The sequence below is a fragment of the Aulonocara sp. 'chitande type north' Nkhata Bay genome, linkage group LG11 (genome assembly GCF_057382095.1).
Source record: "Aulonocara sp. 'chitande type north' Nkhata Bay isolate Kocher_YH1m ecotype deep benthic linkage group LG11, A_spYH_male_GT1.1, whole genome shotgun sequence".
Lineage (NCBI taxonomy): Eukaryota > Metazoa > Chordata > Actinopteri > Cichliformes > Cichlidae > Aulonocara > Aulonocara sp. 'chitande type north' Nkhata Bay.
The window spans coordinates 17,877,505-18,165,862 of record NC_141354.1 but is presented as its reverse complement, the minus strand read 5'-3'; the positions used below and the strand labels follow the sequence as shown (position 1 = coordinate 18,165,862).

The 288,358-nt window shown below is 39.8% G+C and overlaps 10 protein-coding genes across 14 annotated transcripts in view; 3 read left to right on the top strand and 7 right to left on the bottom strand.

Annotated features, from left to right (window-relative positions):
• Window positions 1–3,243, top strand: part of mtbp (MDM2 binding protein) — a 39,955-nt gene extending 36,712 nt beyond the window's left edge. Inside the window, exons 21-24 of the mRNA XM_086310843.1 lie at window positions 980–1,093; window positions 2,415–2,480; window positions 2,558–2,613; window positions 2,798–3,243. Of these exons, the coding sequence (XP_086166969.1) occupies window positions 980–1,093; window positions 2,415–2,480; window positions 2,558–2,596 (219 nt within the window). The 3' untranslated portion in view covers window positions 2,597–2,613; window positions 2,798–3,243. The remainder of the gene's footprint in view (window positions 1–979; window positions 1,094–2,414; window positions 2,481–2,557; window positions 2,614–2,797) is intronic.
• A 20,267-nt stretch (window positions 3,244–23,510) lies between these two features.
• Window positions 23,511–59,994, bottom strand: sntb1 (syntrophin, basic 1). Its single transcript, XM_086310842.1, has 8 exons — window positions 59,202–59,994; window positions 44,575–44,812; window positions 38,193–38,310; window positions 37,959–38,048; window positions 36,333–36,469; window positions 35,930–36,126; window positions 28,643–28,872; window positions 23,511–26,458 (listed from the first exon to the last, which is right to left on the bottom strand). Exons 1-8 carry the CDS (start codon window positions 59,743–59,745, stop codon window positions 26,366–26,368), a joined length of 1,647 nt encoding a protein of 548 aa, XP_086166968.1. The 5' UTR covers window positions 59,746–59,994; the 3' UTR covers window positions 23,511–26,365.
• Window positions 59,995–64,365: 4,371 nt separating this feature from the next.
• On the top strand, window positions 64,366–69,007 carry LOC147318759 (nuclear factor 7, ovary-like). 3 transcript variants are annotated; one of them, XM_086309922.1, is made up of 2 exons: window positions 64,366–64,384; window positions 67,577–69,007. In XM_086309922.1, the coding sequence occupies exon 2, from the start codon at window positions 67,599–67,601 to the stop codon at window positions 68,862–68,864; it is 1,266 nt and encodes a 421-aa protein (XP_086166048.1). In that variant the 5' UTR covers window positions 64,366–64,384; window positions 67,577–67,598; the 3' UTR covers window positions 68,865–69,007. The 3 variants fall into 3 exon arrangements, with proteins under 3 accessions (XP_086166048.1, XP_086166047.1, XP_086166046.1); XM_086309921.1 differs by lacking the exon at window positions 64,366–64,384 and adding an exon at window positions 67,084–67,348 and having other exon boundaries at window positions 67,597–69,007; XM_086309920.1 differs by lacking the exon at window positions 64,366–64,384 and adding an exon at window positions 67,085–67,348.
• Window positions 69,008–71,393: 2,386 nt separating this feature from the next.
• On the bottom strand, window positions 71,394–74,452 carry LOC147318758 (CCN family member 3-like). Its single transcript, XM_086309919.1, has 5 exons — window positions 74,271–74,452; window positions 73,835–74,063; window positions 73,479–73,733; window positions 72,877–73,100; window positions 71,394–72,723 (listed from the first exon to the last, which is right to left on the bottom strand). The coding sequence occupies exons 1-5, from the start codon at window positions 74,319–74,321 to the stop codon at window positions 72,430–72,432; spliced, it is 1,053 nt and encodes a 350-aa protein (XP_086166045.1). The 5' UTR covers window positions 74,322–74,452; the 3' UTR covers window positions 71,394–72,429.
• Window positions 74,453–86,428: 11,976 nt separating this feature from the next.
• Window positions 86,429–100,093, bottom strand: LOC147318757 (secretagogin-like). The gene is made up of 11 exons (XM_086310841.1): window positions 99,869–100,093; window positions 99,387–99,457; window positions 95,983–96,075; window positions 92,879–92,968; window positions 91,093–91,149; window positions 90,683–90,760; window positions 90,055–90,110; window positions 89,809–89,854; window positions 89,618–89,677; window positions 87,877–87,945; window positions 86,429–86,995 (listed from the first exon to the last, which is right to left on the bottom strand). The coding sequence occupies exons 1-11, from the start codon at window positions 99,936–99,938 to the stop codon at window positions 86,867–86,869; spliced, it is 819 nt and encodes a 272-aa protein (XP_086166967.1). The 5' UTR covers window positions 99,939–100,093; the 3' UTR covers window positions 86,429–86,866.
• A 1,133-nt stretch (window positions 100,094–101,226) lies between these two features.
• Window positions 101,227–173,986, bottom strand: LOC147318756 (F-actin-uncapping protein LRRC16A-like). Its single transcript, XM_086310840.1, has 38 exons — window positions 173,485–173,986; window positions 169,683–169,780; window positions 148,452–148,502; window positions 143,548–143,607; window positions 142,335–142,456; window positions 141,148–141,245; window positions 140,014–140,084; window positions 139,675–139,748; window positions 139,437–139,512; window positions 135,730–135,818; window positions 134,701–134,795; window positions 133,796–133,882; window positions 132,309–132,412; window positions 131,119–131,196; window positions 130,576–130,652; window positions 128,816–128,920; window positions 128,451–128,520; window positions 127,041–127,122; window positions 126,848–126,947; window positions 125,790–125,844; window positions 123,791–123,963; window positions 122,750–122,818; window positions 120,205–120,298; window positions 119,931–120,029; window positions 119,594–119,722; window positions 115,368–115,499; window positions 115,053–115,228; window positions 114,884–114,971; window positions 114,514–114,654; window positions 109,676–109,742; window positions 108,872–109,098; window positions 108,611–108,720; window positions 108,229–108,468; window positions 107,904–108,114; window positions 105,921–105,957; window positions 105,527–105,790; window positions 105,299–105,427; window positions 101,227–103,434 (listed from the first exon to the last, which is right to left on the bottom strand). Exons 1-38 carry the CDS (start codon window positions 173,522–173,524, stop codon window positions 103,262–103,264), a joined length of 4,191 nt encoding a protein of 1,396 aa, XP_086166966.1. The 5' UTR covers window positions 173,525–173,986; the 3' UTR covers window positions 101,227–103,261.
• Window positions 173,987–174,475: 489 nt separating this feature from the next.
• LOC147318755 (tumor necrosis factor receptor superfamily member 11B-like) lies at window positions 174,476–176,629 on the bottom strand. 2 transcript variants are annotated; one of them, XM_086309918.1, is made up of 5 exons: window positions 176,562–176,629; window positions 175,976–176,366; window positions 175,656–175,835; window positions 175,493–175,574; window positions 174,476–175,396 (listed from the first exon to the last, which is right to left on the bottom strand). In XM_086309918.1, exons 2-5 carry the CDS (start codon window positions 176,226–176,228, stop codon window positions 175,156–175,158), a joined length of 756 nt encoding a protein of 251 aa, XP_086166044.1. In that variant the 5' UTR covers window positions 176,229–176,366; window positions 176,562–176,629; the 3' UTR covers window positions 174,476–175,155. The 2 variants fall into 2 exon arrangements, with proteins under 2 accessions (XP_086166044.1, XP_086166043.1); XM_086309917.1 differs by having other exon boundaries at window positions 176,459–176,607.
• Window positions 176,630–188,752: 12,123 nt separating this feature from the next.
• On the bottom strand, window positions 188,753–191,170 carry LOC147318754 (tumor necrosis factor receptor superfamily member 11B-like). The gene is made up of 5 exons (XM_086309916.1): window positions 191,112–191,170; window positions 190,083–190,473; window positions 189,763–189,942; window positions 189,600–189,681; window positions 188,753–189,503 (listed from the first exon to the last, which is right to left on the bottom strand). Exons 1-5 carry the CDS (start codon window positions 191,118–191,120, stop codon window positions 189,263–189,265), a joined length of 903 nt encoding a protein of 300 aa, XP_086166042.1. The 5' UTR covers window positions 191,121–191,170; the 3' UTR covers window positions 188,753–189,262.
• A 4,089-nt stretch (window positions 191,171–195,259) lies between these two features.
• On the bottom strand, window positions 195,260–214,874 carry LOC147318753 (tumor necrosis factor receptor superfamily member 11B-like). Of its 2 annotated transcripts, none has more exons than XM_086310838.1 (6): window positions 214,629–214,874; window positions 205,622–205,849; window positions 204,730–204,874; window positions 199,047–199,262; window positions 196,888–197,112; window positions 195,260–196,584 (listed from the first exon to the last, which is right to left on the bottom strand). In XM_086310838.1, exons 1-6 carry the CDS (start codon window positions 214,872–214,874, stop codon window positions 196,190–196,192), a joined length of 1,455 nt encoding a protein of 484 aa, XP_086166964.1. In that variant the 3' UTR covers window positions 195,260–196,189. The 2 variants fall into 2 exon arrangements, with proteins under 2 accessions (XP_086166964.1, XP_086166963.1); XM_086310837.1 differs by lacking the exon at window positions 214,629–214,874 and adding an exon at window positions 213,600–214,285.
• Window positions 214,875–277,458: 62,584 nt separating this feature from the next.
• Window positions 277,459–288,358, top strand: part of colec10 (collectin sub-family member 10 (C-type lectin)) — an 11,707-nt gene continuing 807 nt past the window's right edge. The window contains exons 1-7 of the mRNA XM_086309914.1: window positions 277,459–277,683; window positions 279,732–279,803; window positions 283,333–283,404; window positions 285,349–285,402; window positions 287,234–287,329; window positions 287,632–287,843; window positions 288,065–288,358. The exon at window positions 288,065–288,358 is cut by the window's right edge and continues 807 nt beyond it. Of these exons, the coding sequence (XP_086166040.1) occupies window positions 277,584–277,683; window positions 279,732–279,803; window positions 283,333–283,404; window positions 285,349–285,402; window positions 287,234–287,329; window positions 287,632–287,843; window positions 288,065–288,292 (834 nt within the window). The 5' untranslated portion in view covers window positions 277,459–277,583 and the 3' untranslated portion in view covers window positions 288,293–288,358. The remainder of the gene's footprint in view (window positions 277,684–279,731; window positions 279,804–283,332; window positions 283,405–285,348; window positions 285,403–287,233; window positions 287,330–287,631; window positions 287,844–288,064) is intronic.

The window sequence follows — 288,358 nt, the reverse complement described above, 5'->3', positions numbered from 1 at the left end:
AATTTTCCTGTAATATCGACTCATTTAGCAATAAATCCATTTTTTTTTACTTGTACAAAAATCTTAAGTAAATATGCAATTCGCCTAATTGCCACCTGGCCTACACAGATGGTGATAGATAAACACACGACAAACTGGGAGAGTTTTTCTACTACAGAGGAGAACTGTGCAGCAGCTCTAGCCGAGATAAATGTGTAATATTTTCCATGCAATCATTGTGAATGTGTGGGCTGCATCACAATGTTGCGGCAGAACCACTTTAACAACAATACTGTTATCGTATCACCTGCTGCCTACATTTTCACACACACACACAGACACATTTTTCTCTCTCATCTTTTACTTCTATGTGCAGCATGCAGACACCATAACACATTAATGGACACATGCACATATACAATTGAACACGCACACCTACCTCTTCCCAGTTTAGTTTGTTCCACCTACAGCAAGCAATCTGACCTTGACTTGTTCTAATTCTGATTACTATGCAAACACACTTATCATCCAAACCCAAGCATAGGAAAGAACAGTTGGTCCTATTGAAAAATAATGATAGCAGTTTATTCAGGACAGAGATTAAAAGCTGTCTTTCTACTCCTCTCGTGAGACGGAATGGTACCAATGATTTCTCACAATAATTTATGGTGTTTACTCAGAACAGTTGTTGTGACAAGATTAAAGGCAGGATCTGTTTGTTTCATTTTTTTTTTCTTCATCCTGTCGCAATTAGCGGTGAAATATTTGTATGTTTGCTCCTCCATGCTGCGAATGTAAAATCGTGCGTTTTCATGTAAGGACGTCCCCCAAAGTCGAGACATTTTGACATCCCTCGGTTTTCTAAAAAGGGAGCTGTGCTAAATTTAGTTTCTCTGAACCAGGCTTGCGTTAGGTGGTTAGGGAATAAACAGAACTAGATTTAATGTTTTTGCTTGTACTAATACAAAAGTGTGTCTATCTTGTCTGTCTGTGTCCTCAGATGTTGCAGGAGGTAGTAGCTAAAACACTCAAACACCATGGGATCACTGCTGAGCATGATTGCTTTGAGGCTTGCAGCAAAAGACTGTTTGATATCTCGAAATTTTATCTCAAGGTTTGTCTTTTTACTGCCCTCTCAGAGTCAGTGTTGTGCTTTTGTTTGACACTTTCATTATTTGTATTACTCTATGATTCCAGGACTTGTGTTTTGTTTTGTATCCTTCTGTATCCTTCTTACTATGCCAGCAACTGGAACCTTTAAAAAAAGCCTTTTTTCCCACTACTCACTTTTTAATTTCTTTGTGCTTCCTTGTGTTTCTTAATCATCTGGTTTTGTTTCACAGTGTACTCAGATCCTTTACTTAAATAGCTATAAATCGATGTTAATTTCAAGATTTTCTGCCTTTTTCTAAGACACTACAGGGAACCTAAGTTTACAGTGCTGTGTAAAAGTCTCGAGCTGCCAGTTTTTCTTAAAGCAATAATTCTCCAGGCTTTCAAAGGTTTTCTTTCGCCATTTGGCTGCTTTTTCACTCACTTTCAGTCCAGTGCTTTCTGATGATTTTCAGAGGAATGTTTTTTTTTTTGTTAAGCCACTTCACACTGACCTATGAATCATTCAAGCGTCAAAGAAAATCCCCTGACTTGATGGATGAACAAGTGTTGTCTACATATAACAGAAAACTTGACAAAGAATCAATTTTAAATTGTATTTTTAAATACTTTGTTACTAGCAGCCTGTCACAAACACGTAATGTGTTCCCATTTCTTTACTTGAATCTAAAAAAAGAGCAAAATGCCAAAGAGAGCACAGTTTGACAGGCATAAAATATTATTTTTGCACTAACAAGCTGATTCCTAAAGAGCAATTGGCTGAAAATATGGCATATCTCAACATGTCTTACTGTCCTTTAAAAAACCTGAGGAAACTTAGCAAGTGGAGTACAAAAGAAGAGACCTAAAACAGGTTCTCCAAGACATCTCATTAAGAAACAAGAAACGAATCCAGAAAAGACCTAACAGATGCATCTGGCCCTTCAGTTGATCCATCTACTGTTCACTGAAGCCTCATCAGAAATGGTCTCAGTGGAAGGCTGCCTGTCGAGAAAGCCATTCATAACAAAGGGAGAAAAGGCTGAGGTATTCCAAATCACACAAGAACAGGACTGAAAATCAGTGGCAACGGAGTGAAGAATCCAAACTAGACATTTTGGGTCAATTCATCTACAAATATGTACAGAGGAGGTCAGGAGAGAGATCCAAAAGTGAGTGTTTACAGCACAGAGAAAGCTCTGTCATGGTTTGAGGCTACATTTCAGCCAGTGGTGTTGGAGATCCTATCAAAATTAATGGTATTATGAACTCAGAAAAATACAGCTTTTAATCCACCAGCTGGAAATGATCTGATACTGAGCTTTGTTGATGCTTGTTCCCAGGATCTGAAGACATCTCGGGGTCTGCATGATGAGATGAGGAAGGCAGCAAGCAGCAATGTTAAGCAGGTAATGCTACAAACATTAGCGTCTCTCTGGTTTCGTTTTTCAAGTCACACATTTGTAATCACATTTTTCTGTTGCAGGTCATTGATTGGGTATTGGAGAAGACCTCAAAACAATAAAGATGATAACAAATCAGGTTGGTTAGAGGAATTTGGCTCAAAACGTCAATTTTCTGTGGTGTCTTTGTTTTTGTTTTTTTAAACATTCATGACAACATTTGGACTTTCTAAGCCTTTCCAAATTGGTTCTCTAATTGTTACATTAAGTCTGTTTTAATCAACTTAATCCTTTATTTAATTTGGTTTTCCTTCATTTTTCAGGATCCCCTATAGCAGCCTGTCGTTTTAAGCTTTTGTTTGTGCCTGGTTTTGTGCTCATCCACCCTCATATACTCCTGCTGCTCCAGAGCCAAGAACAGAAAAACACTCATATCTACATACACTCTGCTCCTCCTGCCGAGAAGCCCCAAGGGCTTTGGATGCTGGCTTCAGGATGAAGATGTCTTTTCTCTGTAGCAGTTTTCTAACCCCCACTACTTATTTTATTCTAAATTACTGTCGTTGTTAGGTTGTTAATTTGCCTTTATGAATGTACAGATGTTTTTGTTTTGTATTTTCCTGTTTATCACAATAAATGCATGTGGGAGCACTTTAACCCCCAGGAAAGACACTGTGTCTGTGTGAAAACTATACAATAAGCTTTGCAGTTGGTGTTGTCTTCCAAAAACAGATGATGATGATGATGATGATGATGTCCCATTCTGGATGGTAGCTGTTGTGCAGACGATGAAAACAAAGCCAACAGCAGTGCAGCAAAATATGCTTTGCTAATTATAACTGACGGTCCAGCTTGTCGTAGTTTGGTTTGATTTCAAACACATCAGGAACATACTGCTATAATTTCACCATCCTTATAAAGAAAACTACTCACAGCCAGCTTTTCACAACTGGTACCACAATTACTTTTTTTCCCCCCAAAGAGAAGCTGACCGCAGGTTTCTGATTCCCAAATTAACATGCAAAACAGCTTTTTCTGTGATGATTTTTGTCTGGGTATTACTTTATCTGGTGGAACAAGATGACTATACACTGTTTTATTACTGTGCACGAGAAGCAGACTCTAGCTAGGCCAAATATGGTGTGGAAGGCTCATGTACTGTTACAGAAATAATTTGATCAAGTTGTTTGGACTCAGAGGCACTCTGGTGAAAAGCAAATAGCATATCAGTACCAAATCCTCATGATTTGGGCTAGTTTTGGAGCCAAAGGACCTGAGCACTTTGCAGTTATTGAGTCAACCACGATATCAGGTGGGGTCATGCAACAGGACAATGTTATAACAGAATGGCTGAAAGAAAAATCAAGGTGTCGCAATGATCCAAACCTCAATGAACTACATTATCGATATAAAGAAGATAATTTTGTTCAAAATTCTTCCACAGTTATCTGAAAAATCACTTTCTGTACAATAAAGTCATACAGAAAATGATTACTTCAAGCTATTGCTGCTGGAGGTGGTTCTATGAGTTATTTGCAGTCCTTTAAAGATTTCTTTTTCATTTTTCCCGTTTTAACTGACCCACAGTCCACTGCCTGGAAGACTGGTTGAAAATTATTAAACAGGCAGTACTGTGAGAAACAGTGGCGAGCCTGAGACAATGCAATCATTGCCATAATTCAGCAGAAAAATGTAGTCAAGTAGCACTTATTTCAGCACCACCTGGTACCCTATCAACACCAGTGCATCAGTGAGGTATGCTGTGCATAGATATGTGTTTGTGGGAACAGAATGAGTGTGGGACCATCAGTATGTATGAGTACTACGAGTATCAACTAGATTTGTATTATCTACATGTACTAGTTGTGCATGAATCAAGAAAAAAAAGATAACAGTTTACGCCATCCCTCCTACATTTGCGTCACACAAGCTGTGTGGAGGAAAAATGACCAGAAAAGGAAAATACTTTGTAGCTGAGCAGAGAACGAGGCACTAAATACTGACTCTTATCGTTAGTCCTTGGGATTAAGTGATAAGGGAAGCTTAGCTCAAACTCCCAGTATGAAGACCAAAACTTGTTCTCTTGTACATATTTATGCCACAAGATGATGTCAGATATTTTTCAAAGAGGACAGAAACAAAACTGAATTTCTCTGAAGCAAAAACTCCACTGCCAGATATTATATCTACAAAATCTAATGTAATGCTGTGGTCTTGGTTTTGATTTTGGGACTATAAATGATTTACAGGCTTGTTCTGTGGGAACATTAAATGAGTGCAGCAAAGATTAAATGAGTTGGCCATCTGTTGTTGCAACATATAAAATAAATGTTTTTAATGGCCATGGGATGTTCTTGTTCCAGGAACTTCAAAATGAAAGTAAAGAAGAAAGATGTGAAAAAATAGGCTGAAGCAGATTTATTAAAAAAAAAAGAGGGATGAGAGGTCTGCTTGCTTCTAAATGGTGTAATATTAAAATAACCTGCAGTATAAATTATTTCGGCCCTCCACTGTTAATGTGCGAGTGAAATGTTGCAGATTATGAGATAAATCTGACCCAACATCCTACACCAATTTCCTAATAGGCAAGTCTATGATAATCCATCTTTTCAACAACATAATCATTATTAATCATAATCTTTACCTTCCCTTGCTTTTTTAAATGAAAAAATATCCCGTGATGAATGTGTAAGTGACCATAGCTTGCTGTGAAAAATGTTTTTTCCAGTGACTCAGTAGCTTGTAGACCCACCTTTATCAGATTCATTCTTGCTTTTGTCTTTCGCATCATTGAATGAATCATTGAATGAATCATTGAATGAATCATTGAATGGTCTGGCATGAACTCTTCAATATTATAATGACTGCAAGGTGCCCAGGTCCTGTGGCTGCAAAGCAAGCCCAAGCCATCACCCCTCCACCACCATGCTGACAGTTGGTATGATATGTTATTTATTTTTTACCATATGTGCTGTGCATTATGGCTGGACATCTCCCTTTTGGTCGTGTCTGTTGCGAGGACATTTTTCCAAAAGTCTTGTGGTTAGATGCAACTCTGCAAACACAAGCTGTGCTCCATTGTTCTGTTTAGAGAGCAAACACTTTCTTCTGGCAACCCTTCCAAACAAATCGTACTTGTTCAGCCTTTCACTAATTGTGGCATCATGAACTTTAACATTTACCATGCTAACAGAGGCCTCTAGAGCAGCGGTACCCAACCCCCGGGCCTCGGACCGGTACCGGTCCGTGAGTCGTTTGGTACCGGGCCGCGAGAGTTGAGGCTCAGGTGTGAAATGTATAGTTTTCAGGGTTTTTAATCAGTTTTTAGCGTTATTTTGTTATCGTTTTTATCGTTTACTCGGTTTCCCTGGGTCTTTTCACGTGTGTTATGAATAAATCTTCTTTTTTTCGGTACCGGTACTAGTTTTATTTTGTCGTATTTATCCGCGACACCTTAAAGGCCGGTCCGTGAAAATATTGTCGGGCATAAACCGGTCCGTGGCGCAAAAAAGGTTGGAGACCGCTGACCTATAGAGTTTGAGTGGCTCTTGAGCTTTTTGCTGTTTCTCTGAGCATTAAATTGTTTGATCTTGGAGTGAATTTGCTTGGATGGCCACTCCTGGGAAGACTGTGGCATTGTGTTAACACAAACATGCTCCAGAACAGCAAATGGCCAAAACGTCTGCCTTTACAAAAGTGTTCCCACCTGCTGATGACCAATGAAGTGCACTTGGTTACTACTTACCGTCTTCGGTTCTAAAGGACAAGCTGGTGAACTCTGGAGTGGACCATCACCTCACTACCTGGATCCTGGACTACCTCACCGACCGACCACAGTATGTGAGGACTCAGGGCTGTGTGTCGGACAGGGTCGTCTGCAGTACGGGGGCCCCACAGGGAACGGTTCTGGCTCCGTTCCTCTTCACCATCTACACTGCAGACTTCTCCCACAATTCCACCCAGTGCTTCCTGCAGAAGTTCTCTGATGACTCTGCAATAGTCGGCCTCATCACTGATGGGGACGACAAGGAGTACAGAGGTCTGACCCAAGACTTTGTGGACTGGTGCCAGCTGAACTACCTCCAGATCAACGCCAGTAAAACCAAGGAACTGGTGGTAGACTTCCGCAGGCACAAGCATTCTCCACTGCAACCACTGAACATCCAAGGTATGGACATTGAGGCTGTGGACAGCTACAGGTACCTTGGTGTTCATCTGAACAATAGACTGGACTGGACTCATAACTCAGACGCCCTCTACAGGAAAGGGCAGAGCAGGCTGTACCTGCTGCGGAGACTCAGGTCGTTTGGAGTGGAGGGCCCACTCCTGAAGAAATTCTATGACTCTGTTGTGGCTTCTGCTATCTTTTATGGCGTGGTCTGCTGGGGCGGCAGCATCTCTGCTGGGGACAGGAAGAGACTGAACAGGGTGATCCGAAGGGCCAGCTCTGTTCTAGGATGCCCTCTGGACCCAGTGGAGGTGGTGAGTGACAGGAGAACGGCGGCTAAGCTGTCATCCCTGATGGACAACATCTCCCACCCCATGCAGCAGACTGTGACAGCACTGAGCAGCTCCTTCAGTGGGAGACTGCGGCACCCACGGTGTGGGACGGAGAGATTTCGCAGGTCTTTCCTCCCCACTGCTGTCAGACTCCATAATAAAGACTTTAACTGATCAAGCACACACATCCATACATATGCAATAATACTAAGTGCAATAATCCTTTCTGTCATCGTTGTATTTTTACTCAGTTGTATATAGTATTTGTATTTGTATTCTATTTTTATCTTATTGTATATTTATTTTATTTTATTCTACTGTATATAGTATTTTATTTTATTCTATTCTGTACAGTTGTGTACTGTATTTATTCTTATTGTTTTCTAATTTTTGCCTCATAACTTTTGCACTGTCCACTTCCTGCTGTGACAAAACAAATTTCCCACGTGTGGGACTAATAAAGGTTATCTTATCTTATCTTATCTTAAATCATGTGAAACCAGTAAATGTTGAAATACTATGAAGTACTTTGCACTTAAATGTGACTGTAAATGACACACAGTGCACTGGATCTGTGGTCTTGTTTCTGGGTAGGATTACGTTGGCATGGACGTTTGGTTTATAGGAGATGATTTAAAGTTTTGGTCTGCATATTGTGGAGCAGGGAAATTATTTTACTGCTATTGTTAAATTATCATCATTATTACCATTGCATTAATAATATAATCTGGAGTTTATATTGCGTTTAGAGGTTTAAACAGTGTGTCTTTCAGAAAGGCTAAAAGTAACAGGACAGGAAACAGGCTTGGAGAGTTTTGCAGAAGTGAAAGTTATTTTGAGCAGCAGGCTAAGACGAGGCTTTAACAATGTAACAGATAGCTTTAAGAAGGCCTTAAGATGTTATGCATACAGTTATTATGTTGACCTTGTATTTCAGATGCAGTTATAACTATTTTATACACAATGCATATCTGTGCTTATTAAAGAGTTGGAGCTCGGTCAATTAATTGGGGGTTGGAAGCTTTGTTCGGCGCGATGTCCGGACAATCTATTGTGCAAGTGACTTGGAGCCATAGAAGGAATTGCATGCTTACAAAACACTTATATCAGGTCATTTCATATTAAGGTTTTAGTAGAGGTTCTTGGTTAAAACATTTATTTAGTAGAAGACATACATATAGTCTCAGTGAGCCTCTGGTCTGGTGAAAGGTCAGAAGTGCAACAGGTGAATTGAGAAAGAGCATGTGAGGTCGTGACACACACACATGAGTTAGATTTATTTAGAGGAGAGATTAGTCATGTCTCGGTAAAAGAGGAACCGTCCTTGTTGTCTCGGCAAGAAAGAGGAACAATTCACTTTAAGACAAGAACGGAAAGTACCAGCCATGAAAATAGAAGATGATCTTCTGGGTTAAAAGTCATTGTGGTGTTGATCTGATCTATGTATAAAATGTATCTGTGACGCATGAAGGGGCGTCAGTAAATCAAACCCTGATGCTATAAAATATCTGTTCATGCTTTGATTAAGTCGAGGACTACTGGCTGTCTGCGTACAGAGTGTCTTCCCACACGTGTGTTCATTAAAATCATTGTTTGACCAAGAGCTCCTGGACCATGGGTGGTTTGTACTCTCCCTCCTCAATTTTGAACCTTAACATTTGGGGGCTTCGTCCGGTGGTTGAGGAGGGAGAATTGGAGGTGTAGATGGAGAAATTTGGTCTTAGGTGGTCTGACGGGCAGACATGAATTCCAGTGGTCAAAGTGAGTGGACATAAGCCGGCTTATCCAAAAGGTAAGGCACTACCTGTTGAATTATTTCCAAAGTGTGCCAAATTGGACATGATAAAATTTAAGTCTACTCACTGAAGTTACTGGTGGATGTCTGTTTTGATTTTGATGAAAAATCTCATGAGTTGAAGCAGTTAGAGTTCTGCTAAGAAGAAATGAAAGCAGTTAAGAGTCTGATAAGAAAAGTTTAAATACTGGGTTGAAGTCCCAAAGAAATTGAGTTCGAGTCTCAAGTAGTTTGGTAGGGAATTGGTTATTTTGTTGGTTAGAATCCAAATTTGGTCATAAGAGTGGACCTGAGCGGTCATTTTGTGAGTTGGAGTCTCCATTGACCACTAGGTTGCACCTGCCTCAGTTATACACTTGTTTCGGGTGTTGATTGTTGTTTCAAAGTATTATAAATTATTTTAGAACGGAACCGTGGGGGTTCTAGGAAGCGCAGTTCTCGGAGGTAATGCTCCCTCCCGGCCAAGGACGCTTGGCCCTGACCTATCGGCGAATAGGGTTAGTACGATTGGCAACCAGGGAGAACTTGGGAACCTCCAAAATAGCTAGGAGTTAGAGTCTCCTTACCGTTTGGAACGGTAGTCTGCGCTTTTTTGGTCAGAAGAAGTTGGACTTCGGGCGTGTAACTTTAACTTAAAATTTCGGGGTAAGCCTTGGCTGTGTAATGCCAAAAATAGAGCTTCAGGCAAAGTTTGGGTTGGTTGACGCTTTTAAATTGAGTTAGGGATTTTAGAGATGAGGCCAGAAACAGTAGAGTCTGATACTGGTTAATTGGTCGCAAAAAACTCAGGGAGTTTATCCGCTGGGCGGTTATTTTAAATTTGTCTAAATTGTGTAGGCGCTAAAGCTGACAGATCTGACAGTGGTTGTAAATATAAGATGTCTTTGTAATATAAAATAAGAGATCTCTGTGTGAAAGGAGTCTGAGGCAATGCTGGAGCTATTTTTAGACGGTGTGTGTGTGTGAGTGAAAATGCAAATGAGTAAGTAGTGAACTGTTTAAACCACAGTTGGTTTTACATATACTGCTGCAAACATTGTTGAGTGTGTGTTTCAAATGCCATTCATGTTCATTAGAGGGTTATAAATAAAGTTTTGAGTTGCCGTAGTGGATGTATAGTAATTGACTGAGTTTGAATGTAGATATATAAATATATTGAGTGCACTGTACATACTTAAGACTAACACATTACTTGCAGTAGTAACTTTTCTCCAGCATTAGTTGCTGGTGTGGTTTATTTTTTCAATTTCTTGTGTGTGCGGTGAGAATTAATAGGGGTTTCAATTGTTTTTTGTTTTTGACTTGCTCTTTTTGATTATGACAAGCATGTCTAAAATACTCTTAGGAAAGTGTGTTTTGAGTTATATTCCTCAACTCTAGTCACAGTTTAAGTGTGTGAATGCAGTGACTAGAAGGTTTGGAATGATGAATAAAGGTGAGAGGTATTTCTTTGGTGATGTCAAGTAGGATGTTTTAAAGTTTGAAAGTGTTTTTAATTTGAGAGAGGCATGAGTGATGTTATAAGAGTTTGAGTTTCTTTTTCTTTCAGTTTAAAAACACATAAGTACATACACTTGGTACACCTGTTTACTCTTTGACTTTATTAAAACAGACGGTGTATTTGAGTTTGAATTTCAGCAATTGTATGTTGATATGGTAATTTAGTTTATGTTAGGTATAGGAGATGTCCATCTCCGCGTCTGGTACTGAGTGAAAGTGAGCACGGTGAAGATTGTGATGTGAATGCTGACAGGTGTGTGTGTGTGAGAGGATTATGAAATCATTGTGTGAATGATGCTACATTTTAGATCAAAAGTTAGCAGAATTACAGAGGGTTTGTAGATTGTGAATACAAAATGAGTTTGATTAGCCTGCAGAAACAGAAAAGCAGCTTGAGCTGCTCTGATAAGCTGCGTGCTGTGTGTGTGACAGGAAGTTACATGCCCATAAAAGGAAGTCTGAGAGAGAAGTGTGTGCGTAGGCAAAATGCAGAGTGTGTGCGTGAAATAAGGGAGTATTGTTTTTACATCAAGGTTTAGTAGAACTAAAATAGAACGTCACAAACAAACAAAAGAAGGTAAAATGAAGAGAGAGAATAACTGACAATTACATTAATGAATAGAAAACACACATACACAAAGTGCCATATGTGAAATTATTCTAGGAAGGAATCAGAAGTGAGATAGTTTAATATAAGATGCAATGAAGGAAGCAGCTTACACTCCTTTAATTTCCAGAGCCAGTGTGTTCCCTTTCCTGCCCACTTGGGCATCAGGCGAGTATGGAAGGCTGGATAGCCCATGACGGGTAAGATCCCACCTCGAAACCCTGGGACAACCTAAGGCAGGCACAGCCACGATTACTCGGCCTCACTCAGTCCCGGTGAGCTCAGACTCACGGGTGAGATGAAGGGAAGAAGACGGGACCTTAAGGGTAAAGCCGCTGGGCTAAGGTGAAGGGGGTAAGTGGCAAGTGGAGCCCTACCTTCTGGCTGAGGACAAGGAATGCTGCTATTTAAGGTAGGAAATCAGAATTTGGGTTAGTAAATTTGGGAAGGAGTAAATTGACTGTTTAAAGGCAAAATTATGAAGGAGTATGACACACTGCAAAAGCAACATATGCAAATTCACACACACAAACAGAAAATGCATTAACCTTATAAAGACAAGACAAGCTCATGATGAGTATTTGTATAGATACTGATTAAACCTGGCTTAGAACATAAAGATACGCAATGAAGATCAGTTTGCTACTTGTATGAATGATACAATGGTGTGAATGTTTAATAAAATACATTTGAGTTTGTAATTGAGGAATAGAAGAAGCCATATGACAAAGGGAGTTATGAAAACAAAAAAGTGATTAAAGTAGTTTTAAAAAGAGTGACTTAGGAGTGCTCTCTCGTACTAAGTGATCAAAACCAGTGATCACTGTAGAAAGAAATAAAATTATTTAATAAGGAGATAATGTTTATACATATGTTTCCGTTGTTACAGCAACTTCTTGAGAGATGACTCAGTATGCAAATTAGCTGAAGTGAGTGGTGACGTCGGAGCTTCCTGTATGTGTGTGACTGAGGAAGTGACTTTCAGAAGAGGAAGCATGGCAGACAAGAGAAGTGCAGATTTGGGTAGGAAATTTATAGTTTAGTGATATGTTGTTGTAAGGGGGTCTTATGCTGAATGTAAGTATGTTACAGAGCATAAGGGGGTGATTTTTGTGTGCAAATTGTGTGGTTTTAATGAGACTTTCGGTGTATTGAGGAGGTGAAATTATGTGGTGGCAAAACTTTTGTGTGTTTAAGGTTGTTGAGGTTGTTGTGGTGATGGGTTGATTCTGTCAGTTAGGTTCGGGTTGTTGTTGTTTTTGTTTTTAATAGAGGGAGTTTTAGGAAACATGGACATGTCTAAAAATTGGGCCCATTATTTTGTAACAGTGCACTTAAAGAAAACCTGTCAGGTGATTTTGTTTTGTGTTTTGTGAGCTAACAATCAGCTCTATTTTTTCATTTCTGTTCTAAGCAGGCCTGAAACAGCGCTGAAAATTCTCGGGAAGAGCAAATATAAGGGGGCTTTCCAGATTACAATTGGCTGAGGAGAAAGCTACCTGTAAAAAGGATTTTATGCGAGTCAATCCAGTCCAAAAGCATAAAGAAATATTTTCCTATGGAAAATAAAAAATGACTGAGCTCATTTTGCTGAGGGTGGAGAATCTGACGCGGGAAGCTCCACTATTAGCAAAAATATGGAGTGAATGTGTGAGTGAATGTGTGGATGAATACATGTGGACAAACAATTTGTTTTTACCAGAGAAAATTTCTGTTTTGTTTTGTTGACTGGGGTTAGATTATGGGATTATAGTATATTGTTGGGAGAAGGCCAAATGTTACGGGGGAGGCATTTTCTGATATAACTCAGTTACCATTAATTGTAGAAACACATGACTGATAACTGTTCTGTTTTAAGTTTATTTTTATGACATAGATTGGATCATGAGTGGGGAAACTGAGCATTTTTAAGTTTTGTATAGTATCTTGACTCAAGATAAAGGGGGGTTTAGGGTTTAATAATTTAATTGTTTAATAATTTAGGATCATTTTAGGACCTTTTGGGTTTTTGATCATTTGGATATGGTAAAACTGAAACTGTTATTTTTAAGTTAAGGTTAAAGGATTAAAGTGAACTTGTCACGGTTTGCGGGGCAAGCCGTGTGGAGTTGTAGAAAAGGACCCAAAAGGCGGCAGCTCTGGTGCAGGTGAATATTTATTTACAACGGTGGGCACAAAACAGCACTGGTGGAAAAACAAGAAACCGGAAACCTAAACTGGGTAAGCTAATAACACAAACCAGAAACGAGGATGCAGGGAGGTCCGGGGAAATACACAAGAGACGCAGGGAGACCGAGGGGAAACAACACAGACGAACCAGCAACTACCATAACAGAAGACACAACTTAAATACACCCAGAGAACACAGGGAGATTACACACAGGTGGGGAACACAGGTGACACTGATAAACATAACGAGACAGGGCAGGAGTGAACACAACATTACGCATACTGACGAGAGACTGTCAAAGTAAAACAGGAAGTACACAGAGGTTCAGACAGGAGGAGAGAGAGCACGGGGAGAACACAGACATAACAGGCTGGGGGAAACATGGAATAAACACAAAGAGAGACGAGAGCTCATAAATACACAGAGGGGCACAAGGGGGTAAGAGTCACAAAGGGAAAAACACTTAGGGAACACCACAACAGGACACCTCAGAAAACCTGGCCTAAATAAGGAGCGAAAATACAAGGAACCAAGAATACTGGGCCAACATGGCCCAGGACCATGACAGAACTGAATCCTGTTTAGAAGATACAATGCCGGTTTTTCAAAGCTGTGAATAATTCTTAGAGGGAAAATTAGTGAGGGTTGAAGGAGTAGAACAGCTTTGATTTCTTTTTGATTTCTAGAAGTAGTGGTTATAATGTAGGCTTACACATACAGATATTACATAGGAGGTATTTTTAGGATAAAGGGGAGAGCTTATAAATAGAAATGATTTTTATACATATTGCATTTTTTGATATGAGTTATTGAAGTTATTGAAGGATTGCACACGCTTACAGACACAGAGTTAAGAAACACACATGACAGTATTGATTCCAGGCAAAAGGCCTCAAATTCATTTAGCTTTTTGACTGAACTTAAAGAAGGACCAAAGAGGAAGGAAAGCATATTTTGGTTAAGTCTGATAAATTAGAATTAGAAGGTATTGTTACATTAAAGGGAGCAAATGAAATAAAAAGGCTATACCAAAAACAGGTGATAACATAGGAAATGTGAGGTTTTAAAATGAAGTTAGTGTTAACACACAGGAGTTGTTTCAAGGCAGCATTTAGCTATGATGAAATGTATACAGGAGTAATTGCTTATATGCTTAAACTTAATTGATTAAAGTGGTTGTTTTTCTTTTGGAGCTTTTAGTAAAATAGGCTGGTTCTAATGATTTTTTGTTAAAAAGGTGGACAGTTTGTGTACAGGAGGTCGATGATCAGATAGGAAAATAGAGCGAGCAACCGGACGTGAAAGCAGGGCTTAAAGAGTTTTAAAGGGATGAGTAACGTTGAAGAATATATAAATATAAGTCAATAAGTTAAGAACATAATTAGGATCAGGCGTTTGATTACAGAGTCCCAAAAAGGATAAGTTAGGGAGATGCAGGAAAAGGTGTTTTGTTTCCTTTGCAGAAGATCGATCTCGGCGACCACAGGAGGGGCGAGGATCCTGGAGATCTCAAGGCCTGCTGAACCACCAGAGAGGGACTGAGAAAACCAAAGCTTACACATGGAGTGTTCTCGAATGGGAGCTGGTGTTTATTACTGGACCAAGTAGATGACAGGAGGTTGTCTGATTTGCTGAGCGAGGACGCAATGTATTGCGACCTCTGGTGTTCCAGAGGTCGAGAGAGGGAGTGTGGAGCAGGGAAATTATTTTACTGCTATTGTTAAATTATCATCATTATTACCATTGCATTAATAATATAATCTGGAGTTTATATTGCGTTTAGAGGTTTAAACAGTGTGTCTTTCAGGAAGGCTAAAAGTAACAGGACAGGAAACAGGCTTGGAGAGTTTTGCAGAAGTGAAAGTTATTTTGAGCAGCAGGCTAAGACGAGGCTTTAACAATGTAACAGATAGCTTTAAGAAGGCCTTAAGATGTTATGCATACAGTTATTATGTTGACCTTGTATTTCAGATGCAGTTATAACTATTTTATACACAATGCATATCTGTGCTTATTAAAGAGTTGGAGCTCGGTCAATTAATTGGGGGTTGGAAGCTTTGTTCGGCGCGATGTCCGGACAATCTATTGTGCAAGTGACTTGGAGCCATAGAAGGAATTGCAATACATGCTTACAAAACACTTATATCAGGTCATTTCATATTAAGGTTTTAGTAGAAGTTCTTGGTTAAAACATTTATTTAGTAGAAGACATACATATAGTCTCAGTGAGCCTCTGGTCTGGTGAAAGGTCAGAAGTGCAACAGGTGAATTGAGAAAGAGCATGTGAGGTCGTGACACACACACATGAGTTAGATTTATTTAGAGGAGAGATTAGTCATGTCTCGGTAAAAGAGGAACCGTCCTTGTTGTCTCGGCAAGAAAGAGGAACAATTCACTTTAAGACAAGAACGGAAAGTACCAGCCATGAAAATAGAAGATGATCTTCTGGGTTAAAAGTCATTGTGGTGTTGATCTGATCTATGTATAAAATGTATCTGTGACGCATGAAGGGGCGTCAGTAAATCAAACCCTGATGCTATAAAATATCTGTTCATGCTTTGATTAAGTCGAGGACTACTGGCTGTCTGCGTACAGAGTGTCTTCCCACACGTGTGTTCATTAAAATCATTGTTTGACCAAGAGCTCCTGGACCATGGGTGGTTTGTACTCTCCCTCCTCAATTTTGAACCTTAACAATATCCAAACCACATAGCCAGAAAAACTGAGCTGTTGCTTCATGGTTGTTGAATGCTAGGAGGGTGAAAGAGTGAGTTCCTTTACAATGTTTTTGACACGTCATTTTCCATCAAATACCCTCTTGGCTCAGCTAAAAAACCTGAGATATTAAAAGAAAGAGAGATGACATTAAGAAAATCAGAAAACTGAAATTTATGGGCGAGTTCTATTTTTTCTTTTAATCAGGTTTGGCTGGTAACTCTGTAGTTATTTTAGATGATGCTTCAAAAATAATGGCACAAATAAATGACTGGATGCACATCAATATGGCTGCCAATTTTGGAGTCCTGCTTCGAGTGTGCTGTTGCACAGGAGCTGGTAGACTTTATAAACTTCTACACTGCCACATAAGGATTTGTTTGACCTGCATGAAAATCACTCAAATGAGGAATGATTCTCTGTACCTGTAACTGAACTGTTATGTGAAAGAAAACGGGTCGCAAGAGAAACCACCTGACTTGACTTGTACATTTTATAGAGCAGTAATTAATGAAGAAGAGACCATAAAAGGCCACAGTGACAGTCACAGTGTTTGTGTGTCAGTAGAAGTAGGTGGCTGATTTTAAATGGGTGCATCAGTGTGTGACAGTGCTCATTTCCCTGGCAAAAACAGCAGTTTAAAAATGCATTTCACCAGATGTTTTATGAGACTTGATGAAAGTGAGGTGCCATTAGCTGAAATTACAATCTTGATTGTGTCCACTCTGCACAGCCAGACATAATCTGTACCAAAACAGTACTGGAGTAGACCGACCATGACCTGACATCTTAATGCTATAAATGACAGACGGCTGAAAGACGTCTATTTTTAAAGGATGCGCTTGGCAGAGAAAAAATGGGATAGTCTGAGAGTTGAAAATAGTCAGCAGGAATAAAGTGAGGCACTAAAGGCAACAGAAAAGGCTTGTTGTGAGTTGTATGTGAGGCTGGACACTAAGGAAGGAGAGAAGAACTTGTATGGATTGACTATGCAAAGAGATCGAGCTAGAGATGATGTGCAGTAGGTTAGTATGGTTAAGGATAGAGCAGTACGGTTTCATACTAAGAGAAATCTACAGGTGTGATGTTTGCTTTCACAGTGTTGATGGAGAATACAGAGAAGGTCAGAAAGAGCTGCAATCCACTCTTTGTGGATCTAGACAAAGCGTATGATAACGTGCCAAGAGAGGAACTGTGGTACTGTATATGCATGGAGACAGTGGTAGGAGTAACAGGTGGGTCAAGATGGTGGTGGGAATACATCTGGGATTGGCTCTGAGCTCCTTCTAATTTGTAGTGGTGATGGACAGGTTGACTGGTGGGGTCAGCCAAGATTCTCTGTGGACTCTGATGTGTGTAGATGACATTATGACCTGTAGGGAGAAGGTGAAAGAAAGCCTGGAGAGGTGGAGGTATGCTCTGGAGAGATGAGGAATGAAAGCCAGTAGAAGTAAGACACAATACATGCATGTGACAGTGAGGATGCAAAGAGTAGAGTTAGTGAGGGTACATAAGTTTAAGTTACTGGCATCATTCTTCCTACAGACAGTCCACTAGACAGGTGAAGGAGAGAGTGCAGGCAGGGTGGAGCGGGTGAAGATGAGTGTCAGTTGATTTGTGACAGAAGGATAATAGCAAGAGTGCAAGGGAAGGTTTATAAGGTGTTAGTGGGACCTGCTATGATGGTTTGTGGACATAATGCTATTTCAATTTTCATTGGAAGTGACCAGAATGGATAAGATAAAAAAAATTAGTTCATCAGAGCGACAGCTCAGGTTGAGAAAAGTAAGAGATGTTGAAATGGTTTGGACATGTGCAGTACTGATAGGAAAGAGCAAGATTCATGGATGCAGTGAAGGAGGATATGCAGAGGATCAGCTTAGATGGAACAGATGATCTCCTGCGGTGAAGCTCAAGGGAGCAAGCTGGAAGAAAAAGCTGAAAGAAATCTCTTTTGCTTAGTCGTCTTCTTTAGAATAGGAATTATTTGACATTCGATAAACATCACTAAAACCTACTCTGTATTCAAGATGAGAAGTAGGTGTCTGACTGATGGGTCTAATGAAAGAGGCCTTCAGAAGAGTCCGATTGATGTTCGCTGAGACTAAAACCAATCAGGCACCTTTTATCAGGCAAAGCTTAAAAAAAAAAAACATGAAACAAGTTTTATGTCTCAGTTTTTCAGTTTCTATCTCAGCAGGATTATCGTCATCATTAATAAAGGCCACAGACTATGTTAAAAGGAAAACAAGGCTGAAATTGTGAGAAAAGGGAGGAGGGTCAAGGAGGTTTAATTTAATAATGAACGTCTTTGACTTTATGAATTGCTGAGGGCTCCATTATTCTACAGCTAGAAGTGTATTTATAAATATTTAATGTAGTTTTTATACTGTGAATTTTCTGGTTAAATTTCAATAGGATTGTTGCTGCTGTTGGTCTGTCACTGTGATCAGTTTACATCAATAAGCGGTAACATCAAAGTCGCCTCCCTAATGATGTGTTGTTTTAACAAAAAAGTCCTGACCCACTGGGGCATGGACTCCACAAGACCTCTGAAAGTGTCCTCTTGTTTTGAGTCAGTGCTTTGGTTCTGTAACCCCCCCCTTTTTTTTTTTTTGTAAGTGTATTGTCCTGCTGGAGTACGATGCTGGGTTTTTTTAAATGAAAAAAGTCTTTATGAATGTTTTTTTTTTAAAGCTTTATTTGCTTATGCCTGGAAAAAATGATATTGCAAAACCATTAACAAATAGTTCACGCATTCGGCTGACGTGCACCAGCTGAATGCGTGAACTATTTAAATTCATCTCCTGAAGAAAATATCTAGCTCCAAAGTCTCTGTATCTGTAACACAAAACACTTACATTACACATCATGATTTAATTACATTATTGCTGCACTCGGTCTTGTCTTTATGACAAAAAGAGTTAAATGATTTGCTTTTTAATGTTCCGCCTGCATGTGTACATGTGTGTTATCGCTGTGCCTCAGCTCAAATGGTTTCTCCCCCCTCCCCATCTTTTATAGAGCCTGCACCCCTTCCTCTTGTTAACATACACATTTTGACTATAATACTGAAAAATGAGCAAAATAGAGCTGGGCATGCCTCCTCTGGGTCGTTGGCATGGATTTTGCATGCAACCCGTGCATCATCGCGTTCCCTGATTGTCCACAGGATATCTTGTTACAAGCACAGGTTCAGCTGAAGTAGCCCTCTGGGAATAAAATGATATTATGACACAACACAATGTTTACGTGTAGTTTGAAGTGTACGGGATTATCACTGCACCAAACCCCCGTTGGTTCTATTTTTGTGACAGTGTGCTGTACCTTTGGGATCCATTGGAGTGCTCAAGAAAGCAAAGTACACACTTATCTTGTGCTTCTGTGCAGGTTTATGGTACAGAGGAGACCACAGAGCGTCCAATGTGTGTGTGTGTTTGCATGCATTCAGGGGCACTTGGCTGTGGCATCCTGAAACACTACTTTGTCTCACTCACATGCATCCCTTTATCACCCCACATCTTTTTTTGTTTGTCATCACGTTCCCAGAGACTGGCACTTTGCACTGCGTATCATATTTGAACTTGGAGAGAAAGGGGGCGGGTAGATGGATTGTCTCTCCTTTGCTGCCAAAAACAGTGAAAGGTTGTGTACAGTCGGTGGGAGTACATAGTTTCATGAGTTGAGGGCGTGCATGTGTATAGGTTACATGGAGGCGGATGTTTTTGCAGCAGCAGACCTTGAAGAAGAGCCCTCCTTAAGAGAGAGGGTCACAGCAACATGCTCTCTATCGGTCTGATGCTGACAGACGGTGTGCTTTCCTGTGTTTGTGGACAGGATGTGCATGTTGCTGAGAAGGTTACTCATCCTCCTCTTGTCTATTTACAGATAATAATAGGGAGAGGGTGAGGAGATGACCCAGTTTTTCTTCTCTTGCAATGCCTACAAAGTGTTCTTTTGTCTCACAGCCATTCTTGCACTGCCTCATTTAAAACACATCAGTAACCAGATTCCAGAGTCCTTGAGTTATCAGTTCTGATATAACTTTAGTAGGAAACTAGCCCGAAAAAAGATATTTTAAAGCCACGAAAAGCCAGCAGGGAAAGTAAGAAGAAATAAAACTTATATTGTCAAGATTTTGATTAGAGAAGGGTTGCTGTTCACTTTATGGTCATTAAAATACAACATTCCTATGACTGATCTGTGACCAGGTTCCTGCCTTTTCTGGCATCAAGCACCCAGTACCAATGTCTGTCCCTGTGGATCGTGGATCTAAGGAGCAGCAAAACCATATTGTTGCTGGTGTAAACTGTGCAGGCTGAGCCCAGATCTGGCTCTAGGACATGGATGCAGTTTCACTTTTCTGGATATGGCATTGCAACTCCTACTTTTTGTAAACCTGGAGACAACAAACCTATGATCCACCAGTGCTGTGCTTAAAGGAAATATAGAAACTAATTTGGGGCATTTTAACAGCATATGGTTTAAAAAAAACAAACATCCAGATGTGATTTTGACCCTATTACTGTTGTCCAATGCAGTCTGACAAATGTACAAAGCAGTAATGTCCTTAGGCACTCAATAACTCATCACACACACACTCATCAGGATGTGAGATAGGAGCTCCTGTTGAGGTACTTCTTGGTAATGAAAGCATTTAGAATTCCACTGAGCACAATCCCATCCTTCACGTCGCACTTGAGGATCACCTTCAACAGTTCAATACATCCCCTTTGCAGGCCTTTGTGACATTATTGCATATAGCTCACAAAGAATGTGTAAAATACTACCATAGTCAATTCTTCAGCCTTCATGAAAACACACTGAGTGGCACTTTTAAAGCCACTTTACACCTGCTTAATCCTGGAATCATTACGTACTTATTGCTGCAGAGAGAACATGACTAAAATATGGAGAAATAAGACATTTTTTACTCAGGATTTCTGCCCAGTGCATATGAGATAGTCGGGACAGAGACTTAGGAGGTGCATTACAAGTGCTTTTTATGGTGGCATCATGTCTTAATCTACGTTGTAATTTTTATCTTTACTTTTAGAAAAAGTTTGAAGTTTTGATAGCAAATGAAATCCAGTACTGAGTCCTGAAGGGAAGCATCACACAAACACTAAACCAATCACCAATTAGAAACTTTCCATAAAATTTAAAGTTGTTAAACTTTTAGAAATTTTGAATCATGATGACTCTTATTATGGGAGCTTCTAGAGACAAAGCAGCAACGACAGTCAGCCCTGCCAGCTGTTTTATAGGACACCTGGAAAAAATTACTTGTAATTTGGAACAAAGTGTTTTCAAAGTAGACAACAAGGCTACTCTTGATCTGTTTTGGAGTCTATTAATAATAATAATAATAATAATAATAATAATAATAATAATAATAATAATGTCATCACCATTTGTTTCTATAAAATTAATATAGACGAGAGAACTACTTGAATGTCTTATCAACTATCAGGCTGGTTCCTTTCTGTCGTATTTTTCAGCAACAGAATTTTTTTGTGTGTCCCTTATTTCAGAAATAAAAATTTGCCATGGCATGTAAAAGCGTACCGCGTATGGCCACATCCATAAAATATGATTAGGTGGACCAGCGATCTCCATCTCGACCACTCTATTCAAGACAATGGGACGACTTGGTGGCTTCCACAAACCCGCTCACTTTGCATTTATTTGTTTATGAGAACACATTAATCTGTTGAAAGACATAATTACCCACTAATGACTGTATATTTCTAAGTAAAACATTATAATTTTCTATGAACTAAACTAAAAAGATGTCTGACTGTACCTTTAAAAAAGAGAAAATATTACTATGACATTTGAATGACTTTAAATGAATGCTAATTTTGCATTGTGCATGCTGTTAATGTAAACAAGGATTACTTTGCAAACACATTTGTCATATCAACTTAACGTTGTGATAATGCAATGTGGTTACCTTCAAGCGTTATCTGCAACTTAAATGCATAGTGTTTCAAGGGCACTGAATGTCTGGAGCCCCGTGCTGTAGTAAAGGCAACAAAGTGTAAACTGCACTGTGACATTCATGAAGCCACATGACAGATTTAGTGTACCTTCACTTGCAAACTTGGGTTATTCGTCTTTTTTTTTTTATTTTTTTTATTATAGTAGTTAAATAATAATCAAATATTTTAGGTGAGTTTGTTCAGTTAGAGAATGTGCAAGTGGGTGTGTGTATGATAGAAAGGGCCCTGTCCAACACACACACACACACACACACACACACACACACACACACACACACACACACACTTGCAGGTTATCCCATGAATCGAAGTGAAACATACTGGCTATTCAAGTATTCTGCTGTCTGGATCACACCATTCGTAGTCTGTACCTCTGGACCATGACTTTTCAGCATTTCATGCCATTCAGCCAGACTCTACTTCTTTTATGTTACTAAAGTAAGGACCCGTATAAAAGTTTAAGTTTCCATCTAGACATTTCACCTCATAAATGTATGAGTCTATTATTGACTTTAGCCTTCTGCGTGCCTTCTTTTCTTCATCCTACATGCTCTGTTCTGTTCCTCCAGCAATTCTGATTCCAACTCACACAAAACATACAGCAGATTTACACTCTTGCATGCAGCCAAATGCAAATACATGCAAACACCCACACGTAAGCGACCCAGGACCTGTGAGGACCTGCCACAGTTGAGGAATGCAACAAGAGGCTCAGCCAAGAGAAAAGCTATTCATTCAGAGCCCCTTCACGCCCCCTCCACCCACACATGCATTAAAAACACACAAAAAAACAACTTTAGTGGAATGCAGTTGCATGCTGCTGAGAGAGGTATCCACTGTGTGCACAAAAACACAACTTTGGGCCGCTCTCACACACAAACAGACACACAGTTTATGACTGATTGCTAATTGATTTGGCACTTTGCCAAGCCCTTAAAATGAAAAGCTGAAAGCCTCACTCAATACGGTCCATTCTCTCACTCTCCCTCCGTGAGAAGGCTGGGCACACGCGAGCGTTCACGTTTCTGTGGTTCGGTGCGTGCGCAAAATTTCAGCACAAACGCCGTCGGTCCGTTTGTGTGCGTTTTCAGGTATTAAGCTTACCACAAACACAGCCTTGTGCGTGTCTCAGTGGGAAAGCTGACCTGTGGAGAAGTGATTTTCTTTCATATGATGCAACCGTTACTATCTGCAGACGTTTGGTGTCCTGCTGAGAGTCTGACTTCTGAGCTCAATATCAGCTCGAACAGAAGGGGAACGCAAGGAGCTTTGGAGAGGTGGGAAAATTTACTGGCAAAGGATGTCGGCTAGTAAACAATGTTGAGAGTTATTACTTTGTTTCAGGTCACAACACGTCAACCTCGACGGAAACACGACGTGCCAGTCCAGTGTGTGGAGGAGGAAGAGAGAAAGGATGCTACCTCATCACCTAGGATTCAAGTAAACAGTGTCAAGAGTTATGGCCGCATTAAGTGCAACACACAACTCAACTGCTCCATGAATCCTATCTGCTGAAATAGCCAATAAAACACTTTCTAAGTAAAGCTGATCTGCCACCAATACACTGTAATTTAGCACGCTGCTATTCATCCCAACTCTCTGTTAAAGTAAAACTTGGTTTTTGCTGCACTGCAGAGAAAATATTTACAGGTAGCGTTGTGCTCAGCTTGAGCCCGAAGCTGAAGGAAGAGACAATTCGAGTGCTCCATCATAACATCATAAATAAAAATGAGCTGAAAGCCAATATTATCAACAGATTTTATTTACATTTTAACATGGCAGTAGTGTTGATTGGTCCTCAGTGTTAATGAGCAACGAGTAAATCACAAAGGAAGACAATGAAAACAAACTCATCATGTCACTGTTGTTAAATACATGATTTATGTGCAGAGTTTGAATTAAAAACTAAGCTTTTCATTGTGAGTGACAGTACAGTAGCTGCCGAAGGCATCGGAGTATTCTACGTATCAAAGCATCCTTTAGTCAAAGAGCATCTCGCTGTTTGGCATTATCAGTAAGTGCTGGATTATCGAGGTGTTACAGTGTCTCTTTTACTATCAGTACAACAAAAATTTCTTCTACAGTGTAGTAAGATTACAATCACAGTGTGTGTGTGTGTGTGTGTGTGTGTGTGTGTGTGTGTGTGTGTGTGTGTGTGTGTGTGTAAATGACCACTGGAAATATTTCAGTGTGTTTACAATATAAAGAACGCAAACACAAAAATACCACTTTTAACAGCCATCATAGAAGTCACACTATTTCATGCTCACCCTGTGATCTCTGATTCACTTCTTTTATAATTCAAATATTTACTTTCTTCAGATGTTTAAAGGCACGAGAAAAGAGCCGGCAGCCAGCCTGTCAGAGACAGAGCGGCATACAGAGTTGATCTGCTGCATGACATCTAAAAGAATAATGAGCTGCGTGGCGGCTACAGGACTAAAGCAGGATTGAAGACCACGATAGCCAACTTGTTTAGGTTTTTCTCACAAATAATACAGGAAGTTTGGGGCAATATTTCATCGAACTTTAAGTTTCAGTACAAATACTGAGAATCACTTGAATTATACATGGCAGGTATTTTCGTGATCGGGTTGCAGTTTGTAAGCAGTTTGTGATGTAGAGAGAGGTGTGCTGGGAAATTGTCAGCCCTGGAATTAAGACAAGAGGAGCAAAACAGCATCATCACGTCTGATCGGACTGGATACTCTTAGTGAGATTGTTTGAAATGATGAGAGGTATGCTGACTCAGTTTGTTAAAAAGATCTAAACGAGAAGGCTCACTCAGTCATCTAAACATAAGGCCACAGACCACAGCTTAGAGTGGAAAGAGGAAACAGCTACACTGGGTCTGTCCAAAGGTTCTAGAGCTGACTTATTAACACGTCATGTGTTTATTGTGTGAAAACATCAAGTTATTGTTTTACAGAGTTTGCTGTTATTAGTCAAGTTCTTAGCTGCAGTCTTTTTTAGACTAAATCCCCTTTACCACAAGGTCAATTTAGCAACTGGTAACATTTTCTCCAATGGCATTTTGTGGAAAAATATTTTTCCCTCAGAATAGGTAAATAAACTTTATTATGTAAGTTTAAGATTAACTGTTTTCAGGCAAAGTCTTTATTTTTCGACCAAGTTAGCCTCACTCTGTCCAAAGATAACAAAATCAACTTACTAGTAGAGTAAAGATTAAATGGGGAAGACAGAGCCAGACTAGCTGTTCATGCTGTGCTGGAATACTACTCGGAAAATTCACGCAAAAACGTCTCACATAAATCCAAGAAAACTGCTCAAATAATGGTATCCTACTTTCTGAGTTACTAACATGAAGAAAAGGATGGCAGAAGAAAGTAAGCATTTAGCTAATGGTAAGAAACCTGTGGTTAGTGGTGCAAATTCATGCATTAAACATTATCTTTGGGGTTTAATATGTCATGCTGTTTCCACATCCTGACTTTTAGTTTGTATTTCTGAGCGAGGTCATCGGTGTGCGTTGGACAGCACTGTACTGAAAGGTACCAACCCACGGGCACACGTGAAGGGCTCAAAAAGGTAGAGAAACTGAAAATGCGACTTCATAAGAGGTCACAGTTCTGGCAGAGCTTTTAAATGCGTTAGTAGTTCCTAATAAAGTGGTCGCAAGTGCTTATAGCAGTCATCTCTCAGCAGGAGCATCAACGAGCATATTTACCTAAAAGATTAAACTGCTTCTTTAAATTATCTGCTCAAAATAGATTTTCCAAAATACTCTACATGTCTTATTTAGCTGTAGTTCTGTCAGGGATAATTTAATCAAACGCATCCCTACGCCCTGAACGTAAAACTCCATGCATGTAACGCTAATTTAACTGTCAGATCGCTGTCAGCTCAAATACTGGGCCACCAGCTTATTGTGTGCGGTGTGTTAAAAGAATACAGTGACATTTTGAATCTGAATGAGCTGTCACACTGTGGGAATCCGAGCCGCGGACTGTGGCGACGAGCTCCGATGATGAATGCCGACACTGCTAGCGAGACATCTCAGGGGACGCTAATAAAGACAAATGCGCAAAGTTTTTCCACAGTGTGTCAAGTGTTTGTGGAAGAAAAATGACAAGTGAAATTCAGAATGTCCTTTCAGAGCTAATGGTAAATAAATTATTTAATTGGTAAATGGAAGGCAGTTTGCCTGGTATTTTGATTGAATGGAAAGTGAATTCATCCCAGGCCTGCTACACGTGGACAATCCTTCCAAATCCGAACGTGACAGCAATGCCCGATATTCTCCTTTCATATGTCCTTATGTCATCCTTCTGTATCTAGGCCAGTCTGAACTTTCCTCCGTGTTTCTTCAATCAACATTTCAGTCCATGCAGCCATTACAGAGAGTCTGTTAAGAGCACATTTTCACTTTGATCTCTTTCTTAATTTTTTTTTCTTAAAGATAGAGTTGGAGAATCCATACAGAGTTTGATTTCCAGATAGAGGCTACATTCGCTCAGCTCGGGTTTCCGACTGAAGGAGTTTGAGGTGGTTTAACTGCATGCAGGCTGCAGATAGGCGGACAGACAAGGTGGAGTTCTGCTTTCAAAGAAGTTTACATGTCCCTTTGTGGAGACGCCATCAAGCTACCAGACCCAGGCGGGAGATCTTAGCAGAGAGGAAAGAGTGGAGGATGAAGACGATTGGCTTTGGACATGAGTGGAGGTCCAATTGCTATAAAAGGAAAAGAAAAACAACAGGATTAAAAATTCAAAAACACAGCTGGGATACAAATGAGAAACAATGATCTATGTATATTTTTAAAAAAAAAACAGAAAATGAATCTGCAAAGCACTTAAAACCAAAAGAAATATACTCAAAACTAACTGCACACAAATGGTTCTCCATGTGGCAAGTATTAGACGGCCCTAGCTGGTGCCAAGCACACACAAGTATGCACGCAAACACCACATCACTATGAACAAAGCTCTCTCATAGCCTGAATCAACAGTGGGTGATTTCACCGGTACTGTGACTCATATCCTGTTCCTGAGGTCAGTGGGGAGATTTAACCTAGAAATTCACACTAAAACTACTGTTTAGATGGTTAACTGTAACACTGCAGAAACAAGTGAAGCCAGAGCAGATCTACATGTAGCTACACTGTGATTGAACCATAAAGCTTGGCTTGATATTACACGCTTTCTGTATGTGCATCTGTGACAAAATTAGACAAGTTTAGATCCTGCTAAATTTACAGTACAGTACATACTGTGTGGGGGAAAAAAAGACTCCTAGTTATCTCCTTTTTCAAACGATGAGCTAATGAGCCATCAGCCACATCCGCAAATGTCTTGGGATTCCTCTTATAAAGCCTATAGCTGTGCTGGGATTTCAGAAACACTATAGACACTAAAGCTGTTTCTGCTAAGGTAGTCAGCAGTGGGTTTTGATTCAAAGCGCCAAAGTCTTTGCTTATTTGCCATCAGCTTAAACGGAGCAGTCAAACGCTAGTGTATCCGACAGAAGTTCTACACAGAGCTGTATGTGGACTGTCACAGCAGATCGAGGCGTTGACATAAACATCCGTTTCCAATTTCTAAATCCCATAAGCCTGGGGAGTCTATATTGTTTCACCATCACTCTCTCTTCCAGCATACAGTAAATGACACGGCTTTATGAGTGATGCAAAGGCAATATTGTTGCTCTGGGTAAACACTTTGTTTAAAGGCTGGGGAAAGGTACTCTACAGGCACATTAATAGTCACATAAAATCCAACCTAAACCACACTGATGCACACACTGGCTTGGGTTTGCACTCGGCTGTTTTCTGGTCCTGAATTACTCGAGGTTGGCCTCTGAAACATGAGCCACCTGGACATCTAATCAGTGAACTGCTAGGTGGTGTAAAACAGATTAAAACTCTTACAGTAAGTGACGGGCTATTTTTAAGGAAAACTCGTGTGCTCTTACCTTCAAAGACTTAAGTGTTCGTGCGAAGTTTATTTCATTTCAGATTTTTTGATTAAGTGCTGTAATTTACTTTCTGCTGTACCACATTCCTTCTTCCTGTTGCGCTTGCTTCTAGCGCAGCTCGTGTTCCTTAATTCCCAGAAGGCCTTGCGAAAGCCCCTGAGAGTGGGAATGAACCTATTCTGTTTACTGTGAGGTGTGTGTAACCACACCCATTTAAGCCTGATGCTTTTTACTCACCAGTATTTCTAAACGCTGACATAATTATACCACTTAAACACTTTTTAGGACATAGTGTCTTTTAAAATGTGAATTACTGGAAAATCAAGCTGTAACTGAACCCTTTGGATTCAAGGAATCCACGGCAACTTCCTCGGGAAGATCCGAGTCAGCATTTTGGCCCGTGCCTTACCCACCTGTCAATAAAACAAGGTTTTTACAAACCTCTTCACTAAAATAAACACCACCTCTGAATCATGGTTAGAAATGTAACAGGTATGGTTTATAGTCAGGAAAATGTAAGAAATTATGTGTCATAATGTGTGTTTGTTTAAAGTTGATTTTGAACAGGCCTGGGAAACATCTGCAGAAACATCTGGGCTACTAAAGTAACTCCTCCTTTCAGTGACACTTTGTGGCTGCTGCACGTTTGACTTTCACAGCCTTAGAAACTCAAACTCATTCTTTTTATTAGATTGTGCCGACTCCAAGAACAAGACTTTATAGAAGTGCCGTTATGATATCTTTCAATTAAACTATGGTGTAGCTGAAAAACAAACAAAAAACCCTCACAAAAATACAATCACTACTATCAGTGTTCACCTCTTAGAAGAAACCGATTCTTATACATGAACATATTTTGTGAGGGTTTGTGTGTCTAAATGTGAAGTTAAAAATACAAAAAATGAACCAAAGAAAAAAAAAAAAAAAAAAAAAAACACTCACAATTTCCCCTTCCTTCCCCCCAAAGTCGAGGAACAGCATGCGTACTCCGTCATCTGAAGACATCTTTAGTTTTTCAAAGGGGTAAGAGAGGAGAACTTGGGGCTTGCTAGTAGTGCGAGCTACTCTCTCCTCAAAGTCCTCCCCATCTTCTGCTTTCGGGTCAGCCAGCACAGAGAAGCCCCTCTCATAGTGGATCGCCAGCCGACACTCCTGACCCCGGTACAGACAACCTGGAAGACAAAGATTTTTGACTGTTAACAAGGTGCTCACGATGCTTGGCTTGGAGGTGGAAGAGTGAGGTCTAAAGGATACCTGCAGAGAGCAAGAGTAGAATAGCTAGTCTTAACATACAAGGGAAAAATTTTGTTTTTTTATGTGTAAAAACCATAAAATCCTTACAAAGTGTTGCTCACTGACAAAAGCTGTGTTTTGTTCACAGTCTATAACAACTGTGCCTGTGGAACCCAAAGTCCAACAAGAGACTGGAACATTAGCTATACTACATCCAAGAGAGGTACACTTCCTCTGAGTGAACTGGGATGGCTGATCTAAAAGAGCTTTTGCATATTCATGCCAGTAATATGGTTTATTAGTGCCGTTCGAGGGCTGGTTGTCAGTCCTGGCACGTTATAAACAACCCAAACCCTCGTATCTCTTGTATCTCATATCTGTTTACTTACTAAATGAAGTAGCAGCATTTCAGTGACACACTCTCCTTCTCATTCGGCTGAAAGCAGGGAGTGTAATTTCTCTATTTTACAACATGGGGTGGCTGTAGCTCAGGTGGCAGAGCAGGTCAGCCACTAATCAGAAGGTCGGTGGTTCGATCCCAGGCTGCATCCTGGCTGCATGCCAAATATCCTTGGGCAAGATACTAACCCCACGTTTGCCTACTGGTGGTGGTCAGAGGGCCCGGTGGCGCCTGTGTCCGGCAGCCTCGCCTCTGTCAGTGCGCCCCAGGGCAGCTGTGGCTACAATGTAGCTTGCTATCGCCAGTGTGTGAATGTGTGTGTGAATGGGTGGATGACTGAATGTAGTGTAAAGCGCTTTGGGGTCCTATGGACTAGAAAAGCGCTATACAAATGCAGGCCATTTACCATTTCTCATCACTTTTCTCCCGCTCTTCCTCCTCTCGTCACAGCAGGTGTCTTAGCTGAAAGCTGAGTGTACTATCTTTATCAGCTCCTCCTGCTTTGCCTTGTCCCCGCACTGTGTGATCTAGGTGCATTTAGCCTTATTTTTCACTCCTTGACAGCAGAATACCTCCACTCCCTGCAGCAGACGTGAAGGCCGCAAGACGAAAACTTCATTTGCAGCACAAACTGTGCTCTCCTGACGATATCTGATCTACCAAGCAGCGTGTTTGTTTGACAAAGAGACGGTAAGAGAGAAGAGAGATGTTATCTTTCTATTGTTTGACCAAGATGTGTGTACAAGGATGGATGTTTGTATGTAGATACACACACACACACACACGAGGCACTGTTTAAAAGCACTTTTAACATCGCAGGTGATTTTCAGCATTTCTAAACACACTAGTTTTCTTTACAAAGTATTAATTCTATTCTACTTGCACACAATAACAGAATAATTTCAGAAAATAACAAAAATGATCAGTGTCAATGTAAACCATAGCACAAACCACTGCTGTGCAATGATAAGCTTTAACTTTGTAGAGGTAGGCGATGGATATACAGAGATATCACAACATTTCCATGTGTCAAGAACTGGAGTGAGAAGTATCATCAACAAAGAGAGCCACACAGTGCAGAACAAGCCTGGTAGAGGCAAGAATCAAAGATCTCAAAAACTGAAAAGAAAACTAGTGAGAGATGTGTCTGAAGACCCCAGAACAACTGCCAAGACATGAGTGAATGACTTGGCTGAGTCTGGAATTGCCTCAAAGAAGAAAAATCCTGCAGAGGAATGAACTGCAAGCCTGCAGAGCAAGAAAAACTCCACTTCTGCAGAACAGACAACTTTAGGCAATATTATAGTATGCAAAGGATAACCTGGAGAAAATTATGGATACTGGAAGCGCAGGCTTTGGTTAGATGACACCAAACTAGAGTCTAGTTTGGCCAAAGAGATACTGCTTATGTTTGGAGAAAGAAGAGGTGCACGAGCTACAGAACACCGTCTCCACAGTGAAACACGGTCGTCTGAGTATTTTGTTGTGGGAATGCTTCTGTTCGTCTGGATCTCGGGGATCTTGTCAAGGTGGAAAAAATCTTTAAGAAAGACAGCTTTGTGAAGATTTTCAAAGAAAACCTCAAGTAGTCAGCAGCTAAACTAAGTCTGTGTCTTCTGTTTGTCTTTTAACATGAAAATAACCCAAAAACACACGTCACTTCACGTCCTGGTGAATAACGACCTCCAGTAAACCACATTGTTGCTCTTTAGGGTTTAGTAGTTGTTAGCTTGTCGTTAAACTGAAAGAGACACATAATGTCTAATTAACTATGTTGGCAGTTAAACCTTCCTAATCAGACTACCATGTTTCAGTTTATCTAAAAAAACAAAAAAACAACAACAACAACTAAGAGAGGACGGTTAGCAAATGTGACTTGACTTCCTGTGAGTTTTATTTCCCCCGTACAGGGTAATTTGCAGTGCACAAGAATGCAATTAAACACAGAAATGCATTCTACATTCATTTTGATTTTGCTCTTTTCAAGCATATTTCAGTGTGGGTCAGCAGAAAGGCAAAAAAGAAACTTTAATTTCACTCTGGAATGTCTTATTCTAGATTACAAACAGCGGGAGCTGTCAGCTGTAAAACAAGCGTGGAACAAAATGCTACACGAATGTGCTCAATTAGCACTTCATCATACTCGTTACAAAGCAAAAGTAGGAGCACAAACTGCAGGTGCACAGAGATTAAAAGCTGCAGGTTTGGGTCAAGTTATAGGGAGCGCATAAAAGTGATAAACGTGGCACAGCTTTAGTTAAGACACAAAACTAAAGCCAGATTTACATTAGCTGAGTGCTGTTACAGCCAATGACATTCATGCAGGTGTACAGCATTATCAGTGTTGCTGGCTTAATATTAATGCTCAAGTATCTGCTTTTTTTTTTTTAGTTAAACAGGCGGAAACTTGTTGACACCTGTAATCTTTGAAAATCCTTCAAACACTCCAAGCTTACTGTACACCTCACGCTATGTCAAATAGAGGATAATATCCTGTTTTAACCCCCGATGAAAAATGAGTCTCATAACGTGTAATATTTTTCTAACGATGTATAAACAATGTGACGGGAACAGCGTGTTCCTAATGGTATAAATGGCGCTGCAAATGAAACAAAGAGTGGCAGTCTTTGTTGTGTTCAGGAGAGAATATTAGACCTGAAAGTCTTCTACCTGAGAACATTGTTCTGTGGAGAAAGTTCCCACAAGAATACACACACAGAGGGAGAAAGAGGCTTTTCAGGCAGCAACAAAAGCCCTTCTTTCTGCCTGATGGTGAGTGGAAGAGACAGAAGGAGGGGCAGAAAGTGATAACACTGGGAGCCAGAGAGGAGCCAAATGAATCAGGGAAAGAGAGGGGTCAGAGAAAAAAAAAAGGAGGGAGACACTAAGTGTGTTACAAACACCAACAAGTGGAAATTCTAAAAGATTATTAGGAGACAAAAAGTTGCATTCAGTATTATTTGTCTTGTAACTTGTAACTCATTAGGAGGAGGCAGAGTACCTCATATTTTGAAACTGCAACCCACAGCTCCGGTCTTCAAGTGTCGCAGCAGGTTAATAGGTTAATTTCCCACAGCCCCTGAGATAAAATTGCTTTTTAAAGTCCTCTAAGTCATTAAGAGGTTTACCTGTTCATTAAGGAGACTGTATCGACCTCCAAGACAATTCGGCAGGTTCTGCAGCTGTCACTTCAACGACAACATTAAAGAGAAGCTTGAAAAGGAGGACGTGGGGATTGCTGACTTTAAACAGCTAATGGTTTGAAGCTGAGAGTAAAGTTTGCTTGACTTTGGAAAACACAGTTGAGAAAGCGGTCTCGCTACAAGACCCATGTAAAACGGCATTAGGCAAATCACACATGCTAATTAGCGTGCATTACAGGAGGGAAGGCGGAGAGCTTTCAGTTATTGATTTTGATTAACACTGGTGAAAAGCATGCAGATGTCGGAAGGCAGGGAGAGAGGATTTACGGTAGACATGAGTAAGGTTTAAACTATTCATATATTATGCCATGATATGCACCACAGAACATCGTGGCAGTGACTTCTTCCGCTAATTGCTTAAAATACCAGAATAACCTCGAGAAGGTTTAAGTCACCTTGGATAATAATAATAAAGGGAATGACAGCAGGCCGAGAGCTCACAAAATTTGATTTCAAATACGCCTTTAAAGCCCCTCAAGAACGGCCTTCTGCCCGATGAGTGAGTGAAAGTTAATCCATCTTCAGAGCAAATCTTTATTATAGGATCTGACAGTGAATAAACTATAAGGATGATTTAGAATATAACACAGACGAAAAGCAGACAAGGTCAGTATAATGAATCCTCAAGTGGCAACCGCTGACACATGAGCAAATGCACTGAGGAATGTGCATCAGTCCATTCTAGAAAAAAGGTTAGGTATAGGGAGCAATGGAGATTCAAAACCCCGTGTCACCAACTTATTACCCAAAAGAATATTAAAGTATAGTCAAAAAATTAATCAAAGAAATCTATTACAATAAACATTTGTAGCAGTGGTAATAGCATGGTTCAGTAGACCTGTTAGTTGGACGAAAGTGATAAATACCCCATCTACACACAAATGTTAAATGGTCTGCAAAGGAATAAATTTGTATATTTATTGCCGTTCCCAAAAGATGGCGCCTCCCGACCTGACCTCTACAGTCAACATGAGTTTTAAAAACATGAGCTGTGAGTAAAATCTCAACAACTCTTGGCTGGATCGTTGTTATATTCATCAGATTTTAGAACTTTAGTGAATCACTTGCATTTAATCTGTTGTTTTCCATCAGGTTGCTTTATTAATTTAAAAGACCTGTAAAACTAACACCCTAAGCGGTTCCTCTCTGCTTAGTGCTAAGGAGGAAACGTTAACATTTTAATATGCTAAATGATCATGGAAGGGTTCAGACCAGTATTAAAAGGGTTGGCACCCCTTTGCTTTACACATACACACATCACTGCCACACATCCCTGAAGTCTGCTCAGCAGATTACTGGTCCTGGTTGGCCCGAGGTCCAAGTTAAAGCATAGCAGAGACTGGGACTGGGATTTAAAATGCTCACAAATTGTGAATCTCCTTCCTCTACTAATCAGGAAACATCAGAAAAACATTTTCAAAACCACTTTTTGTTGCTTGGTTTTTAACCCCACCAGTCAGCTGCATGTCTTTGGACTGTGTGGGTAACCGAGAGAGAACCCACACAGACACAGGAAGAACATGCAAAATGGTGAGTGGTGAGTGGTTATCAGTCTCTTTGCTTTAGCCCTGACACAAGACTGGCTACCTGTCCTAGGTTGACCCCGCCTCTCAAGCTGGAATGTAACACTCTCAACCCCAAATTAGATAAGGAGAAGAAAATGTATCGATGGGTTTTTAAAACCCAACTGAGTTTTTCTTACTGCTAGCACTACTAGCATATAAACAGTCTTTACAGATGTTGTGCATGCAGATGTTTTAGCAAATAAAGCAGCTGTCAAAAAAAAAGTCAAGCAGCAAACAGCAGGGAGACTTAGCTAGAGTCAAAGCAGCTCTCTGGTTTCCTGAGGATTATTAAGAGACAGATGCCTGAAAAGAGAATGAAAAGAAGCACGACTCCAGATGAATTTGAACGTTTCTCAGTCTGCTGGGTGTTTAAGTTGGTCATATCAATTTGAATGATGATAATATGTCGTTGCTGTTTTCATATAATTTTTTTCAGCTACCCCTGAGTGGCCAAAAATAGTTACAGCAGACTCTAAAGGCCCTGCATGACCGCACATGTGTTTTCACTCATCTTGGTAGAATCAACCTCTGCTCAGATTGGAGGTGGGCAAAGCTATGCCGAGCAATATAGGACTATGCACCCACACACCCCTATGAAGTCTTTTGGTCATCCAGTAGACAAGTAAAAGAAATTACCTGTGTGGCTGTATCGTGGCTGTGGCCTTTGATTTCTTTCTGTCATTGCTGCGTTTAGAGCAACAGATCATTTATGTTGAGCAACGCGCGTCAGTCTAGACAACGTTTAGTCATGGGATTAAAGAAAATGTGCTGATTGCGTTCACATTTCACAGCTAACTGCCATGACAAACAAAATCATACTTTTACAATGCAGCTTAGAGGTTTTAAATTAAGTTTCACAGACGTGAATAAAGTCGTGCTACGCTAATCACAGCGTGACATGTGTGGAGACGCATTTTTAGGAACGTTTTAACAAGAGCTTGGCGATAAATGCTCCAGAAACTACACTGACAACGAGGACACACTGACGGTGATGGTCACCGCTCGAGTCGGAATAAAGTCTGTTTCGTGATTGGCTAGAATCTGAAGAGAAAGTTAGTTTGGCAACGTGAGAAGGGGCACCCAAGGGAGAAGTGGAGTTCCCAGGGCATTCTGTGCTTTGGGAGAGGGAGGGGTGGTATTCTGCTGAAATTCCCGGGATGACCAGTGCTCACTGCTAAATAACACACACACACACACACACACACACAAACAAGCCCGTTCAGCTATCTTAGTGAGGACCTTCATCGACATAATGGTTTCCCTAGCCCCTTACCCTAACCATTAAAAATGAATGTGGTTCTCACAAGTATAGTAGAATGCACATGTTGGTCCTCACAAAGATAGCTAGACAGGAACACACACACACACACACACACACACACACACACACACACACACACACACACACACACACACACACACAGTAGAAAAGCGTTCATTTCTATAAAAAGCAAGTACTTTGTCCACATCCTCCATATGGCTGTCAAATTATATCACAAACCCAAAGGTATCCTATTGTTTTAGTGGATGTAGGAGTCTGTATATATTATGCTCTTTGTACCAGATTTACGCTTGCCAGACCTCAGGCTGTACTTACTGGTGCAGCCTCTTAAATCTCTCTGGATATGATTTGCTGCAGCATGCCTGAACACACGTGAGAAAGCATCACAGAATCCAGCACAGTGACCCGCACAACTCAACCTGCTCCAGCCATAGCTCCTACATGCATTCCTGTCTCTATGCAGGTGTATCAATATGCATGTTCCTATGTTTTTTATGCATTATATCACTTAATCTTAATGTTTGTGTGCTGTGTAGCGGGACTCACTCGTAGAGACTTCTTTGATCATCTCAGCTGATCCGTGACATCCATTCACAATGTGTCTGGTCCACAGGGACAGGTCCTTGGTGGTCTCAGTCCGGAACAGGTGAGTCTCAATGCCAAGTCGTGTGCCAGTCCGAGTGGCAAAGAACAGCTCTGTGCCAGAGTGCGGCGACCCCCGGTCAGGGCCTGAGTGGACCAGACTAAATAAACACATACAAAGCCTTTTAGCAAAGAGAAGAAATTCAATATACACTCTTAAGCTTGGAAGTATTTTTAGAAAAATCATTTTTAAATGAAAAAAGCAACACCATAGTGTTAGTCATCATAAAACAAATTGAATGTGTTAAGGCCCAATATTAATGCATGTGCAAGTTTCTGCAAGTCAGTATCTTTATGAGGGTCCTACCGCGTTGCTAAAAGTGGGTAAGTGTGTGTAGGGCTCTGCCAGGCCTCCTGGCCTCGTGGTAAGCAGTCATATAGCAGCAGGTCCTTTTCTGTCACCACCACCAGCACCGGCTTCCAGCACTGCTTCTCACTTTCTGTCTGCAGCACAAACAACGAGACTATGACAGCTTTCCTTTAATGGTCTGACATATAGATATATAAAAATTAGTCTTTTAAAGAGCTGCACTAATCAGGAGGATTATCCGCACGACAAACGCTCCAGCTATTGGCCCATATAGTCAATATCTTTGTATGCAAGGCATTGTGACATAAATTTAGCAGTATTATTTGATGACAAAAAAAACCTGATAGATGAATTCAAAATTAAATGATCAATTAGTAAAATTCTAATATAATAGATTAACTAGGCAGTTAATCCTGTAAACCTGTGCAATATAAATTTGATCACATCAATTCTGCACGATTAGAAATACCTATTCCCTCTTGTGGTTTTTGCAAATACTAAGATTGTCTTCATGTTTTTAAATGAGAGTGCTGATGAGGCTGATCACTGGCAGTAACAGAGAAGACTGGTGTGTGTGTGAGCATGTGTGTAGTTGCAATCTGTAATAGCTGTTCACAAGGCTGTTCTGTTCTGTCACAGGAAATGTCTAGATTCACTATTGTGCACCCAAAATAAATGTGGCTGGTGTGCAGTTGTAGGTTTTTTTAAGCATATGCTTAGCGGTGCCCCCTCAGCCACTCATCTCTACAAACCCCTCACTCAGAGCACGCACACACCAAGTGTGGTATTTCATTTTACAATGCTCCATAACTATTCTCATTATGAGAGCTTATCTGCAGCACAGCCACGGAATCCTAAGCTGCTCTTTGAAGTTCTGCCTCATCCAATCGTATCGTGGGATTTAGAGGGTCAAGGGTCATATTTTTAACATAATCAGAATATGTTGCTAAGTAACAGTATTGTGCTGCATTTAAAGATTAAAATACTGTCGAATTCACGAGGACTAAATTAGGTAGATACAGATATCTCTGCACAGATGTCTGCATGTATGTATACACAGTACAAACACACACCACATTAATACTTTGTCATATATTCATACACCATCTGGGCCCCTTTCCCAGGCCCACCGCCTCACTAATTTACACCTTTCTGACATGCAGATTGACCTATTGCTTTATCTTTCTCCAACAGTTAATCTGACAACTCCAAGTAGTATGCAACAAGTAAATACTGCCACTGCTTTATCAAGCAAACTATTTTTGTCGTTTTCTGTGTACAAATGTGTGCAGCTGCATGGCGATTTTCTTGACATTTACACCTGACTATCATATTTCCCCCTTCTCTGTGACAGATGGCTTTTTATGCTGCTTTTACGTGACTATTTTGAAGGATTTCTACCATCTGACTCAATTAAAAAAATACCCTTTACAACTTTACACACAAACAACAAATGCTTTATCTCATAAGGGCATTAACTCAGATTCCAGATATATTAACCCTCATAAAATACATTGGAATAATGTATCAGGAGCTGATTAAGAACTGATATAGAAATTTGCTGTCCCACCCCCAGAGGGTAGACAAATTTATATCCCCACACTGTGAGTAATGCACTCCTACCTTGCCTGCAAGCCATCCCAGGTGTCGTATCTCTTTGCTGCCAGCAACTCCTGCCCTGGCTGTGTTTTGGATAACCTCTTGCAGCACCCGCTGTAGCAAGATGGATCATTTTTAAGGTAAATAGTTCAATATGCATAACTTAACATTCAAAGACATTTCCAGAGGCTTACTTATATCTACTGAAATATCGAGTGCTGAGAGACACTGGTATAATATTTCACGTAGAAGACAGACCTGTGCCAGTGCTGATGTGACAGAGTGCATGGCGGAGAACCACGACAGGGCAGATGGTTGGTCTGGGCAACGCAGCACCACAGTGTGCCTGACATCAGGAGAGTGTAGCTCTAGTTGTCTACAGGGGAAGATAAGAAAAGTTAAATAGGTTGAACTTCTCTGTTATCATCCTGAAGCGAGTGCTAAAAACCTTGAGAGTGAAGAATCTTGAAAATATATTTGTTAGCCTTACCACAAAACTCCAATTTATTCTGGACTTATAGTTTTAGGACTCAAATATTACCTTTTCAGGTTTGCGCTTTAACATATGCCCCCTTTCTTATTTGCTTAATCACAGCAACTCGGTCAGAACAATGAAATAAATGGCATGGAAATTTTTGTTTATTCAACATGCATTGCATTCTCTGTGGGAGACCAGCGCCGTCTCTCTCCAAATTTCCATATCTAATCTGCTTACATGAAATGTGAGTCTTTCTGGCCTTGGTTAAAAAAAACAAACAAACACATGCCTTTCAATCTCTCTGAATGGCTCTTTGATTGTGTGCTCAGTGAATATGAATTTTAAAAAGGCACATGTGTCTGCCTACAGTGCATAAAGTGGTGCACTGTTGTTTTATAGGGCAGCAAAGCAAGTATACAGCTCCACGACGTAAACCAGTATGCTATAGATAAATAACCTGACCACTTTAAAGGAAGGAAATAATAAGAGTAACAGTGGACACAGAAAACTATTAAATATTCTTGACTCAAAGATTTAAAAGAAGCGATATGGTAGCAACTGTACAATGTGTACTTCACATTGTGTTTGGGCCGTGTTTGAAGTATGCACAGTCTACAATGTTTATCACGTGATTTTCAAGGATTGAAAATGCACAAATAAGGTAAATGAAGCTCAAGTAGGAACAGTGTCTGCTTGTGTACGCTTTGGTAATATCCATTTAATAACAACCTTTAAAATACGATTGAAAATACAGAGAAAAAATTAGCTGTGGCACAGTGGACTAAAACTCCACACTAAGGGTGGTTTCAACATGACAAAAATGCTTTCTTTGCAGCTTTCTTTTATCACACAGACGGAGAACCTGAAAAAATCCCCAGTGGATATGATTAATTTGCTCTTCTATCAAAACGTAGGCGAGACCATCTACAGTAGATAAGCTCCAGGTGTTAATCTGAACTAAAAATAGAATCGGTGCTTGTAAAAAGGCAGTTTGATAAAGGGCATCCTGGAGGAGAGGAGCTATAAGGGCTGAATTCCGGGGCTAAAAGTGCTTTTTGTAGAGAAAGTTTTTTGGTGTGCTATTTGCTTTGGCAAAAACTTTGACAACCTAAGTTATCTGTCCCTTGATTGCATGACGCAGGAATGGGGAACATAGGGAGGACTAGCAACGAAACCCATCCCACACACAAACAGCACAAGTGGATCTTTGGGTTCTCGCTACAATTTTGTAGGGTCTTTAACTTTTAACTCAGCATCTTAAGATGTTTTCATGTAAATTGGCTCTATAGAAATAAAACTGAGCTCAGCTGAAAAGGCTACTGCTCTGAATGCATGGCGTTACATAAGTGTGCTCCTGCATGAAAGAAGTTAAATCTCTCATTTGATCAAAGGGTAGTTGTCCTCGTGGGATTATCAATAGATTTAGCAAATATGTATTCAAGGTCTCTTCCATCATGCAGATGTGATCCAAGGATAGACTGTATGGATGTAGACACGGAGATGTCGTTCAGTGATTTTTTAAGCCTTGTTGTGAAACCCTGACTTGAGAATTTTAGCTATCTGCCTTATTATCTGTATTATAATTAACCTGTCTTCACCCAAAAGTAAACATCATTACTTTCTCTCCTTCTCCTGTCATGTAGTCCCCTTCTTTATTAACTCACTCCTTCTGAATTATCACTCCTGCTCATCACTGTCCCATCTTTCCTCAAATGCCAATCTTCTGAATCTTAGGCTTAAACACAGTTTAAACAGCATCTGCTGAAATGAAGAGAAAAACCTCAGATAGATAAACATTGCACTGAGTAAAGTAAAAGAAGATAAAACAGGCTTATCTATCACTTAATATAAAGCCATTTTATCACCCCCGAATCCTTAAAATGAAAAAAAGAGTTTAATCTCACTCTGCAATCTTTAACTTCTGTTTATTATATCAGAACAGCCAAACTCTGTGAAACATCTAACTTTCGGGACAAATATGAACACCTCGTCAAACTTTTGCGGCTTAAAAACGACAACCTGCATTTCAACTTGGGCGTCCTTCTGTTTAAACATTTACCAAACATCTACTGGCAAGGTAAGGCTGGAAGTGAAGAAAGGAAAGAACTTTCTTGACTTTCTTGAGAGAAAACAGGTTAGTCAAGATAAATTTTGCTAAGGACTTTATCTGTGTCTGTGAATCTGCCCTCAAGCTTTATCAAACCACATAACAGTGTTATCTGTGTAAAGCTTAAGCTGCCTATGTCACTAGATGAGATATTGATCCCAGCTACTCACAAATAAAGTCAGCAAAGTTCAAGTCTGTCATGTTTTTTTTGTGTAATAATAAACTTCAAATTAATGAACTTTAACCACAAGTTGTGTTGTTGTTGTTGTTGTGTAAAACACTCATATATGAGAAGACTAGATGATTGTCCCATGTGGATATAGCAGAATACCACTGAGCACATACCCCAAGGCCAGGTCCATGCTAATTAACTGCAACTTTTTTGTACTATTAGAGTCCTTCAGTCAGGCCTACTTTAGTCAAAAGAAGATAATTATTTCCAGTGGCAGTTTATGTCTGTGAGTATGGAGCCTCCCTGGACCTCCTTCCTGTCCTTTTACAAGGATATGTGGGAAGCAAAAAAGGACTCCTTACTCCTAGCACAGAAGAGAGAAGGAATCCACATTGACACAACACTGATTAGATCGCACAGAGCATGAGAAGGAGGAGCTGGGGTCAATGTTGGTTCCAAAGTGGCTTGCAGATGCAGTAGCAGTAGCCAAGCTAAATCAAATTTACAGCCCTTCATATTTGAGATTTGCCAATTAGATGTACGGAGACGCAAATAACTGGGACTCTAGACTCGGAGAGGGAAGGGTCGTGCCATGTGACAGGACAGCACTTTCTCCACAAATGTCACCTGTCTTTCCAGGGTTGAATCCCGGACCAAGTGACAAAATGCACAGTCTTCGGGCTTAGCCAATGCTCTACTAGCGTGGACAATCTGCAGGTACATGTGGAATGTTTTGTGCTGATCCTTGTCTTGCAAAGAGAAACCGCACCCTTTAAGACAGTGACAAACAGAAGATTTCTGCTTTGCTTGCTTCGGTTTAGTAATCATAACCAAATAAAGCAAAAACGCTACACAAGAAGATGTGAAATTAGTACCCTGCGGGCAGTGTACATACCAGGTAAGCATTGCAGACTAACACCAACAGGAGCTAAGTTAAGCTAACTTCAAGCCGGCTAACAACCGTGCTAATTAGCAGTAGCAAGCTAGTACGACTGCAGAATAATTACACGACTCTGAATGTAATTCTTTCTTTAGCTTAAATACTGGAATAACAAGTTGAGTATTACTTTGCAGACTGTCCCAACTAACATTATGCTCATTAACAGCCACTGATATAAATAAGAATCTTAAGTGACCCTGCTTTATTTTAGTACCTTGGGAAATACACACTAAGGCTGTGTCATATCATACCATCCCTGCTTATATCAGTATAAATGTTTATGTCATATAAAATTGTAATATTGCGAAATCAATGACATGTTGATGTCTTGCCTTTACATTTCCTAGCACAACAACACAAGCCCAAGCATGCTTGAGAGCAAGAACAGCATTATAGACTCCAATAACAATTTAAGAGCTAGCTTAATATATTAAGTGGTTTGCCTAAAAGATGTCAGACTTTAGCGCACAGTACTTTGCAAAATATGCAAGAAAACTGTTCCTTCTAAAGGTGGAAACAACCAATTTGTTCCACCACTTCAGGCAAAAACATGCTGTCGAGTGCAACTAGGGTACAAAGGCATGTGAGGAGGAGATGCTAACAGATGGTAATGTGTAACACAACCCTAAACAAATGATTCTACCAAGCATGTCTATAACTAGCACTCGCTAGTTACAGCCCATATTACAGGAAGAGCAAACAGTAGATGGAAATTACTGCTGTGTTTACATAATGGTAAAGAGAACTTAAGCAACTGGTTAAAAAGCAGAAGACTTCTAAGAAGACTTGAAAGGTTAAGTATTTGATTTTCCTACAGGATGTAAACTTTACAACATCCTGTAGGAATTTAGAGGTACAAACTTCTTTGTAGTTTACAGGAAGCAGACAAAAGAATATTTTTGAAATGAACTTATTTTCTTTGATACTTATAAAAACAATGCTAATCATAATGAAGGTAAGTATCAAGCAGCCTTGCGTGTTGCCTTTATGCTTAATGTGGTACGAAATGTCTCAACAACTCAAACAACTGCAGCTGCAAGTGCAATGAAAAACTAACACTTCAAACTGAGAAAAAGTCAAACGAAACCAAATCTAAGCCGAACAATCTAAACACAGCTTCCACGATAAGCTGATACTGCAAAAGTTTAAAAAGTACATCGTGTTTCCAGCTGACAGAGAACCACATATTCTATCCACAGATGGCGTTTTTACTTTTCATTCTATTTTTATTAGATTTGTTTATTTTTACTGACTGATTATTTAGTAGATTTATAATGTTAAAGTGTTGTTGTAGCGTTTCCATAAAGACAGTTGCGACTTGGCTTTGATGTTTCCTTCATCATCTCAAGCTTTCAAGTGTGAGCTTCCACTTTCTCCCAGAATCATACATATGGAGAGGGAGGCAGGACTAGACGAGGCACAGAATGATAGGAAAACACTGACAATTGTTTAGAGGGCAAAAAGTAAAATATCAAGAGAGTGACAAGGATGGGAGGACAATAGAGACAGAAAATTGATTCAGATGGCAGAATACAAAGAGAGATGATGATAGAAAAGAAAGGTAGAGGAAACCAAGCAGACAAAAACACAAACAAGTATGAAAAACAGACATGAGAGAGAGCAAAGTATAAACAAGTAGGGAAGCAACACAGAAAGTGAGGCAGAGAGAAAGACAGCTAGGGCATAAAGCACACAAACTCTGATATCAAACGTGTTTAGAAAAGGAGAGTAAATCACTCTTATCTTCCCCCATGCTGTTTGAGTGGGCCATTGTCAAATTACCAACCAATTAGCTTGATGACAGCCCCTAACAGACCACCCCCCACTGACTGAGAATTAGCTAGGCAATACTTCAAAGGTTTGTCTTTAAGGAAAACTGAAAATGGATTTTAAAAACCCGTTACTGAGTAATCCCCACAGGACAGCTGGAGAAGGCTGCTTCTGTTCACTCACTGTGACATGCAGGAGCAGAAAACTAGTTAACCTTTAATTAACTAAAGTAACCAACGATCTTTTCTTTGTTTCTGTTAAATTCAATTTTATTTATACAGAGCCAAATCACAACAACAGTTGCCTCAAGGCGCTCTATATTGTAAGGTGAAATCCCTACCATAATACAAAGTAAACAGAAAACCCAACAATCATATGACCCCCTTTGAGCAAGCACTTCGGCAACAGTGGGAAGGAAAAACTCCCTTTTAACAGGAAGAAACCTCCAGCAGAACCAGGCTCGTGGAGGGGCAGCCACCTGCCACGACCGGTTGTGGTGGACAGGACAAAAGACATTGATAATAACTAATGATTAAATGCAGAGAGGTGTATAAATACATAGTGAGTGGAAAAGATGACTAAAGAAGAAACACTCAGTACATCACGGGAATCCCCCAGCAGCCCAGACCTCTTGCTGTGTAACTTTGGGAGGAGAAAGTTCTGAGGTGAACTTTCAAACATTTTCTAGTAACAAAGCCTGAAAGCTATGTCTGACTACAGTCACATGACAGACTTATACCCAACATATCTGTGTTGCAAAAAAGACGACAACAAACAGAAAAAACTGCACACAAAAAATAGTTCCAGTGACCCACAAACATAATATGAGCATCTTTTCAAGACAAACCTGGTGAACTATGAGCGCAAGAAAAAAAAGATACATTGTATCCACAATGGAGTTTCGTTTCACTCACCACTAAATACAGAATTAAGAATTTGAAAAAGCGCTGCAGGCCTGGCAAAACAAAATGTACAGAACATGTTAAATTAATAACAGTTTTGATTCAAGATCATATTACTCAGCCCAAGGTGGAACTATGTGTGTGGTTAATGTATGAACCTGAAGTCATTAAACAAGCATTTAAAAAAGCCCAGAGAATCTGCTCGTATGTGTGTGTGTGTGTGTGTGTGTGTGTGTGTGTGTGTGTGTGTGTGTGTGTGTGTCTTCGCTACCTGTTCTCAGGGTCTGGTGTGGTCATGGCTCGGGTTACATAACACATCTTCAGTGGTATGCACCTCCTGTCACCGTTCAGAGACAAGGAGTGCTGAATCGTAGGACTTGGAGTTTCAGGTGAGGAGGTGACGGGAGGGCTGCTGAGACGGGGGGACTCGGGAGGAGGCGTCTCCCAGCCGATCTCTGACACGGGAGAGCCCTTTTTGACATATGGTGTGGCCTCACGCATATACTTGACTGGAGAGGAATAGAAGAAATACATTTTTAGTACACACAAAGCAATGATAACAATAAAAATTGAGCCACATGTTGAGATTGCAAATTATTTGTCGTCACGTTTGGCCATCTTCATAATTTTCTGTAGATAAAATGGTTCATATTTATATGCTATAGTGACGCCTATTTGTCTTTGCACACTCTAAACAGTATAAATGATTTAATTCGTATAAATATATATACTTTTACAAAAATACATATTAAAATGAAAAAAGGCTACATGTATAACAATGAGGCTGTTCTTTTGCTGGCAGGGTTGTAACCTCATTTAATACAAAGGCCAATTAAAATCCCAACACGTTTGACCTTACAGGCTTGCAGATACTCATAATGTAAAATCCATATGTGCTTCAGCAGCAATTAACAAACCTTGTTGTTTTGAAGGTAGTCTGTATCTGTCATAACGCAGAGGAAGGAAGTGAGGATACCACAAATGTTCACATGCACAGCCAACATTGAAACTGTTTTACTTATAATACCACTGAAGTGTTTGTTAAGCACAGACTTTCACGGGGCGGAAAAGTAATTTTCAGCAACATATCTGTGCGTTAATGATGCTTGTCAGAGACCCAGGAGGGTGTACAGATTACAGAAACTTGCCTCTGATAGTAATAAAACTTAGGACCACAAGTCTGTTTCGTGTCCGCATCATGCAGTGGCGGTTAATTAGATCGATTACAGCCTCAGACCTGCTGCGTCACGCCCTCACCATATATTTCCTGTGTGTAGTTTTACAATCATCTGTCCAATACGTTCTCGTTCACCCGTTAAAATCAGAAGGAAGAGAATCAAATCAGTTACTTTGCACATGTGCTCTGGAGTGCACGATGGAAGCCCACTTCAGATGCTCTCTCACTAAAATATTCAGTGTCCTCTGAATAATGTCATCTCTAAAGATGACTATTGTCCACAGAGTTTTCTGATAAAGCAATACACGTTTTGCTCCACAGACAGCAGGAAGCTCAGTGGAAAAACAGTGATACATGTTCCTGTAATAATTAAGTGGCCCTCTGTGCTGCCACTTGATAACAGTAAATGTCAATATGCCATTTAACTGCGGTGGTTTTTGTCAACAAAATCAAGTGCCTCTTCAGCTCTCAATAATTTGTTGAAACGTATTGATTTGCCTCATCGTCTCTGTTGCTGCTGGCAGCTCTGGCACCACTGAGTCACTTCAAGATCCACGGCCGACGCCGCTGGGCTATCTGAGAAACGCCGAATCCAGGAAAACACACAGCTTTACTTGTACGAGTCATACTGATGCTCATTTTAAATTCCACATGTCCTCCTCTTTGAGAGGAGGAGAAAAGAAGGCTGGAACCATGTTACAGTGAAAGACAGAAATAGGGAGTCGGAGATAAAGTGGGTGCACAGATTGCTTTCTATGTCCTGAATACGCTAAATCCTTATTATGGCCTGGATGTCTAATTGGCATATCTCGCAGTACAGCTGCATATAATTGGCATATGGCTGGTGGCATTTGTAATCCAGCATGTGAACTATTCTTGGTAGAAGCACTATTGAGCACTACGGGATGGTATAACAAGCCTAACCTCCAACCTGTAAATTAGGGATGATAGGCTCATAACACAGAGGCTCATAACACAGAGGAGAAGACAGGGATGATGTAAGAGTGTCCTCAATGGACGTACAGATACGATGTGATCTAATTGCACAGTAGAATAACCCACACAGTCAGATCAGATTAAAACAGCTTGAAAAAAAAAAAAAAAAAAAAGGTTGATACTTTTGTTGAAATCAAAGGACTGAATAGATCAAATCCAGCGCAGTCAAATAAGGACAACCACTTCTGCTTTATGTTAAGTGTGTTAACTCGAAGGATATTAATAAAAAAGGGAAGAAGCAAAAGTCTGAAAGACTGAGACTGACTTTTGTGATTAGACAGCAGCACAGAGACCGTCTGCCTCATACTTTGTGTTGCAAACATCACAAATCTGCAGCAGAACATCAAATTCGTGACTTGTGGCGTTTTGCTGAAATTTTTCTGAGCATCTTAGTTCAGCCATTCCTGCACTGTGAGGATGCGTTTTGCTCCCTCTGCATTCCTTTAAATGTCAGTTTGAAAGTTTAGACTTGGTATTTGGACTCAGGCTAAAAAAACAAAAACAAAACACATATATAATCACACCTTTCTAATGGGCCTACCCACAGCACTGTGCCTAAATCATACATCCTTAAAAAATAACTGTGAAAGCATGTACACCACACAGAAACCACAAGACCTGCGGTTGATCAGCTAGGCGTCTTTTGCTCTGTGTCAGTTTCCGACGCTGGTAGAGAACGTGACTGTAAAGACAGCACGAAGCAAGATGAATCCATCTGCTGATTTTCAGACACAAACATGTGGCACAATCCTAACAACTTACCCGTTAATTTCACACCATACACAAAACCTTTATTATTATCTACCCAAACAGCTGATACCCTGGTTACAAATTTACAGTCCACTCTCTGAGCAGAAAAAAAAGACATGCCACCCATCTACTATAAAAACATAATGTTTAGTTGATGATTTGCTTGCAGTTAACATCTACAAAGAATCCCCATTCCTAGAAATAGAGCTTTAAGTGTTTCCAGTGGAGGGGAAAATAAAAAGGGGTACAGTCCGTGCAGTCATTACACTGTAAGTGTGTACATCTGTGTGCATTCCCTTGGGTCGTGTTTCTATCCCATTACAGCGCCAGCTCTGCGCAATAACCTCAATAGCTGGAGAAGAGCTTGAAAAGGATAGGGCTCATACTACTGGAGCCATGAGAGGAGTCTATGAGCCGGTTTGCTGTTACATAAGTCAAACTAAAGAGATTCAAACGAGAGGCTACACTTCCCTATCTATTTGATTTTATTTTCCACTTTCCAGCTCATCCTTGCTCACCCATGTGCAGATAAATCTTTTTTTATTATTATTATTATTATTAGTAGTAGTGGTGTGATTTCCATTCTCCGAGGTATTTTGCAGTTACAGCAGTCATTGATGCAGATGCCTCAATCCATCAAAACAGCTGTTCGACTCACCAGTGAAGTCATTGACTTCTTTTGATGATTCAAACGGTCTTCGCTTAATAGAAACTGTACACGATCCATTACTTACACATTTTTACAGCTGATGCACTCAATTTGTTCTTGACTGTTAGACCTTCACAATGAATACACAACGACAAACACACACTCTTCAGTCCGTCCCTCTTGACAAACACACACTCTGGTCTATAACATTAAGTGTAATTACTGTAGCTGTCTCATTGTCTCTTTTTTTATTTAATGGTCTTTAACGGTATTTAATGGGGTTTGAAGTCATTGCATTTACTACTATATGCTTCAAATGTACTTTCTGTTTTGTGAGAAAGTGCATCAAAGGAGAGAAAAAAAAACACTCATTAAAGCTGCGGAAGTGAAAGTAGACTGGTAAAAGCTGGAAAGAGGCCAAACCAGACTAAAGAGGTAGAAAAAAAAAAGAGACGCTCCTCTGACTGTAGAATTGGGCCTTTTCCTCTTGTACCTGGATACTACAGCAACACAAAAGGCCCTTACAAATCCACCCTCGAGGCACCTTTTTGTAAGATGTTGGCCAATATTTCAAAGATTCCAATACTACCTTAACCGAACAATGTGTAGCAACTAACAGCAGGTTAAAGAAACGTGAAATGTGCATAGGTATGCTTACTCACTGACCATGAACTGACACCAAGTTCAACACTTTTCTAATCAACTTTCTGAAGAGCATATTTATATAAAAGACACCTGAAAGGCATTTGCTAAAATGTCACATTTTAAAATACCGCCGATGATGTTACAACACAAGAGATGTAGTACTAACAGATTAAAGAGTACTTCTATATGTAATACTGAACTTAATGATTTAGTTATCGTGCTATAAATATGAGTTAACCTGTGGGGATAGGTTAATTGATTAATCTAAATTGCCCATAGGTGTGAATGCGGCAGTGAACGTGAGTGCGAATGGTTGTTTGTCTCTGTGTGTTAGCCCTGCGACAGACTGGCGACCTGTCCAGGGTGTACCCCGCCTCTCGCCCTATGACAGCTGGGATAGGCTCCAGCGCCCCCCGTGACCCTGAAAAGGATAAGCGAAAGCGAATGGATGGATGTAAATATGATATTTACTGCAGGAGTGAGGGAATTTGGCATAGTGTAGTCTGAGTGATGCACAGTAGAGAGTATGAAAGAAATAAGAAAGAGAAAGGAGCACAAAAGGAGCGCTCAAAGACTTATTTGCCCAAAAAAAAAGCAAATGTGCAGATGCAAATGCAGAGGATGTGGACACCACAGTGTGTGTTCAGGACACAAGAAACTTGCATTGAAATTACATTAAACATTAACCTGAATGTTAAAGATAACAAACCTACACCATTCGCACTCACAGGCAGGGATAGCTCAGTAGGTAGAGTGGTGGCCCCATGATCGGAAGGTCGGGGGTTCGACTCCACTGAACGGCTACCCTGAGGTACCCCTGAGCAAGGTACCGTCCCTACACACTGCTCCCCGGGCGCTGCACTGGTGGCTGCCCACTGCTTCACTGGGTGAATGGGTTAAATGCAGAGGAACTATTTCCCTATGGGGACTAACACGCACACTTTACTTTACTTTTAACTTTACTTACTTTTTACTTTCTTTACTTACTTTTTTTACTTACTTTACTTTTTACTTTACTTTACTTTACATTTAGCAGATATCATTATCAAAAATTTGAATTTACCTATAAAGCACTTCCCCTGAATTATGACAGCTAGCAACTTTAAAAAAAAACCAAAGCTTCAGAGGATGAAAGTGTGAGCAGGAGGATACAGTCACTTTGTGGGGTTACAAGTTTTGCATCATAAAGTTTGATCTTTCCAAACTCTTTTAGCTCAGATTCATGCATGCAGCTATCAAGTAAGGAGTGCAGTGAGTATTCAGCTTATTATTGTATAAAGGAAAACTGGTTAGCAATTCTAGGCTGATGTCTATAACATTGAGATGATGGAAGCTGTAGAAAACAAGAGAAATATGGTCACAGTTTAACTTCCATGCTTGAAGCGTAAAAACTAATAGAAATAACAGCTTCAAAATAGTGCCAGGTCACCTGCCGTAATCTCATGCATGCTTTCACTTTTCAAATACGACATTACTGCTGTGTTTAGACAAAAGACTTTGGCTATTTAAGAGGATTAAACGTATTACTGGGAGTTCTGTAGAGAGTACTGAAAGGACTACATTGACAAAAAGCCTATAAAAGATAATTAATACACAACTACCTCCCTTCAACAGCGCAAACAATAAAGCACAAAATAACTTGTGAAACCCTGACAACTTGTGCGGTAATGTTAACCACCCATTCAGCATGACCAAGGACTGGGCTTTCAGTTTGGTCTTGGCTCAGGAATCACCTCCACACACAGAGACAGTGAATCAGCTGAGGCTGAAAGATGTTCTTCCAGATGACACATTTTGTGCCATGACGTTTGGAAGAAGAAGACGACGACTCGGTGTGATTAAGGCCTCACTTTCCAGCTCTGAAGTGGAAACAGTGCAAATGACTTATATGCAGACTATGTCTTAAAACAGCAACACACGATTCCTCCAACATGTATTTCCTCAGATCCTGTTTTTACAGTGGTAGAAAATGATTTTGAAGACACTAAGACAATGGTAAAAATAAATAAATAAATGCATTTAAACTGGATTTGCAGGGGGGGGGGGGGGGGGGGGTCTATCAGAGACAGGATAAAAAACTTTCATCACAGGGCAAAGGTAACTGCGCATCTTTTTACTAATTTACAGATACTTGTTCATCTAAGGCAGGAGTTGACAGCCTTTACTATCAGAAAAACAATTTTTGAGACACTTTAACCAAATAAATCTATAAAACATGTTAACATGTCTCCCTTTAAAGCACTGTAGATACGAAGCAACGCAGGTAAGTATGAGTCCCATCTGTTTTGGTGTAATTTAGTCAAATTTAAAGTGCTGAGTTTAGATTGACAATGAATAAAATACAATCCCAATAAGATCCCAGTAGCTTAAAAATTCAATTAAATTTTGAACAAACTCCAGCAAGAGCACACCAATACACCGACAGTGTTGGGAGTGAAAGCAAAGTTAAAACAAGTTTGTTCACAGGCTGTTAAATTGAAGGCTTTTCTCTGCAGCATTTAGTTTTGGGGGGATTTGGAATCCATAGGTAGGGGGACTCAAAAATAGTCACACAGGCTAGACATATGTATAGGATACACATCCTGCTCTGTCACTTCAACCCTTTTGCTGTCCTTCACTGCATTCATGAATCTTCTCTGTTGTCTTCCTCTTTTCTTCCATTGTACGATATATGCACTCTCTCTATTTCAGGTAGTTTCACTACTACCAATTAAGAATAGCTTGAAGCAATATTTGATAGAAAATTTAAATAATACAATAAACAACCGTTAATTAGTATCGTATTACTGTTCATACAATTTTTTTGGATCCACTAGAGAGCTGCATGAGGCTCAGGAGCCAAATGTTTGAGACGCCCACTGCCACCGCATAGCAGTGGTCAAAGTGCAGGATTTCCCCTTAAACTGTTCTAATACTCACATAAACAGTACAACAACTCTAAAGAGAGCCTTTATCTAAAAATCGACAAATATTGTTTGCCGGTAAATTAACTTTCCATTACTCACTAAAGCGACACATATGACAAATATTTCATTAACAGGAATCTCTAAATTAGAGCTGTATTCTACATTTTCCCCCGTTTCCACAAATGGCAACACAAACAAGTAGACCTACTAAAAACCAAAACCACAGACTGAGCAGATGGTGGGTTTGACAAAAGCCTACTGCCTCATACGTTCAACAGAAGTCTGCGATGCTGCATGACTAAGAGACTCTAACATGTGTCATTTTTGTTCACTCCTTTAAAAATCCTAATGTAAGGACTAAATTGATGTGCTTCTTCTCCACTATAATAAAAAAAAAAACTATTTTGTCCTCACAATCACAAGGAAACTAGGCTAAAATAAACATAATGCACATAAACACAATGATTAAACCTGAAGAAAAAAAGTTTTTGTGTTTTTTTCCAAACAAAAACAGCCGGAAAAACAGATGAGTGTCAGCGCCGGGTCGCTGCTTTTGTTTTGTCTCTATAAAACACTCGCACAGGAGAGGAATGAATGATTCAATCTATTATCTCCACCGCCACAACCACGAGTACAACGCCACAGTTGCTGTTATTATCATCACAGTCATCCGCTCTGAGTCAGCCTCCACAAGCTGTATTGAAGGAGATGATATTTTCTCTAATGACATAAACAGTCAGCTGGTAGACACGCTGACTCGCGCTCTTCTCTTTCCACACACACTCAGCCATATATCGACTCTCACTCGTCTAGACAACAACGCTGATGATTTAAATTGATGGCACGCACGAATGCACACAAACAGGCAGATGCTCATTCAGACACGCACGCTGCATCACACTGCTGACAGCAGCACGCACACATGCACGCACACACACTTCCAGATGTCAGGTGATGACAGCTTTGGCTTGTTAAAGGCTCAACAGGAGAGCTTACAGGACACCGACTCATTTCCCGTGGCTGAAGTGAAGTGTGGCAGGTGTTCTATTGTTTTCTGACTTTTTATTCTTAACATGCTCTGCTTCCAATGGGAAGGTTGCCAATATTTGTTTGCATGCACTCAGCTGCGTGCAATGGTTCCGTCAGTAAATATACTATTAATTAAAATACAAAAAAATACTACCAATTAAACTTGTTAAATAGGAGTTGTGTGTCTTTATGGTGCCCTTATGTAACCCATTATCTGCATTTATTTAGATAATAATGTTTTTGTAGGGTGAACAGTTGGTCCTCAACTTAAGAAAACAAACACTTTTTACTTGTGCTGCATTCATTTAACACAAGTACCGTGTGTATAAAATCTCTTTTGAGGTTCTCCTTTTCAAACAATCAGCCAAAAAAAATGAAGTTTTCTCCACAGACTGTATTTTAAAAGATGAACAAAAGGAAGGAACAGATCAAGGGGAGTACCAGAGGACACTGCGTACCTCTGTGGTAGTGGCGTATTAATCATAAAGTAGCCATAGCCTCAACCATACCCTGCTTTACTGTTTGTTTTACTCACAAAGAGATAGTTTGTTCACAGAGTACAAACAGCTTCAACTAACAAAATATTCATGAATCCTGGGTTTGTGCACATGCACTGCGGACTTCTATGCAAGCTGACTTATTTTGCAACCAGTGTGCCACTGGTTGCAAAATAAGTCAGCACATTCAGGGGGAAAACAGAAGTGAAATGTGTGAATCAAACACCGGGGCAGCCACTTTCTAAATTAAGATCTGCACCTATTTGCATAGGACTTGTTTTGATCTGACGAAAATTCACTGATCCGTTTTAATCAGGAACTGCATTTTTGGCTACAAACAAAGCACTTTGAAAAAATACTAAGCATTATTTGCTCAAGTGCAGAATATAAATATTGTGCTTGCCAGACTAGAATTTATGCTTCTCCAAACAAGGTGACAGGCAAGAGTGAATTAAAAAAAAACATTAATCGATGTTGATGACCAGTTGTAATAAACGACTGATCTACAGGGAAGATTTTCCCCAAACTGTCCCAATTTAGTAGAAACTGACCTGTCTCTCTACATGCACTCGTGTTTCTTAGACTGAGGTTCTGCCCACTGCACTGCAGTGGGTAATAAGACTTGTTAGAGAAGATGTAAATGTTCCTTATAAGCTACTTGAAATGCTCAGCCTGGTGGATAAACTGAAGCCAGACACTGGATGATGCTACAAAGATGAATTGAGGGATCACTGTAGCTGCAGGGACACTACTGATATGTTAGGCAAGCTTTATGATGAAATACACAGTTTAATGTTACCTGCTAGTTCAAGTCAAAATGACTGCTCTATTAGCCATGTAGTCAGGTGTTGATTAATATCAGGTTAAAGCTGTTAAAGGGTGAACAGGAAATGCATCAGGATAAAGGAGTTTATATTTATTACATCAAGATCTCCCATTAAAAAAAGACAAAACCTAAAAAAAAGAAATACCACATAGACAAACCAGAGGATAAAAATTAAGGAGCGAACAGAACAATTATTCTAAGACTCTTTATACCTCTAGTAATTACAGTTGTGGTCAGAAGTTTACATACACTCATCACAAACATGTCATTTTTGGCTTTTAATGACTTCTTTGAACTATTTTTTCAGGTTGGAATGATTATATAACATGTATCTTTAATGACTTTAAAAACATGAATTGGGTGCACAACGTTGAATTTATGACATGTAAATCGACTGGTTTCCTTGCATGGACCAAGCTTTAAAGCCAGTTCTGAAATGTTCAATAGGGTTGGGGTCGATGCTATGCGAAGGCCATTCCAGAAGCTTAATGTTGGCCTGCTTTATCCTTTCCAAAAACCAGTTTTGATGTGTGTTTGGAATCTTTGTCCTACCCAGTTGTGTCCATGTTTCAACCATCTAGCTGCTAATTTAAGGTGAAGCTTAAGAATTTCACCTTAAATTATTTATTATTTCACTATATCAAATGTGCAGTAACAGCAGCAAAAACAGTGCATGATGCTACCAACACCATGCACGACAGCTTGTACAGTATTCTTAGATTACTGTACAAGCTAAATGTACAAGCATAGCTCTTGTCATTGAGGCCAAACAGCTCAATATTAGTTTCCTCTGATCATAAAAATATTGATTTTGATTTTTCCATGATGATATGAACTGTGATAGTGATAGTGTAAAATTTGTTTCGCTTGTGGACAGTGCAACTGGTGTCCCAGCAGCTCACAGTTCATGGCAGGCTGGTTGGTTCCTGGGTTTTCTCCTCTCACCTGAGGCTGACAGTTTGGGTCTTCTTCCAGACCTCTACAATTCTCCTTAGATCTTCACTCTGTTTCTTGGTCTTTTGCACTGTTCTGAGTATTGGTCAGTCCAATGAGCGCTGTCAAAAAGAGACTACTGGTTGTAGTCAACCATGATCACAAACAAGAAATTAATAAGCCTTGTCAAGTTAGACGACCTTCGGCACCACTAATTAAAAGATTTAAGTATATGTAAATATACATTCATGCCCATGATGAGTGGATGGAAGCTTCTGAGAATTGTTTAACTGTTATTAAGTCATTTTTAAACATCTCAAAGTGTTGGCAGCTTCTAAAAGAGTCAAGTTAATAGAACATCCTATTGCTCTGAGGTCAGTGAAAAGTCAATTTAGATTGTTATTTATAATGGCACTTTTATAGTCTTGCTGATCCCTTAAGACACTTTTACACTACAAGCCACACTAAGCCCTTCCCACAGATGTTCACACAGCTCTTTATCACACACACATGCACACAATAACACCAGTGGATGCATTGTGGAGCAATTTGGGGTTAAGTATCCTGCCATAGGACACTTTGATATATAGATCAGAGGAACCAGGCATCGCACCAGCAACCTAGTTACATAATTACTCCAATTTACATCTTAGCTGTAATCTGACATCAGGAGTAATATATTTATCCTTAATTTCACTTGATGACTCATCACATGAATACTTAAATTAATACATATATGTCTTAAAATAAATAATCTGTTTTGCCACCTACCATCTATTATAGGGTTAAACTATTCCGTTATATTTACAGAGACGAGTGAATTGAGGTGTTTTTCTCCAAAAGAATTCTTCTCATGTCTTTTCATCTTAAGCATCTTAAGCTGAGGCATGAATCAACTTTAACACCCACATGATTGGACTGAAGTGTCAATCATCACTGCATAAAAACATTTAACAAAAAGAAAACATAAGAAAGAAAACAAAGAACACAGTACAGGGACCATAAAATTCTTATTGTAGTTAACGTTGAGAGGTAAAAGGGTTCACATCCGTGATGTTGCCACGCAGGGTATTTCAGAGGTTTTCTATAGAGCCCTGATGATGCGAGAGGAGGCAGATTAAGACCTATGTTTGCTGACGGAGGGCACGGGAGAATCCCTAAGTGTCATGTAAGGGCTCAGTGCACTTCAAGCAAACTGTCTGATAAAATGTGACATCCGATCACGTCTAAAAGCAAAAGTGTTGGAGAAGAGTCAAGTGAAGGGAGGTTTATTTAGAAAGCACATTTACAGCGGTAGACAAATAAATAACGCAAGACCGAAAAAACAAACACTTGCCATCCAGCACCCCACTGGTTCAAATCTGTGGAAGGACTCTGTGTCTGTTTGCGGTCTTTATCTGTACAACATGAATCATTCAAACGGGTAAACAGTGTTCCCTCAAAGGCATTCATGGTATTCCACTCAGTGTTGTTAAAGTGAACAAAAAAGAAGCTTGTGAACATGAACCCTGCCTTCTTTCTCACCTCTGCACACCTGTCCATTAGCTCTTTTGCAGAAGACATTTTGATGTGTTGCACTGGCACAAGTAAAAGGTGTAAACAATAAAAATAATGAATGGTAAATTCCATGTAGCCGCCTGTTTCAGGGCCCTGGTATTTCTCATGCAGCTATAATTACATATAGGATTATTTTTCTTATGCTCTGCTTTTCTTGCTGTGACATGTCAAAATGTCTTCTGTGAACACAGCGCGCTACAAACCAAAACTCTGGCCTTTATCATGGTGACCTGCCGCAAGCGGTTATTTAAAGGTGACCAATTAAACTGCGTTCTAAGCTGATCTCGTTTGCAAACAATCTTGAGTGCAAACATCCAGCTGCACTGCACAGCAAAGGCAGACACTCCAAGTTTAAAGTGTAAAATTAGTGTAAAATTTGTTTCACTTGTGGACAGTGCAACTGCTGTTTCAGCAGCTTACAGTTCATGGCAGGTTTGGTGGTTCCTGGGTTTTCTCCTCTCATCTGAGGCTGACAGTTTGGGTCTTCTTCCAGACCTTGGCAAAGTGGTGACAGATCTGAAACTTGTATTTACATACAACTGCTTGAAGTTTTTAAATGTCTCCAAGAAACCTTCCAAATTTGTGTAAATCTACAATTCTCCTTCTTAGATCTTCACTCAGTTTCTTGGATGTTACCACTGTTCTGAGTACTGGTCAGTTCAATGAGCGCTGTCAAAGAGAGACTACTGGTTGTAATCATGATCACAAACAAGAAATAATAGGCCTTGGCCTTGTCAAATTACCGATAACGGTGACAGATTAGTGTTCTAAGTGGACCTCGTCTGCAAACAATCTTGAGTGCAAACATCCAGCTGCACAGCACAAGGCAGACACTCCAAAAATAAAATTCTGTGGCACAAACTTCGACGATTGTCTCTAAAGGTGCCATTTGTTGATCGGTCCTTCAACAGACCACCATAACATTACCGGTTGCGGTTGCTAGGAGTTTTGTGGTGCAGAGCCTTTACTGATCTCCTTATAGAGATTCCCATTTGGTTTGTCTGACTGCATACTGAGCAAAGAACAGAGCCTACCGAGAGTCTCTGAGGACTCTTTAACTAAAGCAGGAGGCTTTCTGACATCAGGGCTTGTTCTCAGTGGGTCAAACTGCTGCCCTCTCACAGCTGTGTGAAGCGGAGGGAAGTAGCTGCTGCCTATTTTCAGACATATCTGTCCTTCGTAATGAGTTTCCAAGATGCCTTGTCTGTGCTTTAGTAAAGGATACACAGATTACAAACATCCACGTACAAATCCTTTGCACATTTGCAGACAAATTGCACCAGCACACTCTATTCCCACGGGACAGGTACGATCTCCTAAAAGACACATCAGATGTTTTGTCTTGATCTCTTTCCTCATATGATACAGTCTGCCTCTCTCAAATCTTTTCAAGGTGGCTCCCACTCAAGAATAAAATAAAATGGTGCTGATATTTAGGTTTGACATATCACTATTCATTCGATTTTACTTTACATTTGACTAATTGATGCCATTTTGTTGTGCAACACCTTCATGTGTTACCCAATTTCTCACGTGCAAATTATCTCTCTTAAATAGCAGTTACTGTGAAAATACTAACCCTCACAGTAATCTTTATTTCAGCCTCTTTAAACCTCTTGTTAACTGTCCTTCTGTTTCAGTCTCTCATCCACTCAGTCTCCCATTAAATGCTCTTATACCCCCTCATTTTTCTCTCTCTTCACCTTCCTCTGCTCCGATCTCCTCTGCCCTTCTTTCAGATCGTGATACAGTTTTCAGCTGGGACCAGCATGTCCCCATGAGGAGTGTGATCACCGTGTTTGTGTATCTGAGATGAGAGAGAGTCGTGTGCACATGTGTATGGGAGAGAGAGAGAGAGACACTTTGTTCTCATTGTCTTGGGTCCAAGAGTCCTCTTAGGGACAGGAATGAAAGAACTGAGAAGTAGGCACTTATGTGCAACAGTTTCCTGTATGAAGGAATGCGTGTGCGTGTGTGTGTGTGTAGTAAAATGGTCTTCACCTTTCTCAGTGTGGCTACCCACAGCCTAATCTTGATCTACATCTTGATATTTTAGCTGAAAGCAACTGTAAAAAAAAATGAACAGGCTGCACATTTGAGGAAGCAAAAAAGGCCAGAGGAAGGGAAAAGATATGAGTTTGATGTTGCATGATTGTCCCATGGCACATCTAGTTGCATAATACCTATTTCCTTAATCTCAATTATTCTTTTCTGCAAAAGGCAATCAGTCTGTAACCTGTTTCCAAATTATGTAATAAAACAGCACCAAATGCCAGTGTTGTTCAAGACTAAGGTGACTGCAATCTAATTTGATATAAACAGGGTGAATTAATATCGGCTGCTGGAATAATATTTACTTTCCCAGGTATGACAACCAGCACCTCTCTTCTTTAATGTAAAATAAATTACATCCTACAGCAGAGGTCAAAGTGGAAGCAGTGTTTTTCCCGGTTCTTTTCTTTTTTCCTGCACATTCTATTAATGTAACAAGTGAGTGACAAGTGACTGTAATTAACTGGAAAGTAGAAAATAAAAAATGTGTCTAATGGACATGATCGAGAAACCTGAGTCTAAAAAGGCAACCATGTGGAGCCAGAGGTTCTTCCGACATTACCGGTGTCATTCAGTGAAGGAGCACTGCTCTCCTCACGTCTTTGAGTGAGTCTATGGGCATCCCAAAAATATTACGCAACATTTGAGAAACTGACACACAAACTGATGTGGAATATGTTACACTTAGCTCTTACCGTCGGGGTACGCTTTTCACTCATTCACTAAATAAAATCTGTACTTGCACAAACACTCACAGGGGCTTCCAAAAAACAACCCGTAATCTAGTCAATCAATAAAAGGTTCCCCGACCTCTACCTCTCTTTCAGGTGTTCCTCTAATTCTTTTATCCTCTCACATGCCTCCTCTCCAGTATGCCTTACCTTCCAGAGTCACCTCTTTCCCGGCTCGTTTCAACGCCTGCACAGCCTCGTCGTGGGTCGCGTCCCGCAGGTTCATACCGTTCACGGACAGGATCGCGTCCCCCACATACAGAGACTGGGTCTGGTCCGCAGCGAGCCCCTTGAATATTTTACTGATGAGGATGGGCATCTTATTCTCCTTCCCCCCTTTGATGCTAATCCCGAGTCCCCCGACTTCCTGCTTGGTCACCTTGACGCACCGCTTTTTGTTGGCGATCGCTTCGGGTACCCGCTCCGGGAGGTCCGTGAACGCGGTGCGCACAGTTTGGGGGCCATTGTTGGAGTTGGTATTACTGTTGTCATGGTAAGATCCGTTGGTAACGCCGTTAGAGTTGACATTGTCATCGACACTCTCGTTAACGTTGCTCTCACAGCTTAACGTGAGCGCTTCCTCGTTCAAGTTGACCAAAACTTTGTGCCACTGCTCTCGCACCAAAACCTCCACAAATCCACTTTTTTGCACTCCAGAGCCAATCGGAACTCCAGTCGCTACTACCACCGCCATCTTTGGAGCATTTCTGTAAAAAATCACATGTGATTTAGTTCCCAGTGCGCTCGCAAGTTCCACCCTATCTCCCTCTCGCCCGGGCTGGACTTTGCCCCCTCTGAAGTTTTCTGCAGGACTTATATCGAGCGTCCCGTCCGACCAGCCCGAGCTCTTTCAGCGCAAACTCCCCCTCCGCTCTGCCTGCCCAAGATCCTATCTGCTGGGTGGAGTTTTCCTCCCCCCGCCGTCAGCCGATCCCATCTCCAGATCCCGCTTGTACAAAATGTGTACATCATTTGCCAACTTCTTGTAAAACACGCTAACCACAGAGGTAAACAAACACCGGGTAGATTAGGCAAAAATTCACTTCTCATCTATTCCAGCTAATTCAGAACCGACAAGACTACCATGATATGTGCCTACACTACTGTCATGTTAGAGTGGGCTTTACGAATCTTTTACACTGGCAGGAAAAGAAAATGTAATTTGTGGAGTAGAATATTTTTGTTTTGTGCGCTCTTGGGTAAGATGGAACTGAAGTCACGGAAAATTTGCATTTTTTTCCACGGCGCTAGATTTTTAAAGACATATTTAAATAATATTAATAATAAGATGAATCATATATATGACTAGAACTAATTTCCAGTCTTTCAAGTGTCTAGTGGGTTCCAGTCTTCTACGATAGCCCGTTTTTCCGTGGGTGAAGTGAGAAGGTTTTACGCGCGTACAGGAATGCGCCTGTGCGGGTTTTGTTGTTTCGAAGAACGAAAGAAGAGAGGGAGCACGTTTTTCTCTGAAACTCTGTCAAGGAAGGCCTCCCTCTAAGGCTTTGCTTTGTCTACTATTATCAAAGGACGTCCTTACGCCCTGTCAATCACACACGATCCAGAAAGCTGAAAAAAAAAGTCAGTCAGCTCAGACCTTGAGAGCGCAGCTGGAGATGTCAGCATAGTGACCGGAGCTTCTCGGAGCATCGCTGGTCAGGCGGACCTTTCTTCACAGGCTTAACCCCTGTGTTCAAGTCTAGTGAGTGACTGACATTGAGGCTGAGACAAAATCAGTTTCATCTCATCACCAACTCCTGACTGCGTGTCAGTAAAAGCTGGAATACTGAGAACAAGAACAATGTTTAATGTAAACGTCTTTAGCTCCGCAGCTGTCTGGCTGTGGATATTACTCACAGCTGCTCAAGTGCTGAAACGTGCTGAAGTAGACCACAGTGTCACACTAAACTATTAGAAATGTTGCTACGACACCTACCGGTGACGCCTTTAAATACTAAATACTAGAGCCTCTTTGGCGATTTAGTGAATGTATGACTTGGCCGCAGACTGCTAATGTAGAGTATTTAACCTCAGTTTTGTGCCATATGTGCACAACTAGATTGTGTTTGGGATTAAGTTAAAACGTGTCATTAAAAGTTGTTCAGTTATGGAAATATGTAGGAATGCTGTGCAGTGTGGGAAACAAGCTTCCCTACAAGCCTGCCCTAAAAACTATGTCAGATCATTACTACTGAGCTGCACTAAAGACATGATTAACTGTGAGCAAGAGACTGCAACAGAAATACAAAGAATATTTTTAGTTTAATGAGGTGTAGGCAATACAAGCGATTTTTACTTTTATATGGAAATGAGCTGTCACGTGAAATGTACAATCTTTGTTGTGATAATGACCTTCAAAACAAACAAAGAAACAGAGAGGGAGAGAGTGCTATCTTTTTAAAGGTGATGGTACTTAAAGGTGTTAATAAATCTTTTTTATATCCCTCCTCACCCGGCGACTTGATTGCACATTTTGTTTTCAGTGCATCAGAGAGCAGCTGCACAGAGGTGTGGTTACACACAAACGCACATGTTCTGTGTTGTGGGTCTGTGAACTGGCTTTCTGGCGATAATTAAGAGGGGGAAGCAGTCAGATGAAGACTTACTGGACGCACATGTGTCCCGATCTTGTTTTGAGCTTTGTTTTTTATTATTATTACTATTATTTCACTTTTTATTGAATCATTTATTCATTCAGGGCCACCAATGGCCCCAAGGGGGAAAAAAACCACACTCATTCGTAAAGCTCACTTTGGTATATCTTTTTCCCCATCTCTCTTCAGCTTTTCTTCATCATCCATCTCTAGGCTTACTAGGCTAATCCTCCCTACTAGGCCTATTTGACCCTAAAAGCATGGATGCTGTGTTTAAAAAAACTTGTCAGCTGCAACATGTTTCAGCTGACAAGTTGAAAAATAGGAAGCTAAAGACCAGGAAAGATGCATAATGCTATAATTAAATAAAGCATTTTTCAACAAAACAAGTGAAAAGAATTTGGAGATTAAAAATTATCTAAATTCTACTGAATGGCTGTTGTGTCTGGCCTATTAATACATGTAATTCTGTAGAGGAAACCATTTCAAGGGCACAGAGACATTTCTGAAAGCCACAGCTACGCAAGGGAGATAACTGGGTTTTTTTTTTTTTTTGGTAAAACATCCCCAGTTATCGACTGGGAATGAAGAAATTATTTATATATTCGAGAATGCATATAGAGATGCACCCTATCAAAAACTTATTTCCAAATTATATTGTTCACTGACCAATCTAAGGGGTCATGATACGAGATATGTTAAAGCAAGATGGGAAACAGAGGGTAATCTATCCCTAACAGGAGAGGAATGGGATGGGATCTGTAGGCAGCAGTGGTCGGTAACAAGCTCCGCCTCGTGGAGGGAATTCAGTTGGAAGAATGTAATTCGTTATTTTAATACCCCGGCTCAAAAATCCAATTATTCTCATAACACAACATGCTGGAGGCAGTGTGGACATGCAGCAGCAAATCATTTCCACATTTTATGGGAATGTCCTCGTGTGGTTCCATTTTTGAAGGAAATACATAAAGTCCTGGAAACAATCTTTCAAAAGAAAATACAATTTCATTTTGCAGTATTGTACCCGGGTAACTTAGAGAGTCTTAATCTATGCAAACCGGATAAATATTTGTTCAGTGTGCTGTTGGTAGCTTCCAAAAAGGCCATAACCCGCCGTTGGCTTAAGGAGGATACTCCTACTATAAATGAGTGGATTGATGTGATATATACTATTTTGTTATGGAAAGAATAACTTTTAGACTAAAGTTGCAGGCGGACACATTTGAGGATTACTGGTTGAAATGGTTGAAATATGTACAAAATGGGAGGCCCGATTTTGTATAATCTCATTGTATGTTCTGGTTTGTTAGTTTGGTTTTGTTTTGTTTCCCCCCACTGTGATTAATAAAACATAAATTAAAAAAAAAAGGGGGGAGATAACTGTTTGGTGATATGATGAATAAAATGTGAAAATATCTTTTAGGAAATCACAAGAGACGACCATCCAGCTTGCTATCAGTCCATAAGTTTAAAAAGCAGCCCACAGTCTAAAAAGCAGCATCTATGGGCATTAATGCACATGGCATGAATAACATGAATAACCATTAATGCCGAATGATATATACAAGTTTTGGAGGGACAAATGCTTTTTTCCAGGGGAAGACCTTGCTTAATTCAGTAAGACAATGCCAAACCGCATTCTGCATGTATAATCAGATCCCTGCAGTCTGGGTGCCAAGCAGGAAAAACTAATATATTTGGTGCATTATGAAATGAAACATACAACAAATGAGGCACTTAACTGTTGAGAAAAACCTTTCACTGTCAATTTTCAAAAAGCTTATAGAGCTGATGCGACTCAGTGAGAGACATGGCCTTACCTCAGCTTTACAGAAACATGTATAGTCATCATATTGCTTCACCAATACATTTTTTATCTATTAGTTTTAGCTGGAATGAGAATCGAGTACACTGAGAAAACCTTTTTAAGTTTGCTGCTTTAAGACTGACATGTCAGTTTTCCTATATAAAGCTTATACAGGGAAAAACATGGTGGGAATGACCATTGCCTTTGTCCATGCTTGGTGGCACATACATCTTTATGCTTGTCCAAAACAAAATGAGGACACGCTCCTCATAGACAAAGAAAAAAAGATCAGGATTTTGTAAAATACACTTCTCAAATCAATTAAATGAACGCTTGAGATCTGAATGGGAAAGAAAATCATGCTGGATAAATGTACTGATATGGACTGAGTAATGTGTTAGGGATGAAATGATGCCACATTGTTTGACGGAAATGAAAATTATCAACCAAATCAAAGGGGGAAAATGATGCAGCAGGCTAGTCCATTACCAGTAGTCCAGTAACTCAAAATGTTAGTTTGTATGGCCCCCACATGCATGTGTGCATACCTGATGGTGCTCCTAATGATACACAGTTGGTGTCTTGGGGGATCTTCTCGCAGATCTTGGGCAGGGGCGGATCTAGAATGGTGGCAAAATGATTTCTTGCCATCCCTATTTCCACCCAAGTGTTACATATGACAGAGTTGTTTATCAAAATAAGATAGCATTAACACTTTGAGCCTAGCTATTATTAACACTGAATATAAATTATAAAACTGAATATATTACATAGTGTTAACCCCTCTCCACAATTAACAAATGGTTCAGCCCGTAGTGCCGACCGGATTTATTTCTTGTTTTCTGACTGTGATTGTGCCAGATCACATTTTGAATCAACACCGTGGGCATTTCAGATTTCACACAGGTGGTTGTTTGTCACATGGAATGAAGGTGAGTTTTATAAACCCTCTGAGGTCCACGGACACACCTGACTGATTTTAGCTGATATAGCAACAAGCTGCAGCCACGCTGAGTCTCCATTTGAGCTTGTGTTGAAAGTTCGGACTTCAAAGTATACACCAATTGTTTAAGAAGAGAGCAAGGAGAGAGCGAGAGAGCGATGTCAACAGCGAGTTTTGAGATGTGGGAGATTTGTGACGTTAAGCGTGGAGTGTATGGTTAGTGTGTTTTGTATTCGTTGTTTTGTTTTGTGTGTCAGTGAGGGCACTAATGAATGTTACAAATGCAGATTGTCATGTAAACACTGTCTCCAGGTGGAGTGATACACCTGTTGTCAGGCCCGCAGGGTTTATCCCTGTGGTGTCTCCACTGTCTTGAGGCGGACGCACTATTTATTTATTTTATTTTATTTTTACTGTCACAAATAATTTGTGGGTCATCTTATTGTGACACCTGATTGTTCTCTCATTTTAGTTATAGCAGTATTTCTTTTTTTTTATATGGTTGTATAAAAAAACAAACAACAAACCGCCAGATGCATTAGCTGCATTTTTAGATAAATAGTTGCATATAACTTTATTGTTTACAAAATTTGTGCATAAGTTTTCAAAATTTACAATTTATATTTGCATTTCAAGTTATGAAAATAATTTATTAAACATGTCTGTGGTTTTTACAGTAAAAAATATAACTACTACTAGGATTTTATGTTTTTTGTGTGATTCCATATCAGTTATGTTAATATAGTATGTCAATGAAAAAATAACTAAATTCAGATTTCTAACACTTTGTGTAAATTTAAACATGTAACAATTTGATTATTTCTAACAAAAAATAGTGTAAAACTTAAGTTAGACTTGTTTGTAAATAAACCACCCCATGTTGTGTAGCTTTCTGGATTATATACTTATTGGGCTACATACTTATTTATTATACAGGCTATACAGTACATAAAATCAAAATTCACATGTTTTATGTAACTGAAATGTTTAATTATGTGGGGTACAGAAAATAATTACGTTATAGACCATATTTATATGAAATGTGTATAATTACTGCATTTGAATCGTTTTAACCATATGTAACACCTGCATATGTGTGTTTTTGTTTTTGTTTGGTTTGTTTTTGGTTTTTTTAAAGGCTTTGATTTTGCCACCCCATTTGTTTTCCATGTCACCCTAAAAAAAATTCCTCTAGATCCGCCCCTGATCTGGGGGCCATTCAGTAGTATCAGTTCAGTGGTGTTTATGTGTTGATACACAATAACTTGATGTAAAGCCTTATTAGTCCGACAGAAACAAAAAATAAGCAGCAATTTAGCAGCATTAAAAAAAAAAAAAAAAGGTTTAAGCAAAATAAATGATTTGTTATTTAGGGTTAATTTTAATTTTACCTGCACATGGTTTGGCAAACAAAACAAGCACTCCTGATAGTTTAGGACACTCTTGGTAAATATATCTTGTTCTCAGCAGTTATATTAGAAACCACAGGTACATAGTTTCAATAAAAGTTTCATTGCCACTCCATGCCCTCATGGCTTACATGACTGAGCCCGTCTATCCTTTCACCTGTTCTTTCGTGTTTCCTGCCTTCTCATCCTCTCATATTTCTACTAACTTACAAAAAATTTTCCCGTCAAAAATATTTTTTCTTTTACTTTGATTACAGGAAAAGCACAGCTGAAACAAATTAGATATGTGTTCCAGTAAGCCATATAAGTGAGTCAGCGTGCACACCACAAGGATGCTGGATCTACTCCACCCAAATGGAAAGTAGTTCTTGTCTACATGTAGCAGATGCTGGATGGACATTAGAAAGACCAGACATATTTACTGGTTAGCTTGCAATTGAGATTTGTGCATATGGATAAAGGGGTGGCATGATGCTGAATGGTGAAAAGGGGGCTGGGAGATTAAGTTAATGGCAGCTGGACAACTGACTGGCACAAAGCTATACAAATATATGAGAAGCCAGCTGTCAGTGTGACATGCTGGTGCCAAATGGAATCTGATACTGAAATGAAAAAAATAAAACAAAACGGATTATAGTCATGCTGGTAGCACTTAAAGTGTGTAAAGTGCTTACCTTTGGTTTTATAGAAGAAAATAAAACATTATCATATAACTTGTTGACCAAGTACAACTTTGCACTATCTGTTTCTGGGTGGTTTTAAAACTCAGGCAACCACAATTAGAAACAAGAACTTCAGTCAAATGTGCAGGCAAAGGAAGGAATATTGCACAATAGTTCATTCCTGTGAGCGAAACACACAAACATAGCTGTGGAAGTTAACCCTTTAAGAACAGAGGCTGTACAAGTAACCACTTGCTTGCTACAAGAAGAGAGTTTTTCAAGATTAAGACACTCAAAGTCGCTTCTCGTGGCTTTTGTAAATAAGTTAATTTAGTGATTGCAGTAAGAGATAATTAAAGACAGTAGTGCTTATATAACTCATGCTCTCAGTCATTTAATGTCATTATTTGCTTTTCAGGGCTGTTAAGAGGTGAGGGTCATAAATAAACAAGTCAAAGGGAGTGTTACTCAGCAGAGCATGGAGCTACTTTCGCATCATTTACAAGGAAATGAAAGCAAACAGAGCAGTTTGTGTACAAAGACAGGAAACAGGTCTGCATACAAGGCGGGGCTCAGCTCCCCTGGTTTATGTAGAAAACTAGGATGAGTATTTTAATACTTTGAATTCTGCTTATAGTTTGTTGTTTTTATAGTACATTTTTACATGCATACTTTTCATGCCATGTGGATGCCAACAATACTTCACCAGTTAAACCTGGACTTGTTCCCTGTGAGTGTGAGTCAGGGGAGGAGGAGCACATTTCAATCGTTTATAAGGAAATGAAAGTGAGCATTGCAGCGCAGTCGAAAGTCAAACTTTTAAAGGCAGCATAGTTTGTTTTAAAGAGGCAGCAGAACAAATAAGAATTTGTGTCCAGGAAGGTAAGGATCAAGTCCTTTAATAACATCCATTTAATTATGTTTATTCAAAGTAAAGTGAATGATTAAAACTTGTTGATTAGACTTTTACGTGGAAGTTTAGTTGACAGCAGCATCGGGGTCACTCTATGATCATGTTTTTAGCCTTGTTTTGTTATTTTTCTGGTGTGTAATGGCTCATATTAGTAATTCTATGAATTAATAATAGGTATTATTATTGATACTCAATAGATTTCAAACTCATGCTCCAGGAATGGCCGCAGCCAGCAGTTTTCTGACAGAAGATCAGCTCCAGTGCTCAATCTGCCTGGATGTCTTCACTGAGCCTGTTTCTATTCCATGTGGACACAACTTCTGCAAAGCCTGTCTCACCAAACACTGGAAAGACAAAGAGCAACGTCAGTGTCCACTGTGCAACGAGAAGTTCAACAAAGGGCTCAAACTTCGTGTCAACACCGGATTCAGGGAGGTTGTGGAGAATTTTAAGACGCTCCCTGTAACAGCTGAGAATAATTCTCCACTCCCACCTGGACAGGTGCCATGTGATTATTGCTCTGGCAATAAGTTCAGAGCCTCTAAAACCTGTTTAATCTGTTTGGCTTCTTTCTGCGAGACACATTTAGAGCCTCATAAGAGAGTCGCTGCCTTAAAAAGACACAGACTGACTAATCCTGTGCATGACCTGGAGGACAAAATATGCACAAAACACAACAAAATTTTAGAGCTCTTCTGTAGGACAGAGCAGACTCGTGTTTGTACCCTGTGTACGGAACACAGCGCTCACGATACTGTCCCTTTGGAGGAAGAATATGTAGATAAAAGAGCTCAGATGGGGAAGAAAAAATTAGAAGAGCCAGAAATTAAGCAAGAACAAGCACAGAATTATCAGAGGATAAAACTGAAAACACAGAGGAAGAAGAAAAGCAAAGGTAAAGCAAAAGAAAAAGTGCCTAATCAGATAGTAGGTCCTCCTCCTTTTTCTTTTCTCACTGAGGAGCCACGGCATATCGGTGGCTATTCCTACATCTCTGAAAATAAGGGCTTGTCTGAAGGGAGATTTTACTACGAGGTTCATGTTGGAGTGCAGACCGGCTGGGTTTTAGGAGTTGTCCCGGAGTCGATGCAAAGACAAAAGAAATTCAGACCAAACCCCAGGAATGGAAATTGGATTGTAAGGTCAGGAAGTAACTACTGCAGATGTCAACAATGCCTGCAAATGCCTGTTTTAAGAAGAAGGCCTGAAAGAGTCATGGTGTTTGTAGATTATGAGCAGGGATGCTTGTTCTTCTATGATCCAGACAATGCAATGATAGTGTACTCTGTTACTGGCTGCAACTTCAGCGAGAGGATTTTCCTGTTCTTTCGTCCTTTTGAGGAACTCAGCTGTGTACAGAGGCTGCAACGGAAGTTCCGAGAAATTTTTCAAGATCTAGAATCAAATCGCTTATACTGGATGTTTGTTTTGATATTCGTGTTTCTGATTTCATATTGGACGTCATTGAATGAACGAGAGGACTAATCTAATCCTACCACTGATGTGATTTCCTTTCAGTGCTGGATGCTTGGCAACAATGATGTTGACCTTTGCTTTTTAATTTACTACTTTTTAAACTTCCTACTAAAAATGTTTTTCAAGAGTATTTCTTAAAGAGATATATATATATATATATATATATATATATATATATATATATATATATATATATATATATATATATATATATATATATATATATATATATATATATATATATATATATATATATATATATATATATATATCTATATCTCAAAAAAAAAATAATTATTATTATTATTTTTTTTTTCTCATCGTTACTCTTCACAGAGAGACAGAGATGGATATCTTTTCCTGTATGAGCTGGAAGACTAACAAGCTGTGGTCAGTGTGCTTCCAGCTGCGTAGTGATGAAGGAATCTGCCACTTAACCATGTGCAACAATATGATGGAACTTTATATAGAAAATGTCAGAAAATCACAATAAATGCTTTTACAGCTGTAATATTATCATTTTTGAGTACATTATTATTGCACGACATGAAAAATGATTCACATTAGGTTTTCAAGAGCATGGTAACACCACTTGGGGGAGCAATATGCTCACGCTTTCTAATACCCCCTCATACGTTCACAAATCACTAAAGTCAGATGAAATACTGTATACAGTATAACTAAACAGTACTTAATGTAGCTAAACCACCACATTGGGTTTTATTTTCAATTTTTAAGAAAAATTAAAGCTCCTTGGAGACTTAAGGTAAAAGCAATTTGTTCGCTGCTCAGAAATTAATGTTCAAGATTTTATATTTAGCAGCTCTGCCATATAATTAACTGGAGAGAAATTTCTAAGATAACTATAATGAAAGATAACTTTTCATTTTGCATTATCAGCTCAAAATTTCTATTTGCAAGGCAGCCTCATGGTCAGTCCTGCTGACATTCCCAATAGCCCCAGTTATAGTGTTAATGTCAGTATCATGCCAGCATGCTGAACTAAGAACATTATACAAGCTGAAATAATAATAAATGATACAGTGTTGATACATAAAAGGTTTCTTTATGTCAGTGATACTGTATTGACCTAAGATTTTAAATTGTATTCTGCATGTTTTTCAAGTTGTTACTGTATTGTTCTTTACATGTTACTGGTTTTCTGGTCTATTTCGCATAAGATGGAATCCATTCACTTTTTCTATGCAAATCCCTCAAAAAATTCGTATTCATATCAATAAAAATTTTTTTTAGAGTAAATACAACTGACTACAACATAACAAGCTTAAAATCCTATAGCCACATGTTAAAACCACACATCTCCACACACCTCTGGACAGCAAAAATAATGCAATCAGAAGCACCGACCACACTGTCAGCCCCCGCTGATTTGAGCTATGAACTAAAGTTTCCACTGAGGAGGTATTTTAGGAAACTGTGGGAGTCCCACAGGGAATATTAGGCTTTTCCATTATGACCGCCCAGGTTGGGTTCATGGAGAGAGGTCAAAGAGCCACCTCCCACTGTCAGCAGAGTTCACAGGGTTTGGTAATTCCCAGGTCCCAACACAGACATCTTAACGTTTCAAAAGGGAATCCTTTGGAAGAGGTATTTCCCAAAACACGTGCCTGAAAAATAAAATGTCAATTTATTTCTGGGAAAAAGCCTATTTTTGTCATTTGAATTTGTGGGTTCTCAAACTATATTACCAAATTCTAAATTCTTCTTCTTAATGTAGAGCAGCCATTGTCAGTCAAGTAATAGTTTGCAAATCCAGAGTCTGACATAGTCACGTAACAATTTCCCGTAGACATCAAGTACAGCAGATGTGGATCTACCACGCATTCAGCAGCATCAGAGAGCAGCCAGTGAACACAGCCCACAGATCACTGGCTGCTCTCTGCCCAGCCTGGAGGTCACTGCAAACTCTCGGTACCTCAGCAGAGCTGGCAATATCATCAAGGACCACTCTCACCCCAGCAATCAACTGTTTGAACTATTACCGTCAGGCTGACGGTACAGGTCACATAAAACCAGGACAAACAGATTCAGGGATAGCTTCTTTCCCAGAGCTATCACCGTAGTAAATAAGCACAAAAACAATTGAACCTGCTTAGCTATACCGTACCGTCACTGCCATTATATTATGCTGCTATTCATACTGTCATTATATTAATGCTGCTATCCTGTATATATCGTTTGAGTACTTGCGATTATTTTATTGTACTTTTTATATTTTACATTTATATTTATTATTTATCTTGCACCAAGGGAGTGGCTCTCCAATTTCGTTGTACTCTGTACAATGACAATAAAGGCTATTCTATTCTATCAGTGGCACGCTGTGTCCTGCAAGCTTTATTCGCAAGCTGCAAGTTTTATATTAAAAACTTGCATGTGTTTCACATTTTGCTCAAACCAATTGAAAATGATATTTTATCCTACCTTCATCCCAAGAGTAAGAATGATTCCAAATGCAGATTTTATCATTGCATGGCAATAAAAAGAACAAAGCTTTCATACAAAAAAATACACCTTTATTTCAAATGCTGGGATTTGCAATTTTTGTTCAGAAACGTACAAAAAGAAGCTGAAAAGGATCAAGCAGAAAAAATATATACAATTTGTGTTTAATATTACCAGTTAACTGTGTATTCAATACACACTCGGTCAAACAGGCTACACAGCAAGTATTTACAAAACTTTTGTCATGATCAAAATAGCTGTTACGTGCACTACTTTAAATAAAACTACAGAAACAAGTCCACTAGAAATAAAAAGCGTACATTTAAAACAGAGGCAAGATTTCAAGACAATGTTAGAAATGGCACTTAGACACCACAGTGAACTCTCTTTCACCGGTTGAGCTTTTGTTTGCAACCATGTCCAAAGTAAACAGTTCAGCTATTTCAAAAACGTGTCTCACGGTGGGAGAAAAGGTTACTGATCGCCTCTGGTTGTAACCTTTGCTCTCACTCTCCTCTTTTCTGTCTGTTTATCAATATGAATTTTAATCCAAGTGTCAAGCTGTACAGTAACATTTATTCTGATACAGGGTATTCTTGCGTTTATTAGCAATAAACACTATGTTGGAGAAAGGCTTCGTACAGTCATGACACAACCCTGTGCTTGTATATCATCATACTACTCTACCTCTTTAATAGAGGGTGTTTAAAAGACTCTTTACAGCCTACACTCATCTGTCCAAATCTATTATGGAAGGATTGCAGTATGCTGTATCTGATCTCCAAAAGTGAAGAGGCATCAGATGGAATCCATTCCAGTCATAAGGTTTAAGTGCTTTCATCGTACTTAATAAAAGTAAAGATTTTTTTATCTTCCACAGGATGTGAAACAATTCCTCACCAGGGGAATCAAAAAATGAATACATGAATACATGTACCACAATGGACAGATGTCAGATGTGTACATGTCCCAAATTATGGCTCTATTGAATATAGTGTGTATAGTTCTTCATTTATACTAAAGATATAGATGGTTTTAAAACAGAGTCATTAGCCACACTCTGGTGATAATTGTGATCTCACTAATAAACTTTTGGGTACTCCCTGATCTATATTCGCATGCCAGTGTAACCCAGCTCTGAGGGCGGCCACGCAGCATTGTCTCGAGGGCAGTGGCGGTGGCAGGCGCACGTCGTGATCACCATGACGGGCTTCCGTGTAGTTTTCCCATTAGCACACTGGAACTCCACCAGCGCGGTTTTGGTTCTGTGAGGGGTGCAGCAGCGTCCGTCTGTGCAGGAGCCACAGAACCGAGGTTTGTAGGCTTGGACGCTGGTGCAGTTCTTATAGGAGAGGTGAATGGCTTTGCTGCGCCTCACCATCTTCTGGCACCTACTGCCTCTCTGCAGGGAGCGGTAGAAACGACAACTCAGTTAATGTGCGCTACATCGCTCTGGAAAATAACTCCATTCTTGTGCTTTGTCGTTGTGAAATTAGCTTATGCAGTCAAGTTACGCAAGCTAAAGAAAAGGAAGAAACCTCTACTCAGATTGTACCTGTTGTGCAAGCTGTGTCAGCTGGACCTGCTGCTCATCGCAGGGTCTAATCATACACAGCCGACTCTGCTTCACCATCTCACACCGGCTGTTCTTATTTGTGACCCTGGTGGACACCCCCATGCCGCACGTTTGAGAGCACGCTCCCCACTCTGTAGTCTGCTCAATGCAGTTCAGGCTCCGGTCCCAAGCGTCAAAACTCACAGTTTCTTCCTGACGGTAGGCTGAATGAAACACAGAAAGGCAGTTTAGACAGAAATCTAAAAGTAAAAGCTTCAAAGCATATTCTGGAAAAGCCAGTGATCACCATGTGCCTTGGCATGTTTAAGAGACCATGCTCAGGTTGCACATTCCAGACTCATGTTGCAACACTGTCTCTTTGTTCTGTGCTTCCTCGTCCTCAAATCTTACTCTAATTTCTTCTTTTACTCCTTCTCCTGGTTCTTACTACCTTAACTCTAAAAATGTCAAAGAAATATGCAAAACCTTTTAGCACTGTGTCTCACAGAGGAGTGACTCCAATTTCAAAAAACAATGTGCAGCTTATGTACACCTCAGTATAAACAGCCCATCTCATTTCATCCTACTTGCAATCTTCTCACCTGCCATGGCAAAGCCGCCCAGTGCAATGGCCCCAGCCTGGGGCTCACACACCCACTTCTCGCAGCACTCTCCAGGCACCTGGATCCTGCGTGGCATGGGGCAGTCTGGTCCAGGCAGCATAACATCCACGTTGCAGCGTGACACACATGCTACCTGCCCGTCGCGGCATATGCACTGGTACTTACAGCTGGGGAAAAAGGTCTGACCGTTCTGGTAGACAGAGCCGTCTATAACACACACAGCTACCTTGGGAGCTGGAGGAAGAAGGCAAAACAACAAGAGAGGACAAAACTATGAAGGGTTAAGCTATGATTTTGAAAAATCTATGTAGTAGCCCTAAGATCATCCCATTCACCTGCACAAATACCAGTCCTCTTGTGGATGTCAGCTGAGTAGTCACATTGGAGCCCTTTACGTGTGTCACAGGGGTTCATGTCAGAGCACGCCTGCCCTTTTTGACGGGCGCACACCAGGCAGCAGATGCAATCATCCAGAACCAGAGGCACCCCAGGGGGACACATGGGAGGCTCTTTAGGGCACTGGCATCGACGTGGACACACCTGGCACCAGACTAGTGTAAAAACCTATGGAAAAAACAAAAAATGTATTTCACAAGTTAGTAAATCTCCATTTTTAAACTGATTGCGAGTAAAACAAAAATATAAAAATATACATCAAATATATATAAAACTATTTAAAATGATTTAACTACCTGGTATTAAATAATAAAACACTTCCATGTTAAAACCTAAAGTCCTACAGGGATATTTCATTACCACTGTGATTCCTACCTGTGCTGTGACGAAGAAAACAAATACCACTCTATCCACCACACTGACCATCTTCCTGCATGGAATCAAAACTATTTGCAGCCTAAAAAACGTGCAGTTGTCTTCAGGGTCCGATTTGAGTCCTTTGGTTCAGGGTTTATTCTTCCCTCCTCTCTGGCTGTGTGATGTAGCAGAAGGTGTCTTTGTCGTTCTGGTCAGAGTTCAGAAGAGGAGGACCTTAAATACAGCCCAGCTGTCCTGCTGGCACCATGACGACAAACAGGAAGGAATGCTGGAAAGATCTCCCAGACTGCTGGACGAAGGCGAGGGCTGCATTTTATGGAGCGACCGGATCAAAGACGTGCCACGAACCCAACAGAGGGTCCAGCTGACACAAGATTGGATTCTCCGAGGAAACGTTTTTATTTTATTCAGCTGAATTAATCATCATAAATTATATTTGTGCATTCAGTTGATTGCACAAGAAACAGCTGTTTTTGTTATATACACTTTTATCATAACTATTTATATTATAGGTTCCTTTTGTTGCAGTCCAAGATGTTAATATCATATACAGCAGGCTGGCTCTTACTTTTAACCCTTTGACCTCTTTCCTTGAACCGTGCCTTGGAGGTCACAGTGAAAAACCATGCTATTCCCTGTAGACTCATTTCTATTTCTTTAAATAGCTGCACAGTGGAAACATTTGGTTCATCAGCAGCTTGGAAAAGCAGGGAGATGACAAAAACACATCTATCCTGAGGTGTATTATGGTGTCTTCTCACCAGACATACAGTGGCTTGCAAAAGTATTCGGCCCCCTTGAACTTTTCCACATTTTGTCACATTACAGCCACAAACATGAATCAATTTTATTGGAATTTCACGTGAAAGACCAACACAAAGTGGTGTACACGTGAGAAGTGGAACGGAAATCATACATGACTCCAAACATTTTATACAAATAAATAACTGCAAAGTGGGGTGTGCATAATTATTCAGCCCCCTGAGTCTTTGTAGAACCACCTTTTGCTGCAATTACAGCTGCCAGTCTCTACCAGCTTTGCACATCTACAGACTGAAATCTTTGCCCATTCTTCTTTGCAAAACAGCTCCAGCTCAGTCAGATTAGATGGACAGCGTTAATGAACAGCAGTTTTCTTGCCACAGATTCTGGATTGGATTTAGATCTGGACTTTGACTGGGCCGTTCTAACACATGGATATGTTTTGTTTTAAACCGTTCCATTGTTGCCCTGGCTTTATGTTTAGGGTCGTTGTCCTGCTGGAAGGTGAACCTCCGCCTCAGTCTCAAGTCTTTTGCAGACTCAAAGAGGTTTTCTTACAAGACTACCCTGTATTTGGCTCCATCCATCTTCCCATCAACTCTGACCAGCTTCCCTGTCCCTGCTGAAGAGGAGCACCCACAGAGCATGATGCTGCCACCACCATATCTGACAGTGGGGATGGTGTGTTCAGAGTGATGTGCAGTGTTAGTTTTCCGCCACACATAGTGTTTTGCATTTTGGCCAAAAAGTTCCATTTTGGTCTCATCTGACCAGAGCACCTTCTTCCACATGTTTGCTGTGTCCCCCACATGGCTTGTGGCAAACTGCAAACGGGACTTCTTATGGTTTTCTGTTAACGATGGCTTTCTTCTTGCCACTCTTCCATAAAGGCCAACTTTGTGCAGCGCACGACTAATAGTTGTCCTATGGACAGATTCCCCCACCTGAGCTGTAGATCTCTGCAGCTTGTCCAGAGTCACCATGGGCCTCTTGGCTGCATTTCTGATCAGCGCTCTCCTTGTTCGGCCTGTGAGTTTAGGTGGACGGCCTTGTCTTGGTAGGTTTACAGTTGTGCTATACTCCTTCCATTTCTGAATGATCGCTTGAACAGTGCTCCGTGGGATGTTCAAGGCTTGGGAAATCTTTTTGTAGTCTAAGCCTGCTTTAAGTTTCTCAATAACTTTATCCCTGACCTGTCTGGTGTGTTCTTTGGACTTCATGGTGTTGTTGGTCCCAAGATTCTCTTAGACAACCTCTGAGGCCGTCACAGAGCAGCTGTATCTGTACTGACATTAGATTACACACAGGTGCACTCTATTTAGTCATTAGCACTCATCAGGCAATGTCTATGGGCAGCTGACTGCACTCAGGGGCTGAATAATTACGCACACCCCACTTTTCAGTTAATTATTTGTAAAAAATGTTTGGGATCATGTATGATTTTCGTTCCACTTCTCACGTGTGCACCACTTTGTGTTGGTCTTTCATGTGGAATTCCAGTAAAATGGATTCATGTTTGTGGCTGTAATATGACAAAATGTGGGAAAGTTCAAGGGGGCCGAATACTTTTGCAATAGAGATGAAGCTAACTGGAATCCAAAATGAAAATCATTTAATGGGGGCGTCTGATTCCAGTCCAATACAGTTTTCATGATCATCATAAAAAAACATGAAATAGGTTCAATCTTTGTAGTTGTTCTTGTAATCCCACATGCATGTTAGGAGACATTTAAACAGATTAAAGCAGATGACATTGAAACTGGGTTCACACAAAGGTATAAGTGGATCCAGTGCCACTCACGTACAAAGTGGGGTTTAATAAAGTGTGTGGCAGATGTTCGTGAAGGATGCTTTTCTTGGCACAACCCCAAAGGGAGTGTGTCTAAAAATCCAGAGCAGTAACAATATAGTGCAGGAGGTTGTTTCTGTTTTGGAAAGTTGGCATACAACACCTGATTTCACTCAGTAATACCAAATTTATCCATGCTGATATCTGTTTTGTTGCCACAACAATATATATTTTTTCACATTTCTAAAATAAGTGAAATAGTTCAAAACTATGATTACATCAGGAAGTGTGTCCAGGTTCCAGCTGTTTTTAAAAGCTTCTCGGTCCTTCGCAGTATACTGCCCCTTTGATAGTGAGTAACATAAAGCAAGCCAAACCCACCCCCACCCCCAACCAAAACTCAAACTCTCTAAATAACTTGGCCCTGCCAAAAGCTTCAAATTCAGTGCTGTTCAAACAGTTTTACCAGAGGAAGCCAAAGAATGTCAAACTTCACAACTTTGTTTGCTCAGTCTGCGCAGAGATCTACTTTTTAACTTCGTCCATTATCTCCTCTTCAGCTTCTTTGGACTAATAGGAGGAGAGGCTGTGCCAGACATCTCATCATGAGCAGTAGAGCTGTAGGATGTGATACAATGTCACTAAAAAAGAAAAGTTTTTTTTAACATCCATCATCTGCTTTTGTTCTTGTTTCTTTATACTATCAACCATCCAAGATGCCTTTCTTTTGATATTCACTGGCAGAAAAATACATTATTTGAATGCTCTCCTAATATTTTTCTTTTTACCTGATTACAAACTTTACAACTTTTAGATCACTGTAGAGTTTTCACTGGCCGTGACCGTTGGGGAAAATATTTAAATTCTTGGAAATCTTTGAGCAATGTGGTTACAAATCTGTAGATTTAAAGGAATGGGTCAAAAAATGTAGATGGCACCGTAATAGAAGGAATAATGTAGAGGCTGAGATGACATTTATCCACATGTGCCAGTCTTTCTGTGTCTATATTTATTTCTCCAGAGGGGGTCTGTGGCTACAATAGTAGATGAGGTCTCATCCCCCTTTTTGTTATTGTCACTCGTCTTTTGTTTACCTGTTAAATGCATTTTATAATCCAGCGGTAGGACACGTTTTAGTGCCACTTTAAAATGAGATTTGACACACTGAGAGGTTATTACCATAATTTGGCCTGTCATCCTGTTGGTGTTGGTGTTGGACTCTGCTGTAGGGCTGTAAGCTTTTTGCCAAGTGGTCAGGCCACACAGTCACAGCCTCCTCTGAGAGCTTCACGCCCTGATTCTCTGAGCGTTTACAGTCAACAATAGTTTGCAACAAATAATAAGGAAACCTTTGTGGTGAACACACCGTGTGGTGCAGTGGGTGGAGTATTCAGCATCTTTGACCTGTTATTTATATTGTATACAAATTTGTATGATGGCAATAGCCACTGTGACAACGTACCATCTAATGGTTTGTGGATTACTGTTTTAAAATTCGAAGTTTGGCACTCTGTTTCCCTTTGAAACCGGGGGTGGGGGGCATATTTGGACAAAGTTATTGGCTTATGCTATCTGGCAGGCTGGCCTGGTTAGCAAGATGGAAGCATGGATCCCTGGACAGTTATACTGGATGCTGACTTAAAAACATTCAAAAAAACAAAGGTAACTATTTTTTACATTGTAATAAAATGTAAAACAGGTGAGTTTTGCCAATCCATATATTTTTCCATCCATCCAGTCAGTCAGCCAGCCTGTGTGGAAGCTGTGTGCATAGATTTGGCTTTGCAACCAACCTTCATTAGGACATTTGAACTGTAGTTTTGACTCTTTCACAGCTGTCTTTTGTTTTCCAGTCCTTCTGCTCAGTTTAATTATATGCTCCTGACATGTTATGACACCTTATGAGCCAATATTAAAATGTTCTATTAGGTTTAGCTTTTGGTGAGTGTCACACTTTCTTACTTTGTAGTTTGGAATCCCAAATCAAATGTACATTAAACCTTTTTTCAGCTTTATATTGCATTTAATTACACCGTTATTACAGGGTATTCATATTTCTTTATATGCTTGTCATAACATCCTTTTTCAAAAGTGACTTCATTGTTTGCAGAAAGTTTTCTCCACCTGAAAACCACCTGGGATAAGTCATATGGATCCAAACATTCACAATGCAAATTTGGCTGGTTTCTCTGTTGAAGACAAATATAATTATTTGCACAGACTTCTGTTTGTAATAACTGTAACACACTTAGAACAGAGCTTTTTCCAGTTTTGTGAAAATGATAAAAGTGAACACAAAGTCCAGTCTGGGTTATTGGTCTCTCCTGATATGTTTTTTATGAAGCCCATAAAATATTTAATGTTCTTAGTGTGCATTCTGATGGTGGTATGAAGTAAATGAAAGAGTGTAAACTCAGTAACTGCAGTGTTTGATCAATTCTTTTCCAAAGGAATTACAAAATAAGACCTTGAATAATTCAACATGGTTAAAACTGCCATGCCTTAAGTCCAAATATGGTTCTTTTCAGTAAACAGGCTTTAAATCCTCAAACATATAACTCTCCAGCACATTGTTATTTTCTTACAAACTGAAAGGAATACTAATCATAGTAGTATATGCTAGATACAAAACGCTGAAAAAAGTGGCAGCCTAATAAGCTGTTCAACCAATGAGTCAAAGCATAGTAGACATGGCTTCAGGCTCTCTCACCCCGACTAGGGCTTCATCTCTTGCTCTGGCCGGGTTCAGGAAGAGTTGAAACATCCTGATCAAAGCGACTCGTCGCCGTCGCCTAAATTTTAATCATCTGCTCAGGGCAACATATTGAAAGTCTTTTATCATGTCCATATGAATCATACACAAAGTTTAATGCTCATCGCAATTTAAATTCGCTTGCCTAGTGGCAGTCAGTCAGTGGGTTTAGCAGCTTGGGAGGCCACCACAAATCTCTCAGTCAGGGTTTATTTGCAGTATGCCACTGCATATGAGCTGAATCACTGGGACAGAGGCATGTGTCTCTAATGGTGGGTGGTAGTGGATGGACACAATGTGGAGCTTCAACTAATAAAACATGTTGTATGGAAAAACCACAGGCTGCACTTCAACAGGATGTCAAATGGCTTTATACTCTGCTGAAGGAAACAGAGGGACCCGATGGCTTCCTGTGTGCAAGGAGAGGGAAGCTTTAGACTCAACTTTTCAGCTGTTTCGGGTGCAGTAATTGAATCTGGTCATAAAGTACGAGGGACTTTCTTTTGCTCAGTAGCAGATCATAGTTTTCAAGCAGTCAGCCCTTGGAGTCACTTATTGTCTTAAAAGTACTTAAACTGGGAGGTGCCTGCCTGCACACATCAGCGTCATGTATCTAACTTGAAGATGTGCAGTGTTCTCTGAGGGAAAAACCAAAATGTTCATTCTGACAGTCATTTTGAAGCAGCAGAGACCGATAGCAGCAGTGCAACAAAAGCGTGTTTAATGCTATTCACAGTCAGTCTTTGCATTTCCAACAGGACACCCTGTTGAGCTTTCTGTTTGTCACAGTTTGCAGCCGAGGGCAGAGTTCATCTGTTCCATGGTGATGTTTGTTTTAACGTCTTTGTGGCTGAAGAACTGAACACATGGCTGCCACTTGGGGGAGAGCTTATAAAAAATCAGACCACAATAAAAAATTGAATTCACAGCCAAGTTTAACGGCGCACAAAAAACGAACTAACTGAGGGAGGTCTGACTGGAAAAGCTGACAGAAGGGCTTGGACTTAGACTTTGAAGCCTAAAGTATATTTGGTTTATATTAAGATCAACGATCACTGGATTTTTGGGGATTATTTTACAAATTTCCTAGATTTATGAGGGCATTTACAGGAGAAGTATCCCTAAAAACATAATGTTTAAGTACGAGTGCCTGTAATTGCATGTTTTAAATAAGTTCTGTATCTTATAATAAAATATTCGCAGCTGAAAATTTCAAAATGTCAGCATATAAACACGTTTTGGGTGGTTTGAGTCATTGGCTTTATCACTGCTGCCACACACACTTAGTATTATTCTTCCAATACCCTTTAAAAGCATAAAGTGTATACGCAGTCTCAGTGCTGTGTAATGCACTGGAACTTTATGATTGTTACAGAAATAGTCATGTTTACTGCCTGATTACTAAGGACTTTATTTCTTAGTCCTCACTTCATTTCATTCCTTAATTTGTGTTGCAGAATAAACAGTTTGAAATGACTGGCAAGATTTGTTTTATTAAAACATTTTGACTTATGAACATTAACATGGTTAAACGTGAATGTCTGTTTTGTGCTGAGATGTCCTAATAAATAAGTGATCAGCTACAATAAATGAATTCAGTAATAAACAATAGGGAGTGTGAATTCAGATTACAGATTACAGATTTTACTTGCTGTCAAATTCTGTGGTTTTATTTTAATTTGTTGTTTGTGGTTGTATTTTGCTGGTTTCTGTATTTTAATTTATTAGAATCTATTTTAATCTACTGTTTTATTGATGTCATTATTATTATTATTATTATTATTAATTCAAACCAGTAGCAAAATAATAAATTTAAAAACGATACATTTAAACAGCTCTGAAATAACAAGTAAACATAAGAGTTGGGTTGTTAGAAGAAATGTTGTGATGGCCCACTTTATTAACGAGCAAGTTGTGTCGATTTCTTTGCGTTTTTGCATCTGAACCTCAAAGAAGTTTGTGACATAATGATAACATTTAATCTGTTTGATTCACTGTTCTGAGTTTGGCTAAACTGCAGCAAAAATTTACGAGATAAATTCAAAGGCCCTTGTTTCACAACATATCTTGTCTTTGAATGACCTTCTATTGCAAAGGTCATGGAGCTGCTCAGTTAAATCCTTGGCAACCAGTGACCTGGCAGATTGTGAAGTATGTTGAGAGTTCAGCTTATAGGTCCTCTGGCTATTTAGCACTGGCAACGTGGGAATGTTATGCTTCACCTAGGAGAGGGATTGAAACGCAACTGCTCAGAGGCAGGCTTTTAAGGGTTACAATTTACAGCACCTTTCTTATTTGGTGTTTACTTACTTAGAATATTCTGGAGAAGTGACATGGAAGAAGGACTGGGGTCAGCCGTCTGCCCAGCACCACTGCCTTCATAAATTTAACTACCTATTGTTCCCAGTTTAGCATCGTCAGACACGCAGCTTCATGCAGCAGGGCATTCCTGCAGATATTTACCCAAGAGCTAGGCTTAGCCATCAAATTGCATGTAGTCTCTGTTTTTAGGGAGTAAAAATGTATCTAAAGAAAGAAAAAAATTTTTTGAGATGTGCAACATGTTCTTGGCTCTTTATTAGCTGGCCTTACCTCCAGTCAGGACACGTGGTCAGCTAAAAGTTTTTTTGTTTTGTCTCTTTAAACTGCCATGAGCTCATCTGCATCTGTGAGTACATTGGGCTTTTGAGAACAATAAAAAAAAACAGTCATACTGTTAAAAAAGTGGAGTGTTCATGCGTAGCTCTATAGTGGCCTCTTCTGGATATAAAGAGAACATTCGTGCACAAAAGTGATCAACCAGGAAATCAAACATATATGTAACATATACATAACATATATGAGTGTGACACTTTAACACTCTAATGACCTCAGTTTTAATTTGATAGTCCCACTTTGGGTTTCTTTTGTTTTTATATGTCAATGTTTATAGGAGAACAGGAAGCTTTAGGAGTGCGACAAGTGAGAATAAACCTTAAACTGTTTTGCAGACTCAATTTATTATCACTGAAAATCACAAAAATTGTTGGTGGGTTTTTTGTTTGTTTTGTTTTTTTCACTCCCTTGCCTGTCTGCTAGAGGGCAGCATTATCCAATATTAAAATGATGTTCTGTGCAGAAGGGAGTGTCTCCTCTTTCCAGCTCTCCCTCTCACATGCAGGCACACACACATACACACACACAATCCAATATGCGTGCACTTATTGGTTCAGCAGCTGTGTCTTAATTACTCAAAGGGCTTCCAGCTAGCACACCAATATTGTAACAACAGGTGTAGCTTCACATGTCGAGAAAAAATCTCCCAGCGGTTGAAATGTTCCTTTAGTATGCTACATTCAAGACTATTTTGTATTCATCATCAACATGAGATATAACTTCACATACAACTTATTTGCTTTTTTCAGGAAAATTGTCCCACTGATGGAAAACAATGCTCCTATTAGCCATCTTAGTTCTTGGAACTGAACACAAAGACAGAATAATGACTTCAAAGTGAAAACACATTAGACGCCACGTGCCATGTGCCACTCAAAGGAAAAACGCAGTCGTGATTAAATTAGGAATGATTCTTGGCTGTAAAATCTACCTCGTTAAAGCAGTAACCCAGCAGGTGCCCTTCTCGCGTTTAATAAGACAATAGTGCAAATACATTCAAAACAAATCATAAAACAAGTTAGATTTTTTTTGGTGGCCTTCAGAAACAAGCCAAATCTAAACAGTCTCTAAGGCTGTTATAACACCTTCCCTGTTTGGTTTGGTTAAAACAAACTGCCTGTTTGCACTTTAAGTGCAATATGGGCTGGTGTGAATTTTGACAGGTGCAGCCTGGTGCAGACCAGAGGAAGGTTCCTGGTGCAGGATGTTGATTGTGAAAGTGTGACATGAACGCAAGCAGACAAGCCAGAGTATTTTTGGATGATAAATTTGCATTGAATTGGCAAAAAACCAAAATCTGCTTTTATAAATGAAATGTATCAGCACTGTTAAGGTCAAAAACAGAGCAACACCTTCACTTAAGTGACTTGTAATGCATTTTCAGCCTGCAATAATGTACCGACACTATAGATTAAAATCTATTATTAATAATTTGATTTTCCTATTGAGGATGAACTAGAACATTTAAAGAATTGAATGTCATGCAGACTTGTTTTTGAGTTTTAATGTATTCAACTTAATCCAAGCACACAGAAACATCCTGTGCACCTCTACATTGTCTCAGGAGCTTGAAAATAAAGCGCCTGAAGTTTCGTGAAGATGTTTCCCCTCCACAAGTCCCAGGTATTTAAAACCCTGAGGGGATTGTCCCTTAAAAGGGTTGTTGACCAACTGTTAATCATGTGTTTCACCACATGAGCCAAGGTGTGGAAAAAGGTCTGCCTTGTTACCACCAGAGGTTTTGGGGTGAAACCACTGTAAGATCTTGCTTCGCCCTATTGGGGATGACCCATCGGGGTCACCTGACACATGTGAGTGGATGGCAGACAGTTGGTATCACAACGCTCCCTTTATTCAGTGACAGTTGTTCACCGCGGACATAGACGGCCTCCTTTAGGCGCAGTGTACAAAAGGATAAAAGTCACTCGCTTTTCTTCCAAGATTCTTAGAGTGCCACGGCCTGGATGACTGAGAAACTACACAGATAAACCTCTACACCACCATATTTGACAAGTGATGTGGTATGCTTTCCTGTTTGCTCAGATTAGTTTAACAGATGTTTGCAGAAACAGTTGCATAGATGTGAACATGATCTGCATATCTTAGACTTAACTATAGCTACCCTTTAACCATATATTGTGTCTGGCTTCAATAGACATACTCCAAGAGCTTTAAAGTATCAGGCACAGCTCTTGCAGTGGAACACTACAAAATAAATGCATCCATGGGTCATTACTTAAGAATTAAGCTCTACCTAATAGATTTATAACCTGTTTAGGGGCTTGGAGCAATGGTGGTTCAGGGATATTTTGCTCCGAGGCCACATATCAAGAGGCATCACGTCTCCACTAAATAAATACAACCAATATTATAAAGTGGAAATTATTTACACAAAAATATGGATCTTTCTCCGTGCAGTCATTTTTATTCATAAATGAAGGAGGTAGCCATCTATATCTAAGCTTATTCCTGGGGAAAGAAAATATTACATTTTCCCGGTAAAGCGGATCTAAAAATCCAAGAGCCTTCTGTTTTGACTCAAGATATATTTGTGATATCGTCAGCCTTTGGCAGGCTGATAGTGGTTCAGATATAGTCCAGGTCAATCTGAAAGCACTGTCATCTAAAATTAAGTTTTATTCAGCTGATAATACAAGAATGATTAAACTAAAAAATGGCCTGAATAATTCTGAATACACCGTGCTCCAGCCTTGATGATAGAAATTGTATTTTATTGAAATTCCCTCCTACTCGCCTACAATAGCTGTTAAACATCCACTGCAAATGATTCATGTGATACGGTGGTTGGCCATAATGGGAAAGTGTTTTGCAGCAATTGGGTAGCAGCTGCTCTGCCCACACAAAAACACACAATCAGCCCTTAACTGTACCAGACATGCACGAAAACACTCGCAACTGAACCTATTACCTGTATAAAGCAAACAGTGTAAAGGTAGCAAGGCTTCTTTGGTGAGTGATCTCTCACACACACACATGCGCGCACAGGAGCTTTGTGGAGACTCAAAGGTTAATGAGGCTCCATAATCCAGAGTAAAGCTTTTAGGTCTTCACCATTAGTCCCTTTCAGTGGCTTGAGGGCTGTTTTTATTTTAACAGCTTTAGTTTACATTGTCCATCTCTGTGAGCTGTTAGCAGAGAAGGATCAGAATGACATGTGTTACAGTGTATGTGGTGGAGTATTTAGACCTGACCTTCTCTAAGCAGATCATTGAGCTCAGCCTGATCAGAAACAGTGTTTTTAGAATACAAATGATCAGCCAACAAACGGCTATTGGATTAATCTTTATCCCAGGGATGTGAAACTCATTTTACATGTTGGTCACATACAGCAAACTTTACCCAGAAGTGGGCTGGATGAGTGAAACTCTCTTTTCTGTCAGTGTAATAACTAATCTCTGAGATGTCTCAATATAAGGTTAAAAAGAAGAAGAAGAAGAAGAAACTGAATTTCCACAGCATGTCTTGGTCTTCCTTTTTGACAGATGTGTAATATTACAGAAAAGGTGCTGGTAGTTCATTGCCCAGACCGCTCCGTATTTATAAAACAAGGTTTTTGTTCATTTAAAAAAAAAAAATCTATAGACAGCAAAAACAGGAACATTTAATTGTTTTTTGCTTGTTTACTTTGAGATCTTCATCAGCAGGAAAAGTAGTTAAACGTATGAAAACACATTTAAAAGTCACAAAATTGACGCCCTCCTTCACTTTTACCGAAGCATTTCAGCTGGTCAGGTTTGAGTCTTTGCCAGGCCAATTCTGGCCCTGGGCCTTATGTTTGACACACCTTCTGTAGCCCCTTATTTGCTTCTGCACACTCCAAACATTATAATTCTTTCCTTGTGTTTTTGCAGCCATCATCATCAATGTGATAAAACTGATAAAAGAAACTGAAAAGGCGTCTCATCTACAAAGACTGTGCAGCTTTCATGTTATTATTTTCTACAGGAAACACCAGCACCGGCTTTAACATTTTAACCCTCTCAAGGCAGGCGTTGCAGATTTGCGACATTTAAAAGCTAACAACCTGATTACCCCACATACATATTTTATGAGGTTTTTTTTACTCAGAAGTACCACTGCAGGTATTCTTTTGTGCATTAGCAACAAAAACTTAATTTGAGCCTGAGAGGGTTAAAGATTTTACATGACACGAGAAATCAATATGCCATTGTTTATTTCCTCTGCAGACCATTACAGTAAAAATATTCTCAACATCCTGTGAGTAAGCCTTCTCTGTAAGCAGAGAAACATGCAAGTGCATAAGGTACTCCAAGAAAACATCAGAATGAAAAAAGGATTTATTTTCACATGAAACAGCACACTGATATACCATAAATCATATGGCACTGAAGTTCATTTCAACGTAACATTCAAACCTCATTGTTTTCATGCACAAATAACCTGTAATTTCAGATCAGAGGTCATTTTATTTCGCCACAGAGCATCTTATTATGCCTAGCATATCAGGATCCAATACACCATGAATGCTGACCTTTAATAACTTAGCAACTTGACTTAGAGCATAACACAGCATTCCACTAGCTATCATTTATTATCGATTAAGCAGCACACGTAGCGTCATTGTTTCATAATCCACTAGTACAGTACAGATCTCTAATTTTTCAGCTTGACTCCCAGACACAGAGCTAACTCGTTCCTTTGGATCTTTCCATCCTTGTTGACATCGCAGTGACGCAGCAGAACGGCTCGCAGCTTGTCCAGCTCAGGACCCGTGATATTAGGCTGGAGAGGAGAAAAGTACAAATTCATCTCTAACTAATGTGGTGACTTTCCCTTCTTTGTATTCAGTATTTATTTATATTATAGATTAATATCTGTGTAACTAAAGAAAACGGGTAGAAAACAGGAGTTTTGTTTTTGTTTACAGCAACGTGTCATTAGTGTGTGTGCATGAGCATGATCAGTTTTTGTATTCAGGAAGTAGGGAGTCTGATAAATCTGTTTCATATAGATAACACAACATAACATCGCCATAACACGTAATGTAGGTCACACACAAAACAGTGAAGCTGTATAGGAACAACTCTCATTTCTGCTGTTGAAGGGAGAGAGATGGTACAACAGGGAGAGCAATGACTGATGATTAATCTTGTTTACATATGATGATGAATGATTTCGCCACCAGCAATTACTGAGCAGATACATTCTCTGGCCACTTTGTTAGGCACACCTGTTTCATTTGCTTTAATGTGCACAAACTGGCCAAAATGAAACAGGTTGTAAAACACTGCCCTGTCTGGTGACTTGAAAACATGAAGCCATCAGGCAGATGGTTCACACTGTTGGTGGTGGTGTAATAGTGTAATTTTCTTGGCACATTTTGGGCCCCTTAGTACCAATTGAGCATCACTGCTGACCATGCCCATCCTTTTATATCATCTCAAACTGCTTTCTTGAACGTGAAAATGAGTCCACTGCACTCAAATGCCTTCCACAGTCACCAGATCTTGATCCAATAGACCACTGCTGAGATGTGGAAGAACAGAGGGGGGTATAGTCTTCAGTAGGACGATGTTTTGTAAGCTAATGTCAGCATTTTCAGCTAAGTACTACTCTGACTGGCACAACCATTACATTAAGTGGACCAAAGAACAGACTCTTACCCTGACAAGGCCCATCATATCCTTGACAAAGCCATCGACCTCAGGACCCTCAAGTGCTCCTGTCTCACTCTGAACAAGAAAAAGAAAAGAAGTTGTAGGAAAGTAGAGAGGCAAAAACAAAGGCGCTTATTATCCTTTGTAACTTACTTCCCACTCACATTAGTCAGGCAGTCAGCTTTTTCCTTTTTTCTTTCTTTCTTTTGTTTGCTAGTTAGGGGTGAGGGTTGTCCCACAATTGTTATGTACAAAGGAAAAGGAAACTCATCGGAGGATGAATGAAATTAATTGCAGGCGTCGGTGAAACGACTCATAGAAAAAAGTTTAAAAATCAGATCTTAGGGAATCACGTCACTGTCTTTTATTCTGTGCTAAAAACTACTCATATAAATACTTAAATGTTTATAGAATAGAACTGGGTTTTACCAAGAGACCAGCTCTTAGCTCTTTAACCTTCTGCCTATGTTAAAATATTAGCTAACTAACTTGTTCCCATCTTTCTACTCTATTATATGTTAAGTACTTAAACTACTTTATTCTTTAATATCCTGAAAACTGCAGAACAATTGTCAGTAAGCTGATTTGATCATGTATCCAAGTACAGAAAAAAAAGGGTTCATTCAGATCATTTCCTCAGGTATAACTTGACAACTGCATGCAGATTACTTTCGGGAATATGTGGGCTTATTGGAGGGTTCTCAGGCTGCAGTAGGTGTTTGATTAATCAGAATGACAGCGTTAACTCATCATCCCAGAGTGTGATTTGACTACATAATGGATTATTTACATCATCATCTAGATTACAGATGTACCGAGCCCACCGCAGCACAGTATGCAAATCTGTGAGTGCTATTAATTGGCACAGGAAGACAATAGTGCTGATGATATCTGTCCTAGGGTCAGTCCTACTGATAAGAGATTCAATAACAAGTTGAAAAGAGACTGCTGAACCCATGTTTTATGTTACAATCTGATCGACACACTACATGGAAATTGGCAACTGCAGGCGCAGAAAATAATATATTATACAGCCGTCCACTGCCGGCAGCTTTATCACCACAGGGTGCTTTGCTCATGATTTCTGCTGAAATTATTATTATTTTTTGTATTTGCTACAGCAAAAAATATCTGCTTTGTTTTAACAAAGAAAACCTGAATCCAAACATCCAATATTATTTGACCCCTAGGTTTGCATTTGGCAAGCCAAATAGTGTTTGTCTACATAGATGCAGATTTTATTTTAATATTCAGTCAGTTTAACACTGAGCCAGACAGCAGCCTTTCTCCCTTTAGTCTCTAGCTTGTTGAACAAGCAACCAAAGAAATATTTGTTAGAGATGGACAGTTAATAAACCTGCACATAGCTGCACATTGTGTGGCATGTAAAAATACCTGCAGAGTAATACCTAATTTGGTTTACTCCTACTAAATATCCCCTGTATTTTGTGCCTCCTTGCTTATGTCTTCAGTTACGTGTTGTCTTCCACTGAGATCGATCATGTGATTCATCACAACTATCTGCTACGACTTGCCGTAACAATTAACAGTACACTGAGAAGTTGGAATACAGTGCAGATGCAACATTTTAGAGGCGCAACAAATGTAGTGATGATGTGTCACTTGTTCCACACGATGTCTTACCACAATATTCCCATATTTTCTTTCAGAATGTGCTGATGAATAACGTGGAAAACATGTCTGGAAATGATTGTCTTTCATCCACTCACTGTATTATTGTACTTACAACATCATAGTGGTTAAAAATCTTCTCAAAGTCTCTCTTTCTCTCGTCTTTACTGCAGGCCTTGGATGAACAAGGGACGAGACGGGAGGAGGGAAAAAAGTTAAACAAGAATTTGATTTAATCATAGATTTTAATCTGTTGTTGATCCAGTTACAAAACTTATGAAAGAGCAACATAAAGAAGAAACTTACATCCATTCGGAACTGGAGAAGGAAATTTTCTTCTAAAGCTAAGATCCTTACGGGAAAAACATGGAAAAAACAGGGAAATAGTTTGTATCACCAGCTTTGAAATAATCTTATGAATAGTTTCATTCATTCTTACAGAATAACTAAACAAACGGACATTCTGTGTATCCGGTAAGAGACAGTGGAATTCATTCTGAGACATGTAGCGTCTTGAGCTGTTATCACTGAGCAAGAATCTTTGAGCCGTACCTCGCCAGATCGTTCAGATCCAAACGTCCGTCCTTGTTTTTGTCAAAGATTTTCATCTGCAAGATAACAGGATGTGTTAAGAAGCATGAAAAACATAACCCTCAGTGAACATCTGTCTTATTTCTTTGTTTTTCTGCCTTTTTTCTTAAAACCACCTGCGACTCTAGAGCCACTCATCAATCTGTATGCCTCTATGGGAGAATCAATCTCTTGTAAAATGAAAACTATAAAGGAGAAGGAATAGGCTGTCTGACACTTGAGGCTGGTAGAAAAGTAACTGGGGAAAAAGAATTTGTATTTGATATTGCTCGATTTTGATCCTTTTGTCATTTGATAGCCGCAAAAGCAAAGAAAATACCAACAAAATGACATCACAAGAATCGCAAAAATCTCTAATAAAAACTAAATAAAAACAAGTAATGTTTTGGGGACAACCAATACAAGTCAACATTACAGGAAACTCACAACTCCTTTACCAGCTTTACACAGCCACACAGGAAATGCAACAGGCGATCCGGCTAACAGTTAAGTCAATGAAGGGGCCGATGAGTCCAGCTTCACACTGAATCAACAGCATAAACTGTCAGCAAGGACTAATCGCACTTAATTCAAGAGTTGGATTTACTACCATTGCATCAGTGTAGTCCTCCAGCTTGTCCGGTGTCACTTCCTTGTGCTGCAGCTCGAACAAGTCTTTCAGGAAAGCCTGTCGGTTTATCAAATAATCAAACAGCAAAACAGTCAGTTCTAGGAGTTCTAGTTTACAAATTCTGCAAAAAAACAAAACAAAACCAAAACAAAAATAGCGCTTTATTTATGCACGGTATGAAAAAAAAGTAAAGACATTCACAGCATTGATATGCATTTAAAGCACCGTATATCTCTAAATCAAACAGCCATTACTAGATCACACCAAAAACAACGAATCTCTATTCTGAAGAAAAAGATTGCATCTTGGTATGTGGAAGAACAGGAAACAGTCAGTGAGGAAAAGACACATTAAATGCTTCTGCTTCACAAGGAGTTTATTTTTGTTACCTTCAGCTCCTGAGCCGATATGTAGCCACTGCAGTCAACATCATACTTCCTCCATATCTAAACAGGCAAATCAGCAAAGTATTACATGTGATGTCCCGCGGTTATTGAGACTATCTGAATACTGTAAAATCACGGTAACTCATATCATCATGTTTTTACAGGATATTAACTAAAGAGAATTGCAGTTTGCTGGTGAAATTCCCTGGAAGTGCAGTGCAGATTTACTTTAGATCGATTATTATGGATTTATTGCCAACAGTACTCACTTGTCTGCCTTCACATGCAAACACATTTGTGTGACATCTCATTCTTTATCCATAGGATTTAATATGATGTCAGACCACCCTTTTCAGCTATAACGGCTTCAAATCTTCTAGGACGGCTTTCCCACAAGGTTTAGGAGTGTGTTTATGGGAATTAGTGAAGATTCTTCCAGAAACACACATGTGAGTTCAGACGCTGATGTTGGACCAGACCGCTCTAAGTAATCCCAAATCGGTTGAGGTCAGGACTCTGTGCAGGCCAGTGAAGTTCTCCCACACCAAACGTGCTCATTCCGTGTCTTTCTGGACCTTACTTTGTGTGCTGGTGCGCAGTCATGTTGGAACAGGAAGGGGCCATCCCCAAACTGTTCCCACAAAGTTGGGAGCATGACATTTTCCAAAATGTCTTGGTATGCTGAAGCACAGAGCGTTCTGGAACTAAGAGACCGAGTCCAACTCCCCAAAAAACAACCCCACACCATAATCCCTCCTCCACTAAACTTTATACTTGGCACAGTCCAGCAGACAAGTACTGTTCTCTGGGCAACCATCAAACCTAGCTATCGGATTGCCAGAGGGAGAAGAGGATGAGAGAACACGTCTCCACTGCAGCTGACACTTTACATGCACTTGGTGATGTAAGGTGTGGATGCAGGTGCTCGGCTATGGAAACCCATGCCATGAAGCTCTTTCTGCTCTTTGTTCTTGTACTAATCTGAAGGTCATATGAAGTCTGGAGGTCAGTAGCAACTGACTCTGCAGAAAGTTGGCAACCTCTGCAGAACATGCACCTCATGCTTTAATTTTACATGGCCTACTACTCCGTGGATGAAATGCTGACACTCCCAATTGCTTCCACCTTTTTTTTTAATACCACTAACAGCTGACAGTGGAAAATTTAAGTGTGAGGAAATTTTACTTGTAGCACAGGTGGCATCCTATCACGGTACCACCCTGGAATTCCCTTTGTGGAAGAGCGACCCATTCTTTGTTTGTTAATTTTACCCCTGTGAGCACAGAAGTGAAGTGGAACACCTGAACTCAGTGATTTCGATGGGTGAGTAATTTGGGTAATATATTCAGGAAAACCTGTTGAAGGTTTGAAGAACCACAATGGGCTATCACCACACTGTAAAGCATTTCAAACAACAATCAGTAGCTGCAAGCGTTCATGCAGAAATCTCACATGCGACTTGTTGAATCTGACCTGCCATGAAGATTTTTTAGTCAACTTAATCAAATAAAAGAACACCTGAGCCCATTCATACTCTTCCAACGTGCAAAAAAAGGACGATGATGTCCAGTGAAATAATGTATCATTTGAGGATATAAAAAACAGTCCACTAATCAGATCTTTAACGGTGTGTTCTCCATATGCAAGCCTCAAAGCCTGGGTCATCAAGATACCACTGGGGTTTGAGAGGTTTTAATACTACTGGCATTACTTTTAATTGTTAAAATTGTTGATGGGCGATGCTTAGGTCATGCCATGCTCTGCTCTCGTGTGTTATTTTTGACCTTACCGTCATGAATTCAACAGTGTTGTCCAGAGGATTTTCTCTGCGGAAAACTAAAAGGAAGTTTTCATCCTCAGGCAGGATCATGTGGGCCAGCTGGAAAATAAAAACAGACACAAAAATCTGAGTAAAGACAATGATGATGCTCCGTGAAGCTTTTCATCTTAATTCTCGACTAAAGTTTCCATATTGGGAGACAACACATGGGGATGATTTAATTTAGGTGTGGTCCTGCACTAGCCCATCCTGGCTCCTCTCCAGTTCATGATGCTTTACTCTTGTCTGTCCTTCTAACCAACATCAGGCCTCCATTAGCAGATTAAACCATCTTCGATCATCATTCCTACTAAAACACGAGATAATACTGGCGCATTCAGGTCACAAATCCTGATGAGACCTATAGTAAAACAAAATTGTTTACTGCACAAAATATGTGGCTTTTAAAGAGCTGATTGCCTAAACAAGTGTTGCTTAATGGTTTTTTCTTAGCTCGCTTTAATGCCGTGAAACAAAAGTCACAGATGCAAAACAGACCTCTGTAAGTTTTCTTTTTGCCAGTGAGGCATGTGGTCGCAACATAACAGTTGCACACACCAAAGAATTCATGCCATGATGTATATCTGGCACACAACAGTTTGTTTGCTAAGTGCACTTAAACAGATCACTCATGTATAGAAACAGCAACTGCAGCAGAGACAGGATATTGTGGCTTTCTGGGTTTTTGACTTCCTACTAATAATGTATGTGAGGATGTCTCAAGCGTGCAGGGTGGGGAGATGGCATCATGACCCAAAAAGTGGTTGATTCAGACACATTTATCTTCAAGTGTGTAGCAATTCCTGGTACAAACCCAGATGAGATGCTACATCTATAAATGATATGACTTAAATAAGTATTTCAACTTATACCACTATGATGCAAATAAAATGCTCAATATATGTCCTAGCACACATTTACATGTAGTGAATTTTTATGTGTTGAGACTGAACATTAGCTACACTTTGTTAAAAATGATAACTGCAGTCTTTATGAATGTGTGTGTGGAGCATCGCAGCTAAAGCTCTGTCACCTTGAATCTTGCACACACATCTGGAGGACTCTCTATGACAAGTATGACAAGAGAAGTGTTTGAACAGAGGTGTTAGTTTACTACATACTCTGTTTAGAGACTGAACTTGTCTCAGAGACTGAACTTGTCTCTGAACTAGTTCAGTTTCTGAGCTAGTACCACAGAGCATTGTACACATTATCCTACTGGAAGCAGCCATTAGAAGGTGGGCACACACTGGTGGAAGTAAAGTCTTCAGGTAGCCTGTAGTGTTCAGTTAGTGCGAACTTGTGCCAACAATGGTGTAATACCGTATATGAATCAGAATAGTTCCATGCTTTCTTTCCATTCACCTCAAATCCTGGCCTACCATGTATATATTGCAGCAGAAATTGAGACTCATCATATCAGGCAGCATCCAGTCTTCTGCTGCTGTAGCCTATCTACTTAAAGATTCACCATCTGTTTGTAATGAGTGGATATTTAATTTACTGTTGCCTTCTTATCAGCTCCAAGAGTTCTGGCCATTCTCTGACCTCTCACATCAGCAAAGCACCATAGTACTGGCACTCTCTGAATATTTTCTCTTATTCAGAACATTCTTTGAAAACTCTAGAGATGGCTGTGTGTGAAAATCCCAGTAGATCAGCCATTTCTGAAATACTCGGAGCTGCCATTCTGGCACCAAAAAACACACCATGTTCATTTAAATCACCGTTCTTCTCCAGCTCTGAAGGTCAGTTTGACCTTCAGCAGGTCATCTTGACCTTGTTGAATTTGATTGCTACCACAGGTTTGGCTTATTAGATATTTGCTTGATTTAACAGGTGTACTTGTAAGCAGCCAGGGACTGCATGTGACAACTGAAACTACGATTGCCTTTCCATTTGTTTGGACAAGAGCTTGAATCACCTGCTAAATTAGCACAACAATTATAATAGCTTACATAAAAATGATTATAGTGACATCCACACAAACAGAGTTGGCACAAAAGGATGATTGTTACCAGACTGGAAATTTTTATAAGCAATTACTGACATAAAACCTGAGTTATGGTTTTAAAACTGAGTCGGGAAATTCAGATGGGCAGAACATGAAGCTACAAAGAATACTCTGTCCCTGCCTCGGTCACAGTAAATCTTCAACGGGGCACTTAGGGAAGATATGTATTGATTTTTATTTTCAGCTTTCTGAGTAAATGCCTAAGCTTTTGTGTCTGTGGTTGCTGCACACATGGAAATGGTCTAATGAATGGCTGAAAGTTTCTGTGTTAGAAGGAAACATAATTCATTTCATTGCTCTGATGAAGCACTGTGGCTACTGCTTAGCTGGGAGGTGCATCAATTACCCAGAGTGGAGCTCGGGAGAGCAGCGACATATAAATATGTCTGTAAAATTCAGGGGAACAGCTGCTGCATGTTAACTCGTCAGTCACATTTGATTTAAGGAAATAAATGGAATAAATCAGAAAGTCCTGTAAGAATTAACCCTGGTTAAACCCAAAAAAAAATGATGTCGATGTTTGAAGAATTAAAATAAATCAGTGGGCCTTTCACAATGCCAGTATATTGTTTACACTGCATAATGTAAGCATCAAAAGAACAAAAGAGTACAGTTTATACATTGTATATAGAGCAAACTGATATTTATTATATGGACTGTTACTCTTTAAATTAGGATTTTCGTGCTATTCTCCTCTGGCTGTCTTTTCGCTGCAAGGATAACTTTGGATAAGCCCCATTAGTCCGAATAATTTCAGTTCTTCTTAGATAACATACAGACTGAGCTACTGTCATACATAGATGAGGTAAATAAAAGAAGAAAAGGACATGCAGCTAAAGAAGTGATAGGAGGACTTGAATAGACAAAGTGTATAGAAAACAGGAAGTTAGCCCAAGAAACTAAACAAGTTATCAGAGAGTGACTTTGTAGTGTCATGCTGGATGTTTGTGCACACCAAAGTCTAGAATTGTACAGCTTAAATTTTCACATTTTGCTGAAAGCTTTGGTATTAAAGAAAAAAGGAGAATTCATGTGTGTTATGAGACACAACTGGCTGTACCTCCTGAATCTGTAGTTTCCCGTCGGCAGTGACATCATAGGCAGACATAAACCTTTTCTTCAAATTCTGGACATCTTCTTCAGTGACTTTGTCCTGTACAAATTAAAACAAAACATTGATTCTCTATCCAAACTCAACCATTACAAAACCAGTACACGGTTTAACTGAAAGGCAGCTACAGTGTGGAATAAACAACGGTTCTAAATGTACACAGTAATAAAATATAATATATAAGATAAATCCAGTTATGCTATTACATACAGGTTGCTTACTATATATTTGAGAATCTTAAGAATCAAAGATATTGAACATAATACTTCAATGGGTGAGTCACACTTATTTTAAGCAGTGTCACCATGGATACTTATTTAATCTAAGACTTTTTTTTCTCTCAAGGTCTGCTTTCTCTACCCCAGGCTAACTGATCCACAGCTTAACCCACAGTTCACTTACTTGGCCTTCCTTTTCACATTCCCATTCTCACTACTCACTACATTATCACTGCAGGAGATCACCTGCCTACATCTACCCTCTACCATTCTCCAGTCACTCTGCATGTCCCCCTTCACAACATCTATGAACCTCCTCTGTGGTCTTCCTCTTCCCCACCTGCCTAGCAGCTCCACCTCAAACCCCCTCTGTCCAATATATCAGCTATCCCTCCTCTGCACATGTTAAATACAGCTCAAACTTGCTTCTCTAACTTTGTCTCCAAAATGTAGAACCCGAGCTGTCTATCTGATGTTTTCATTTCTAATCCCGTCCTGGTCTTTCCTAGTGAAAATCTCAGCTTCCTCAGCTCTGCCACCTCCAGCTCAGCCTCCTCTCTCTTTGTTAGTGCTAGCATCTCCCAACCATACATCACAGCAGGTTTCACTACTATCTTGTAAACATTCCCTTGATCTCTTGCTGCTCCTTCTGTTGCAAATCATCCCCCACACTCCTCTCCGCTCACTCCACCCTACCTGCACTCGTTTCTTTACTTCTCTCAAGTGTATTTAAACTACTCTACCTTGAATACCTCAACTCCTTGCAGCTTCACTTTTCCACACTTCTCTCTCATTCACATATTCTGTCTTACTTCAAATTTCATTCCTCTATTATCCAGGGCATACCCCCACCTCTGCAGGGCCTTTCTACATGCTCCGTATTCGAACTACAGGTCACAATGTTGTCTGGGAACATCATCGCTTTCTAAGACTACTGCTTTGATCTCCACTGCCAGCCTGTCTATCACCATGCCAACAAAAAGGGGCTCGGAGCCGACTGATCCATCCACTGGAAACCATCCTTGGGACCTGTGCGAGCTCGTTGTAATTACTGCCAGACCAACCTGTTGACTCAAGTCAAAGAGCAGTCCTGAGAGAGCTGACAACTTTTCGGACAAAATGAGATCTTTTTCAGTTCATTTATCAGTCATTCGGTTTATATAGTACCCTAACAACAATCCAGAGGCTTGTGACTGGAGTGACTGGAGCTCATTAGGTGAGTAGGTCTTCTACTCAGTGGAAGGTTGGTGGTTCGATCCCTGGCTGGTCGCCAAAGTATCCTTGGCCAAGATACTCAACCCACAAATTACTCTTCGATGTATTCATTGGAATATCTAATTGTTAGATAGAAAGCACTTAGATAGAAAAAAGTACTAGTATGAATGGATGTGAATGAGGCATATTGTGTAAAGTGCTTTGAGTCTTCACCTAGAATAGAACAACACTGATCCATTGAGATTCCCAGTGGACAGACTGTGCTGGGTCTTTTTATTTTCCATTACCATCTCAATTATGTGCTTTTATCTGATGGATTCTTAACTTGCTATTTGATGCACAACACTGTACTAGAGTTGCATTCAAGAATAAAGAAAACACTTTCTAATAGACTGTAAACAAAATTAAATAGACCATAAAAAGAAAGAAAAAGCAGTGCAGAGTTAGTTTGTTGCATGCTTATCTCAGCTTCTTTCATTTCCTCTGCAGACCAGTTTCTTTCTCTGCCAGATGTCAGATAAGTGTGAATCAACTGAAGGCGATAATTTTGAGCCACTGAAGTTCTTTTAAAGTATATTTAGCAGCTCATCTTTCAGTTCTTTTTTAACCATGAACCACTCTGTAACAGTAACTATAGAAACCTGTGGATCTAAGGGGCTGAAGTCTGACTCTCTGCTTCATCCAATGCAGTGTACACAGTCTGCAGACTACAAGGTGACAGCCCTTCTCATTGCAGAAAGAGTATTGCTCTTGAGCATTAGCCTTGTATCACTCACTCTGTTGCTAAGTAAAGATTTTAAAGCAAACAACTTAATTTGAAAAACATGTTTTTCTAGACTAGCACAATACTAACTTGAGCATTGTTTAGATTTTACTGCCACATTAGACTTGCAATGTATCACATAAAACCTGAGTATGCAACTTGTGAGCAATTCTTGTACAATATTTTGCACCACATGCATAATTATGTGGCATGATGCACTCCAGGAAACAAAAGAACAAACCAAAGAGCACTGTGTGGCTGATGCTGCCAAATAGTTCAAAAGCAATGAATAGAAAAAAACAGAATGACTGTCAAGTGCTTTTGTAGCACAAAAACAAACACACCAAACACTATATCACCTTGGGGGGGGGGGGGGGGGGGGGGGGGGGGGGCATTATGGATGGAAAGCAAACATCAGAAAGACAAAAAGGACATGTGGTTGGTGGTCTGTTTGTACTAGTACTACATAATTAGTATCCAAGGGAGTTCCACTGATAAACACACATGCAAACATGAACGTGTGCTAATAGATGTGTGCTCGTCTCAGTGTCCATTAGGAAAGAGCTGGCTCTGTCTTTTTTTCAAGACAATGGTACTATAACGTTCCTCAGTAAACACGATGTGTCATTAGTGCACAAAACACACAGAAATGGCCAGTTTCTAATCACGTCAAGTGCTTTTCCTGACAGTGCCCAGAGCTCTTTAATTGAGTTGTGCCTAACATCCTTAAGTCACCCCACCCATTTTAGATAGCTCCATAATGTTCAGCTGCCCACACGGCAGAAAATGCTGTGAATTCTGTGTCTGAATTAAAATTGGGATTACCCAATTCACGCTTTTCTTTTCATAAACTGCCTCCAGTGAATTCATGAGACCAAAAAGAAGAAAATACCTCCTACTGTGCAGCAATTTGTAAATTTTGTGGCAACAGAAATAGAAAAGCATTAGACTAAACAATCTATAAAATGCAGGCCTTCATGCAAATTTCTACACCACTACTTCTACTGATACTATATAGAGATAAAATCATACTACATGCACACAGAGTGTCAGGATCAGATGTTACGATGCTATAATTTTCAGCATTGTGCTTGATCAGCTGCCCTTGACTGTATTTAACAGCTGTCATCGCAATAATTCATCCAGAGGCGACTTACCTGTGGACGCAGTCTTTTCATCATGTGACGGAAAAAGTCATCAAGCTCTTTGCCCTCAATGTAGCCATTATCTGTCCAATTATAAAAAAGAAAATCCCGATGTCATTAACAATTAAACAAAGTTGGATTTTCTTTCAAATAAATAAATAAATACCTAGTGGAGAAGTAGCTCTACCATAAACAAGCCGAGTTCATATTTTTAGGTGTCTTGTGCAACTTTGCACTACTGCTTAGTATTCAACATCCTCTTTGTTTTATCTAATCTTTTCAGATGTGATTAATACAAAGTTCCTACAGGAAATGAACAACTCACTCATTCTCTTCTTTTTTTATTTTTTTTAATGTGATTATAATATTTCAACTTCATGAGAGGTCACCTTTCTTAAATGTCTAACAATGACAAAAAAATAATTCTAGGTACTCCACTGTTTTATGTATCTTTATTATAAGAACAATAAGAAGACATGAGTGAATGTCCTTACCATCTGCATCAAAGTGCTGCCATATCTCCAGGAAACCAGCTGCGTCCAGGTCCTCAAAGGCAGAGTCCATGTTTATTAAGGAAAAGCAGGCTGTGAACTTTACACATACAGAAAGAACGACGTCTGAGGTGACAAACTGTTTTTACACTGTAGCCTGCTTGGTTGACATATGCTTTTTGTGACTAAGTGAAAAACCACTCCTCCTTCCTCTGTGTATGTGTGTGTAGGGAGAGAGAGAAACACACAGTTCACATCCAGAAGGAACAGCACTACTGTATTTGCCATCTGGTGGTTGTTTAGCTACACTGCAAAGCAGATCTTCAACTGGAACAGCAGATACACACAACGTGACAAATGTTATAGCCTGTAAAATTATTTTAATCAGTATTAATTGCATGAAGAAATGCCCATCATCAGACTTAGTGGAACATATTTAACCGTGTCCAAACAGAACAAGTGATGTATTAATGACAGAAGGAAACAACCAAACAACAAAAACACATTGAAGTGCATTAACAATCTAAGTAAACCTAAAGTGATTACGTTTAATAAATAATTACGTACAAAGAATTCATTTCTACATTTATAAACAAGTGAGAGGAAAACCAACAAATGATCAAGACATCACCGGCCACTGTTTGCTTTTTTTGAATTTTTTTTTTTATTATTCCAAATAAGTTACAAACAAATCCCTAGTATAGAAGTGTACTTAGTACCAAAACAATATAGGATTCGCTGCGGTCACATAGGTGTGTGGCTATATCATATGTAAGTATATTACACGTGCATATGTTACACATACATATATACACACACCTACATGTATGACAGCACATATATACATACAGTACAACTCACAGTCACATCATGCAGTCACACACGTAGACACCGAGGTCTAAACTTAATGCTACGAGTTATTTTCATGTTTCTCCCACCAACAGAAACGATGTGGACACTCAAGTTTGGAAGGAAACTGGAAACTATCTTTCACGCGACACCACAGATGTCCGGATCCTTTCCTTGCAGCATATTGCAAAGTAGTGCTTTTTTTGTTTTTGTTTGTTTTAGATAGGCGTGAACACCTTTGAGACAAAAAGTGAAGTCTGAGTGTTGAAAATCAAAGCAGCTCTTAGGGACAAGACTATATACAGCAGAGACGTTATTTCAAGTCCATGATTAGTGACAAAGAAGCAAAACCTAACCCTAGAAAAAAGACATCAGAAGACACCATAATATATGGAAAAGGTGCACCAGTAAGACCTTTGGCCCTGACTTGAATTAGGCTCTTGCACAGTAACATAAATACAAGCCATGGCCCTTTCACACTGTTCATGAAGACCCAATCTTGAGCGCACATATCAAAATGACAATAGAGCACAGCTCGACCTGCAGAATAAGTAGTTAATGCGATATAAAAGGTTGGAGTTTACATACCGGTGTTTATAGAGTGTGATGCTGACATTATGTCAGACCGAGTGACTGCAGAGCTCGAAATAAAAACAGAGGCATCTGTTTAAGACTGAACTGGCAACACAGTGCAGCATCACACTCAGGAAGAGTGGGCTGACTGAAGCATATCGGCCACTAAAAACCGACGTGGCATGAGTGGGATATCAAACCATTTATGCAACGTCTGTGAAACTGCACGGTCCAGTATCAAAAAAAACAGCATCACGTGCAGATGGAGAGATGAGCTGTTCACAAATCCTTTGCCATTTTCACTGTTTTCTTTACTTTTTTTCAATTCTGAAGATTATTGAGTCCAAAAGCACCATGTATTTGTGAAAGTTTGCAAACTGTATCAGTGTGAAAAGGTCACTGCTTGTTCTTAGAAGAGAGAAATCAGAAGAATTTGGCCTGAGACCCGAGCTAATGTGACTCAGTCAGATCCTGAAAATGGTATGTACAAAATAGCCCGAAGGTCCACGTGGTCAAAATACTGCTACCTTCAGTTCACTTTCACTTTAGGCACTGCTTGCTTTTTGAATTTAAGCATTATGATTGCCACCTAATGGCTTGAGATTTTTCCCCCGTCCTGTGTGGAAAGTAAAAGTGAACTAAATTTGGAAGATGCTGAGGAAGAAGAGTGTCTGAAGGCTGGATTTCCTTCCTGTATCCTGCTTTTACACAGAGGACAAACTGATGAGGTTATTTTCAAAGCCTGGGCTTTTCTTTTGGAGGAATGTCAATATTACTCAATGAATAACATTAGTCTGTTTTTGGAAGGAAGGAGCCCTCTTTATCTTTAAGAGCAATACAGAGTCTCAACATTTCGACTAAAGGCTGCAATTTGTTTTCAGGAACACTTAGTAAGAATTTAATTTTGTTATAAACACAGAAATTTGGCCAAAATGTATACAATCAAACTCTGTATTGCACTTTAGTGGTATCCTCTCCCCTTAAAACAGCAAATAAGATATTTTTCCACAGTGTTTACGTACAGAGAACAGTATTATTTAACAGTGCTGAAGCCATACTGATTATCAATAAAGTTCAGGTTAAACACATCGCACTGTCACTCCAGCTCTTGCAGTGAGTCTAACTTGAGTCCAGGTGGTGTGTTTGCTTTACACTGATTTAGAGTTATCCCTCAGTCCTGCAGTGTAGTCTGGCTAGTCCCCTGTGAGTAAGTCAAAGTACATCAAATATATCTGAGTTCTGTCTTTGCTTAGAGTCTCAGCTGAAACCTGTATATTCCTGTAAAAAAAACACGAATTGCATAATGGATTCAGGCACCGTTGAAGTCCCCAAAAAGTCCTTTGCACATGCTGAAGATTGTATATACCAAAATCTGTAAAAATATATTGAAAAAAACAAACGCCATTGATTCCTGGTCTGGTTGTATGGGTAAAGTACAGTAATCGTGACGTGAGCGGTATTGCGTGTTTGGTCCTTCGGAGACGAGCTATGGCAACAGACAACAGAAAGACTCAAGTTAAAGATTTTACACGTACACACACTTTCACAGTCTCTCTGCTTTTTTGTATAAATGTCATGCATCATTTTTAGTGGTTTGAAAACTTAAGATTTCTATTTAAGTTCCAGACATGAGATTTTTACCTGAAAGCAGAGATCAATAGTGTGATCTAGAGAGGAGAGAGAAGGCTGTCTGTGAGAAGGAAGCTCTTTTGCGACATAGTAAAGTATTTGGGTTAGGTTAGATAACCAAGGAGTTAAAACCCATCATTAAACATGATTAAATTAAGAGGTTTTCTTTTTATAAACTACTACAAACCAAATATGATTGTTGTACTTTGCAGTCAGACAGGACCTACAGGTACAAGCTCTAACACAAAAGAAACAACAGTTAGGTTTGCTGCCCTGTGGGGGCCTTCCTTCGTTCAATGTAAATTTGAAGCTTGTCAACAGGCGTTTTACGTCAATTTGTTTTACTTATATCAAAATAAAGTCTTTGTCTGCCTCCTCCCCAGAGTCTGAGGACTTCTTGCCTGCTGCTTTGTCCTTGTCTGAGTTTGCACTTTGGTCCTTGTTCTTGGAGGAGCTGTGATCTTCAGAGTTGGTGCTGAGAGGGCTGGATCGCTGAACAGAGTCCAACATAGATCTCACTGGTGGAGATAAAAGGAGAAGAAATAATGAAGCAAGAAAGAGAAGAAAACTTTAACAGTTTTAGCTGTTTATTGTTTAGTGACTAACCCACAAGGACTGATGGCTGCTTATTTTCACCTCGGTTCTCTTTCTATATTATGGTTATTTTTGAACAGTAGGATAATGGAAAAAATAACCATGTTTGCTGCTGTAATAATGATATTATTAAGTTATAAGACTATGAAAGGAAAGCGAAAATAAAATTAAATCAAGAGAACTTGTAACATTTTAGCTATCTATGTTTGGACCTTTTAGCTCAGAGCCTCGAGCAGAAGCATAGTTAGCTTTTTTAACCATATTTCTAAACTGGCAACAGACCATTGTGACTGTGCAATTTGAAGAGTAAGATTCAGTACCATGGCATATGATTGGTTGAGTTGACATGAATGAATTTAAGCTCTGTGGTCCCACGGGAATGAAAGAAGTGGCGTTCCATATGTTCCATTAAGAAATGGAGAGAAAATTGCAATATTTTAAATATTCTCAACGGCAGCCCTACACTCAGTTAATAATACATAAACTCACTTTAGGGATTAAGATTTATGCTGTCCACAGTTTGAATATTGGCTTTGATCCCGTCTTTGTAGTTTCAGCATATTTCAGGAGCTGTACTTTGTATCTACTTTCAAAAAGAATCTCACTCCAAACTCACAACACTTTTTCTGAGTGGTAGCCTGCATGAAGTTGATTTTTCTTGCTTATTGTGATCATTATGTTGAGTCAAAATGGCAACTTTTTGCTTTTGAAATCTTGCAAAATTACATTTTTTTTAAAGTTTACTAGTGGTTTTACTTTGCACTACATTGACCAGCAGATCACGCTGACAACTGCAGTGCCTGGAGCGAGGCCTGGGATCCCAGATGAGATCTGGAGGAAAGTGCAAAGTGCAGAGTTTCAGAGGCGGAGCTGTTGAGTGATCATCATGGGGAACATGAGGTGTTTGGACAGTAATATGGGCAAGTTCAGTGAGATGACTGAGACCAGGGGGAAGACGGTCTGTAGTCTTCGCTTACTGGACCACAGTGGCTTCAGGCTTCTGGTGAACTGGGACTTTAATCTGAACAGAAGTTAACATTGCTGTTTAAATGTAGTTTGAATAAACACACTGTGTGGATTCCTCCATCAGGAACAGATAACAACCAGATAACAACCAGATAACAACAGGGACTACATTTCAGCTCCTTCTTGTGTCATATTTAGATTCAAATCAATGACTTCTTTATGTGGCTACTAAACTGAGCTCCTCCTTTAGGCAACTCTGGAACCTTTCCGAGTTATTTCTTTCTGTGATGTTGCATTTCATTTACTTTTTTCATATAAAGTTGAATTTACAATCATCATAAGGAATATAAAGGCAGTGCTTTACGTTTTAAATGTTGGGATCTACCCAGTATTCATGTTTGAAACGAAAACTTTTGTCAAAGGTCACTTGAAGATTGGCCACTGGACCAGGGTTTCAAATACAAACTCTCACATTAATAATTATGTGTAAGTGTTACATAATAGATAGTAGATCAAAGGCAGTGAGAGCCTTGTGAGAGCTGTGACCCGAATCTGTCAGTGTCACATCTGTCATTTTGTAGAAAATACAGCAGCGGCCTCCACGGCACGATAGCAAATACGAGACCGCAGGGGAAGCAAACACTGTGTCAGATCCTGACAGCGAGATCAAACATCCACCAGTCTGTCCAACTTCACGAGGAGACAAAAAAGTAACAGCTGATGTATTTATACGGGGATGACTGACAGTTCACTGCATTTTCAGTGAGGCTCTAAATCTATTTTCTTTAATGTGTTAACATGAACAAAATAGGAGAAACGTACCTTCCTGAGTGGTTTTGTTGGTGGAGACTCCGTCCTTGCCTTTTTCCGATAGCACCCTCTTCAGTGTTGGAGGAAGACCTGTGGCTTTATGAGACACACTGCCACTGCTGGTGGAATCTGAGCTCTCATCTATGTGAAGAAAAAACAAAGCAAGAGAAAACAATCTTTAAGCATTAAGTATGGATACATACCTAACAAAATAAAACATCGCACAGAGTTTGACAGTACCTATGCTCCTGCTGCTATTCGTGGTCCTCGGCTTCTGCGGGATTGTAGGTCGAGCAGCCAGAGCAGGCTTTGCTCCCTGTGGCACCGGTGGTTTGGGACTTACTGGTCCTCCTGGGGAACTCGAGGAAGATGTAGCTCTGAGACGAGGAGCTGGCTCTGGCTTAGTCTCACCGCGTGGTGAGGTCTTCTCTGGAGAAGCAGGGTCGGGCTTACTAACAGAACCACCTGGAGACCTGCTTTCTGGAGTGGTGGGTTGAGGCTTGGCTGTTTTACACGTGTAACAATGAAAAAGAAAAATCTGTTTTTTTATTGTTTTATTGTACTGGAAACATCAAAAAGATTCTTAAACTTTCTCCTCTAAAATTTCAGGTATATGAAGAAGAAAAAAGCTCACCTGTTGTATTGCTGTCAGGTCTGTCAGGGCTGGAAGACTAGAGCAGACGAAAAAAACAAATAAACACTGGATCACTACACAAAACAGCTGAATAGTTTTAGATCAGGCTCAAGTGCACAGATGCAATTGCAGTTTTTCAGTTTCAACCATACACACACCAGGAAGCCAACCAGAAGCGGCGTACAGCAGGAGAAGCTTTAGTGCTACTGATACAAGGTACAAGACCCAGAAACCCCCGAATGATGCAAATACCACAAACCTCTCGGTGCGCAAACTTTTAGTTTAATCCCTGGTGCTGCCACACTAATTCTTCCCCCTTTGAATCAAAATACATTTTTTTCCGTTTTCTCTTTTTTCCTTTTCTATTTTTAATACACACCAGGGGAAATAAATATGTCAGAGTGGAGAAAGCAGACGGACGTGCGGGACGAGTAGTTGTATGGCTGGGAAATCTATGTAGGTAGAATATTCACAGCACTTATGTCATGCTGTGAGTCATGACAGAAAAAAATAAAATCGGCCTTCTTTTTCGTCTTAATTTTGTCATTTTGCTTGATTTCATGTTTCCATCAATTCAACTTTGCACTTGTTTCCATTCCTGCTACTCTCACCTTGCCCTCTGGCAGAGAGGCTTGTTTGTGTTTTTATGTCAACATGTTGTCAGGTGCTGTGAGCAGCCTGAGGTCATCAGGGTCCTTGCATGCCTTTGATTTTCGATGCTTCTTATTTTACACATCCTCCCAGCGGGGACGTCACACTTAGTGACTGTTGAATAAAGGAGCTTTGACAAGTGGAAGCTCATAACCTAGAGTGCTTTGAATCCAAATATGCTCTTTTTAAAAAAGCACCACCAACAAGGGTGTACTGGGATATCGTTGATTGACTGATCAGGATCCTCTGAACTTATTAAAACTACAGTTTACAGTTTATTTTTCCATTTATCTGCTAAATAAGACTTGTTTTAAATAAACTTAAATAAAACAATATTGATTAAAAATTAACTGCAGTATTATTTTCACAAGCTAAGAACAACCCTAATACCAAAACTGATGCCATGTAAGGGCCCCACCCAACTACAGAGCAATAATTAGCCACAAGGACGAATTGCTTTACATTCAAAAACAAAAACAAGTAAAAAGATTATCACTGCTCGAATATGAAAGAAGAAAAAAAAATAGGCTGTGTTTTGACAAGAAATGAGGGTATACCAAGAGGAAGGAGGAAAAAAAAGCTGTGAAAATGGCCCAGGCGAGACAAATAGGAAATCCACTAAATGAAGTGTGACAGGACAGGAAAGTCCCATTTAAAAAAAATATTCATCTTCTTTTATTGCGTCGCTTATTAAGGCAATATCTTTAGCTCAACTTCAGAGACTGGGCTTGAACCCAGGGTGGAGTGAGGCGTGACGAGTGTCAGGGGTGAGGGTGAGAAGGAGGTGAAGGGGGAGGAGGAGGAGGAAGGGCATCTGAACCAAAGGCCTTTTAAATCCAAATACAGACAAAATAAAAAAAAAAAATGTGTGTGCATGTGTGTATACATTTATAGACAAACAATTAGCATAGACAATGACTTTAATTCCTGGAATGTGTAAATATATTTTAACGCATTTTAATCCCTGTGTGCTTCTCTACCCATTTAAAAGCCCAAACATATGAATCAACTTTAAACCGCTTCATTATATCACCAATCAAAGAAATAAGTAGAGCAGTAGCTATTTGGTTCCACTGGCAGGATGTTTGCAGGATTAGTTCGGCATGTTTATGTGTGTGACTGCTCTGTAATACATTCTTAACTCAAAGACTTTTTACTCACTAAATTAAGCTTGTATATGTGCGACAGAACTGCAGAGTTGAAGTCTTTTTGGATTTGCCTCAAGTCTTTGTCTTCATCTTTGAAACAGAGCCATCATACATATTGCTGTGCCCCATTTTCATGTACTTTGTGTAGTTTCTTTATTTTTTGGTTTAATTGGCATCACTTTACCTTGTACGCTCTTCTTTCGTGCTTGGCTTTCATCTCTGCTAGGAGCCCACTGCCCATCATCTGCACACCAGGATACCGCTTGCCTCCCTGAGGACTCCCCCTGCCATCTGAACCCTCCCAGGGTTCGTCCATGGAGTCTGGTGTCCTCAGCTCCTCTGAGCGGTCTGAGCTGCTGCTGTAGTCTGTGGGCTGTGAGCGACTGGAGGCGTCTCTGTGGTGGAGACGGAAATGTTGTCAAAAAAGCTGGGAGTGGTTACAGAGGAATATAAAAAAAAAAATATATATATATATATATATATAATTCTGCTTTAGTCTTCATCTTCACCTCGACTTCGGCTCAGGTGCTGGGCTCTTAATTGCAACCTTCGGTGAGGAAGGCTCCTCTGGGATGACGGATGGCTGTGCAGAGGGTGATGGACCAGAGGATGTTAAAGTGGCCTGGATTTTCTCAGACTTATCCAGTTTGTCTGATTTATCCGATTTAGAGGATCGTTTGATGAGATTTAGAAATCCTCCTTTCTTTTTCTTCTCGCCATCTTGAGATTCTGAACTCTTCAGGGAACGCCTGAGAAAAGACACGACGGACAAAGGGACACATGAGAGAAAGACTTAATAAGAGAGGAGTATTAGAAATGTCAAGATGAAGCCCATTTCAACTTATGTATTCAGTGGATAAAAACATAAAGAGACAAGAGTACAGTCCTTACTTGGAATCCATCTTGGTGACTTTTTTAGAGAAGAACTCATCTACACCCTCATCCACCCTTCCCATGAGGCCGTTCTGTTCCCCATCTTGAGATGGAGTGCTGCTGATTTGCTGAAAGAAAAAAGATTTTCTGGACCATCTGACAGAAAGCAGATCAACTGCACTGGACTATATCTAAAGAGGTCTTATATGTTATTTTGAGACAAATGTAAGCTCACTAATGCCTTGAAGTAAACTTGAGAAACCCATCTTGACCACTCACTGGTACTTTGCTGGAATGTGTCTTTTTGTTCCTCCGAGGTCGGAGTTTGGTGAAGTGCTGGAGCTTTTTTTCTTCCTCAGATGGAAGCTCCACCATCACACCTGTGGGACATGGCTCCAGTTTGGGCAGCACCATAGATGGAGTGGATGGAGTGTGAGATGAAGTTGAAGTATCCTCCACATGGATGGGGACATCTTCTAGGGCTTTGTCCAGGTCAAACTCCATCTCTGTAGATTTGTAATTTTATAGGATCAAATACAGAGAAATAAAAAATAAAACCCCATCAAGTCAACTTCTTATTAACGTTATTACAGTTAAAACTACAAACTGAAAAACTCAAACTAGATATGAAAAAAAGATTTTAACTATAATAAAAAAAATAAAAACTAGATTTTTATGACACGTTAACAACATGAAATGATTTTGGGAACTTGGAAAATTGTCTTTTAAAAAAGGAAAAAACAAAGAAAGTTAACATGACTTAGCTGATGACGGTTTATTGGACATATTTGAAACTTTGCGTCTATTTTTCTAAATATTTTCCTAAATCTTGCCTCTGGCATGTGTCCTCTATAACTAAACTAAACACTAAAACTAACACAAATTTAAGTAAAACTAAAGATTTCCAACCAATAAAAACTAAACAAGAAATAAAAATCACAAAAGGTAAAAAAAAAATTAATCCAACTACAAAACTAGAATTATTCTGCTTTGTATAGCCTAAAGCAGCAAGACAGCATGATAATCTCAATTTAAGAGAACGTGGTGTTATAACATGTAAACTCAGAAATATGAAGTACTAACCAAAGGCACGAGACACTGGTCGCAGCATCCTGCTGTGGATGCTCTTCCTTTTGGATTTTGGAGTCATCTGCAGGAGGAAAAGTTACACTTGTAGCAACTGTGAACTAAAATGAAAACTTTATTTTCTATAAGTGACGAGTGGATGAGTGCTGAAGATTTTAAAACCACGTAAGCAACAACTGTGTGCAAGTACAAAAAGAGTGAACAAAAGAACAAACAGCACATCTGTCATAACGCGACACAAGCGAGCCGTTAACATGTTTTCCACATCTTATATTTCTAATTCCTTAACGTTGAAACTCAATAACAGATATTATAGCTTCCTGTGTTTAACCGTCAAGCTTATGAAGAGATAAAAATTAATATTGGGCAGAACTGAGTTCAGCTTATTGCTGCAGCCCTCCACAACAATCCCGGAGTCTTATGTGGCCCTTTAATAAATTTTTTTGTCCACCCCTTCTCCGAAGTCTTGACTGCTGCTTTTATTTACTCGTATCTCAGTGCCACAAGATGATATCGGATCTCCAGAAGCCAAATGTATATTTAACTTAGAACATATTTTAAAGAAAATAACAATATTGTAGGCCAGTTTTCTTCAGACTTGGAGCTCATACTGTTAGTTAACAAACCAAAGTATCAACTGGTTAATCTGACAAATCTCTAAAATTTTAAAGGGGTTTGAAATGTTATCTTTATTATTTATCCTTAAACACAGTGGCAGGATGAGGGAAGCTCTACTGCTTCTTTTTAAGGAAACACTCTTCATACACCAAATTGTAAAAGAACCCAGTGAGGACTGTATAGCAGGCATGCACAGGGGAGAGTGAGGGACAAGGAAAAGAACAGTGAGAGCAAAGAAAAGTGGACAGGAACGAGAATCGAGCGAGGCAGTCCACTATTACTTACACTGGTGCAGCACAGAATCTCCATGGAGCAAAGGAGGAAAAGAGAAGAAGGAAAAGAGGAAAAGATTGAAGAGAAAGGGAGACAACACAGAGTAAGGCCTAACGAAGAACAAGCGAGGAAAATGAAAGGAAGCAGAGGAGGAAGGAGAGGGAGGCAGGGGAAAGATTTAAGAAGAAGAAGAAAAAAACGTGGAGATAACTATGGAACCAGAGGAAGACAGAGGACAGGAGGAATTGCTGCTTTTCCCCACAGCAGACTGCACCAACACTTTTCTGCCAGATGATTACAGTTATCATCTTTGTTTTGCCAACAGAAAAAAAACGGACACTGCTAAATATTTCACCTCTTAACTCGAGGCCTATAAAAGACTGTTTTCACTTGCTTCTGTTCCAGTTTGGCTGGGAGAAATAATATATATTGCACTGCTGGTAGTGAACTTAAACATTGTCCTTTAATGAAAATCACTAGAAAGCATCACGGATCAAATAAGCCATGGATCACAAAGGGGATAGAAGATGCATGTAAAAAGAAAAATAATCTATATAAGAGATTCATAAAACAGAGGACAAAAGATGCTGAAATAAAGTACAAGTTATATAAAAATAGATTAGTAAATATTATAAGAACAAGTAAGAAAGAATATTACCACAAATTATTGGAGCAAAGTAGAAGTAACACACAAGAAACATGGAGGATATTAAACAGTCTAATCAAAAAGGGCTCAAAAAATAAGAATTATCCAGAATTTTTTAAAAAAGATAAAGATATTGTGCTTGATAAAACTAAAGACATTGCAAATGAATTTAATGATTTCTTTTAAATGTTGGCTTTAATTTAGCAAAAGAAATTCCAGAGTCAAGAAATAATAACGACCTAAATAAACATATTACTCAGAATGTGTCCTCCATGTTTATTGGTGCTGCAACTTATAGAGAAATAATTAACATTGTGAAGACATTTAAAAATAAAAAGTCCACTGACTGTTTTGGTATTGACATGATATTAGTTAAAAGTATTATAGAATATATAGTGCAACCTTTCGCATACATTTGTAATCTGTCCTTTCAAACTGGTGTGTTTCCCTCACAAATGAAAATAGCAAAAGTTATTCCAATCCATAAAAACGGAGAGAGATGTCAGTTTACCAATTACAGGCCAATATCACTACTCCCACAGTTCTCAAAAATTTTAGAAAAGTTTTTTGTTAATAGACTTGATAAATATATGGAGAAGCATAATCTCCTAAGCGATAACCAATATGGCTTTAGAGTGAAAAGGTCCACTTCAATGGCAGTGATGGAACTTGTTGAAGGGATATCTAATGCAATAGATAATAAGGAATATACTGTTGGTGTATTTATAGACTTTAAAAAGGCGTTTGATACATGTTAAAAGTCCGCTTGTTCATTGTAACTGTTTATACTACGTTACCCATGATGCACCTCGGTATCTGTACTTCCGGTTGGGAACGTGTTCAGCGCAGTTCTGCACAGATGAGAGGTGTGTCGGAGGATAACGTATTTACTTGCATTCCTGTGTGAGTTAATACTGTGTGCGTGCTTACCATGTGAGTATTGTAAGATGAGAGTGATGCTTGTTTGACTTTATCTGTGTAATTTGCTATGTAAGAAGCTAGTCCCGTTGCTATCGCTAAGATGCGTTTTTTTGGCCTACTACAGGCAGCCTTGTGTTCAGCCCATGTTTCATTTCATATACGACTTACTGTCAAGCATTGTGGTTGTAGGCGGATGTAACTATTTACTATGTTTATTCTCTGAATCGTTGTAATCGGCAGAGGTCTGGGTTGCCAATGTATATACGAGCCAGAAATTCATTTATGGTCTTAGGGTGCCATCTAGTGGCCATGAGGTTATGGCAGATTGTATAACATTACGCTGGAAACCCACAGTACTGTAGAAGGGGTACACTGCTATCCATAGTGGTTTATACAAATGTTTGTTTTTCTGTTTACAGATGACCACACACATCCATAGACACACTCACACCCCCTTTACCTGCATGTGAATCCTATAATGCCTCCCTACCAACGCTGTACATCCTGTTGATGTCATCTGCCACCTCCTTAGTAAAGTTATTTGAACTACATCACTGTGGAGTACCATTCCTTCTGACCGAGGACGACTCAGTTGAAGCGTGATCGGCAATCAGTGCAAACATACATTACAATACAATTGATCATTCTATATTAATGAATAAACTAGAGAGATATGGCATAAGAGGGATAGCATACAAGTGGATGAAAAGTTACCTGGATGAACGATATCAATATGTCGAATTCAATAATGTAAAATCTAAGCAGTTGAAGGTAACTTGTGGTGTTCCTCAGGGCTCTGTGCTGGGCCCTAAATTATTTATATTATATATAAATGACATATGTAGTGTTTCCAAACTGTTAAAATGTGTATTGTTTGCTGATGATACCACTCTGTACTGCTCAGGTAAAAACTTAGAACAGCTTCTGACTACAGCGGAAAAGGAGTTAAATATATTTAAAAACTGGTTTGATGTAAATAAGTTATCATTAAATATAAAGAAAACAAAATTGATTATTTTTGGCATTAGACAAGTGAAAAATGTGTCTAAAATAAGGGTTAATGGAATTGAAATTGAAAGAGTGTACGAAAATAAATTTCTTGGAGTGATAATTGATGATAAGCTGAGATGGAAGTCTCATATAAACCACGTGAAAACAAAAATGTCAAAAACCATTGCTATTCTCTATAAAACAAAGCATGTCCTGAACAAAAAATCATTATACACACTTTATTGTACTCTGTTGCTTCTATATATGACTTATTGTCTGGAGATATGGGGTAATGCATATAAAACGAACACTCTTCATATTTTCAAGTTACAAAAAAGAGCTATAAGAATTATAAACCAATCAAACTATATAGAACCAACTAACATTTTGTTTATTAATCTGAATACCCTGATATTTTATGATTTAGTTGAATATAAAATGGCACAGATAATGTATAAAGCACAAAATAACTTGCTTTGCCCCAGTACTCAGAAACTGTTCAAAGTCAGGGAGAGTCAATATGACTTAAGGGGAACAGATTTCTTTAAAAAAAACAAGATAAGGACAAATATAAAGCAGAGATGTGTTTCTGTTAGAGGAGTTAAACTGTGGAATAGTTATGACAGTGATTTAAAAAGGTGTGGTTCATTTTCCTTGTTTAAAAACATGTTTAAAAATAGAGTATTAGAAAAATATATAAATCAAGAATGAAAAGTGCAAAAAGGAGAAAAAAAAACCAACCTCTTGATTCTTTTGCTTTGATGTAGTTACTTATCTAAGGTGGAAAGTTTTTTTTTTCTTTGTTTTTTTTGTTTGTTTGTTTGTTTGTTTGGTTTGGTTTTTGCTTTGTTTTATTATTTTCTTCAAGCCCTGTGTACAGGAGCTGCATACAAAAAGATATTTTGTGAAAAGGGTTGGCGTAATAAGCAAATGCTTCAGCCAATACCTTTTGATTAGCCTTGTCTCATGCTTTCTTTCTTTATGGTAGATTTTTGTTCTGTTTTCACTGTTTTTTTTTCTCACTGTTTTCACTGAGATTTGAATTTGAATGCTAATCAATAAAATCAAATCAAAATCAAATCAAACTCCAGCCTAGTTTTGTAGCCTTTCTACACTATTTACTCACCTGCATTAAAAATGAGCCAATAACAGCCAAGAGTGCTGTTAGCATTTTGGCAAAAGTTTTTCAGTCTGTGCTAGAATTAATGATGGTCAATGTAAAGATGACGAGAACTAATTTTTTAGGTAGAGGTTAAATTTAAGGCAGGTGTATTTGTGAGCTACAGCTAACTGTGAGCAAGAACCACTGCCTCCCTTTGCTTAGGTAGGTCAGCCGTTAATTCTAATTAAACACTCACACCCTCACCTGTTGCCCACCATAACCTACCATACATGTTTCCAAATCCTCAAGCCTCTCAGCCTCCAGTATCTCGGCCGATGCCCTTTTTGGAATCTTTTCCTCCGGCACATCCAGGTCCACCGACTCCTGCTGCACCAAGGGGCGACCTCGGCGTACCAGATGATCCGCCTGAGACGACCGGTGACAAGAAAAACAATGAGATAGCGCGCAAGAGAGACAAAAGATGTAAAGAGAAGAAGGAAAGTTGTTGAAAGGCAAGCAAACAGAAGGGGTGAAGAGTCAGGATGAGACAAGATCAATAGGGGAGAAAATACTAAATAATTTTAAATCAACATTTACTTTTCCCCCTCTAGCCATTGTTAATTAATGAATACAAAACAGTCGCTTCTAATCTTACCAGCACGTGCTGTGACGTGGAAAGAGCCTCCAAAATCTCATCGACGATGCGATCGGACAGAAAGGACGCTAGACTCAGCTTCACCTCACTGCCACAGAGAGAGAAGGTGAGGGGAGCTGTAAGGTCACAACAGACTTAAATGCTTAAACTATGAAGCCTCCAAACACACCTGATCTTGTTGATGATATCTACCCCAGACTGCTCCAGGAGGGTTTTGCTAACAAAGCTTTTAGGTACAACCATCCTAGCTGAGCTGGCCTTCATCAGCTCTACTCGAAGATTACTCTTCTTCATCACATGAGGACACAGAGACTCTGCTGCATCCATCATGGTCTCCAATAGCGTCTAAAGAGACAGCAGGGAGGAAAATGTAATGATGGATCTGATTAAATTACTAGATGACAGCTGTCATACTGATCTCATGAGCCTACATTTAATATGCAATTTCACAGACTTTACTAATCTATGACCGTTAAGGCCCAACCTGCAGCTGTTGGTCCATGACAGCAGTCACCTCCCCGGCCATAGACTCCAGTTTCTCCTGAATTGGACCTACTGAAGTACTATTCACCTCCTCTCTGGAAGCTGATCCGAGGTGGTAGAGGTTGGGAAGCAGCTAAAAACATGACAGGAAGGCACACAAGGACAGGATAAACATGGGCTTTCAATATGGCTGATTGAATTTTTGCTCTAAATTTTGAAAAAGAAACATCTCAATATCACTGGAACAATATAAACTATCCACACTGTATTACTAAATTCATTATAAAAGTCTAAATTCAAATGGAATAGGGCTGAACGATTATGGAAAATAATCTAATTGCGATTTTTTGCCCCAATATTGCGATTGCGATGCGATATGCGATTATTTTTTAAGGTCTTTGTCTTCTGTATTATTAAACAAAGACAAGCAATACATCATATAGTATGGCCAATACTATATTACATTAATTTTAAACTGTTCTTTCCTGGAAGACAGACCTCTGTTATGATGACATGAGGTGATGCATGAATTGATGACTGACATTTTTATTTAACTTCTTCAATCACAACAGTATATTTGAACATACACAATAGTTTATTTTTAGCTTACAAACATCTGAGCATAAAGTGCTGACAAGGAACCCTGGTGTAAACATTAAAATGAAAGTCAGTACAATGTGCAGATTGCAGAAATATACATAAACAAAATCAGTGGCTTTACCACACTCAGTTTTTCGACATCTGTGAACTACTAGACAGTCATTCAATTAAAAAATAATATTAAATAAATAAAACTAATAAATAAAAAATACACACATCTTACTGATCTCTGCAGTCAGTAACATTACACATAAAGTGCAAACATAATAGCAATTGTATAAACACACACACAAACACGCCTTTAAAGTTTAAAGGCGTGAAATTGGACGGTCTAGCCTTCTGATTAGCGTCACCGCTGTCTCGGTGGAGTTTAATAAACTCGGCCGTCTGCTTCTTGCTATCTAAAATATAACCAGACACTGGTGTAAATTCTCGACTGTCTCATACTTCTGTTTAATAAGTTTTCTGTTTGACGTTTAGTCAGCTGTGTGAAAACCAAGGAGGAACCCACCCGGGGGATTAATAAAGTTTTATTTTATCTAATCTAATAACTTTAATCTCAGCCAAACCGATTTACTCACGAACAAACAAAACACTGAAAAAAGCCCAACAATAACATTTTTAGGTTGTCTAAGTGACTTATATATTACGTTTAACCCGAGCAGCGAAAGTCCGCGGTGATCTGAAAATGATGTGCCGGGAGTTGTGCCGTTCTCGGCCGCATCAGTAACCCTCGAGCTCCCGGCTAGCTGTCGAGCTGGTGGGTAGCAGACGCCTCTGAAAACGTCGAAGCACTTTTGCAAATATGGGATATCTTGATAAACCGAGCAGATATTTGATGTTTACACAACTACTTTCTCGCCTGAAAATATGTTAAAAGTTTATTTTGTGACCCAGAAAGATTAGTATGAGTAATTTTAAAACTTAGTAGCGGCCGCCATTGCTGGAAACTGGAGTTTGGCTGGGCCGCGCTATGAATTCTGGGATATGGTAGTAATTTGGACAGCCTTCGGTGCGTCGCTGTGACGTAATCGGTCTACAAATGCGGCCTCAGGAGGATGCAGCCCATGAATTTGGACATGTCCAGAGTATAATCGCAGCCTTTGCGGTTAGAAAATTGCACTTGATCATGTCGCGATATTATCGCAAATGCGATATATCGTTCAGCCCTAAAATGGAACATATAGAATATAATAAAACACTGACAGTAAAGTAAGATAGAGTTTGCGTACGTGTGTCAATATATTAGTACAGGGCAGCCATGTTTCCTAATGCATGTGCACCGATCGGGCATAACCGCTGATGACGTGAAGTGGATAACACTCATTATCACTTTATCATGGCACCTGTTGATGGGTGGGCTATATTAGTGTGAAGGTGGACGTTTTGTCCCTTTACCCATATGGAAAAGAAATAGTAAAAACTTATATGTGATTACTCATGAAAGTGGCCACTTTCTCATTACTTTCATACATTGTTTTAGTAAGTATCCAAAACATACAAGTTTCATTATATAATTTTTCAAGGGATCTTATATCTGTTTTCACTCTTATATGCTTTTCATACAAGTTTCACACAAGACAGATACAAACTTTATAAGATTTATATATATCTTTTCCATATGGGTAAAGTTGATGTATTAGGAACAGGAAAAAATGGGCAAGCTTAAAGATTTGAGCAAGTTGGATGAGGGCCAAACTGTGATGGCTAGACGACTGCGTCAGAGCTCCTGTGGGCTATTCTCAGGCTGCAGTGGTCACTTATTATCAAAAGTGGTCCAAGGAGGGAACAGCAGTGGGCATCCAAGGCTCACTCATGCACAAACGTGCTCTTCACAGAAAAGGACGGATTGCGTGGTTTAAACCAACAGACTGTAGCTCAGATTGGGGCCCCATTGAATGCAAAAAGGGGGACCAGCACAATACTTAGCAGGTGGTCATAATGTTATGCCTGGTATGTGTCTATAGCTGACAAATACACCTTAAAATCTTTTATGACGCAGGATACTTGGTGAATTTGAAAATGTTGGTTTGTTTTGAATACTTCTTTTGTACATTATTTAAGACAAACATACCCTACATAATTTTTTGTTTTCCAGTAAGAAAAAAAACTAACAAAAAAGTAGAATTAATACAATGATTTAGAACAAATGTAGGAAGAAAATTTAAATCTATTGCATAAAATAATATATATGATTCTGACAGGCTGTGGTCTGGACTTCTGCACACTGAAAGTAAGCATGGGCATTGCACATTTACTGGTACAAACCATGACTCGTATATCCATTGATAATCCAGTGTTTACAGTACAAATAATGCTTCTCCTCTTGATGCTTTTGTGCTTTTTGAAACAGAAACACTTTTGGAAGCATCTTTGGCAGCCCACCTTTTGTCCGCCTTTTCATTTTTTTTAACTGAATGGTCACAGCATGTAAAGATTAACTGAATGTTTTATTAATATTTTATCTCAAGCTTTTTGGTTTTAATGTCGAAAACACTTTTATTAGAATATTGTTTTTATCAAATCTGTTCTTAGAGACTTCAGTGTACAGTTACAGTGTGCAGCAAAAGTGCAGGTGTGACTAGGTGTCTGTGAAGGTTCTCAGTCATCCAGGTCATCGTAGTCAAAGGAGCTTGGACAAAACACAAACTTAACAATGTGGTGTATGCTGCACAGTGCAGCGAGGAATGCCCAGACCTCTACATTGGAGAGACCAAACAGCCACTTCACAAGCGCATGGCACAACACAGAAGAGCCACCTCCACAGGACAAGACTCAGCCGTCCATCTGCATCTTAAGGATAAAGGACACTCTTTCGAGGATGCCAATGTTCACATTTTGGACAGAGAGGACAGATGGTTTGAAAGAGGAGTGAAAGAAGCCATCTATGTCCACTGTGAGCGACCATCTTTGAACAGAGGCGGTGGTTTACGACACCAACTCTCTGCCATCTATAATCCAGTTTTGAGATCCCTTCACAGACGCCTTAACGCCCACTCACATCCTGGGCCATCTGACCTCAGGAATTTGCATGATAAGGTGGGGCCAGGTTTCACAATGAACACACCCGAAACTCTGGCTGATTGGGACCCACGCCCAGTTTCCCACCTTGGCTCAGGCGATTAGAGGATCATCAGGGGGTCCTTTTGTCCCTCTGTGGGGGGATACTCCCACTAGGTTTATATCTGGGACTCTCCACCATTTGACCTTAGAACTGAAGAAGCTTCTCGGATGAGAGGTGAAACGTCTTCAAGCAACTTAAAGAAGTCCAGACGCTTTTCTTTGCAAGCTCCTTTGACCAGGTGTGACTAGGCACAAGTTTAGGATATTGAAGAAGGCCCAGTCTATCCTGGCTGATCTTAGCCTTCTCTTATCAAAGGACGTCCAGTTGCTTCCGTCTGGTTTCAGAAACTGTATGTGAAGGACAAATAGACTCAAGAACTCCTTTGTCCCAGCTGCCGTTGAGCTTTTGAATATCTTCTTAATTGTAATTTTACATAATGTAGCGATTTTGTGTATCTACTGACTATTTACTGATTGATGTTAGTGTGTTTTCTGCTGACTGTACAACAAATTGCCCCTTTGGTGATAATAAAGAATCCTTGACCCCTTCAGCTGTCTCCTCACCGTTTTTGAATTTCTGGCATCTTTGATGAGGCTCTCCGCTGACCTGACATCCTCCAAGATGGCGTCCGTCTCCGAGTTCCTCAGAGAGTTCAGGTGGTCCTGGACTTTAACACAAATCCTGTCAATCATCTGGAAAACAAAAACAACAAGCGATGACTGTTTTTGTGTGCCATACAACATGTAAAATGCTCAAAAGAGGAGTTTCCAGATGCAATTTAGTATAACTTGGGGCAAAGACACTCAGTGCTATATCACTACACCAACATATTTAATATTAACTCAAGTTCAGAGCAGAAGAGTTTAAGTTTCTTGGGGTCGCAATAATCGCCTCACTCACCTGCTGTGTGGTTGTGGTTACGATGCCCTGCTGAAGCCGATAAGCCTGTTCCTGAAGATATTTTCTTGTTTCGTGGTTCCTGTACAAATACGTTTCAATCTATGGAGCGAAAACAAAGCTGATGTCATGACAGCAAACTTAAAATAAAAGATTAAAATTAAAATCAGTGTCAGTTTATTCAGAATGTTTTTCTTCACTGATGCCATTGCATTCAGCATGTTTTAAAGACTAAAAGTCTCTAAAAGACAGGAACCAGAGGGAGTTCTTCATGTACCTTTAGTAAGGCATCCTCAGTTTTCTCAGGGCTCGCCTTTAGAGCCTGGGAGGCATCGATGATGGGGAGGGGCATGAAACGAATGGTGAAGTTCCTAATGGATATTTTTTTTTAAAACAGACGAAAAACAAAATGAAGAAGAAGCAAAGTGATGTATTTAGAGACGCATTGTGCATTGTATCAGTGAAACATTATTGGATTAAACTGGTACTCCTGCGGAGGTCACTGATCTCTAAGTGAGAATCACACACATTATTTACATCCACATTAAGATTGGAGAGATGAAGGGACAGACATGTAAGGCAGAAAAACAAAGACAAAAAAGCATATATACAGTACTACAATTCTACATTGTAGATACAAACTGAACACAAGAAATATATAAAGCAAGATATATGGAATTATGTAGCAAAGAAAAAATTAATAAATAACTCTAAATATGTCTTATATTTTAGATTCCTCAAAGTAGCCACCCTTTGCTTTGTTGACAGTGCTGCAAACCCTCGGCCTTCTCTAAGTGGTGTCAGGGTTCATGGCCTGGCCTCCACAGTCACCTGATTTAATCCCAATCGAGATGGTTTGGGGTGAGATGGACTGCAGTAAAGGCAAAAGGTTCAACAAGTGCTCAACATCTCTGGGAACTGCTTCTGGACCATTTCAGATGACGACCTCATGAAGCTCATTGAGAAAATGCCAAGTAGGGCTGTTCCATATATAACGATATATATCGGATGACGATATAAAAACATCTTTCGTTTCATTTTACGCTATGTTTGTTTCGTGGTGTCCCAAAATAAACTGTTTACGGCAATATTTTTTCATCGTTTTGATGGTCATTGTAGTGGCTATATTCATTTCTTAAAGTTCTCTCTTTCTCTTATATTTAATATAACCACACTACAGACTACTGTTTTTATGGGTTGTTGTTAGCAACAACGACGGTAAAACCATCGCATGTCCGCTTGTTTATTTTCCACATAAACTTTTCACAATAAAGCTCAAGATCCTGTTGAGACTTTTCAAAATAAACAGAATCACGTGAAAAAGTATTATTGATGGATGAGAAGCAAAAAAAAGAGCCATCAGGTGCTAAAAAATAAACCTTAGACTCAAACATTAGAACAGGCTTTTCCCCGCCGTCTAATAAATACTCAAAGAAAACGGCGGCCGTTACAACCTATGTCTAAAAAAGTATAGTTTCATGCATCGGTTAAAACACTCGACTCCAGATACATGACGCCCAGCTGGAAACACTTCACCTATCCGAGATTCACAGAATTTACAGAGAATATAAAATTTTTTGTGATTTATATCGTTATCGGACGATAGATGTTTTATATCAGCATATGAGATTTTGGTCATATCGCACAGCCCTAATGCCAAGCGTGTACAAAGCAGTAAACAAAGCAAAGGGTGGATATTTTGAAGAATCTAAAATATAACACGTTTTGAGTTATTTCTCACTTTTTTGTTTACTACATAATTCTATATGTGTTAATTCATTGTTTTCATGCCTTCAGTGAGAATCTACAATGTAAACAGTCATGAAAATAAAGGAAAACCATTAAATGAGAAGGTGTGGCCAAACTTTTGACTGGTAGTGTATAAACCTGTTGCGATATGAAGGTAAAGCAAAGGGATTAGAATAATTTTTTAACCTCAAAGGCTGAATAAATGATTGTTATTCATTCAGATTGTTATGTGTGCTCTCCTTCCTCACGCCTTGACCAGACAGATCTACTCTGAACAATTTCTATAAATCACTGAGACCCGTGGATAGCTTTTATATGCTGGGGATTGTGGGAGACTTTGAATACTCCAACTGTCTGTTATATTGCAGTATTGAATATCTGGAGAGAAAAAAACTTTAAAGAATGCAAGGTACACAGGAGGAAAATGGCGAATTGAGCAAAGGAAACAAAGACACGCGATGCTGCACTGCTGAACCGAACGGAGATCAGAAACAAGAAATTGTTTTTTCAATAATACAGCACAGAGACTCGGAGGGGAAATGAAGATATGTGCTGCTGGGAGAATATGACAAAGAGAGAGGAGATGAAAAAGAGGAAAGAGGTGGCTGAACCTACACATCCCAGAAGCAAATTTATTCACACGCACAAACATCCAGATACACAATCTGAAGGCACGGTAAACAAAATCTGATTTGTCTGGCTTTGACTTCTACTTTTTTATGTCTTAATGTATCACGCTTTCTTTCCCTCAGCACACTTTCATGTCATTGTGTCTCTGTAGTATTCCCTGCATGTGTCACTCTCTCCTCTCTGCGCCTTCCTTCCTCTTATCTTTTCCTCCTGTCTAAACAAACCTCAGACTTTCCTTCTGCTCTGCACAAAGAAAAACCCCCATCTGGGCTGCAAAAGCTACAGTAACTACACATCCGTTCCTTCAGCAGTTTTAATGTTATACACAAAAGCATGCACGGTGTAAAAAAAGAAAGAAAAAAAGGCATTATAGAAGCACTATACATTTAAAGATTTAATTTTGAATAGACAACAGATTTACAAGCATGGACGGCATTACTTACTTTTCCAGAGCGGCTGCTACATCCTGCAGACCCTGAGGGCTGGTGTTGTTCTTATCCCAGATCACAGTCCTGCTCAAAACAAGCACACAGTATGACCCGAACAGAGGAAGCCATTAATTCTCAAAGATGATTTACAAGATTTTACTTGCTATCTTCTGATTACCCATAGGCATTAAAGAACATTTATAGGGATTTTATACAGAAAAAAGGGGGTAAAAAAAGAAAAGGGCTATAAAATAGTGGTTTGAATATTTAACTGCACAGTGGCAAAAGGCAAAATCTGTGTCAAAACAATATACGTAAGTATAAGATATGGACTGTTGAATACAAATAACTGTGCAATAATTCGTATATAGGGCATTGTAAATATTGTAGCCTATTTTAGTCACTGCATTATTAATACAGCAGTAATTACACAGGTTTATTAATCCTAGAACACCAATGTCAGGTGATTTTCACCCACATGATGAATAAATACCACTTTGTGGTTATTTCCAGGGGAATTCATGTAGTCAAATAAATAAATAAATAAATAAATAAATGAATAAATAAATAATAGTCATTTGGTCATTTTTTCTCCATCAAAAAATGTCATTGATGCAGGGAGATCGTGCCTCCAAGTTTTACATGTGCCAGGAATGGGTGGCCCTAGAAGTGAGGACATTCCCAGTTCCATTGTCCTTTTCAGTTTTTTAAGGAATTTTGTTGTTAATAATTCCCTAATTTTCCACTAAATTTAGAGCCTTTTTATAGGGTACCCCCATGATACCTTTATTTATTTTATGAGATGCTGAATAAGGAGGAATAGGAGAAAAGTACATATGTTTCATCGGGTATATCGTGTTACTGATGGTGTTACAAACCTGCACATTAGTCTTCTAGGGTTAATGTGGATCTATGTCCAGCTTCATATCTTTATTATTAGATGCTACTAGACAAGTTGCTTTTAAACTGGAACTCTTAGAAGCCCCTCAGCTTATGAAACAAGCAGTTTTAAAAAGTTACAACCATGTGGCGCAGCTTTGACCCCTGCACAGCTACCTGAGTTTGGAGTTGATCTGTAACGCCTTAGCCAGCATTTTGGCCCCCATGTCACCCATTGCATTCCCACTGATGTCAAGCCTTGTGAGCGTGGAGTTGCTGCCCAAAGCATTGAGAATGATGGTGAGATCACTCTTGAGCCTGGAGTCTGCTAGAGACAGAGAGTTGAGGGGCTGGGAAGGGCAAGATTTAACAGGGACAAAAGGTGTGTGTGGGGACAAGAGAGGGTAAAGGTGATTAGAGTGGGTACATATTATGAATATAAAGGGAGAAATGCATTCAAAATTACTAATACAGGACAGTAAACATGTCAACATGCGTGGCCGTCAAGTAGTATTTGATATGTTTTGGCATTGCTGGAAAGCATTCAATAGGAACTCCTTTGATTTTGGCGATTTTGACCTGTTTTCCAGTCAAAGCATTCAAGAGCTTAGTCACTGTTACAATAAATAATTCGCATCACTTTATTACAGTTTAATAATGTTTCCATCGGCCCACCCTATGATCTTTACCACAAAGAAAATGTGATAATGAAGCTGGACATGACAGAAACTTTATAAAACTCTCAGGTTTTTTCATAAACAAAAAAAACTAAAAAAGAAAACAGATTTGAATACTGCAAACTTCATTTAATCCCTACAGTTTCAGCTTATCTCAACTTTCAAAATAATAAATGTAGAGCGCATAACCTGTAAAAATAGTAACTAAGAAGTGTACTGGATACCCTTTCTTTGAATTCAATTATATTGAGTTTATAAATAAATATCCAGCTGTAGTCACGTCAAGGCCTGCACGCATGCTCATTCCATGAGCTGCAACAGAAATACAAGAGACCTATTGTTGGATGAGAAAGGTTTCATTATTTCTTTTAATAACTGATCTTGGCAATGAAATTAACATCTCATGGTTTCCTGTGTTGGGAACGAGCTCTAAATATAGAGAGCTTTAAACAGAGCAAACTAACAGTTAATGCGCTCACAAAGCGAATGGGGCGACAGAGCAAAGGCTGTTTGTTCTGACATGAAGGATTTCCTTTTAATGAAACTCAGAAGGCATATTCATGGGATAAATTTAGAGATAATGACTATAAATTGCAGTGTGTGTGGTGATGACCGTGTGAAAGGCCAGTGTCAACATGGTTATTCAAGCAGAGGATTACTTGATTAGAGCTTCTCTGGGGAAGCACAGAATTAATTACAGCCTTCATCCGCTCGTGTTTCACTAAAAACATTTAACACAAACAAAAAATATAAATAGAGAAGTTTACACTGGAATAGCCACGGAAGAAAATTCTTGCTTAACTTCTGTAAATACGAAACAAGATTGAAATCTCTGCGTTTCCGCAAATAAAAACTGGCTTAAACATGTTCTCTGATCACAAAAGAAAGCAGGGCACAATTAAGATGCAAGTACACCAATAAGTGCAGGCAAAGGAAGGTATATAATGATAGTATCAGTATGCTGTGCTTACAAAAGTAATTACTAGTGGCATCCCTTTCTACGCTTGAAAAACAAAAAGGGAAAAAAGGACTGGGAGACTGAAGCCTGAGAGATGCAAATAGTGGCTTCATAGCAATAGTTCATCAATAAATTGGTGAACTAAGTTGATTAAAACAACAGGGATTTCCCCAATTTTGTACCCATAATGCCAAGTTAAGCTAGGCAGATGTTGGATATTTACCATATAAATTCTTTTAATGACATATTTATACTGGGCTTGCACTACCAGTTGAAAATCTGCAATGTGCAATGACAAGGGTTAAAATTTTGAGACCAACTTGCATAATTTCCATGCTGAACTGTGTCTTGATTGATCAGTGTAGCAAAACATGCAACATAACCGTCCACTGGTGAGGTCAGTGGTCAGCTGGAGCGCAGCTGGTGGAGATTCAGGGACTTGCTCTAGCCCCTGGCTGCCTTTCTGTGATATCTGTATTTAAGATGTTCTCTGTTGTCACATGGTTGCTGACCACACAGAGAGAGAAATGGAAAAACTCACCGACTCCTCCTCCTGAATCAGGTGAACCAAGCTGTCCAACACTGGAGCGAGATTTCTAAGCAGACAGAAGAAAAAGTATATAAACACTATAAAATGATTTTTTTCAGCCTAGTGACATTTTGTAAATCCTCTTAGGCTACGTTCACACTGCAGGCGAAAGCGCATCAAATCCGATTTTTTTGACCCTATGCGACCCATATCCGCTCATGCTATGACAGTATGAACGGCACAAATCCGATATTTTCAAATCCGATCTGGGTCACTTTCGTATGTGGTACTGAATCCGATACATATCCGATGTTTTAGAAAGCGACTGCTGTTTGAACGGTCATGTCGCATTAAATCCGTCTTTTACGTCACTGACACAAGACAGACGCCAATTATCAGCTCCGGAGAAGACATCACGAACACTTCCTGGCCTTCCAGTGTAGATGTCAGTGAAACTGTTGGGAAGACAACGTGAACATTTTATTTGTACTGGCGACCTGTCCAGGGTGTACCCCGCCTTTCGCCCTATGACAGCTGGGATAGGCTCCAGCGCCCCCCGCGACCCTGAAAAGGATAAGCGGAAGCGAATGGATGGATGGATGGATGTATAATCGGCAGATTCTGACAGAAATCTGCAACTATCCTTTGAAGCACCGCTCCTCTCTAAAACAGCAATAAGGATAATTATTAGGTTATTTACATTATTATGTAAATAATAATATTTTGTTATTTACATTATTATGTAAATAACAAAATAACTTAAAATCGGAATTGAGCATTAAGACCTGCAGTGTGAACGTAGCCTTACATATCTGGTTGTTCACCTTCACAGAATACTAATAAATAGTAAACAAGCAGTTGCTAAGAGGAAAAGCCAGACTTCAATGATTTGTACTGGAGCTTTTAAACTCAACCCTTGCCTAATTTCTTGATTGTTTGTAATGTTTTATTCCCAGAATCAAGTCAGGATATAGAGCAAAACTCAATCCCGGCCTTCCCTTTGACTTCAGCGGAAGCTCCAAGCTGTGCACAACAGCTCAACACCACCTCCTCCTTTGCTGCATCCTTACTTGGATTTGATGTTGTTGAAGTTCTTGCCCAGAGAGAGGTGTCTGATAGACCGGTTCTTGGCCAACCAAACAAGCAGAGTGGACAACTCTGAGTCTAATCCTGAAAATGAAAGGTATATGTTGTACTGTAATACACCTCTGCTTTGAGATTAGTAAATACAGATTACAATAAGCATGATCACCAGCATCTCACCGTTGTCAGAGATATCCAGGCTGGAGATGTTTGGGATCTCAGCAATACAACCTTCAAGGATCTGAGATCCTCCAGACCGCAGCTGAAAGCACAGGAAAACAAACTGTGGTAATATGTTCATTTTACCGCCAAGCATCTGAAACAAACAAATCCTGCACTGTGACTGGAAAATATGAACACAAAAGGTCACAGTACTTCCACAAAGGATTGAATGCTTCATAAAAAATTCAACTATATATTCAAGTACACAACAAAAATGTAAGCTTCTGTGCACCTCCTAAAATTTCCTTTATTACAAAATGCAAAACATCTGCATAGGATTATTTCAAGTAACACACATCCAATTTACTATGACTTAATGCACATTCTTTAAAATAGCTGCACAGATCATTCAGAGCAACTGTAGCTTTTAATTAATGCAAAATGTTGAGGGGAAAAAAGCTCCACTAAGCATAAGATCAGCAGGGGAAAAAAAAAGCCAAACGTGCACATGAAAAAAGGAAGAATGACGTGTTAATTATTAAGAGTGAGCACATTAGTACTTACACAATGGCCAAGCTTACAGAAGCATTAGAGGGAGAGAACAGCATGTCAAAAGCAAGCCAGCAATTACCAACAACAAAACACACAGATGCTTAATGAGCATTCTTCTGGCCACACACTCACTTATCAAAGACACGCATTTGCACATGCAACACACTCAGCGGGGAGTCCTTATTTTGCATGCTGCGATCGCACTCAGACAACAGATTCTGTCCACCCCCACCAAACGGTTCATTAAGGCATTGAAAAGGGACGCTTGCGTCATTTCCCCCCAAAAAAGCTTTGGTTTGGGAAGGTTTCTGTGGGGATCTGGATTCGGATTTCCTGGGTAATCTGTTATGAGCTATCTTTAGCGATCAAGATAAATCTGCAGAGAGCTGTCTTTTCTCTTTTTGGAGCAGGGGAAGGTGAAGGCTGATGTGTGTGTTTGAGAGTTACGGCAGAACAACTACAGCTGGAAACTGACCCCACATCCCAAATCCCCAACTCAAACTTCACCCTTCCCTCTCACTGTTCCTCTCTCCACCTTTTATCCCTCCCTGTTGTCTGCCGAGTACTCCATTATGCAGCCTCTTTGCAGCATCATTAGCCTGTCAAATGGTTTTTGAGTGGATCCTAAAAAGCCGATTGCATTGGACGAGTATCATCTTTTTGCGCTTTTTTTTTTTAGTAGTATTAAAAAAAGCGCTCTTAAATGATAGCTTGGAAGCACACTTACAGAAACAAAACTACAGCTAAATATCACTTGTCTCATTGGTTAGTAAATAAATGGTTATTTAAATATTAAATATATTATTTTTGCAAATGTGCAATGAAAGTTCCCAGTTCCCTACTTGCCCTGCACGCACTGCACTCTCTGCGTCTTACCTCACAGCAGCTGAGGTCTAGAGAGACATCCTTCACACTTGGGTTACTGGCCAGACCAAGTAGGAGCGCTCTACAGTAATGACATTATTTCCAGTTAAAAATACATATTTATAATTCAAAACATGAAAAATGAGATAATTTTAAAAGTAAGGAGAAAGTAAGACCAGATGGCCTTCATTCAAATTCTATATTTTTTATATAATTCATGTAATACTACTTTCAGTGAAAACAATAAACTCAGAGTTAGTCATTGTAGGGCTGACGAGACAAGCGGCATTTAAATGGTATCTATGCTTCAAAATGGGCTCTGAGAATTTGGAAGGAGGCCCTCAGACACATTAAAAGTGAATGAATCGCTGTCTCACTTCACAGCCTCTGGTGGCAGCTTGGTTCCTGACACGTTGATGGAGGTGAGAGATGCGGCACTACTGAAGAAATGCTTGAAGGACGGGGGCACGTCTTTGCCTTTCCTACAGAAACAAAAAGAGAATAAGGATGAAATAATGACACTACATAGAGTCAACATCGGATAGAATTTCACTAAGTCTACAAGCTTGCTTCCTCGCTTTTTTGTGGTACCAGCAAAAGGATCAGTAATGCAGAAGACATTCATGACAACATTAAGATTGTACTACTCTAAAATCTCATGACCAACTTTATCTGATGTTTCAGATAAGGAGCGACCAATCAAGCAGCACAGATGGGTCCCACATATACTGCAACTCTTAGTTGGAAGTGCTTAGTTGCTCAGCTCTTCCTTACACTTCACTAGCCTCCATCTTCTTCCACATGCTATAGTCAGGTCCTCTTTACCTTACTCTGCTTACCCAATCCTCACTCCCCTCCATCCTCCACCTCTTCTTTTGATAAAGTCCTCGACTCCTTTGAGACACACTGGGGGAAAAAGCTCCACCACTCACCCATCTGCCAGTCACAAAATCTCAACAATCAAGTGCAAATTCACAGAATTTGAACTCACATAGATGTGATGACACTTGACTACCAGCAGGTGTCACACATCAACATACAGACCCTTATAAATAAAAGACTGATTCAGCCAGTACTCCTATACATAAAGACAGAAAGGAGAATCAAACATTAGCCTCAGTGGGTGCTGTATTAACAGCAATGAGAGACTCTTCCAGGTCAAAGCCCATCTTCCACTATCACATCATGGAAAACAAAAATTACTACCCTACTGTATATTTTCTATCCAAGCAAGTTAATCATGATTACCTCATTATTATTTCACAAAAAGATGCAGCTGTTAAAAAACTACACACATGCCACCAGTTTCAACTGGAACAAAACATAATTTAGTCCACCCATCCACTGCACATCCACGCACAGACAGTCATAGGGGGTTTATATTGAATAAGAAGCAGTTCCAGGGCTAACAAACACTGAAAGCAGGAAGAGGCAGAAACGTGGATCCAGAGGAAGAACAACAACTCCACACAGAAGCAGCTACATCCAACCAGAAAGCTTCTTGTATGAGGAAACAGAGCTAACCATCACACACAAAGTTAACCCCAAATTCAATACAATCAGTAATACTGATTGTTAGTAATAACAAAAAACAAACAAACAACTGAGTGTTATCCTCAGCCTCCTGGTAGTTGCACCAATTTCATCAATCTGAAAACCCTAGTTTACCTCCTTCTGGAGTTATCACATTCACAAGCTCTTCAGAGGAAACTTGACCTAAACTTTTCCAAGAGTTTTAATAGATACACCTCTAAGTTATGAATTTCAAAATCCTACGTTGCCTTGTTCTCGAGTTCTTCCATTCACAAACTTGGCTGTCCATGTTGCCTGCCCACCCGGCAGGGTTACAGCAATGTCCCATCAGCCTTTTACAGGTTAGGGATAACAATGGTGCTGATGCTGTAAAGCTGTGATTGAAAACCATCATTAAAGATGAAACTAAAGAACATTGAAGTTTTGGTCTATTGGGCATTTGTTTATACACCTTCAGTTGTAGCATGTGCAGTACTTTCATAAAATCATACACATTTGCTCTTCAATGACAGAGCATCTAATACAGAATACAGTACATTAGAAATGACTTCCTCCTCATCAGGTCTGAGTTAGTAAAACCCAGATTTGTATTTTTATTTTTTACCTGTGAGGGAAGACGCTCTTTGACACGTTGAGAACAGAGAGGTGTTCAACTGAGCCCCGCAGCAGTGCTGAGCAAACCTGGAACACACATAATAAAAAGATCAATCAGTTGCAATAGTTTTCATTGCAGCTGTTTTTGAGATGCATGAATGTATTTAGATTTATTGGTACACAGGAGAGAAAAAAATATGACTTGCAAGAGAATCAATAATTTCTTTGGATGACAGCTGGCTACACCTCAAACTAATCAATAAACTGTGTTTGGCTCTTAGACCCACATCAATACTTCACATACAGTATTACACCACTTTACATATACTCAACAGCAACACAGATTGAGTGGGTTACACTGCCTGAAACACAGACATTAATAGCGAGTATTTCACTCTAATTAAACGTTGCTCGTTTGCAGAAAGTAACTCTGCAGGTTTGTGTGGTCTGTTTACCAAAAATGCGAATCACTACGGTATAATAATGAAGCAGACATCTCTTTAACTATTTATCTATTTAGCTCCTTTGTCCAGTTTCATTTTGACTCACTCACCTGGTCCAATAAGCAATCAGTGTTGGAGAGGTCAAGGGTTGCCAGGCTGTTTGGCTGGCCGAGGAAGTGGTAGAAGTGCTAAAAAAATAAAGCATAAGAACAACCTAGTGTGGGAACAGAGTGTCACCATATTTATGTGTCTGCTGGTGGATGCAGAGCATTCATAAATCTGATTTCAACCCATTTTTGTTGGATTTGAAGGAATGTGGCAGAGTTTCACTTGTCCTCTCGATCACTAAGTGATGAGCTGCAGTGCACTGCAGCCAACAGGGTGGGATGGAAAATTCGCATCACTGGCCCGCTCAGCTTGCTTTAGTGCCAGGTTTTCCAGATGCCAGAAGTTCTGCTCTATAGCTCTTTCGAGAATCTGGATCTCGCTCTATCCAATTTTCAGGCTAAGCATCAATCCCACTTCTGACCCTATTATTGCAAACCCATGTGGAAGAAAGAGTTGCGAGACAGAAAACTAATTTTCTATTCGCAATGCCTTTGCTCTGTATACCGCTCGACCCCAGCTTTAGCACTGACACTGACACAACATTGACCAGAGGCAATAACTGTTACAACACTGCAACTTAACACATTAACACTGACATGAACAGCCAGGAATTGTGAATTTTATTAGCACCAGGTATTAAATCACTGATTTTTAAACTACGTTTGTAATCAAATCCAAGCAAGAATGCAAGAAATACCAAACTATTCCTTTCTCATCTGTCAGTGGTGCAACACATTTAAATAATGTGTATGTGTTTGTCTTTACTTTTTACTAAGAACTCAGTCAGTGACCCCTTGAAAACCACTGTTGTTATGGAAAAGTGTTCCTGATCGGTTAGCATGTGTTTGCTTAAGGTGGCTGGCAGTCGCAAACTGAACTCAGTCGAGAACCTCACTGTGATTGCATTTCACACATTTCAAAAGTGCACTGCTTTTACTTTGAAGGTAAATGGTTTCCTTTCTGGTTGTAGAGGAGTTTGCAGGTGTTTGCAGACAAGTTGGGTTAGCGATACAAATTGATGAAGACTGCTCTACTCTGGCTAATTAAGCAAATGAATGCCCCTTCAGACACTAATGAAATTTTCTTTAAATTTCTAATATACTATTAATATTCAAAGATAATCAAAGATAAATGATTTACACAAAACTGACATTTTTTTTCCCCCCATACGGCCACAGTTTATGTTCAGTACCTGCATGTCGTCTCCTCGGAGCATGTTCCCTGAGAGGTCCAGATGGACTAGGCTGCTGGGGATGGACGGGTTGGCACTCAGTGACTGGCAAAGGCTATTCACCCCTATAACACAAACACACACAAAACAAGCACTGTCAGCGTTATCATAGCCCTCAAATCTCCACTTGATGTTTTGACAGTATATTGAAGGAAATGGCAGGAAATGAGCAGTGGGAGAAGACCGGAAAAAACGGGCTCAGAACGTCGAGTGAGCGCATGGAAAATGAAACGAGTAGGCCTCCACACAGTTCTGTAAATGCAATCCACAATTCCAATAAAAACCTATCAAAATAAACACAGTAAAGGCGATATTACCAACTTAATAAATATATTGAAAAAGATATCATGCAATAAATATACTGAAAAAGCCCCACAAAAACTAATCTTTATACAACCAGTGTGTGTTTGCCAGAGTTAAAATGCATGTGGAATGCATGTCTATGCACGCCTGCATTTCCACAGCTTATTATTGACACACTGTGCACGCAACCACTGACCTGTGTCACATCACATCGCATGGCTGACATGGTACTCTGACACTTTAATACTATGAAGTCCTAACTGACTGTGTCAGCCTGTAAATCAAGGCGTGACTGTCAAATAAATGCTTTGATGAAGAGATGAAAAAGAATGAGATTAAAGACAAATGAGAGTAAGAAAAAGGACATTCAAAACATCAAATGAGCAAATTGCTGAATTATGTGCTGCAGCAAAGCTGTTTTAAAAAACCCAAAAAAAAAAAAGAAAAAAAAAAAGAGTAAATGTCCCCAATCTGCAGCTTTTGCTCTTGGCATGGAGTCACAAATTATGGATTGAACCTTCAGCAAGGCAGAGCTCAGTTTAAGCAGCCTTACTAACTCAGCATGTGGAATATGATAGCTTTTTATTGATTGCCTGAAAAAAAGCAGGTTTACAATGAATTCCTATAGACCAGCACGGTGCTGAATAGTTTATTTTGGATGATAACCAAGAAAAAAATAGGCTGCAAGTAACTGCTGACAGAGAAATTTCAATCTAGAATAGCCTTAAATACAATCAGCCTCTTGGCACTATTTATTAAAGGAAGGACTTTGGGCTACAGACTGAAGGAAAGTGATTTAGAGAATAGCATTTATGCAAATGAAAACATGAACACTGTTTACAATTTCTTCCCTTTCCATGCATCTCTCTATAAGAGTGTTAATAGTGTGATAATTAAGTCTCATTAGCATCCCAACAGTGGGTGTGATCACATTAGTGGAGGAAATTAAGTGCATCTTTCTGTAGGGGTGCATGTAAATGCATACAAAAACGGAAAAAAAACCAAGTGATTACAGCACGATATTTGTATCATATGTCCTTTTAACCAATCTGTTACTTTTGCTACAATCTTGCAAGTGGATCCACGGATCGCTTTAACATTTAACAACTCTACAGACGCAAACACCAAGGGAAAACAGCACATACCTTTGGGTGAGAGTGAGGTTTTGGAAAAGTTTAAATGCTTGAGCCCCAAACGGAGTTTGGCAAACTGAGCACCCAGGGAGGAAACACCTGCAACGAGAGAAGAATTTATTCAACACAGGTCTATCTTAACTGTCCATGAATGCTTGGGTATTTGTTACCTGAAAAAGAAAGCATTACACCACATGGCAATAAAAAGAAAAAAAAACTGCTTAGTTTATATGACAATATAGTTACAGTTATCAGAATGAGCCACCTTTTATTTTTAATATTATTATTTATTTTAAGGTATAGTATGGCAAAAATGAAATGATAGATTTATATACATATATATGCCTATGAAGGGCATATTCACCAAATATTTGTAATAAATTTTACATGATGACAAATAAACTAGAGACTGGTGAGCCCCAGACATCTGTTGCATGTTTACAAGCATCTGTATGAATATTTGGTGGAATGCATCTTTAATTCATGTGTCCTGGATAGACTGAGAGGCCTTAGGACAGAGCTGATGAAATATTAAAATGCTGCACTAACTGCACAATCACAATGGAACATAAACCGTCTGTATCATCACTAACTCTGGCTGTGTCAGGCTGTGGTGTTTGTACTATAGAGCTGTCCTTTCACTCTACCTGCATGTCGCTTTATTTGTTTTCTATCTGTTTGGATTTGTTTGCCATTTCTAGTCATTCTAACTGTACAGCTTCCCCGCCTCCTGATTCCAGTGCCAGAGCCAATGCAATTACGTGATATATTACTATATTTAAAAGAATGCTGTAACCATTTGTAACCTGTGAAAATTGTATTTTAATATTACAGAGCAGAGGTGAAACACAGCTTTTAGAGAGGAGAAAGAAGAAGATTACAGAGAAATACATTAAACTAGATCTGAGCATTTTTACCTCTGTCCTCCAGTGGGTTGTTGGCAAGATTAATAGTGGTGAGTCCTGAGCTGGGGTTGTGGGCCAGAGCAGCAGCTAGCTTCTGGGCAAAATCGCTGTAGATTGTGAAAGGATGTATTCATTACAGGTCTATAAACAATGTAAGCACCAAACAAAGACCTTCAGAATGCTTCAGCACCTTTGATGTTGCTTTTACAGTAGCAGGAAAGAAAAGCTTACAGAAAGTGAACTGAAATATTAGATTGGGACTGCTAAAAAAGCTATCCAATATTTTTAAAGAAGGGAATACACTGGAACAGCCTGGCAAAGCTTCCATTTCAACACTAAATAGATTAACAAAACTGGATCCAGTAATGTGATGCACAGCCATTTCCTTCACAGATCTGACGGAAGCTAAATCAAATTAACATCCCGGTACCCTCTGCAATGTTGCTGCAGTTTTCCGTATGTAGGTCTCGGTCTTCCCATAGCTTGAACCTGAGTCTGTGTATGACAATGCTTCAAACACATTAACAGTTTTCTCTTGCTGTGACACTCATTAAAAATGGGCTTTATTACTATTATATCAAGCAGGTATAAAACTAAATTACACGAAATCATAAATCTGACCCAAGTAATGTCCGACCTGTCAATATAAAAGGTCACTCCACAGATTTAATATTGCACTTCCATATAGCACAGACACTTTTGACTAAGAGATTAAAAGGGTAGATTGAAAAGGGTAAATCACCTCCCATAATGTGAGGTAGCATTTTTAGCTGTATTCATTCTGGATGCAAACCTTGGATTTTCAAAATAAATAGTTTTCGTCAAAATTTTTTCATTCAATAGCAAAAAAAAGAAAAAGCTTTCAAAATCAGAGAGTCACATCATAATTCTCCCTATATTTTCAATTCATTAAACTCATTTTAATCTGTTATTAAGCAACCTTGGAGTTCTGAGATTTGAAAGTGTGCTAATGATTACATATGTGTACTGTCCTAGCTACCTTTTAATTGTCTTTGACATTAACATTTCGTATTTTCTTACGTTTTGAGTCCTGCATTGTCCAGGACCAACTCCTCCAGTCGACTGGATCGAGACACCACCCGAAGGATCTGCTCACACACATCTGCAGACTGAAGACGAACATATGTCAAAGCATTTTGGTAACAGCTGTGCAAAAGTCATTATATTTTTATGTGTTAGTACAATTTTGGTTCAAATCATCATCTCTACAGACTGTATGGAGGATCATCTTGGCAGAGAAAAGAACAAAAGGCAGCAAACATCCAAGAAGAAGAAGAGCTTTGAATGTCCCTCAAGGAGCCTAAAGAACCATTTCTGAAGATGACTTAAAGAAATTACAGGACAGCTTCTCTATAAGAGTTCAGGCTGTGTTGAAGATTAAAGGTGATCTGGAAACATTGATTTTCAAGCTCAAAGCACTGCCCGTTTCTGATTTTTCTAGCAAAATACTAAGAATAATATATTCTTTCCTAAAGATTCGTGAATGATGCACACGAAAAGTGTGAACGGACAGAAAATGATGGGTCACACTCAAAGCTGTTCACAGCATAAAAATATGCAAATGAACTGAACAAGCTCCAAGGCTTAGAACATGATTTATCTGGAACAGCAAAACTTCGATACTGAAGGTCACAGGAACAATAAAGAAATGTACTTTTGCAAGTGTTCGTTCTCAACTGCTCTCTCCAGAAAGCAGTCTATTTATGCTAATTAAAACCCAACAGTATACAAGTGAATTCTTCTACTTAAAGACCATTTAGGCATGACAAGGGAGAGACTGGGGAGTTCAGACTCTGGACACCTTAAGAGGGAGAAAAATAGTTCTCGCTTCTGTGGTCTGAACACCACAGGAGACACAACAGAGGGACGAAAAGCACTCGTATTTAGACAAAATTAAAGATTCAACAGCTGAATGTCCATGCCCTACCTAGATGCTCACTGACCCACTTCACTGTGTGCTGCGTCATACATACACAGAAATCATGCACCAGACATATTCAGTTAGCATTGCTACAGATATATCTTCCAATAATCTGTACCGAAAAACTCAAAAACTTTCGTTATGATAGAAGGGCCAGTATGTTGTTATTAATCACAGTAGCTGACATTTCTTCAGTGAGGGGCTGTTTCTGTTAGCCAGCAACCTCAGTGTGGCCAAAACAGTGCCTGTATTGTCCAACGCGGGCCTCTAGAGTGTGGAGGAGAGAAAGGAGAGAGTGATGATGGAAAGAGAAGGAGACAGTATCAGGAAAACTCGGAAGAAAGGGACTGTTGTTCACATGTTTACTCATCGAAACTATGAGTGTTAAAGAAAAGAATAAGAAGGATGGAGGCCACCGTGGATGACACATGCTATATTTTTTTAAAAAGAGCGATACCAGGGTAGTGATGGATGAAATGGAGAAAAACAGGGGAGCGAGCAGAGAGGCAGAGGGCACACAAAGAAGTCTTGTCTTTTCCACAGCAGCCACAATAACACTGTTGGGGACAGCAGGGCGACACTGTCAGCATGTGTATTGTACCATTAACCACTCATTAAATAACAACCTTGTCACGCTGTGGTGTTCTGACCCTGCACTCTGCTAAATTGTCCCACGCTTTCACACATGTGCGTGCACGCATGCACACCGCGCTATCATGGCTTCATTAAAGGGTTATCCCTCTGCCATCCTCTCCTCTACTCCTCTCTCATTGCTGGGCTCAGCATCTTGATTAGACCACTAGACAAACAGCCTGAATGAACTGAGGATGAGCAGCGAAATCCCTCACTGTGATAGCCTGCTGCCTGTGAGTGTTTGTGTCTGTATTTGTTTTATTACTCAGTCTGCTGCACTGATATTGCTTATCCTTATCTATACGATAGAGATGCAAGACTGAAGTTTAAGGCTTGAGGCGCGTGGATTTAATGTTTTACATCTCCTTATCAACTGTTTTTGTTCTCGGTGATCCACAGGGTATTTCTTAAAGTAACGCTACGGCTGAACGTTAAACACAAAGCAGACCAGCTTGAGTGTCAACCTCTCGTTGAACTTTTTGTGCATCAACTGGCCTCATTCTGTCTACTTTCACAAGCTAAAATGTTTAGTTCCCCTCTTCTGGTGTAATTGTTAAACACGATTACTCCTTGTGATGCTTTCTGCCTCGTTTCCTTACTCATCTGGCATTTCTCACTTTCATTTTGTCCACTGACCTTTCCCCCCGACCTTCATGTTTCTGTCCCACTGCTCTGCTGGCTGTCATCGCCTTCTCTCACACTCTCTTCCTCTCTTATTGTTCTGTCAGACTTCCTATTATTTCCATTGGAACGGGAATCAAAAATAATCACGCTCCAGATCACATCCTCGCAGCTCTTGTTTCTCCAGCTTCCCCAGTATCTCTATACAAATATGCACACATTGGGAAAAGAGGATTTTTTCCCCCTTAAAGCACTCAAAGAGGACTGGGTTGTAAAGCCACAGAATACAATTCAAACACTGCCAAAAAAACAACAACACTCAAGCAGCACACACAATTGAATAGCACTAAGACAAAAGCCTTACGTATCATCATAACCACACACTAATCTCAAATAGAAGGGCAAACATTAGCACATGTACCTGCGTGAACATTTGTGCCCAAGTTTAAACACGGCATCACAAGGGACAGGATTTTAAAATTCAGCACGAAAGAAATTGTCCATGACGGAAGCGTGAGATAATTGCTCGGACTGAGGAAGCTGCGTGTGGTAATTGGTGAGACTGAGCGAAGCCTCGAGACGCAGAGTTGGTAATGGAGTGCTGCAGGGGGGCAACAGCCCAAGACATTGAGCCCCTTTGTCTAGTACGGATTAGGAGTCTTATCACACGAAAACATTGGACTGATCGTCAGTCAACAGAGTGGTGGGGGAGATGGAGGAAACAAAGGGGAAAGTATTCTGTGCATACACCCCTATATACCATAAGCAAAAGGTAGAGGAAAAGCTGCTTACATTAGAGGGAATTTACAAAGAGAAGGAAAAATCGAAATATGCAATATAGAAAGAAACAGACATTACACAACTGAAATCTATGTGATGCAACAACAGTGTTAGGTGCCCCTTTTTTAACTTTCACAAAATAGTAAGGAAAATCAGCTCTGCTCTTTAGCATAATTTAAAATATGCCAAACGTGACATGATAACACTCTCAACACAGTTTTAGACCCACAATAAAACAGAATAAATCTCCATCTTTTGCTCTAATTAACCGCTTTCTGTTATCACTTGAGACATAAATCACAAATGGAGGCAAACTCTAAGCCCTTACCGACAAATACCGACTCATACAAAGCAGAAACTAACGTACCGCAGTTGTAGCAATGAGGCGAGGCGGTGAGCAGCAGGTTTACCCAACCAAAGAAATACAGCAGGGCGGCTTTCTTACCTACTTACACCTGGGATAGGATTAAATCTGGTTCTGTGGGAAAACACTAACAGCGCATACCTTTTATCCAGCACAATGAAGATATAAGCTACATTCATATACAAACTAAAGGAATGAGAATGGAAGAGACTAGCGCTGCTATAAGATCTACCTTTGTTAATATGCTTGGTGATGAGCAGCACTCTCTCAGCAAACTACATCCTCTGACATGACCACAGAGCTCTTAACACAGTGTTAACAAAGAACTGAATATTAAATCTTCTTTGGAGTGCTCAGACTTTAGCTTGCATAGTGTTAGCCAGATTTTCAAATATGAGAAGTACTAACCAGCTTGTAATCCTTAGTAGAGACCTTGGTGAACCACTGGTTAAACTCCAGGACTGCTATTATAGCTACCAGATCCCTGAGGAGGAGGAGGACAAATGCAGAAGAGAAAAAGTCAGAGTAGCCATGAAATCTTTTTTTTATCTCTCTCATCAATACCATCTCAGACTCAGTGATGACTTTGATGGTAGTTTTTAAATTGCACTGGTGGTAATATTTAAAGATCTTTGCCGGCACTCACCTGTTCTCCAGATGACTGAAGTCCTGCAAATTAAGTTCTCTGGTGTCTTGCGTTAAATATATAGTGTCTACATCCTGGAAAGGAAACGATTAATTAATCTTGACTCTAGAAACAAAGCAATTGCACTGGGAGAGTAAAAGATTTGTTTCATGTAGGAGAAAAAGAGCAAGAGCACGAAGGCGTCAAGAAATAAGGCTCTATATATGTGTCAGTGCTGTTGGGCCTTATCAAAAGTTGTTGCATGTTTATGGATCCAGCCTACAGCGGTGAGGCTTAGATGAAGAAGAATCTGTCAATGTGATCTGTGCAACTGCACAAAAGAATATAAACAATGCTTACCCACTGCACCTCTTCTCTGTAAGGCATCCCCAACCAGTCACAAACACATCGGTACATCTGAGAAAACCCACCTACACAGAGACGGAGACCATCAAATACGAAAAGAGAAAACAGAACAAAGTAGACATGTGAAAGGAGGATTTTGGAAACGTGATTATTTGCAACACTGCACAGACCATGTAAACTTACTACAGCAGCAACACATCATTTAGAATATATAGAGAGAGCTGTTTGGAAAAGTCTTGAGCCATTCTTCATGTCCTGCTTTTGTTAAGAAAATGTAATATAGATATATTGATATTGATTTATTGAAATCTGTGAAAACATTCATGGAAATACAGTATATAAGGCATTTAGATGCTTACCAGATAGCATTACATGATGGATAGAAATCGGATGACACATTTCTGTGTTCATGATTCCAACAATTTTTGACCAGATTTCCAACACCATTGGTTGAAATGCATCCCCAAAACATTCAAACATAACGTGTTTTACAGATTCCTGTAGACACACTCTGTTGTACCTCTCTCCTGACCTACTCTGTACACACTGAGGATGATTTAACCCTAAATCACTCAAACAGACCTGTTGCCACTGATTTTTAGTCCAGTTCTTGTGCAATTTGGCATATCTCAGCTTTTTCTCACAGTTTTCCTTCCTTAAGAATGGCTTCTTGATATCCAACCTTCCACTAAGAGATGATGAGGCTTCAGTGAACAGTAGATAGATCATCTAAAGAGCCAGATAAATCTGTCAAATCCTGTGTTAAGTTTTTTTGGGGGATATCTTCCTTTTTTCTTAAGGAAATTACATTGCTACTTCTTTTGTCCTCCACTTTTCAAGTTTACTCAGTTTTTAAGGACACACTGCACACTGTTAGATCTCACATTACTGACATACACCAAGTTAGCTCTTTAAGAATCACCTTGTTGGTCAAGAAATGCTGTTTTATGACTGTAAAACTTTTATCTTTGGCATTTTTCATAGATTTAATAACTGGAGAGACATGTGGGTTTCTGTGACAGGCTGCAAGTCTGGCTCCGTGGAAGTAAAATATAAAGAAATAACGGGTGGCTGAAGAGTTTTGCACAGTACTGTGTGCAGATGCACGCAGTAGTCACAGGTTCATACCACAGGGTCCAGGTTCAGCAGGTTTATTGTTCTCCCACAGAGTCTGCAGAGAAGAGAGCCTGTCTGGAGGCTCCATGCAAAGCTTCTTCATCACTTTACTGAGAAAAGAAGTCAAATGAAAATATATTATGAAAACTGCAGCTGGTGAGAGTTTCAAACTAACAGTTTCATTCTTTTTGAAACAAGCAATACTGAACTGCTTTTGCAAAGCCTTACTTTTCTACAGACATTTTGTAAGCAAGCGATGAGGCAGCTGTTATGCACTAGATGGTACTGCAGGAATTTAAAAATAAACTATGTGATCTTAAATTAAAAAAAACAACAACTAACATCTAACTGCTTAAAATATAACAAAAGGCAGTATTAACCCTTTAATGCCTGTTGTATCTTATTTGATACACACACACACCCAGTTGTAGCAGAATTGATACAAATTAAAACTCATATGCAAATTTACATTTTTTTCTATTTGTCACAAAGTTTAATAAATACTCAATTTTCTATAAAATAGAATTTTCTGCCAGTAGCTCGGGCTTTAAAGGGTTAAATAAAATACAATCACATTTAATGATGGTCAGCCTCACGATGAGCTCAAACACTGTACTGTTCAAAGGTTATAGAAGTTTATGGTTTACATCCATATTCATTTCTGCATTTCTATTCTTGCTTCCTGTTCAACAAATCTATGAAAGACACTCACATCTGCACTGCAATACACAGCCATACTGAAATAACACCCGAAATCTATTACTTCAGTACCTATTAGGAAGGAGTCTGTGACGAGACAGGTGAATACTGTACACACACACACACACACACACACACACACACACACACACACACACACACACACACACACACACCGGACATTGCTATCTTAGTGGGGCCATCTCATTGACATAATGCTTTCCCTAGCCCCTTACCCTAACCTTCAAAAATGAATGCCTAACCCTAACCCTTACCCTAAACCTAACCATAACCCAATTGTAACACTGACACTAAAACCACATTTTCAGTCTGAAAAATGCCTTCAAACTTATGGGGACCAGGATTTTGGTCCCCATAAGGGCTGTTGGTCCCCACAAGTATAGTAAAGGTCACATTTTGGTCACCACAAAGATAGGAAGAACCAGAACACACACACACACAAACACACGCGCACACACACGCGCACACACTGAACTCACCTAGGGGGCAGACCTGGACATATCCTCTGCATACAGTTTCCTATGTGAGCCACCACCTCATTCACCTCGTCTGTGGAGGGCAACTTCAACGAAAATGAGCCGCGCTCATATTCTATGGACAGCTTAACGGACATAATCTTAATTAGTTATCACAACAATTAATGATTCCACCTTCACTGCAAGTCAATCACAAGTGCACCCATTTAGTTAAGGGACTAACACATTTTTATTTTGTCCTTCGGTCTGGTTTAATCAGATATAACTGACTGATAATCAGTTAATGTTAGGATTCAAGATTGATGTATTGTGTGTTTTTGCATGCATGTGTCTTATTCTGTTCATTTTAATCCATATTTGACTTTTTTTTTTTTTTTAAACACCTCCCTGGAATCTACTGAAAATAATTAAAGTGAAAAAAATGTAAAAACCCATCTATCTACGTAACAACAGTTCTATCCCACATCTCTGCATGTAATGATTTAATAGTATTAACCAAGACTGGCTGACCATTTCAGCATTCACTACAATTATGCAAATGCAGATCAGAGCCTCTTCTACCGGCCAAAATTTACATAATCTTTGCTGATACATGGGAGACCATCGGTCAAGATATTAAGAGGACTGACATCTCTCAGACGAGTGGGACAGAGGTTCAGCTCCAGGAACAGGGTGGTTAGTGCTGGATTATCATATTTTATGGATAAATCCTGCTGACTGGCAGCTTGGCACAGATGTTCCGTTCTGGTTAGCCGTGAATTAATGAGTTTCTACAGATCATACCAGCATTTAAGACGTTTTCCTGCCATAGTTTTAGATTTGTCTATTTTATTTTTTCATCCTGCTGAAGTGTCCCTAAATAGGATAAAAAGTCTTTTCACCAGATTTAGTGTATTAGTACAATATATGCTGATGATTAAAACATCATGAGCACACACAGAAACAAAACAATATTAAAACCTGACATATAAAAGTTTAGGCATGTGTGTTTATGTGCCTATTGTCTCACTGACTATTCAATGCTTCATTTTTTTAATCGTAATGCTTTAAACAGCATCTGGACAGGTTACAGATATAACACAGATGATGCACTTTAACAACAACACAAAATGGAAACACAATTTAAAGGAATAGCTGGACAGCTTCAACTTTGTTCTTACTCTTAACATGAGAATGACTGTAGTGTGAAGCTTTTTTCTTTCATATTTTTCTGTACCTGCGTTGGCTTGTTGCAAGCAATTCCCTGGATCTCCAGATAATTAAAGGAGTGTTCCACCTAAAAGAAGAGAACAGATGTCCCATTAAAATTTTAATATCATCCAATGGCATGACCTTGTACTAATGAGAAGTGACAGCGACACAGATACCGCAGATACAAGATTTTTAAATATCTGTATCGTCATCGTTCGTAAACAATACAGATTTTTTTTTTTTTTTTTTAAATAGAGAATAATCCTATATATCAGCCAATATATTTTTTCTTCCAGACACACAAGCATAAACATTTTTATCTAAACTTCACTAAGATAGTTGTTTTTTTAAACCCACACCCTGTCTGACGCTGCTCGGATCAGCTGGGTGTTGGGCTTGTGGATTTCCAAATATGTGTGCTGCCAAAAAGGGATTTGCAAGACACCCTTCTCTGGATAAACTATGCAACTTTAACACTCAAACATCGTCAAGCTTGTTTTGCCATTCCCTATTTCACTTTATACATTTTTAATTATCATCGTTATAAATACAAACACCAATGGATTACCATATACCTGATATCGGGCAATATCGGGCTCTGAAATCCATTGGTTTAGCTTTAGTGCAGATCGTGCTGAACTACAAGTTATTACAGTCTAGTGTTACCATACTGTTGAAGAATATGCTGGTTGGTATTAAGAAGAACAATTATAACAACCGAAAAAGAAAAGAGAGAAGAAGAATATTAGGAATAAATTGGTGTAATGCGCTAACTCTAATCTAATGAGTCCTGCTTAAAAGTGTCTGTGTCACAGTTAATAAGTCAGGTTGCAGTAATTTAATCTTCCAACACCGACTCACACAGACGAACTTGTTTTAAAGTCATATTTGGTGTTACATGTTTTTCATCACAAATACTTGCATCTCAGTTTTCAGTCAAGTCCACTGGAAGTAAAATAAAACAACTACATATGACACATACTGTTCAACTTCTTGTGGCTTTTCCCTGCTTTGCACAATTTCAAATGTACTTTTTAAACTGTTTGAAATGAGTATGGCTCTCTTGCAGCTTAAACAGAACACAAAATATACTGAATCATCATTCAAAAGACAGTCTATCAAAACATTAGGGCTAGAGAAACCTAGAGCAGTCTTGCATCTGAATGTTTTATTTCTGCTTCAAGAGAGCAACTCAGAGCGACTTGCCTTCACAGGCCTTAAAAGGACAGAAACAGATTCTTTTAAATGAGATTGAAAACCTGTGCATACAAATGCCTTCTGCTTCATACCGAGTGCAGTTTTCCTCTGCTGCTTGCTTTCACACAAACACATACAGTGCCTGAGGGTAGGCCAGAGAGCAGGGCCAGACTATTCCAGGTGGGCGCTGTGTTCCTGAGGCTTGGCTCAGAGATGAGAGGAGGGAGAGGATAAGCAGACTGTCTGTCTACTGTCTGACTACAGTATGCAGTGTGTGTGTGTGCGCGCGCATTTGGTTTCGTAGTGCTTGTGGTTACTAAATCCACAATAAACACACAATAGCAACTCTCTCACTCAAGGTGCTGTGTAAAAACACCCCGCCCCCCAATTTATATTCAGCGCTTACTTTGATGTGAACTGACTTTTAAAGAAGAAATTAGCATAACTGACATAAATACAGCAGAAGAAATCAGCTCAGCTAATGACATGTTTCTCAAATAAAACAAAGCAACAGACTCCAGTAGCTGTTATTGTTATATAGGGAGGTTTGGTAAGTTTTAACAGGGTAGAAGGCTACCAACTGTAAGACACTAAATTAATCTTACACTAATTTTGATGCTCATTTGTTACTGCAAAGTGTTGTTTGCTACAATATGTATCCATAATGTAAAATAGGTCAATCAGTTTATTTATTTCAGCCTGTAAAAAGGTGTGGCTGTAATCTGAAAGGACTTAAATCAGTGTGGTGATGAAATCTGGGCTTCAGCCATTGGCGACGGCCAGCTCCATGCTGGGAGGTGTATGGAACCAAATGCCTGAGTAATTGCATCATTCACTCATTCGTTCACTGCCCGTCTGTCAGTCTAACGGGTCACACTGCACCTAAGTTTATCTGAAAGGTATTTATTATAACTGTTAATATTGAGGATGCTGCTGACCATTTGTATTTCAGGTTTTAATGAGATAATGGACACTGACTATGTTTTGTATATCAAAGGTATGCTCAGTGTGACCTTTTATTACATAAACTCCATTAGTTCTGACATCAAACAAAAGACAACCGAGCTGAAGAGCATACAGGTGAGGCTACAAAAATAAACAGAGACAAAAGGCAAGAAGGAAGATCTGAATGAATGTGTGTGTGAGCATGTGTGCATGCTTTTAGGAAGACACTGGCAGACAGCGAGGCCCTGGAGATTCTCAAGAGGAGCCAAAGCATCAATCGAAGCAGCGTGCACACACACAGAAAACCACTGACAAGCACATGAGAGAGCTAGAGGGGGATTTCAGCTATAACTAAGAGGAGAAATATACAGTCTAATGTTTAACTGAGGTTTTACTTTTATACACTAAAAACACTTCAACATTAAGGCCTCGGGCTGCTTTCAGGAAAACAATACGCATGAAATCCCCATCGTACAGTTTGTGCTCCTATAGGGTTTTAAAGCATTACCACTTTTTATGCATAACTATACAAGAATCCATGCATTTACCTTTTACCATAAAATAATACAAAATCATCTGTTGTATTATTTAAAAAAAAAAAAACAGCTTTCAACAGAAGGTGAGTACTGAGGATCCAGAGTGAGGAGAAGCTAAACTTTATTTAGGATTGATTGATCTTGGCTGTGAAACAGACTTTACATTAGAAAAGTACATTTAGGAGAAATATGGTAACAATCTTTTACTTTTTCTCTTTTTCTAGTTTTAATAACAGGCGCCAAGAAACCACCCATAACATTAGTGCATTAGTTGGCACTAGTGAATGAATAATACTAATACTACTACTATTAACAATAATAATAATAGAAATAAAGAATTTTTGATGCAAAAATTAGTCAATCACAAAATTAATCACAAAACTGTAATTTTTCCTTAAAAAAATAAATTAAAAAAAAATCTTCTGCCTGTCAGCTTAATGTAATATAAATTCATTTAAAATAAAGTCAATCCACTGAAGACAAGATACTAGTTATCCCATTGACCTTTGGCATTGTAGTGAGTGGGGGACGGAAACAGAGGTGTCAGCGTAAGAGAAACGGATGAACTAATGGATTATTGAAAAAGATTGGCAGGATAAGAGTGAGAAAAGAAATAGGGGAGGAAAGGTGATCTGTGGCTGTGATCTGGCTAACCAAAGAAAGATTGGTTTCACTACAAGAGAGAGAACTGTCTCTCAACAGAAGAAGTGTTTAAGCCAAGACAAGAAAAAAAAGGTGGAAAAAGATCCGAATGCAGGATGAGATATGGGGGCGGCTCTTTATAAAGCAGGTGTCTAATCCCTCTGGTCAAAAGACAGCAGACAGATAAAAAACAGATGCAGAACCAGCTAAATAAACAGACTTTAAACTTGTGGCTAGAAACTTTTCCAAAGTGGAAAATGATGTTATGTGAAAGAGTGAACTATGATGTTTTCTGTGTTCTGTCAATCAACCAACTGCACTGTCTCCAGGGCACCTTATTCACTGGAGAGCAGGAAGCTTTTTCTTTTAAAATAAGATGGTATGCAATATTGCGACTTGAGAGAAATACTGTTAAAGCTTTCCTGTCCTGTCAGGCGAGTCCAGATTTTGTAGGTGTTTTCTATATACAGTCACATCCCTGTTTGGGTTTATGACTCCAAGCTTTGGTTATGCATGTGGTCAGGCTAGAGGCTATTTTTGACAATGAGTCACTACTACTGCTGAAAACTGCTGACACTGAAAACGTGCTTAATCACTTTTTTTGTTTCATTAGCATTAGCAGCCGCAACAGCATGGATGGTACTGTATCCACCTTGTGGGTCTGTGTGTGTCATGTGTACTTGATGGCCAGAAAAGCCAGTAAACCCTTGGCCACTGGCTCACCCACTTCACACTCCTGTAATACATTCTGCTTATTTTTTTTCTTTATCAGAATATTACAGATGCAGGATTGGACAAAACTATTTTAAACAACTTTTATTGTGCAAAAACAGCAGCACAAGTCTGCTGTTAACCTTGATAATACATGTAGTGATGGTAACAGCAGTTTTGCATGAACATCTGTGTTGTGTTATTGCACTGCTGGTTTTTATGTGGTAGTGGTGACTGTGCTTGTAAAGATGATGAGGGATATTTCAGTGCTGGTGACAGTTACCATCTGCACTGCATTATCGCACCACTGTATAAAAGGATTTGCCAGCAAGCTTTAGAACTGCTTCAGGTACACAAACTTAAAAGTATCTATTTAAATCCAAAACTGCTCCCTGTATCACCAGTGAGAGCAAATGATGGCTGAAACAGAATTGCTAACTCTGCTGTAAGGAAATATCACACACTGCTGCCTGCAACAAGCATTACAACATTAATAATGAAGAGAAAACAGTGCTACTGTGTGTAATAAAAGAGTTGCAACACACTGATCATTATTCAGACAATAAGCAGCTTGTTGTTTTGGTTTTATGGTCATGAACCTTTTGGTTCAGTCTTCATATTCTGAAATTAACCAGAAAAATGTTAATATACATTTTTTTAAGTTTGTGTTTTTCTCTCGCAACAAACACGTAGTGAAAGAGGAGAATGAAGCCAGTTAGCAAGGAAAATCCCAGAAACCGTTTCCAGAAAACTTTCCAAGAAGTTCCAAAACTTCTGAAGTGATTTCAACAGTTTAATATGATTTATTTAAATGGAAAAAATGAACCCTAAAAGTACTTTTCTAACACAATCCTACACTCTTCATTTAGTAAAGAATACTATTCTCAACTGCTCTTACCTTGGCAGGAATGCGTGCCGTCAAGAGGTAGGCTCGGTAAGATGCGAGAGCCTAGGGGAGAACAGAGACAATAATGAGTATGTTGCTGTAAATATACACTGTGAACAACAAGAACCAGGAAATGGCAAAGATCACAAAGAGCTGCTCTGGTGACTCATCAGGATGAAAAGACTTGTGACTGTGAAGCATCTCTGTGAAAAGAGTGTAACAGAAAGATTCACTGACACTTGAAACGTAGAACTAATAACATTGAAACATTTGTTAAAGTCTCTTTATCAGCTCAGCTCACTAAAGATACACATGCACTGCTGCACTAACATTCTTTAGACATTACCCGGCAGAGCTTACGCACACATTAAATGGTCTTTAATCTGCCAGCTCTCTAATACAAAGTCCTTTTGAGGCCTGAATGCACCCATGTAAGAACAGTGGTGGTAATGGTCCAGTTAATCTGCAAGGAGCAAGTGGTATTCATGTATACAGTCTCCTGCAAGCTCTACTGAGGTAGCTCCCTTATTTAAACCAAAGCAGTAAGAAGATGTCTGTATATAAGAAAAGGCAACTTTCGCGTGATGTCCCACCTCGAGTCGCCCAACAATGCCCAGAATTCATGTTTAAAAGATGGTTTAGGCAGGCAAACTTTGTGTTTGTGTTGCTTCTCCCTGCTGAATAAACTGTCTTGATCATGTGTGTTTATGATGGAACACAGCGAGGGCAGAGCTTACTTATGTTGCTGGTCTGTGAAAGGCTCAACCAGGCACATCTCTAATGCCTGGTTGAGCAACACTTTCAAGCAGACAAGCAGCTTTGAAGGGTCATTTGGCTGAATTGTTTTGATGCCTCACAAGGAGTATAATGTGGTTTTGGAGATCTTCCTCGTAATATTAACAGTGGAAAGGATGCAATTTCAGTCAGGATTACTACAGTCAAAAAAAGCTATTTATCTGCAGTCATTTTGTGGGACCACCCCCACCTTAATTTGTATATACGTACAGATGTCAAAAGTATAACACCCAAAGAACAGACAAGCCCTAAAACAGGGTTGATGTGGGTTGCAAAGCGGCTTGCAGACATATTGCACCTGAAGGCAGGCTATCCGTCCATATCCATCTTCCACTAAACCAATTCAGGGAGGAAGTTGGATGTGTAAAGTGAACAAATTTTATCATACGGGCACCACAAACAGGAGAACAAAGGTTTCAACCTTTAAGAAGTAAAAAAAGATTAACATCAAAAAGACATAATGTAACATTTTAAAGACAAAGGCATGGATCATAACACTGCTTTTTCTCCTGCCAAAAAGTATCACAGCACAGCAAAGGTTGACCTTTAAAACTTCAGAGGGACACTGCCAGCCTTTTCAAAGAAAACACCCTGCTTGGTCAGCAAAGATACACACCAGGAAGAGATATTTGTTTTACACTAATCATTTATCGGCATATTACGTTCTTGATGAACTGTTAAATTGGCTAGCCTCTAAATTTTCATGATTTCTGCAGTTAGGCTCACACCGCATGGACTAAAATGCCTTAATAGCCAAAACCCCAAATCAACCTCTGGCCCCAGACCTTTGCTGAATGTCATTCCTGTGCTCTATTTACCCAAAATATGAAATCTAACATGCAGAGGGCCAAAAAAAAATACACAACAACAAAAAACATGTTCTCCATTAAATGTGTCTGACCAAGAGTCTGAAGTCCTAATATGCTCAGTTTACTTGAAAGAAAAAAGAAAAGAAAAAAAAAAGTATATTTGTTGTTGGTTACTCAACTTCCTTCTGTCAGAGCTGAAATAGCCCAAACTGTTTATCTGTGTCATACTTACAGTTTAAATAATTTTGGTAAAGCCAATCAGATTTTTAGGGAAAAACTGCCACAAATGCCACAAGTATTGAATTAACTCAAAAACATTCACAATCTTAACATGCAGGCTACAGAGAAAGACAGCTTAGATCAGCTAAGCTTGACACACTACAAACAAAAAGAAAATGGAGGTAGCAGAAAAAAAGAGAACAGAAGTTAGAGAAAACTGATCAGAAGGTTTAGAAGCAGAAAAGCAAAGTGAAAGAATACAAACAAAACAGGAGGAGAGATAACAGGTTTCGTGAAACAATGACTGATTTGAAGGTCAGGACAGGAAGAGAGAAAACACTGAAGCAAGTCTAGAGACTGTCAAAATCTTTTTTTATAGACGTGAAAAGAGAAACAGAGGGATGAAAGGCACGGTTTAAAGGAATGACAGTGGTTCCCAGGCCTCTGTGGCTCAGCTTCACTGGCAAGGCTTTCATGGTTTGAGGTGATGGAGACAGACAGGCCAGCCTGTATGGCCAAAGATAACCTCTTCTAAAGAGCACCAGTCACTGCTGCTACTCTCAAATCTCCTGTCATTGTCTCAGTATCATTTCTGCACTGTAGCACTCATTTAGATACAATGTGTCTGCAGGTGTACTAGTGATGGAATACATTTCATTTCTCCTTAAGGGGTAAATAAAGATACAAATTTTATTTAAAGATCACTTTAGTTTAATATCAACTGAGGAAAGTGTAGAGACTGTAACTGATGCAACTGAGATGGATATACATAATCCATAATTTGGGCAATAACTTTACAGTTTATATTGCAACGAGTTTGTCTAACCTTGGGAACTGTTAAAGGGGCTCTCCAGCTGCTTTACACAGTTGAGATTAGTCATCACCAGGGGCAGTATTCAACTAGTGGAAACTGCTCTAAAATGTCTTCTGTGGCTCTGGAGGGAGTTTCCAAAGTTAACAAAAATATATTCTTGTTGATGTCATTATAATTATTTTTTAGACCCAAATTAATGTCTAAAGCAGTTTCTCTCTGGGAGATTAGTATCCTGATTCTGATTAAAGGTCAACATATCTATATTTGATCATTATTTACTTTATCAATTTCTTGATTGAGTTACTGGAATAAAAGCTGTATTTTTTTTATCTCAATTCCTTATACAGTTATATTATTATGAGCAGCGTCTTTTTGCAAATGGTCATTACAAAGAACTCACTGACTGTGAGTAGAGTAGAGTAACCATGTGACTGAGGTTTCGTCTTACATGTCCGGTCTTTGTAAATTGTAAATTTAAAGAACTGTAAATAATCCAGTACTTAAATTAAATCAATTAAAGTAATGCAGGTCAGTCACATACTTTGAAAAGGATAAATTCAGCACCCCTTATAACAAATTCAAAGTGTTTCACAAACTTTAAGCTGCCACGGCCTCTTCAATTTTTCCTTTAGCTTTCCTTCCTGCCATCCTCCTCCTGTCAACGCATGATTGCCCCTCGGCACTCTCTCAGCGCACCACTCTCTCCATCTGCACTTTAAAGTGGACAAAGGCACAACGACCCATGACCCCCCCCCCTCTGCAATGTCCCCTCTACCTCTCTCTGTCTTTGCTATCTGTCTTAAGTGGATTTAAGCCTTGAGCCTTCCCATCAGCCAGTGATTTCACAGCGACCACCATCGTGCGTTCAGCTCTACTCAGCCAACCAGATGGCAGCAGCATTGAAGCATGTCTGCAAGACCAGAGAGAGCATCTGCTATTGCACACACCCTCTCTCTCTCTCACTGTAATACACATAGAGACACACTAGCATTCACACACATCCTGGTGGCTCACATGCAAGATAACTGCCACAAGCTCTAAAGCACCATTTGTCTTCTTGGCCTGAAATACATATCACCGGCAGACAGACACACATACGCACACATATACACAAACATCTGACACAGAGCTATAGATACAAATCATTTTTGCTTCGTGCACATGTAAAAAAAAAAACAAAAAACAAAAAAAAAAAATTTGCAGTTAAAGCACAAAGAAGTACAGGCCAAGAAGACCTCGAACCACTTTTAAAAGATTAGCAATAAATCAAGATCGGAAAAGTGTAAAACTGTGCGTGTGTGTGTGTGCGTGTGTGTGTGTGCGTGTGCGCGTGTGTGTTGTGTAGTCCATTCATACTTTTATCATTTGTAGATTATTTTTTGGCTGTCAAATTGTCAACACCCCCCTCCCGTCTCCCGCCCGCCAACCCATTTATCCACTCAAACACACTTTGCGTTGCTACGGCAACTGCTGCCCCATACTGCAAACACACATTTGTGAATACACTAATAGACGCACGCACATGAAAGCCGTACACTGCGGTGCCAAGTCTTGCCTGAGAATGTCAATGAGTTTTCTCACCCTTAAAACAACTCTCAGTCTGGCCTACAGTTAGCCTGAATCTCTGTAGGAACCGGAGCCACACAGAGCAGCGTTTCATCTGCGGCCATTCAGCTGTGGCAGCACTCAACCACAGGAAATCTTCCCCCCACCAAAAAATGCTTTATTCATCCATCATGTCTTGGGGTGCATTCACACTCAGTTGTAGCCATCAATCACACAGTGTCAAATGTATTCCTTTGGTTTGTTCTGGGTGAGAGAAATGTCCAGAATTAAAACTAAAAACAAAATAAAAAAAGCAACAACATTTGTGGCACTGTCAAAGATACTTATGTGTCCCAGAGCAGAGAAATCAACCCAGAGTGGCAGTGCCAAGAACTGAAGTGGTGACTTGCTCCAAGAGAGAGTCAATACACCTAAGAATAAGACCCCTAAGCTAAAAACAGAATGAGTCACTTCAGCTAATTCACCTCTTAAAATGTATTCACCCTTTTACACTTCAAAAGGGCCTAAAGATAAGAGCATGGCCACTTTGACTCACAGGTTGATCCACTGGTGGCGTATCTGATGTCCTGGTGTTGGTGTTGTTCCTGCATCATCATAATAATCTATCTATAGATATATAAAATGCTTTTGTTTATATAAACCTCTCTTCCGGAACAAATAGTAGGCATTTTAAAATGTTTTCCTTATCCAACAAATATACCACCAAGCTAGGTTTGTCCGTTAGCCACATTTTGGTTACTTGTGTTTAGCTTACTTCTTAGCTAATGCTAACTGAATACTCAGACAGTAGTCAACTGCAATGCTGATCCTGGATGAACATCATTATTATGAGGTTGTAGGAACAACACCAGTGTGGGGATAAGAGGTCATGTGAGTTCCTGTAGCCAGCAGTTGTCTGTTAGGGTTCACTTGTGCTAAATGGAGTCATGAAGTTAGACATTGTGTGCTGCCTCCTCTAGCATTTTCAGTGCAGCTATCTGCCAGATAATATGGCTTGCTGTATGGCTGGTTGTACTAACAGACCATCCAAGAAGTCTGCTCTCAGGCCTTAGTACTAATTAGCAGGTATTTATGTCCACGTAATAGACCCATAGAGCCTGTGGGTACAGCTTCTGATCAAGCATGCTGGTATTAGCTTGAAACTCTACCCTCCAAAGCCAAAATTAAGCCTATCATTTTTTCTCTTGGACAAATTATGACTCACCAGAAATTTTGGCAGCAGGGAGGTAAAGTGTTTAACTAATTGTTTCATTCATTTCATGCTGAAGCCAAAATATGTTCAGTCAGTGGATAGCGCACAGCCAGCACAACATCCCCTCAGTCCACTGCTGACACAGACTCTTTATTGCATAACTAATGCCAGACATGTCCTTCACTATGTCTAACATTAACGAGTCATGATGTTGGCTGCAAACTGTCAACACAGCACAATAAAAGAGTATTTTTTTAAGTCTATGCACCACAAAAAGTAAAGAGGGGAGAGAGACAGAGAGAAAGAGCAGCATTGAGACAGAGAGGGAGACTGTGGGTGAAGGCGAGCGAGGGCGGTGGTAGACCAAACCCAGTGAAATAACTTAATAGAGCTTAAGTGCTATTTTGCTGATAAGAAGCCATGATGTAAATACAATCACAGGAGAAGACATTTAATGAAGGGAAGTGTTGCAAAGCTGTTTTATCTCTGTCAAAACAAATGCTGCTGTGATGACCCTCTCAGCTGTTAGTACACTGAAATCCATCAGCTCTCCGTGGAGCCAATGCAGTGAATTTCTCTCATTCCCTCTCTTTTATTCCATAATCTCTTAATGTGCCCATACTTCTGTGGCCTCATTGTGCCTCACTGTATTTTAAATACTATGCACAAATGTGAGACTTGTATGCTCGTCTTTATGCCGTGGAATGTATGAATATTAAAAAAGAAAAAAATAATCGTGGCACAGAAAAACCCAAGAAGGAGAATGCTCAGGTTATTTTTCCTTCTTGTTCAGCCTTTATCTCAAACTGAATGCCATCATAAAGCAATATACAGAGGAAAAACTGTTGCAACCTGAAATTCATTGTTTTGGTACCTCCTCTCTTGTATGTACAGCACATATAATTGCTCATGCTACTGTCTGTGTGCACATATATATGTGGCGAGTATGTAAAGAGAAGGCATACCAATAGACTCAAACCACTGTCTGCTCATATCTTGGAGCGATCAGGGATGGTGTAATTCAGTGTAAGAGATGGGCTGATGATCACTGGCCCGGAGCAGCTATTATAAAAAGGAAAATACTACAATATAATCAGTAAGGCAGATACCTTCATGTGTGCCACGTCTACTTCATACATAATCCGAGCGGGTCGGGTCGCCAGGGTTTTTGGATTCATTGCGTCAATAGTATAGAAGTGGATTTAAATAGATCAGTGAATACTCAATAGCATGGTGCGCCACCCTTTTTATTTTTAATGAAAAAGACAATTATAATAATAATATAGTCATTTATTATTATAGTCGCTTATCCAACGCTCCTTGAATTGAATTTGTTTTTATTTACTGCCTTAAAAAAATTAACGCAATACTGTGGCTCATGGATCCAATATTATTACACTTGTGAGCCATAACAGAAGAGCCACCTGCCTAATATTATGTAGGTAAACATGGGCAAAGGACATCTGCCCTTTGGAATCTGGGACAGTGATGGTGGCAGAGGACCAAGTTTGGTCCTGTAATTTGAGGAATCGGGACTTGATGTATCAGACTTGTTCCTGTGCATCATTTGGATGTTCAATTAGATAAAAAATCTGGAAAGTTTGAAGCCTAAGCCTTTCGCTCTATAGTGCTTCCTTCAACCATGACAATTTCTTGATTGATTCTTTCTCTATTATGGTTTGTTCAGTCTGTCTGCATTTTTGTAACGTGACTTTAATGTAAGGTCATTACAGCACTAAAATACTAAAACTGTGCTGCGATAGCAGCTGGTTGGTTGTCAGCTGGCTTATAAAATTAAAATTAAATTTAACAAAGAAAAAAAATTCTCATTTTACACTTATTTGCAAAGTTTTTGTTTCAGAGACTGTCCTGAAATGTAATCCCACATGGATCAAATTTTTTAGGTCTGAAAGACAAAACTGGGATAACACTAATTACAGATCACTGTCAAGGAGCCATTCTTAAGGAAGGGAAACAAGGAGAAGAGGTGCAGGTATACCAAATTACAAAAAAAACTGGACTGAAAGATAAGTGGCAACAAGACTGATGGAGTGATGAACCCAAAATTTAAATTTTTGGTTAAAATTAGCTGTTAGTATGTACAAGAGGAGGTCAGGAGAGAGGTATAACAACTAGTGTCTACAGCCATTGTGGAAATTCTGTCATGGCTTGGGGCTGCACTTCAGCCTGCAGTGTTGGGGAACTTGTCAAAAATTTGATGGCATTAGGAACTCATTAGAGTACCTTTAGACTTTGATCAAGAATGCAATACCATTTGGAAAGTGTCTGATTGGCATGGTTTCATTCGTCAGCATGACAATGATCTCAAACACACTGCCACTCAGTGGAACACCATAAGCATTAACATAACCATTGACCTCCCTAAAGCTTGGAACTTAACATTATGGAAGCAGAATGGAAGAAAAGGCAGCCAATACTCAATGAAGAACTTTGAATGTCCCTATAAAAGCCTGGAGAACTATTCCTGAAGACGAGTTACAGAAAGGTTGTCTAAGAGAGCTCATGTCGTGTTAAAGTATAAAAGTTGCTAAACTAAATGTTGACTTTCAACCTGCTTTTGCCTTAAACACTGTATTTATATGTTTGTTTGCACATTTTGATAAATCCCTTCACTTATATATTTTAAAGCATCCACAAAGCAAACAGATAATTTTCGTCAGCAGAGGAAACGCGCTCTTCTGTGTTCCTGCCATATGCCTGCAGTGGGAAAAGCCTCTGGTGCCAAAGATAACCCCTTATCTCCACTGATAGAGTAGGAAGACTCAGTCGGACTAACACAGAAGTAATCACCGGTGGGATTTGCGTAGAGGTCGAGTTGAACCTAAATTGGCTCCAGAAAAGGCTCCCCTAACCATTCTATATTCAGGCAGAGAAATCATTTATTTTACATTGATTCTCCACAGCTAAGATAAGCTGCTGACGGTGCAGCTGAGGTCTGCTCCTCTAACGTCTGCAGACTCACGCTATGCCAAAACCACAGCACAACGCCAGTATGTAGTACCTTTTCCTAGTACAGCATTGGTTATAAAATAGGTGACATGATTATGTACAGTTTGGTCTTCTGTCTGCAACCCCAGTTGAGAAAAATAACACTGCCTGTGTACATCTAAATAAACCTTAGAACTGCTGTAATTTTGCAAAAGGTAGCAGCAGCCAGATAAGCAAAGACATCAGTATCTTTATGCTCACTTATATAATTTAGGGAAGCATGCCAAACACTGCACAATAATAATGGAGACAGCTCAAATGGCTAATAATGCACCGTGTTCCGATTATGAATGAAACCATCCTGCAGTGCATATCCCTCCCACACTACACCAGCAGCCATGAAGAGAACTGAACGAGAGACATCAATTTTCTTTTATCACTGCCTGTTCATCATTCTGCGTTTTACTGCTGGAGAGATGAGCGCAGTGAGGAACAAAGGTGGCTGACAGTGCTACTTCCCTGAACAGATTTGATTGGCTGGTCTCGTCAGACCACAGCTGCAATGAGCCGAGGCATCAATAACTGTGGAGTCTGATTATGTTACATTTCAAGCTTTATTCTATTTTCAGTGTTACTGCTGATTTTTTTTTCTTTTAGTCAGACAAGAAGCTGTCAGCATATATGCACAAGGTCTTAAATAATGAATAGAAGACCATGTAAGCTTGAGCAATGGAAATGTATCACAGCACACATCACAGCAAAAAAGAAAATCCATGCAGCAGTTGACATATTAGTCTCCAGACTAAACCCAAAAAAGCATTTTTGCATATTGAATCAGGCACCATAGATCACTTCTGTGTGCAGCTTCTGTCCCTAACAAGTTTAAAATGCTGCTAACCTGCTAACACAACATATCTGAGACTGATCAAGCACTCAAAGGGCCAGGCACAGGGATTAAATGACTATGCTTTCAGATTAGGATTATACTCTAATTTCCAGGTCCAGGATATGTATCATGGTTTTATAGCTTAACACATGGGAATAACACGGGTCACCCCTTAGAGCAGTGCCACAGCCTGCACACCATCCTCTATGAGCTGTGTCCGTGTTTAGGTTACAGAGATAAGGAGGAACCACAGGGGCTCATTCATTCATCAGCATGCCAGCCAGACACAATGAGGAGGTTGGGTGTGTGTGTGTGTGTGTGTGTGTAGCTATTTGATTGTGAGCAAATCGGATATCACTGTAGACCACTGAGATTAAAGAGTGAGACAGTGAATCACATGAAAAAAAAGAGAGAGCAGAGGAGGTGAGAGTGCCATTTTTACAACCAAGGTAACAAAAAAAAATCAGAGTGGAAACCCTCTAACAGGAATACAGTAAGGACCGACACAGACAAAGGCAGAGCAATCAAAGGGAGGAGGGAGGGGGGTTGGCATTACCCGTGGTTTCCCTCTGGGGCGACAAGATAACATCAGCTGGTAGTAATAACACACGCAAACTCAGCGCTGGGCACTAGGCTTAAGCTGTATCACAGTATTAGGGGATACCAGGTTAGAAATCCAGACAGCATCAGTAAATATATTACACAAAAAAAAGGAAGAAAGAAAAACAGATGTGGCTCTTTCTATGAAACCATTAAACAGGTGATGTATTGAGGTCACATATTGCTGTGCACTGCACGAAAACATCAGAAGGAAGTGTATACCAGCGAAATATGGCAACTGCAAGCATTAAACAAAGTCTTAATAGTGTTACTGTCATTCACAAAGGTCAGCCAACCAACTGAGTGTTTGTTATTGATTGAGCCAGTGCATAAAATATGTGGTTCAATCGGTCTGTGGGTTACTCTTGCTTGTACTTCTGCTGGTCCATCAGCCAGCGGCACAGGAGAGCGAACTTCTAACATCCACAGAGCTGAAGTGAAACTGAGTGTTAAACAATGAAGTGTCCACTGCAGTCACAGCCTGTAATTTTCATATTGTACATTTATTGATTTTTTTCATGCTTCTTCCATTTCTTGTGAACTCTGCTGTTGTTCACTTCCCTTTTCCAGCCCACTTGCCAACCAATCAGCATCCGACCGGCATCATCTGCATTCAGCGAAATGTAGTTGGGATTCTGGAGGAATGTACTGGACCAACATTTGCGGTGGTCCAGTACATCTGTTCACTGACCAAATATAAACACATAGGCAGGCAGACACATTTGAGGGACCATAAAATGCGATTAAGAAGGCACCACTAATGTGTGAGGGTCGAGTACTCCAAAGGTCAAAGACTGGAGGATCATTCCTAGCCAATAATTTCCTAACTGAAAAAGTATCTAGTGGCTTTAATCATGCCTTACAAATTATACTAATCAGCTAATCTAAAATTAACAAAAACACTCATTATGCCCAACATTAGCAATGCTAGCTGTTACCAGCAGCCTTCTATGCAAGTCCTTATAGTGGTAGGTGACTACCAGTGAGGGCAGCAAAGATTTATTGTTTCATATACAAATCCCTCACATCCATAGCTACCATTACCATGACAGCAACAGTACCTTAATGGGACCGTCCCTTTAAAGAAAAATGGAAATTGGTCATAGCTAAGACGGGACAGTACTATAACGGCCATAAGCAGGACTTCCAATTTTAGATCTTTTAGACATTTTGTGAAATATGCTTTTCTGTTTTATAGGAACACAACAAAAAAACAAAAAAACAAAACGAAACAAAACATATTTTTAACATTCATGAAAACAGCCAACAGCTAATGAGCTTAGTTTAGCATAAAGACTTGAGAAAGGTGACACAACTAGCCTGACGCTGTTCAATGGTAATACAATCTGTTTATCAGCACCTTGAAAGCTCATTAATTATACAGCTTGTTCTCGATTCCCATCTTCGTCCTGCGGTAATTGGCTTCCAACTCCGGAATACACTGGGAGTTGAGCATTAACACAAACGGATACATGTGACTTCATACAAGGACCAAAAATCACTGAATAAAAGGGGTGCAATTGTCTCCTATATGAGATTCAAGCCCACCATTAATTCATTAAGTAATGATCGTTGGAACTGCATTTAGTCTATAGCAGGCCACAATAAAAATAATAATGCAACCTGAACTGCAATGAGATTATAAAAACCAACCATGCAGCAAAAGCTTTCAGAAGTCACTGCAGTCATTTTGCATGTGTGAAAATGTCTGTGACACAGCAAAGTGTCCAATATGATGTGCCCGTTTGGGGTTTCCATCCTGTTTTGACTTGAGTTGTTGGTTTAAGCCTCGACATAGGGCTGGGCAATATGGCCTAAAATCCATATCGCGATATAATCTGAAGCATGTGCGGTAACGATATATATTGCAATATATTCTTTTCTTCTGTATAACGTATTTTCCACACTATAAGGCACACTTAAAATCCTTTAATTTTCTCAAAAATCGGGTGTGCCTTATGTATGAATTCTGGTTGTGCTTACTGACCTCAAACCGATTTTGGCGTGCAGAAATCTGTTAAAAAATGTTTTGATGGATTGTCAGGGCATTACCGCTGCCGTAGTGAGGAGCTTCACGGAGTAATCTGGGTCCAAAACTCCGTCCCAAAGTCTTTGGGACCCAAAGTCAAATGAACACTGAGAGTTAAAAATGGTCTAAATTCTTTCATCTTTAATAAAATCATCAGCTTTGCTGCTTTAGCAGGTGTAACAATTAAGTTTAACATCCATGCATCCCTGAAAACAGAATTTATTAAATTTAACGGAGTTAGAAGTTAACAGGAAGTTAGCTCGCTAGTTTCCACCTAAACATGACATACCATGTTCTGACTGAGAGATTTTTGAAACTAATTAAAACGTACAGCTCTGCTATCACTTCCAACATAAATGAAGACAGAAAACTAAACAGCAGTGACGTTTGTAGGGTTACTGAAGTTCGACTACCTGGTATATAATGTTGTGCTACGTGATTGCTAGCGACACAGCTATGTTAGCATAACATTAGCACAGTGAAGCTGGAGAACGAACGCTAACTTTTTTCCACTCGATAAAAGTTAACGTGAGGGATTCTGGTGGTCAGGGACAAATGCAATCACGTAGCAGGATGCTATACACGGGCCAAACTTCAGTCAGGAGAACAACTGAGATTATTCATCCACAATACGAGGTTAGTTATTAATATACTGCAACAACTTGGGAATAGAACAGCTGCGAGAGAATTCAACATTAATGAATCAATGTTACGGAAGTGGAGGAAGCGCAGTTTTTGGCTTTCCCCATGTTTCAAAAGTGCTTCATCTCTTTGCTATGACTGTCGCCCGGCATAATTTGCAGATGACAGTGGTCGTAGCCGCTGCGATGCTTTCGACCAAAACAGGCGCTTGATGACATCATCAATATGCGCTATCGCGATAGAGCCGTATTGTCAAAATCTCTATCGTTGGCCAAATTTATATCGTTTCTATCGTATATCGTTTATATCACCCACCTCTACCTCAACATCTAAATTTCAAGCCTAAAATATGGATTCATACAGGCAAAAAACATGAATTAGGTCAGTCTGGGAGTAAAACAATAAGAGGATTGTCTTTACTTGATCGCTGGGTTCATTTTTTCGACACAAAACCTTACATTGATTAGCCTTCATTGTTTTGTGGCTGTTTACTATGACATGGTGTACAAATGTCATTGTTGTCCAATCAATGCTGACTGCTGCTGTGACCTACAAACCTCATTCAATTACACCCAATAAAAACCAGCTGATGCTGTCCATACTAGGCCACTGCAGATCAACACCAAACCACAGACAAGAGCAATGAACCACATTATGAAGATTTTGAAGAAAAAAAAAGACAGGACTATTAAAGGTGAGGTTGAAATCAGACATACTGGAAGTCAATAGTGTGAAATTATATGACCCAAACCTATCAAATCAGCGACCTTAGGCAGGGTCAATTATATTACTCAGACACTCTGAGTGACAATGCCCATGACCTATGAGGTAATAAAGATGAATGACTGTGGGCGGGACTTGCATTGAGCCACGCTACGTGACAGGTTAATGTCTCTCCAGGGAGGTTTTGTAGGGCATAATGGGCTCGATAATGCTGTAACACAATCACTATTCAGCTTGGTGGTGGGTAATACAACACAGAGTGACATACACTGAGTCACTAAAGCATGACAGGAAAGAAACTGTAAACTTCTTACTTATTCATGGAAAAGGCAGTATGGTGATTCTGGTAATACTTTCTCACACATACACATACACCTACTGGTGTCATATAGCCTGCTTTTCCATGTGATGTTAGTGTTAGTAAATACAATATACCCCTGTGGGATAATGTTTTGGGTACTAACATGAAGTTTAGCACTTTTTTTAAACAACCCCAACAACAAATGTTAGCCACACTTCTTCTTTAGCTTTTTTTTGGAGTTTTTCCCCCCACCTACATACACATATACATACATATATATATGAAGCGATGCTGAAGTGTACTCCAGAGACTATGTTTGTTAATGTGGAGCTTTATTGATGTACTTTGTGAGCATTTATTTATCTTGTAATATCAAAGTCAATTATACAAAAGTGACCATGTTAATGCTTTGTCTTTCTACAATTTGCTCTGCACTCAGTAGATGAAAGACTGTCTGTGTCTTTGATCGCTATATCACAACACAGTTAGACCCACCATACTATTACCCACACTCTCTCTCATGCACACACACACACACACACACACACACACACACACACACTCACACACACACACACACACACACACACACACACACACCGAGAGAGAGAGAGAGAACCAACTCCATGCGACTCCTAATTAACCCTGCTCATTCAGCTAAATCTGGTCCAGTACTTTACAGAAACCAAACTGCTTGGAAAGAGGTTGGTGAATAAAAAGCTTTCTGATAGCATGGTGTGGATGCATGATGTGCTAAAATTAGACTTCCTGACAAAACAAAACTAGATCCTGCATTCAGTCGAGACTTTTCTGATTGACTTAAATGAATAATTTGATTACGTTTTGCTGTGTATCCTTGACCACACTGTTAGGGAGATGAACCTGAAACTTTACATTGCCTAAAGCCGTGTTTGTGTTTGGAAAAATAAAAGAAGGCAGCTAAAAAAAACAAAAAACAAACATAAAAATTCTAAGTACTGGACAAATATTAGTCTTCAGAGTTCTTGACTTGGACAAGTGACCAGCCAGACCAATATGTTTAATTACAAACCAGTCCATTTCATGAACGTGCAACAGCAAGACAGGAAAATAGTTGCTAGCACACACTTGCACTCACAGCCACATGCTATCATGCTGTTAGAGTTAAAGCTCAGCAATGTCCTGAAGTAAAAGGGGGGCCAGCATAACATTTAATGACAAACCTAATCAGACATTTAAATCACCCTCAGTTGGCTGAACGTTGACATTTTAATGACACTAACAACGGCAAAATAGCTGAAGCTAAAGCTAGCCGGAGCTCATAAGCAACAGCAAGCTAGCCTTGGTATGAGCAAAGGATCAAAACTGTTCAAGGAAAATGAAGGAAACAACTGAAAAAGAGAAAAAAGCAACGCTGTTTACAGCAACTCAGTTTCAGTTTCATCAATTATCTGTATGTTTTTCCAGCAGCCAGTAGTTATTTGAAATAAAGTTATTTCATTGAGAGTTGATCCTATAACTTACTACAGTTTAGAGAGAAAACTAAAATGTAACAATTAAGAATATTGCCTGTTTAATGCATAGGTTACTCAAAAAACATAATTTTAAAACAATCACTTTTTGGTATGGACCATGTATGTCTCTTGCTTTTAGCCCATGTACTAGCCAAGAGCAGTAATAGTAGATTAAATACTACAATGTATTATAGTAACTTCAGAGTATACTCAGCAGGGAAGCTGTGACCTGTTTGACACATTTTTTCGGCCTGGTTAACTGCAAATGTCATCCTAATTATGTGAATAATCAGCACATCCTAATGAGATAAAAACACAGAGGTACTTGAAGGAGCATTAAGCAATTAATACACACAGCCATGATGGGCTTCACATCATTAAAACGGTTTGAACTCGAGTTAAAGGGGGGAAGGCGAGAAAAAAAAAAGTAATCGTTTGCACACAGCCATGCAAAGTTCCAAAATGATTCCCAACCACAGGAATGATAACCAAACTAAAAATAGATGTATTTGGACAGGAAAGATCCTGTAAGATCACTGTGGTTTTTGTCAGACTGCTTTAACCACACACCCCAAACTCCCACTCCAGTTCCCAGTGAGAACATCCCACTGTCACGATTCACGAAGCTGCCGGATATCACAAAATTATTGCTCAGTGACCAATGGCAGCCCTGAACACATGTAACACTGTGACACAATAGAGATGATGGGCTCTCCCTTTGAACTGTGCATCTTTAAAAACTAGTTCACTAATTCACAAAGCAGTCAATGTCATGGCGACACCTAAAATGCAATAATAACTTTAGATTATGACATTTTTAAACACTTCTTAATAGGAAGTAGACACACTATGAAAAAATAATAATAAAACACTCATAAAAAAAGAGAATTTAACATAGGAGGGTACTTTTTCTGTCAAAGAAAGACCAGAGGACTCCTGGTTCCCACATGGGAACATTACAGGTGATCATCTGGGAGTAGACAACTGGGTCACTTCCATTTTCACAATTCCTCTAAAGACAGGCCTCGAGGTTAAAGAAAAGAGAACAGTGACAGGTTGGACAAGATTTGAAGCTTTGGTCTTTGCTATGATGGTTTTTCTCCACTGATTATTCTCCATGCACTCTGCCCTGTACACTACATTTCAATACACATTTTACTCTTCCCCTCTCCCTTCGCTTCTACTCCAGGGTGTGTTTGATGGACTGATGTTATTATCTGTATCCCCTTCATCCCCGTCTTCAAAGCAGGGAGCTGGCTGTATGTATCAAGCTTTCGTGCGCTTAACAGATGCCTCAGGCACACTCCCAGCCTCGCTCAGGCTGGGAGTGTGTGTATATAATAGACAGCCTAATTGATAGTGGAAATAACAATACTGCTCCCTTGATTATCTGTACACGCCACAGTGGAGAGAGAGGTGCCGCATGTTCTAAAGCAAATTAAGTTTAGGAGTTTATGTGGCATCTGTAGTCAGGTAAAAGAAATGTATCAAACAAAACATCAGCCGGATGGCTTCTGAAGATACTACGCTACTGATGTAGGTATCATTTCAAAGAAGAGATTGCATTAACTGCAATAAACACGCACAGTGCTCATTGTACAGTATATTCATTTTATTACATTTAAAATTTTCCACTCATTATGTAGCCGATGAGGGTGCCTGTTTGATATAACCAAAAAGGTTATTAGTCTGTGTTTCTGTACATAACAACAAAACTTACCAATCTGCAGATCATTTAACCCACTGAAAATTACAAATAATACAGAGACAGTATTTCAAATATCAAAACAATAATGTGTATTTTTAAATATAAAGATCCTCATTTTAAACTTTATTTCTTAAAAAAAAAAAATTAAAAAAAGAAGTGATGATTCTTTTTAAAAAGGAAATAAAACTAGGGTTAGGCTGGTGTTAGCTCTTTGCTGATCTATCGGCTTCAGCATTTATAATGGCCGATAAGTGAAAATGTTGACATTGCATGGTTTGTTCACAAGGGACTCTCTGCAACTTCCTTCATGGCAACCTGCTTAGAAAGCCACAAACATGACAACCAGCTGATACAAGCAGAGTCTGGCAAACCGAGAGAAGTAAATAAATGACCACAAAAAACAAACGTTAAGGAAACCTGTTTATGTTTTGCATTTCTCAAGGAAAAAATATTCCATGACACATTCGAATATCAGATTTGTAAATCAACAAATCAGGACAGGTATCTGTCTAAAAACAAAACAACAACAAAAAATCCTATATAGGTCGGAGTTTATTTGTAATGTTACAGGGCTAAGGTTCAGTATTTCAAAAGTAAAGGAAGGGAGTGTTTACTCCTCTTTGAATGAGTACACGAGCAAACAACTGAACAAGAGCACTGTGAGACTGCATCTCCACCAAGGCTAAACATTCCTTCCATACCGTGCATGAATTACGTCCTTGGACATCTTGGTCTGGACTTTCTAAGGAAGAAGATAATGTGCGACATGCATATGATGTGAAAGATCCACTGTCCCTTAAACCACAATGGCAATCCATGCTTCCAAAATTACCTAAATTCAGATACAGGTCTAGATCAACTTCTAAAGTTCACAATTTCAAAGTTTAGCCAAGCTCCACCTCTAGATAGCTTTTCCATGCATCCATATGTTTTTGAGTAATACTTGCAAAGAACAGATAAACTGTTGTGAAAATAGATATATGGTACTTTTTAAGTAAAAGAGAAGCCAACAGCAAAACTGCAAGGTGTCACGTAAAAATCACAAAAACGTCCTAGAGTCTGCTGTCCACCAAGATTAGAGTAAACAACCACAGAAAGAAAGGAGAGCTGCTTGCCATGATTTGAACACCTAACAAAGTTGGGAGGAGGAGAACACTGATGTAGGTTCTACTCAGCGTCAGTAAGAACACATTACTCATCAAGGTTACTTGAACAGAATCATACTTTCCATTTACTGCATAATCAAATCCTAACAAAGTTAATTTTTCCAACTGTACTAAACCGCAATAGTATTAAACTGACTTAAGTTTGTATTGATGGCTAATCTGTTCTATAATAATTCAAGCTGTAAGGACTCGAAAACTTTACACCTCTTTTAGACCTTAAACACTGAACAGCAGATGCTACACTTCCATAATATACTAGCTATACCCTCCATTTAAACTAGCTGAACCCCTTTTTCTTCATCCTGTTTCTACTTCCTGTTTGTACTTTTCCAAAATACTTGAAGCTCATATTTGATAGTAACATTTAATCTCCAGGCAATCTATAAATAGATTGTTCTTTCATCATGCCAAACTCTAGATAACACTCACAGGTTACACTTCGTGACATGTTTATTTTCCCTCTGAGCCACTTCCTCCATAATCAGTCTGTCAGACTCTGCTTTTCTGCAGAGCAACAAACAGCGCTGTACTTGTTCTGTTCAGTCGAGCAGAGCGCCGATACGACGTCACGCTCCGCGTCTGGAAGAAATACTAGAGCCACTCCACTGGAATTCCTCACTTCCCAGTACTGACTCCCACTTCTTTCTTTTGTTTAGTGCGTATGTGCGTATGAGCACTACTATAGCCTCTGTGTCCAGCTCCTACATAGCGACATTGTTGTCATAGCCACGTAAAGTTAGCTGCAGGTCGAGCACTAGAATGGACTAAATTACATTTGAGTATTAATGAAAAGTTTTAAAAAGAGAAAAACCAATAGAATAGAATGAGATAAACTGAAAAACATACTATACAAATAGAACAAAATACTTTGTTACAGGAAAATTGCGATTGGTGGACATCAAGGAGACAGGGTGATAGTTACAATTGTGTATGTTGTGTGTCTGTCTGCACGTGTATGGTCCTCTGCAGAGACCATGTTGTATTAATAGATTACATGATTCCTGTGGACGCTAACAGTGGACTGTCAAGAGCACATTTTTACCCATTTTAGGCAGACCAGTGTGTGAACAATTCTCAAGGTTCTTAAAGTGAAAGAGCCAAGTTCCCAGGAGGTGCATCCCTCTGTATTCATCTTATTATTCTTATACAAGAGGCTACTTTACTTCTGCAATAAATCTCTTCTCCATAAGACCTGTTGCCACTGATTTTCAATCAAGTTTTTGTGTAATATGGCATACCTCAGCTTTTTCTCCCAGTTTCCCTTCCTTAAAAGTTTCAAGCGACTGTCGAGCTTTTTGACAGTCAACCTTCCACTGACACCATTTCTGATGAGGCTTCAGTGAATAGTCAATGGATCACCTGAAGGGCCAAATGCATCTCTCACGTTCTATGTCAGGTTTATGCTGGACCCGTTTCCTATTTCTTAAGCACATGACTTTGACAAGACATGACTTCCAATACTGTTCGTCTGCTGCAGATTTTGTTTAGGGCTTTTTTGGGCTTGTGATGTTTCCTGTAATGTTTGCACTGGAATGAAAATGAGTTAAAAAGCAGCCAATGTCCAAAGAAAAACTTTGAAAGACCTTCAGAAAGCCTGGAAAACTCTTGCTTAAGACCACTTCCATTCCAAGAAATTCTGCTTCCTTGGATTCAAACTATACAGAAATAAGACATGGCTCGATGCTTTTGCACAGTACTGTGGGTTATTAAAGGTTGATTTATTAAAATCACAGCTAACATTAGGAATGAAACCAGAAATGCCCTTTTATGCAGCAAGTAAAACACTAGCAAATAACAGAAGTCTTTAAATAACACATCTGTACCTCTTCCACATCAACCGTGCTGACTCTGATGGCTCCAGAAACCAGCAGTGCTAATTCATCTCATTTAGTAGAGGAAGGCCTACTTTCTCCCCCCACAGTGTGCTCCCAGACCATTTAGCAAGTACAGAAGATGTTAAAGAGATGCTCATCACTTTTGTCTCTTACCTCTTTCTGCTTGTGTCCCTAGGAGACTTGTACAGTACTAGCAGTGCTAGCATTACCACAAGCATATAGATGGAAGAAATGTGAGAAATCTTGTGCAGGCCTATTCACAAAGCTTTTTCCCCCCACACAAAGCTGAATTACAAAAAGCTCCACGTTCCACTAAGAGCTGAGTTACTAAAAGACTCCTGCCATTTTCACAAAGTACTATCCAACTGTATGAGCCCTGCTTAGATGCTGATTTACAAAAGCAACTGTTCTGTCTTAACTATATCAGCTTTTTGTCCCTGTTCATCACAGAAAGAGCCAAGTGCATTTTTAATGATCTGCCAGGTATTAATTATTTAGCTGCTGGTGGATTTACTGATCTGTGGCCAAAAGTTAATGGTCTGAGCTGCTATTTCCACTTGATTTCTGCACACACTGAGGGCTGGTGTTTAAAGTCAGAGATGTCGCTGGATGGATAAATAAGTGAATAAATGACAGAATGAATGAATGACGCATCGGACAAGTAGCAAAGGAAGCTAGTGGCTGTAGATTGAGCCACTGATCAACACTATCAGCAAAGTAGCAGCCACTTTGGAGCTACACAGATAAGGCAACTTTAAAATCGTCTTTTAAAACCTCGATTGCTCGACTCCCTCAAACTGTATCCAAACTTACAAGCTAAGAGTCAGCATGGGAGATTCATTGTGAGGATATCCTTATCGCCAACACGCAACATACACATCCTTAGAAATTATAGGGAAAAAGGTGTTTCCTTTTGGCAGACAATCGTGACATGTTTCTTCATTATAAAAGTAATCCTACTAAAAGGGCCAGCAGGGCACTGCCAATATGAACTGCTAACATTCAGCTCAGCATATTTTTAATAACAGAAATTCAGCCAAAATATAAATAAATCCTTACCAAAAAAAGAAAAGCAATCACAGTGCAACTCCCCGAGTCCGATTTATTCAGCTCTTGTGCAACCTTTACAAAACCCCGCCGAGAAGATCACACAGCCCACATATTGGGTTAATGCCAGACACTGCACTGGCAATTATTAATAAAACCTGATAAATGTTACCAGCTGGATGCTTTACACACACACTCCACTGCCCCTTCTAATCAGATCACACACTCAAGCCGTTTTTACACGTGAACTCTTAATGAAGCGCTCCTTCATGTCTAGAAATGTTCAGGGCTGCTGTGCAATCAGCCTAAAAATCAAAGTAGTGAACCTTGAAAAGACAAACTATGCAGCTAAAGACAAGTGTGGGAAAAGCAGGAAGATTTTTGACGTTCTTAGGAGAAATCAGTACATTTCGATAAATGCAAGCCTTAATGAAACAACATGGTTTGGCAGCATCAGGAGTTGACTCACCAATACTCTGTTCTCCATCTTGTCTCCTTTGATCTCCAGTTTGACTCTCTTCCGCAGTGACAGCTTCACTTTTCTTCCCACCGCATCCCTCACGCTCTCTACACAGAGGAGGAGAGAAGATGTCAAATAAGGAGTCAAATAAATAAGGAGTGACACAGACTAAAGTGAGAAAATTTGGGAAAATGCTGTTAAAGAAATTGTAATTCCCTACAACAAGAGAAGAGAAGAGAAGAGAAGAGAAGAGAAGAGAAGAGAAGAGAAGAGAAGAGAAGAGAAGAGAAGAGAAGAGAAGAGAAGAGGCGGCTTTTAATGTATATTCTTTTTCATTTGTAGTCTCTTTCCAACTTTGCTTACGCAGCAGAGAAAGATCAGTGTACATCAGCCACAGGGGAAAAATCCATCATATCTACTGATTAGGAAAAAAAATGATGAAATATTTAAGTTCCATTTTAATATAACAGAATATTGACTTTATTCTAGTTTTCATTTAATTATCAGATCATGAATCCCTCTTCTGACGACTGAGACGTTTAACGCCTACTTTCTAACACATAAAAAGAAAAGAAAAGAAAAAACATCATTAATAATATAATAATTTCAATTATTTCAATTATGCATGTGAGTATATCCATACCCGTTTGAACACAGGCCCACAGAGGCTTAATGCCGAGTGTATGTTTCCCGTTACAGACTGATTATTCACACCCAGCAGAAGTGTCAACAACCAGCGAACAGGCTCAAACAGGAGAACTGGGTCAGCCCCCTCTCCACGTTAATTCACCTAAAACACAGTCACAAATGCAGTCTGCGCACATGCGTCTGACACAGACGGGGATTCTGCATGTACATCTGTGCTGCGCATATCCTCGCCTACGGGCTTCCTCACACCATCATAAGATCAAAGGAAAAGTAATAATTAGGTACGGTGCAAAACGGTTCATCTGCCAGCCTTGAGCTTCCTAAATAAACTTCACTGCAAGTGTGCACCATTTCCTGCTGCAGCACTTTTGCAACCTCAGTGCAGAGACCTGAGAGTCACAGAAAAATCTCTGCGACTCTCAAAAGGCCACAAATGTAGGCCTTGTATGTTTTAATGGGTCTGGGCAGATTTTGGTCTCAAATCACTCGTGTCGCACTCGGATGTAATTTTTTTTTCTGCCAATTTAATGTAGCTGTGACAGGATTTCTTATTTCACAAGGCATTTGTTTTCATTTGGTAGGTAGAGCATGTGTGCTATAGGTCACACCAGTTTAAATTGGAGGTGGTGGGGAAATGAGACACTTATGTCATTGCAAAAGTGTAAACAAACTACTGAGAGCTCCATAAATTAGTTGGCTAATTTATTAACTTAGTGTCAAACCTGATTTGTTGCTTCACAAAGCCACTAATAAATACACTCATGACACAGTAGGGGAAATAATTATTTGATCAAATGCTGGAGGAGGAGCTTGTTAATAATCTGACTGCAGGTGGGGCTGCAGTTACCAAGAACACCATTAGTAACACACAACAAAGTAATGGATTGGAATTTTTCAGAGCCTACAAGGTCCCCCTGCTCAAGAAGGCATGTGTACAGGCAGATTCTTTGTGTATGGCTCAAAGAACATCATCCCCACAGTCTAGCATGGAGGTGAAAACATGCTTTCAGGCTGCTTTCCTGCTAAGGGTGCACAACGACTTCACAGCATTGAGGGGCCAATGGACAGGGCCGTGTACTGTAAAATCTTAAAAAAGGTCCTCCTTCCCTTAGTAACAGATGGGTGTCCAGCATGACAATGACCCAAAACATATCACTAATGAAACAAAGGAGTGGCTGAAGAAGATAAATACTAAGATGCTCGAGTGGCCTGGCCGGTCTCCAGATCTCAGTCCTATAGAAAATCTTTGAAGAGAGCTGAAGCTTGGAGTTAACAAGAAGCAGCCAAGAAACCTAAAGGACTTAAAGTTTCTGTGAAGAGGAGTGTGAAAAAAATCCCTCCTGAGATTTCCATCACTGTACTGTTTCATCTATAAAGAATTAAGAAGACATCATATATCAATATAGAGACAAATAATCATTTAAGTCATTTTAGAGCCAGTTTGCTTCAAAAGTGAGCAAAATTGTTTTTCCTCTCTTCTAAATGTTTAAACTTCTGTGTGTGAGAAAATAGTGACATGAAGCAATTTTATGGAAAGAAAGAGCATTTTAAATATTTAACTCACTCTCCAAAAAGATCATAGAGATGAAGGTCAAGTTTACTACCAGCATCAGCATTGCGCTGCAAACTTTCTCCTTCTGTTTCCTAACTCTCCTTGCTGACGCAGCCTTGCCTGTCTGGTTACTTTAGGTGTGTAATCAGACGAGTAACTGTTGCCCTAACTTTGAATGTGTCTGAGCATGTTTCAGTAAAATACATTTTGAGCACGAGCTCACTTATTCTGAATATGTCCACTTCAATATTCCATCCTCAAAAGGCTGAAACTCAAAGTGTCCTGACCTAATCTGCTCACTACCAAGTAAGTTAAACGGAAAACATGAGCACAAGCACTTGACATGTCCTGTTACTCAGCAGAGAACACTCTGAGTTCATGCAACAATTTTCCATCTGCAGCATCATGCTGAAACTCCTTGCACGATGCCAAGAGTAATGCTGCATGATACTGAATCATCACCACCAACAAACAATGGCTGTTTATACCCAGATGCAGACAGATTCCTTATATTTAGTGTGCAGAGTTGGGTGAATTAGTCAGCAAACATCAGGGAAATTTCCCATTAAGAAGAGGAGGAAAAATACCGTCTATAACAAACCCAAACACTGTAAAAACCTGCAGAAACTGTATTTAAAAGTGGTTCCCAGTCTCTGTTAAAGACATATATGTTTAACAGTTCAGGGAAAATGTAAACAAAATGGCTCAAATTAGTTAAAAGGTCAAGTATGCAAGAGTTCCACTGAAATTCCTGCAATGTAAAATTACACTCTTTCTGGCTTCTGTCCTAACTGGAGGCCAGGGTACACAGAAAATAACATGTAAAAACTGTGTTAGGGATCTATAGTATAAATGATACACGGCTAACACGTGACCTGACAGCATTTTCCTAAAAGCCTCCTTGACATTCTCCACTGCTCCTGTGTCTGGCAATGAGAAAATGAACCCTGCTTGAGATGAATGATGAAGTTCATCCAACATTACACCTGGATGTCAAAACCTGACCTACTTTCTTAAACAGAAACACTGAGCCAAGGGGTTTCCAGACTCACACAAATGAGGAAAGGGGATCATGAAAACAAGGGTTAGAGTAGAGCAGCTACCAAGAAGGCTAGAGATGCTAAAGTGGACCAGGATGACTGTGAGTTAAAATTATGTGCAGAGGACTGACAGGCTGACCACACACATCTCAACTATCTGGCTCTTCTCCCATGTAAACATTAACAGAACAAGCACCTTGTGGCAGTGCTCCGCGTATAAACATCTCCAAGCTTAACTGGAGATAAAGAATTTGCAGTCTCTTAATAACAGCAGTCTGCTTTAGGGAGAAATCTGTTTAGTATTGCTATGATATTGAAATGAATGAATTTAAAAGAAAAAAAATAACCCTGTATACATATTTTTATACTGTGGTTGGATATTTGTGCCTTAGCACTGCACTCCAAGTGTGGCTGCATTATAAACACAATAGATTTTATGGTTACAATACTATCAGTAAAACTTGTTACCATGCGGAGCACATGCACGCTGTGAGTTAGGAGGATGAGAGAGAGGGTATCGGTGATTGTTCCAGCCTGGACACACAGCCACAAATCCGCTTTTGTATCTTACCCAGAAGCTCTTTTGGGACCTCCGACACTTCCTCGCTCATTTTGCTGAAGATAATATCCAAAACAACGATAAGAACTGGCTCAGCGCATCGAGAAGCCTTAAATTATGAGGGGAAATCGTGAGCGGAAAAAGAGGAAAGAGTCAGGTGGTTCCTCCGCCGCCGCTGCTGCTGCTGGGATTCTCCCGGTTACATGCTCCTCTTCTCTCGCAGTGTCCGGACAATGTATCCGCTTGTGTTTAGGCGCATCCCTTTTCAGTTTGGAGAGTGGTGAGGTAAAGGCTGATGCTAGGGAGGGAAAATCAGCTAGAGTCCTTTTAAAATCATGCTGAAACCCTGCAGCCTGAGCGCCTGGCCGAGATAAAAAGACCACCGCTTACACGCTCTCACACACACACTCTACCGTAAAGCTGTCGGTAATGGGCTACAGTAGGCTACCAGCCAATGGTGGGAAACGGGGCCCCTCCCCGGTCGGTGATGCGACAGCCTGGGAGCCGATGCGATTCCCAGAACACCGGCATGGCGTGGCAGGAGGGGGCGGCGGCGCTGGTGGTGTCAGACCGATATTAATGAGACTACAGCACCAGCTCCTGGAAGACTGGGACCTCTAGCGGTGCCAATCCCCATGTTTAACATCTGACACACAAGACTCCCGATGCAGAAGTAGCTAAAGCGCACAGCTTCGTTAGCTTTAGAGATTATGTATATATATCGCTTGGAAGTACATAAAAAATATATTAAAGCTTTGTTTGATGGTTGTTAGAGTCTTTTGAGGAAAAACAGCTATAGCATACGTCAAGAGTGGCAGGCTACATTTTATTGTGTGAAAGATTTAATTTGTAGGAAGTGGTTTTTCCAACAGTAATATAAACGGAGTGAGGGCGACACCATGTGGTAGCTCGTTGACAGTACAGATTGCTGTAGTGGTTGCACTATGTTGGATTCATATATATATATATATATATATATATATATATATATATGAAAGTGGAGTTTTGCAGCACTTTTTTTAGTAAACTATAGTTGAACTATAGTTGAAATTTGAATATTTCAGCTTTTTGAGATTGTGTCAAACAATTTGGAGAATCAGGTAGAGTGCTGTAAAAAAGTATTTGTCCTCTTTCTGATTTCTTCCACCCTTGCTAAATCATAAGTTACATGTAGTTAACAGTTTTTGGAAGGCTGACCGGTCACAGTTAGACTCTTCATAGCTGCCCATACTTCCTCTTTACTTGCACTTCCTAAATCACTGTCTTTATTTCATCTGTTCTCTCTCATTTGCAACACACTCTTCACTTCTTATCATATATTTATCCTTAACCGTCAAAACCTGCTGCAAATCATTTCCAGCCCAATCTCTCCAGTCCTCTTCTCCTTCATGCGTAGTCTCTCAGTATTCCTGTCTGCTTTCATAATCTTAATCTTTGCAAACCTCTTCCTTCAAATACTTTCCTGAACTTCCTCTTTCCACCACCAAATCTCTGATTCCCAGAAACTATACCATCTGAAGTTAAGTACAGCATATACAAACAGTAGCTTTAGCAATGGAAACTCAAGTTTATAGAGTACATATATACTTATAAAATGACAAACGATACAAAGAACATTCTGCTTTATCACATAACTTTGTAAAACAGGTATACAGTTTTTATAAATGTGTAACGGACTGCAGACTAGAGAGCATTGTTTACTTCATCTATTGTTAAGCTGCAGTTTGGGTTCTGCTGCTTAATCTCATGGAGTCTCTTCTTTAGTTTTTCTGCCATGGAGTTAAGATCTGAAGCTGTTAGCATGTCGGGAATCTTCCTCAGCTTTTCCTCCGGAGCCTTTGCCAGCCAGTCTATGATGTGATCCATGAGAGGCTCTCTCTGTTTGGGGAGACTGGACCTCTCTTCCGACGAGGTAAGAATGTATCTGTTGCAAGGAGACAATGGTTTAATTGGCATCTTTTTTGAATTTAGAGGTGAAGGAGTGCTGGAGAATAATCAAACAGACAAAGAGTGTGCTCACTTGGAAACAAACTTCTTGATTTTTCCTACACGCATCCTGTGTGCATGGAAGAATCCTGAGAGGAATGTCCTGAGAGTCTCACCTGAGAAAGTTTGAAATAACTTTGTAAATTTGGTTGCATTAAAAAATATTTTGTTTTTGGCAGATAACATTAATAACATACCTCCGTTTGCAAGACTCTCACAGGTGCCACACACGGTGTCAGAATAGGCTGAGCCAGTGAGGAGTACGCTCTGCCCGCTGGAGCACTCCTGATGTTTTACACACAAATCCACTGCAGAAGATGAGCTGGAAAAATATCCCTCTGGACACGTTTCACAAACGGTGTTTGTCTGCTGTGTACCTAAGAGAGGACAAAGGAGGACTTCAGGTCACTACATTCATTGGAAGTGTAAAGTGAGTTAGACATACTGATGTTTTGGATAAACAGAAGAAGATGGATGGATGGTTTAGTAGTTCATATTTATTAAATGAATACTGTACCTTTAGTTTGAACCCTGTATCCGGGGCCACACTCTGTGTGCCGGATACAGAAGTCATCAGCCGAGTAAAAACCTTCTTTGCACCGACAGATCCTGTTGGTTGTCGGGGAGCACTCTGTTTCCACCTCCAGGTTACCTCTGCAAAGGTCGTTGCAGTACAGACACCTGGGCAGGTAGTTCCACAGATCGGTGAAGTGGCCATTTTTGCACGGCTGACACTGTGTGGGTGTGGTGGCAGTGCAATGAGCAGACATGAACGTGCCCGGTGGACACTTGGGACATTTGAGGATTTCTCCGGTTACCGGGTCTCGGTGGTCAAAGGTGGGAACAGGATCCACCACTGAGGCACCACAGAGTGAACCAGAGAGCAGGACCAGCGCTGGCACGATAAACTGTGAAGAGAAATGACACGTGACATTATGCGAAAAATTAAAAAAACAACAAAAAAGTACGCTCCCAATATTACACCAGAGATAAGACATACTGAGTTCCCAACAAACATGTCGACGATGAACCCGCGTGTCTTGATGTCTAGTCTTAGGTTTATGTGTTGATGTTTAAATCACGGGAATTCCCCACATCCTTACCGCGATGACGCTATCCACGCTTGGAAAACATTTGCGCACGTACAGACGTTAGGTACGGTTCATATGCGGTCGCTATTCGTTTCGCCTTTAGGTGCACCTCGTAAATTCAGCCATCTCTACTCCCAAGGACATAAGGCTGTTTAAAAGGCTTTTTGGGGTCAATATGTTTCCGTTGTTGGGATAAACACGTGTCTTTAATAACTTTGTTGTTCTTGATGCGTTGTTTTATATAATTCAGTGCTGAAATCATAACAATAAGGTAGCTTCTAAAAGTGAAACATGAAAGCTATCACAAGGGTCTTGGTAATGTGTTAAATAAAAAAAATATTATAGGATTTGTTGAATTACAAAAATAGACTTGTTTTGAGATGAAACTTTCAGAAGTTTTGAATTATATACAACATGGCATCAAAAAGAGTAACAAAGTCATTAAAGGTATGTTTATCCAAACAAAGGAAAATTAATCCAAAACAACAACCTTATGTCTTTGGGTGTACAGATAGATGAACTTACGAGGTGCACCTGAAGGCACCATGAATAGCGACCTCATATTAAACCGTACATAACGCTGTAGATGCGCAATTGTTTTTTCAAGCGTTGATGACATGACTACAAGTGGTTGAAAAACAGTAGTGGTGTGCGGATCGATACTGACATATGGATTCCTCCAATAACAGATATTTATCCTCTGGAATTGATTTTCATATTAAAATATCCTCATTTTATCAATTTAGGGGAAATTTGCAGTTGATTATCAGGACCATTGTGTCGATTGCTGGGAACTACTTCTTCTTCCGCCTGTCATAGTTATATGCGAAACACCGCTGTTTAAATACTGAAAAACATTTCATACACAATGCAGTTAGATAATAATTTGCGTCTATAAAATGTTTCTCAGCTATAATATTTTCAGTCATACTAGTTAGTGATTGTTAATTTAATATTTTAAAATTTTGGTATTGACTTTTCAAGTTTTGTATTTATTGTTTGATAATTCTTCATAATTAAACAATAACAACAATTAGTCTGATGACTTTTCATTAGGAAAGTCCTATTCCTATTCATTAGGAAGGTATAATTGGAAATACACTACTTTGTATGGATCCCCGTGGTCAGCCTCCAGACCTGCTCTGTCATCACCGCTGGCCCCGCGGTCGGCCTCCGGACCTGCTCCATCCCTTCCATTGGTCACTTGGCCAGCCACCTGAACCGTTTTGTTTTGCACTCAGTGTCCTTAGATCACGGCCAGCCTTCAGAACTGTTTTTTACCATGTTCTTGGACTTTTGCTCTTGGTTTTTGGACTCGGTGTATTTGTATTCTATTTTTGTGAGTGTTTTGGTATTATTATAATTTAAGTTTAACTAGTTAGTTCTGAGATCATTCTTACTATGTCTCTGAGGTTGCTTGTGATCATTTGTTTCTTAGGTTCCCCTTTGTCCTCTGTGTCCCTCTCTTTGTGTTTGTGTGTGTCCTTGTCTTTTTTTCCCTCTTGTGTTTACGTGTTCCCCTCCTTGTGTTTCCTTCCATGGCTCCCCTGTTTGTCATGTCAGTTCATGTATCTTCACCCCGGTAAGGTTGGCGATATATCGACTATCTGAGTCTATAGGCTGAGGTTATTGTCAATCGTTTTTACAAGGGAGATTTTTTTATTTATTTGCCCATGAGTAATTTTGCTAATAATGTTGGCTGATGACCTCTCCTGGACTGCAAATACCACGGCAGTGGTAAAAAAGGCCCAGCAGCGTCTCCATTTTTTGAGAGTGCTCAGGAGGAACAACCTGGAGGAGAGGCTGCTGGTGACATTCTATAGAGCCACCCAGGGCCGTTGCTAGCCATTTGGGTGCCCTAAGCACAAATGCTTTATGGTGCCCCCCCCCGCCACTGAAAAAAAACAAAAAACAAACATTAATACTTTTGAATTTCTCAGTGGAATTTGTTTAATTAAATAACAACAAACATGACAGTTAAACAAATAAATAAGGTTAAAAATACTGTTACAAATAAATACTGAAACAAAAATTGAACATTGGAACAAGAACAAAGAGCCTGGCAATAATGTGTAATTTTTTTATAAAAAAATAATATATATAATATAATAGTATTATTATTAATATATTTACAAATAGTTTCACAATAGAATTTAAATAAGAAACTTAAATAAGAAAAATAAGAATTTGAACACAAAAGCCACATTCCTTAAGTAACTATGTTAAACATTTTTACAATTCGTTGTCAGAGTATGCCCTAGACTCTAGGGCATACTCTGACAACCAGAAAATGCAGGCGTGGTGTGCCTCTCTAGGGCCTAGAGAGGCACACCACGCCTGCATTTTCTGGTTGCAAAATCAGCTATAAGGTCATCATATGATAGCTTCTGAGCCACGTCACCATTGATGCTGATAACAGCCAGACCACTTAAACGTTCCTGCCCCATTGATGAACGCAGGTACGTTTTAATGAGTTTGAGCTTTGAAAAGCTTCGCTCAGCAGAGGCAACTGTGACAGGCAGGGTCAGTGCAATACGCAGAGCAATCCACAGATTGGGATATACCTCTTGAAGCTGATTGTCATGTAAAAATGACAGCATTTCCAAAGCAGACGTCTGTGGTGGCAGCTGAGGAAGGTTGATGATTTCCTGCATCATCTCAGGTCCATCAATGTCAGCTACTCCCTTATCTGTCAGTGTCTTCTGTACTTCAGTGCAGTGTTTTTTTAAGTCCTCCTTGGACATCCCATTCACTTTGCTGAAATCAAGCAGCACTCCATATTTCTCCTTCACTTGATTCATGGTCTCAAACCTCTCCTGTAGGGAGATTAAAGCAGAGTCCACAACACAATTGAAAAATGTGACCTCAAGCTTTCTCTGCATACAAGAGAAAATATTCAGGGATTTTACAGAAATACAATTTTGAATCTACAGTAGGCCTACGAAAGATTGCATTATAAGACTAATAAATTAAGTAAGTCACTGGTACATTTAAAAATTACTAACTATATTTTACATGTATAGATTTTCATAATGGCAAATGGCAATATAAACATGCTGTACATAATTTGATATAAATGCGCAAGTAGGAAATCTATATTACTGGAAGATATAGGTTTCATATTACAGTTTCACCAACAGATGTCGCCCTTGATCTATGAACCTAAAGAAAGACGAGAACTATTTATGTGTTCAGACGTCAATGGCATAAATAAGATATGCGTCTTTATAGATATCCTGAAATGCAGCAACATACAAAGTAATCTTGTCTAATCTGATAATAATACTTGACTGCATCACTGACCTATCCCAAAGTTAAGGTTAATCAGTAGCATGCATGACGTTAGCCAGCTAGCAACCTGAGGAGGGAAATGCTAGTCTCACGAATCACGATAACGTTAGCAATCGTGACTCACGATTGCTAACGTTATCTGAAAACCGTCAATTGAGTGACCATGATGAGTTGCTTTTAGTAGTCCATTCTATATTCATATCCACAACGTAAACAAACTACCCAACATCAATCATTTGCAACATTTGTTAACACAGTATGAACACTGCTAACAGGAGCTATCACAGAGTTGACGGACATGAGCGTGCAAGCAAGGGCTACAATAATGAACTTTTTTTATTATTATTATTTAAACATTGCCTTACCGGCAAGCGACGCCTGAGTTTCATCACGCTTCCTCTTCTTCTTTCTTTTCTCCGCTCCCGACTCCTGTTGCCGTTTCGAGGCCAAGTTCAAACAGGTGTTTACCAATTATAGAACAGACCACTGGGAGTGGGGGGGCACCAGGAGGAGACTGGAGACAGGGCACAAAGCAGATTCACCCCTTTTCTCGGGAAAATTGTTTTATGTTGCTTCTGTATTGTTTAACCATATTAATGCATATGATATTTATAGTATTAATATGGTTTACTTTTTTTTTTTTACGACCCTGATTTTTTTGGTGCCCTACCGGCCATTTGGTGCCCTACGCAGTGTGCGTTATGTGCGTTTGCGGAGCTACGGCACTGGAGCCACCATAGAGAGCATCCTAACGTACGGCATAACAACATGGTATGCAGGGTGCTCAGTTGCAGATAGGAAAGTACTGCAGAGGCTCATCAACACAGCCCAGAAGATCACTGGCTGCTCTCTGCCCAGCCTGGAGGCCATTGCAAACTCTCGGTACCTCAGCAGAGCTGGCAATATCATTAAGGACTACTCTCACCCTAGTAATCAACTGTTTGAACTATTACCGTCAGGCCGACGGTACAGGTCACATAAAACCAGGACAAACAGATTCAAGGATAGCTTCTTTCCCAGAGCTATCACCGTAGTAAATAAGCACAAAACAATTGAACCTGCTTAACTATACCATACTTGCCACTGTCACTATATTATGCTGCTGTTCATACTATCATTAAATGAATGCTGCTATTCTGTGTATATCGTACTTACTATTGTTTGAGTACTTCGGTACTTTTTATATTTTATGTTTATAGTTATTATTGCATTTTGCACCAAGGGAGTGGCACTCCAATTTCGTTGTACCTTGTACAATGACAATAAAGGCTATTCAATTCAATGAAGTTAACAGAAGCAGATAATAAATAATAATAATAAATAATAGCGCTGTTTTAATGGCACCCTCCTTTAGCTGCGAGCAAATGCACCCTCCTCAGAGTGTGCCCAAATACAGCAGTGATTCATTTACTGAAACTCATAACAGAAAGAAAGAACGGCAGTAGCCTATGTTCAGAAAAAAAACCCAAAAACATTTTATTTAAATAAAAAAACCACAATGGTGGGGAGGGAAACAACGAGAAACTGGCTTCTTTTTTCCACTATAATGGTGTTTACTGGCCGTTCCAGTGTTTATCTGTCTTACACACTCGACCAAACAACAAATAAGTTAAAAATCAAAATGTCTCTTCCAGTGAATATAAAAAAAAAATTTTGTGCGATTTGGCGCATCTCAAATAAATAAATAAATAAATGAATGAATGAAAATATTCCCTACAAACAAAACTTATAAACTCTTTGACAGGAAAACAAGCATGTTTACTTTAACAGGTTTTAGCAGTGATAACAATATTACCAGCAGTGCTGAAAACGTGTTCTGAAGGTGTGCTTGTGGCTTGTATACACAGATATTTCCGTGTCATGTGTGGCATCAATGGGGAACGTTTTTCATGCATTTTCCACCAAACCAGTGGATTGTCTTCTCCGTCTACAACCTCCTCGCTAAGGTAACAGTCCACTTCTATCTATGCCTTCTCCTCCAGTGTACAATTTGGCAATTAGTTCGTCCATGTTTGGACGTCTTCTGTGTTCTAAACGCAATTCAGTTTGTGCATGTTTACACTGCTCCGCCCATCAAAAGTCTCATGCGTGAATACATCGCCTATTGACGGTTATTGGAGTGATGATTTTTGGTTGGAAAATTCTTGCTCCCCGACCCATTATCTCCCTCTATGTCCCTTGTTTCCTCTTTGTCCCTCTCTCCGTGTCCCAGTCATGTCATTGTTTTCGTCTCCCGATTCTGTTCCCATGTCTGTTTCTTCCCTGGTCCCAGTGTCAAGTCCATGTGTCTTAGTCTGCATGTTTCCTGTTTTATTTTGACAGTCTCTACTCTCGTGTTCAGTGTGTTCTCTTTTGCTTCCTCCTGCCTCGTCACGTATTAACTTTTTACAGCTGTAAACTTTTGCAAAACTTTTGCGAGATCCCGAGTTTGTTTTGCGAGATCTCGCAAAACTTTTGAGCTGGACGAAGGCAACGCTTGTTTGCCAATCCTTGCCTTGACATCTGCATCGGTTCAACCTTGCTGGTCGATGATGCTGCCTAGGTAGGTAAAAGAGTGTTCTTCCTCCAGAGGACTCCCACTAAGGTGATTGGGTTGTTATTATTGGACTTGATCTTAAGGATTCTGGTCTTCTCCTTGTTGATGATGAGTCCAACCCTTAGCTTACAATAAGGTCGTCATGTGACATTATTTTTTGCCATATTATGAAAGGGCTGCGGTAGGCTACCTGCTATTTAAAAGCTGCATGAAATCCTCTGCAGGTTAGCGCAGGATAAACAGGTAAATCTGCACTACTGTGATGAGTTTAAACTAAAGAGCAGTGTGTTGGACTGGTGCACAGGGACGGGTGCACACCTTAACTGCCTCCCTACTTACTTTGCTGTTTAGACGCAAAGAAACCCACTATAATGTAAACAACAGAAGAGTTTTTATTTTCCTTCTTTTTCTCTGCTCATGTTCTACTTACCTGGTTATCTTTGTTAGAATTCAAATTTAGACTGAAGTAAAGTTTGTATTCCTACAGTGATTATTTTATTATTACATTAATGTAGCACAAGGTTCAGTAAGGTTTGGAAAAAAATAGGTGGTAGAAGGTTGTTCAAGGAGCTAGTTTTTACTTTATTACTTTTCAAAGTACATTTCAGAGCCTGTACTTTTTTGCTTTTATTTGAGTAAAGATCTTTCATTCGAAAATAGAAAATTGAACCCACACTAAAATAAGGAAAAATAAATATACACTTGTTGGGTTATTTAACTTGAGTGGTGCTTAGGGGTCTGCGATATGTTGAGTATACTTGATGTAATGCAAGTTTTTCCACATACAATGGTTAAGAAGGCTTTATTGTAACATTCGAGTATAAGAGATAAGAGATAAGATAAGATAAAACTTTATTAATCCCTTGGGTGGGCTCCTCTGGGAAATTCGATTTCCAAAAGCACAGCACCGACAGAAGTTACAGAGTTACAGAATATTATATACACACACACACACACACACACACACACACACACACACACACACACACACACACACACATATATATAAATACAGAGACATATATAAATAAAATATACGAAGGGGATAAATAGAATAAATAGGAATAAAAATAAAAATACAAGTGAATTGCACATTTCAAGTATTGAGGTCTATTGCACCATTGACTATTAACAAAAGTATTGCACAGTGAAGTGAAGAGGCACTACAGCTTAGTTGTTCCCCCCTCCTTTGTCCTCCTGTTTCCCCTCCCTCCCTTTAACGCCATCAGTTAAACAGTCTGATGGCGTGTGGGACAAAGGAGTTTTTAAGTCTGTTGGTTCTTGTCTTTGGGAGAAGCAACCTGTCACTGAACAGACTCTTCTGGTTGTTAATGGCCGTGTGCAGAGGATGCCCAGCATTGTCCATAATGTCCAGCAGTTTTTTTTAGTCTCCTTTTCTCTGCCACTGACACCAGAGTGTCCAGCTTCATGCCGACCACAGAGCTAGCCTTCCTGATCAGTTTCTCCAGCCTGGATGAGTCCTTCTTTGCTGTGCTGCTCCCCCAGCACACCACAGCATAGAAAATATACATCGAGTATTTGCCATCGAAGTACTAAACTGTCTGTATGAAATTCACTGAGTTTTTTTTTCTCCTACACCCCACAAGTAAGTCATTGGTTTTCTAAAAAAATTGTCTACCCGGTGCACTGCGCTCAGCATGTGTTTATATACTACCAGATAGGGAATAATATGGCGACAGACGAGCGAGGGAATGAGACACGTTGTCATTTGGATTTCACAAAGAGGTCAAATAAAATGTGTTCATTTGCAAAAATTGCAACAAACAAATTTATTCCGCTGCAAAATTAGGAATGTTTTAAACGTCTCCCCACAGAAAACGTTGAATAAACCAACTGTGACACCTGTGACTGTTCTTGGTCAGTTGTTTTTATAGTCACTATCTAGACTTTTGCTTCTGTAATTTAAGGTCATCACATTTTTTAAATTTTACAATTATATATATTTTTAACCCTTTAGTATTCTGCTCAACCAATTGGTAGAGTACATTTTCAGGCCCTATGTCTAACTGAGGCTTTCACTGAAATTGACCTAACTTATTCAGTCTTTTCTACCGACTGGTTTACATCTGTAATGCCAATAAATTCCACCAGAGGGCACTGTGGATGCAAACGGTTGGTTCTTCTTATCCCTCTCCCAACCAGGAAGTCAGAAACAAAAAACCATCCAACATATTTTGAGTGTTTTTGATGAAACTAAAGTAGGAAGGTATCATTTTCTGATATAGTGTTAGAGGACTTACAGGTCACATCTGTTTAGTATGTGATCAATTGCTGTTGATAAATCACATTAAGTGTTAGCACAGCAAGAATATGCTGAAATAATTTCCTCAGTAAATAATTTTTGTAACTTTCTGAGTAAAATGTAATCAAGAGTAGCATGTGGAAATCACAAATATCACAACTAATCACCTTTTAACCAATTTACAGTAGCTGGAAAATTAATATTACTAAGTTGTCAAAATTATAATTTCATGTTCAACAAGTACTATATGGCAATTACATGGCTAAAAATCACATGGTCCTGTGGCGGATTCGTGACTGGTGTCTCATGATACCATCCACCTTCAACCACAGTGTGTTTGAGGTCATGGTTTCATATGAAGCCAACAGGGCTGGCACCAGTATATTGCCAACAAACCAGATGAGAAGGGCTTTAAATTGTTCTGCCAACCAAGTTCATCTGGCAACATTCACGACTTGCTGCTGTATCAACGGGGATCTACATTCTTCAATGCTCCCCTCCGTGCAAAGGAACAGAAGCTACCTCTAGGCCAAAGTTGTAAAAAACACTTTTGAAACCCATAAAAGAACCTCAGCTCTTCACAAGTTTCAGCTTGGTCCAGAACTTGAACAATTCCTTTGTGTCAGGTGCATTAGTACTGTGTGATCAAACTGCACTGGTGGAGCTCCCCTGATGAAGAAGGGCAATGGAGCAGTGATTACAGGTCTGATGAAGGTCTGATTGCAGTAAAATGATTTGACAACAAATGTGTCAACCTTCTTAATGCCTGTGGGTTCATGCCTCTTTCATCGGTCAAATGGTGGAGCAAAGAGTCCAATGCAAAGATCACCATTCCATGCCCATCACTCATCCCTGTATATAATTAGCATATGGGAGGAAGAGGTAGAGCTCAATATTTTAAAAACTATAGGGTCTATTGAAAAACAAAATGATTGGTTGTGGTTATTACTTACCCAAGTCAATAAGAAATGCAAGAAAATCATTTTTCCATTGCTGTTTTGGACCTTGAAGGGTTAAAAGCACATTTTTACTTTCACTTGGTTTTTTGTTTGTTTCTTTGTTTTGTCTCATGAATAATTTTTGATGGACTTTTTTGTTGCTATGATCTTTTGGTTGATAAAGGTCTACTACTGACCACAGAAAGAGACTTACTGTGACAGTATTGTCATTTGTGGAAAAACCTCTGTGTGCAACTTACATAAAAAAAAACAAAAACATTTCAGTCCGTTCAGATTTTTCAATTCACATAGAAAAAAATATTGAATGGTCAATTTGAATGAGTATACCAGTGCAATTTAAAGTACTATATAGTTTGGGAGGTTATTTAAACATATCGTGATATATATTGTGTATCGTGATATACCCAAAAAATATTGCGATATTAGATTTTCCTCAAATCACTCAGCCATAGTGGTGCTCTTTACCATCTCACATCAACAGTGACATATGTATGCAAATGAATATAATTATAAAAAATAAAAGTGGAAGGACACCTGGAAACATGCAAAAGGTTTCTAGTCATCAAAAAGTCAGTGGGCTGGCAGTAACAGGCTGCGAGCCAGTTCTCTGGAAGGGCTGGTCATACAGCTCAACACTGTTTCTGTGAAGACTAGGTGCAGTTTGAATGTGGAAGCTTCTCTTTTTTCTTGTAAAGTTACTGTCTATTGTGAGAAAATGTGATAACGTTTTGAGGAAAGTTTGTGTTTAGTCGAAATTAGTCTTTATTTACTTTGATTACAGTTTAATAAAGGGCACATAAATAGATACCTTTATAGAAAGGCTTGTATGAATTTCTAATGAACATTTGACACACCAGATGCCCCTAAGCTGAGATGAGTTATTTTGTCCAAAGTGGCTATTGTTTCCTCCTGCACCGAGCTCTGACTCACCTGGAGAAGCCTGGAAGCACTGTGAGGATCATGTTCTTTGATTTCTCCAGTGCTTTTAACACCATCCAGCCACGACTTCTGAGAGACAAGCTGGAGCTATCGGGAGTGGACCACCACATGTCCCAGTGGATACTGGACTACCTCACAGGACATCCACAGTATGTGAGGACACAGGGCTGTGTCTCTGATATGCTGGTCTGCAGTACGGGAGCCCCACAGGGAACTGTGCTGGCACCGTTCCTCTTCACCCTCTACACTGCAGACTTCTCCATCAACTCCCCACGCTGCCACCTACAGAAGTTCTCTGACGACTCTGCCATAGTCGGCCTCATCACAGGTGAGGACGACTCAGAGTACAGACAGTGGACTCTGGACTTTGTGGACTGGTGTCAGCAAAACCACCTGCTGATCAACGCCGGGAAAACCAAGGAGTTGGTGGTGGACTTCCGGAGATGCAGACCCACCACACTGACACTGGTGAACATCCAGGGAGTGGACATTGAGATAGTGGACTCTTATAGGTACCTGGGTGTTCACCTGAATAATAAACTGGACTGGAGCCACAACACTGATGCTCTTTACAGGAAGGGTCAGAGCAGACTCTACCTGCTGAGGCTGCTGACGTCATTTGGAGTCCAGGGAGCGCTTTTAAAGACCTTCTATGATTCTGTGGTGGCATCTGTCATTTTTTACAGTGTTGTATGTTGGAGCAGCAGTTTATCGGCAGCTGAGAGGAAGAGGTTGGATAAACTCATCAGGAAGGCCAGCTCTGTTCTGGGATGCACCTGGACCCAGTGCAGGTGGTGGGAGACAGAAGGACTCTGGCCAAAACAACATCTCTGATGGACAGAGTCTCCCACCCCATGCATGTAAATGTTGCTGAACTGCTGCATCCTCGATGCATGAAGGAGCGTTTCCGCAGGTCCTTCCTCCCTGCAGCTGTCAGACTGTACAATCAGAACTGCTCCCAACAAACATAGATGTTTGCATCTGCGCTGTAACTGCAATAATTTAATCAAACGATTCGCACTACAACCTGGTTCGCCTCTTATCTGTATTTTTATTTAATTTAATAACCGTACAGTACTCTGTTTATAGTAACCATTGTCCTTAATGTAAATATGTAAAAAAAAAATTGTATGATTCTCTTCTGTGTCCTGTGTACTGTTTGTTTGTATATGTGTCTTTCTGGCTGCTGTTACAACCAAATTTCCCCTTGTCGGACAATTAAAGGATTATTCTATTCTATTCTCTTGATAAAGAAATAAGCTTTGGGTGGCGGAAATACAAACAGGGTATCAGTACACCTACTTACATACAGCATCATTTCCTTAGGGACTAATAAAGTATTCTGATTCTGATTCATAAGGACACAATGTCTGTACTTTTGCCACCTCCGCCTGTTACTATATCAGGTGTTTACTCAAAGTTGCCACTAGATGGCGCATAACGCTAAGGAGGAACGTAAACCCTCTTACAGGTCAGGGCTGCAGCACAAATCCTGCAGTCAAGCACTGAACGAACTGTTGTTGATGGACACTTGCAGGGTTTATGACTACACACCTCCCAGATCTGCCAATTATCACAAACGCTCGATTGCACTACTTGCTGCAAACGGTGGCACAAGCAGTTTTAGAGGGAAATTATTTTTTCACAGAGGGGCAGGTGTGGATAGCTTTTCTCCCTTAATGAATGAAATGATCATTGGAATACTTCATTTTGAATTTATTCAGGTTATCTTGGTCTAATATTACTGTGACAAAAATGCAAAACATCAGAAATCAGGAAGGGGGCAAATACTCAAACAATACTGTATTTTTGTGAGTTTAAAAGGATCCTTTAAAACAGTACATTATTATACTTTAACAAAACTTTGATGAGCAATGCATTCTAAGTTCTCTTGACATTAGGCTGAAATCGCTGCCAATTCTTCATTTTATTGTCAAGTAAATGATCAAATAATTAATGCAGTTATAATTACAATGAGTTTAATAATGTGCTTATGCAATGATTAATTCATGAAATTGTCCTATTGTTATATCCACGACTGTTACACTTTGGGAGTGAGAACGTGTTGGATCTCTAACAGTTCCTCACTCTAACTGTAGTACTTTGTAATACAATTACAAAGTATGTGTTTTACTCCAGGATCATGATAACAAGAAAGACGAGCTACATTTTCACTTGTTTGAAATAGTTCATTCATAGGAAGGTCATAAGGGAGGAGGCGATACAGGAGGTTGTGACTTTAGGTTACAATGTGCGCGATACTTTGTTTGGTTTTTACACTTGGCAGGTAAAATATTTCAGTTTGAATGACATTCACACAATCTTATAAAAATCCTTTTATTTAAAACTTTAAATAACATCAATGTCATGTTTAAAATATTTTCATATTTCAGGTTTTTTTGTGTGGAATTCCTAGTTGTTGTTGTTTTATTTTCCACCCTTAAGCTCTTAACAATGTTTACAAAAACAGCTGTAGCAATGTGAATATATGTATTTAATAGCTTGTTCATTGTGGCCCTTATTTCATAGGAATAATTCACAACTCTTCTGTAATGGAGTCATGTGTCTTCTAATCAGAAGCCTCAATGTATAAAAATAATATTATTTGTTTTAACATTTGTCTACCTTTATTACAATGCATGTACGCCAATAAAATGGAGAATGGTGTAAAAATATCCTCTTATAACACTTATAAAAAAATTTTCAATGTGTAACGGACTGCAGACTAGAGAGCATTGTTTACTTCATCTATTGTTAAGCTGCAGTTTGGGATCTGCTGCTTAATCTCATGGAGTCTCTTCTTTAGTTTTTCTGCCATGGAGTTAAGATCTGAAGCTGTTAGCATGTCGGGAATCTTCCTCAGCTTTTCCTCCGGAGCCTTTGCCAGCCAGTCTATGATGTGATCCATGAGAGGCTCTCTCTGTTTGGGGAGACTGCACCTCTCTTTCGACGAGGTAAGGATGTATCTGTTGCAAGGAGACAATGGTTTAATTGGCATCTTTTTTGAATTTAGAGGTGAAGGAGTGCTGGAAAATAATCAAACAGACAAAGAGTGTGCTCACTTGGAAACAAACTTCTTGATTTTTCCTACACGCATCCTGTGTGCATGGAAGAATCCTGAGAGGAATGTCCTGAGAGTCTCACCTGAGAAAGTTTGAAATAACTTTGTAAATTTGGTTGCATTAAAAAATATTTTGTTTTTGGCAGATAACATTAATAACATACCTCCGTTTGCAAGACTCTCACAGGTGCCACACACGGTGTCAGAATAGGCTGAGCCAGTGAGGAGTACGCTCTGCCCGCTGGAGCACTCCTGATGTTTTACACACAAATCCACCACAGAAGATGAGCTGGAAAAATATCCCTCTGGACACTTTTCACAAACGGTGTTTGTCTGCTGTGTACCTAAGAGAGGACAACAGAGGACTTCAGGTCACTACATTCATTGGAAGTGTAAAGTGAGTTAGACATACTGATGTTTTGGATAAACAGAAGAAGATGGATGGATGGTTTAGTAGTTCATATTTATTAAATGAATACTGTACCTTTAGTTTGAACCCCGTATCCGGGGCCACACTCTGTGTGCCTGATACAGAAGTCATCAGCCGAGTAAAAACCTTCTTTGCACCGACAGATCCTGTTGGTTGTCGGGGAGCACTCTGTTTCCACCTCCAGGTTACCTGTGCAAAGGTTGCTGCAGTACAGACACCTGGGCAGGTAGTTCCACAGATCGGTGAAGTGGCCATTTTTGCACGGCTGACACTGTGTGGGTGTGGTGGCAGTGCAATGAGCAGACATGAACGTGCCCGGTGGACACTTGGGACATTTGAGGATTTCTCCTGTTACCGGGTCTCGGTGGTCAAAGGTGGGAACAGGATCCACCACTGAGGCACCACAGAGTGAACCAGAGAGCAGGACCAGCGCTGGCACGATAAGCTGTAGAGAGAGACGACACCTGATTATAAGTGCTGAAAATACCTCAGAACATGTGATTTGCTATGCCTGTGAGTTATAGCTCCCTCATCCTGTAGCTCTAAAATTTCACCTAAAGTAGTGGAAATATTTACTAGCTTAAATTGCACAACTTGAAAACGCAAGTCAAAAACAGTAACACAGGAACATGCATCAAAAATATGGAAGCATTTGTTTGTTTTTAATCCTCTCACATTAGCTGTGTTTTGTTTTTAAGTTGCCTCTTGTCTGATCTGACCTGATACACTGACTTTTCAGGGGCCAGAATGAAACTAACAAGAGGAAACCTCTTTAACCTCAATGCAGCATCTAATGGATAAACCATCTGTACACTGTAAGCACAAAAGAGTCCACTGTGGCAAACGTCCTCTACAAATCATTGATAAAAGTGATTTAAGTATTTAACTATTTCGCGTTACATAATCAAATGTAATTAAACATAAATGCATATCTCTGTTTATTCTTTTTCTATTGTAAAATATTTCCCCATTTCTAGAATTTGTATACTCTGTAAAATAAACATAAATGAGTTTTAAAATTTTTGAAATTTGAACCTATCACGTAGTCCCATTTTAAGCTCTATAGTTGTGTCAAATACTCACCATGTTCATGATGGGATGTCTGTCAAAGAGGATTTGACAGCACTCGGCTTTATAGGAACCATTCCTGCGTGGGTGATGTGGTTTGTCTAATCAGCTGTAAACTTCATCTTAAAGGTCAAACTACTTCTGTGTAGTAAAGCAATGTTATTGAAAAAAGAAACTGTCAGAAAGTGGAAGGAAGTATTTGGAGTAATGTGTGATTTAGTTTCACTCGCTGCCTGTTGCTAATTTTTTATGCGTCATCTTAATCAAGTGTTGTGACAGAGTTTTTTGGTTCCTCCTTGTCTGATAGAAATAATTCACATTTAAGCTCATTTTCAGATTTCACCAACTTGTTGCTGGGAGGCCACTGATATGAGATTACATGAATAGAGCATATAGTTTACTGTTTACTCTTAAAAGACCTTAAATCTTCTGTAAAGTGTAGGGTCAAATATACAGTGTCTTGCAAAAGTATTCACCCCCCTTGAACTTTTCCACATTTTGTCACATTACAGCCACAAACATCAATCAGTTTTATTGGAATTCCACGTGAAATGCATGATTACTTTGTAATGTCATTGAATACACAGTGGATTGTGTAATATTGTATTCAAAAGTCCAAAGCTTGCACAGTTTTAAAAGCTCAGTTGTTTCTTTCATTTGTGGGAATTTGATGAATATAATTTATAGCGAAATAAAGAAGTCTACAATGTTACAGTAATATATCTTATCACACATGAGTCACAGGTTTTTGAGAAATATCTGCCTTTGCACAACTTGAAAAACTTCTAAACTTTCAGGGAAATGTGTCTGTGCTGTCATTTGCATATGATGTGCGGGTTAATACAAATGTTTGATATTTTTTTTCTACGACCTGGTTCTTGAAACAGGCAAAATCATACGTCACTATGTGAGTCCCCCTTTTAATTTGCAGAATACGTCAGTGAGTCACTGATTGGGGTTTACAGTCTGATGACTTAGCAAAACGAACTGGTCAGTGAGTCACAGCAGGATCTTCATTTCTCTGTTCTCTTCCTGTTTCCACAGAATATGAGCACGACTCAGCTGTGGTAGGATGTGTTTCACTGTACTTGTTCATTGTATTTAATAGGTTAATTTGACCAATTTGTGCATTTGAGTTATATATAAAAAAAAATAAGGATTTTTCCCCCCCATAATGGTCATGAGCTCATCAGGAGCCTTCATAATATTATTCCTTTTTTATCAATTAAGAGGTGAAGGAGTGTAAGGTACGGAGCCCCTCAAGGGACACGGGAGAAAAAAAATTAAGATGGACTTTTGCGAGATCTCGCAAAACAAACTCGGGATCTCGCAAAAGTTTTAGACGCATTCTTCGGAGGCCGCCAGCTCGAAGCCGACCGGGAGGTCGAGGCACGATGTGCCGGGAGAGTGGTGTTCCTCCTGGCTGTAGTAGGTCTCGACCTCCCGTTAGCTTCGAAATGGTGGGTGTCAGACATCTCCGAAAACGTCGGAGCACTTTTGCAAATATGTGATGTCTTGTAAACCGAGCAGCTATTTGACGTTTACACAGCTACATTCACGCCTCAAAATATCTTAAAAGTTTATTTTGTGACCCAGAAAGAGTAATATTACAACTAAGTAGCTGCCGCCATTGTTGGAATTCAACTTTTGCGAGATCCCGCATTTTTTTTTCTCCTATGTCCCTTGCGGGGCTCCGTAGTAATGGGTAAGTAAGTAAGGAGCAGGCTCACCTGGCAATAAAAGTCCTCCCAGCAGGCATCCTGTGCACGCTGAAGAATCCTGAGAGGAATGTCACGGAAGTCTCACCTGGGAAAGTTCCAACAAAATTTGAATCCACAAACTAAAAACACACCTACACACACCTTTTAGACTCTCACAGGTGACACACACGCAGAGCAGGTAGTTCCACAGGTATTGGGCACTTCTGCATGGCTCGCACTCTCTGTACACAGTGATGATGCAGTAATTGGACACGCGGAGCCTGTGAGTGTTTCTGTGGTTAATGGGTCTTGGTGCTCATAGATGGGATCAGAGTCCTCCACCCTGATGCAGCAGATCTCACCAGAGAGCAGGAATGGCACTAGTACAGAAAGCTGTGGAGACGAACAGTACCTGCTGATAAGTGTAGTGCACATACTACAGTTGTAATCTAGTATAACTATACTTATAGGCAACTAATTATACGATTCTGTAATAGTAATACCTCGATACAGTAGATGGTGTTTTTTTCCTTCGTCTCATAATGATCATCGTCTTGCATTGATGGCGATGCTGCTGAGGTCTGTATCCACTCTGACTCAGAAAGGCCTGAATTCTGAATTTTAAATAGGGGCAGGAATTTTCACTGGGAATAACTGGAAATAAGATCTAGGATATTAAAATCAGCAGCAGGAGGAAGGACAACGTGTCTCCTCCCTATTTGATCCTCCCGAATCTCCAACATTTAAAGTGCTGACGGTTTAGGAACCAGCTGGTTTGGTGTGACTAACTTACAGCATCTCCCTTAAGCTCCTAACGACCAAGGATCCATTAATGCAGTGTTTCTTGTTTCCTGTGTGATGCTGTAAAACAAATGAAACTTGAGTTTTTCACTCAATCCTCAAGTGTGCTGTTTATTTTGGGATGGGCTGATAAGGAGTTTGAGGGAAAAGGGTTCAAAATTATCCTTTAGAGCAGCGGTCCCCAACCTTTTTTGCGCCATGGCCCGGTTTATGCCTGACAATATTTTCACGGACAGGCTAGTACCGGTACAGAAAAAAATAAGATTTATTCATAACACACGTGAGAAGACCCAGGAAAACCGAGTTAACGATAAAAACGATAACAAAATAATGCTAAAAACCAATAAAGTCCCCGATAACTGTACATTTCACACCCGAGCCTCAACTCTCACGGCCCGGTACCAAACGACTCACGTACCGGTCCGTGGCCCGGGGGTTGGAGACCGCTGCTTTAGAGTGGTTTTCTTAGCTTGCATCGACAACTAATAGGCATGATGAGTCTATCATGTGCACACTTTACAGCCTGCAATAAAACGTCACCTTTACTGCTTTGTCGGTGCAGGAAATGCTTTGTGCCCACAAGTACGACCTACATTTATCAAATGTCCTTTATTTCTTAGGTTCTAACTGACTTTGTATTGCACGATTCATGGTCCTAATTTTGTTCTTTAAATTATTATTGCAAACATGCCAGAATCCACAGTTTAAAAACGCTGTGTAGTCTAAAAAATGCAAATGATACCATATTTAAATGTGCTGATTTTCATATCTTTTTTCAGCTCTTCCGATGTGGCCATATGACTTTTTTTTTAGTTGAGTAGCACTTATTGTGAGTCCTTTTAAGATGTTATGTATCGTGCTGGCTTTGCGGAATTTACACGAGGTACACAAGGTTTAGAAGATTGCGTAGGTGTGTCGACTCAAAATCAGGTCAACCTTTCAGTCACATGCTGAAAACTGGCACTCGCTCATGTGAAATATGGGTTTCAAAACCAGATGATCTGAAATGTGACACATCCTCTGTGCGTAATTCAGAATGTATCCTGGCCATAAAAGGTTTTTGCACTCGTCACTTCTATGCCATTCAATCACTGAGTTCTTAAGTCCTCACCGCTACAGAAAAATGATACTGCCTGTGAGATATACATGAAATCAGCATCAAGTTATGATTATAGTACACATTACATGCACCGTGATCCTTTAACTTCAGACATTTGACCCACCATGAAACGTCAGCTGCACTTTCATACTTAGAGAAATCATCAAGGCCTATATCCAAATGTAACTGCAGTGCCTCTGTTTCTAATCCTGGCAGGCTTCATGTGCACTTTGGTGTAAATAGAAGCTACACTGACATCTTGGAAAAGCTGATCTAATGTAGGTGAATCACATCAAAGTGGCTCTGTCAGGAAACTCACTGTACGCCTTGATCGCTAAGCTGGGGAAGACCAAATTCTTCTCAGTCAAGAGATCAGAAGTACAGATTGTTTGATCCAGTCAGCCATTCAGTCCCCTTCCATCTCAGGGAAGGCACCCTTGGAGGATTTTAAAACTAAAAGCATACAATATAGTTGATTTACCAGAAAACAATGTTTTTTGGGGGGGGGGGGTTTCTCCAAAATTTAACACTGCTATGAAATCACAAGACTAAAATCGTCTGTCTGTTCATTGCATATTTATAATGAAACAATACATCTTTACACACTGAATTTAGTCAGATCATTTGTTATCAATGTTCACAACTTAAACAAGCTTAAAAAGGACCAGTCAGGCACATATACAACAAAGATCATACACTTATAGTAAAAACGCGATACAACAAAAATATAAAACAAATATCACTTCATTAACTTGCAGCATTTGGAATCCAGTATTTCTAAGAAGTAATAAACATAAGCCTTTACATGTTCAGAAAGTAAAAATTACTTTTTTTTAAATAGAAAACAATTGCACTCCTTTGTACATTCATACAAGTAACAACTACAAAATAATAACGATGAGCTTTGCTTGTCAGCAGTCCAGAACAAACACACCAACAAATGAGAAAAAATATTTCATTATGAAACCAAATCCTTCCTCTCAAACAGCGAGAAAGCAACAATAACAACATCTGCCGGACCATTTTCTATAAAATAGTATTAATATTTACATCTTAAATAACATTTTTTTTTAATTTTTCACAGACTCCAGTCATGAAGTTCTAAAAAATCTTTTTTTTTTCAAAAACCTTTTATTTTACATCCGTATTCAGTACACAGATGTGTGAACACCTCTTTTTTTTGTCAGATTCTTCCTTGCGGACGGTTACCGTGGACTGAGGATGAAGTTATTAGTGCCTCGTTTAGGTCAGAAAAAAATCAGAGAAGGAAAGACAAATTTATTTTTCCATCTTTCCTTCCATGTTAAAGTTAGGAAAACCCATTTTTAGGCAGTATATGCATAGCTTTGATATTATAAAGCCCTCTCACTATTACAAAAAAAATGCACCTCCCTGCTCATTGTGTATCTTTTTAGTGTTCCCTTTTTTGTCAGTGAAATAGTGTTTATTTATGCTTTAGGTTGTATCTATTTCTATTTGTACCTGTGTACTGCTTATTCATTTAATGGCTTATGGGCTTTAAAACACGATCCATCCTGAAGCATACTGACAAACATCTTCTGAAACATCTTTTGTGCCGAGGTGGTTCCAATGATGCGGCTGATCTTCTTCAGGCCTTTGAGCAGATAACGTGGTGCCTGTTGGTTGCGCAGGACCCTGAGACTGTGAGACAGAGCATTTGGTAGGTCCAGGTTGTGGTTTGCTTTTTTCCAGAGGTGAAGAAGATGCAGAATGTACTGCCTGGGGAGGCAAGAAGAGACCACGGCCTGGACATCCGCCTCCTTAACTTTCACTCCCGGCAAGCTGTTCGTTACCTTCATGAGGTCGTCGAGCGTCAGGTTTTTTAGACTGCTGCAGCGGGAGACCTTCCTCTCACAGTGGTTCACACCTTCAAATAAAGTATGTTTACATTAGTACACCAATGCAAAAATTAAAATAGCAAACAGATATGTTAAACAGGGCAAAATAGCATGTGAGCACAACACTCAGACGCTGCTCATATGTGTGGTCAGTTTGTGCGCTTGATTTAAATATTCTCCTCCCTGTATTTTGCACCTTGAGAAAGAAACTCACAGCAACATATGTGCAACTAGGTCAGTCTCTAAAATCTCTGAGTCTTTTTTCCTTTTTTTTTTCTAAACAAAAACCCAGTTTGTGCTGGTGCAGCATTCTTGTAAATCTTATTTTATACCTTGTATGAAGCCATACAGCTTGTCCTGGTCTTTGTTCTGCTCTCTCCACAGTCGCAGAAGGTGGAGAACCTGCTGCTGGGGAGAGCAGGTCTTCTTCAGCCTCTCCAGGCTCTTGCGATCCACCCTCTTCCCAGGAAGACTGTCCAACAGTCGTTCCAGGGGCACCGAGGAAAGTCGCAGCGAGGCTAGCGACTGGAAAACCGCCTCTTCACAAAGAGTCACATCTGGAAAGAGAAGCAAAGTGGGCTTGAAAACACACACATGCACAAAAGTTCTGGATAGTGATGCTTGATATCCATTTGCTTAAACCAGAAGGAATTAACATATGTAACATATGTAACATATGTAACATTTGTAACAACCTGTTACAAATGAGTAAATGTTCACAAGTAATAAAACAACTTTAGTAAATTCCAAACCATTGGCTGTATGTATTCCAGTATGACAAGCGGGCTGGTAGAGTGACACCTGCCCAAACATGGCCCAGCTTTTAGTACAATGCTTGACATCTTAGTGCGATCAGCTATGTTAAACATATTTATGTCTTTTAGATCTTTTATTTTTCACCCCTTGTTTAAATCGGTATCTGTAGATAATGCCAAACTAACCTTAGAGGTTCCCACCTAAGTCCCAATTGCACATTTGTGGAGCGATTCCACGACAGTTTGTGGTGGCACGTTACCGCATGTTTGCACACTTTAAATAGACATCGCTGTGTAACTGACATTACACACTATGTTTACTGACGTAACAGTTTCACTATGTTTTGCTTATTCATCTGTGTCACTGCAACTCTTCAACCATAAAATCAACAGTAAAGACTCCATAGTCTCCACCTTAATAACGTCAATCTGGGAATCTGGGATAACAACATAAAGGAACTTTAATTTCTTTTTTTTTTGTTCCTAATTGAAGGCAGTTTAAAATTAGATATAACAGATTTTAACATTTCAATACTTCATCAGTTTACTTCTGCATATTTTTTGTGTTTGCCTATGTTTAGAGTGTTGCCTTGTAATTTGACCACGAGAGAACCACAGCTGTCTTTTCTTTCTGTTACTCATTGGGATCACTCCTACTAGCCGAGCCAAACTGTAGCCGAGCCTGTTGCTCTACATTTTTTAAGGCAGCCAAGCGAACATTCTTCTTCCTGCTTTCGCTGAGGACACTCCCAACCGGACACACTTCATATAATGTGCAATTTCACATCCTTTTTATTAAAGATGATGTGAAATTACACCAAATTTCATGTTTCATGTTGATCATTTCAGTAATTTATGAGTGATGTAATTGCGGCTCGCACCACAGCTAACAGTGACTTCCTGGTGGCTTAATACCGACTTTGGGAATCCCAACTGCTTTCAATTTTACATTTTTTGCTCAGAAACACTGCTAAGCTGTTCCAGGATTTGAAGCAGGCACTCTGCGGTGGTGTAGTTACCAGGAAGGCAATTTGTGAATGAATGTTTGAGGAGAGCATCACCCTCCCAGAGGGACCACAGCTTTGTGTGTTTTCGTCTAAGTGTGGCATATGAGTGCGCCAGGGTCTGTACATCTGCATGTGTGTGTTCTCCAGTGTCTGTGGTTTCTCACGGTCTGGGAATTTAGTGTCATACTTGCGGCTTCTCATCTCAAATTATCCTTCAGCATCTGTCACAGTCAAAGTCTGAGTAACAAAGAGCAACCAGCGTGCCTTGCGTCTCCTTTGACTCAGTTTCCTCTGTTATTGTGTTTGGGGATGTGACAGTTAAAGGGGGTAATTGATCCATCATGGGTCTTTTTGACAACAATGCCATAAACATCCAGCGTTCAACCCTTTGGTTTTCACTGCTGTGTTGGTTTTAAGGCACGCAAGAATTTGCAAAAGATTGGAATCTGGACAGCGAACCTGACCGAGGAAATCCCCTGCCTTTAGGAGTGAAAATGACCACATGTTTGAAATAATTCACTTCAAGTTGATTTTTAAGTTGTTGACAGCTGAGGTTAACTCAACAACACTGGTGCATGTGTGTGTGTGTGCGTGCGCGCGCGTTTATGTGTGTGTGTTGGATAAACACTGCGCTAATGATCAACCCAAATTCCAGGATTAGTCCTAAAACGTTCCATATGATCTTTTTCTGCAGCGCCATGCCCAACATGACAGCGCGTATGTTCTCACCAGTCTGGCACAAAGTGTGATGATGAGAGCACTCCAGCGTTGCCTTCTTGTCCGGAGTGCCACACTGGCTGTCTGCAGTGGACGTGCCCCATCTCAGTGTCTTGAGGCCCAATTCTGAGCAGTTCGTGTGAGGCTGGCACGGCTTGGTGGAGGAGCCACCCGGGGAGAAATGACCATCAGGGCAAAGTTCACACACTGTGTCACTCACTGGCGTACCTGGAAGAGATTTACAGAGATAAGTTTTGCAAATGAAAACTGATAGAAGTGACGCTTCTGAGCATGTGAGAAAGCACCTAACCACAGATTTTTTTTCTCATCTAGAGCTTTAACTGAAACTCAGCCATTTTCACCATTTAGTGCAAAAAGAAGCAGATGTGATTCTAAGAACCGCAGAGACATGTGAAAGCTCATCATACTGAGAGCGTGTTTCAGAGAATGACTCATATCAGTCGTAGTCACTACACCGCCCTCATTCTGTATCTTACATGCTCTTACTATGATGTCATGTGACTTAGCTGCAATGTGATTTGTCAGCTGATTTTTTTGCAGCCAAAGCCACTTCTAATAGTAATACGTAGGCATGTTTTGAGAACTTTATTTTACAGTTGATTTACTATAATATGCTGCAACTTTAAAACTATATTTAGATACGTGACCTTTTTTTTTATAATCTCATTTGACAGTTGCCACAATACCATTACAGGAAACCATCACAACTTCTGGTATATGACCATCAGCACGCATGACAGTCCATGAAGTGGAACTAGTAATCACATCCTCATTTTATTTTGATCTTGAAGTGAAAGTGCGTGGGACGACAAGCCATGCTTATTTCAGATTTAACCTTTGATTAGTTTCCCGCTACCATGGTACAATGCGTCCTTTCTTGAAAACATATCGTCAAATAGGAAACCATCGCCTTATATGCATAAAAAACAATCAAAAACGTTTCCTCTGCGAGTCATGACAAAGCATGTACTCTGTCAGATGACAACGTGACAGCCTATAACTGTAGTATGACGGTTATATTTTATTGCTGACTTTAATGTCAATTTCTCAGAATTTCCTCTGCGGAAAAAAATTTAAAGAATGCATGTCAGCACTTTGCTAAAAGAAATTGCTTTAGATCTGATTAATGGTGCACATATTATCGTTAATGTTTATGTAATACAAGGTTTACTAGTTATTGACTAAAGACTCTAGACATGTATAGATGAAACACATTGTATGAATCATTGATTTGTTGTTCATCAAAGTTTTATTATAATGACAGCTTATAATAGTGATAATATTAACTACTACTATTGTTAGTAGTTGTAGTTGTAGTTTTGTGTGCAACTTTCGATGCTGCTTGTTCAGTCTGCTCTAGAAAACTGGTTTCCAAGTTAATTACTGCTGATTTATTTAATCAAGGAAGTCGTCACCTGACTAAATAAATGTTGAACAAAAATAAATCTTGGGTATTTTGGAAATTTTGATGATCTAACACTTGTTTGCCTAACAATATAATGATCAAACAAACATGGAAGAGGCAAAAAAAATAATTACTCACGAAAACTTGATTTGCACGCTGTTCCCCCCTCCCCCCGTACTGTCTACCATATCGATCGGATTCCAAAAACACAGATGAACCACATAGCAAATCCCATTCGGAGAATGACAAAGAATTCTAACCAGAAACAAACAATCAGGAGACCAAGGGGGAAAGGACGGAGTCATAAAAGGCTTGTGTTGTCAGAAGACTGACCCAGCATCCTGTGGTGTAACCACAGCTCGAGGCATTACATAATAAGTTTTTCAGCTTCAGTGGGGGGGGGAGATCCCCTAAATTGCTGTCTCATGTCTGCTGATTGTGGATTAAGGTCAGTGGAATTTATGGAAAAAAGTATTGCAGGGGTCACATGATAACCACAATCGATGGAAAATGTTGTTTCATCCTTGTGATTTCTGGACTCTGGTCCAAAGTTTAACATGAAGTCATGAGAAGGTTGGTGTTAGTTTATGCTGTGGTTCCAGTACAAATACCAGATTCAGTGCACTGGTATGCTTAAAATCAGACTTTCTCACCAACAGTTCCTACAGACACACTAAGGAAGGAATCTGAAAAAAATATCAGATTGGATATCCACTATGTTATTGGCGCATGGTTATTGTATCAGGTGTTGATGGACACAATACCTCTTAAGCATGAATGATAGTTGCATGGACTCACGCAGCTGCAGAACATTAAAAACTCACCAGCCACTTTATCAGGTCTTTGTCTAACTGCTTGTTAACAGAAATATCTGGTCAGCAAATAACATGGCAACTAGAGTTCAAACTAAACATCAGAAAGGGAAAGAAAGGTGATTTCAATGGCTTTAAACGGTTGGTGCCAGGCAGACTGGTCCAAGTATACAAAAAACTATCTCTAGGGTTTATAGAGAATGGTCAGAGGAGACTGAACAAATGGCTTTGAGCTTTTAGGAAGGCAAGAGGCATATCTGATGCTCTTCTGCATACCTCTTACGCAGCAGAAGACCACACCGGGTGCCACTCTTTTCACCTAAGAGCAGGAAGCAGAGGCTATCACGAATCCATGGATCCGTCCTGCTTTGTATCAGTGGCTCAGATTGTTGTTGGTGCTGTTATGTTGTGGGGATATTTTCTTGGCACAATCTGGCTCCCTTGGTAACAACTGATCATCATTTAAATACCGCAGTTTATTTTTGATGACCATGTCCAGGGTTAGTTGTAGTAAACTGCTACTATGCAGAAGTCCATTTGGAGCCTCATGCCAACCAATAGACCTGCACGGACCATCGCATATACAGTACATATACACAGAAACTACAGCGTAATTTTAAGTCTTTGTAAGGTCTGAGACATCACACTGACTAAGTTGAAACTGCCGGAGAAACTAGAAACTGTTGCATCACATTATTTCTAAGAGGAAGCACAGGAAGGGCGAAATAAGTTGATGACTCATCGCTCAAGTTTCCTCTTTATGCTTTACAATTTGCATTATCAGGTACAAAAGGAACAAATGAGAAAGTGCTTTCACTCTTTCAAAATGTCACATTATCATCTGTTGCTTACTTTTAAAACCGAAGACAACAATACTGTGCAAATAATAATTTATCTGAGGGTTGTAGACATAGAAGATTCATAACACTCTGATTTAGCTTCTCTGATTTACATAAAAACCTTTCAACACTACAGGATGTGATAAAAAAAAAAGTCACAGATAAAGCTACATGGCTAGCTTTGAAGGCCTGGAATCAAAGGAAATGAGTTATAGCTATTATAATGATATATACATTTGCTGTGGTTCATTTGGCGCACACTGAATGACACAAAGTAACCTGAATTTTCTGAGTGATGCCAGTAGACAGTTTGTTTTCACGGTTTGATGAACTCTGGAATGGACAGGCATTTCTATAACTAGTCTTGCTGACCATTCAAAGGACTTCATATCACTAACAACACAGACTAAAGTGGAAGAGACTGAGTCAGGTCAGACATGCTGTATATCAGTGTTAGAACACTGATATACAGCATGTATCTAATACAGAACGCCAAGTTCTGTATTAGATACATTTTGTGGAGAAAGGCTATAGTTACGTATTTCACACCTTCAGGACATACGTGACTGTTTTATTTGCACAGACACTTTATGATGTCAAGACTAACTTTTCAAGTTCTCCTGTTGACTCAGAAACAAGTTATCAAGTTATTTTGTTTTTTCTCAACATGGACAAATGCATTTATGCGCCAGTTACTCAGCTTAATCGTGCATATGTAGCAATAAAGTTGTTAAGATTGTTCTTAGCTACAACTTAACTGCCCGTTTCACACATCTAGCGCTCTAGTTCACAAGTACAACAAAGCATGCTTTGCATGTTTTAACAGCTACATCAAAAACCCTGATAGCCTCTCACTGCCAGGAAACACAGAGCAGGAGATGGTGAAAATACCTCTGTGAGGAAGAGACACAAACAGAGAAGTAGGACATTTCTAAGAAACACTTTAAAAAGGTTTTTTTCTGTGAAAAGGGAGATGCTCATCAGGAATGGGTTTGGTTCACATATTCGGAAGAAGAGGAAGAAAAACCTGGTGTCTGGTAATATAATTAAGAACATATCTGAATGTGAAAATGTAACTGACGCATCTCTCTGCTTTATCAAAGTTCCTGACAGGCCAGTCCAGTGTAACCCGCCCGGGAAATTGGTGAGATCAAAAGAAGATCAAAGAAAAGATACTTGTTACAGTGACACGCAGACTGAGTGTCCCTTTGAGCACACATACTGCACTTTTCTCATGTTTACTCACTAAGATAAACCACTACAACTGTCTAGTCTACATGCAGACTGAATTTACTCTTGCGCTATTACAGACACCTGATGTCAGCAAAGTCAAATTCCATTGTACACGGTGGGCTTCATGCAGCCCACTTAGATTTTAAATGGGCTGGACCATTGAAAGCCCTTTCCTATCAGTTTAACTATGCATTTGATATGTGAAATAATATAATAATATAAAATCTGATTATTTATTTTTAAAAAGTATAACGGAGTGTTTCCCCCTGATAAAGGAATCCTGCAGTAAATGAAAGAAACTGTTTATTTACATGTATTTCCTACTGCCTACACTGTAAGAAATAAAAAGGTTCTGGCAGCTTGTCGCCACAGAAAGTTTTTGTTCATTAAAAAAATGCCTATTTTATTTATTTATTTATTTATTTTACTGTGAAAAAATTCTATAGTAGATCATAAAAAAATGAATTGTTTCTGTCATTGAATTGTTTATCTGTTATTTCATTACTTTTGGTGCCTCTGGGGGAGCGCTTTATCGGCAGGAAAAGCTGTAAAATGTATTAAAAAATACAATTGAAATTAAAAATGTATCTCCTTTTTACACTTTCTAAAGATTTCCAGTGGGCTGGACTGCAGTCTTTGTTGGGGCAAGTCTGGCCCGCGAGCCTTATATTTACACTCCTGCTTCTGGTAGCAATCTACTCATTTAAGTCCAATTTACACAAAGGTTTGACGTCACCCTGGAATCTCCTTTCTTTAGGAGGAAAAACACATTTGTTTTATTTGATATGATATGGAAATAGTCAGAAATGTTGTAAATGATTACCCTTAATCATAAATTATTGATTGCTTTTAATATACATAACATCTGCAGAGGCCCATTTTTCCACTTGAGTGGCCTTTTGTACAGCTGGAAACAGTTTCTCTCCCTAATCAAGCAGTGAATTTGGCTACTTGCAGGACCACAGAAATATCTTCACAGACCGCTGCCTTAACAGAAGTAGCCTGAGTTAACCACAAAAAAAGAAAGCAGGAGGCGTCAGTGCAGAATGCCTCCCAGGTCCTTGACTGGCAGCTTCAGGAAACGGTGGTTTGTGAAAGGAACGGTACTCTTGATTTTTTTTGTAAAACAATAAATTTGCAAAATGTTGCACCGGAACAACAGCTGCTGAAAATGGGCCTCAGTAGCAATTTGATTAAAAATCATTATCTATTTATGATTTTATTAATTCTTAACTGCCTTTTGCAGAATTTCTGATCATCATTTTCAGTTAAAAAAAAAATCAAAGCATTTTGTGCTGCCCAAACCAGCTGTTTTCGCTTTTCAAACAATTCCTATAGAAACTGCTCAGTCTGAATAATATTCTTAATGTGGATGTTACTCTTACCTAAAGCTGCCACTCCATATCCAGGTGAACAGGCCTTGTGTGCGATACAGAACTCTATCACTAGGTGGAAACCTGGAGCACATTCGCACAGCTGATCATGAGTGCTGTTGCACTGCTGCTTCACTAGCTGTCTCTCCTTACACACCTAAACGGGAACACAGAGAGGTCACACATGTGAAGCTGTAAAGCTGCACACGCACAGAAAATGTAGGTAAAAGTTTATTTGCATGTGTTGCTATAAACAACACAGCAGTTCACAGCAACGCAGGTCATAAAGAACATCATGCTTCCGCTCTGCAACTTGTCTCAAATATCATATTAGTCTGTTGGGAAGACGAAAACTGAAATTTAAAAGCATCACAAAGCAGACATGTTAACAATACAAGGATTATCATGAAAAAGTGGTGATTGCGTAATTTATCTGGAGTTGCGGAGGAGAAACATCAAAACTCTGGGGGAAGATCATTCTACCACAATGAGCAAACTGGGACTTTCATTTTTAGTAACAAAAACTGAAGTGGAAATACTGGCTTAAAAAAAAGACAAATGCAGCACCAAAACATAAATAAACAGTAAGGTCATGCATCTTGGGAAAAGACACCAGCAAAGCCACATAAAAGCACCACTGAAAAAAGCTGGAAGACAAAAAACTAAAGGTATGTGCATAATTCCTGACCATACTTTGATTTCAGCTCTGGGAAATTCTTTTAGGTATGAGACGATACATTGATCTTTTTTTACTACAAAATCCAGTAATTGTCACAAAAACCCGTCAGTTACGGTCTGAACACACAACAAAGGAACCATTATCGGCCTCATGAAACATGTAGCCCTAGTTTCTATTAAGAAGAAAAACTAGAACTGAATGTTAGGTTGATGGCCTCATACGTACCGAGGTGCAGTACTGGCATTTCTCCCCCCAGTGCCAGTTCTCGGCGAAATGCCTGTCAGGACAGGGCTGGCACTCTGTGGGCATGTCAGCAGTGCAGTGTCGTTTCACCGCTGTGCCAGGTGGGCACTGGTTACACGTGAGGAACGCGGATGTCGCGGGGTCACGGTGCTGGTACGTTGGTTGTTCAGCTTGCTGCTGAAAGGCCCAGGAGAGAGAAGCTGTCAAAAGCTGCAAGAGAAAGAAAGTAAGTCGCTTCAGGAACTGACTCAACAGCAGTGACAAAATCTCTAATGAAACCCGTCTCGTGAACAGCTTCACTTTGGCAAAAGAATCAAATATTTTTATATTTTGGAGCACTCGCCAACCCAAAGATTCCAGTAAGAACGAGTTGACTGTAAGGTCAGAGCAGTAAAGCTCCTGGTGGACATAAGGTCCTGTTCTTTCTGCTGCTCTTCAGAGTGCAGTTCAGAGAATCAGAATAGACTAGTTTCCCTGAAATTGATAAATTGATTACTCTATAGGGACAAATTCTCAGGAATAACACAAGTGTATTTTAAACTTTTGGGGCAGTAACGTCCCTTTTTGTTTTGCCTCAACTCGTCATTATTTTCAGTAAATGCTTTTTGTTGATCTCAACTTTTAGGATTAATAAAGGGATCAAAATGATTTTATTGGCCTTCTGGCATCATTTCTCATCTGTTTGACTTTAATCCAAAGCTTTTTAAATGAATTCAGATGTTTCAGTCATGCCAAAATTTTCTACACATTGAAATAAAAGAAGTGCATGACACAGGATTACAGGCATTAGTTGTGCAGCCTTGTGTTCTCTGCCCTCACTAGCAGTTCCCTACCCATGCTGGCAGCCCCGTAAGCTCGGCTGCTTTGCAGCTGAAAAGCATCTGATGTGATTCAGAGGTGATCTATCGCACTTTAATACTGTCCCAGATTAAGATCCACACCACACCCACACTCTCCTCAGCCACCCAAAACCAGCCCATCGTTATGGATACTCTGTAAAGTGGGTGGTTTTCAGCGAGGCTCTGACAAGCCTGTGTAACTAATGACAAAAACAAGCCCATGTATCATCGCCTAGGCAAAAACTGAAACGCTTGGTTCATTTCTAAAATATGAGATATCAGTTAGTGAGCATGTTTAACATGGAGCCAATCTAGCTGGTCGAGGGCACATGCAGACCAGCTGTCACACATTAGGCTTCTTCCACTCAAAGGCCCTTAGCCATTGGTTCTTTGGACTTTCCCGTTGGCCCGGATACATCCTCACTGCTTGGACGACTAACCAACAATAGACCGTCTTGTATTGTCTGTGAGTGTGTGTTTGCATGTGGTTTCTTGCTTCATATCATGTGTGCATCTTCAAAAATAAATGAATTTGTATGACAAACAACTAAAAAAAAACTCCCATGCATGTGTGTGCAGGGGTGCGAGCATGCAGGAATGCGTGCGCGTGTGAGTGTATATGGGTGTGTGCGTGTTAGTCGATGTTCATGTCCAATTACCATCTTCCTCAGAGCTGGTTTGCGCGCTCTGTGGTCTCCTGGCTGCTGTTCATAAAGAGTACTGTTGGAGGTTACTGGGCTTTCCCCATTCACCACCAGAATACAAAACAGTCACCCACTCTGTTCTACAGATTACCCGCAGCACACCACTGATCTCCTTCCTGCGTGCATGCATTTGTACTTATCCCATTCACCTTAGAACTCGGAGCCACAAAAAACAGTCGACTTTGTGCAAATGAACATGCAACTAAAGAATGGCTGGAAAACCAGAATGTGTGTGTGTGTGTTACATGATGACTGCCTCTGTATCCTTTAATCAATATTGAAGAATAAAAAGAAAAAAGGTCTTTTCACCAGAAATCTACGCGTGTTTATGAGTGGGTGTGAGTTTGGGAGAAACAGTGTGCAGTACAGCTGCGACTTCCCTGTCCTGCCACATGTTACTGAACAAACTGCCCGTTCTACAAATGACTACAAATGACGTGTTTTTCCTAAGCGTCACTGCGTTTACGTCCACACTACTACTTTACGTGCACCCTGCATATACGTGTTTTGTTATTTGCGTCATCTTATTCTGTTTCCCTTTCCAATGGTCATCACCGAGGAAGACGGCAAAAAATAGATGAATGGGTTTCGCACACCATAATAGAAACCTAACATCAAACAGCCTGGAGAGCGCAGTGCTTTTCCCGGCAAAACCTATCGACCTCTTCCACCGAATGTTCAGTGGAAGGCTTTCATCAGCGACTTGCTGAGCAGTAGCATGACTTTGTTTGTAGTCTGGGTGGCCCCAGCAAGATTCAAACCCATAATCATAGTCTTACTCCTTAAATTAAGAAATGTGTATATACACTCCATTAAGCCCAGAGACCAAATCCAATTGATTTAGAAACAGGAGAGTGGAGTATGCTGAGTGACTAACAGAGGATCACCTGGATCATCCAGGTGTGGTTTACTGGCAGGACAGTCCAACCCTCGGTCAGAGCCCTTGATAAACGTTTGCCCCTTTTGTTTTAGAAATCCGTCAAATGGCACAATAGCTTGCCATGTGCATGCTTGTCCCTCCCTCTGTCTGTCTATATGTGCTTTCTGCGTCACAGTTAAAGTCATGTCCTGCTTTATTTTAGCAATCTGCTTCATTCTGTATCTTTTTTGTAGTTGCTGTCTTTGCCTTTATTTTACCACCTTTGTAACCGATTTCCACCTCCCTACTAGTTCCACCTGCGTTCTCTCATTTAGTGCTCTTTGCATGTACACTGTATAATCCTGTCTTTCCCCTCTGTATCCCTATCATGCCTTTCATCTTGTTTCAGTTTAGGTTTTGATGTCTAGTGCTTGTACCTAGTTTTGTTGGACTCTCATGCACCTTTTGTTGATTTTAATCTATCAAAGTTCATTTTTTTTATTGTCAGCCAATCTGTCCTTGTTGTCCTGCCTTTAGTACTTTTTGTGAAACAAGTTTGATTTGCCTAAATCTGTGACATGCGAGCACAAAGCAGTGACAGGAAATGTATAAAAGGTAATAAAAATGAATGAGTACAATGATGCTTTTTAGGTTGGGTCTGAGAAATGCCTCGGTTGTGCAGTGTTCGGTGCACATATGCTTTCGTCATCTTCAAAGTGAATGAACCAGAGGCCTGAGAAACAGATGTAGCAGACTTTAAAAAAACAAAAACAAAGTAAAATTCAAGGCCAGCCCTCATAAAGTATAACAAGTGTTTGACAACAAGTAGTGTTGTTCAACAGATGTTTGACTCCATATTGAAAGATTATTGCATATACAGATGTTATCTCTCAGATCATCTGACTGCATGTTTTTCAGAGAAGGTTCTAGACATTATTTAAGGCCCTTCCTGCTTTCTGGTCACTTTCTGATGGGCAGCACTAAATTATCCCAACCACCCAGCACGGTAGCTTTCTGCTACTGAAGAAGAGAAAATGTCAACTTTTTAAAAATTAACTCACTGGGATGGACGTCCTGTGGAGCATGTGACTCCATCTATCAAGAGCTACGAAAGATACTGAACTTTTCACCCGTCTGTCTCCTTAGAAGCTGCCATCTGACGACATCATGGACGACCACGGGAAATCTAAATTACACAGCAGATAGGGGCCACTGACAGCCATAATTATAATGTTAGCATCATCAGAGGAGTGCTTAGCAAGGGACATATCCTATTTGGAGCTCAGCCAGCTCAGAGGAGAAAATCAAGGGTGAAGGTACGGAGATGGTGATAATTTTCTAGCATTCCTGTGCAAAAGCCCTTGAGCAAGGCAGAGCAGCTGCTACATGTAAATAATTGCAAGCGACGCTGGAAAACGGCTTGCTGGAAAAGGAGGCTCAAAAAGTTCCCACATTTCTGTGGATTAAACTAAAAAGTTTGAATAAAACAGTCTATATTTATACTGGATAAACCCGCTTCATCAGATATAGTTTGCTTATATAACCTGTGCCAGCGAATCCCGTTTGAACTGAGCTGAGCAAAAAGCTTCGTGTTTATGAGGAGAAGTTTCTACCAATGCTTTAACAGAGAACATGTGCTGCTTTAAGAGATGTTTTCTCTTTAATAAAGACAAAACAAACAGCGGGAGTGGGTTCCATGCTGTAGAAGGTGGTGACAGACATGGTTATATTGGATCAATAGCGTCTCAAAAGCGTCTCACTTGTGCTAGCTACCCACAACATTCAACACAAGTGATACCCAATCCAGTGAGCTATTTACTGGCTCTGAGATTAAGCGAGCAGAGGCACACACTTTTCGTTTTGTTTATCTGTCACTGATCTATCACTATGATGACATACTTTGACTGGAACTATGTGCAAATCTATTGCGCTGACATAAAGCAGTTTATTGGGGCCTTTTTTACGTCCCCTCTGACTGAATTTGTTTGTGAAGAGGTCAGGTCAAACAGGTCAGCTAGTACGAAAAGGCAAAATATCAGTGTCCTATCGCTAACCGAATGCATTTCATTTGTGTTGATGTGTTCCGAAAGGTTAAACTACAGGATAAAATGATTCAAATGTTTTTATAAAAAGAGCTTGGGAAATTTTAATGCAATTTAGTAATTCACAACTGCATTATGAAACAGAAACACAATACTTTGTGTTGCTCGTGGAAAGATAGAGTTTGGACTATGCTGAAATGCAGCGCAAAAAAACAGACTCCGTGCTCGGTTTGCTTGAGGTCGGCTTTAAATTCATGGCATGAGGAGAAGAGCTGTGGCACAAAGGGATCAAACCACGTTGCACCAGCTTATCCACCAGGCACATGGATTCAGTTAACTGCAGAGCGCAGGTGGTCTGAGGGGGGATTCCAGCCTGTGCGTGTGTGTGCATGTGTGTGCGTGTGTGCGCGTGTGTGCGCGTGCCTGCACGTGCATGTGTGCTTCCGTGGGTGTGTGCGCAGGTCAATGTCTTTTTTCACTTATGCGACACACGATGCCACACCACATCAAGCAGTCTCTGCTCGGTGCGCTCACACCATGTTCTCACGCTGGAGAAACTTCTAATCTCTAACTGGCTGCTAGAACATTTTACAGATTAACCTAAATTACTGAGTCGTTTATGCACGAGAGCTAATGTTTATTGTGGATTTTGTGTCAAGGCGCTCTAACCCAAAAAACGTGCTGCCGTGCAAAAATCTTTCCCAGTCTGAAGGTGCCTTTCTTTGTGATTTTTGCTGGGTTTTTCTCTTTATTGTAAAAATGTTAAACAGAAAATATTTGGGCCGTTGGATAAACACACAAACATGCAAACTGTCCAAGTGATGGAGCTGTTATTTGAGAAAGTGCTTTATAGTTCTTTAGTTAAAACTCTGCAATAACTGAGCTATTTAAGACCAAATCTGATCACTTTTCTGAATTGCTACACCAGCACAACATTTGGATACAAAGAGGAGATCCTGTAGTTTTATGCTGTGATCATATTGAGGGGCCGAAGCTTTACTTCTTCTGCTTCTGTGATCACGCGTCACTGTGATTATCTGGACTGTTTTACTAATTTAAACGTTTGTGGTTGTTTTTATTTCTCTGCTTGCTGAAACCAAACCAAATAAATCAAACTGTTCTCGTGTTGTTACACATCTAATGTCAGGTAATCTTTTACTACAGAAATTTGCATCATATCAGTCATGCTGTTTTTAGAATGATTCATATAGTAGTAAGAGATAAACAGCAGGCTCTCTTTCTCCTCTTTGTGTCCATTAATTGCTCCATCCCACTCGCCCCTCCCTAGCCACCCCAGGCTCCCACACACAAACGTCTGCTATCAATACCTACTGTTGATGGAAACGGGAAGTTAGGTGTATGGAAGTAACCTTTAGAGGCAATTGTTGCTTTCTGAATAAACATTTGTGCTTGTTTGTTTAAAACATGTTGCTGTGATACCTTCCTACCCGACTCTGTCTTTTCCCGCCATTCCTCACCCTTTCTCCAGTGTTTGGCCAAGTGAGCTTTCTGTAGCTTCTTCAGCCTGCCTGTGAACCTGCGGCTAGTTTTGAGGAAGTTGCTGTTGCTAATGCCAACGGCCACAAGCAGAGCGTAACGTGGAGGCGGCGTAAAGATAAAGAGAACACAGATAGTAGATCATGGATAATAACAAAGGGGGAGAAAGCATGTCCATGCATGAGGATTAGAGGTAGGATTATCCAACCATGCTGGTTAACAGTCATGTTGACACACTGACAACAACAACTGACTGACTACCTGCTGCTCTGACAGTGGTGCGTTATTTTTGCCCTTTCAAAGAAAATGACTGTTTACATATTGAAACATGTGCCTTCATAAAAGCAGGTTGACAGGATGAACTATTCCACTGGCATCATGCTGGGCAATGACCCAAACAGATTTTTCTGGAGCCAACACAAGCACATGTGTGAGGAGTATGCAGAGCAACAGGAACAGCACACAGGTGCTGGAGGTGTATTTAAGATCCAAAATTGCAGTTTCCATTTACCACAGAATTGTTTTTCAGACAGACTGCAACCAAGCCTGGCTGACAGGCAGACAAACAAGCATATCATGTGGTGGATTCAGAGGAGATGGAGATGTTGGCTGGATGTTGCCAGTCAAGACTGACTGAGTAAACAGTTGCCAGAAAGTTGCCCGTCTTACTCACCAAATGACTGATGTACTGGCCGACTAACTGAACGATGCATAAACAAAAGAGCAGAATATTTGCCTATTTTAGGACAGGCTACACTGAGTTAGAGGAACTAAACTGTACTGAGTATCACATTATATGGTCATATAAACTACTATTTCACAGCCGTGTTCGCTGAATTACGCACAAACAACACGCATCTTCCTGACTGACCGTGCTTGGCAAAAAAAAAAATCTCTCTTTTTCCTGCACTCTCACACAAGGCCAAAAGGATATTAGATCAGTGTTTTGGAGCTACAGAGTTTTATCTGTTTCTGGACTGATACCCATCTTGAGCATACATGAACATATGCAAAACCAGAAAAGGCCCCGACACAGGACGGCATGCAAAACACACCAATGGAAACAACATAAAAAAAAAAGGAGCAAATTGGTGTAAAGTCAGACACACTGTACCATCTGCTGGGAATTCACCGTGCCACTCTGCTTTTGGAGGATAACATTTCATTCATTTTAATCATGCGGTATTAAAAGCAATGAAATACTACCCAGAGTCAACTTTAATTTATCTGAGAAAACTATAGATCGTGTTTGAAGATGTAGAGGCTGAACAGAGCAGTGAATAAAACATGAGCTCCATTCATTACCAAAAGCAAACAAATCCCCAGAATAAACAACACCGGACAATTTACTTGAATAGCTCTTTAAAAAAAAAAAAAAATCCTAACATAGCTCTAAAACGTACTACTAATATATCTGACTTTCTGCTATTAGTATAAACTAGATACAACACACCATAAAATGATATGCAAACTCATGCAGCAGATACACAAACTAGATTGTCATCTGTGTCTGATATGGAGAATGGCAGCCGAGTCTGAAAAGCAACTATATGCTCACATATTAATGCATCTATTAAAGCCCGATATAGCAGCATCAAATACCAGGACCGAACAATATTTAGGGGTACGCTTCGATTGTGGCGCACAGCCTAAAGACTGGCCCCTCTCATTAATGGGGGATCATCAAAGTACCTGAACAGAGGCGTGCTGCACAGAGGGAACATGTGGTTGGCAAATATTTAGCTTTTCTTTATCTAGCCCTTAACGACAATACATGCAAGTCACTGTATTCAAATTATGCCAAAGATCTCCAGATTTATTCGCATTTCTGAAATCTATGTATCGCAAAATCCAACTAAGGATCAGTAATTTTATATATTAAAAAAACACACACACACACACACACACACAAATACGAAGGAAAAAGAAGAGATGAAAAAGTCATTCCTTCAGAATAAAGTGCTGCTCTACTGCTGAGCATATCCAAGGAGCGGAGCTGCAAACACTTTGGCTACTCACCACCATCAGTTTCATCGCCGGTTTGGATTTGGCTATCCGTGAGCTCATCTTCTCTGCGTAAAAGCGAACTGCGGTATGATGGAGTCTCCATCAAAGAGCCTTTACTATATACAGGAGAGAGCGAGAGGGAGAGCGAGAGAGAGACCATGCGCCCACCCACGTTTTCCAAGGCACTGCCTTCTTCCCTCCTCATTCTCCGATCCTAAAAATAAAGTGCAGCATCCATCGGAGCTGCGTCGCGATTAACCAAAACAGTGGATGGCGTAGGTGACATCAAAGAAAACAACTTCCAAACGTATCTTGCATGAGGTGGGTTCATCCATCAATTAAGCCAAGTTTGCTGGGTTTCTTAGGGATACAAATATTCCCCAAAAATATGCCACATGTTGTAAATTGAAAGGTCACCCTGCTGCAGCCAGGTTACACCTAGCTAGGCCCAGGACATAATTACATTCTGGAACAAAGGTGCAAAAGTATGTTTCCATATGCACGTTGTGCAGAAGTGTTTACATGTAAAAAAAAAAAAAAAAAAGGTTAAGCACCTAATTTGACAAGCTAAAAAGCACCAAAAAACCCCACATAGCTTTAATCAGTGTGAATAAAGAAGACTCTTCCAGAATAAATGTTTTGACTCCTGGTTTGACATAATGTAAACATGATGATTGACGTGTGTTTATTTGGACCAGCCAAAATCATTTAGCTAGAGCGGTAGCGCTTATTTGAACATCCCACTGTGGAAAAGGACAATTAAACACCAAAAATATTGTTTTTCTCAGAAGGTTAACCATCACAGCTTGTGTAGAGTGAGCAGAAAAGCACAAAGAACTTCAGCTACCCGCTTTAAACTTCATTCTACATAGAAAGCAAAGAGGGAGCTCTTGCAAAAAGATTGTGAATGGATGATGTCACTGGATGACAAACTAGGGAATTAAAGATTTAAAAAAGAAAAGCAAATGAAGTCCTTAACCAGACAGAAGTGCACCCATAATTCAGACAAAATCCATGATGAGTTACGTGTAACTCACGCACATAGTAAACCCAAAAGGCCACACACCCACGCTGTGATCTCCGTGATGCTGAATCGATATCCATCTTCCACTGAAAGTCCCAAAACAGATCTGGTTTTCCATTTGTCATTTTGTATCCGCTTAGCATCCACCCCATGCAGAAGGATGACAAAATGTCCCAGCCCGCTGCCGTGACGTAGAAGCGCAAGGTTTCAACGTAAGCAGAGAAAATACACACGGCACACCCACTGACCGGCGTCCAAGGCATGTGAGCGAAATGTTAGTGGTGAGGTCACGGCTCACCACAATACGACCAACGCGACACACACAAACGCACACTCGCACATTCAAATGCATACTTTAAGAAAAGGATACAAAAATACACATGCTGTGCAACTCTTTCAGCACTGAGGTAAGGGTACACCACAACAATAGTGGAGCAGGAGCTGGACGTCCAACCTCTCGAGCACAAACACACAGGAACGCTTGAACGGCGAGCCTTTCTGACGTGCTAGTTGGCGCTGAGGTGTGCAGTGTATTCGCAGTGTAAACGTGGGTGTTAAGAGGTGAAGTGGAGCATGACCGCTCCACCGACACACATACACACACATCTAAGTCACACAAGTGCAATTCGCTGACTTGTCCTATGCCCATAAATTGCTGGCTGGTTTTGGCCTGTCAACGGTTGTACTACAGTTATTTTTAATAGCCTGTCAAAATGTACTCAAGGCTAGGTCTCACTATGTGTCTGTGTTTCTGCATGCATATATTGCATATGAATGTAGAAAGAGTGCAAATACTTTTTTAAAGGGGGGAAAAAATCAGTGTGTATGCGGATAACAAAGGACAATCTGTACAACACGCACAAAGTTTCAAGTAACTCTAAAGGTGATGCTTGATAAGCACAAACAAAGATGTGGTGATTACTTAACTTTATCATCTTTTTATCAAATCTCTGGCAGGTGATCCACTTCTCACAGCAGCAGTACCACTATTGTTTAGGACCATGGCAACTTCTCTTTAGCAAGTACTGTCTGGGTGCATGGCATACGATGCTGTGTGTGCCTGACCTGACTAACTCCATGGATGTCTGAGTGAGCTGCCCAGTGCTGTACCCATCTCAGACCAACTCATTTCCATAACAGATTTCATAAACGAATGAGTAAAAAAGGGAACTTGTAACTGTTATTGTGTCGGCAGTGTCACCTGAAGGCTGAAAGTTACAAAGAGCTCTTTTAATATGTGCAATGAAAACTTTTCACCTAATCATGCAAATAAAGGATAACTGCAGGTAACCAGAAACAGAAGACAATCAAAACCCTGGAATTAACTGTAGCAAAAACCCCACCTGCAAAAAGTGCACAACACGTTGTTATGGTAGCAACTGAAGGGTAAACTTGCAAAACACCTAAATGCTGATGTAGCAAAAGCTTTGATTTTAATTAGATTTTAATTTTGATTTTATATGTGTGCAGATTTGCACACTAATTGCATGCTCAACCATGCCATTAGAGGCCGAACCACTTTGTGATTAGAGTCCACAAAGTGTCTATATGCAAGACAAATGGATCCCTAATTTGACATGTCAGCTCACTGCTATTGGTGTATGTGTTTGTGTGTCTACGTCCTTGAATAAGAAACACATTTCAAAGCTGTTTTTAAAACCTAGCTACGGCTGAACAAGGGCAATATAAGTCCAAACCATTTTAATAGTCTGTGAAACTATGTATTCAGTCAACCGTGGTAAATTTAGTTCCACACTTCATCATATGGGGGCCCTGGTAAATTAGTTTCACCATGTTCCTCACAATACAACACTCACTCTCAGTTGTTCTGAGCATTTTTCGCTTTCCTCCTTAAATAGAATTTTCCGCTGCTGTGACGAAGTCTGCAAAGCTTCATCCATCCATTCTATTCCACTTATCCTTATCGGGGTAACGGGGGGGCTCTAGCGCATCCTAGCTACCGTGGGGTGAGAGGCGGGGTAAACTCTGGAGAGATTGCTAAAAGAAAGAGACAATCATTTGCACTAACTTTCACACCTACAGGCAACCTAAGTCAGGGGTGGGCAACTCCAGGCCTCGAGGGCCGGTGTCCTGCAGGTTTTAGATGGGTCCTTGATCCAACATAGCTAATTCAAATGGCTAAATTGCCTCCTCAACATGTCTTGTAAGTCATGTCCGAATTCATGAGCTGAATCCTCCTGAGGACCTGGCCTTTGTGGTCTACGTGGGCAGATTCAGAAGGTCGGGTTGGCCGGAAGTAAACGGCTGTGAAATTGGACAGTCTAGCTTTCAGATTTGCGTCACCGCTGTCTCGGTGGAGTTTAATAAACTCGGCCGTCTGCTCCTTGCTATCTAAAATATAACAGGACACTGGCGTAAATTCTCGACCATCTCACACTTCTATTTAATCAGTTTTCTGTTTGACGTTTATTCAGCTGTGTGAAAACCCCGGAGGAACCCTTAATTAATAAAGTTACATTTAATTTAATCTAATCTAATAACTTTAATCTCAGCCAAACCGATTTACTCACGAACAAATAAAACACTGAAAAAGCCAAACAATAACATTTTTAAATTATCAAAGTGACTTGTATATCATGTTTAACCCGAGTAGCGAAAGACCGCGGGGGTTTGAAGACGATGTGTCGGTCGGCTGAGATATTTAAGTATACACAGCTACATTCTCTCCTGAAAATATGTTAAAAGTTTTTTTGCGACCCAGAAAGAGAAATAAGAGTAATATTAAAACTAAGTATCTGTCGCCATTGTTGGAAACTGGAATTGGCTGGGCCGTGCTGTGAATTCTGCGATATGGTTTTTCAATTTTGTTGTCCGGGTGGACAATCGGGAGAAATTCGGGAGAATGGTGGCTCCGGTATTCTCCCGGAAAAATCGAGAGGGTTGGCATGTATGGTTGTGGCAACATCACTAACCTTGTCAAACACCTCAGAGTAAATCATATCACAGAATATGACGAGCGTATGTTGAGGTGAACTGAAGAGGAGGACAGGGAGAGGTGCTGCTAGGGCGAGACAGACGTCTCTCACGGAGTCCTTTAGTGCGGCAGGCAGGCAAGGTCTTCAAATAGAGCACAACTTCAGGTTTTTTTTATTTCTATATGATGAACTCTGCATTATTAAGTGATAAGAACAAGTAATCTGATGTCCTGTAATCGTTATGACGCTATAATTTGAGATACAATAAATAAAATACGTTTTTGTACAAAGTATCGGTATCGGATCAGTATCGTCGATACCACCCTGAATATTACTTGGTATCGGATCGGAAAGAAAATCAGTGGTATCGCACATCACTATTATCTAAGTGACTTATATATTATGTTTAACCTGAGTAGCGAAAGACCGCGGTGATCTGAAAATGATGTGCCGGGAGTTGTGCCGTTCTCGGCGGCTCTAGTAACCCTCGAGCTCCCAGCTACGTATCAAGCTAGTGGGTAACAGACGTCTCCGAAAACGTCGGAGCACTTTTGCAAATATGTGATATCTTGATAAACCCAGCAGATATTTAAAGTTTACACAACTGCATTCTCACATGAAAATATGTTAAAAGTTCATTTTGTGACCCAGAAAGATTAATAAGAGTAATTTTAAAAATTAGTAACTCCAGAAACTGGAGTTTGGCTGGGCCATGCTATAAATTCTGGGATATGGTGGGCCACGAAGGACACACTGGCCCCATCCTGTAAATTTGGGGAAATGAAGGACGCATTTATCAGCTGCATTCGGAGGAGTCTACGAATTTGGACAGCCTTCGGCACGTCGCTGTGACGTAATCGGTCTACAAATGGGGCCTCAGGAGGATGCAGCCCATGAATTTGGACACCCCCGTAGTTCTGCAGAGGTCTGGTAATGAACTAATCATTTGATTCAGGTGTGTTGACCCAGGGTGATATCTAAAACCTGCAGGACACCAGCCCTCGAGGCCTGGAGTTGCCCACCCCTGCCCTAAGTGCATGTCGTTGGACTGTGGAAGGAAGCTTGAATATCCAGAGAGAACCCACACAGACACGGGGAGAACATGCAAACTCCACAGATGGTGGTTTCCAACAACCATGCCACCGTGCTGCCAAGTCTATAGAGTCAAATTATTGAATTGTGTCACTGAATGTCCTTTTTGACCATTACACATAGTTAGTGAACAACATTCAAATATTTTTAGTGCAAATATTGATTGAATTATGAAAAGAAAATGTTTATTTTTTATAAAAACATCCTTCTTGGTGGTTAATAATAGTAACATGAACGCGTTATAATAATAAGTTTCATTAGTGAAGGTGTGATATGGTTTAGATAAGGTTTGCAGCATCTATTGAACGGTGGTGTTTAGTCATACTGCAGACATCTAAAACTATTAGTTTCACTTGGGTCATCTTAGCTCTGCTCTAAGTTAGTGGGCTAAGGTGATGTTAATGCAAAAGGTTTTCAGGAAAGCCTGGCCACATCACTTTAATCTCTGTTGTTGTACAGACACAAAAGAAGAAGCACGTTGCCCTGTTAAGGATCTTGACCTTCTCATATTCTACCCTCTGCCTTCATGCGGTCCACCTCAAAGTTCTTATTTCAGGACATTTTATACCTCTCACTGCCTGGGCCCCTCAGATGGAAATCACAGTGGACAAGACTTTATTTTACTAACTGATGCAAAAGCCTCAACAGGATACTGAAATCATCAATGTGGAGCAGAAATGCCTACAGAAAATGTGGGTAGCGCAGGGTTGTGAGTCAGGGCACATTATAAATAAGGTCGAGGGGGAGGGGGGAAGGGAGGGTGAGACTGATGTAGCTGGGCTTTCGATGGCTTACAAGCAACACACTGAGTGTCTGTAAAGCGAATGAAAGAAAGCAGTAGCAGAAAAAAACAGCGAGACAGGCATGAAAAAAAGGATGAGGGTTCCAGCAGACTTGTGCCCAGCGTTGGAAGCTTTGCCAGTTAAAGCAGTGAGTCACATGTGACCTTGGGAGAAGAAATAACACTAGAGGGATCCCTGGATTTCCACGGCAGCTGATGTGGTTACCTTGTTTTCTCTGGTGAGGTTTCTGAAAATGATTTAGGGGAAACTCTTTTCTTCTTCTTCTGAACTGCGTAGTGTCAAGATGTGATGCATGCAACGAGGCTTATTTTCGGGAGGTGGCTGCATGCCTTTCTGCCACTTTTAAAGCTCTACTAGGAATCGGTTTCATTCAATAATGGTGAAGAGCCGAATGCATGCAGGTTTTTCTAAACAAACATTACAACAGGTGAATTAGTGGACTAATTTTGGTTTTTATTTATTTCCTAATTTTACACAGTACTGTGGGTGATATTTATACCATAACACACATTAATGCACTCACTATTATTTCACGATAATGCTATAAATTGGTACATTTACATGGTCCAATATGGTATGTCTACAATTCACAAAGACATAGATGATATTTTTACCACCCTAAAATCATCCCTTGCTTATTACTAGCTAAGCATTACCAAATTAGCACTTCCACGTAGCTGGCAGTAGCTGACTAATATTAGCAGGAAGCAATACAATGTAAGTTTCTGCATGCAAAAACCCCATCATGCCTCAACACTCGACACTCCCTAGAACCACAAGCACCACAACCTGCAAATTTAGGGTGCTTGGGGTTCATGTACAGCACCCATTGTAGCATTAAAAATAGTGAAGCTCGCCACTTTGCTCGCTACAAATTACTTTCTGGAGTGCTTACTGCTTTTTTCATATCTTCTGAGACTTCTGAAGATAGCGTGATTCCAACGATGACACCAATGATGATGCCATCTGGTGTCATTATTCTCTTGATCTGCTTTGGAGCATTGGGAAACCAATGTCTTTGCTTTCCGAAACGAATATTTGCAAATGTGAAAAATCAAAGGAATCTTTATGGGGGCACCACCCACAGTGAAGCTTGCGGTTTAGTTTGAGTCAATAAGGGAAACCGTGGGATGGCATGACAGATTAATAGATCTTTCTCGAGTCTGTCATGGCTCATGGCCATTTGTAGTTAGTGGAATGATATGTCTGGTTACTACTAGCGCATGCTAACTAGATACCTGAAGCTGTGCCAACTTCTTAGACAATCTGTTTTTGTTGCATAGCTGTCAAGATAAAAGCATAACATACGATCACTCTATGTATTTTCATTTTAGTTGGGTCAGTGGTTTTTGGGAGGCGGAGAAGGACATGAAATTCATCACTATCAGGGCGCAGGTGAGCGCTAATTAGCTAGCATGTAGCCAGTGTTTATAGGCAGGAGTGATACAGCAGTAATATTTTGGTTAGGTTAACGCAATCCTTTTAAATGTGCCAATGACCACCTGGGTTTCCATCAAAAAGGACAGTTTCGTGTGGTGTAGCCACTGCTCTTGTGTGACAGTTTTTGGATTTAAGATATACAAATCATAGACCATAGATCGCAGCCACCTGCTATACTCTACTCTGTGAAAGCCAGCTTAGCGGATATTTTTAGTCGCATCCCATTTAACTGTTTATTAGAAATATGGCTCAACAAAGCTGGTAACAATTAAGACTTGTTTTGAAAGCAAAAACAAGTTACAGTGCCCAAATAGTTATTCAAGATTCAAAGAACAATGTGACCACCTTTTAAAAAAAAATTTAGTGGTTACTTCCATGTTCGCTGGCACACTCTGACATGCATAACTGCTACCAGGAAAACTTCCCAATAGGGGTCAAAACGTAGGTCATATGAGTCATGTCTATGAGTCATAACTAGTTACTATAATTTATCGTAATTTCCATGTTCTAAATATGCCTCACTGTTAGAGGCTTCTCTCTAAATGCAGAATTTATACAGAATCTTGAAATGGTATCGTGTTCCTTTTTTGTTAGGCTGACTTTGTGTTCCCTGGTAAACGGGCCTGAGCAAAATACAAAAGTATTTCATGTCCTCACTACTGGTCGAGAAGCTAATAAGGGCTTTCTGGCAGTACACTTTATTAGGCTATCTGATTGCCAACGTGTTTCAGAACCAGATCTCATCCGACACAAGAGCTTCAGATACACAGAAAGGAGATCGTGTAATTACAGAAGACTGATGTTGATGTCACTGAAAACAACACTTGCATTGTTTTCAGTGTAAAATATGATACTGCATTTCATGGTCATTAGAGCTTTTCTGTGAACTAGACTATGGACCATGTACCAGTGGGAATGTAGACTCTAGAAATACAGAAAAGCACAGCATTAATTTTAAGAATGAATGAACCAGTTTACAGGTGATTCTTTGTTGAGAAACTGCCGGATCCTGTAAAACGAATCTCAAATACACTCACAGTTGAATTAAAAGCACACATTATACGGCTTTTTAATTATTTTGCCGTCAGCAAAAGAGAAGTGATGGCTAGGGAAAGTCAACAGACAAGAGGCAGCTGCCTGCTTTCTTGTTTGTCTAATTTTGGTTCATGAAAGGAATTCTCAATGTGTGTACTTGTACCTAATGTTTACCATCTAAAATGAGCTCGTGGCAGAGAAGGTCTTACTCATCGGCCACAATCTACAGTGGCGCAGACCCAGAGTAAAGATGCCCTTACTGTGCAACTACTGTACTTACACTGTACCTTGTTGGGCTTCACCCCTGTCACACCTCCATAAAAGGGTAAAAATAAAACACACGGGAGGTTTCATTAAGAACTATTAATAGTGGCCACGGCCAAACCAGAGTTTCCTCAGGGCGGAAATGTGACTGTGCATGTATAGGATTTTTTGTAGTCTTTTGTGGTATTATAAACCATAAATATTTTTATTACCTTAACCTCCTAAGACCCGAAGTCTTTCATGGCATGCATTTTTAATTTCTCTTTGCTATTTGAGCTGATTGTACGGTGGCCCTGAGAGGCCAAATGGACTGCAACTTAAGAAAACACCAGCAATAAGAAAAACGCTGCAAAAGCACACAAAACACAACGGAAATAGGAAAAACGACAACGGAAATAGGAAAACACTAAACAGAAATAGGATAAATGATAACGGAAATAGGAAAAAAGAAATCCAAAAGCACAAGGGAAGTGTTTCTGGGGAGACAATAACCCAACTGACCAGTTGCAGGAACCAAAATATGCTGAGAATTGTGCCTCCACTTAAAAGAAGTGGAGGATCTATTGGTTTTGTGAAGAGAGAAAAGATGAGAGGTAAGTGTGTTAGCCTAACTATTAGCCTAAAATCCGTCATCAGTATTATATGAATCATGATAAAACACACCTACCACGTTTTGGGTTCCTGCAACTGGTCCGTCGGGTTATTGTCTCCCCAGAAACACTTCCTTTGTGTTTTTGGAAATCTGTTTTTTCCTATTTCTGTTTTCATTTTTCCAATTTCCGTTGTGTTTTGTGTGCTTTTTCAGCGTTTTTCTTATTGCTGTTTTCTTAAGTTGCAGTCCATTTGGCCTCTCAGGACCACCGTATGATTGGGACCTGATGAATGTAAAAACAAAGAATTACGTAATTTTTTTTTTTTATTTTACCTGATTTTTGTTTCTGAGAAAAATGAGATCCAAATATGAGGACATTTGCTTTAAATTTCAATAGGACAGTGGTAGCATAATGTCCTATAAGTGGATATCAGGCCCTTAAAGTAGCCAGTGACAAGGTGATACCTTTCTATAAAATTTTACAAACTGCTGAATCTTATGATTATTATCCAGATTTTTCAGATCCGAAATTGTCATGTAGTGTATACTGAAAGCGTTGCATTTTTGTGAAAAACATTTGTCCTCAAAAGCCATACTGTGAAAAAAATTATCTTGATACGAAGCAATGATGAGCTGGTCCTAATATTTCTAAACAAGAAAAGGAAGAAAGTTCATCCAGTTCTCACAAGAAGCAGCAACAGGGAGAATTTGATGAACTGAATAGTGATGGGTCGGTCGCGAACGAAATGGCTCTTAGAGCCGGTTCTTTGACGTGAACAACGCGAGCCGACTCCTTATCGCGAGCCTTGGGGGTTTTTTTTTTTCTTTCTCTCACCCTCTCTCTCGCACTTTTTTTCCACTTCACTCAGCATGCGAGCCTTGTGCTTTACGCTGGGAAGAGGGGGTAGGGGCGGTAGTTACACTCAGTAGCACAGGAACAAAGCAGGAGGGAGAGAGAGAGAAAGAGAGCCAGGGACAACAACGTCACATTAGAAAGGTATAGTAATCATCCACAACTATTTTCAGTTGCAGATGATAAAGGATTCAGAAAGTTTATTCATGCAGGTCCATATGACAGAGAATGTGCATCTTCTTTTTGTTTTCATATTATAATTTATATTTAATTGTGTTGTGGTTTGCAGTGTTTTGTGTTGTTTCACTTTAAATTTGTAAAAGGAAAAAGCTGAAAATTTAAATAGTTAAAAGTTGAAATGTGAATAGTTGATTTCTGTATTATATGATTTATTTATTACATTACATACATTACATATTACATTTTATGTGAAGTGAATAAATAAAAGTATATTTACGGTGGCCTACAGACAAAGCGCATACAAACTTCAAATCACGTACGAACCCTGAAGCACGTACAAACTCCAAAACACGTAAAAACTCCAAAACACGTAAAAACTCAGAAGCACATAAAAACTCAAAACACGTACAAAAGACAACAGAAGTGCTCCAGGATGCTAGGCACAGGGTTGAACTTTTGTTACCTAGTGGCTACACAAGCCAGCAAGTGTGGTAATAACAGGTAAATGAACTTTTTTTTATTTTATTATTTGACTATATATGAATGCTTGTGTATAAATACACAAACAATACACATATGCTTTCATGCTTTCAATTGTGTAATTTAAGTGATCTAGGTAGCTCTGTTTTGGAAGTTCATATATAAACATATATAAATAAAACCACTTTTTTTTAATATTAGTAATTCCTTTTGTGCATAATTTTATATTATTGTTAATAATAAATTAATTAAAGCAACAAAACAACCTGAAGAGCCGGTTCGGAGCCGAAACAGCCGGCTCTTTTTAGTGAGCCGAACCGAAACAGCCGGTTCTCTAAAAAGATCCGGAAATCCCATCACTAGAACTGAAGATGTATCATGGCTTTTGTACGCTTTCGGATATATCTCAGGATGTCAGTAGGGAAGTTTGAGCTCTAGTTGGGACTAAGCAGGTAGAGAAAATGTTTCAGAGAGCAGTGTCTAAGGTAAAATAGTATTATTTAAAATTACTGTATATTGAGTACCTGTGTGCTTTTTGAGCTACAAACACACTCTTCACCACGTGCATTTTGATTGGTCAGATCTGTGTACTCGGATGGGAAGGATCAGAAAAGTAAAACTTGATCCCAAAAATAAACAATTTGTCACAAATTAAGAAGTTAAGAATAGTTGAGTCCAAAAACCCATTTTTTACATGTGTGCAATGTTAAAAATGTTCGTCACTGTCTTAGATTTGCTATCAGTAATTTTTGACTCAGATATGACATAATGAAGACGACAGTGTTTCCATGTAAGTTTCCATTTAAATTGAACATTTTTGCATTGTTGAATTTTTCCATCATTATCTCTGCAAGTATTTTCCACAGCAGTAATCTCCTGCAGTCTGTCTTTACCTCGGAAAAGATGACAAACAAACCAGCAGAGTCTGAAACAGCAGTGTGTTTTCCTGCTCTCACACCAGGACGCCACTGGCATGCAGTCCAGTAGGCTTTCCCAGCACCGGGCACTTAGCTTGGCTCAAAGGAATGGCCTGTCTGCCTGTCTGTCTGCATTCTGTTGGCAGCGCGTGGATGGGCGTGTGTCCCGTGTGTGTAAAGTGCGATAAAGAAAATTTCCAGAATGTTCTGCTATAGTGTCTGGTGTTTGTCAGTGTGTGGAACAGACATCATCTTGAGTTCAAACATATTGGCTGTTGGCCCTTATTTTTGTTCTGTTATAATTTTCACCTCTTGTAAAATACTGTTTTTAAAAATAAAGTCAAGGTTATTCCTACATCCATTTGCATGTCTTCCTGAATAAACATAAGAATATGACATTATTCCATACTCAACCCAGTCCAAGGCTTGATATTCCCGTAATCACCGTGATGACAGGATGCAGGATACTGAGGTGAAGATAGTTAAATAGCACTTTTTAAAATTTATGTTGGTGAAATAAGAGTTTTTGGTTCATTTCAGCTGCCAGAAGCCACAAGTAAAGCAACCAAAAGACTGTGTGTTTTGGTTTAAAAGTGTTTTTAAAAATGTGAGCAATTTTATTTAATCTGGAGAAGCGATTCAGAACGAGTGATGCAGCTGTTGCACTTCGCATGCTTATGCTTCATATCTGAAACGACACATTCAAAGGAAAATAAGGTATCAGACACTGCAACAGAAGGATAACAATGCACGCACTTTCAGTGGAGTGAGTCACACACCTAATGAAAACCTATGTGGAAAATCTAATGACTGCAATTATCATGATGTCATAGCAATAACATGGCCTCCAAATAAATGACTGTGTGCATCTTTTGTAAACAAAAACATATTTGTTAACATAAAAAAAACATGAAAAAGCTTTTAAAATGTTACATTTAGCGTAATAAATAAAAAAGTATTTGCCCTCCCTCCCCCTTGTTAAATCACATGTTTGGGGGAAACCTGAGTTCAGTTTGACAAAACAATACATCCTGGTGCGATGTAAATGCCCGGCCATCAAACTCAAGAACATCTGAGAAACAAAGTTAATGACATCTCTCAGTGTTGAAAGGGTTACAGATTCATTTCTAAGGCTTTGAGACTCCAGCAAACCACTGTGAGAGACATTATTCAGAAATGAAGAAAACTTGGAACAGTGGTGAATCTTTCCAGCAGTGGGAGACCAACCAAATACCAAAAGAGCGCACCAACAACTCAACCAGGAGGTCACAAAAGAACCCAGAACAGCATGTAAAGAACTGCAGGCCTCACTTGCCTCTGTTAAGGTCAGAGTTCACTTTTCAGCTGGGCAAAAATGACATCCATGGGAGCGCTCTAAGGTTAAAACCACTGCTGACCAAAAGTAACAAAGGCTTATCTCACATTTGTGAAAAAAAATTGAAATAAGCCATGAACGCCTTGACTAATCCTTTGAACCTCTACTCATCTACAGTTATGCACTAAGCACAAGGGATATTTTAACATCTGGAAAACAAGATCTTTCTCTGTCTTTTGTTTTCTTTTGACACTTTAACTTTTATACTCACCTCTGAAACTTGTGTGAATCATGTAGTTACTTGAAATGTACACCAATCAGCAATGACTGTAAACTCTGAGCAGTTGGTGAGTAAAATAGTTTCACATACGCACAAAAATCCCCCGCAAAAGATGAAGCCTTTGTTAAATTTAATTTCATTTTTGGTCAGGATTTACATGTTTTTAATGCTCTGCGTTTGGCTTACAGTTTCAACTCAACCATAGATGGTAAAAAAAGTATTTATTACTAATTTATTAATATATTTAAACGTATTTAGATGACAGTGATGAGTCGTGGTTGTGTACACTGAAAACACTACTAGATTGTACTGAAATGCGCAAAGAGACAGAGTCTGACAGACACATGCTTTCATTCTTTTTATATCTGTTTAAAAGCCAGCCATTAAGGAGTGCGAACTATATCCACTGATGGGTTCACTGCCAGTAAAAAGGCGCTGAAAACTATTCTTGTCTGACCTGGGGTTTGACTGACTGGAAATGGCACGGAGGAAACTGTTTAGGAAATCGAGAGGTGCAGTGATGGAAGAGTGCCACGAAAATAAGAGAGGGAAAAAGGCAAATATAAGAAAAATGAATCCCATGTTACGACCTCGACTCAGCAGTGACAAATTAGGAATAAGAGATAGGTGAAGACAGGGGAGTGAGTAAATATTCATGTTCTGGGGTCTTTTGGGTCGTCCACACAGAGGGCCATATTTGTTTAACTTAAGGAGGATTTCATTAAGCTTCATCCAATCCATCCGTGGAAGGTTTTCTTTTCAGGAAGGTCTCCCTTTCTGACCACAGCAGCAGAGCTGATGGTCTTCCCGCAGGCAAACTGTGAGGCTGCTCGGCTTTCTTGGAATCTTCATCACGACCACATGAAGAGAAAAAAGGAAACGCTGTGCCGTTCTTTTAATAGAAGAGGAGGACCTGTAAGCACATTCACACGGCAATTGGGAAGTACACACAAAAAGAGATGTATGTGATTTTCTCTGACAGTTTTATTTTTGTCGGTTGTGTTTCTGATTGCTGTTGTTTCCCACTAAACACTCAACCCAACATAGGCAGCTCTCTTGTACTGAGCAGCTCTGAATAGCTCCAATTGTACAAGCAACTTTTAGCTTAAGCAGCTTAATTCTTTTTTTTACATTAGTTAAATATCACATGTAATTTATACACACAACTGTAAAAATACACAGTTTCATGATGGTGTAGTTATTTCAATACTATACATACCAGAGTTTTAAACCAAACACAATAAAAATAAGTCTACAGTGGGAAATAACCAGTGTGATTCTTGCGTAATGAGAGGTATAGAAGAAAATGGGAAGTAATGATAAAAGAAATGAAAACAAGGTTTTCATATATTTGATTTCCAGTTTGTGTGATGTGTGACAGCAACACGAATGCTAGGGGAACACTGGGAGCTCCGAAATGACGGGACTGTGGGAACCACAGAAAACAGTCACCACAGTAAACAGTAACGGGAACAGTACAGGAATAGGACGACACGACAAGGAACTGAAACAAGCTGAGGGAATAAATATCCAAGTGAGAATGAGAGAAAAGAAAGGAGGCACCTTAGGAACTGCACACAGATGAACTGAATCTCATAATGAAACATGGGGAAGTTAATGAAGAACACACAAGGAGAGATAACTAACAAACTGATACAGGAAGAAACCAAACAAAGACAACAGACTCTCAGCTACAAACTTGACAGAGAGGCACAAACAGAAGACTCAGACGGCAACGAAAGACTGAACAGAGACAACAGAGTGAAATAGTAATGACAAGCATGCTAACCGAAATAAAGAACTCGGGATACGAAGGGGAGTGATGAACAACTGTAACAATATCATTTATGTATTAAGGAAAATTAAATTCAAGATCCACAAACTCAAAACTATGTCCAAAACCCGAGACCAAACCATATTCTGAATATAATTTCTGCATGAGCCTATCAACTTTAAATCAAAATTACAACACCCATTCAAAAAAAGCTGTGATGCAGTGATTGTCAGATGTCATGAATCTGTATTTAATCACCAAAGAGCATAAAAAGCAAATCGAATATTTAAATGGAAAAAAACGGAAAAAAAGTTTCTTCTTCGCTCGTGTCTTTTCACTCTTTCCTTTTATTGAAATAGTAACAAAATAGCGACACCATCATTAAACTGTCTATGTTGTAATTGTTAACCTCTGGCTCTCATCCACACTGTGTCTTGGTCAACGGTGCACTTCCAGGCCTTGCAATCTCTGGCCTTGACCTTTGCTTGCTCGAAGGTTAGACGTCGTTGTTTAAGATCGTCTTCAGTTTGATTGATCCAAGTCTTCTTGGGCGCATCACGCTTGATTCTCCAGTGGGCGGGGCACTGCTGCAGCAGAAGGCGATATGACAGGCGAGACTTTACAATATAAAGTGTCATGAGGCAATTATTGTTGTGAATTGGCACTGTATCAATAAAACTGAATTGAAAAAAGTTAGGACGGCCATATTTGCCACAGTGTATCTTCCCCTCTTAACAGTCTTTACATATCTGGGAAATGAGGAGACCAGCTGCTGGACTGCTGGGAATATTGTGCTATTCTTGTCTGACATAGGATTCTGGCTCCTTTATTAATCCTGGGTCTTCTTTCTTCTCTTTTTTCTTGATGAGCCTAATGTCTTCAGTTGTTGAAAGGTCTGCTCAGCAAGGAAGCCAGTTCAGCACCAGTACTCTTCTACTATGAAACCATGCTGTTGTAATAGATGCAGTTTGTTGGTTTAATCGTTGTCTACTGCAAATATGCAAGGCCTTCCAAGGCCGTCATCATTGACGAGAGCACATGTCGCTCTAACATCTATGTACACCTTTCAGCACTGTGTGAATAACAAGCAGGATGCTTCTTTTTTGATGCAGCGGCAGCAGCATCCATGTTTTCAAAAAGTAATTTCAAATTTTGATTCATCTGTTCACAGACCAGTTTTCGACTTCAGTCAATTTTGAATGAGCTTTGGAGCAGAGAGGACAGCAACATTTCGGGATAATTTTCATATGTGGCTTCTTCTCTGTATGGTAGAGCTTTAACCTGCATTTGTGGATGGCACAGTAAACTGTGTTCACAGACAGACATTTCTGGAAGTGCTCCTGAGCCCTTGTTGCGATTTCCATGACAGATTTATGTTTGTTTTTAATGATGCATGAGGGCCAAAATTCATGGGCACCCGTATATGTGCACAGATTTCCCCAGATTCTCTGAATCTTTGAGGATGAGATAAACCTTTGGAATGTATTGGATCACTATTTTGCAGACTGGCGAACCTCTGCCCATTTTCTGTGAAAGTCTGCCTCTATAAGCTGCTCATTTTACACTCGGTCACATTACTGACTTGTTCACAGTTAATCTAAGAACTTGCTAGATGTTCCTCCAGCTGTGATTTTTTTCCTTAAAATTGAATTTTAAATGTTGCACTTTCTTAGGTTTAAATATTTAATATGTTTGTAGTGGAAATAAGATGTGGGCTTATGAGTTTTGAAAATGACTGCATTCTATTTTTACATTTTACACCACCTCCCAACTTTTGTGGTATTGCATTTGTACTTTTAAAATGGATTTCTGTGAAGGGAGAACAAAGAAGTAATTCACAGTCGTTCATAAAAGAGCTCAAATCTTTTTGTTAATAGCATCTCATTACATACATCCCTCTGAGCTTTTTCTCTCTGTTTGAGTTCCAAAATATTATTTTGTTGTAAGTGCAGATTATGGGTATAAAGCAGTCTATCGTGTTGTGTCAGTTAAGACAAGCTCCATACTTTTGTTTTATTGAGAAATGTCTTCAAGGTGAATAATCGTCTGAGTTTTGAGCTGGGTTATGAACACTGTGTAATTTGACAGCTGTAATAGCTGCAATATATCTTTTTTTAGTCGAAACGATACTGCCAGCGTGTTTGTTTCCAGACTTGCACACAGGCAACTTAAAAAATAGTTATTTATTTATTTTAGGACATCTGGTTCAAATTACTGGTCACATGCTTAATACTAAAGATAATCAAAAACACATGTTTGAACTGAATGGAGGTACTGTTATCTTACAGCACTGCGTCTTGCATTTCAAAGTTTAATCTAAAAAAAAATCTAATACATAAATTGAACACTGTCTATAGCTATATAGCATTTTTTTATTTTAAAGATAACTCATATAATTTATAAACCTTTTCCATTTTGACATTTTAAAGAAGAAAAGGTTCAAATGAAGTGAAAGACAGCTGAATTGAGCCACTTCACAATCAGAGACCGGGTATTTTGCATGCAGTCTGCCTTGGTAAACCGTGCACATAAAAACTCTTTTGCTTTTGTTGACTTAATCTAGAATAAACTGACATTATTAAAGGTCTAAGAAGTGACCACAGCTAATAAACTCCTTTTTTCAGTTGAAAACTGTTGCTCAAACAGAATTAAAACCATGTGCCCCACTGCTCTTTTATTGCATCCTACATTGGATATTTTGAAGTCAACCCTGTTGAGTGGATCTGATCCGTACACTATCACACAATTTTACTAAGCCTTCAACACGTAGCTCATCAACTGTTTATGTTTTTAAGACCTTCATAGAGTCAAACAGCTGTTTCCCTTCTTTCTCCAGGTTTGGATTATTATTAATGGCTCAAATTACAGGCCACTATTCTGGGTATTTCCCTAAACATTACATGACCATTCTGACTAAGTGCTCAAGGGAAAACCCATCGTAACATACAGTGGGTCAGACATTTCATTTTATGGCGTCAGAGACAGTTTGTGGTTTATCAGTGCATTCCAGTTGTGGCAAATGAGTCTTATCTTATTGTTTTACCATCCACGCTGTCATCTCCCTAAACCCCAGACAGAGTACAGCGGACGCTGGGGAAAAACAAAGTGCTGTGCACATGTGTAATATGAGATGCTTATGAAATTTCTCTGTATTTTCAAATGATTTACTGTATAAGTTTCAAGTTTAAGGATAGCTTAGACATTTTTTTCCTTACAGTTCTCCAGAAGTAATGTGCAGGAAGAAATGATGAGGAAATTAGGAATAGGCTTCTTTGTCCATTTATTTTGTTAATACATTTTGTAACATTATCTAACTGTGCAATAAACTGTTCAAAATTAGATCTTTTTTACCTGTTTAAATGCAGCTTTAGAAGCCATAATCAGCAACGCTCCAGTGATGCCTCTAAACACAGCTGAACTATCCATCTCTGGTCAGAAATTATTTATTTCCACGTTTAAAAAGCAATAGGAAACATAAATAAAAGGAATGGAATGACACAATGGCTCAGTGCTGGGAAGGCAGTGTGATCCAGCCAGGAGAACAGACTCACTGTGAATCGGTGTGTGGGCCAGCCGTGCCCCTCCTGACAATGTTAAGCAACGGGTGGTAGAAGTGCTGGGGAGCACTTTATAAGTCAGGGGTGCTGCTGTAATGGTTGGCAGAGGTTCTCACAGGTAGTCATTTTAATTAGCGGTAATGCATCACACATAAGCTAGATTTCTGTGGGATGTAGACACTGTAAGTAGCTGTTAATTATTTTTTTGGTTGCAAAGGGCTGCGTGCATTTTCACTGGCATGAAAATGGGAAACTGTCTTCATTAACACAGCGGTCTGTGGGTAAAATTATTGTTTAAGACCTACTCCTTATTCTCTGCAGTCTTGTGTTTTTAGCCAGTTGCAATGTACATTCACCAGCCGTTGTATTAGGCAATGGGTGACCCCCTGATGTCTTCAAAATTGCTCTAATTCATGGTGGCATAGATTCAACAAGGTGCTGGAAAAATTCCTCAGAGATTTTGCTCCATATTAACTTGAAAGAATCACACAGTTGCTGCAGATTTGTCAGCTGCACATTCATGTTGCAAATCTCCTGGTCCCTCATATGCCAAAGGTGCTCTATTTGATTAAGATCTGGTGACCATGGTGATCGTTTGAGCACACTAAATTCGCTGTCATGTTAAAGAAACCAGTCTGTGATTATTTAAGCTTTTAGACACAATGCATTATTCTGCTGGAAGCAGTCATTAGAAGATTTACCCTGTGGTCATTAAGGGATTTGCATATTCTTTTAATCTGGACGTAACGTTTTCGGAATAGTTTTGTCTCTCAACCAAGTGACTTTTTCAGTCTAAGATAACTGCAGGTTTCCCCAACCTTGTAAACGGAACATTTGCATAATGACTGAAACTAGCACCACTGGTAAACAATGGGCTGTGAGGTCAGTTTCATGACAATTAATATGCAAATTGTGTCATGCCTGTGGGTGTCGACCAGATCACTGACATTTCTAGGTGGTGCTCTTGGACTCTGTGCCAGCCTGTCTTCACCTGCAACCCATCTCTGTTAATCAAGGGCAGCAGCGTTGAGGAACAGTGCAGACCGTCTTTCTTCACCAATCTACGGCGGTAAATTGGCCTTCACGTTCGGACTTCACACTCTCCATTCCTGCTGAAGAAAGAATGGAACTCACCTGCCTGCGCTCCAGAACTCTGCCACCAATCACCACACCTCTCACCTGCAAACCCACCAACTCCCACTTTCCCACCCCTCCGTTGCTGCTCTCATCCGCAAACCAAGTAAGACAATCTCTGCTATCATCTCACACACACCCCGCCTTAAGCTTATTTCGGTGACAGTGTCTCTGCCGTTTCAGAAGAACCTGCCTCCGTGAAGCTCTCCCAATATCCCGCTTTTGTCTGTCAGATAAACCAGCGTTCCTCCTTGTCCAGGATGTGTACATCCTCATCATTGAAAGAGTGTCCACTGGCCTGTAGGTGGGATCAAACTGCAGAGTCCTGGCCTGACGAGTTAGCTCTTTCACTTTGCCAGAGGTTGTTTGGTTTCCCCGACGCATATGGGTCAGTATTTAAGGTTTGACTCTCATCATCCACTGGAGCACAAACTGAGTGTCATAAGGATGCTACAACGCAGAGCGAGCACCATCCTCACAGATACAACGACCAGGAAAGCAGAAGAACATCACATTAAGAAGGCCCTGAGTAAATGTGGTTATCCCAGCTAGACATTTGTCAAATCTGGGAAGGCACCTAAAGAAGGTTCCAGCTGATCCAGGAGAGAAGGACAACTGCTGCCAAATCAAAAATCCGAAGTGATCCCGTATGTTTCAGGAGTATCGGAACAGTTGAGATGCATGTTTTCTCAACACTGCGTCTCTGTGGCTTTTAAACCCCAAAACACATTGCGCCAAAAATTGGTCCACCCCAAGGATCAGGTCCCCCGACACAAACAGAGTAATGTAGTTTACACTGTTAATTGCCACAAGGATTGCCATGATTTATACATCAGGGAAACTAAACAACATTTGGCTAAGCAGATGACACAACACAGAAGAGCTAACTCGTCAGGCCAGGACTCCGCAGTCTATTCACACCTTTAGGCCAGTGGACACTCTTTCTGTGACGAGGATGTGCACATCCTGGGCAGGGAGGAGGGCTGGTTTGAGCGCGGAGTCAAGGAGGCCATTTATGTGAAAAGGGAAAGACCATCTCTGAATCAAGGAGGGGGCCTAAGGGTACATCTGTCACCATCTTACAATGCTGTGATTGCAGCCATTCCCCAACTCTCTGTTTATACAAGGCAGGATGGACCCACACATTCATGTTTCATGTTGTATCCTCAGTTTTTTGTTCTTAGCTTAAATGAATTTCACCTGGTATTGTCTTCTGCACAGTGGCTCAATGTAATTCTGCTGTCTTTAATTTTATTTGAATCTTTTCTTTAACAAAATGTCAAAGTAGAATTCAAGGTTCCACGAAGGTAAGGTAATTTACCTTGGCTGTAACAAGTTATTTGAGCTACTATTACCGTCCTATCAGCATGAAGCAGTCTGGTCATTCTCTTCTGACCTCTGACATAAGCTAGGCATCTGACATCTAGTGAGAACTGACACTCACTAAACGTTTTCTCTTTCTTAGGCTACATCCACACTAGCGTTTTCAGTCGTTTTCAAAGAGTTGTGTGTCCCCATAAAACGACCGAAAACGCTGACATTGCAGTTCTGCGCATGTGTGAAACGCAAGACGACTCGACCTGCGTCATTTCCCTCTGCCGTTTAGTTATATTCCGGCTCTTTGAAACGTGTTGCTAAATGGCAAGACAAAGCACCAAATTTTTCAACTGGACTGATAATGAGGTGTGTAACTGCTCCTGAAGGTTTTTCATGTTCGAAGTAGAATAAAGGGCCATGCTCCAACTGATGTTCAGCCAGTATTTTAATCTTCTTTTCACCAGCAAACACCGTGAAAAACTATGGTGAAATGATCAATGAAAAACACGGATATTACATCAGCAGAACAAAAATTACAACTCAAATAAAACATACACACAAAGTAAATGCACCAACATACCGTGTGCGCCTTTCTACTGAACATTCATGAGCAATTGTAGTCCATATCGTCTATATTTCCACCCTTTGCACAGGCTAGCATTCTCTTTCTGGCTCGAGCCTTCAGTCTCTGGTGACACGTGCGCTTAATTGAGCTTCACCCCAAAGCATGCGCACCACAAAGCGCCACACTCAGGCCCACCAGTAGGTGGCGACAACACAACATGAATCCAGATTAAACACCAAATTTTGAACATTGCAATCACATAATAATTACATTTCAATGCGACGGCTACACTGCCACCAAAATTACAAAGGATTTCTATTTACATGTGTTAAACAAAATTAAATCCTGTAATTTTTAATAAATTGACAATCAAACATCAACTTATGTTACAAAAAAAAACACTTCTTAAATAAACTTATAGATCACATATTATGTTTGTGTTCTTAACCCTTGTACTACTTCACTGTAGTTTAGACCCTTTAACTAGTACCACTAGTTTCTGAACTGGTCTCTCAAGAAAAGAGACTTGTTTCAAACGTTCACCTTTCTTTCCCAGATCCTTTTGCCCTATTTGGATCTTAACCGTCCGCACTAAACCATCATCATCTTCATTGGCTTCAACCACCCTTGCCAATTTCCACTCATTTCTTGGAATATTGTCCTCCTTTAAAATCACTACATCTCCAACCTGTACATTTTGTTTAGGAGTATGCCATCGTTGTCTTAAACTAATGCTGGTTAGGTATTCCTTGCGCCACCTGCTCCAGAACAACTCTGTTAAATATTGCACCCTCCGCCACCTCTTCCTGGCGTACAAATCTTCTCTTACAAATCTACCAGGAGGCGGAAGTGGCACAGACTCTTTCATTGTGAGCAAATGATTAGGCGTCAAAGGCTCAGCACTGTTGGGGTCGTTGATTGTATCAGTAGTGAGTGGACGATGGTTCAAAATTGACATGGCCTCATAGAAGAAAGTTCTCAATGAGGTGTCATCCAACCTCCCTGTGGCTTGGGCTAGGACAGAACTCATGACATTCCTAACAGTGCGGATCTGTCGTTCCCAAATGCCTCCTCTGTGACTAGCTTCAGGAACATTCATTTGAAAGTCACACTGGTTTTTAGCTAGATAAGTAGAAATCATCTCCTTGTCTAATTCCAACAGACCCTTCTTGAACTCGTTCTTAGCTCCGACAAAATTTGTCCCTTGGTCAGAACGAATCTGTCTGACTGTGCCTCTGATTGCTATGAAGCATCTTAAAGCGTTTATAAATGCGTCAGTGGAGAGATCCTCCAACATCTCAATGTGCGCGGCTCTCGAGCTTAAACACGTAAACAATAGGCCATACCTCTTCCATTCCTTTCGACCTTGTTTCGTGTAGAAGGGACCGAAAACATCAACTCCAGTGTAGGTGAATGGGGGCGAAGGATCCACTCTGTCAAATGGCAAGTCAGCCATGCGTTGTTCTTCAGCTGGCCCACGCACTTTTCTACAATTGACACACCCTTTAATGTATTTGGCCACTACCTTACTGCCACCTATGATCCAATAGCCACTTTCCCTGAGTTTGTTCAGAGTTTGGCCTCGGCCTTGGTGTTGCGTTTTCTTGTGACAGTGGTCAAGAACGAGTTGTGTGACAATGCCTTCCTTTGGAAGGATTACTGGATGATTCAATGCAAATGATGCTGAGGATTTTCTCAACCTTCCTCCAACCCTAAGCAGGTTGTCTACCAAAATAGGATCAAGTTGATACATTTTATGAGTTTTTGGTAGTCCAGCTGAGTTTTGACTGAACCATTTGAGCTCTTCTTTAAAGACTTCCCTCTGTGCTGCCTGGAGGAGTACAAAAGCGGCCATTTGTCTTTCTTTTACACTAATGGGTCCTGAGTTATCTCTCCTTGCAAGTCTTTTAATTCTTGCCACAACGTTAAGAGCTGTATCCCAATTGGAAAATCTTGAGAACCTCTCAAAAAAGCTGTTTTCTTCAAGGGCATTTGTCTTCAGGACCTTTACTTCTGGGTCCCCAACAAGAAGATTAGGGGAATGTTGGTTTGTGACAATTTCCCTTTCCCATAGGAATTTAGGTCCAGTGAGCCAATTCGAGCTTAGCAGATCTGCCACCTTGAGGCCCCTAGACACGTGATCAGCTGGATTTTGATCAGATTCAATGTAAAACCATTGCTTCGGATCAGTAGAGTCTCTTATTTTCTGAACTCGATTTGCCACAAAGACATGAAAGCGACGAGCATCATTTTTTATGTATCCAAGCGTCACTTTAGAATCTGTCCAGAAAAACTCCTCGTCAATTTTCCGCTCGAGCTCTGACCTGAGGAAGTTACTTACAGCTGCAGAAACTGCAGCTGCAGTGAGCTCAAGGCGTGGGATAGTGATTATTCTTGTGGGTGCCACTCTGGCTTTACCCATGACCAGTGCACAATGCACCTTCTTATCAGCAACAATCCTGATGTATGAACATTGTCCATAGCCACTGCTGCTGGCATCCGAAAAATGATGCAGCTCAATTTTTTTGACCTTGCCAAAGTTCTCAGGAACAAGGCATCTTGGTATTTCAATCCTTTTTAGATTCTCCAAGTCACCGAGCCATGCTTTCCATTTGGTCTCTAGTGCCGGGGGAATAGGATCATCCCATCCCACTCCGCGCTTGCACATTTCCTGGAGTACTTGTTTTCCTGTCAAAATGTAGGGTGAGAGAAAACCTAACGGGTCATACACACTAGCAACTGTTGCTAGAATTCCTCGGCGTGTGGCTGGCCTTTCTTTGAGGGCTACACTGAATGAGAACACGTCAGCCTCTATGTTCCACTTTACTCCCAGCACACTTTGCATTTGAATTACAGAGTAGTTCAGGTTTACATCTTTGGTCTTGCTAGCTCGTTCTGTTTCTGGGATAATGCTCATGACCTCCTTGTTGTTGCATGCAAATTTGTGCAAGCGCAGTTTCCCTTTTGCACAGACCTCTTGTGCTTCACAGACCAGCTGCTTGGCTTCCCTGACTGAATCAATGCTGATTAGCCCGTCATCCACATAAAAGTTTTTGTGAATGAATCTGGCTGCCAGCGGGTAGTCCTTTTTTTGTTCCCTGGCGAGATACTTCATGCCATAGTTAGCACATCCCGGTGATGATGCCGCTCCAAAAATGTGCACTCGCATGCGATACTCCTTAGGCTCAGTATCTGTATTCCCGTCCTTCCACCACAGAAACCTTAAGAAGTCTCGATCCTCTGGGTTGACATGGAAGCGATGAAACATTTTTTCCACATCACACATAATTGCTATTTGATGCTCTCGAAATCTGCACAAAACCCCTGCCAGAGCATTAATCAAGTCTGGGCCTGTGAGTAGGTGGTCATTTAAAGAGATGCCTTCGTGTTTAGCAGAGCAGTCGAAAACAACTCGAATTTTCTCTGGCTTCCTGGGATGATACACGCCATGGTGCGGAATGTACCATGTGTTACTACCTGATGTGCCATCTGCTTCCTCTGCATCACCATCTTTAAAGACACTATTCATGAACTTGATGTAGTCTTCTTTGTACTTTGGGTTCTTATCCATTTTTCCTTTTAAACGTTTCAAGCGAAACATTGCAAGCTGCTTGTTATTTGGAAGCTGTGGGCGTTCTCTAAAAGGCAGAGGCATTTCTAAATGGCCTTCCTCATTGTAGTGAATGTTCTCATTCAGCATCTCTAGAAACTGAATGTCCTCTTGAGATACACTCCCTTCTTTATGGTTTGTGTCCAGAAAGTCAATTTCAAGTGCTTTAATCACAGAAGCAGGTGTGACAGATGGCAGCTCCTTTACTGTGACACGATGACAGATCCCTGCTGCTTCCATCGAACTTTTCCATGGCTTAATGGCTCCCACGATACTCCACCCTAAGTCTGTCTTTATTGCATAGGGATCATAATCATTTCCTGGTATGACTTCCCTTGGCTTTAGTGCTCTTGCACAGTCGTAACCGATGAGAAGAGCTATAGGACAGTCCAAGAGATCTGGCATTTCATTTGCAATGCTAAGTAGATGGGGCCACTTCTTTGCTGTCTCTCGAGTTGGAATAGTGTGTTTCTCCAATGGAATGTACTCTTGAGTGTAGGTTGGTGGCAAGTCAATGTACTTTTCTGAGTTGTACCCTCTTACCCTCAGTCCATCCACTCTTTGACTAGGTACAATCGAACACCTGTCAGTCATTGTTGTCAGCTTTAGCTTCACTGGTTCCCTGCTTGCCTGTATCTTTTCACAAATATCTTGGTCAATAAATGTGTTGTTGCTTTGGGTGTCTAGCAGAGCATAAACCAATGTCTCTTGATTCTTCGCTGATGAAGAAAGCCACACTGGAACAATCATTGAAGTGCAATCATTGTTGCCCACTCTCACACTGCACGATACGGTGGCTGCATTCTCCTCTTCTGATGGTGGTTCAGGTTCATCTCCCAGTGGAGGATCTTCATGGAGAGGAGAAGGGTGGCTTCGTCTGCAGACATTACATGTTGCTCTCTGTCGACAGTTTTTGGAAATGTGGCCGACTCGCAGACAAGCAAAGCACATATTGTTGTCCCTAATAAACTGTTTCTTTTCTTCAAGCGGCATTGCTGTAAACTTTGCACATTTATAGATAAAATGATTTTGCTTGCAGCAGATACATTCAAGTTTCCGTTTGTTCTGAGTTGAGGAAGGGTTGGGTTTTGATTTTCTTTGGCTCTGAACTGGAGTTGTGTTCTTCACATCTTTAGACCCATTTGCTGATGTCACCAGGACACTGGCCTTCAGACGTTTTTGTTCTTTCTCAGGTTTTTCAAATGTGTTTTTTAAGGCAAACAGAGAAGAAACAGGATTACATGCTATACGTGCCTCTTCAGCCACAAAGTCCGCAAATTCTGCAAACCCTGGATATGCCTTTTCTTCATCCAGTAATTTTGTGACATAACGATTCCAGCGGGTTGTGGCCCAGTCAGGAAGTTTCAGCAATATTTTTTGATTTTCTTCACAATCATCTAAAACCTTGAGGCCTTGGACGTGAGGCATAGCATTCTTACAAGAAATGAGGAAATCACTAAACTCTCTCAATTTAAGTGACTCCTTTGGACCAATCTTTGGCCAACTGCTTAGTTTTCCCCTAAAGGCTCTTTGAACTACAAATGGGTGTCCATAGCGTTTGTTCAGAGCATCCCAAGCTTGTTTGTAAGCTTCCTCGTCACTTCGATAAAATGTCCCTTCTAAAACACAGAGAGCTTCTCCACCAATGTACTTCTTCAAGTAGAACAGCTTATGGGCTGAATCTGTGCAGCTAGTCTCGATAAGCGCCTTAAAGCAAGTGCTCCACTCAACAAATTTAAGTGGGTCTCCTGTAAATGTAAACGGCTCTGGCACTGGGAGTCTAGACATTACTAAGGACTCTTTTAATGCCTGCACCAGAGAGAGCTCACTTTCTTTTGGCACCACTTGAGTATCATAGTGAGGGGCGTGAACACTTTGTGAGGTCAGGATGAATTTACCTTCAGAGTGAGGAGGTGCAGTGCTCTGAGGAACTTGGGTGCATGGGGGACTGCTAAGTGGTTTAGGAAGCTGGCTGAAAGACAAAGTACTCCTTACTTCACAATTTCTTATTTCAGCATTCATTTTTGATTCCTCTTCAGCATATACATTGTATTCTGCCTGAATGACCTCAAGATCTCTTTGATTTTCCAACATTTTCAATTGCTCTTGTTGAGCTAATATCTCCTTTCTCCGGGCAGATATTTCCATTTCTCTGTTTATTTCAGCTTGCTTTGATGCCAGTCGTGCTGCTGCCTCTGCTTTCCTTGCAGATACATGACTTCCTTGCTGACTATGGCTGTGCTGGCTATTTCTTCCAGCTCTAGACACAGTAGAGCCATAAATTGATTCTGCACCTTCTCTTTGGAGTAACTGAAGGAGTGATTCTTTTACAGCTTCTGCATCAAACTCTTTGTCAACATCTGCGTAACGCCTTTTCAGAAGTATCATCATCTCAGCAGAAACTGAAGTACAGCTATCCATCTTTCTTCTCATATCTTGAGATGGTGTAGTCAGTGCACGTAAAGCCACATAATCTTGCTGTAGGTCTAACTCACATTTTTCTACTGACTTGATCATTTCAGCTAATTCTGCTTTAGAACATTCTTCTTTAAGTTTGGACCTAGTGAGCTGAATTTCTGCCTTAAAGTTTAAATATGTTGACATAAACTTTCTTTCTTTGCTTGTTATCTCTGTCTGTTTAAACTCACGCATTTTTTCTGTTAGTTGCCTTTGACGGTCTGTCCGTCTCACCTCTGCGTCAGGTTTAGATGATGGCTGAGGCAGCCCTATTTTGTGTATTTCAAGGTCTCCATAAATTTCTCCTATGCGTGCTTCAACTTCTTCTCTTTCTGCATCTTCAAGTTCAGTTTCTAATTTCTTTTCTAACTGTGCCTTTTCATCTTCTAAGGCTATAAGTATTTGCTCAAGGATATGAGTTTCTTGTGTACTCTGCTCCATTACAATGTTTTGAACCAACAACTTAGAACAATAAAAGGAAACTTACCCAGAGTACACTACCTTAAATATCAAACAGCACAGTAATAAACTTTCAATAAATGAACAAATGTACAATATCTACACCATACAATTTTCTTTTTGGCCTTTTCTTAGATCTCTTTATGCAGTTCAAACGTTTCGCTGATGTAAGAACTCACAGTCTACTCTTCCACGTGGGCTGCCGTCTTGGAAGAATGGCGTGCAGGGCTCTGGCTGCTTGCTCCATAACAGGCCACGTTTTTCACTGTAACTGCTCCTGAAGGTTTTTCATGTTCGAAGTAGAATAAAGGGCCATGCTCCAACTGATGTTCAGCCAGTATTTTAATCTTCTTTTCACCAGCAAACACCGTGAAAAACTATGGTGAAATGATCAATGAAAAACACGGATATTACATCAGCAGAACAAAAATTACAACTCAAATAAAACATACACACAAAGTAAATGCACCAACATACCGTGTGCGCCTTTCTACTGAACATTCATGAGCAATTGTAGTCCATATCGTCTATATTTCCACCCTTTGCACAGGCTAGCATTCTCTTTCTGGCTCGAGCCTTCAGTCTCTGGTGACACGTGCGCTTAATTGAGCCTCACCCCAAAGCATGCGCACCACAAAGCGCCACACTCAGGCCCACCAGTAGGTGGCGACAACACAACATGAATCCAGATTAAACACCAAATTTTGAACATTGCAATCACATAATAATTACATTTCAATGCGACGGCTACAAGGTGGATTTGTTGCTCCAAGCCACCAACGAGTACAAGGTTTCCAAAGCATCGACTGGGAGATAGGGCTACCAAAATTGTGAGCAAACAAATGTGATGGTGATGTGGTACGATAAGGTCCGCTATCTTGGTTTAAGTGGTCACATGACTGCATCATATGACCAACATGCGTCATTGTTTTCGAAAGTCTGCATTTGCGAATGTCCACACTGCGGCGGGACAGCTCCGTTTTGAAATGCATGTGCTTTCGAGAGCGTTTTCAAAATGCTGCCTTTTTCCTTGGGGAAAACCGCATCTCAGTGTGGATGGAAGGCCAAAACGTTGAGAAACCGATGCGTTTTCAAACGAAAACGCATTAGTGTGGACGTAGCCTTAGACCATCCACTGTAAACACCAGAGATGGCTATGTGGGAAAATGCGGGTAGATGGGTAGTTTCTAAAACACTTGGACAAGCTCGTCTAACACACAACAGTGCCACATTTAAAGTAATTAAAAAAAACTTTCTTCTCCTCTCTGATGCTCTGATGCTCTGATGAGCCATTCATTTATTAGATTAAATAAAAGGGTACAGAAGACACTCTTTCCTTTCAAAGACCTACAATCTCCCTCTTGCCTTCCATACCTTAAAGTTTTCAGGTGAGGTCTGCTTTAAACTGTGCTCAACTGAGATGTTGACAACATATCACAAGTATTATTATTATCATTATTATAGAGAGACACCCTGATGTTAGCATCTAGCTCAAAACAGCCCTGTGTTGATACACCTTAGAGCTAAATACCTGGCTGTAGGTAGCAGTTATTTACAAAACTCAATTCAATACCTGTGCATAATCTCTATCATCCCTTCTCTTTCTCTTTTTAATCATCTTTCTGTTTCAACTATTTGTTATCTTTGGTTAGGTGATGTATTTTTGTCAAGTGAAAGATACCTGGAAGAAAATATAGATGCTTAGTTTAACATACAAACACGTCACATGATTATTTACAGGTAAATACTAACTTGCTGATGCAGTCTTAAAATAATGCCTAAGTAAAGTGACTCAGCTTTAATAGTAGGTAGCCCGTAAAGCACAGTATGGGTACTAGCTGGCATGACAGCTTGTAACTTTCAAAACAGTGGTAGGGAAAGCTTTTGTAATAGATGATTAAACGAGGGGTTGCTATTGTAAAAGCAGGCTGTGCTGTGTGGCCAGGATCATATAATGGCAGCTCTGTGTGTCAAACCTACAAACATATAAAACAACACCGCAGGGTATTCATTTTCACTCCAACAGAAGACAAACTGTGGTCTTATTTTCTAGAGCAGAATTTCTCAAATTAGCAGCTCTCTGTACATTTTAGAAGTTGTTTGCTTTTTTTATTCCCCAAGATGCTCTGCAGACCTCTGTAATTAGTATTAGGCCAGAGTGGACAACTCAAGATCAGAGTAATGGTGGCCAGCTGCAACAGATGGAGAACAGCGTTTGACGTAACAAACTGGGTGATGACTGCAGTGCTAACAGATCCAATTTCAGTACAAGGTACTACCAAGGGCCTTCCTTGGTAGTACCTTGGTAGTCTTGAGCTAAACAACTCAAGCTAAACAGTATTATGGGAAATATGAAGCACTGTAAATGCAAGTCAAGCACCGACCAAATACTGAACTTTTAGTTTGATTCAGTTTATCTAGTGCCAAATAACAGCAACAGTTGCCTCAAGATGCTTTATTGTAAGGTAGAGCTCTTACGGTAATACAGAGAAAACCTCAACAATCAGATGACCCAAGTATGAGCCAGCACTTGAACGGGAAGAAACCTCCTCAGACCTCCAGCAGAACCAGGCTGACTGAGGGTCAGCCATCTGCCAACTGGTTGGGGGTGAGAAGAGGAAGACAGGACAGAGACAGTTTGTGGAAGAGAGCCAGAGCTTTATAATATTGATTACGTGCAGAGTGGTGTATAAACACATGATGAGTGAAAAAAGCTGAGTGAAGCACTCATGCAACATGGGAAGCCCCCAGTAGCCTCGGCGTATTGCAGCATAACTAAGGGATGATTCAGGGTCATCTGATCCAGCTCTAACTATATGCTTTGTCAATAAGGAAAGTTTTCAGCCTAGTCTTAAAAGTAGAGAGGGTATCTGTCTCCCGAATCCAAACTGGCAACTGGTTCTACAGAAGAGGGGCTTGAAAGCTGAAGGATCTGCTTCCCATTCTACTTTTAAAAGCCCTAGTGACTATAGTGACTGATTTTCAGGGAGTTTTTAGGACCCACTGAAAATAAAGATTTACAGTAGTAAAGTCTAGAAGTAATAAATGCATACACTAGTTTTTCTGCATTACTCTGAGACAGGATTTTCCTAATTTTAGAGAAATTGCACAAATAGAAGAAATATGCACATTAAAGGACAAATTCTGGTCAAAAATTACTCCAAGGTTCCTCACAGTGATACTAGAGGCCAAGGTAATGCCATCCAGAGTAGGTATCTGGTCAGATACCATATTTCTAAGAATTTTAGGTACAATAACCTCAGTTTTAACTGAAGTTAGAAGCAGAAAGCTAATTGTAATCTTCATATCTTTAAGACATTTTGCAGTTTAACTAACTGATAAGTGTTATCTGGTTTCATTGATAGATGAAGAAGATGGGTATCATCTGCATAGCGTTGAAAATGTATGCTATGGCTTCTAATGATACTGCCTAAAGGAAGTATGCATAATGTAAACAGAATTGGTCCTAGCACGGAACCCTGTGGAACTCCATAATTTACCTTAGCGTGTGAGGCCAACTCTCCATTTACATACAAATTAAAATATAGCATGTAGATACAGGTCAAACCACTGCAGTGCAGTACTTTCAATACATAAATCTTTATAACGAAATATTATGGTCAACAGTATTGAGGTCTAGCAGGTAAGATCAGAGATGAGTCCACTGTTAGAGGCCAAAAGAAAATCATTCATAACTTTCACTGATGCTATTTCACTAATGAAGGCTGAAGGTTAGTGTGTTGCAGCCCTTTGTGTGGTCAACTACATGCCAGAATGCATTTTCAGTCTGCTAAAACTCTCCTCTGCAGCACACCAGTCCTTGCCACTCCTGATAAGCATAACATACGTTTTCACTGCTATGCAGATGACACCCAACTTTATCTATCCATGAAGCCAGCAATTAGTTAAAATTGCAGGAATGTCTTTAAGACATAAAGACCTGGATCATTTTTGACCAGGATATGTCCTTCCATGCACATATTAAATAAATATGTAGGACTGCTTTCTTCCATTTGTGCAACATCTCTAAAATTAGAAATATCCTGTCTCAGAATAACGCTGAAAAACTAGTTCATGCATTTATTACTTCTAGGCTGGACTACTGCAATTCATTATAATCAGGATGTCCTAAAAACTCCCTGGAAAGCCTTCAATTAATTCAAAATGCTGCAGCAAGGACTAGAAAGAGGGAGCATATTTCTCCTGTATTGGCTTCCCTGTTAAATCCCTGTTAAATACCCTTTTAAATTCAAAATCCTGCTCCTGACATACAAGGTCTTAAATAATCAGGCCCATCTTATCTTAATGACCTTATCATACCATATCACCCTATTAGAGCACTTCGCTCTCACACTGCAGGCCTACTTGTTGTTCCTAGACTATTTAAACGTAGAATGGGTGGGAGGGCCTTCATTTTTCAGGCCCCTCTTCTGTGGAACCAGCTTCCAGCTTGGATTCGGGAGACAGACACTATCTATATTTTAAGATTATGCTTAAAACTTTCCTTTTTGCTAAAGCATATAGTTCTGGCTGGACCAGGTGACCCTGAATCCTCCCTTAGTTATGCTGCAATAGGCGTAGGCTGCCGGGGGATTCCCATGATGCATAACCAACTATTCACATTTCAACTTTTAACTATTTAAATTTTCAGCTTTTTCCTTTTAAACAAATTTAAAGTGAAACAACACAAAACACTGCAAACCACAACACAATTAAATATAAATTATAATATGAAAACAAAAAGAAGATGCATATTCTCTGTCATATGGGCCTGCATGAATAAACCTTCTGAATCCTTTATCATCCGCAACTGAAAATAGTTGTGGATGATTACGATACCTTTCTAATGTGACGTTGTTGTCCCTGGCTTTCTTTCTCTCTCTCTTCCTCCCGCTCTGTTCCTGTGCTACTGTGAGTGTAACTACCGCCCCTCCCCCAAAAAACAAACAAACCCACAGCTCGCGATAAGGAGCCGGCTCGCATTGTTCACGTCAAAGATCCGGCTCTAAGAGCCATTTCGCTCGCGACTGACACATCACTAGTAGGGTCTACTTTATAATATAAAGCGCCTTGAGGCAACTGTTGTTCTGATTTAGCACTGTATAAATAAAATTGAATTTAATTGAATTGATTTCACATGTCCTTTCACATTAGAAGTGGATGCCAGTGCCAGCAGTGCAAGTGCAGTGCTGTTGCAGGAAGACAAACAGGGCGTTGATCACCCAATCAGTTACTTTTCAAAGAAATGTAACAGTCACCAAAAAAGTACAGTACTATCGAAAAAGAAGCCCTTTCCCTGCTGCTTGCGCTACAACATTTTGAAGTATATGTTGGTTCTAGTTCATCACCTGTCATTGTCTACACCGATCACAACCCCCTTCTTAGCACCTCTCATGAGCCTCAAACCAGAGGGTCATGAGATGGTCATGAGATGGTCACTCCTGGTACGGGTTTTCAATATGGAAATATTCCACAAGAAAGGATCAGAAAATGTGCTAGCGGATCAACTCTCTCGTGGTTTTCCATCTCACTAAGTATCAAACATCTACAAGGGAGATGTTTGGTGTTGGGAAGGGGGTGGTGTTACGGCCCGGGCCATATTTTGAATCACAGAGTCTGGATTTTGTGCAATGGGTGTGTTCTGTGCCTTTAAGTATCTCTGCAGGTCCTCTTTCTGATTGGAACTGCAGATTGGTTTCCGTCATCAAGTGACCATGTTAAAAACCCTCTCCAGCAGTTGTCACCTGGCAACAACTGACAGCAGCAGCAGACCTGTCCTTGGGCTCCAAACCATCAGTGACATATTTCCCACGTGATTTCAGAGAACCGTTAAGTTTTGCATGCAGTGTCGTAAATACTCTTTCACTTGTAAATAAGCAATGAGGCAGAAGGGATGAACTACCTTACTGTTCTCTGTACCAAATCTCTTATTTATTCAATTAGGGAGTTAAGGGTAGCGCTTGTCTGTTGTTTGGTTTTTGTTTCAAACAGGGTTTAGGTAGCACCTCCCTTTTTGGAATAGCTAGTTTTGTTTGTTATTTTGGCCTTTTTTCATGCTAACCGCTAGACCAGGACATAACATAGAGATTGACCTATAATTACCTAACAGCTGGATCACGTAATGGATAAGTAGTGGTTTAATTACTGCCACTTTGAAGGCCTGTTTAATAGAGATAGTTGCTTGTGACCCTGACAGATCTGTGCCAAAGGTAATGGAAATGGTCCCCTTGCCCCATTTGCCAAATCTTCTATCAGGAACCTTGTGATAACTTTTGACTCAGCTTTGAATGTTCATGTCAAATCTTTGGCTTGCTTTTTTCTTATCGCTTTAGAAATATAGTAAAATGTAGTATGTCAAATTCTGAACTGAAGATTGAGATTCATTAATTGCATTTATGTATTTATTTGATCATGTTTGGATTACTGTAATTCATTGTTCACTTGTCAAAGCAAAAACTTCTTAGAACATCTTTAGGTTGTACAGAAGTCTTCCAAGTACTCACATGTCACACCATTGCTGACCCAACCGCAATGGCTCTCTGTTGAATATTCCGGTTTTGACTTTGAGCTCTTCATGGACAAGCCCCAGCTTACATCAGTGCACTTTTACATCCATGCCTCCCCAGCAGATCTGTGAGCTACTGGCCGAGCATCGTACAAGGCTGAACAATTAAGGAGACAGCGATTTTGCAACAGTGTCCCCCAGATTCTGGAAGTTTCTCCCTCTGAGCTTGAGATCTGTGGACGATCTCTTTCAGAAAAAACAACTAAAAACTTATCTTTTTGGAATTGCATTTGGTCAATGCTTTTTAACACTCTGGTATTTTGTTCTGAAGCACTTGTAGATGTTTATCTTGAAAGGTGCAATAGAAATAACATTTATAAAATAATTTACTTGCTTTACTTAATGAAGTTACAAATCCTACTTCTAATTTCTGTCCCTGACGACCTTGTTGGCTTGTTGTTCTTGGTCACAATTTTTGTAATAATGAAATCAAAAGGATCATTACTAAAATGTGTTATGTGTTTGCCACAAAAACAATGTGTTAGGTTTTGTTTATCTTCAGTATAAATATCTGTATCATCCCATTGTAATTTACCTATAAGGGTGTAAAATATACAGCTGTGGCCAAAAGTTGACATACATTCATCAGTCTTAATGACTTAAAAGAACAAGAATTGGCCAAACAAGTTTCAATTTATTTTAAAAGCTTTTGTTCTTGGCAGAATTGGTAGAATTCCTTCCCTCTTCTTCATTATTACATCCACTTTGTATAATGTCCAGGTATTGCTTCCAGCAAAACAGCCCCAGTGCATGATGCTACCACCACCATACTTTTTTAAAGGTTTTAAAACCTTACCTTTACTTCTAATCTAAGTATGACAGTTTAGTCTTTCTCTTTACAAATGGTGATGCATCTAAACAACTTAAACTAATATCAGTGGAACCTGCAGTTTTTTAGAAATGGCAAATTAAACTTCTGGTATACCCTGATGAAAATTGACCAAAGCCTTAATGAAAACTTGTGGACTATCCTTAAAAGCTGGTTTACTGTCAACAAACCAGTTAATTTAAATTAACTACCAATTCTGTAAGGTCGAGTGGTCAAGTATCCAATTAGAATTATGCCAGAAACTTGCTGATATATAAATAATAAAAATTGATTACATCATAAGTATTCATATTCATGAGTAATATTATTTATTATTCATTATTATTAATATATTTGAGCCTGTATGTATACTTTTGACGCTGTGTGGATAGGTCAAAACTTTTTAACTTGTGTGTCCAACTCTTGTTTTAAAAGTTTATACAGATTTATACCGTGCAAACGTAACAGTTAAAACTAAACTTACCATGACATTCATGCCCACAATGAGTGCATGTAAACTTTAGACCACAACTATCAGGTAATTAAGCTGCAATTTGTAGTTTAGTTAAACCTCCCAATTAAAGCTGCCCCAAAGAACATCCAGTAACAGGATAATTGTTGTTTGCCATCTCACAGCTGTTGTGAAATTGTGTGAGTGAGTCTAAATGATTAAAAGGTACAAAATGGGACTGTTTCATGTAATCAAACCATGGTTTTATGCCGTGACATGCTTTGACACACCTTGAACTGACTGTCTCATGTTACACGTCAAGCCGAGCCTATTATCCTTTCCAGCTAGTGCTACATCATCTGAGTTAGTGTTGTTCTCTGAAGACACAGTTGTTGTTATATTTACAGTCAGCATTAAAGACTGAAATTAAGTGGAAAATAGTTTTCTCATCACATTTTCCCAGTACCTTTTGTAAAGAGTGCATTTATCTAATTGTGTTGATAGGCAAAGTGAGTTTTTTGATGCCAATTCAGGCAGGCAAAGGCACTCTTTTACCTATATTCAATGGAATTAATGGATTCTGACTCAGAGCACTAGTGCTTGAATTCTCAAGCAGACATCATGCACTTTTGCCAGCTTGTGCTCAAAGTGAAAGCTAATACATAAATACATTCTGGTAAATACAGAGAATGTAAACACTTTGATCTGAAAGGCCATGGTCTAAATGTAATTTAACTGTAGCAATCCGATTATTAAGTGATGACGTGATGAATCCTACTTCCAGGCCTAAAGTAGTCTGCATTTAATATGGCTTTTGTGTTGTTAACATGTTTAATGTTTTGTATTTTCTTCTATTTAATCTCAAAAAATCCATCCATCCATCCATTCGCTTCTCCTTTTTCAGGGTCGCGCGGGTCGCTGGAGCCTATCCCAGCTGTCGTAGGGCGAGAGGCAGGGTACACCCTGGACAGGTCGCCAGTCTGTCGCAGGGCCAACACACAGGGACAGACAACCATTCGCACTCTCATTCACTCCTAGTGGCAATTTGGATTATCCAATTAACCTATCCCCACAAGCTGCACGTCTTTGGACAGTGGGAGGAAGCCGGAGTACCCGGAGGGAACCCACGCAAACACGGGGAGAACATGCAAACTCCACACAGAAAGACCCCGGCCTGATGATGGAATTGAACTCAGGACCTTCTTGCTGTGCGGCAACAGTGCTAACCACCGTGCCACCGTGCTGCCTAATCTAAAAAAAACTCCTAAAAAAAGTCAGTGATCACCGTTGACCTCTCTCGGCTTTTATTACCGCTAATCATTTAGGGATGGAACACAGGAAGACAGAGGACTTAAATACACACATGAGGTGATCAGGGGAAGTGAAACTAAAGCAATGAACATTGAACACAAGACCCCATCAAAGTAAAACAGGAACCCTAAATAAGACGCACACATTACACGAGCTAGACAACATGAACTACGCAGAGAAGACACATGACAGATAAGACTAACTAACCTCAAAGGGAGAATTAACACAGGGATGAGACACAAGGGTAACCCGATAAACCATGAAATATAACTGCAAACTAGGTATGACAGAATGAAACTAGATAAGCTGAAAAGAAACTAGAGTACAGATGAATAACAAAATATCATGAAACTCAGAAACACTGGGTGACCCAGGACCGTGACATACCCACTCTATTGCACTGGATGTATTTTCATGGTAGCTGCATGAATAAAAAATAAACACACTGCATACAACCATGTGGTTAACTCACCTTGCATTAAAACTTTCACATTACTTAAACATGTGTCTTCAGGCACATGTAGTTCACAAAGTGATTCACAGCAGTATATTTTATGTTACTGTCCTCTCAATAGTTAAAGGTTTGGGTGGCACCAAAGCTGTATCCATCCATCCTTCCATTTATCTTCAATCTGCATTGCTTTGGTTGCCCATTAAGCTCATGGATACCCACAGACCCAACTTTAGCCACAGCAGATAGACAGTGAGCTGCAGCAGCATGCTTTCACTAAAGTGGGAGAACTCTCAGTCTACTGTAGCCTGACAGAGAGCGTCAGCATGTGAAATCTCCAATAAGCATATTGATATATCCTGCCAAGCTTTAACGGGGCCATTGCTGCTGTGACAAACACACGAGTCACCAGTGAAACATTTCATGGAGTTTATGAAGTGAAAGGGAGTGGTAAGCCTTCCTACTGAAACCAAAATGATCAAAGTGATGCAGTTTAACACAGCCTACAGTGTCTATGTTAGGGTGTGGTTTTTCAGTGTGTGAAAACCCAAAGTGACCAGGTGCAATGATTCACTGGTAAAAACTCGCTGATGTGTGAGTGTCTTATCCACTTCGTCTATGAACCAAACCAGGCAGGATATCCATGGTGTATGACTAGACTGAGACACCACATATTTACTACGTGAATCATGAGTTTCTCTGTGGCTGAGCGTTTTCACACTGTGATGTTAACAGATGCCTGTTCTTGTTGTATTTCACAGATGTCCTTAAATTAGTAGCAGACCCAACAGATCTTGAGTAGGTTCTGTTTAGTTTTTCTAATGCACTTTGCCAAGCATCTACATTTACCTGCTCATGTCCTGAAAGGAAGCATTTGTTTGTTCTCTTTCTGATGTAAACCAGAAAACCGACATCAGTACCGTATCTCTGTGCAGCATTGTACAGAGATAGAGATGGGCAAAGATGAGTCAGTCGAGCTGAGCGTAAGGGCTGAAAGCAGCGAGAAATGAGTTGGCCTCGTTCTGTCAGAAACACCACTAATTGAATCTCAATGAATCTTAATGGCACCCTTTTGTGCCATTAAACAAACAGCATAAATATGCCTCAAAACTTGTGGTTTTAAGATTTTTTTTTTCTTGGCGCGCAACACCCGGGTGCATCGACTTCCAGGAACCCGGCTTTCTCTGTGATGCCAGGACATAGCGTAGGCACTGCACAGAAGGGCTGGGTGGACAGAGAAACTCTTATTTGTCGAGAAATTGTTATACCATGTAACCCACAAATATATATATAGATACAGAAATATAGATATATAGATTTTTTTGTGTTGTTTCCATACAGTCTTTAAGCGAAATGCTATTTGGCTCAAGCTTAGTGTTTATTAGAAAGAGGGCCGTGCACTTGTTACATCATCTGACTTTCTAAAGAGAAGGAAATAAATGTTAAACTATTCAGTTAAAGTCGGATAGGCTTGAATTGCTAGAACAATCCCACCCATATCAGCACATTTTACAGTGAAAAAAGGCTTTCTAAAACTGCCTGTTGATAAATTGTACAGGGCACCACGGCTGCTCCAACAAAGTCTGACCCTTCTTTCTCTAGTATGGCAGCTATTGACTCAGCGGTCAAGGATGCGTCAAGGACCGCAACTGTAATTTGATTTAATTACTGGTCAGAGAAGAGACTGCTGCATGTTTCAGGCAACGGTCAGCACAGACTTTCACTACACTTGCAGGGAAATGCATGAATAATTATTTAAACGGTAAATCTGATCTTTTGAAAATAGAAAATAAAACCCTACACTAACATAAGGGAAATGGCATATATGTTTGTTGGATGATCTAACTTGAGTGGTGACCTTTACCATCTCGTGTCAACAGTGGAAGCCAAACATATGTATGCAAATTAATAAAATTATACAAAATAGAAGTGCAAGGACGCCTGGAAACATGCAAAAGGTTTCTACTTATCAAGAAGTCAGTGGGCTGGCAATGACAGACTGCAAGCCAGCTCTCTGGAAGAGTTGGTTGTACAGCTCATCACTGTGCCTTTGTAGTTTAGCTGCAGTTTGAATGTGGAAGTTTCCCTTTTTCTTGCAAAGTTATTTTTTATTGTGAGAGAATCTGATAAAGTTTTGAGTGATTTAAATGGAAAGAAGCCTAAAAATAGATACCTTTATAGAAAGGCTTGTTCCTTCACTTTGATCACTTTAATGAATTTTTAATCAACATTTGACACACCACATGCTCCTAATCTGAGATGACTGAAGTTATTTTGTCTAAAGTGGCCATTGTTTCCTTTTCTTGATAATAAATAAGCTTTGTGGGGGGCGTAAATACAAACAGGGGACATTCCCTGCTTTTTTGCAACCTGCCACACTACAAAGAGTTGTGTTGAGCCAAACCTCGACCATCAGCCAGCTGCACCAAGCCTCTGAAGGCAACATCAGAGAGCAAAATGTGGTCGCTGGTGGCTAACCAGTAACCATATTATGAGCTGAGCTCCTAAGTCTCTTTCTAAACCTTCTGGAGGTTCAAAGCAACAGTGAGGTTTGGGGAGAAGGCCACTTCGTCATGCTCCCATTCAGATTGGTGAGTATTGTGGTCCGGCATGAGTGGATCGGTCAAATCAGCTCCATAGTTTATCAATGAACATCTGGAAAGTGGATCTGCGTGTGGACGAAGGTTCAAATGGGCAATGATGGTCTTAAATCACCTATCAGTGCTTGTGTTTTGTGGAATAACTGCCTTTGATCTGAACTTCTGAGCTCTGTCTGACAAGCAGTGGTCAGAATGATGTAAAGATATGCAAGCGTTGAGGAAGTATGCAAGGCTATTCCCAGAGCAACCAAAAACAATCATGTAACACCTACGGTTCAAAGCACCTATTTGACAGATTGCGTGCTCGGGTAGAAAGCTACACCAGGAGAAGTGAGAGGAAGGTGTTTATTGTGTGCGATAAGAGCTGTCAGCTATGTACTCATGCGCTGTCACTTTCAAGCAAAAGAAAAACAATCCAGCGCAAAGACATGACTACTATACTCCTCTCCTTGTGACTCTTATTTAATGTAAGGCTGGTCTTTAAAGATCAGGAATTCTTTGAAACTCCTCCCTGAGCCTTTCATGTGATTTTCCATCTGACCGCCACTGCCCTTTCTTTAATTTAAACTCTTCTTCTCAAGCCAATGCTGTAATAATCATATAATCATCTTGTTAGACTTCTCATTGTTAATGCAGTTTCTGGTAAATGTAGGACCCACACATCCTGGAACATGTGATGCCAGGCCCTCTGTGCACAGATCCCCGTGTTCAAGTCTCTTAAGGGCCATTTCTGTGTTTGTGGGGTTTTTCTGAAAATATTATGCTCTCTGCGTGTGTTTGCGTGCATGCACATAGGCTCCACTATGTTTGTGTAGCTGTGACGTGGGTTTGGGTATTTTCTGTAGAGTCCCTCTTAAAAATATGGTTTAGATGTCCCTGATTCCTGCCACTAGCTAATGTCCCTCCTGGTTTCTTTTGTAGTAACTGACCCTATTCCTTTGAGGGCAGTGTAATTTTATTGATGTAGCTAAAGAAAAGAGAAATATCCTCTTAATTTACTCCAGTGTCCATGTGCATTCTTGGAAGTCAGACAGTTGATGTGACATCATGACCCGTAATAGTAAAATAGTAAAATGGTGTATTAACCTGCTGGGGGGAAAAACTGTTTTGTGTGATTTGGAGGTTAGAAAAACACTACACAACTACAAAAACAGATATTTATCCTCTAAACGTAAGGGAAACGTAAGGGAAAACAAGTTCTTAGGATTAGATAACAGTAGTGCGGTGCATCCAGAAAACTGACCAGAGAAAGTGGAAAAGTGGAGGGAAATCACGCTCCAAGCGTGTGTGACACACCCCACCCAATATGCACGCTGACTGTGGAGCTGACCAGGTCGCTTGCGAAAGAGGTGTAGCCAAAACCCCCTTTTGTTTTTCTGGCTTTCCCCTCTCTTTTCACTGAGGCGTATTAAAGCTACGGCCTTTCTGTGGTCACACAATGTTCCAGTTTCCTCCTCTTCACTCGTAGGTCCTCCTCTCTCCTCCTCTCACTGTCTTTACTCTGCCATCACATCAAGAAGCAAGTCAAATTAGACGCCTGAAGTCGGACCTCGTACTACTGGTCCAATTTCCCTTGGAGAGGAGTGTGGTTGTTTTCAGCCAGATGGTTACGAGAAATTTAGAGGATATATAAGTTCATGCTGACCTTTATGTAAGGATAGGGCTACATATATTTAAAGGTGTGTGTACTGGTTACACGATGAGGCTTTGCCTTAATCACTGGATGAACAAGTGCTTTGAGAATGTAAGAATGCAAAGACAATTTTGAGGGTGGAGGGTTAAGGTTACTTCAGTGCTTTTTTAACTATTGTGTTGGAGGAGCTACAGAAGAACCTATCCATGTCCTAAAGATCAAACATTCGTAGTTTGATCTTCAGGACATTTTTGTTAATGTTGCTGCTTTGCACAGCCGAACAGATGATAAACAGTATCGGCTTTTCAGAAGCTGAGTTTTCTGCCACACAAGCACTTAAACTGTGGCAGCACTTTTAAAGGCCAACAGGAAACTGTAGCAATATGGGACGCAGCTCTATTGAGACATGAAAACACTGAACTGTGCTTTTCAGCTGTAATTTATTACAGAAAAGGCACTTTTTGACACTTTATATTCTGGGTTTTTTTTTAGATAATTTGCACCTTCTTACTTGCAACTGTGGTTTATGAATTCTCCATCTGAAATTAACCTCACATCTTTTTAGAAGTTTAAGCGCTTACCACACCCAGGATTAAGTACATTTCAGCCAAAACTACAAAAAAAAAAACATACAACATGACAATTAGCTAAAGCAATCCCAGCCCTTGTGATTTAAATGGCGTGAAAACAGAGCCATAATGTTATACGAAGCTTTGCATGTCAGACAAGGAAAAAAACTAACAGATTTATTGAAGTTGCAAATTTTAAGTATATGAAATGTGACAGATGGATTCAGCAGGCCTACTGTTTGTCTGTCTCACACAGCGTTTCAGCATATGCCAGTTGCGCGTCTGAATATGTGTGCTTGGCTGTGACAGGGGAGTTTCCAGGCTCCACAGACCCTGATGAATAGGTCACTGTGTGTCCGTACATGTGTGTGTTTGTGTGGTCAGCTGTAACGTTTGCACACTCGTTTTCTCATCAACGCAAAAGCGCTCAGAGTCAGAATGCTGATCCTTTTTCTCATCACTAAGTCCTCCAACAAAACACACAAACACGCACTTCGGGTCCTGTGCTGGACATCGCTCTGTTACAATGCCCACACTCAGTCCATGTGAATGATGCAAGAATTATTAGTTCACCTGCCAGACGTCCCTTTTCCAGTCATGCCCATGGATCATCATCAGCCGTTTGGTGACTCACATCAACCGACAAGTGGCAATCTCCTCAGCCTCCAGACACACGACCATGACTAAAGATCAAAGAGGTTCCAAGCTACTGTGGCTACCCAGATTACCAGGCTAAGACAGGCAGAAGCCCTTAAACCCCAGTCAAGTATGATTTATTGGGGCTAAATATCATCACAGCTAGTTCTGTTCCAAAAGGGTTGGTCCTTGTTCTAAATGAAGACCATGAAAGTGTGCGAGGCTGTGTTTTTATCCTACCACTGATGACTGAAACCAGGTTCTGATGCCCTGCGAGGCTATATTAGAACCAGTAGTGCGGCCAGAGTTGATTCATCCACTATAGTTCACGGCACATGAATGTAGTCACTTAACTGTCTCCGTTACGTTTGATGGGTTTTTGTTGCAAGCTCACTTCATACGCTGTTTACGGGAAAAGGTCAGCGATTTTCGCAACACTTTAACCATTCCACTCAATCTTCTGTCTTTAACACAAGCTATCACTCATGCAGATTACAGAGAAAAAGTGGATTCAACTAAACAGCACCATGTGATGGGATCAAAGCAGCCACAGCATCCTCCAAATCCTCCAGACCATATTATTTTTAAAAACGTAACATATTTATCTATTCAATTACAATACCTCATATTGGGGCTAGAAACACACGTTTTTTAAAAAAAGAAACTGGACCAGAAGCACAAACTGGATGACCTCTTGGCCACTCTATCTCCAGCACACTTTACACTGTACTTTTCGGTTGGTCCACACCCATCTCTGATTCTCACACTCAGTTTTTCATAACTGTAACATTTCCTGACTGTATATTCCACTGTTGCTGTGTTATCATGTTGACACAATCTGTCCGCAGACATACAGACTTATAAACACCTGTCAAAATACTCAAAACGTCCTTTGTAGTAGTTCCTGCAGACACACACACACACACACACACACACACACACACACACACACACACAATACAAATACAGTACTCTCACAGACTGGTAAACATGTAGCTCAGTTTTGGCTGGTAACCATGCAGGACTGAGGTGAGGTTTTCCCAAATATTGAATATTGTTAAGGCAATAATGCTCCTCTATAATAAGCACCAAATGAGTTTGTTGAAAAATGAGAGAAAAAGTCTAACTTTAACAAATATAGATGCACAAAAGCTGCAGTATAATTGCAGTTTATGCACACTTCCTTCATGTCTGGTCCCAGGCTCTGTTTGTTCCTGAGCATCCCAGGTGCATCTTTAGTGACCTTTTTGGTCTGCTTTGACCACGCAATGTTTCCTCCCTGTCTCTTTCTTCCAGACAGCCTCGGCATAGCACTGCCAGTGCTCTGTCTGCTTTTCTCATCAGAACCGGCAGGAGCAGAACACAGTCGCTCTCTGTCCTCCTGCTTTTACTTATGCGCTCTGCTTTTTTTTCTAACAGGACAGTGACAGATTTAACCCATTAGACAAGAAGTAAAGGAGACCGACAGGCAGGAGAAGCTAAAAAAGGTGTCCTTGTACTAAAGCTTAGAGATGTCGAAGGAAAAAAACAAGAACAAATCGGGGGGAAAGAGTGCAGTTATTGTAGCTTCTGTTCCTGTAATTTGTCCATCTCCCGAAAACCAACATGATCTTTTGTCAGTGCAAATGGGCTGAGTAACCACTATGTGTGTGTGTGTGTGTGTGTGTGTGTGTGTGTGTGTGTGTGTGTGTGTGTGTGTGTGTGTGTGTGTGTGTGTGTGAATGTTTATACATCTTTGTGAGGACCAAAATATGGAATGCTAGCATAATTGTGGGGACCAGCAGTACCTTATTGGGACAAAATGCCCATCCGCACAAGTTTGAAGGCCTTTTATAGACTCAAAATGTGGTTTTAGGGTTAGGGTTACAATTTGGATATTGTTAGGTTTTATACGCATTTATTTTTGATGGTTAGGGTTAGGGTAAGCGGCTAGGGAAAGCTTTATGTCAATTAAATATCCTCACTTAGATATGAAAGCAAGCGTGTGTGTCTGCATATGTGTGTAAGTGTGTGTGCGTGCATTGCTGGAGCCATGGTGATGATGTCAGTGGGCCCCAGTCAGATTCAAAACAAAGATGAAATGAGAAGTAATTTTACTTGGGATTGGAGGACAATAAAGAGACAGTAATGCATAAGACAAATGCAGGAAAAATGCATTTAATTGAAGGACCCAAAAACAGATGTAATAAATATGTAGCTATCTAGAACAAGCACTAACTTGGTTCAGTTTAAAGATTAGCATAATATGCTGCGATGAAATGCTGAAAGAGTTTGTATGAATCATGGTTAATAAAGATCTATGGAACCCAACAGCTAACTGTAAAGAGGTCAGAAAGAATGGTCATATCCACACAGACATGATCATTACATTCCTGGGATTAGATGTGGTGTTTATACATGATTTTCTTTTTAAAAATACTCTAGCTTAAATAATGAAAGTATTTCAGATTGTTTTTTAATGGATGGCCAAACTAACAGGGTTTCAAGAGCTCATGAAGACATTACAAAACGCTTGGAAAATGCCATTAACACATTCATTTTACCTCAAGTAAACAAGCCGAAGCCCACTGCTGCACAGTCTGTTATAATATTACCTAAATGTTCAGTTATGTTGATTTTTCGGCTCAAGAACAGCGCAATTTTGGCCTCATGTTTCAGACTGGGCAGATTTTCCTTCAGGTGGAGAGGATTTTCAGCACAGCCCGCGAAAAAGATTTATATACAAAAATCACATTACCACATGTTGTGGTCAAAAGTACCTCAAGATGTTTCACTGTCAAACAGCATACGCCTATGTGTAAAATATGTACATAAAACTCTCTTCAAAACTTTGGAGTTTTTAAGCCTCTGCAGACTTTTTCTAATTATAAGAAACAAGAGTAGTTTCTGATTTTCCTACCCGAATGTGTTGCCAGTAGGCAGTTTAATGATTTTTAAGGGTAAGAGTGAATATTCCAGAGGTGCAAATTTGTCCAGGATACAAAAAAACAGCAGGGTGATCCCAAACCCAAAGCTTATTGCACAAATGAGCATTTATATGACGGCTGCAGTGTTCCACAAAATCAATCATCTGTTGCGATCCACCAGTTGTCTTTCCTGCCCTGCCCCTCCCTTCCTGCTATTTGCTGTATCATATGTTCCATCATATACCCGGGGGAGACAGAATGTACGCAATTTTCATCTGCAAGTGACAGCCTGTCATCGCTGGATGGGTGGAGGGGAAGGAGGGGATAAGGAGGATGGAAACAGGGAAAGGAAAAGAGTGGGAATTAACTGATATTCAGTGAAAGAGGTGTCACCTCTGTTTAGGTGCAGATGTCGTGTCCACGTATGTTTCCACCATTCAGAGATGGAATAGAAAAAATTGGTACAAATGGACAGTTAGACATAATTAAAGTCATCAGGTCTAAGATGACTTTGAGATTTACAATTTAAAGGAGTCCTCAGAATCCTCAGAAAAAAATTGCTGTTACAGGTACAGTGTTTAAAATATCACAGAGGAAAATGCTGCTGTTTTTGCCACTGTTAGCTGCTGTTAGCCTCTGTTAGCTACCCTTAGCCTCTGTTAGCTGCCGTTAGCCCAAGCTAACTGGCATTAGTAATACTTTCTTTAAAGTAGACCTAACTTTGTTGAACTTGGGTGCTAAGAGAATAAACTCTCATACAATGTGAGAATGTAATCAAGATGTTTAAAAGTGGGAAAGTATGATTTTTAGGCCACTTGAGCCTAACATTAGCTAGTATGTTAGCTTATAACCAGCTGTTGTTGCTATTTAGCTGGCTTGCAGGCAGCATTACGGACATTCTGCTGGCAATAAGTAACTATGAAAATATTGAGAATAAATAAGTATGTTTATGCACATTTTTTTGTTAGAGTCCTGACTTTAATTCAGGAGGATGAGGTAGGAATCAAGTGCAAGAGCAGGAGAAAGACATGACAAGAACAAGATTGTGAAAATATGTATTTGCACTTTTTAAATTAAAAGTAACTTATATGGCTAGATAGATATGAAACGCAATGAATCCCAATGGCCACCTTCATCTCAGCCACTGTATTCAAGATGGCAGGGCAACACTGGTTCCACAAACCAGTACCAACTCCTATATATTTTTAGTGGATTAATTCTAAGTTTTTAAGGATGCATTAGAAGACATACATGTAATTACACATCAATCAATGTATATTTATAAGTATAACATTATATTTCTATTAAATAAACTAAAACTGATGAGTTTACTGATAATAGAGAGCAGGCAAGCACAGGGCGCTGTTTTCCCACAGATGTCTATACAACCTGCTGACACTTCACAACTAGAACAGTTACTCCACTTCTAGCTGTCAAAGCGAATTAAGTTTAATAAAGTTTAAAGGATTTTTGCCTTGGCTTCATTTCTCAGAATAACAAGCTTTGTCCATCTTTTTACTATCTTAGGTTGCTGGCAAGTAGGCCTGTGGGTTCCAGAAAGAGCTCATGTTAGCAGTGCTGCGGTCACAAACTTTGACAACTCAGAAGGCACAGATGAGCACAAGCTAGTCTGCATAAAAGAATCTTAAATCTGGGCCAGCAGGATGATGGAAATAAGACAACAGAGAGCACAGATGAGATGAGGACATCACAATAATTACCCAAGCAGCCTTGTGTTGACGAGCCAAACCCATCAAATCCTCTGGGGAAACGTTGATTCACCAGTATGACCCTGAGCCAGAGAAAGGAATGACAAAGTAACACCCTCAGATGAAGCACCAGGCAACTCACAATGACACCTTAGAAAACTACCAGACAGATCATAGTTAAATGGGGTTTCTCAAAGATGTAAGACGTAAAATCCTTCCCCAAAAGTCATTATCCCATCACAGCTCTGGACTGATCACACACAGCAGTGGGACTATGGCTCACTTGACACTGCACAATGAAGAGCTGCATAAGTATCCTTTTATTCAGCCTTTTCCAAATTAAAAGCATGTCAATGCAATTATGGAAAAGTTTTTCGCACACTGTGTTGCAACTAATTGCCCATTTTAAATATGTTAGCTGAAACATTCAGATCAGTCAGTGTTTTGTTGTTGTTGTTTGTTTAATATGACAACTGTTGGTCATATTTAAAGGAATGTAATGGAAAGACTCACAGGTGTCACAACTGTAACAGATTTAAGCCACAAAGGGGATTTTATCTGATTTTCATGGCCTCTTGGAAAGAATGGATGTAATAAGAGGGAAAATATTAACATCTGGAAGGCTGATGATGACAAGACAGAGAGAGATCGAGATAATCCACTATGAACAGCGTCTTGCAGTTCAGATGAGTCTCGTGAATGAGGAATGATGATGGGAAAAAACTGTGGAATCACTTTCAATTTCCTGTCATATGAAAACAGAATTAAAAAAGTTTCCTCAAGGATGGGGAAGGTTTTAGTCACGATCTGATGAGAAATACTTCAACTCAAAAGTAAACATTTATTTCACAGTAGCAAGAAATTCCTTTTCATGTTTGGCACTGTACCCCACCGTTAGAGATTAGGAAAGAATTTCAGGTCGCATGCTCGCTGTATGCTTTCTCTAATATTGAGAGTCAAACTGCAGCTGTTTCTGTTTTTGTCTGCTTCGGATAATCCCTGTGATGCTGAGAATATTTTTTTCCCTCTCAGTTCGCGTCAGTAAAGACTGAACTAGAGTTTTTGTCATGAGGCTCACTTTGTTAAGCAACGGGAATCGGGCCATGGAAAGAGACAAGGAAAAACCGAGTTAATAAATGCTCATAGCATGATGCTTTCCTCTAACTAGTTTTGTTAAGGCCCAGCTATCTTTTTAACATTGCTTTAATTCAGGTTTCAGAACTCATGTGTGTTTTGCATATAGGGGAACATATCCTTTAAATCCTGTTTGGTTCTAAACATGTGCATCATTTCTTAATGATATGACACAGTGTGAGTTAGTGTCCATTTAGGCGTGTTGCTTTCTTCTTCTGACATGTGCAACACTTTTGCTCTGTTTCATGTCATTTTTTTTCTTTCTGCCACAAAGAGAAGGTTTTCCCTCTTTGCCAGAGGAGAAACACGGCTGAAGGAAAGAAAAGAAAAAGGAAGAACTATTTAGCAAAGGATCAAAACCTGAAGGGAACCATAAGTAGATAAATATTACTGTGGATTTTTTTTTAATATTTTGTTTCCAAATACAACAGGCAAGAAAATCCTTCGAAACAAAATTAAAGTGAGCAGCTCCCTTCTGACAGGTGAGGACCAGTCAAATTCGCTTTCTTGCAGACAAATGAGGGTGTCACGGCGGGGTGCGCCGATGTGTGCGGAAACAGGACCCAAAAGCAGATGATGACGAGGAATAGTAATGATTAACAGAAAAGTGAACCTTTATTGCGATGACGGCAGGAAATGAACCAAGAGACCAAAGCAAACAGGCAAAACACTAAGAAACAAAACACTGAGCTGGCAAAACACTAAGAAACAAAACACTAAAGGTACTAAGACCAAAAACTATAACTATAACCGAGGTGGAAAATAAACAGGCTAAGACTATGACTGTAACTCTGGTGAGAATAAACAGACGAACTGACAATGGCATGAAGAAAACAAAAGGCTTAAATACAGACATGAGGTGATCAGGGGAAGTGGCGACACATGGGGGAAAACAGCTGACAGACATAAACCTAATGACAGGACCAGGAGAGGAAAGCTAAATACAATGAACAAAGAACACATGACATTGTCAGAATAAAACAGGAAATGACAACACAACTTAACAGACCTAATACGTGATGAAATAAATAGAAAACCCCAAAACATAGAAAACCCAGGAACAATAACTGCCTAAACTAAAGGCAAATAGGAAATAACACAAACTAATAACATATCAAAAAATACAAAGAAAACTCAGAGTGCTGGGTCGGAGACCCAGCCTGTGACAGAGGGTTTGAGTCTGTAATAGCAGATTCAAGGACCATTACATCCCTTCATAAACAACCAAAATATTGATCACTCAAAGTATAATATTTATGCTTTGGTATTTATCGTCTGTATCCACAGGCTGTGAGGCTCCTGAACTCTCTGCCCCCCTCTCACGGACAATAACCATATCCAACTTCTTAATAGCAATGAACTGGTCTGCATTGGTGCATCATATCTTTATTCTCTTCCCCCTCCTGCCCCCCCCCCCCCCCCCCCCTCTTTCTTAAATAGATAACTATCATATCTGATATCATATCTCACAGTACAATAATATTGAATGGGTTGCATTGTTGTATTTTGTCATGTTTCTCAGGTCTTTGTCTGAATTTCTACGAACATTATTGCTAAGGATTGTCTTATTGCATTGGAGTCACACTGGGTTAAATATGTACACTTGGGTTTTAAGGGGTATTTATTATTTTCTTCTTTTTTTGGGGTTGTATGGAAGCCCCAAACGCAATTTCATTGTTCTTGACAATGACAATAAATAAATAAATACTAAATACTAAATCCGTCCAGTGCAGACACATTTCTGTATCTTATATAATCTTAATAGTAGTTCAACCATTAAAAATAACTGACAGAGAGGTGAAGAAACGATTGCAGGCATGGTGGACCGGGTAGAGATAGGTATCAGTGGACAGCAGCGAAAGTCAAAGAAAGGGTTTACGTGATGGTTGTGAGACCTGCTGAGATGTTTGGTTTGGAGACGGTCGTACTGACGAAGAGATAGGAGGCCGAGCTGAAAGCGGGAGAGTTGAAGAAACTGAGATTTTCACTGCAAGTGACCAGGATGGAAAAAATGAGAAAAGAGTATATCAGATGGAAAGGTCAGGGTGAGCATTTTAGAGACAAAGTTAGAGAATACAAGGCTGAGATGGTTTGGAGGAGGGATAGTGGATATACTGGACAAAGGATGTTGAGGTTGGAGCTGGCGAGCAGGTGGAAAAGAGGAAGACCACAGAAGACCTTAATGGATGCAGTGAAGGAAGATGTGTAGAGGTTTAGTGTGGGAGAAGGATAGGGTGAGATGGAGGCAGATCATCAGAGGTGGAGAACATTTAGCAGAAATGTTCACTTGTACTTAGTGATGGACTGATGAGTTTGAATGGCTAAAATGTGACTTCAGAGAACATGGAGTCAAAACTCATTAACTGAATATATCGAAAATGCCTTGAACAAATTTCTTCAAACGTAGTGGAAATGTTCACTTGGACTTGGGGATGAACTGAAAGGTCAGACATTAAGGTCATAGTGAATTCTGGGAGGAATGCCCTAAGAGAATGTCACTACATGTTCTCACGCCAAGCTTGTCTCAAAGCCAAGAATTCATGCTCTGGCTGTGATAACGTTGCACACGTCTTGTTGGAAAAGATGTGTGAAATGTCTTGTTGGAAAAACTGATGTCATTATGGGGAGGAGCAGTGGTTAGCAAAACAGCCTCACGGCAAGACGGTCCTGGGTTCAAATCCACCAGCAGGTTGGGGTTTTTCTGCGAACAATCTTTCTGCGTGGGTTTTCTCTGGGTAATCTGGCTTCCTTCCACAGTCTGGTTCTATGTGTTAGCCCTGTGATAGATTCCTGAACTGTTCAGGGTGAGCCCCCACCTCTCACTTTTTCACAGCTACAATTACAACCCTGAACTGGATGAGTGGAAGTAATTTTACATATAATTTTATATAATTAGGACAGGATGGGTATAAACTGCATATTAACTGGTTTGCAGAGGTCCCAATTTAATTATTTACTCCTTTGATTTAATGTAAATAATGATTTGAACACATGCACACATGTGCAATAAATGTCACGGACTGCGGTGGCAGAGCTTGCAGTGCAGGTAGGAATGTGGGCCCAAACGCAGGACTTTGATGAAGAACAGTGAGGCTTTATTTACTGTGAATGAAAAACACAATAATGTCCAGCATTCAGCACCGTGGCTCCCGTGACGATTCCTACGTGAATCTCACACAGTGCAAATATTCCTGAAGGTGAAAAGATGGCCACTCCAAAACCCAAATTCCAACCCGTGACTTCTCTCTGTGGTAAGGCGCTCCGCTCCCAACTCCTGGTGACACAAACACACATACGGGTCAGCAGGTGATCCACAACTGATAGCGAGGTCTTTACTCATTCAAACATATAAATCGACGCTTGTACTTAATGGCTTTGACACAAAAATCCCCACGCTGCCTAGAACTCAGCCACTCTCTTAAATAGGTTGCTCCTGATCAGAGTAATCCGCTACAGCTGGCTGCGGGTGACAAGTAAACCCTCTCGCGACGAAAAAAAAAACACATACAGGGAGATGGAGTAACAGGAGAGACAACAAAACACAAAAAATACATGAGACCTGGGTCCCAGGCCGTGACAATAAAGGGTTTATTTCAATCAAACAGTACTTTTTTGCACAAGATTATCAACCTTTTTTTGTCTTGTCTGTAATGACACTGACACCACTCAGTACCACGACAGTAACATTAGCTGTGATTCTCACTAATTGCATCAATTTCTTAAAATAAAACATGTTTCAGCCACACACGCACAAGAATTTGCTTCTCCACCCTTCCTCTTGTTACAGCTTAAACGTTCACTCTTTGGGGTGATTTATAGGGTGAATATGAGAAGAAAGAGTGGAATAGGTCTTTCCTGCAAACTGTCACCGACATGAATCCACATTTCACACGGCCTTTTAAACCGCACATAACAGTCTCAACCCACACATCATAATCTCAGGCCACACATCATGGCGAGATCTGTAACGCTGCTCACTCCGCCAGCACAGATTTAAGTCATTTAGATTCAGCCTAAGACTGATGCTGATTAATACAGGGGGGGGGAACATAGTTTGTTGTTTTCCTGTATTTGCACAGCAGTGATGAGAAAGAGTCTGTGCTGTGTACATGGAAATAAAACATTATGGCTTATAAAGCAGCTTTGAATCCAGGCGCATAGTATCAAATCCACGCTAAAGACACACAATTACATCCCATTGCTTTTACACACACACACGCACATACACGCACGGGACAAGCTGTGCCTAAAGCAACACTACAGGCTCCAACCTCAGTCTTCAAAAGCAGCTTCAGCCTTCTGTTGTCATTCCATAAGTCATCCGCTACAAATTAAATTTTCTGTGTCACTGATTTATGCTGTGAAGAAAAAGCTATAAAAATGGAGATCTACGTTTGAGTCCAAGGACTTCTAGTACTCTCTTTTATTTAAAAAAAAAAAAGAAATCCAGAACGGATTACTGATCTTTCAGAGGTGTTTTTCACACTTGCATCTTGACATTTTAAAGCCTTGTCTTCTGAGAGAAAATGTGTTTTGTTGTTGTTAGAATCTTTTGATAATCGTGCCATAAAGTCCAGTTCCAGTGGAGATGGACAAGCGACCCAAACCCCCATTAATCTTGTTATACAAACAGTCATCAATAATATTAAAGGAAAGGGAGACATGAAATCCAGAAGTGCATATTTGTAACGCTAGATTAAGCATTTTTGCAATACATCAGCTCCAGATGGACAACTGTTATTAATTCTCATTAAAGAGAAATTGTGTGACAAGTTAAGAGAAGCATCGAAACAGTGAAATTTAAGGATTGCTGCTTTTACTAGATGGGTGGCTCACACATACGTGGAGTAAGTGCTCACATCTGACACCAGAAACTGATTTAGGGAAGAGAGAATATCTGCAGGCTTTTAGTTACACATCACAGGATGCTCGTCTCTCATTTTTGCACTTACAATTTGCTGTTTTTACTGCTAAAACATGTCTACAGCTACTTACATGAAAATCTGTGTGCAGAGCTCAACTTTAATTTTTCTTGTTGTTGTTGTTGTATTATTACTCCTGCTTCAGTTAAAGATGTTAGTTGTTTTGTGTGTGTTTTTTACGTCTGCTTGTGTGTGTGTGTGTGTGTGTCAGACTGTGATGTTGAAATCAGTCATTCAGAGTGACTCCTCCAAAGAGCCAGCGTGAGACAAAGAGGCCAAGCTGCCAGAGAACTGATGCAGAAGACTGGGAAGCTTTTAAACTGCAACCAAACCACTTTCAAGATGTGTTCGGTGCAGCGAGGGGAATTCTCCAAACACTAATTTGTCCACAGTGACATGAAAGTCCTGTTTAAGGTTTTCCGTCATTTTCTGTTTATCCCATCAAACTGTACGTAGGCTGATTTTAACAGACTGTTAAAATGACCAAAATGACTAATTGGCTAAATTCAATAACCAAAAGAACCATAACAGTGTGCTAAACAATAAAACGACTTTACTGGAAACCAGTGTGGACCTTACACTATAGACTTATATTTATAGCAGTTCTCTGGGTAAAATGTCTTGTTTTTGCCAGAGGCCAGAGAAGAATGGACTGACTGCTAAAAGCTAAAAGGAAGGCAACAGTAAGTCACACAGCCTCTCACTACTACCAAAGTATGCGGAAGAGCGTCTCTGTACACACAGCATGTCGTACATTGAAGCAGATAGGTTAAAGCAGCAGAAGACCACACCAGGTTTCATTCTTGTCAGCTAAGAACAGGAAACTGAGGCTGCAGTTTGTATAAGCTAATCAAAATAAGACAAGACAAGATTGGAAAAATTGGCTGTTCTGATTAGAATTCCTGCTGCAACATTTGGATGATATGTTCAGAATAAACAACATGGAAGCATGGATCCATCCTGCCTTATGTCATCAGACTGCTGGTGGTGGTGTAATGTTGTGAGGGATATTTTCTTGGAATACTTTGGGCCCGTTAGTTGCAACTAAACATTATTTAAACACCACAGCCTTCCTAAGAACTGTTGCTGACCATTTCCATTCCCTTACCACCACAGTGTACCGATCTTCTTCTGCATTCTTTTAGTAAGGATCTAAAAGCTTATCTAAAAGCCCAAATCATCTCAAACTGGTAGAGCACAGTTGAGATTTGGTGGAATGGGAGATGAAATGAATGTCAAAACAACAAATCTGCAGCAACTGTGATACTATCATGTCAGCATGGACCAAAATATCTGAAGAATGTTTCCAGCAGCGTGTTGAATCTGTGCCGTGAAGAGGTGCACAGGCAGGTGCAACTCAATACCAGCGAGTGGTGCCTAATAAACTGGCCACAGAGTGCGTATATATTATTTATTTTTATATTAGGCTACAGTATATGTGTTGCCACACATGATCAGCACATGTTCACACAAGACAAGCTGCTTGAGAAGACAGATACAGTTTGCTCTTTTAATCACCTTATCCAACAGCGGACGAGGTGATTAGCAGCAAAATCTGTCTGTGTCTCTGGCAGTCTGCGTCGTCTGGTGTGTATAGCAGCGCACACAACGTTAAGTAAACATTAGTGGTTAGCAACATCCTAAAAGTGAGACCATGTCCACATTCATGCACATGCTTACATGGAAAATAGATTTCACCCAAACAATATAAATTCAAATAATGATAAGAGTTACAGTTAATTGCAGATCTATAAATTCTACTTGACATGTGAGTCTGTCTAAATTGTCACCTGACATTTTGAAACAAAGAGTGTTTGGCTGAAGATGGAGAAGAAGAAGAAGAGAAGTTTGGCTACTGTTGATTCCCCCGCTGTTCCTAAGCAGAGGCTATTTCCAAACTTGTAGGTGTAGTTCAGACACAGGGGAGGAATTCAGACTTAAGTCAATCATGGAGAACAGAAAGGATTTTTAATATTAAAGTGCAACCACAGGTCTGGATGAGGTATACTATAAAAACACTGTGACATCCAAAGCGGTGAGGTGGAGTCGTGAGAAATGGTGAGTACTCTAGAGGTGGTTTTCTCAACACCCATCTGACTCATAATATTTAATATTGCCAGCTACTTGAACACGACAATTTGCGGCTTACAGCTCCCTATCTAATCCAGCGTTTCATCGAGAGTGAGATAAAGTGGTTTGCAAAATCAATCTTCGCTCCAAGTATTGTTTTAAATCCCCCAAAGGGGTTTGTAATCTCAGTGAGATCAGAATTTGATTGAAAGCTTTCTAAGTGTCTTATAAGGATAAATGAAGTTGTGTCTGTGTGTGTGTTGATAGTATTAGACAGCATTGCTACACTGTTTGATGTCAAGGAGGGGAAATGATCTTATATATTTGATTTGTTACTGGAAGAGGTCCTTATGTCGCCAATCACTATGCTGTTGAAATGAACCTTCCCAGAAACAATTATGGAGAATTTGGTGTTATACAGCTATTATTAGCTTTAGAACAGTAAGTAATCTTTCTCAACAAAAGCAAAACAGTAATTATTATAATATGCGCAAAAGTTGTTTAAATCAGTTGTAGAGCGATTAGTTAAAAAAAATAAGTATTTAAGTAAAAATACAGCTGGGGAATTTTAGTGTGAAGTCTAAAGGGCGAAGCTAAAAATGGTGATGGGTGAGCTTACTATAAATACTGTTGTTTTTATAGTGCTGCTTCACTTCAACACAGTGATGTCCTGTGAATGTCTGACTGACAGCCTGTGTATTTTCCCGGGCCTGTGTGAGTCTGAGCATTATTAATCTGCCTCATAATAACCTCTTCTTTACAGATAAAAAAAAGATCCTGCATGAGTGCAGTGCCTGCTTACTCCGGCCTAAACATGGAAGTTGATTTTAGTCTAAAACGTCTGAAAAGAAAATTACCGTGCTTTGTGTCCATTTATAGGGTTCAGGGAAGCTGATCAAATTTTCCCCAGGGACTTTCTCCGGGAAGGAATGCAAATGATAACAAATTAAGCCTCGCATCAGGACGCTGTGGCACGGTGATTTTAACAACATACTCACACGTGTACGTCCACAGATACGGTTTCCAAAGAAGACAACACAAAACAAAACATGGATACACACATATTTGAAATTAACTGTGTTTACATTTTAGCCTCCAGTGTAAGTTCATCTAGCCAGACAGTATGGATAACATACCAGAAGCTACATGTGCACCTATGGAATATATGTAAGGCTGTTGCAATGTTAAAATAATTAGCAAGTGTAGTTTTGCTACTGCTGCAGCTGCTTTTTGGAATTTTCCTTAAGTATAAATGTTTTGTCCAGAGGGTAAAACTGTGTCCAGGAACTTGGTTTGACCAAGTGCCATGATGTAAAATATTGAAGAGAAATGCAGACACTAACATGGATTCCTAGAGCAAACAAACCTTGTTATGTGGCTGTGACAGAATTTATTTTGAATAAGTTAACAAGTTGGAGAAACAGTTAATTTAATAAGAAAAGTCAAAGCTATTTACATGCCCTGGACACTTTATTAGGTTCCCTATGCTAGTACTGGATTGGCCTCAATTCTTCATGGTACGAACTTCAATAAGGTGCTGGAGAAGTCACACAGTTGCTGCAGATTTGTCAGCTGCACATCCATGAGGGTGCCACCACATCCCAAAGGTGATCTATTGGATTGAGATCTGGTGACTGTGGAGGCCAGTTGAGGCCAGTGATCTCATTGCCGTTTTCAAAAAACCTGTTGGAGCTGATTTGCGGCATGGTGCGTTACCCTACTGCCATCAGGAGATGGGTACACTGTCATCACAAAGGGATGAACGTGGTCAGCAACAATAGTCAGGTAGGCTGTAGCATTTAAATGGTGCTTAGTTGGGATTAAGAGGGTCCGAGTGAAAATATCCCCTGATATCATTACACAGTCAACACCAGCCTGAACCACTGATACAAGGTAGGCTAAATCCGTGTTTCCACATTATTTGTGCCAGATTCTGCCCCTAATATCTGTATGTTGAAGAAAAATTCAAGACTTATCAGACCAGGGAATGTTTTACCAATCAGCTGTTGTCACGTTTGGTGAGCATGTGCCTCAGTGTTTGTGTGGCCTTCAGTTTCCTGTTTTTGAGCTGGCAGGAGTGGTGCTTGGTGTGACTTCTACTTCTGTTTGCCCATTCTCCCATAAACTCAAGGTATTATCACTCAATATTCACATTTTTTTTAGATAATTCACTGTAAACCCTCAATTTGAACTTCAGCAGGTTACCTTGACCATGTCTACATGGCTAAATGCACTGAGTGGCTGCCATCTGAATGGGTGATTGGTATTTTTCTCCTGCAGTCCCGAGACATGTATATTCGTTTGGATGCTGATTCTATATTGGCCGTAATGCATTAACGAGCTGTTAAACAGGTCTACCTGTGAAAGTGGGCACCGAGTACATCGGCACAAAAGACTTTGAATGGTTAACATAATGTGGTGTAAGTGGTTTGTTTTTGTAATTTATAATAAGCAAACATGGAGTATTTTTTCCTCCCCTTCGTTTGAATAGTTGGTTAACATTTTACTACTAAAGGCAAAGCTGACATTTGATATACTGAAGCGAGTCTGTTCAGGACACTGTCATGTGGTTATAAAGGCATTAGCACAAACTAAAACCCAGATTGTGACCTTTGATACTTGATGTGCAACTATTACACTGAATACTTTGTTTCATTTGGTCCTGTTGCACACTGTAGCTATGGAAATGGTGTAGTCATGGTAACTGGTTAAAACCACTTAGGTTAAAGCTAGGATTAGGTTAAGGCGATATAATTTAAGTTGAGGTTTAGCAACCAAACAGTTTATTTAAGTGTGGAGTAAGCCACTGGTCATGGTCAAATAACACAAACTGTAGCCTTAAAGTGAAAACCCTTCTCAGTATAATACTTCCTAGAAGAGCTGGATATTGAACCGAAGTCTGAAGACAGATGTAAATACTCATCCATCACCCAAACCACAACGCCATTACTTTCTATCACACTGTTTTCATGTCAAACAAATGTTGAACTCATTTTGTTGAGGGAGTATCCTCTTTTCGTGGAAAGAAGAAGTGTGTGTCTTGGTTTTTGGGTGGCATGGTGGTGCAGTGATTAGCACTGTGCCACAGCCGAAAGATGGCTGTGGGTTCAACTTTGTGCCTTCGTAGGTTTTCTCTGGGTGATTCAGTTTCTTGCCACAGTCCTAAGATATGTGTGTTCAGTTAAGTGACGATCCTGCAAGATAGATGAAGTACTGCATAAATTTGGATTGCAGTGTAAAGTGCTCTAAGCATTCTAAAAAGATGATTTTCCAGTTTTCAACAAATCCCATAATCATGCTTTTTTTTCTACATAAATAGTTTAAGAGATAATTTTGGTCACAAGTTGTATCAATATGTTAGAGTAAAACTTTAGATTTGTTAGAATTTGGAGAAGACAAGAATTGTATCGAGAAGTACTCCAGCTACAGGTCAACTGTGAGCTCACCTTTATCCTGTTAGATGCATTAGAATAAATCTATAGGTTTCAGGTCAGTTCAAAGAAATATTTTGCCCAGTTTCTAGTACTTTCTAACAGTTTTAAGATATTTGCTTCTGCCATGGAAAGAGTAGGAAATGGCAGGTAGCTCTTGAGCTCACTGGGGAACAAGTGCACAAATAACTTTATATCCAGTGTGCTTTACTGAGCTGACAACTCTTTTCAGAAACTCTCCAAATCCTTTAGGTTTCTTGGCTGCTGCTTGGCAACTCAAAGCTTTAGCTCCTGTTATGACCCAGGTCATTGTTGCCGTGTGGTGCTGTTACTCGCCACACCATGCGGGGGCATTGTTTGTACTCTGTGATGTTTGTTATGTAAGTTTCCAGGTGGAGGCTGACCATTGGTGGAAGAGGGAATGAGGCCAGCTACAAATTGGGACCTGACTGGGCCGGCAGTGTCTCCTACCAATCTGGACATGGTAGCTGTAGGGGTGGGAAGCCGTTTCTTTTACAACCTTTTTCTCCTGTTTCGGGTAGGGAAACGGGTTTTGAGGTTTGTATTTTCTTTTGGGGTTGATTCACTATAGGTAAGTTCTGATTCATTTCCAGTGTGTTTTGTTTGTTGTTTTGGCCATGCCCACCCTGACGCTTGCTACCTGTCAAGTTAATAAAACGACTAGTCATTGTAAAGCTGTGGCTGTGTGATTTACTTCTTTTTATTATTTTTCTTGTGTTGCACTCCAGCCCCCCCAGGCCAGTGTGTAACACTCCCTCCACAGATTTCCTATAGGACTCAGGTCTGGAGACTGGCCAGGCCACTCCATGGACTTGATGTGTTTCTTCTTTAGCCACTCCTTTCTTGACCTGGCAGTGTGTTTTGTGACATTGTCATCCATGACTCATCTTCAGAGTTCAGACTAAAATGAAGGAGGTTGTCATCCATGATAACACAGTGAATGGCCATGTTAACTGGCTCCTCGGTGTGGTGAAGTCATCCTCTAACTTAAGCAAAACAAACACCTCCATGCTTGACTGTAGAGATGATGTTCATTGGTTCATACTCAGCAATTCTGAATAATCACACCAACAGGTTTTATCTTCTCACCAAGGTTCTTCTCACCTTTCTCCCCGATATCCCTGTTTTTTTTCTTGCCCATGATGGTTGAGAGGCTGGAATGGAAATAACTGATTCTGTGTACAGTTGTGTATTATACGAAGAATGATGAATTGATTGATTGCAATCTTTGTGCCTGATAGGCATACAGCCAATCTGTGACAGCCAAAACGCCGGCTGGGTTATAAGGGATCAAATGCTTATTTGACTCAGTGACATCGAAATCTGTTTTTCCAGTCTGATGTAAGAGAAGAATAGAAATTGAGGTACTAGTGTGTTGCTGGCCATGTGCAGACTAAAGTGTCTAGATGGCACAGGTAACCGCCATTACACCCACATAATTAATTATCGATATAGTCCCAGTAGTTTGTATGTTATATCTTGTCAATATACAGGTGAGTGTTTTTAAATTTCGACTAACAAATTGAAGGTTTTGACAGCACTACTGATTAACGCTCATAGTTGACTACTTGGAAAATGCTGAGACAAATTGAAACATGACTTTAATTCATTCCATGTGAAGACTCAATAACAGTGAAAATGAACTGAGTCACTTCCTCTGAAATGTGACATCATAAAAACAAGTAGATGCACTGCCTTCGGTTGTCACTGTCTGTTGTGTGCTGCTTTCCTGGGAAAAGGGCTTTTTCTATGCCCCAATCTGCAGTAAATACCAGGAAATACATGCAGCCAGTAATGGCACTCATGCTCTGCAGTAAATTAATGTGGTTCAGAGGTTACGTAAATGTTTTATATACTTGGAGATGCTGTTGACCGATTTGTCAGTGACACACGTGTGGGCAGTGTATGCTACTGCTGCTGCTTTAAAATGCTAATGGTGGTGCCAGTGTTGTAAACAGGGCTGTAAGCAGCAGAGAGAAGAAGGCTGTTTTGTGGTGTGGTTACCATTTTGGAGTCAACCCTCAATCCAGGAGTGTGAATCACATTCTTAATTAGAGAACGTAATCTAAACCACGTGTAAATAATTAGCCTTCGGGGTAGCAGGGCTGTTCTGATGTATATGAGTCTGTATTTTACATCCCATAAGTTGTCTGAAACAGTCCAACAGACAAGTCCACGCAGACTGAAAGGGTAATTAATAAGTGAAGACATAAACACGCGCGCACACAAGAAGAAGTACTGCCTCTTTACTGATGCATTGTCTCATAAGTGTTGTTTTTGAAAGGCAAGCAGCTGTTTTAAGTAAAAAGCCTTCAATGTCTCCCCATCCATTCATTATACATGCACCTCACATCTGCCAAGCACCGAGCAGCAGATGGACAAAGTTAGCAACCATGTTGTGAACATAATGGAACATTTAGCCTTTAAATAGCTAATTATTTCCATTAGGAGCTGATGAGAACTTAAACCTACATAGAAGGGAAAAGTGGAAATTGATCTTTGGCTCATCAGGTAGAGACATAAAAGTAACCTTTCTATACTTTTCTATCTTATTGAGGGTCAGAGACTAAATGGACACCACTGAATCTATTTATCCATTGTTTTACATGCTAACTGCTGCTGTTCGGGGTCACAGGGGGCTAAAGCCTATCCCAGCTGTCACTGGGCAACAGCTGGGATACACCCTGGAAATGTGGCTATTCTATCAAGGGGCGTGACCACACATGATTTTCTTTCACAATCCTGGCCTTGGTTGTCTCTTTTGAACTTTCACTGAGCAATCCAACATGCTAGCAAGTTATGGTCAGCGACACCAAAATCCAGAGCCATAAAATAGCTCATTTACCAAAGCGCCCCTCTCTTAACATCATTAAATTCCTTCGCAGAAACGATACAGGGTTGGAAGCTTAAAGCAAACCGTGGCAGAAGCTAAGAGAAACTGATATCAAGCATGTGAGGTCTTAAATATTTTCAAGCGTGTGTGTGTGGTTTAAACTTCCTTTCAAAGATAACCCAAGAGAAACAAACATCACAATCAACAGCAAAAAAGTGATTAATGACTGTGACTGCTCCAAGAGTGCATCAGGTCCATGTTATTTTCTTTGAAGACTACAGCTTTTCCAGCAGTTGAAATAATTTGTATTTTTATCGTAAAGCCAATACTGGATACATTTGAAAGACTTTTGTCTCTAAATACAAATAACATTATTTTTTTTAAAAGGGCTTCCAACAATAAAACACAAAGCTTTTTCACTTTGAATGCTTTTCAAAGTGACATCTAGCCAATCAGTCCCTCAGGGAACAACAGTCTGATTAAGATGAAGTTTTCTCTTTTGCTCTTTTTTGTTTTTATTCTGCTTAAAGGACCTGAGCACACTGATGCCACTGATGAGTTGTTTTTTGTTGGGTTGTTTGATGAAGGACTAAAGACATTCCAGGAAGCATAATTCTTGAATAAGGAGATCTCCTTTTGTGCCAAGACATGTGGCTTGGACTACGCTCCCCTCCTAATTTGCAATCCCTCTTTGTTCCTTGCTCTGTCTCCTGCCTCTGCGTCTCCTATTAAGACTCATCCTCTGATTATTTGCCTTCTTTGATACTGTACTGTGTGTTGTCATCACATAGCAGCAAAATTGTGCAGGATACAAGCGGGCAAGAACCTGCATGCATGCAGTATTTTCTATGTAAACCAAGTGTTTTCTGGTCTGAAGACTCGGGACAAGAGAAAAAAGCGAGTCTACTCCTTTGTTCATGATAAGAAGGCAGTCTAGTCTCGTGTTTATTATTTCACACTGTGCAGTCGCCGTTAGGGCCGAAAGATTTGCATTCATCTTTAATCGATATATCAGGAAAAAATCACTTTCACTGGAACTATTTGTTCTGACTGAAAGTATTTACTTTTACACTTCCAAGAATGTTATTAGCACTTTTTTTCATTCAGGACCTTCGCAGTGTTATTGTGAGCTCTGGTTCATCTAATTTCCCTTCAGTAAATTAGAAGCAGTTGTTACTCCCCAGTGCTAGCCGAGCATGAGCAGAGATTTTTCTTGTATCAGTGAAAGTAATACCAAAGCAAAGCACAGGTGGCTCTCAGACGTTCCCATGATTCCACATTCTCTCTCCAAGAATGAAAATATCAACTGTTAGCATGTGCCAACCTCTAAGGGAGTGTTACACCTCAATCAGAGGACTGAAGTGTTCGTTTCATTTTATTCCTAAAAGTTAATTCTGTTTATCTAGGCATAGGGTTTTCAGTAGGAGAAACATTTAATCACGTCACTTATCTGCGTGACTTTTTCCAGTCTCAGCTGATCAACGGTCATGACAATTTGCATATTAATGATCGAGAAACGGACTTCCTTGTGTTTTCCTTACCTGGATAATTGAGCATGTATCAAGACATTGTACTTTATTCTTTACAGGGTACCCATGTATCTGTCCAAATAATGGTAAGATTTTTCACATGCAATTAAAAAGTTAAACCACATGCACAGGAATGCAGTACTCTGGTGAGTGTTGTTTGACATTTTGACAATTAACTGATAAGACTGTATAAACAAGTGTGTCTGTGTGTCCTACAAACAGCAGCACTGCTTTCTTCTGTCACTAATGCTACGCTGATCCCTGCTCCTCGACCATCTGCTCCAAAAAGCCAAAAGGTTTGGATTTTCTGCAGCGGTCTGTGATGGTTGGGAGATGCCGCGGCTCTTGGTGCTCTGCGTGTTTGTAGCCATCTTCAGCTACGTTTCTGTTTCTATAGAGGTTTGCACCAGCTCCTTGATACCAGGAGCTAAAGGTAACGCACTGTGGCGCTGTTGTAAATGTGTGTGTTTGCATTTTGACTGGATGTCAGCTTGATTTGTAAATGTTTATCTTTGCATAATGAAGTCTAAAATGTTTTCAACCTAAAATCAACAGTACTCATGTACTTTGTACTCATGTTTGTTCGTGATGTTGGAAACGTTGTTGTGTCCCAACGTTACAGGAGAGTGTTAGAGTGTGAGAGTGCAACGTTCTGAGGAAATACCCCCTAAATGTTTTATAGTTTAAAGAGCTGATGATAAAGCCACCAAGCATTAAATGTTCTAAAGTTTACTAGCTCACTGTCTGCTACCCCGCGGTCTTTTGGAGGGAATGCCTCCCTGTGTGTGTTTTCCATTTTATGACATCCAGTGGCTTGCTCCCCTGCTGATTGAGACAGACAGACCCTAATAAAACACAAAGTGAAGCTATGCTTTTTTTCTCTCTTTTTTGCGCACTGTGCTGGAAAAAAACGAGAAAAAAAAAACGGCCTTTATTGTAAATGGAAGCCAGAGGCCCGTCTCTCAAGGAGCTGGCATGCAGAAACTGAGATTGTTAAGCTAAAAGGCAAAAAAATTTAAAAGATTCTCTCATTGTGACGAAGGCCATTTATTAAATTGTTGAAGTTTTATAATTTAATTTAATTTATTTTAGTTTTTTAGTTATTTATTTTATCTTATCTCATTTTAATTTTCTTTACTTATGCTTTTAGCATGTACAGCACTTTGTGAACTCTGGTTTTATGTTAAAGTGCTTTATAAATAAAGGTGGTATGGTATGGTATGATATGGTATATCCAAAACAAAGTCTGTTTTACAAAAGCAGCTTCTGAAATAAAGTTAAATTATGTTTGTGATGGGCAAAGGGAAGAGGCGTCTGTACCATCAGTTACACTTTCACAGCTTTCCAGAGAAGTTTCCCATTGTTCCATCGTGATATTGTGTATTTAGACAGCTGCCACAAACGCGAACAGATTATTTGTACAAGACTCATCCAGATACTACTCACCACAGAGGCAGTCTCTTGAGTTTGTGTAGACTCACATCTGTGTATTTCGGTGGGTGACAGATGCGCATTTTTCCCAGTTTTAGACCCCTCAAAAATGTCTTACGACTTATTTTAACCTTTTTCAACAAACACAGTTTTATTACATTTACTGGTATGTTGACTTCATCATTCTTATATAGATTTACGGGAATTTTTTTTTTTTTTTTTTTTTAGACGTAAAAAAGTGGGACGCTGCAGGCCCAGTTCTTGAAATTGAACGACAATAAACACCGAATTCTGACATTTTTGGGGAAATAACCTATCTTATTGCTACTGCGACATGTTAAATAGCAGATGAAAGATCTTCATTTGATTTGACACCTTAATCACACAAACCAGGCCTTTTGCTAATTTTATGCTACATGGTTTCAGTTTAGTAGTCCACAAAATTAAATAGTTACGCAGACTGTATCACTTGACCGTGCAGTGATTTAGCTTGAAAATGTCTACACAGCCGACCGAGCTGAATTATCAGTTTTCCTAAGTACTTCTGCCAGCCTAATAGAAGCAGACTCTAAGCAGAGTCCTTCTTTCTAAGCCCAGCATTTAACAAGATATAAACTGCTGCCTGCATCAACAACTGAGGCGAAATTACTGTTTTAATAGACATTCAGAAATCTCTTAAGATTTCATGCCAAGAGCCTTTTGATCCATGGTCCCGCCTCAAACATTTCTGCTACACCTCATTTGTGCTTTCAGCTCTAAAAAGGACTTTGTGCCATTAATACTTTTAAAGCACCGATGTCTCTAAAAATTATACTGGCTCGCCGAAGACTTATTAAAACAGAGTTATTTCTTCTTTATAAACATCCAAAGAGGATTCAGTCCATCTCCTTGTGATGATTAGAAACACTCTGCCACACTTACATTAAAACTTAAACACAATCATTCACCAAAGCTCTTTGCTGAAGTGGTTTCTGACGTGCTGTTAGTGCTGATAATGGATCGCCACATTGATGGCCTTTTTGTTTACAATCTTTCTTTTCTAAAATCCAGGGGACCAAGGTGGGATTGGAGATGATGGAGATCAGGGGAAACTGGGGAAGAATGGACCACCAGGACTTCCAGGTATCCAGTATCCTTCTAGTCAAAAATGGCTAAGCTGTAGGACAAAAACACGTAGACCCCGGTAATGTGTACACTCACAAAACATGAAAGACATTTAGAAAGAAAAAAAAAAGGATTCATACAACTTTTTGTCCACGAGCGCAGTCCTCATTGAGCCAGTAAATAAACTGATGTGTAAAATCAGTGGGGTTCCCCTTTATCACCAGTATAACCCAAATAAAATCTAATTTGCTTTTCTATCAGAGTGCGGTTTAGGATGGTGTAACAGGCAAGCATCAGTATAATCACAATGACTCTACATCTGCCTTAATGGCACTCAGACACTCAGTTAACAGGTGCAGGCGACTGCTCCCTTCCTGATATTTTCATTGTAGCTGCTCCCCATTCATCTGGTAAGTGTGCACACAGAGGCAAATGGAGCTGACTGCAGTACTTTTTAGTCATACGCTTGCTAACAAATACAAAAATGTGACTCTTATACTTAGTACAATTTTCCAAGTCTAATAAACGTGACACAATGCTCTTTGAAAAAAATTCCATTTGTATTTAAAACCTCTAAAAAAAATCTAATTGTCAGGTTTTCAAATCACATACTGTAAAATAGTTTTTCCAAACTCACTTCTCAGAATTCTTTTTTTTTTTTTTTTTTTGAATAGATGTAAATACAAGAAAACCCCCAGCTTCTTCATTAGCATGTTTCCTTTAGGTATTGCAGTGGGGTAGAACAGCTGAAGGTTAAAAAGAAGAGAAAAAGTGATGAGTGCCATAAGTGTACATCTATATAATCACACCTAGGAAATAAAAAAATTAAGTCTGGCTTGACCAGTCTCTTTTTTAAAAAAGTTAATTTTCCTTGCTTGTCTAATATGAACAAACATAGCTAGTAACAAAACCACCCAGTGTGCAGCTTTTGCATTTCCCTGCTGTTGCAGCTTGCCTCCCTTTGCTGTGGTGTGAGCTGCACTGTGCCACAGACAAACTGCACTGCACTGACATGACATCTGTATATTTGTGGAGGAAGCAGATCTGTAAATTGCTGCTGAAGAAAGCAGGGGTTTTCACAAGGTTTTTTTTTCCAGCTGAGCTGATAGGCATACACACAAATACCTGCTCACACATGCTTAAAAAAAAAATGCATGCAATGCAGCATCCTGCACATGCCAGAGAGTACAAGACAGCAGACACAGTTCACACGTGTGTAAATATAAATGCAATAAATATAGTGTCATGATCGTTTGTGTGCACACACCCAGCTTTTATTCTATAACGTCTCACAGAGCTCAGCAGACATGTGCACGCTGCACACTAAAAACACCCTTCTTTTATCAGTGTGTGTGGGAGACGAATGCCAGGGCCGCTGGGGTCATTTTCAAAAGTGCAGAAAGCACGTGCACGTGAAACTCTTTCAACTTTTCAACTTTGCGGATATTATTCAACGATATAGAAAAGCCAGTCATTATGGTTTCTATGTGTGTATGCTTACTGTAGGCATGAAAGCAGGTTTCTGTGATGATTCTGTAACTGTAGTATGTCAGCAGCCTGACAGATGACGCATGTATTCCCTGTTTTAATTTAGGCAGTTTTACAGGAAACAGTTGCTTAATTTTGGAATGTTAAATGGGAATATGTGACTGCTAATGCTCCTGTGGGCAACAAAAACAGTTTGTTGCTCCAACAAACAACAAACTGTTGTGCTGGACTTGTACATTTTTTAGCTTGAATCGAAACTATAACTGAGGTTGAAATCTTTGCATTATAGACCAAAAAAAGTGGAAGAGCATGTCCAGTGCAAGGTTTTTAGAGCCAGTATCAACAGACAGTTTAAATACAGTATGTCTATAAGCTAGTGAGGCGTTACGAGTCTCTGGTTCGTGTATGCTGCACAGGGTGCCAGACAAGCCATGAGATGAGACACATCTATTTTTCCATTATGTATTGGCTGATATATCGCTCTGGCTCAAAACTATGGTGTTATATGAGGATCTTAGATCTTGTGCACTTTTAGGTAGCTAGAAGTGCACAACAGAACAACCTTATTTTCATGTTCCATCTCTCTATTAATCTCTACTAAACAGAAATGTCAAAAATGAGACTCCACTTCTGCAACTGTGCAAGCAACATTTAGTCAATACACTGATTTAAGATCATTTTAGAAACCAAACGCATTTTATTTTTGTTGTATTATGGCAACAGCTAGTTGCTTAGTTCAAGGGTGTTTTGAAATAGCTGAAGGCTTTATTTAAATTGCCTTAGGCCCCAAGGCTTCGCCTCCTTTATCCTCCAGCAGCTGGAGATTCCAGACGTTAAACCAGTTGGGGTGGTTGGCCATTAAAAGTGATAGGAAGGACCGTTATCTGAACGTTGAGATAGGCCGTTTAACTGGCAAGCGTAAGCACTGCTAAAACATTATTCACCTGTTGCAGATGGAATAACAAAAGACCACCAGATTAACTTTCTTCGTGTGGCAACAAAACAAACACGTATAATCACTTCTTGTCGTCACTTGTCACTTCAGTGTTGTTGAAGCATTCACTTTGTGAGTGTGCTTCTCGGGCGCTTTCATGCAGAATTTTCCTAATTTAAAAGAAAAAAATAAATAAAAATCGCACCCTTGTATGAGCAAATTTTTCCCAGCGACCTCACACAATCCATAAGAACTCATGCCTTCTGCCAACACTTCTCACAAATCACCGAGTCGAAAATCAACATGCGCAAGCGGGACATGTGAAATATTAGTGAATAGCTGGCTGTACGTGTGTGTGTGGCAAATCCCTCTAATAGTGGCAGGCTTCTCCAATGCGTCACTTAGTATTTCGAACGCCATCAATTTTCAGTTGAATAGTTTCCTGAGGAAACACTCATTCAGGGGCTGGCAGAGAGCCTCGGTCTGCTAGTTTTCCCATGCGCATACACACACACACACACACACACACACAGCCTTTTAGTTTAATGTTCGCCATTTAGGATACATTTTTAAGGCACCCTCCAAAATCATGCACACTCCTGAGTTCTTCTAAAGACAAACAAAACAGTAAGCCAGGCAGTGGTAATCAGATTACAGTGTACTTCAATCCATTACAATCACTTTGTTTTTTAGATTAAAAAAATAAAACGTATTAATACATGATTAAATAAATAACAGTAAAAATGACACTAGAAATACATGCATTTAACAGACAGTGGATCCGACAGCAGTTTTTGCAGGGAGAGTCCTTAAAAGATTGAATGGCGTGGAATAGAGTTGCACAGATTATACAAAAGAAACTAAAATATAATGATACTAACACAAAAAGAAATTGATTATTATTAAAAGCGTAAATTAACACCATAATAATAACTGATTTTTCCAGTTTATGCTGACTTCGACCACATTTACAATATGTGAAGTTCCAACATGCACACATCCTCTACTTTTCTGGCATATGCAGACTATGTTGGACTGAAACAGCATTTTCAACACTTTTTCCAAATAATATTTCTTTATTCTGTCGCAAATACCTCCAAATCTCATCCTTCCTTTCTCCCACAGGAGTGCCGGGGGAGTCGGGCCTTAAAGGAGAATTGGGCCACACAGGAAAGATTGGGCCTACTGGAGACAGAGGTACAACAAAGTCATTTTAATCTAAAGTTCAGGTTTGATATGCAGTTTAACACAGTTTCCTGTCAGTCTCAGTGCTTCTCTAGTCCTGCCTCCTATCTGTCCATCCATCTGCCTGAAACCATACTGTAAAACCTTACTATTGCATTACTCATTCAAGTGTAATATTTACAATAAAATAATAAATAACTAAGAACTAATAAAGTGCATCAGGGGGTAATACTTAGTTCCTCAGTTTCCAAAAGCGAGAAAGATTAATGACCTTTCATTTTTCATTCGAGTGTATAAATTTGTTCTCGCTCCAGTGCCATTAAACATTTTGATAGGTAGCTGTGAGATTTCTGCAGACGCTTAATGACTTTCAAATTGTCTTTAAGAAAAAATACGGCCTCCCGGATGCCCTCCTGAGATTTCACTGCCGCTCGCTCCCTAACAATGGTCTCAACTAAAACCCACATAACTACACTAACTGGCAGACTTAATTAGTCCCAAGACAAACACACAAGGAGAGTTTTTAAAAATTAAATCGGCTCATTATTGAGCTAACTAGACAGTTTCCACTAAAGGCTTGTATTTTTGTCTGTTTCTTTCACGTTTTAAGTTATCGCATCAAAAGATCCTGCAACATGATGTCATGCAGTTGCTCTGCCTGAAGTGGCTAAAGTGGCAGTTTCCATTGTAGTTTTTGTTTTTATGAGCAGTCATGTTCCCCTGTCTTTCTAGACATTCAGTTTCTCAGTATTCATTATGATTAATACGCTATTAGGAAAGTGGCTGTGTGTAAGCTATATCAGGCAAAGGAGTGAAGTCACAGCTTTGGATTTCATTGATGCTGAAAGCCCAAAACTCATAAAACACCTGAATAAAAACACTTGTTTTCAGGAACATGCCAACATAACAAGATCACAAGCTCAAATTCAGTTCGTGTTTGCAAGAATGTTGGCCGTGATACAGGAGCACTGAAGAAATTCAGTTCAGTTTCCACATTGGAAATTGGTGTTCATTCATAATATAAAAACATGATAAATGAACAGACATCGCTTTTATAATTGTAACTCCATGTATATGGATTCTTATCAGATTGTCTGCAGAGCTTACATCGTTTTTGGCCAAAAGAACAACTATATAAATCTACAGACTGTAAAACTGTGGAGTTACTGAGTTTATATGGAACAAAAAAGGCAACTAACTGCAGCTGGAGGACTGTTTGGGATGAATTCTACTGTATACTCCACTGAGACAATGGAAAGCCGTATCAGGTCACATTTTACCATATTTACCCACTGTGTTTTTCCGTATTTTTTGCAAAGGAGCTCAAACAAGCTCAAATAAATCAAATCCATCAGTATGGCAAAACAACTGGTCAGATTACAGGTACAGTATTTCACTGTTCTGGCTGTTCCTCATTCAAAGCTAGGCCATTGTGATGTTTGTACTGCAACCCACTTCCCCAAAATTTGCAACTGCCATTTGGGTTATTTTCCACAATGAAACAACAGTGTGAGTGCAAATTCAGGACAAGATTTACACACAAACAGTAACATTTGATGATATCTCTCAATTAAAAATATATGTGGATGTTACTGTTATTTGGTATAAATTATCTTGTTGGAATAATTAATTGTGACCTAATGTTGGTCAAACTTTGACCATCTAGAAAGGTAAATAAATGGTAAATGGTCTGTATTTGTATAGCGCTTTACTTGGTCCTAAGGACCCCAAAGCGCTTTACACTATACGCAATCATCCACCCATTCACACACACATTCACACACTGGTGATGGCAAGCTACAAAGGCATGCGGCCCTGTTGAGTTTTCAATGTGTGATACAGCCATCTGGTGGTAGAACGTTGTAACTACATGACAAGGTCAACAGGAAGCTTCTACGAGGTTGAAATACAGCTAACAACAAAGGGTGCTATTAATGATTTTTGATTCTTCTGCAGGTGACAAGGGTGATAAAGGTGTAGATGGACCAGCTGGTTTAAAAGGGAAACCAGGTAACAGCATGCAGACACTGCCTCTCGTTTTAAGTCATACAGCCAAAACTAAAAAAGCTTTTTGCATGAGTCCTGTGAAAAACTAAGTACATTCCTACTGATCCCAGAGGAATTATTAGAGTAAAAAGAGCTAGGTGCTGCTAATCAAAATGCACTTGATTAACTGGTCGTCACTTTTAACACTGATGTCAGTTTGCTGGTCTGGAGCGCTCAGATGTTTGGTAACACAATGACACCCAGTGGAAGTCAGAGCAAATTCACCCCAGTGTCACACCATGCAATTCTCAGAGACACTGAGCTACATCTCAGCCTCTACAGGTCTTGGTTAGCATGTTAAATGTTAAAGTTCATGATAGTATAATCACAAAAGACTGAACAGGTATGGTTGTTTCGGAAGGATTGTCAGGAGAATGTCTCTTCTCTCTAAGCTGCATCTAAACAAATCACAAAACTCGAGCACTGTCCTTTGGATGGACCAGCCCAAAGTGGAGATGTTTAGAGCATATCAGCACAAACACTCATACCAGCTATCAAGCACGGTGATGATTCGGATTTGTTTTACAGCCACACGACCACGGCACCTTGCTGTCATTGAACTCATGCCTATGCCAAAGTATTCTGGAGTCAAATGTGAGGCCATCTGTCTGACAGCTAAAGTTTAGCCAAAAATGGGACAGTGATCTCAGGCACAGCACCAAAAATATCTATCAGGATGGCTAAAAAAAGAACAGAACCAAGGTTCAATGGTCAAAGACCAGACCTCATCTGGGTTGGAATACTGTGGCAGGACCTGAAGAGAGTTGTATGTAAATGAATACCCCGCCTACACAGTGAAAAAGAGTGGGCCAGAATTCCTCCACAGCCATGTGAGAGATGATCAAGTCATGCAGTAACTCCAAGTTATTGCTGCTGAAAGTGGTTGTGCAAAATACTGAATCACTGGAAATGAATCAGTAACTTGTTGTGGGTCAAATGATAAAGTCTCACTCATGCAGTCAAACAACCTTGAAAAAGAATGCTGCAGTATTTACTTAAACTGTCATGGTATGGGCCGTTAGACCCAGTGTTTTGTGTTTAATATTAGTATTTTCTTATGTTTTGGGTTAGTTCTTGTTTTCTTAGTTCCTAGGATTTGGGGTCTTGTGTTTAGTGTTGTGTTATAACCTGTGTCCTCCTCCGGTGCTCTGTTTGTGTCTCTGTGTTGGTAAAACAGTCTGTAAATTTCCTGTTTTACTTTGAAGGTCTGTGGCTCATCTTGCTCATTAGTTTCAGCTGTTTTCCTGTCATTTCCTGATTACTGTGCATGTGTATTTGTCGGTTCGTCTGTGTTGGTTATTATTTCAGATCTCCTCATTAGTGTTCCCAGTTTAGGTTTTTAGTAATTTCTCGTGCCTCGTTTCCTGTTTTTCACGTTGTAAATAAACGCTTACCTGCATCTAGCCGTCTCCTGAATATTGGGTCCTTTTTCTACAAACACCACACGACTGATACCCCGGCCGTGACGAAAACTTTTAGCACACCCATAAGTGGATTTGATCTGGGAAACGGAGTTCAATAAACAACATTTAAACACATTATTAATGAATTCCTTCAAATTCCTTTCTGGGAAAAAAAAACAAGTATTTGTTTGTGACTCTCAATCAGTTCTACTAGATGCTAATGGAGATTGTCCCTAAGGGAGCAATGCTGTAGAAAAGCATTTAATGATCCTTATTACAATCACTAGTCCTTGTACCAAGAAGCAGGTTCCACATTTGCCTAATTTTCTGACATCTTCTGACATTCAGACAAATATTCATCCGAGCTGTCCTAACCCCATTTGATCTATTAGGTACAATGTGTGACTGTGGGAGGTACAGGAAGGTGGTTGGACAGCTCGATATCAATGTAGGCAAGCTGGGGAATGCAGTCAAGTTTGTGAAGAACGGTAAGTCGCTATGTTTTCAATCTTTTACTAGACACTAGACGATGTCTTACCTTTAAAATTTAATAGAAGGAACTGAGACAGGTTTCTGTGTGAAAGAGCTTGTATCAAGTCTGGCCTCAAAACACCAAATCCTTTCTTCATTCAAGACTTACATTACACACTAGTCCCTTCATGTCTGTGCATCATCCTGCCACTTGACTTCTAATTTGGTTTCTGTGTTAAGAAGAAAAAATCAGAACAATGAAAACATGCCTTTAAACTTGTGTCAGATGACCTTTAACCTTTGCACATGTCCTGTTCAGTGGTTCTAGGCTTGAGAGAAACAGAAGAGAGGTACTACCTGCTGGTGAAGGAGCCCAAGAGGTTTAGAGAGGCTTCAATGAACTGCAAGCTCAGAGGAGGCAACCTGGCCATGCCTAAAAGCACCAACATCAACCGTCTCATGGCAGACTATGTTAGTCAGGCAGGACTGACAAGAGTGTATATAGGAGTGCAGACTCAAACCAAGGGCATGGTAAGTGGTTTTGATAATATTAACTAGGTAGTAATTAGTAAGTCTAATGCTTTTTTGATACTTTTAATGTGGAAAAATAAAAGACGGTTGTGTAAAGTGTAAGAAGGACATATTTTAGGCTGTTGTGGGCAGTGTTGGTCAAAAACAGAACAAAATTAGTTAACAAATGATGACAAACTGTTGTTGTTGTTTTTAATCTCTTCTCTATTTTCTAAAATCAGGACGGGAGCAGTCACGTTTATGCAGACTCCACCCCTCTGCAGGGTTTTGCATCTTGGAGCCAAGAGGAGGAGCTACAGCCCAACACAAACTCCAGCTGCGTGGAGCTGCTCAGCACTGGAACGTGGGCTCACGTGGAGTGTGAAGCCACCATGTTTTTCATCTGTGAGTTCCCGAAGAGCAGGAGAAGAAGAGGAGGAAGAGAGGCAGTTGCCTCGTCATCATCTTGACCTTGACCACTCACTGCACATGTCAAGACAAGGATCAGACTCCTGAAAAAAACATTTATATTTCAC

Excerpts from the sequence above, each read along its gene's own strand:
- sntb1 (XM_086310842.1), bottom strand. The coding sequence starts at position 59,745 with ATGGCGGTGGTAGTAGCGACTGGAGTTCCGATTGGCTCTGGAGTGCAA. Across the intron at positions 38,311-44,574 it reads ACACCAGACCCTGAGAACAG|ACAACTAGAGCTACACTCTC; the intron begins GTAGCGAAGACA and ends CTTCCCCTGTAG. Across the intron at positions 38,049-38,192 it reads TCACATCAGCACTGGCACAG|CGGGTGCTGCAAGAGGTTAT; the intron begins GTCTGTCTTCTA and ends ATCTTGCTACAG.
- LOC147318759 (XM_086309922.1), top strand. The coding sequence starts at position 67,599 with ATGGCCGCAGCCAGCAGTTTTCTGACAGAAGATCAGCTCCAGTGCTCA.
- LOC147318758 (XM_086309919.1), bottom strand. The coding sequence starts at position 74,321 with ATGGTCAGTGTGGTGGATAGAGTGGTATTTGTTTTCTTCGTCACAGCA. Across the intron at positions 73,734-73,834 it reads GAGGACTGGTATTTGTGCAG|CTCCCAAGGTAGCTGTGTGT; the intron begins GTGAATGGGATG and ends TTCTTCCTCCAG. Across the intron at positions 73,101-73,478 it reads GGGCGGCTTTGCCATGGCAG|CCTACCGTCAGGAAGAAACT; the intron begins GTGAGAAGATTG and ends TGTTTCATTCAG.
- LOC147318757 (XM_086310841.1), bottom strand. The coding sequence starts at position 99,938 with ATGGACTCTGCCTTTGAGGACCTGGACGCAGCTGGTTTCCTGGAGATA. Across the intron at positions 99,458-99,868 it reads GCAGCACTTTGATGCAGATG|ATAATGGCTACATTGAGGGC; the intron begins GTAAGGACATTC and ends ATAATTGGACAG. Across the intron at positions 89,855-90,054 it reads GATCTGAACGATCTGGCGAG|GATCTTAGCTTTAGAAGAAA; the intron begins GTACGGCTCAAA and ends TTTTCCCGTAAG.
- LOC147318756 (XM_086310840.1), bottom strand. The coding sequence starts at position 173,524 with ATGAGCGAGGAAGTGTCGGAGGTCCCAAAAGAGCTTCTGG. Across the intron at positions 133,883-134,700 it reads CAACCCACTGGAGGACAGAG|GTGTTTCCTCCCTGGGTGCT; the intron begins GTAAAAATGCTC and ends CTCTCGTTGCAG. Across the intron at positions 127,123-128,450 it reads TAGACCTCAGCTGCTGTGAG|CTGCGGTCTGGAGGATCTCA; the intron begins GTAAGACGCAGA and ends CTGTGCTTTCAG.
- LOC147318755 (XM_086309917.1), bottom strand. Across the intron at positions 175,575-175,655 it reads TGAGAGTCTTGCAAACGGAG|GTGAGACTCTCAGGACATTC; the intron begins GTATGTTATTAA and ends AAACTTTCTCAG. Across the intron at positions 175,397-175,492 it reads ATCAAGAAGTTTGTTTCCAA|ATACATTCTTACCTCGTCGG; the intron begins GTGAGCACACTC and ends TCCTTGCAACAG.
- LOC147318754 (XM_086309916.1), bottom strand. Across the intron at positions 189,682-189,762 it reads TGAGAGTCTTGCAAACGGAG|GTGAGACTCTCAGGACATTC; the intron begins GTATGTTATTAA and ends AAACTTTCTCAG. Across the intron at positions 189,504-189,599 it reads ATCAAGAAGTTTGTTTCCAA|ATACATCCTTACCTCGTCGA; the intron begins GTGAGCACACTC and ends TCCTTGCAACAG.
- LOC147318753 (XM_086310838.1), bottom strand. The coding sequence starts at position 214,874 with ATGCCTTGGACGCCGGTCAGTGGGTGTGCCGTGTGTATTTTCTCTGCT. Across the intron at positions 199,263-204,729 it reads ATATGGAGTGGCAGCTTTAG|GTACGCCAGTGAGTGACACA; the intron begins GTAAGAGTAACA and ends AATCTCTTCCAG. Across the intron at positions 197,113-199,046 it reads TCACACTTTGTGCCAGACTG|ATGTGACTCTTTGTGAAGAG; the intron begins GTGAGAACATAC and ends TTCTCTTTCCAG.